The sequence below is a fragment of the Orcinus orca genome, chromosome 19, assembly GCF_937001465.1.
Source record: "Orcinus orca chromosome 19, mOrcOrc1.1, whole genome shotgun sequence".
NCBI classification, from domain to species: Eukaryota; Metazoa; Chordata; class Mammalia; order Artiodactyla; family Delphinidae; genus Orcinus; species Orcinus orca.
Window position 1 is genome coordinate 19,494,384 of NC_064577.1, and position 224,062 is coordinate 19,718,445.

Genomic DNA, 224,062 nt, shown 5'->3' on the forward strand with positions numbered 1-224,062 from the left:
CAAGTGCGGAGAAGTCCAGGGGCAACGGTGTGGTTGTGTGAGGGGAGTGAGGGGAGCAGCTGCAGGCAGGGTGCTGCCATGGTTGGGCAACAGAGCTCCCAACATGAGAGGGGACTTCCTGGCCCAAGTGACTGAGTGTCACGAGTGGTGTGACCAGGCTCTGCCCACCCCTCCAAGTGTCAGTGGTCACCAGGGTGACAACCTTCCTCATTCAGTCCAGGGTGGAAAGACGTTTCCACAACCAGGGATGACAGTCCTGAATTTTCCCTGTGTGCAGCTGTTTTCCCTTTGCCATGCGCTGCCCTCCCTCAGCGACCCAGTCATTCCCCACTGTTCTCTGCACGGCTCTGATTCCGAGTAGCTACACAGGTAAATACAGAAGCCAGTGTTCTTGCATTTTTGGTTGGTAACTCCTCTCCATTTTCTTATCTGAAAAAGACAACTACATCAAGCAATAGTTAGAAATCCATGAAGATGGGCACATAATGTATAAAGATGAACTTTTTGACAGTAGCAGCATGAAGGGGGGAGCGAATGCAGCTATTTAGGAGCAAAGTTTTAGTGAACCATCGAAATGAACATTAATCTTGAAAACATTATGTTAAGTGAAAGAAGGCAGGCATAAAAGGCAACATATTTTATGATTTTATTTATCTGAAATGTCCAGAATAGGCACATCCGTAGAGACAGAAAGTAGATTAGTGGCTGCCAGAGTCTGGGATTGTGGGGGTTGGGGGAGAGAGCAGTGGGAGTGACTAACTTCTCTTGGGAATGATGAAAACGCTCTGAAATTGGATTGTGGTGAGGGTTGCACAACCTTGTGAATATACTGAAACCCACTGCACTTTATACTTTAAATGAGTGAGTTTTACAGTATGCAGATTATTTCTCACTTAAAAAAAAACAACCAAAAACCAACCCTACCACCCTGTGTGTAGCAATAGGAATGTACTCAGGTGCAAGTAATGGACAAAAACAAACCCCCAGAGCAGCGGCACCCAGGTGTCTACTCCAAGTGCCGCTCCGAGTAGCAGCCAGGCGGCACGGAGCGTGGTGTGTAAACGGGACTGGAGGTCAGGCTGCGGTGCAGATTCAGATTCTCAGCGTATAGCCCAGAGAATCTGAATTTCTCACGCTCTCCCAGATGATGCTGGTGCCGCTGGTCTTAGGACCACACTTCCTGTAGCAAGGCAGTTCTGGTTATCTACTGCTGTGTAACAGTCCTTCACAAAACATAGAGGCATAAAACGATTGTTTACATGTCACGGTTCTGTGAATTGACTGGACTCGGGTGGCTCCCATGGGGTCTCTCATGCAGTTGTAGTCAGATGGTGGCTGGGGCTGGAATGCTCCGAAGGCTGCTCACCTGGGCTCACCTGTCTGGTACCTGGGCTGGGATGGCTACAACCACCAGGGGCTGGCCAGGCCTTGACCTCTCTCCATGCAGCCTTCTCACATGACGACCTTTCCACATTCCTTAGAGTAGTCTGCTCTGTGACACTGGCAGCTAGCTTTCCCCGGAATGAGTGTTCCAAGACAGGAAGGGGAAGCTGCAAGGTCTGCTGGCCTGAGCCTAGAAATTGGAACATTATCATCATTCTTTGGGGTTCTAATGGGCAAAGCAGTCACAGGGCCCGCTTGAATTCAAGGAAAGATCACATAAGCCCTCAGTGGGAGGGATTTTAAAGAGCTTCAGCGCCATTTTTAATCCTCCAAAAAGGTTCTGCTGGATTCCTCGGGAAGAGCGTGTAGGTGCACTGTTCCCTCCTGAGTTCTCGTACCTTCACGACAGTTTCATTGCCACCTGGTTTTGTTGTAGATCTAGTCTGTGAGACTGGGTGTGCTATCCTGGCTGAACTGTTTCTATGTAGGAACTTGTGGGTATTGAAGTACTATACCACCACTGACACCATCATCCAAGACTCTTCCCTCTGTGTTTCAGTTTGAACCTGTATATTTTTTTCATTCCTGATACAGGTCATCACCCAGTGTGGGAGCCACAGGGCTCATAGAACATGTAGGAATGTTCTGGCCAGTGAGCCCTCATCTGCCTTTGGCTGTGTGACCTCTAGAGACTTGAACTTTCTGAGTTTCTTCATTAGAAAATGAAAATACTTACTTTGAGGAGATGCATTAAGAGATGGCCGATTAAAAAAAGAGAGAGAAAGAGATAGCAGATAAAGGCACCTGGCACATGTTAGACAGTCAGTAAAGAGTAGATGTGAGAAAAATAAAAAATAAGACAGTTGCCAACAGATTGAAGAGAAAAACAAAGACAGATTGGAGGTGTGGGCGGGATGGTAAGTCAAGCCAGTCCTTCTAGAGCAATTGGTAATATTTTACAAGAGCTGGGCAGCTGTTCTTTCCTTTGGCCTGGAATTTCCCCATCTGGGAATAAATTCCAAGGAAATCATCCCCAAGGGGAAAATATGCAGTTTCTCTGCAGATGTTTTTAACGGCACTATTCACAATAGGAAGTAACTGGAAACAAAACAAATGACTCATTTAAAAAGTCTTGAAAAAGCAGAGGAAGAGAGCAAAACAGCAACAGAAAATAGAAGTATAGGGAGTTCAAGGGGTTAGTCCCTCCACTAAAGCAAGCATTAAGCAAAAACTGACAGAACTAACTTAGTTTGGAACTCTGGAATCCAACCAAGAGCTTACAGCAACCAGGGGAGTGTTTAATGAAGCAAAAAAAAAATGTTAAGTTTCAGTAAGAGGGGATTGTGGTGTCTTTTCCTTCCCACCCACCATCCCCCATTGCCCTGCACACAGGTGGCTGTGGAAATGGTAGCCCATGTTCCTGGTGTGACATGCTGAGCCAGGGGTCAATGTGGACTTTGTTTTCAAACACTGTGCTGGAAAGTTTCAACCAATTTGGCAGTTCCCTAAGGTACTGCTGCTGAGGTTTTGCTTGGTTTTGCGCCCCCTCAGGTTGAATCCACTTTCAGGAAGTGACTGTCAAAAGCATTCAAAGACATAGAATCCCCTTAGCCATCTGGGGCAAGGGTCAGTGGACAAGGATATCAGCAGATACTAAAAGGCCTGGGAAGAAGGAGGCTGAGGAGGAAGATACTGGGTGGAATAAGGGCTTTGAAGGACTGTAGCATATACCACGGTATTTGGACTACAGTGAACATGCCCAGGCCAGATGCATACACAGAAGGGATCTCATAGGATCCTAGGCCTACAAGTCTAGCTGACCTGTAGGCTCTGCATAAGCAGGAGATGAAGCAGAGTCCTAGGTGGCCTGGCCAAGCATTGTAGGAGCACCCCAGGTCAGATCCAATCTGCAAAGACTGGGAGAAGGGTTATTTCTTCTTCTTTTTGGCTCCGGGCTTTTATGAAAATTTCTGTCCACTGAGATAATAGAACAGAGAGTTCAGTGATGGCACATGGCAAGAAATACAGTTTTTACAAAATAGTTTTGAAAAGTCACCAAAAAACCCCACACAAAACAGAAAATGTCAGTTCTCCACAATCAATAACAACAAACTCTGGGGAGAGGGAAGAATCTGATTTTCAGAGTTATCATGTTATAATATTCAAAATATCCAGTTTTCAACAACAACAAAAAATGACGAGGAATGCAAAGAAAGAAAAGAGTATGTCCCATTCACAGGAGAAAAGAAATTACGAGAAATTGTCCCTGTGAAAGCTCAGATATTCAACTTACTAGACAAATACTTTAAATCAATTGTCTTAAATATGCTTCAAAAGCTAAAGAAGCCCAGGAGAATGATGTGTGAACAAATGGAGACTATTACTAAAAAGACATAAATTATGAAGAGGAACTGTACAGAAATACTGGAGATGAAGAGTACTGTAGTTGAAATAAAAAGTTCGCTGGGGTATCAGAACCAGATCTGAGCAGGCAGAGGAAAGAATCAGCAGACAAAGACAGAGCAAGTGAAACCATCCAGTCTGAGGAGCAGAGAGAAAAAATCATGAGGGAAAATGTTCAGAGCCTGAGGGATGCGTGGGCCATCACAAGATATACCAATATATGCATTATGAGAACCCCAGAAGAAAGAGAGAGAGAGAGACAGAGAGGAAGGGGCAAAAGAATATTTGAAGAAATTAAGGCCAAACACTTCTGAAATTTGGTGAAATCATAATCTGCATATTCAAAACCTCAATGAACTAAAAGTATGACAAACCCAAAAAGATCTACAAAAGACGTATTATATTCAAATTCTCAAAAGCCACATACAAGGAAAAGGATTTGGGAAAGTTAGAGGGGTAGCGAGCACCAGAAACTTGTCTCCCCACCTAGACAAAAATTGCCCAGGCAAAATCTGTCTCTTGGAAATATTTTGGAACTCTGGAGTCTATTGGAGGCTTGTAACTTCCAAGTAAAGGCTTGGACAGAAAAGGTGGTTAATCTCAGTCAATTTTAGCTCTTAGTAGCATATTAATTCCTCCTCCTACCTCTCAGTGCCATGGCAGGCAGCTGTTCACGTGTTCTTGGAGCACCTTGTACAAGGTTGGCAGAAGCCGGGCAGAGGGGAGGACCATGTACTTCAGATACTGCACATCTGCCCTCTAATCACCGATTGCTGCTTCTGATCACACAGGTGCAGACCCAGAGGCAGGGCTATTGTGGCTCCACCACCTAGTGTTGCAAGCCACACCCTCTCTGGCTGAAGTGACTTCCAGGGGATGTAAAGGACCAGGCCTTTTTTTCTTACTTTATTTTTCTCTTTTCCCCATTTTGGGAGCCAGACATTGAAAAATAAGACATTCAAAAGCACCTGCAATACAGAAGAAATTAGAAAATCATCGTGCATGACCAAGGGAAAATGCAGACTCAAAAAACAACAGACAAGGGATTTCCCTGGTGGTCCAGTGGTTAAGAACCCATCTTGCAATGAAGGGGACGCTGGTTCAATCCCTGGTCAGGGAACTAAGATCCCACATGCCACAGGGCAACTAAGCCTCAATGACAGAGCCTGCGCGCCACAACTAGAGAGATGCCCGTGCACTACAACGAAAGATCCTGGGTGCCGTAACTAAGACCCGACACAGCCAAAAAATAAATAAATACATAAAAACAGAAACAAAATAACAAAACAAAACAAACAAAGAAAACCACCAGGCAGGACTGTAAGTTTACACCTCAGGCTGATCCTCAGCAAAGAGACAGCTACAACAACTAAAAAATCAAAATCAAAACCAGCAAGTTCTGGGGAAGAGAGGGAATCAGATTTCCAGAAGTATCACATTATTAGGTTCAAATGTCCACTTTTCAACAAAAAATCACAAGGCATTAAAAAAAAAAAAGGACAGTATGGCCCATTCGACAAAATAAATAAACAGCCAGGAGAAATAGTTCCTGAAAAAGACCTGGTGGCAGATTTACCAGATAAAGACTTTAAAACAACTGTCATAAAGATGGTTGAAGAACTAAAGGAAGATGTGAAGAAAGTCAAGAAAACAATGTATGAACAAAATAGAAATATCAGGACTTCCCTGGTGGTGCAGTGGTTAAGAATCTGCCTGCCAATGCAGGAGACACAGGTTCAAGCCCTGGTCCAGGAAGATCCCACGTGCCGCGGATCAACTAAGCCCATGTGCCACAACTACTGAACCTGTGCTCTAGAGCCCATGAGCCACAACTACTGAGCCTGCATGCTGCAACTACTGAAGCCCGCATGCCTAGGGCCCGTGCTCCGCAACAAGGGAAGCCACCGCAATGAGAAGCCCGCGCACTGCAACAAAGAATAGCCCCCACTCGCCACAACTAGAGAAAGCCCGCATGTAGCAACGAAGACCCAATGCAGCCAAAAATGAATAAATAAATATTTAAGTAAATTTATTTATTAAAAAAAAATAAAGCTAATGGGGCAAAATATTAGCAATAGGAGAATGTGGGTAAAGGAAAGGGTACACAAGTATTCTCTGTATTCTGATTCTTGAAACATTTCTGTACATTTGAAGTTATTTACAAATGAAGTATTTTTAAGGTATCTGTGTACACTAATAAAGTTTTCGTCACTTACTCATCCCTTCACTCCTGCAGTGTGTACTGAGTTCCTTCCATGGGCCATGCGCTGTGTCAATGCTGGGGATACCCCTGAGCAGCCCCAGTTCCTGCCTTCGAGGCCTGTCCTGTCTCAGCAGACGTGTCAGCAACACATCACATAGCTGAATGGCTCCGTGCAGTTATGGTGTGTGTGTATATGGGTCCTAGCCAGGTTTTCTTCTCACTACATTTCTCTGACTCCAGCCTCTCCAAGGGAGAGGCTAGCCTTTTATCCTCATGCGTTTGGGGCTGCTTGGCCATTTTAGAAAAGGACCAGGGGAATGACCTTGGGCAAAACAGGCCCTGAAACTAAAGAACAAAGGCCCTGGGGGCCTGAGTCCCAGAGACAAAAGCCAGGCTCCCAAGAGTAAAAGATTAACTTTGTCTCTGTTACACTCACAAGTATACCTAGTTGCCACAAGACAAGAAGCTCAATTATGAATTTTAACCTTATCTGTTCCTGTGCTTTCTTGCAGAAAATTGTCATTCACTTCTTTCCCCTCACAAAAGCAGTCCCTATTCCCGATAGATAGCCACCATGGCTGCTGATCCAAGAATTCTGACGATTTCTGAAAATTACCAGTGATCATGAGACAAAACCTCCCTTTGGTTATGAAAGCAACTCACCCCTCTGCTCAGGGAGCTGGCACTCTTTTTTCCGCCGTCTTCCTTGTGCACAAGCTGTCTCCTTTAATAAAAAGCTTTGCTCAAGAGCCCTGTGGAAGCGATATTCTTGTCTAGGGTATTGCTGTCCAAGAATCTGGAAAGGGCCCAGTAACAAGGACACTTGAAATGAAAATCTTCCTGTCTCCATAGAAATTCTGATGTGAGGGAGGACGATGATGGTGAGAGTAAAGACAAGGACCACATCCAGACTGGAAAGTAAGAAGTGAAACAATTTCTCTTCCCGGATGGCATCCTCTTGAATTAGAAAACCCTAAGGTATCCACCCAAAATTATTACAACTAATAAGTCAGTCCAGGAAGATTGCCGGACACAAGATCAGTGTGCAGAAATCACTTATAATTCTACACACTTGCAACGAACAATCCGTAAGTAAAGTTAAGAAAACGACTCTATGGCATTAAACAAAAAAACAATAAAATGCTTAGGAATAAGTTTAACAGAACTACAAAACTTCCATTCTGAAAACTACAAAACATTGTTAAAAGCAATTAAATAAGATCTAAATAAGTGGAAACATGGTTTTATCAACCTCACTCAGCTGTTTCTGGAACTCTGTGAGTGCGTAGGGTAGTCATGCAAAACAAGGAGCAACTCGTGAACTGAGGTTTCAATAATTATCACAAGACCAAAAGAGAAAAAAATGACAAAAACCTGTGCTTTATTCTGGGAGTGATTTTGTAGGATTAATCCATGCTTTGCCCAACGAAGTCTGATGCCTGAACTTGTCACATGTGGATCTGTATGCACAGTGGTAGCCACACAGCAAGTGCTTTGCCAGATTGACATTGTGAAGATAGTTTTTTCCTTATTAGTTTCCTGTCAACATTCTCTTTTCCTCACTCTGGCTCCCTCTGCCTTCCTGCCCTGTGTGTGCAAACACAGGTTTACAAGGGAAGATGTAGGATCTCAAATGAATTGAAGGTGAAATGCAATCATGGTGCAGCATCTTTCCCCATTCTATTTTGTATTCTATTTTAAAATCATACATGTTAGAGATGGATGAGCTCGCATAGCCTCCAGCACGTGGTAGGACCTCAACCTCCATTTGTATGCAATTGAGTCAAAGACAGAATCACTGAAGACGTGGTCTCAGAGGATGGGGAAGATTTAGACAAGCATATTCCATGGAGGTGACCTCTGGGAATGTCTGCTTTTTCACAAAGATGTTAAGCCCACGGGAACCATACCATCTTTTCGACTTTTCACTAAAGTAATTGACTAAAACACCTGATTATCATGAGATTTGAACCATTTTAAGCCATTAAGTTGGTCGTGATGGTGTACAATTTGTACCCTTTAAATATGTACTGTTTGTTATAGATCAATTATACTCCAGTAAATGTTTTTAATGGCAAAAGATCTGAACAGACACTTCACCAAAAAAGAGACATAGGAGGTAAATGAGCAATGTCATGAGTCTGTAGAAAGATGCAAGTAAGAATCACAATAACATTCCTCTACCCTACTAGAAGGGCTTAAAAAACCAAACCAAAACAAAAAAAACGCTGACAAAACCAAATCCTGATGAGGAAATGCGACAGCTATAACTCTCAGACCTTGCTGATGGGGGTGCAAAACGATGCAGCCACTTTGGGAAACATGTTGGCAGTTTTCTATGAAGTTATACAAACACTTATCATAAGACCCAGCCATCCATTTCTGACATTTACCTAAGTGAGATGAAAACTTATGGTCACATGAAACCTGTACATGTGTGTTTATAGCAGCTTTATTCATAATAGTAAAAAACTTGGTGCTGAATTTGACCAATGCTTTTTCTGCATTTATTGTGAAGATCGCTTTTTTTCACCTTTATGCTATTAACATGGTAAATTGCGTTGATTGATTTTCAAATGTTGAATAAACCTTGTATTTCTGGGATAAACCCCACTTTGTCAAATGTATTTTCATTTTTATATATTGCTGGATTTGATTTGTTTTGTTTTTAAATTAAGTAATTAATTTATTTACTTTTGGCTGTGTTGGGTCTTCGTTGCTGTGTGAAGGCTTTCTCTAGCTGTGGCGAGCTGGGGCTACTCTTCGTTGTGGTGCACAGGTTTCTTATTGCAGTGGCTTCTCTTGTTCCAGAGCATAGGCTCTAGGCGCATGGGCTCAGTAGTTGTGGCACGCGGGCTCAGTAGTTGTGGCACATGGGCCCTAGAGTGTAGGCTCAGATGTTGTTGCACACGGACTTAGTTGCTCCGCAGCATGTGGGATCTTCCCAGACTAGGGCTCGAACCTGTGTCCCCTGCATCAGTAGGTGGATTCTTAACCACTGCACCACCAGGGAAGCCCCAGGATTTGATTGATTAATATTCTGCTAGCTATTTTTGTGTCTCTGTTCATGAGGGATATTGCTATGTAGTTTAATTTTCTTCTAATAATTTTTGTCTAGTTTGTATAATGAGTAATACTGGGATCATAAAATGTTTTGGAAGGTGTTTACTACTCTATTTTTCTGAGAGACTTTGTATAGTATTCTTTCTTTCTTAAATGTTTGGTAGATAGGAAAACTGTCTGGGCCTGGAGTTTTCTTTATGGGAACTTTATAAATTCAAGTTCTTTACTTGATATGAAACTCTTCATAATTTCTAGTTCCACTTAAGTCATTTTTGGTAATTTGTGTCTTTCAAGGAATTTGTCCATTTCATTTAAACTCCCTTATTATTATTTAACACTCGTATGATATATAGTGATGTCTCCTTTTGCCCTTCCTGATGTTGGTAATTTGTGTTTGCTGTCTTATTTTTCTTGAGTATTTGAGCTAGAGGTTATCAATTTTGTTGATTTCTCAAGACAGCTTTAGATTTCATTGATTTGTCTTCTCAGTATGCTCATGTATTCGTTTAAATGGTCGAGCGCAATTATAAAAGCTGTCTTAATGTCCTTGTCTGCTAGTTTCAACACCTCTGTCATTTCTGCATGTTTCTATTCATTGATGTTTTTTCCTAGTATAGGTCACATTTTTCTGCTTCTTGGCATGTCTCCTAATTTTTTATTGGACACATGACATCATGGACGTTATTTGTTGAGTATCTGGACTTTGTTGTCTTCCTTTGAAGGGTGTTGGACTTTGCTCTGGAAGGCAGGTAAGTTACTTGTTGATGTGTTCGATCTCTTTGAGACTTTTAAAATAGTTTATTTCAAAATAATTACAGATTCACAGGAAATTTCAAAGATAGTACAGAGAGGGCTCATGAATCCTTCACTGTTTTCCCCATGTCTACATCTTCCATAACTATTGTACAATATCAAACTCAGGAAATATATGTTGATAAAATATGTATGTATAATTCTGTGCCATTTTATCACATGTATAGATTCATGTACAGCCGCCCACCCTTACCATGGTTTTACTTTCCAGGGTTTCAGTTACCCATGGTCAACCTCAGTCCTAAACTACTGAATGGAAAGTTCCAGAAGTGAATAATTCATTAAGTTTTAAATCGCAGGCCTTCTGAGCAGCGTGATGAAATCTCCCACCGTCTCGCCCGGGATGTGAATCTTGCCTTTGTCCAGCTTAGTCCACCTGTTAGTTGCTTAGTAACCGTCTCAGCTGTCAGACCAGCTGCCTCAGCATCGCAGGACTTGTGTTCCAGTGACCATTATTTTACTTAATAGGTCCCCGAAGTGCAAGAGTAATGATGCTGGCAATTCGGATATGCCAAAGAGAAGCCCTACAGTGCTCCCTTTAAGTGAAAGGGTGAAAGTCCTCGACTTAATAAGGAAAGAAAAAAAATCATATGCTGAGGTTGCTAAGATCTACGGTAAGAATGACTTTTTTTTAAATTGAGGTAGTTAATGTACAATATTATAAGTTTCAGATGTACGGCATAGTGATTCACAATTTTTAAAGGTTATATTCCACTTAGTATAAAATATTGGGTATATTCCCTAGTTATTATAAAATATTGGGTATATTCCCTGTGCTCTACAATATATCCTTGTAGCTTATTTATTTTATACATAGTAGTAGTTTGTACCTCTTAATCCCCTACTCCTATCTTGCCCCTCCTCCCTCTTCCCTCAACTCACTGGTAACCACTAGTTTGTTCTCTATATCTGTGTATCAGTGAGTCTGTTTCTTTTCTTTCTTTCTTTTTTTTTTTTTTGGCCGCACCACACGGCACGTGGGATCTTATTTCCCTGACCAGGAATCAAACCCGTGCCCCCTGCAGTGGAAGAAAGGAGTCTTAACCACTGGACCACCAGGGAAGTCCCTCTGTTTCTTTTCTTTATCTTCACTAGTTTGTTTTATTTTTTTAGATTCCGCATATAAGTGATATCATACAGTATTTGTCTTTCTCTGTCTGACTTAATTCACTTAGCATGATACCCTCCAAGTCCATCCATGTTGCTGCAAATAGCAAAATTTCATTTGTTTTTATGGCTGAGTGATATTCCATTGTGTATGTGTACCACATCTTCTTTATCCATTCCTCTGTTGATGGGCATTTAGGTTGTTGGAGATTTTCGTATTATCTTCCTGTTATTGATTTCTATTTTGGTTCCATTGTGGTCAGAGAATACACTCTGTGATTTCAATTCTCTTAAATTTGTCACAGTTTGTTTTGCAGCCCAAGATGTGGTCCACCTTATTCGCAGTCACTCGAAAGCACGTGTACTCTGCTGTTCTGTTGTTGGGTGGAGTGTCTGAGAAGTGTGAATCGGGTGCAGTTGGTTGATGGTGGTGTTGGGTTCTTCAGTATCCTGGCTGGTTTCTGTCTGAGGCTTGTTTAAAGTTTTCCTAGAGGAAGGTAGGTTAGCTTCCACCCAGGGGTAGTTTGGACTTACTACGCAGACGTGGCGGCTCCGGGGTGTCTGCTGTGTTCCCCCGGTCAGCCCTGAGGAAGGTACTCTGGCTGCTCAGAGCTTGAACAGCTTTCCCTGTGAACTCTGGGATTTGTCAGCTCACAGTTCCCTGGTTGTACGTCTTTGTGCAGTTTTACTCTGTGCATGCAAGTCACGCACTGGGCAAAACTCCAAGGAATTCCACACACAAAGGAATGGCTCATTCTCCCCAGCCCTGATCTCCACCCTCTCCACCCACTGAGACCACCAGCCTCTGTGCCGTCCCCTCTCTGCACCCAGGACCGCCTCTGCTCACCCGACCAGGGCAGACCCAGGCTCCCCCTCCCCCTTTCTCATGAGTCCGAGCCCCTGACCCCTGGTTGTCCAGAGTTTGCAAAGAGCTCTTTGATAGGTTTTGCCCAGTTTCCTAGTTGTTTATCAAGGAGGGTTAAGTGCAGTCCTTTCTACCATATCATGCCTGGAAGAGGAAGTCTGTTTCATATTTTTAACATTCTGAGAATAATAATGTCACATGGCAACACGGGGAAGTGATGGCAGTGGAGTTTCAAGTTCTCCTTTTATTTTAAGTGTTGCTGAATAGGAAAAAAAGAAAAGACAGTTACAGAGGCAACCTGATGTCAGGGATGAAGCAGTGGATGGGACTCCAGCCGTCCTGCATGCTGCTGCGTCCTGTCCACCTCCCTTCCACCTCCTGTCGTCTGGAGTCACACCTGTGAGTCTGACGTGATCCTCACTCGGGGCGGGTTTCCTTGCCCCCCGCAGGCAGAGTTAGTGGGTCTCTTCTTTGCCACCCCCTCTGCTGCCTCACTCACTCGCTCCACCTTCACCCCAGTATTTGTCTCCTTCTCTTCCAACACCTGTGACACTTCACCCAGATGGTCACCTCAGCCCGGGTGTGGATGAGCTGGTCTGGGGAGAATGTATAGGAGAACAAAGACCATAGATGGTGTCTGGAGATCCCAACGCCTGGAGGAAAGCAGAGGAAGAGAGAGGAGCCCAAAGTGGACTTGGTAAAAGCTCAGAGAGGTCAATCGACGTACTCCAAGCCACACGCATTCACTTCGCATGCCTCTGTGTGCCGTTGTGGGAAGATCAAGGCTAACGATAGCCGGTTTGCACTGGTTTGGCCATCCTTGTTTCTAGCTGGCATCCACGCTCACCGACCTGTGTGGCCTCTCCTAATTGGTTAGATCCACTCTGCACGAGGCCTGCCCCCCTACCCCGCCCCTGGCCCCGGGCAGGTAATATTTTGATCTGCTTACGTAAGTGTATTCTCCTCACCCAATATTGGCTGCGACTCCAAATCCTCCTCCCACTATAGCCTCAGGAAGAGACAGCACAGCAGGAGGCAGAGAGAAGAAAGGCGTTAGTTCTTGATTTTCCAGTCATTTGGGAACTACCTCACAGAGGAAATGGTTTGAGAGAGAAGGGTTTGAGTGGCAGAGGGGAGGCCTTGGGCTTACAAACACCTTCTCTCTCTTGAGATTTAGAGCAAAGAGGACACCTGGTGAGTAAGACAATTTCCCATCCCACCCAAGCCTCTAAAATGAAAGGAGTTTCTCTGTGCTGGAGAAACAAGTGGTCTGGAGGGGAACAGCCAGGGGTGCAGGGAGCTCCTGCTCCGGCTGTGCTGTGCGGCTGGCTGCTGTGGACAGTGGGTAAATAAAACCCCCTGATGGCTTTGGATGGGCTGGGAGTGCAGAAAACTGTGCTCGGGGAAAGGCAGGACCTGGGGGTCTGAGTACAGTCTCTGGAGTAGAGACAGTCATGTGGGCTGACCCATAGCCCGTCAGGGCACTGAGGGGGTAGGCGCAGGATTCCCCAACACCGTGTGGGCACAGGGGAGATGGGGGCATTACAAAGCCAAAGAGGCTGGGTGGTGGTAGGTACACAGAGCGGACATGACTGAACACCTCAGGGACCAAGGCCACGAATGCACCAAGGATGCCAGTAATTTGCGTAGAAGTAGACGCTGCTGGCCTAGTCCATGCTGGGCACCACGTAACCCTTGAACTTCAATGCAGCAGCAGGAATAGTGGAAGAGACTGTTGCTGACTGAGCACCAGCTCCAAACATTCGGCAAGGTGAGACTTAAATGTAAGGCAGTATCGAAGAAGAACACAGCTGCGTTTCTTGTACATCCACATTTGTTGTTTGAGATCCGCACGCGCTGCACTCCAGTCTCAAACATTCAGATGTATTTCTTCTGCACCTACTACGTGTCACACCAGGCTCCAGGATGGCTGCAGCACTTGCCACACAGCACTGTGGACCCAGCCAAGCTCCAGAGACCGACCTCACTTTGCATCCCGTCTCTATCACACTAGCCATGTGATTGTGGGTTGTCTTACTCTCAATTTCCTCATCTCTAAGTGAAGCTAATGATATAACTTGGCAAAATAGAACTAAAACCAAAACCTTCCCCCAGCCCAGACATCTCCACAAAGGCACTAGAAAAAGAAAACTCTTTTACTATTGAATAGGCATTAAACTAGAACGTGATAAGCACCACAGACCACCTGTTAAGAGTTTGCAAAGACAGAAAGGAATCCACTCCTTACACAGCCAGGCGCACTCTCCATTGCACGTGTGTTCTTGAGCTAAACAATAACTAGCCCTCTAGTAAGAGGATTCAACTGTACCATCTATCACATATCATTCATCCTAATTTTACCTGGTAACTGGGAAGATTAACTGTGCCTCCACGTGAGGGTCTTTGGCAGGAAAGAATTCAAGGGTGAGCCATGGTAAAGTGAAAGAAGGTGAGAGCAGCCCCAGGGTATGGGGTTGTTAGTTTTATTTATTTAATTTTATTTTTGGCTGTGTTGGGTCTTTGTTGCTACGCATGGGCTTTCTCTAGTTGCAGCGAGAGGCAGCTACTCTTCGTTGCGGTACGTGGGCTTCTCATTGTCATGGCTTCTCTTGTTGTGGAGCATGGGCTCTAGGTGCACAGGCTTCAGTAGTTGTGGCCTGTCGGCTCAGTAGTTGTGGCTTGTGGGCTCTAGAGCGCAGGCTCAGTAGTTGTGGTGCATGGGCTTAGTTGCTTTGCGGCATGTGGGATCTTCCTAGACCAGGGCTCGAACCCATGTCCCCTGCATTGGCAGGTGAATTCTTAACCACTGTACCACCAGGGAAGTCCCAGGGTTGTTAGTTTTTATGGGCTGGGTAACTTCATAGGCTAACAAGTGGGAGGATTATTCCAACTATTTGGGGGAAGGGGCAGGAATTTCCAGGAGTTGGACCATCATTGCCCACTTTTGGGCCTTTTATGGTCAGCCTCGGAACTGTCATGGTGCCTGTATGTGTGTCATTTAGATGCTAATGCATTACAGTGAGCATATAATGGGGCTCAAAGTCTAGTGGAAGTTGAATCTTCCACCATCTTGGGCTTAATTGGTTCTAACCAGTTTTTGTTGTATCCTCAAAGGCTGTGTCATTCTTTTAATGGTTGCACCCTGCCCCCTTCCCTCCTGTCTCATTCCTCTCTCAGAGATATCACTCCCATATTCTTATCGGAAGAAGAGGGGTGACGGTCCGTCTTCTGTAGCTTGTTTCAGGGCTGAGTAGGGGTGTTGACCCTGCCTGTCAGGGAATAAATATCTCTGGATGCCTGATCCAGGGGTCCCAGGGGCAGGACAGCTCCTTGTTTTGAGTCAGAGGGCAGCAAGGGCTGGAATCCTGGCATAGTCATCATCTTGATGTGGAACTGTTGTAACTGCTCCATAGCCTTCCTACAAATCTTGATGAAGCACTTTTGCAACAGCATCAGAGTACAACAATAACTATCTATAGATGACAAAAGACTCAAAAAGCCACAGTTAAACACTTGATTACAAGGTAATAGACAAAGAAACTCGATTACTGCTATTACACACAACATTTTAAGGTAATAACCAGAGGGACTTCCCTGGTGGTCCAGTGGTAAAGAATCCACCCCAAGTTAGTTGAAGGTCAATGAACTTCAGTTAGAGTTTGATATTTGGGAAGTTTGTCAAAAATATCAAAAAGCTTTCAAAGCACTTTGTCAAATAGGATCACAGGTCACTGTGAAACAACACTTATTCACTTAACCAAAATGACAGAATGTTTCAAAAGCAAATACAGATCGTTAAATGCAAAGAACCTCATACAATCTGTCATCTAAAACAGGATTCCAAGAAAACTTTGTTCTCTTAACAGAGAGAGAACTAAGCTCCGGTCTTGTACTAGCCTACTCTTAATAACAAAATCCATTTACCTAATTAAATTTAATCCAATCTTAGCCAATCCTGACCATGTACAAAAGCTTTTCTCAGGGTTCCTTTTCCATGAGCCTTCTACAACTTTTTGTATCCATACTATTTTGTCCCGTATTTTCTTTTCCATTCAGAAACAACCAGCTCTAGGACAAAACTAACCTTTTTCTCTTTAACAAAATGCATTTCCTCACACCTTCTTTTACTGAAAGCACACATCTTACTTTCCTGGAATAATGAAATGTTTCCCTTCTTGTTATTTTTAAAAATATTTATTTATTTACTTGGCTGCATTGGGTCTTAGTTGCGGCACACGGGATCTTTGTTGCAGTCTGCGGGATCTTTTGTTGTGGCACACAGGCTTTTCACTGCGGCACATGTGGGCTTCTCTCTAGATGTGGCGCATGGGCTCTAGAGCACGTAGGCTTAGTTGTCCCGCAGCAAGTGGGATCCTAGTTCCCTGACTAGGGGTTGAACCCGCATCCCCTGCATTGGAAGGCAGATTCTTAACCACTGGACCACCAGGGAAGTCCCCCCTTATTATTTTAATAGCTTTCATTACATATATTATAATTTTAACCCTTAAAAAGCTTAATCTCCAGTGAAAATCAAGAAGCAAGTAATTGTGATCTGTTTCTCATACCAGCTTCTCCTGGTTGGGAAACTTATGCTTTAGTTTTCCTCTTCTAAGAAGGCAAGCATAGGTAGACTTAGACCTGCCCAGCAATTAATGTTCTAGTATTCTATCCTATTTGAAATGACCCAGATAGTCAGTGAGTTCTCTTCATTTAACTTGGTTTAGTTTCAAGTTACCAAAATCTGGAGAGACCATATTAGACATTCCCAAAACATAATTATTCCTATAGAGTTTACCTAAAAACTCTTATCTCATTTACATTTACTTTCCTTAAAAGTTTCTTGGGAGTTCCCTGGTGGTCCAGTGGTTAAGACTCCGGGATTCCGGGACTTCCCTGGTGGCACAGTGGTTAAGAATTCACCTGCTGGGCTTCCCTGGTGGCACAGTGGTTGAGAGTCCGCCTGCCGATGCAGGGGACACGGGTTCGTGCCCCGGTCTGGGAGGATCCCACATGCCGCGGAGCGGCTGGGCCCGTGAGCCATGGCTGTTGAGCCTGCACGTCCGGAGCCTGTGCTCCGCAACGGGAGAGGCCACAACAGTGAGAGGCCCGCGTACCGAAAAAAAAAAAAAAGAATTCACCTGCCAATGCAGGGGACATGGGTTCGATCCCTGGTCAGTGAAGATCCCACATGCCGCGGAGCAACTAAGCTCACGCGCCACAACTACTGAGCCCGCATGCCACACTACTGAAGTCCACGTGTGCTCTGCAACAAGAGAAGCCACTGCAATGAGAAGCCTGTGCACCACAACGAAGAGTAGCTCCTGCTCGCCACAACTAGAGAAAGCCTGTGTGCAACAATGAAGACCTAACGCAGCCAAAAATAAATAAATTAAATAAATAAATAAATAAATAAAGACTCCGGGCTTCCACTGCAGGGGGCATACGTTTGATCCCTGGTTGGGGAACTAGGATCCTGCATCCCATGCAGTGTGGCAAAAAAAAAAAAAAAAAAAAAAGCAAGTTCCTTAAAAGTTTCTTCACATTGAGTTACTTTCCTTGTTGGCAAATTTGCAACAGGCATAAGGTCTTATTTGACCTCTAGTAAGCCTAGGTACAGCAGAAATAGTATACTTCACATTGTAAAGACACATCTGTATTAATCAAACCAACAAGCTTAAGCAGCTTCAATACCAGATATAGATTCAGTATTGAGTATTTCCCAGTTTCATTCTGAAATTCATTCTGGCCAGTTTCTTTTATATTTCTGAGTATTTATATGAGCGCTTAATTTCCTTTAAGCCACTTTAAAAATATATTTATTTATTTATATTTTTTGGCTGCGTTGGGTCTTAGTTGCGGCGCGTGGAATCTTTCGTTGTGGTGCGCAGGCTCTTTGCCGCAGCGCCTGGGCACATTGCTAGTTGTGGCATGCAGGTTTTCTCTTCTCTACTTGTGGCATGTGGGCTCAGTAGTTGTGGCGCACAGGATTAGTTGCCCCGTGGCATGTGGGATCTTACTTCCCGGACCAGGGATCAGGGATCAAACCTTGTCCCCTGCATTGGAAGGCGGATTCTTTACCACTGGACCACCATGGAAGCCCCCTTAAAGCCATTTAAATAGAGCTCTTTTACAGATTAATTTTGGTAAGATGCATACAAACATGCAAACAGAGACCTCATAGTTGCCATTCCAAAGTTTTAGCCATGAATCAGGTACAAGGACGTAAAATCCATCAGTTGCAAAAGAGGTAGAATTCAAATCGGGTTTCTGGTAGATGGAACAAGTCAAGGTCACCTGTCTAGATGGATCCCTTTTAACTAATATTTATGAAAGGCACTTAGACTTCTATTTGTCCTTGACTGTCAAGCTCCAAATTACCTACCCCCTTTCCTGAAATTTGCATTTTAAAAAGGCAGAGATAAGGGTTCCTGGAGAAGATCAGGTAGAACATTTGCATCTCAGAGGCATGAAGAGAAAGGCATATTCCTCCTAGGATGATTTTGTTCCCTTAAGGCCAGAAAAAATTTTTTCCCTCAACACTTACAAGCCTCGTAAGATAAGTAGGGGAGGTTTGGGGAGTGGTAAAAGGACTTGTAGGTTTCGGATTATTTGGGGCCACACCTCTGGTCCTGTAAAGACTAGATGTGTAAATTAAGGACAGCTTTTTGTGTTTTCTCTCAAAGAATTTGGTGGCCACCTCAATGATACCAAAAGACTTGACACCTAGGTTGGAATGTTTCACTTTCCCTCATTTACCTTAGGGGAGAAGGCCCTCCCCCCCCAAATTCCTATCAGCTATGGTCAGTTTAGTCAGATCGGTGACCTCCCATTTTGTTAATCTATTTGCAAACACTTTTGAGCATCCACCCTGGGTTTAAGAAATTTTCTAATTATGGCCCTCTCTTGGCTTTTGATCTGAAGAGGCTGGCCTACGGCCTCACGTGGTCCCATTTCTGAAGGTAGCCTGACTATTTTTAGTCCATTCCACTTACCCCATGGTTACCCTCTACTCGAATGCTACAGAGTGGAGGCATTTGTGGCACTATGTGGCTGTCTGGATTTGTCCACTCAAAGGCAAAGAGGTATTGGGAGTGTGGGTGCAGGGGGATGCTAGAGAAAGCATCCTTTAGGTCTAGCACTGCGAACCAGTTTGCAGTCTCTGGGACTTGGGTCAATATGGTGTATGGATTAAGGACTATTGGGTGAGGGTGAACTGGAACCACTGCCTCATTAACTGCCCTCAGGGCTTGAACAAACCTGTATTCTCCACTCTGTTTCTGATGGGCAGAATGGGGGTATTACACAGAGATCAGCAGGGTCGTAACAGCCCATATTTTAAGAACTTGGTTATTAAAAGTTGGATACCTGTTGAGCCTTGGGCCTCAAGGGACCCTGTCTCTTCCACGGGTAATCAGCATTGGGTTTTAACGAGATATGAACTGGGGGCACATTAGTAGCTTTGCCAGGACCTCAGTGTCCCAGACAGTGAGGTTCACTTGAGATACAATATGGGGTGGAATGGAGACCTCCTCTGGCTTGAGACTGAGGCAGGTTCGCACGGCTGGGTGCCTTCTCTGTGAGGGTCTCCAAGTTTGGAGTACTGTCTGGAACTTAGTGAGCAAGTCCCTTCACAGCAGGGGATGGGGCACTCAGACATGAGCAGAAACGGATGTGCAAGGGTAAAATTTCCTAGCAAGCAGCTGGCGGGGGGCGGGGGGGCGCGTGTACTGAATCACTTGGTTTGGGCCATCCATCAACCACCGTTATCATACAGGATTGTACAAGGGTCCAGGGAAATCGGTCAGCACAGAGTGGGCAGCCCCCGTATCTAACAAGAAAATAACTCTCGTACTGGCCACGTCAAGGGCTGCCTGAAGCTCCTCTGGAGACGTGACCAGGAGTCCTTTGGGAGCCATGGAGGGTCCCAGGCCCCATCAGTCTTTGGTCCTGTCAGCCATCGTTGGTGTGGGAGCCCTGAGTCGCCTTTGGGACTGAGGACAGTCCCACTTCCAGTGGTCCTTGTGTTTACATTTTGGACAGGGTACTGCTGGCTGTCTTCCTCATGGGTGACATTCATCTTCCTGGCTGCACTTCAAACAGATCTCTTCTTGGCAGGGCCGTGGCTCTGATCCAGACTTCCTGGATCCTGTCCCTGCCATGGACTTTCTCAAGGGAGGGTAACCCTGAGGTGGTGCAGGGGCTAGGGCTGCAGCCAATAACTGTGCCTTTGTTGTTGTCCCTGATATCCCAAAATGTAAGAAGAGAGTGTGCTGCCAGAGACTCTAGTGGGTGGAGCTCCTCAAGGGAGTGTCACAGAGATAAATCCTGATGGCAGTGTAGGAGATAGTGTAATTGGCTTGAACCATGATGGTTCCCAACTCCAGGGTAGGGGATCACGGCAGAAGAGATGTTTAATTAAGCAGGGGAAACTGGGCTTGTGGCTGTCAGGCCATGAGAAAGGGTCTGTTTGGCAAAGACAACAGTGAGGTCCCTGTGGGCACCTGAAATCTTTCTGAGAAAGAAAAAGAAACAAATAGAGCTGAAGGGTAGGGCTGGAGCTGTAGTGATAACAGTACAAGGCAAAAGCTCCCCTCAGGATATGTCTTTGTGCTGTTGAGGAGGGGCACCTCTTCACAGAAGTAAAACAGAGGTAACACCCCATCTGCTGGCAGAGCTGGCAGGGAGGCTCCAGGACCTGTAGACAGTCTAAGAAATCAGGAGGGGATGAGAAAAGGAGGATATAAGAGAAATCTGGGACAGGAGGGAAGGTGTACAGCCAGGACACTTCCCAGGCCAGAGATTCGTAGGACCATTGAGAAAGGAGCTCCACCACTACCTCTGCTCAGGGGTTGATAAAGTCTGAGACCACCATGTGTGACCAGGGGTGCAGTGAGGCCGTGCGCCCTGAGCGGCACCCAGGGAGGGCCGAGCCACAATCTAGCTGGAGGCTCCTGTAGTGCCCCATTTGGGCCCCCTGATGCAGTTCTGGCATTCCAGAACCAGGCTGAGACTAAGACCGAGTAAGGGGGCGGAATCGGGCTTGAGGAGCCGCGGACGGGAAACTCACCCAGTCAAGTTGCCGATGGCTTGCCACGGTCTTAATTTGGAAGTCCGAGTGGTGGTCCCTGTGGATCATCTTGGGTCCAAAGAGACAGAGTGATAGGGAGAATGAGGGAGATTGAGGGGAGAAAAGCCCTGGGCCCGGCAGGCTCCTTCAGGGCCAGAGAGCTGGTCTCTGCCCAATCTCGCAGGCAGCGTCAGCCGCCACCTAAGGGCTACTTGAACTTTCAGGGCTCGGGACAAGTCCCGGCCACCCTCCGCAGAGGGGAGCCATAGCTCAGTAGGCGGATCAACACTATGCCCTTCGATGTCCCTTTCGTGGCCGCCACAAAAGGTGCTGCAGGAGAATGGGGGAGTGAGAGAATAGTCACGTCCCAGGTCTCGCGCGAGTTCCTGGGACGGGACAGACCCGCAAGTGAGGGTCCTTGGCTTCACACAGGAGAGAATTTAAGGGCGAGCCATAGTAAAGTAGAAGTGAGTTTGTTTAGAGAGATATGCACACATTCCTCAAGCAGAATGCCGTCCCTTTCAGAAGGTGAGAGCAGCGCAGGGGTGTGGAGTTTTAGTTTCTCTGGGCTGGGTAATTCCATAGGCTAACAAGTGCGAGGATTATCCCAATTATTTTGGATAAGGGGCAGGGATTTCCAGGAATTGGGCCACGGCCCACTTTTTGTTCTTTTATGGTCAGCCTTCGAACTGTCTTGGTGCTTGTGGTGTGTCATTTAGATGCTAATGCATTACAGTGAGCGTATAATGAAGCTCAAGGTCTACTGGAAGTTGAATCTTCTACTATCTTGGGCCTGATTGGTTCTAACCAGTTTTTATTGTATCCTCAAAGGCTGTCATTCTTTTGATGGTTTTGCTCTGTTCCTTCATTCCTGTTTCAGGAGGAACAACAAACTTCTATCTTTATGACAGGAGGTAGTTTTGCAACTTAGAAGGAGGCTCCTACCCACCCACAGTCACTTGGAAATAGCTGTGCTGGATCCTTCACATTTCCGTTTCAAAGAGATGGCTCCCAGGTTCTTGAGAACGACATTCCTGGGTCATAAATTTGACAAAAGACCTATCTAGTCTTCAAAAGAATTTATATACATTTCAAAGAGATGTTACCAAACTGAACTTGCATCTGCTCACCTGATGCACAGCAAAGCCAACCTACTGACACAGGTTTGTGGTGAAATAAAGTACAGCATTTACCGCAGGGCCAAGTAAAGAGAATGGCAGCTCATGCTCAAAAGACCCAAACTCCCCAATGGTTTTCAGGAGGGTTTTTAGAGACAATATTAGGGGTGAGGGTTCAAGGGTGTGTGATCAGCTCGTGACCATTCTTCTGATTGGTTGGTGGTGAGGTAACAGGGTAGTGTTTTGGGAATCTCAATTATCAATTTTTTGGCTTTCACCGGTCTGGGGTCTATGTGCTGGTGGGCAGCATGCAGCTAACTCCTTCCACCTGGTGGGGGTTTTAGTTTCTGCAAAACAGCTCAAGGATATGGCTCAGGATGTTATCTGTAGCCCTTGAGGAGGAACTAAAGGTTCTTAATTTGTTTATGGGTAAACTATTATTATTTTATCTTGCTTGACTGCTTTCCTTTGTTTCTGCATTTTCTCACTTCTCTGATTAAATTTGCTTTTTGGAACTTGGGAAAGCTTAGGAGGCTAAAGCCTTTCTACAAACAAGAAGCAGGGGACACGGGGGGGGGGGGGGGGCGGGGGGGTGTCTGTCCCCTGGAAGGTCCTGCAGGGTCCTGCTTTGTTTCAAAGAAGAGAAAGCACTTACAAGTTTTCTAAAGTAAATGCTCAAAGAAAATGGAGGGGAGGGAAATCTCTTATTTAAACTGAGGAAATTAAGCCTTTTATTTTAAATTTGTATTTATTTTTACAATCTACTTCCTGCTTGATGCTCTAAATTCCAAAAATCCATGGGGGAAGTGGGGGGGAGTGGAAGGCAGGGGAACTAGGGGAAGGAAGGGAGTCACTAGGCAAAGAAGCATTTGACAAAATCATTCTCACTACAGTTGATCCTCGAGGAGGATGAGTTTGAACTGTGCGGGTCGACTGGTATGAGAGTTTTTTTTTCTATATAAATACTAACTACAGCACTACACGATGCATCGTTGGTTGAATCCTTGGATGTGGAACCACGGACACAGAGGGCTGATCTTGAACTTGTAAGTGGATTTTTGACTTTGCAGGCATTGGGGCCCCCAATCCCCAAGTTGTTCAAGGATTAACTTTATATGCATTGCAGTGCATGACTCCTGGAAATAACAGTGCTTCCTCTCTGAATTGTTACGGATCCCTACTCTCTCATTGTCTTTCCCTGGACTTTTCCGAATCAGCTTTGAATCCATTCACTGTGACATCAGTGACATTTGTTGCAACATTTTGGAAATTGCTTGACATTGTAAGAGGTAAAGTGTTGTAGGTACGTTGAGAACTGAAAGATCAGGAGCTACTAAAGAAAAAAATATTCAATGACACAGTAAGGCAGATTTTATTCAAGGGGGCGGGGATATTTCAGTAGGTGTAGGGACCACTGCCACGGAATCTTGCAGTTGGGGATAGAGATTGGGCTCAACTCTGAACACAGCAGGAGCAGTGGAAATTTATAGCCAAGGAACATGGTGAGGTTGGTGGATGGAAAATTACTAAGAGGAAACATCGGGGGGGCGGGGGATCAGGGTTTCTGACATCACATCAAGTTTCTGATGTGATGTCAGAAACTTGATGTTTCTGGCTAAACCGACCAGGCCTGGGTGATCAGACATCACCGAGGATCGTAGAGGATGAGGATCCAATCAGATATGGAGAATGGGGTGGGTGGTGGGTGGGTGGGGAGTAGGGTTCTGTCTAAACTGACTTAGCAGGATTCTTGCTTAATTAAATCCGACAACACAGAGACAAACAGGAAAGTCCAAAAGTCAGGCTTCTGTCGGGGAGAGAACTTTTGTCAGCTCTTTCCCTATATCGTGCAGCCCCTCGGTTTTTTAATTCTTAACAATGGTTTATATTATTGAGCCCTTACTGTGTGTCAGGCACAATGTCAAGTGTTTTAGATATGTCTATGAGTCCTCCCAACAGCCCTGCCAGGCAGATATAATTATCTCCAATTCAAAGATGAGAAGTATGAAACTCAATAAGTGAAGTGACTGGTCTAGGATTCTGTATGTGCAGAATAATAGTGTCGGAGTTGGAACCCACGTTTGTCCTATTTAAATGACCACTGTGCTAACCTGTAAGTAGGACAATGCAAAAGTTAAGTATAGCAACAGAATCCACCTCTAATCCTCCGTCTTCTCGGAAATCCCCGGCCCCTGGCCCGCAGCCCGGGCGGATGACACCATGTCCCCTGGCCCAGGTGAGCAGCGGCACCTCGCCACCGTGCTGGGCGGGGCCCAGCCCGCTGCAGCCAATAGCGCGGGCGCCTCCGGGGGCGGGGCTCGCCCTGTTTCGCGCTCTGACTGGACGCCTCTGGGGCGGGGCTCGCCGGGATGCGCGCTCTGATTGGGCGCTCCTGGGGCGGGGCCGGGCCGGGGCGTTGCGCGCCAGGTTCTGGTGCCTGCCTAACGCGCGGATCACGTGGCGGGGGGCGCGGGATTGCGGATCCGGACTTCGGTGTAGCCGGCCGCACCGAGTGGCACGGTGTCCCAGGCTGCACTTAACCGTGGCTCCGAGAAGCGGGGTCGGGTGAGTGCGGAGCGCCTTGCTGGTGCCTGGGGTGAGGGACCCGGCGGCAGTGCGCGCGCGCGGCCCCGGGTCGAGACCCGTGCCGGGGGGTGGGGGGGAGCGGTGGCCTCGGCCGCAGCTGCGAAGGCTCGCTGCCCGTGCTGGCGGCCGCGTTGCTCGTGGAGCACTTTAGGTTTCAGTGCAGCGCGTCACCTCGCCACAGTATCCTCACGGCGGGGCTGCAGCAGAGTGCTGTTCTGTAGCCCATTTCGCAGGCAGGGAAGGGGAGGCTCGGAGAGGGCGGCGGGCCTGAGAGCCGCCCTGCAGCCTGAACAGTGGCGTAGCCCGCGCGGTGCCGCTGCACGTGCGGTCGCCCTGCAGGGCGGGCCTGCGCCTGTCTTCCCCATGCCTCATCCCGGCCTAGGAGACAAGCGCTGCCCTGTGGGGTTCTTGGCCCGGGGCCCTGCACGTCGAGGTCCAGGAAGTTAAGCGACCCTTGGTCAGCTTAGGCTGGCACAAACATGCGCTTCAGTCGGGCAGAGTTGGCGGACTGGAAACACCAGTTCAGGTTCTTATGGACTCATAATTTTTTTACTTGAAGGAACATGCAGTGGACGTGGGCGATTGTGCTTTTATTTAGTGCAGTGTCACGGAAGAGAGTTGATTCTGACTCTCACTATTATAAGCCACTTAGCTTCTGAGTCTGTTTCCTCCTTTATAAAGTAGGGAACACGGACAGATGGTAGTTCCCTCAGGAGACTCCTGGCTGGTACCACTTGTGTGACAAAGGCCCAGGGAAGATCTGGGGGCATGGAGAGGCTGGTAACCTTGGCAAGTAAATTCATGTACTTGGACTGTTTATCCCTGGGGTTGAGGTGAGGATCATGCCAGAGGTGAGTGACATTTCTCCAGTGGAAGCACCAACAGTGTAACATAGTAACCGCTGCAGTGAGATGTGTTTTCCTGGGGTGCTCAGCTGGGGTTACTGAGTGGTAGTAACATGGCTCTAAGATCCCCAGGTGTCTTTCATAACAATAGTAGCTGCTGATTTTTGAGTAGTTACTCTGCCTGGCCCTGTCTGAGTGCTCTGTGTCTGGTACCTCATTTAACTCCCAATTAACTCAGAACTGTCGTCCCTGAGTCATATATGAGGGGACCGACAAACAGGTGTCAGCACCTGGGGCTGCACATTAGGAAGTGGGGGCGGGGCTTGAACCCCACAGGCTGCCTCTGCAGTGAGTTCAGCACAGCTCCCCTGGGTGTGGGGTGTGGGGGTGTGGTCTTCACCGTTGGGAAGTGGAGAATGGGAGGGGTGCAGCCCGTGAGATGTCCACCTGCTCTTCCATAAGGAACCTGGATCTTCTCCAATTGGGTTTCTCTAGTTGTTAGTTTCAGACAGTTATTTCTCAAACAGGTGCACTGGGAAATAACTTGTCAGCTATGTACTGTCAAGGTGAGAATCTGTTCTCCCATCCCAGCTCTGGCCTTTGGGCCCTCAGATCTCATCTCCTGTGTCTCTGTTTTGGTCCTGATTTCTGCCCCTCAGCAAGTGAAACCTCTTCCCATTGTAGGGCCTTTGCTCTTGGTGATGGCTCTTCCCCCCATCTCATAAGCTTGGCTCCTTTCCGCCGTTCAGATCTTAGCTCAGGCACCTGCCACGGCCGGTCTGCAGAAGCCCGCCACCCGTTTATTGCCCTCATAACAGTCATCACCCCCTGAAGTTATCCCGCGTATTTCTTGTTTACTTTTTTAGAGCCTGCTTTTCATAAAAGCAGGGCCTCTGTCTTGCTGACCCTAGTATTCTTAGCGCCTAGCTCAGTGCCTGGGATATAGCAGTCACTCAATAAATATTTGTTGAAGGAATGAATGAATCCATTGTAGGCTAATAATAGTGAAGTAAAGCTCCTAAATACCAAAAGCTTATTTTGAATTAAACATAGAATTACTATATGATCCAGCAATTTCACTTCTGGGCCTATACCCAAAAGGATTGAAATCAGGGACTTGATATTTGTACACCTGTGTTCATAGCAGTGTTACTCACGATAGCCAAGAGGTGGGAGCAGCCCAGGTATCAGCAATGGATGGATGGATAAACAAAACATAGTCTATCCATACAATGGACTATTACCCAGCCTTTAAAAGGAAGGAAATTATGACACATGCTCCAACATGCGTGAACTTTGATGACATTATGCTATGTGAAATAAGGCAAACACAAAGGAGAAATATTCTGTGATTTCATTTACATGACATACCTGAAATAGTCAAATTCATAGAGATAGAAACTAGAATAGTTTTTTGTGTGTGGTTTTTTTTTTTTTTTTTGCGGTACGCGGGCCTCTCACCGTTGTGGCCTCTCCCGTTGCGGAGCACAGGCTCCGGACGCACAGGCTCAGCGGCCATGGCTCATTGGCCCAGCCGCTCCGCGGCACGTGGGATCTTCCTGGACCGGGGCACGAACCCATGTCCCCTGCATCGGCAGGCGGACTCTCAACCACTGCGCCGCCAGGGAAGCCCTAGAATAGTTTTTAACCCCAGGCTGGAGGAGAAGGGAACAGAGTATGTTTAATGGGGACAGAGTTTCTGTTTGGGAAGATGGAAGCGTCCTGGAGACGATGGTGGGGATGGCTGCACGACAGTGTGAGTGTATTTAATGCCACTGAACTGTGCACTTACATCACAGTTCAAAAAAGATGAGAGAAGTTCAAGGTGTACTGTTTTCCAGCCAACCTCCAGACTCGAAGAATAGATGGTAAGTATGTCTTCCCTAAATATAGTATCAGTTAAAAATGATCTTCCCTCTGATCTAAAAAAGCACAGTCTCAGGATCTTTGTCTCACTTGTTTGCCAGCTATCTGGGTGTCCCTCAGCCCTGACAGGCTGGCACATGAACTAACCGTCACATTCAGGATCTTTGCTTTTCTTACTGTAGTTTAGAATGCCCCAGGATATAATAGATTATATCTGTAATAGATATTATTGATTTAATTGAAACAAGTCAAAAAACCTTGAAGTTATTGTTTGAATAAAGAATTCAGGCTTCTTCGTGGTTTAAAAAAAAAAAGCTTAATTAGAACTCAAGTTGGGTGTGGACTGAGCACTCCATTTGGGGGATGACTTGACCTGAGTGGGAACAGGATACACGGTGGAAAACTCCCCCACGGGGTTTCAGTGAGAGCAGGGGGGCACTGCCCGCCTAGGAGGGGGCGCCGGCCACACAGAGAGCCCTCCCCAGGGTCGAGAAGGAACTGGGACTCCGAGTTTGCAACTTGGGTAAGAGAAGGGATTGCAGAGAGGGCAGAGGGCCACAGGTGGTGACACTGAGTGAGACGAGCGAGACCACAGCTGGAGAGCAGAGAGCAGTTTCTCCTGAGCAGAGCTGGTCTGAGTGCCTCTCAGGGACGGTTGTAGATCTGACTGTCCTGGGGGGAGGGCGGGGAGAGGGGGCTCCAAACGGACTTCAGTTACTTGGTGGTTGAGAAATACCTGCTCTGTGTTGCTTGCCACCTTTGAATCCTCTTTAACCTTGAGTAGTCGGTATTTACAAGAAGCTTTTCTCTGAGATTCTAGGACCAGAGGGCCTGTTTTGTCTCTTGTGCTTTTTCTGTGGGTTTGCCACCTGCTGAGGGCACGTGGGAATCCGGGCTTGAGTTAGGAGGAGCTGTGGGCAGGATGCCCAGAGCACCCACGTCTCTCCACTTCTGGCACAATGTGGATGAGGCCCTGGCACGGTGGCCTGTGCTGCCTCTGCTGCTGAAGCATTCGTGGCATTTAAGTCCCAGCACTCACTGTTGGGTTTGTGGGAGTGGCCGTATTTCTAATCACGCTGTGCTCGTGTTAAAATAACGGCTGCTTCAAAAGTCCCAGTTAGGGATTTCCTGGTTAAAGTTTACTGATGGTGTCTTTTCAGTAGCTCTCCCAGAGATGGAGGAGGACCCCTGTGACTGGGGAACTATTAGCCTATTTATTTACTGGGTATATTTGTCTAGCAAATTATACTGTCTGTACTTGTGTAGGAAACACTGTGCTCTTTCTGCTGTGTCTCCCCTTTACTCTCCCCACTACCAGTCACAGCACTTCTGACACCAGACAGTTCCTTACCCAGCACTCCTGCCACACCAGCTGGTGTCTTAAAATTGAACTCAGTTCTGACACTAACCAGAGTTAGCACAGACCACACAGGTCAAGTGTTCCATCCCAGCAGACAGCCTCCCCCGGCCCACTTCAGGTGCCGTTGCGAGTACTGGGTCCCCAGGTGACCCACAGCTTCTGTCGGGCTTGCCTACAAATCCGAGGCTCTCAGGACCCCCCTGGACTGGAGCATTTGCTAGAGCAGCTCACAGAACGGAGGGAGACACTTACGTTCGCCGGTTTATTAAAGGATGTGATAAAGGACACAGATGAGCAGCCAGATGGAGAGAGAGAGGCACGGGGCAGGGCTGGGGAGGGTCCCCGTGGAGTTGGGGTGCATCACCCACTCGGTGTGGAATGTTCACCCACCTGGTTCGCTCCCCGAACCCCGTGGTACTGGGATGTTATGGGGGCTTCTTCCTGGAGGCCTGATGGATCATTAACCCCATTTCCAGCCCCCTCCCCTCTGTGGAGGAGTTGGGGCTGGCTGTGCGGGTGCTGCGAATCTTCTCATCATGGCCTGGTCTTTCTGGTGGCCAGTGCCCATCCAGGAGCCCGCCTGGAGTCGCCTCATCAGGACAAAAGATACTCCCATCACCCAGGGAATCGCGGGGGTTTTAGGAGCAGAGACCTATATATATATTATATATATTATATATATTATGTATACACACCCAGTGCTCCGTCTGGTGTCCTTTCCTCCAACAGCCTCCAACAGTCCAGACTGAGCCCGCCCGCAGCTCTAGTCCTTGTGGCTCAGTTATCCACCTGCATTTAGTGCGCTTGCTCTGTTTCCTGCTCGCCTCCCCCGGTAAGCGCCACGAAGGTTCGGCCCGTTTGGTTCCCACTGCGTTCCCAATGCCAATGCCATGGCTGCTGCAGGCCTCCATCAAGTAATTGTTGAGGGAGAGAATTTGAAATGAAAACTTACCTAATTCATGGAGAGCACTGAAAAGCTGCCAGCTACTGATTAAAGGAGGTCAGTTCCTGTAAATATTTAAGCTCTCACTTGAGCAGAAATACCACTGAGCTCACATGCTCGTTCTTTGTGGGAACGTATGTTAAGACACACGCCTGTCCAGTTGGCTGTACTGCAGTGATGCCGAATCCAGGCGTGTGCCTCTGACCGTGGTCCTTACGGGAGGCCCGGGTTCCAGCCAGCGCGCGCTTTACCTGCAGCCCCGGCGGCGGGACTCTGGGTGTGTGGAGTGTGAGCTGGGGTTTGAGTCTGTCCTCCGTGGCCAGCGGGCTCTGCAGCCCTTGGCTAAGATACTTTCCTGAGTCTCATTTTCAGTACTTGAAAAATAGAAGGAATAATAAGCCAGCAATTCACTTGCTCACTTGGCAAATATTACTCCTGTATGGCTGTGCCTGGTACTGTGGGAGATTTTGTAAAAAGTAACCCTCAGTCCTTGCCTTCAAGGAAGCTGGCTTAGAGCTAAGCCACAACTAGGATAAGTTCAGCTGTGAAGAGGGGATGTCTGGCCTCGAGGCAAGGAGGGTGGGTCTCCTGATGAACCAGCAGGGAGCCCTCGTGGTGGTTCTGCAGCAGAGTCCTCGTGGTCTCCAGGTGTTTCTGCGGGCAAGGCTAACACGTGTGTCAGTACTTTGGCGACTCAGGAACTGACAGGTGGTACTGAGCTGTGACTGAGGGTTTTTTAATTATTTATTTTTGGCTGCATTGGGTCTTCGTTGCTGCGTACAAGCTTTCTCTAGTTGCGGCGAGCAGGGGCTACTCTTTGTTGCCGTGCACGGGCTTCTCATTGCAGTGGCTTCTCGTTGCGGAGCACGGGCTCTAGGCGCGCAGGCTTCAGTAGTTGTGGCGCGCGGGCTCAGTACTGGTGGTACACGGGCTTAGTTGCTCCGCGGCATGTGGGATCTTCCCGGACCAGGGCTCGAACCCGTGTTCCCTGCATTGGCAGGTGGATTCTTAACCACTGCGCCACCAGGGAAGCCCCAAGCTGTGACTGAGTTTAATGTTGGAAGTTTTCCCATTTTTAGGCGACTCTGAACCAGCGCGATGGCGACTCCCGTCAACGGAGCCCCCGTGGATGCCAACTTGTGGTCCTCGCATGAGAAGATGCTGGCGCAGCCCCTGAAAGATAGCGACGTGGAGGTGAGACTGCGGGTCCTATCGGGTGTTCTGGTGTTGGAGGCCCTTGTTCAGACCTCTAGTTCTCACTAGAAATAAACCGTGCTCGGGACAGCCTTGTGGTTCAGGTAAGAGGGCGGATTTATAGGCAGTGGCTGAAAAGTGGCTAAAAGTCCTTTGAGGGTAAATTTAGATATTTGAGTTTCTGCGAAGTGCAGAGCACTGTGCTGGCTGCTCCCGAGGAAAGGGGGACCGGTCGGTCATTGAGATTTGACCTTACGTTTTTCCTTACATTCAGAGGAGTATTTCTTATTTATTTATTTATTTATTTTTTGCGGTACGTGGGCCTCTCACTGCTGTGGCCTCTCCCGTGGCAGAGCACAGGGCTCCGGACGCGCAGGCTCAGCGGCCATGGCTCACGGGCCCAGCCGCTCCGCGGCATGTGGTATCCTCCCGGACCGGGGCATGAACCCGTGTCCCCTGCATCGGCAGGCGGACTCCCAACCACTGCGCCATCAGGGAAGCCCCAGAGGAGTATTTCTAGAAGCATCTTTTATTTATGTATTTTTACAACAGCTTTATGCGTGAGAGGAGTGAATGCACTTACCATACAAGTCACCCATTTAAAGTACACAATTCAGTGGTTTTTAGAGTACTCACGATCACTTTTAGAACATTTTAATCCCTCCAAAAAGAAACCTCAAACCCATTAGCAGTCACCCCATCCACCCCCCAAATTCCCAGCCCTAGGCAACCACTGGTCTATTTTCTGTCTCTGTGGATTTATCTAAACATCTTTTATTTTAAGGAAGGGGAGCAAGGTTCAGGAGGGAAAACTTGGTGAACTGTAGGGATGAAAAGAACAAGATGGTATAGAATTTAAAATTCTGGGGATATGTGTTTTAAGGATCATCTTCTCTTCCATCGTTTTGTTTTCCTTAATTCATTTTCTGTTAATTCCTTCCCAGGTGCTAAACGCTTTGAGGAAGATTTCCTCTGTTCCTTAGGTGCTGTGGGAATCACCTTAGTCCGGTTATGCTCAGCTTCTGAGGGCAAAGTATGAGCGTGTAATAGCGTCTCTTCTCTTTACTGGGTTATAGCTTTGATCAGAGCGAAACGTTCAACTGAAACGTCCCAGTGTTCAGCGCCTGTTTTCTTCTCGTCAGGTTTACAACATCATTAAGAAGGAGAGTAACCGGCAGAGGGTCGGCCTGGAGCTGATCGCCTCCGAGAACTTTGCCAGCCGGGCTGTTCTGGAGGCCCTGGGTTCTTGCCTAAACAACAAGTACTCCGAGGGGTACCCGGGCCAAAGGTACGTGAGTGTCATCCAGGCCTGCCTCCGAGGCAGTGAATCAGGATGGAGTCTAAAACTGGGGAAATTTCAGAAGACAGCCAGGTTCTCAACAGCAGGGCCTTCTGTTTCCTCTCTTACAATTCCCAGAGGGTGGCAGCACCAATGCTGTCAGGGCAGGATAGTCAGGGTCCATTGGACCGTCCCCCTGGGGCCTTTCTGGAATACCAGCCAGTCCCAAAGGAGCAGCTGCCGGCCATAGCTGAACCTCCCGAGGAATGTCAGTGCTTAGTGGAAGGTTGTGTGGGGAATCGCCTCCGTAGCAGGAAGGGGACCCCAAAGTGAAAATAACCTCTCATCCTAGAAAGCGTTTCAGCATTTTAAGTGCTGGGTTTACTTACCGAGTGATTTCCGTCAACTCCTTCACCCTGAGAACCACAAGAAGTCGTATTCATTTCTGGTTTTCATTACAGTCATGGTGAGGCAAAGATGGTGATTCCAGAATTAACACGAGGTTTTTGCAAATTTGTACACTTGTGTCCCAAAGGACACGGAAAAGGGAGGGTCACCTTCGAGTGGAGATGCCATGCTACACTGATTAGAGGGTCAGCACTTTTGGCCCCCGATGCCCAACCCCCTGGGAGGGGCAGGGTGGGGCAGCCAGAGGGCAGCGGTTGTGGGTCACACACCTCCCTTACCTTGTCCCACGCGTCTCCTTTATTAAGCTGTTCCCAAGGTGAGTCCTTCATGATAGACCAGTGATCATAAGTAAAGCACTTTCCTGAGTCCTGAGTTGTTCCAGTGAATTATTGAACCTGAGGGGGTTGTGAGCACCCCAGAATTTGTAGCCACCTTGGGCAGCAGTGCGGGTGGCCTGGTGACCGGGGACTTTCTCCTGACGTCTGAAGTTGGGGGTAGACTTGTGGGCCTGAGCCCTCAGCCCGTGGGTCCGTGCTGACTCTGGGTGGTCAGTGTCGGAACCGAGTGGAATCACTGGACACCTAGTTGGTGTCCGAGAATTGGCCGTTGATGTTGGAAAACCACACACACTCCAAACCCCAGGCTGCCCTGGGGGTTCTGGCATTTCCAGCTGACCTTGTAGAAAATGCTTCGGTGCCTCTGCAGAGAGGTGTGGTACAGAAGCCTTGCTGCTTCCTGCTGGGGCTGAGGGCGCCGTGGCCACAGCAGTACCCCCCACCCCAGCCCTGTTCCCATGGCAACATGAGTGAGGGGCATCCGCTCTCTGGAGGGTCAAGTCGACCATGGCTTGGATCCCAGGCCAAAACCGAATCCCTAGCCCAGAACAGAATGGGGTGTGCGGGCAGATGGGAGTGTGTGTGTGTGGGGGGGATGGAGGGGAAAGTGGGGGTGGGGCGGGACAGCAGCCGGGGCCGCGTTGCCGCTCCCTGAGCACTCGCTGACTTTCTTCACCCCCAAGCCTCATTTTCTCGCATTTTAGCAGCGCGAAGCATGGTCACACACCCTCATTTTTAGGTATCCACAGCCCGACCACAAAGTAAGCATGCTCACCCCTTTTCAGATAAGGAATTGGGGAATACGTGAAGGAGGCTGCTCCAGTCTGATGGGCCCTGTTGCCACGTGGCTCCTGCCACAGCTCCCAGCTGCCTCTGTGGGAGACTTGCAGTGACTCAGATCCCGTCCTGTCTTTGCTCCCCTGGAAAGTGGTGCAGCCTGACATCCTGCCCGTCCACAGCTCTGTCCCTGGCGTGGGCTGCTCTCCCGCAAGCTGTGGGAGACCAGGCCCTTTGGGTCACAGAGCAGGGAGTATGAGGCAGAAGGGACCCTCCAGATCAGTCCGGGAAGCCCCTTTTAGCTGTAAGACTAGTTCTGTGGTTTTCAGTTCCTTCCCTGAACCAAATAAGACTGTCGTTAAAAACTCAAATAGCTGTGTAGATAATTAACTCATTTATTCATGGTAAAATACTCTTTTAAGAGGTGATTATTAACCATTTTCATGTTTTGTTAGTAACGTCAGTTAACCTTTTGGAACATTATTAGTGTTCAGAGTTAATATTTGAAAACAATATTGATCTAGCATTAACGGCTGCCTGATACAAGTGGAAAAACAAAGTTCTGGTTTTTATTTTCTATCACAGTTTTATTGAGATGTAATATGCGTGCCGTTCAGTCCCCCCAGGTAAAGTGTTCAATTCTGTGGACCCCAAGAGTATGGTAGAAGGGTATCGGGGCTTTGTCCCATTCCTGACACAGCTCCCAAATCCCTTGAGCAGCTTTTGTTACTCACGATGAGCCCTTCCCACCGAACCTAGTGTGTGTTAAGGGGGTGACACTTGGTGGCCCCTCGAGCGCTTTGGGATGGGGGCTGGTGGCCTGACTGGAGAGCTGGAGACCCAGTCAGTCGTGGCAGCCGATCTCACCGGTCAGGCCTCATAGTAACCTGAGCAGCGAGGCTTGGGGACCGTCCTGCCTGGCGGACACATCAAGGTGCTGGGAGGGTGGCGCCTGGGGGGGAGCGTGGAAGCTCCAAGCCCCTTCCCCATACCCTGCCCATGCATCTCTTCATTTGTCCTGAGTTGCATCCTTTATTTTTAAAGTTTATTTTATTTATTTATTTTTGACTGCGTTGGGTCTTCGTTGCTGTGCGCGGGCTTTCTCTAGTTCCGGCTAGCGGGGGCTACTCTTTGCTGTGGTGCACGGGCTTCTCATTGTGGTGGCTTCTCTTGTTGAGGAGCACGGGTTCTAGGTGCACGGGCTTCAGTAGTTGTGGCTCACGGGCTCAGTAGTTGTGGCTCGTGGGCTCTAGAGCACAGGCTCAGTAGTTGTGGCGCACGGGCTTAGTTGCTCCGCGGCATGTGGGATCTTCCCGGACCAGGGCTTGAACCGGTGTCCCCTGCGTTGGCAGGTGGATTCTTAACCACTGTGCCACCAGGGAAGCCCAAGTTGTGTCCTTTATAATTAACTGGGAACAGTAAGTAAAGTGCCTCCCTGAGTTCTGTGAGTCCTTCTAGCAATTGCTGGACCTAAGGGGGTGTTACAGGAACCCCAGGCTCATCACACGGAATGGGGGGGCCCGAACCTTGCAGGTCCTGTAGGTCTGGCGCTAACTCGGGGCAGCTAGGTCAGAACTGAACTGTAGGGCAACAGGGTTGTCAGAGCTGGTCGGTGTGAGGAAAAAACCCACACGTTTGGTGTCTGAAGTGTTCTGAGTACAGACCTCACATTCCCCCTCTTTAGTGGGGTAAAATATACATACCGTAAAAGTTACCATTTTTAAGTGAAAACTTCAGTGACATTAAGTACACTCTTGATATGGTGACTATCTATCTCCAGAACTTTTTCATCTTGTGGAACAAAGCTCTGTACCCATGAAACAGTAACTCTGGCCAACAGGCACACGCCAAGACGTTCAGCATCACTAACCATCGGGGAAATGCCAATCAAAACCACAGTGAGATACCACCTCACACCCCCTAGGAGGGCTACTATCAAAAAAGTAAAATGACAGTTGTTGGCGAGGATGTGGAGAAACTGGAAGCCTTGTGCTCTGTTGGTGGGAATGTGAAACGGTGCCACCACTATGGAAAACAGTATGGAGGTTCCTAAAAAAAACTAAAAATAGAACTATCATATGATCCAGCAATCCCACTCCTGGGTGTTTAGCCAATAGGGTTGAAAGCAGGACTTCAAATAGATATTTGTACACCCATGTTCATTGCAGAATTATTCACAAGAACCGAAAGGTGGAAGCAACCCAAGTGTCCACTGTTGGATGAGTGGATACACAAACTGTGGTCCATCCATACACTGGAATGTCCTTCAGCCTCAAAAAAGAAGGAAATCCGGACACTTGTTCCAACATGGATAAACCTTGAGGACATTATGCTCAATGAAATAAACCAGTCACAAAAAGACAAATACTGTATGATTCCACGTAGATGAAGTTCCTGGAATTGTCAGAACAAAGTAGAACTGTGGTTTCCAGGGGTAGGAAGTGGGTGGGGAGCTGTTGTTCAGTGGATACAGAGTTTCAGTTTTGCAAGATGAAAATGTTCTGGAGATCTGTTACACAACAATGCGAACGTACTTATCAATGTAACACTACTGAACTGAATGCTTAAAAATGGTTAATAAGATGGCAAATTTTATGTTATGTGGTTTTCATTATACTCAAAAAACGTATATACATTTAGTTTAAAATTTTTAAAGCTGTTTGTGACCACAAGGCCTAAGTGTTAAAAATTTCTTCTGGATTGAGTTATTACAAGTATTAGTATACAAATAATAAAAAATACAAATGCATGATAAATTTTGATATGGAATTACTCAACCAAAAGTAAAATTTTATTAGAATGCAACCACTGTTCCCCACCCCGCCCCTGTGAATTGACTCCTGTGGGCACCTTACATAGGTGATCACACAGCCGTGACAGTGTCCCTAAGGTCTGTCCGCCCCTCCTCACAGATGGCCAGACACAGTCCCCTGGGCGCTGGTGGAAGCTGTCGCGTGGGTTCAGGGTGTGTGTTCTCACCCTTGCTCCTCCGTCCTCAGTGCAGAGGTGGGCTGCGTGGGCCCACGTCCCCTGCCTTCCCTGCAGGTACTACGGCGGGACGGAATTCATCGATGAGCTGGAGGTCCTCTGTCAGAAGCGAGCGCTGCAGGTCTATGGCCTGGACCCCCAGGGCTGGGGAGTCAATGTCCAACCCTACTCAGGTAATCACCACGTCCAGACAGGCCTGGGCAGACCCCTTCCTGCCAGCCTCCCGGGGATCCCGCTGGGCTTGGGGTCTTCCCCTGTCGCCCTCGGCTGCTAGCTACACGAGCGCCTCCCGGGCAGCCCCTGTCTTTGAATGTCCCCACCAGGGGCACCTGGGGCCAGAGGAGTGCATCGCGGCCAGGCCTGTTCTGGCCACCCTGGTCGACGGCCTTGTGGGCAGGAGTAATCGCGCCTCCCTGGTCTGCCCGCTCCAGGCTCCCCCGCAAACTTCGCGGTGTACACAGCCCTGGTGGAGCCCCACGGCCGCATCATGGGCCTGGACCTGCCCGACGGGGGCCACCTGACCCATGGGTTCATGACCAACAAGAAGAAGATCTCTGCTACGTCCATCTTTTTTGAATCTATGCCCTACAAGGTACAAGTGTGTCTCTCCGCAGCTCCACAGCCTGTTCTCAAAGCCTCCAGTCCTCCAGTGCTGGGCGCGCCCATGGGAATACAGAGCTTCATTCCCAGGCACCTCAGGGAGTACCCCTGTCACTGTCCTTTCCCTGCCCTGGGGACCCTCGGGCGCTCAGGGCTCGCAGGGGATGGAGCACTAGGGGCTGAGCTGAGGCGCGGGGAGACGGGCGGGGAGGCGACTGACCACGGCTTTCAGCCGCAGTCGGGGTGCTGGCTGGTCCAGAACCGGGGGGGCGGTGACAGCCAGACCCCCCAGGGTTGGCCCCAGCACACAGCCCTCCACGCCGGCCGAGTCCCTGCAGGTGGGGGGCTAGAGCCGGGGCTGTGCGGCCACCCATGCCTGGCATGGTGAGAGTAGCCTGTGTCTACACCCCCGCCCCTGCCGGACCTGACTTCAGCCAGCTGCACCCAGTACCCGCCTGTGCCCGGCATGGGACCAGCCCTCGTCATCATAAACAGTGTGGTCAAAACCCGCATGTAAGGTTGGTGGGCTCGCGGAGGCGTGGCGGCTTATGAACAGGGATGACCAGAGTGGGGTGGAAAGCAGGTAACCTGCATCGTGGCTTGTGGTGCACAGGGTGCTGCTTCCTTGTGTCTGGACCCGCCTCCGGTGTTTCTTGTCGAATGGCCATTCCTGGTCATTTCCACGTGCCCCGCCACCCACCGAGCCACGGCAGCCGCGCAGCATTACGCTCGCTGAGCTAACTTTGCTCTTTGAAAAATCCAGCCAGCGGGTTCCCTCCTCTGCCCGCCGGGCTGCCTCCCTGCCAGGCCCCTCCCCAGCCCCTGCCCTCTCTGCGGGACCGTCACCTCCCAGCAGTCGCCCCACACGGACAGACAGGAACCGCAGCAGGAATCTCTCCTCTCCACTTCCTGTTGCTGCCCTGTGACGAATGCCTGTGAATCCTTCCAGGAGCTGTTGTATTGTTGAATTTTCAAAATACAAAAAACCTTTTTAAAAAATCCCACAAATTTAAAAAGCAAAATGTGGAGGGAGAGAGTAGCAACAGATTGGGTTTTTTTTTGGTAATCAGTCTCTTTTAAAACTTTTTTAGAATTATGTCCAATTTTTTACTGTGGGTCAGCTGTTGATTTTTTATTAAGACAACAGTTTCTTCACCCAGTTCAGGTGACTGAGGAGGAACCGGTTCATGCCCTTGAAACAAAGCCCCAGACCAAGCCCCAGAGCATCCTTCCTCCGGTCCTAGCGACGTCTCACACAAGCTCTGTAACTGTGCTAAGCTGTAGGTGCCTTTTTCATTTGGAAAGGGCGCCCACCCAACCTGAATCCTCCCCCTGCGGGGGCAGGGGCTTCCAACCACCTCCTCCCCAGGGGCTCCCAGGCCCCTAAAGTCTCCCTACAGCGACCCCTCTGTGGTTATACCCACTCCCCAGCACAAGTGCTTTAGCACAACTTTAATAAACTGAAATTACTAAGAAATGAGTTCCCCCTGACCCCCCCAAAAAAAAGGTGTTGTGTTTTACATGCTGCACATGGATCCGTGGTCTGCTGGGAAGGGATTTCTGTGTATGGGGTGAGGTCGGCGCCCCGGTGACAGGTGGGCACCCACCTGGCCTAGTGCCGCGACCGGAAGGCCTCCTTCCTGCAGGGCCCCCCCGTCCTCACCATGCGGGTGGCCTTCCAGCACAAGGGATTCTGCTTCTGGGCTCAGTTCTGTCTGTCAGATCGTCCTGCAAGCACACGCTGCCTTAATTACTCTTTTTAGGTGTTTTTAAGTTTTTCTCAATAGTGCTTTGTGCAGAGGTCTTGTTCATCTTTTGTTAAATATTTTACAGTTTTTCAAAACTAATGTAATGATATTATTAAAATTTTGTTTTCTATTTTTTCCTGCATATATATATGTACACACACACACAAATATAATTGACCTTTGTTTTTCAGCCCTGTAACCGGGGGCCTTGCTGATCCGTTACTGGTTCTAAGGGGCTCACCTCTGGTGCCCAGGCCTTCGTGGTGCACAATCGAGGTGTCCGAGTAGCGTCGGCCTGGGTGGCCTTTGGGCCCCCGAGCCTTTCTCTCTTCTTTTCGCCTCATGTGTCTGGACTAGACGGACATGGGGTGAGGCGGCAGGGCCTTCGCACCTGCACACGTGCTGCATGTTTGTCCCTCTGGTTCCTTCTGCGGCGAGTCAGGAGCAGGGCTCGCTCTTCGCCCAGGACCCCCAGGGCATCCTGTCCAAGAGCCATGATGCCTGGTTGCCTAAGCACTTGTGCCCCGTCTCGCCCACAAGTCCTGGTTGGCAGCGAGGGCAGCAAAGAGCTCTGGGCAGGTGGAGGGAGTCCTCTTACCCTCGACAGCCAGGCAGGAAGAAGTGGCCCAAGCCCCCATCTCCGTGCTGTCCACAGGTGAACCCCGACACCGGCTACATCAACTACGACCAGCTGGAGGAGAATGCCCGCCTCTTCCACCCGAAGCTCATCATCGCAGGTGAGGAGCCCGGCGGGGCCCCAGCCTCTCACAAACAAGCTTGTGTGCTGTTCCCACCCTGTCCTCATTCCCTGCTGGTTTCTGCCGCGCAGCTGAGCTGCTTGGGTCTGTTTCCTTTTCTGTCAGGACCATTAGTCCTGCACTGTTCCCCAGAAGCATCTGGACATGTTGGCCCCTGCCTAGTTGGGCTGCTAATGCCAGGGGCCGCCCCAGCCACGCAACACGGGCAGAGAGCAGGGGGTCGCCTTTGGCACAGGCGGGATTTGCAGGCGTCCCTCGTTTCCATCCTCAGGCCTTAGAGGGGGCAAGGCCAGCTTTCAGACATCGTGCCCAACCGAGGCGGCTCTGCTCTCGAGCTGACTCAGTGTCACCCTTGCCGTCTCAGGGACCAGCTGCTACTCCCGGAACCTGGACTACGCCCGGCTGCGTGAGATCGCTGACGACAACGGGGCGTATCTCATGGCTGACATGGCACACATCAGTGGGCTGGTGGCGGCCGGCGTGGTGCCCTCCCCCTTCGAGCACTGCCACGTGGTGTCCACCACCACCCACAAGACCCTGCGGGGCTGCCGCGCCGGCATGATCTTCTACAGGAAGGGTGCGCTCCTGGCGGGGCCAGGGCTGCCTTTCTTCTTGGGGCCCACAGTCGGTTTAGGGAGCCGGGAAGACTGACCCAGATGCTGTAAGGAGCAGGAAGCCCTGAGCACAGCTGTCCAGGTCCGGGGGAAGGGGGAAGGGGAAGGGTGTCCTGGGGGCCAGCGTCCTGTGGCTCAACTTATCCTGTTGAGTGGAAGATGTTGGGGTGACAGGAGGGTGTGCGTGGCTGGCGGGGCTCTCAGAGACCTCGCGGTGCAGCGTTATTTTGGTGAACTTACTGTAGCATGTTTCTCCCAGAGAAAGACTCAATAATCAAACCATAAGACACTGATGTGTAAACCATGGTAGGAGTTTGTCGTTTGAGTGAGGAATTTTTCCTCCCCATGATGGAGCCTACGTGCATGTGTCCCCTTATTTGGGAGTCCCATTCCTGAGAAGCAGGATTAGGGTCTCATAGTCTCCAGTCCCGGTGCACTAACCTCACGTCAGCAGAGAGAACCCCCCTCTGGTGACCGCATCTCTTTTTACCCCCTGCGGGACCCCCTTGCCCAGCCGCTGGCCAGGACTGGATACACCATGTGCCCACTGGGCTTCTCAGGGCCCTGCTGCCTCTGTGCCCCTCAGAGGCCCCTCCTCAGTTGTGTTCAGGTTTCTGAGGCAGACGGCCTTTCCCACCTGCTGGGGAGACGTTTGTTTTCCCCACTGTATGTTGGTGATATTCGATTGACCCTCCAGGCGGAGCAAGTCCTGGCTCTGCCATGGATGTGCTGTGTGATCTTTGGCTAGTTGTGCAGCCTCTCTGTGCCTCAGTTCCTCACCTCCAGAGTAGGGATCATAATAATAGTACCTGTCCCTGGGGACTGCTGTTGTGAGGATCGAATGAATGAATTTAGGGAAACTGCTCAGAGCAGTTCCTGGCTCACAAGAAGCTCCATGGAGACACTGGCAGCTCTTATTACTGGTCCTTAACTTTTCTCAGAAAGGAAGCTTCTCCGTTTCTGGCCAAATGAGTCACGTCTCCCCTAAAGGAGTCATCTTGGAAGACTGCTCTCTTGGACAGTTCTTTGAGGAAATATGCCCGAGGTGTATTCTTTGTTACTATCTCAGTGGAGGGACATTTTCATCTTTCCTTTCACTTTTTTTTTTTTTGGCTGCATTGGGTCTTTGTTGCTGCATGCGGGTTTTCTCTAGTGACGGTGCACGGGCTTCTCATTGCTGCCAAGTACGGGCTCTAGGCACGTGGGCTCAGTAGTTGTGACTTGCAGGCTTTAGGGTGCAGGCTAAGTAGTTGTGGCACATGAGCTTAGTTGCTCCGTGGCATGTGGGATCTTCCCAGACCAGGGCTCGAACCCGTGTCCCCTGCACTGGCAGGCAGATTCTTAACCACTGCACCACCAGGGAAGCCCCTTCCTTTGACCTTTGAAGGGTCAAAGGAAGGGTGGTTCCCCCACCCAGCCCTCCTGGGAACAAGCACCCTCCCTGGCCTGCAGCATTGCCTCCAGGAGTGGGGCCGGGTCTGTGTCCAGGTGGGGAGAAAACAGGGGATCGCCTGTCCCATGTCCCGTGTTGTCTTTTGTCCAGGAGTGCGCAGCGTGGACCCGAAGACGGGCAGAGAGACTCGCTACAACCTGGAGTCACTCATCAACTCTGCTGTGTTCCCAGGCCTGCAGGGGGGCCCCCACAACCACGCCATTGCTGGTAATGCAGACCCACCTTGCCCAGGCCCCGTGGCCACACGCCTCGGGCGGCTCCCCCGTAGCCCGTCCCCCAGAGCGTGTGCACTAAGAGGTGCTGACGAGGCAGGGAAGGGGAGCAGTGCATAAGTCAGCAGGGACAGAGGCGACGGCCACTCCACTGAGTCGGGCAGGCCCCACCTGAGCCCCTGAGAAACCGCGGGGAGGGGACCTGACAACGGAAGCCTGCACAGCCGACGGAGCACGGAGCGGGCGGGCGGCCGTCCCCTGGCCTCCTGGCCTCCGGGGGGGGGACGGCGACACCCGTGTCGGACCCTCGGCCTTGACTTCGGGGCCACGCTGGCGCCTCCTAGGCCCTATTCCATGATGGCCCAGCAGCTGCCGTAGACTTACTCCTTCTCTGGTTGCACCCGAGCCTTAGAAAACCTGATGACCTCAGAGCTTTTACTCCGTCTTTGGAGCAGAGCAGTTGGTGGGGGAGCCAGGACAAAGGTGTCCTGTCCCCATTGGGAGACCGTCAGGAGAAGTACCGGTGTATACGAGAAGGGGTGTGGAGGGAGCAGTGAAGGGGGAGTTTTAGGCTCCAGAGTGGGCAGGGGCCGCTCCCCTTACACCCACCCGCTCAGCGCCCTCCAGTGGGGGGATGCCAGCCCTCCAGCCTCTCCAGGCCGTTCTCCACACACGGACTGGGGGCTCCTGTGCCAGGACGTGGGCACGTGGTTTGCATCCTCCTCCATCTCTGTGCCCCTTTAAGCAGCCCTGGGGATCGAACAAGGTCCCAGAGGAGTCTGGGTGTGCAGGTAGGTCAGGCCTGTACCTCTCATCTGGACTCTGCTCTGAAAGGTGCATAATTTAGCATCAAAGCATCAGCAGCCAAGTGATCCGTTTCCACACGTCGAGCTTAAAAAGGACATAAAATCCATCTTGCTGGGAACAGCTCTACCCCTGGTGATTTCCTTAGCCCGAGACTTCATGCTGGAGAGAGGCCACCTCAAAAGCACTTGCTCAGAGAGAGAGGTCTGAGGCTTAGCCGGGTAATTGCAGGGTTAAAAGGGATCATTTTGGGAGGAGATGTAACCTGCCGCCCTGGGTGACACTGAGAAGCTGGGAAGCCCAAGTGGAGACGGGTGTTTATTTGACTCATGGTCTGTCTTCATCTCCTGCCAGGGGTGGCGGTGGCTCTGAAGCAGGCCATGACTCCGGAGTTCAGACTCTACCAGCGCCAGGTGCTGGCCAACTGCAGGGCTCTGGCCGAGACCTTGATGGCGCTGGGCTACAAAGTGGTCACAGGTACGACAGGAACCGAGCCCGTCCCGGCCCTGTCAGGGTGTGGCTGTAGGGTCGTGGCCTGGGCACGGTGGCCACAGCCTTGGGGTGACTCGGGATCCCCGCAGCTCTGTATACACGACCTCGTTCAAACCTCGAGATAGCTTTGGGAATCGCTGGTCTTATTTTACAAATGGGCGTCTGAGGTTCCTAAAGCCACGTGGCAAGCAAGGGGGCTGTGGGTCCAGAGCCATGCATCCGCTTAGGCCACATGCGTCTTTGAAGCCGCGGTCATCGCCTAAGTCAGCGATGGGGGTCTAGTTAACCCAGGGATTAACTAGAGTTCAAAGTGAAGATCAGGTGCTTGGAAGATTCCTTGGGCCATTCCAGAAAGTTCTTCCATATCTCTTCTGCACCACTTTGAAAATACTATCATCCTCGCAGCATTGGGGTTAAAGCACACAATGGCTGGCAGTGTCTGCACCTGACGTGCCCGTCACCCTGTCACCTAGATCGCCCACTGCCCGCTCTCTGAGGCCCCCTCAGAGGGAGCCTTGCGGGTGGACTTAGAGAGAAGGGGCACATTCCCAGATGACGTCATCACCCCAACAGGCTTCGAGGTGCTGCCCTGGCACCTGACAGGTTGGGATGTGGCAGCGGGCTGCCTGGGCTGGTCGTTTGCCCTCAGCCCCCTCTGCATCCTCAGGTTCCCTTTTTAAACTACTCTGCTTCTTCTCAAACTCTGAGGCCCTGGGGTATATGGTCTTCAGCAGGTGATGACAGCCCCGCAGGACACGTGGTGGGGGTCACACACACCCGTTTCTTTGGAAGAGAAAGATCCCTTGGCTTGGCACGGGTTTGGCTTCCATGTGTCTAACCTGGTTTCCAGGTGGTTCTGACAACCACTTGATCCTCGTGGACCTCCGCTCCAAAGGCACAGACGGCGGCCGGGCTGAGAAGGTGCTGGAAGCCTGTTCCATCGCCTGCAACAAGAACACCTGCCCAGGTGAGCGTCCTCAGCCCTCTCCTGTCTGCACCTCTCAAGGCCGATGGTGACTTGGCTCTGGGGACAAGATGTGCGGCGTTGGATGGGGCCAGGCCGTGCTCTCCTGCCCGCCCCCTCTGACACGGCGCTGACGCCGCTGGGGACGGAGAGGGAGAGGGAGGCTGGGGCCTCTGGAAAACCAGCTGCATTTCTCAGCGGGTCGTGAATAAGATGTGGGCGGCGCCCCTGAAACCCAGACAGATGCTGCCCTGGTGTCAGGAGCAAGGACCACGTCGCAAAAGGCGGCTCTCCTGATATTTCAAGTAGCGCAGCCGAGGTGTGAGCCAGCGTCCGTGGGCCTATTCCTTTTGCCCACGAGCCCCTTCCCAGTGCCCGACGGTCAGTGGGGAGACGGGTGCAGCCCAGGGACAGAGCCTGTTTCTCTTGAAGGTGACAAAAGCGCCCTGCGGCCCAGCGGACTGCGCCTGGGGACCCCGGCGCTGACATCCCGAGGACTCTTGGAAGAAGATTTCCAAAAAGTTGCCCATTTTATTCACAGAGGTGAGGAGAGGCGTGGACACTGGCCGCGTGGGGCTGTGCGGTCGGGATGAAGGACGGCTCTGCGTCAAGGCTGGAGCAGGGCCGGGAGCCAGAGCATCGCCCAGCAGACCGCGTGGGCTGAGAGGGTGGTGGGCGCGTGGACGGCAGAGCAGTCGGGCCCGGCCGCCGGGGGCACGTGGGCAGTGGCGTCTCTCGCTGGTGCAGGGATAGAGCTGACCCTGCAGATCCAGGACACCGTGGGGGTGAAGGCTACCCTGAAGGAGTTCACGGAGAAGCTGGCAGGGGCCGAGGATCACCAGCGGGCTGTGGCGGCACTCAGGGCGGAGGTGGAGAGCTTCGCTGCCCTCTTCCCTCTGCCCGGCCTGCCCGACTTCTAGAGGAGTGCCCGCCCGCCCGCCCAGGGACCCAGCGCCCTGGAGGCCCCACACAGGCCCCATTTCGGACTTTGCTTTTTTTACCTTGTTCACAAACCAACATTTGTTTAAGTCTCAGTGTTAGTCATCCTGGGACAAGTTATTAAGGAGTTTAAATCTGAACCTCACTTTCTCACAGCTACATATAGTTGTTCTGGAAAAATGAAATACAATTTAGCCATTCAGCCTTAATTATCCAGACGGGTGGAGGGCAGGGTTACTGGGAAGACTCCACTCTTAAGAGTCCCTGGGCTTCCCTGACTTGCTGCGGCAGCCAGAAGCACCGAAGTTCGAGCTTGGAAGAGCTGCCCGTTGCTATCTGCTCCCCCGTGGGCACCAAAGGAGGACTCAGTTATAACCGTCGCAAACGAGGAGGGAGCGTCCTGGCCCTTCTGCTGTGCTTTCAATCAGAATCACGAGTTAGACGGGTCTATTCAGGTGCCACCCAGCTCCGTGGGAGGGCCGCTTACAGCACCTGGGCGGGAGGGGGATGTGATCCCCTTCCCCCAGCCCAGGGCAGGCAGGCCAGGAAACCTGGTCCCAAGCCGCTAAGCAGACAACCACCTCCCTCCCGTGATCAGGAAACCAGAGGTCACCTTCCCACAGAAACTTTATTTTTCACAAATCTCAAGTGCAAAACATAGATGACCATTTATAATAAGCACAAATTTTTAACCACAGAATGTCTACAAGAATTAGAGCTTTAAAAAATACAACCAATTTTTATATCTCAAAAATAACTCAAATAAATTAATTTCTTAAAAAGTACACCTCCTACTATTGGTTTGGCATGACTGGTTGAACGCTGGTGCAGCCACACCGGGAGCTGCAGGCACGCGTGTGGCGTGTGCAGTGTGCTCTCGCCCTGGCCGCAGTGACCACGGCTCACCCGGTGGGACTCACGCTCACACACGACGAGGAGCATGCAGTAATAATACAGCTTTTCAAAAAACGACAAATACGACGTCCTCACGCACTATGCTTCTCACCGTGGCCTTAACACAGCTGCAGTTGACGCCCTGGGGCTCCAGCGCAGCGGGCAGGGTGGCTGCCACCTCCGCAGCTGTGGAAACAGCCTTACACCCAGGAGCTTGACTCTTACCCCCCCCCCCCCCCGCAGGAGACAAAGGCCACCACACAAGCACTCCCGGGAGGCTAGGCCCCAGACCAGCACTTGATTCATGGCCAAGTGCTCCCTCCTCCCCGCAGCTGAAACCAAACCTCAAAGCAGGACGGGCTCAGAACAGCTGGGTGTGCTCCAGCCTTAGCTGAGGCTAGGCTGGTTTTCCTTCCAGCCAGTAGAGATTTGATACTTTTCCTTTTGCAATGTTAATACCATCTCTCTCTCAAAAATTCCAGTTGTATCAGTTTCTATCACAATATTGGGAAAAAGCCAGAAAGCTAGCTGGTTTGCTTCAAAGCACGAGCCAAGGCACTTTCTTGAGCCTCTAGGGAGATGGGAGGTAAGAGCTGATGCTGGCTTGGGGGGCTGGTGCCTCCGAAGGCTGTCCACGTGGACTGATGGACCGCACCAGCCCAGGAGGGCTCCTGCCTGTGCAAAGATGACGTGGGCCATGTGGAGAAGCTGACCGGCCAGGCGCCATCAGGCTGGGAAGGGGGGGGGGGGCCACGCGCCCAGCAGTGGTGGAGTGGGTGGCGAGCTGCGTGCGAGATCTTCCAGGCCGCTGGGCCTCCAGGGACGTGTCACGAGCTGCAGCAGCCCTGGCACTCTGGGGAGAATCTATCGGCCATCCTGGGATTTTGACATGGGATTTGTTACTTGTTTGGGGATGAAGTCTATGATACTTTGCACACAGTAACTGATCTGAAGCAAGAAGTTCAGAGCTAGATAGGAAATGGCAGCTGGGCTATCACAGCCCATTTCCAGATTCTACTAAAGGAGTAGGGTCCCCAGGGCCACAGGTGCTAGAAAAGGGTTCAGCTGATGTCTACCGTGGAGCTTCTGGAAATCACTACTGCATAAATGCCAGCCTGGGCAGGTTCTTCTTAACCTGGACTGCTTTAAAAAGGCAGGGTGGGGGCTTCTCTGGTGGCGCAGTGGTTGAGAGTCCGCCTGCCGATGCAGGGGACGCGGGTTCGTGCCCCGGTCCGGGAAGATCCCACGTGCCGTGGAGCGGCTGGGCCCGTGAGCCATGGCCGCTGAGCCTGCGCGTCCGGAGCCTGTGCTCCGCAACGGGAGACACCACAACAGTGAGAGGCCCGCGGACTGGGGAAAAAAAAAAAAAAAAGGCAGGGTTGGGGGGCAGGTAATGGACTGGAAGTGAAGTTGAAACAAACCTCAAGGTTTTGGTGCCTGGGCCTTCGAGGCAATACTTAGGATTGAAAAAGTACTAAGGGCGCTGACACCCTCTGATTTTTGAAGCGTGTCTCAGCATTTGGACGCTTGCTGACCTATTACCAGGGAAAACCTCTTAAGATTCCCAACGAGATGAGTTCGTTGCACAGGCCCCCACCACTCAGACTCAGGTGCGTCTGAGACTCCTGGCAGGTTCCAGTCCCCAGCGTGGTGGGGCCGGGAGGGCCTGGTTCCCCTTTGAGCTCCCTTTGAAGAGAAACATACTTGGCATCAAGCATTCTGTGAAACTGCCACACTGCAAAGTTGGATTTTAACCAAAATTTAAATGCTGGAGTTCAGCCACTAGTCAGCGAATACAGCTCTACTCCTCGATGAAGAAACAGCTCAGGAGAGGGGCTCCGGGTGCCCTCTCTGCGGCTGCCCTATGGCCAGGCCTTCTTGCACCGGCAGGGCTCGCCCGAGGCGGAGCTTCTGCACAAACACCCTCCAGAGTGGACTTTCGCTTCTAGGAGGCCAGTGTGACTGACCTGCTGCCCTTTCTGGCTTCCCAGGTGCGAGGTGTGAACCGCAGAGGCCATGTTGGTGGCCCGGGAACGAAACAGGGGTGGGCCCATGATCGCTTCCCATCTGGTCATTTGGGCCCCACGGACTGCTCTTCCCTCGGAGATAAGGTGTCACAAGCTCGTGTCCCAGGAGGCCCAAGTAGATGCAATTAGCCACCTACCTAGAAAACAAAGCAGCATCTGAACACAAGGGGGGCGGTGGTAACAGGAGGGCAGCCTTCCCACCAGCACCCACACTGCACGTTCGGAAGCTGCCATGTGGTCCCTGGAGACGCCCCTCTGGGGGACACAGGTGACAGCACAGGTGCAAGGACCCAAGGAGACGCGGTGGCAGCCCTGTCACAGTGGGCCTTGGTCACGGCCTCCGGAGCAGAATCACACTCTGGCAGGAATGGGGACCCTGACCAGAAGCCTGCGCAGGGAGGGCCACGGGAAAGAGATGATATGAAGCCTCCTTGGTCACCGGGGGTCCTGACCACTGGGGTGTGCTGCAAAGCTGGTGGCGGACCAGGTCTCAACAGCAGGACTCTGACGACATGGAACACGGCCCTGGCAGACACGCACGCATGCTCAGGAGCAACCACTATGGCTGGTTCAGGTGCGTTTTACCACAACTTGGGGAAAAAAATTAAAAAGCAGTAATACCAAGAGTTCTCCCTGCTTAGGGACAAACAGCTTAAAGAAGAAAATATGACATTTTCAAGGTTGCAAAAAACCATCCCCCTACACACACCAGTGGTAACTGTGTCAGGAGGGTCCTGGTGGGTAAACGGGAAGTGGGGCTGGGACTCAGCTGGGGCGGAACGAGCTGCTGTGAGTGCGTGTGCTCCAGGCCAGCACGGCCTTCCCGGAGGAGATCCCAGCCCGCTGGCTGCCCCGTGCCCGCGACACCCCGTGAGGTAGTGAAGTGGTAGCGACGGTCTGCGGTGACCTCTGCCGGGCGAGCGCCAGCCCACCTGCAGACCCTCCCCGAGAGGACAGTGTTGGCACCCCCAGGACAGCTGGTGGCTCCTCGCCCGCACAGCAGGAAGCCTGTGCCCAGGCCCCCACGACAGCAGTTCTGATGACCAGGGGCCAGTGACTGGTCACTCTGCTGAGCCTGGGAGCCCAGCGGCAGGCCCCTCCGTGCCTGGCGAGGACGTGAGGACAGGGCAGGGAGCATCCAGGGGCCTCCCCTGGGAGGGCGGCTCCACGAGGGCACGCGAAAGGCCCGGCTGGGGTCTGCACTAGGCAATGGACGTTCCATTGTCCTGCTTTCGACCAAATAATCCAGTTAACGGCTGCTACCCTTGATGTTGCTGCGCAAGAGGGCCGGCGTGGTCCTCCCTGCAGGCTCCGCCTCCCTGTCCCTCATCACAGTGCCGAAGCTTTCTTCTGCCCTGGCCCCCAGTCCCGACCCCAGGCCACTCTCCAAGGGGCCACGAGCTGTTACCGTCCTTCCAGATGCCACCAGGGGGCCAGTGCCCCCACCGTCCTTGCCCAGAGCCACCTGGGAACCACGGCTGCCACCTCGGTTTCCTTCCCGCCAACGACACCAGAAGTCTAAACAGCTCAGAAGACCCCCGGTCATGCCAACGCCCTCCCCGTACCGAGTCACAGGTCTTGGTCACAGTGGCCGGGCCTGACCTCAGATCTTGTATAGGAAACTGGGGACGTAGTCGAACCTGAGCACGGGTTGGCCGGCTGCGGAAGGCTCCCGCGTGTAGTGTAGCTTCAGCAGCTCTGCCAGGTACTGGACCACCTTGACGTCTTCGTTCACCAGCCCCAGGTTCAGCTGCAAGAAGCTGGCCTGGCGGCTGGCGGCCAACCCCTCAGCTTCCGTGCCGCGGGCAGGCAGGTGCAGGTGGCGGCAGAAGGCATAGAGGAAGGCCTTGGCGCAGAGCTGCGTGAGCACACTCTGCACGTGCAGGGAGTAGGTGCTGCCCCGCTTGATGTGTGTGCGGTGGTCCGCCAGCCGGGGCACCAGGGTGCCTCTGTAGAGGGGGCAGCGCAGGGTCTTCCGGTCCAGGTCCAGGATGCTCGTGTAGCGGCTGTAGCGGCTCAGGGCGTGGAGAGTGCCAGCACTGGCGGGGGACGCCACCCTGAAACACACAGGCCAAGGTCAGGAGGCAGAAGCCGGGGTGGGCCCCTGCCGTGAGGCCAGCCCCCACCCGGCCCCACTCGCCGGCATGCTCTGGAAGGCAGGTCTGGCCATCACGACCTTCAAGGCTCCTCACCACCTCACGACCAAGGTCAAGTGCCTAGTGTGGCCCATGAGGCCCTGACGACCGGCTTCCTGCTGCCCCTGACGCCCCAGCTGTCCCTCCCCAGGCTTTCCGTGGGACCCCTCCCGGACCTGTTCGCTCCTCTCGTTCTTGCTCTGTGACCCGGGGCGAGGTCCTTAACTTCCAAGCCTCGTCTGTGAGGCAAGGACGATGGTCCTGCCTCTGGCGTCACAGCGGAGGCACAGGCTGTGGCGCTCAGGACAGCGTCTGGCCCTCGCCACCGGCCTGGCACTGACCGGTGTGGCGCCAGGAGCTCCTGCAGACCCAGGACCGCACCCCATGCCGTGCCCGGCACATCAGAGACAGGCAGGCCGGGTTCACTCAGCGAGGGAAGGAGGCCAGAGTGTCGGCCTCAGTAAGCGGCCCGACCACCCCGTCTAGACCAGGTCTCCCAGAGGAGCTGGGATTACCCTGCAGAGTCCAGCAAACGGCTGGCTGACCAGCCGCTTCACACACTGACGCTCCTCTGGAAGCTGGGGCTTGTGAAGCAGTTGTAAAAGGACTGACGGTCTCTTGGGACTGAGGTCACCTCATCATACTTTCCCCTCATGGGTGTTCTCTTCTTGTAGAGTTGACAGTCGTTTATCGTGCGCCTAGCGTATTCCAGGCAGTGACCTGGGGCCTGGCCTGGCCGGGAAGAAAGGACACGCACACGAGCTGGCCCAGCGAGGGGAGGCATGGCCTCCGTGTCCACAGCAGCGGCCGCGGGCTGGGAAGGCACTGGAGGAGGGGCCTCGGAGTCCTAAGAGAGGTGGGCTCTGGGGACTGCAGAGCATGGCAGGCGCAGGGGCAAGCGGGGCCGGGCCCCCCACCACAGGCCACGAGGAGTCAGACTTGCCGGCAGCTCCCCGCCCGCTCCTGGGTGACCCTTACCTCCCCCCCAGGGGGCTGGGCCACGAGCTAAATGCCTCACCTCATCTTCCTGCCCTGCACTCGGCTGCCGCCCACCTCAGGCCAGCCTCTCCCCAGGCCCTGGCGCCCCAGCCTACTCCCGCCCACGGCAGCACCACCTCTTTTGCGCCTCCAAACTCTTCCTTCATTGGCTCCCCCCAAAGCTCCTCTGGAGGCCAGATGACACGGGAGGAGGTGCGGTCGGGCCTCTGTCCCTCGGGCAGCACCCCGCCCACCCCCGTCTTGAACTTCATTACGGCCCATCTGAAGCCGGGGTGGCGGGGGGACTCTGCATAGATGAGGACACTGGGCCCGCAGAGGGACTGTGGCTTGTCCTAGGTCACCCACGTAGAAGGCCTCTGACGCAACACCAGCACCTCCCCGCGCAGAACGGAGCTGTCTTCCAAACAGTCCAGGCCTTCTCACTGCTGCTTAGTAAGCAACCCGATTATCGCTGGTTTTGATTTATAATCGTGCGAAACCAACCTGATGGTTTACCCATCTCTTACACCCACAAATGTCTGATCTGACTGACAAGCATTTCCAGGCAGAGGACCTACTTCAGTGGAAAAAGAAAACTCCAGGGCCAATGCCACTGGTGGCTCTGGGGTAAGAGTCCTACCCACAGTCCACGTGCCGGGGGGGGCTGTCCTAGGCCACAGCTCTCGGATCCCAGACTGATCCAGCACCTGGAACCGAGCCCCGCAGACACACAAAGGCACCCCTCTGCTCGCACCCTTAAATGCTGACCCTCAGGTGGGCCTCCACCTGCCTCTCCGTCTCAGTGCTGGATCTGACTGCGGGGCCGTCTCACTAGCCACCTGCAGCTCTGGGCACCCCCGGGGCCAGGGCTCTGCGTGCATCCCGGGGGCAGCCCTTCCCTGCTCCGCGGGGTAGCGGCAGGAGCCTCCACGCCCGACAGCTGGGGCCACGGCTCGTCCCCTCATGGCGCCGCCCCACCGGGTCCGCTGCTCACCGCCCGGGACGCCTTCGGGTGAGTGGCAGCGAATCCAGTCCCCTCTCTCCTCCTGGCCCCTCGGCCGACCCTCCAGTGACACATGCCCTGGGGGGCAAGGCCCCTGACCCGTCGACCGTGGTGCCCGCCGGAGCAGGGCCCTCTGGGGGCAGATCTCCCGATTCCCAGCACCTGTGTGCGCTCAGGGGTGTGGGAGGGAGGGCTTCGTGGGACGAGTCACCAGACATTCCCTAGAAAGGTCTCAGCTGTCACTGCTGACGGGCCTCCCGCTTTCCTGGAGGGACCCTCCATGGCTCCAAGTCTGGAGGCGAGGGCCCGGCTCCACCCCGGCCACCTGGCCTGCCTTCCACGCGGCGATCGGCGCCCCCCTCCACTGCCCCCCAGGACGTCAGAGCAAGCGCCTGCACGGAGCAGGCGCAGGTCAGACACGATTGGTCCCCGACACTTGCCAGCACGAGGCAGGTCTTCCTTGTGCAAATGGAAACAGCCTGGGAGAGCGCCAGCCCACGGGGTGGTGACGCTGGGACGGGAGCGAGGGCAGCCCTGTCACGCGACGCCCCACTGCTGACGCACCTGTATCCTGGCTCCAGGCACAGCGGCTGGCCTGTAATGGCTCTCAGTAAGTATCTGGCAAATGACCACTATTTTCCCAGGAGGGAGGAAGGCGCTGCCCAGGTGCCCACTGCGGAGGAGCAGCTCACAGCCCCCTTCCAGGGACACTGCCACCTGCCGCTACCCCCGCCTGCATCCCAGAGACATCGTGACTGATCACAGCTGGCTCCCCAGTGCAGCCACGCCGGGCCGCAGAATCCTTCTCAACACAGCACTGCGGTTGGGTGCCCAGGAGAGTGGAACTGACGTGAAGGATGCACCTCATTTGCCTGCCACCGCGTTCTAAGGAAGGAAGCTCAGGGGAAGCCTCTGGAAAGGGCAAGGCCATCCCGAACCTGGTCCTGGATAAGCCAGGTGATGTCGATAAACTGACTTGTGTTTTAGATTCTCCACCTTTTGAGGCAAAAAAAATCAAAGGTCAGGGGTTGGGGTGAGAGGAAAGAGTTGGAGAAGTGAAGGTGTGTGTGTAAGGGCCGCCCGCCCGTCATCCCACCGAGAAGAGCAGCCAAACACAGTCCCTTAAAGGCCTCCCCCCACCCCGACCCCAGCTCAAACTTGGCGCCGGCAGGGGCGCGGGGGCCCGGGCACCCGCTGAGCCTCGGCCCTGTGTCCACACTCCCACGATGCCCACGGGCTGGGCTTGCCCCGGTTTGGCAGGCCCGTCCTCACTGTTCTCCCACTGCGACCCCAGCCTCCCTGCCACTCAAGCCAGAGACCCCAGACCTCCTCCGGGCACCCGTCCCACGCCTCCCATGTGAGGCGCCCCCGTCAGAGCTCTCGGCTCCCTGTGCCGCCGGACTCTGGCCTCCGGAGCACGAATTCTCCCAGAGCAGGGCCCCTCCAGCTCGTACCCCAGCCCCGCCAGCACGGCCCGAGAGTGAAGTGGACGTGGAAGCGCCCCGGGCTTGAATCCCACCACCGTGCCCCCGCGGGGCGGCCAGGAATCGAGCGAGTCAGGTGGCTGTGAGCGGGGCGAACACGAGGCGGCTTGGGACGGTGACCTCACGGACGCCAGGGACCCGCGTAAAGGCGCTGACTGCCACAGGGAGGAAAAGCCTCCTGCCCTCTCCGTAGTCCAGAGAGTAGACTCCTACCATCACCCAGCTCGAGGCGCATGAGTCTCAGGTGAGCAAAGGCAGGTGCAGGGAGAGAAGTGAGCCCAGTGCGCATGCCAGGGCAGAAGTCCCCCGAGCCAGACAAGCAGAATGTGGAAAAACCCAAAAGAACCTGCTACAGCACAAGCCGGTGACGTGGGGAAAAAGGAGAAAGCTTCCAGGGGGCGGGGGGAGGGGATGGGCTCCTGGAGCAGAGGGGACAGGGGAGGGAGAGCCGGGGCGGCTGCCTCTGCCAGCACCCCTGCCCTCCTCAGATGCAGACCCCGCCTCAGTCATTTACCCCATAGCGTGAGTTAGAGACTCAGCAGGGACCTGAGACCCAGCGGTCCAGTCGTTCCCAAACCTCGCTGCACACCGGGCGAACTCCACATCGTACCCCAGACCAACCCAAGCGCAACCCTGCGGCATTCTAGAAAATCCTCCCAAACCATTCTGACACAGCAGGGTGCAGACCAGGTTGGGAACCACTTAGGAACTGCAACCCCTCATGTGACAGACAAGGCAACAGGTCAGAAAAGGGAGAGGATTTGCCAAAAGCGACACAGCGAGTTGGTGCTGGGGCCAATCTGGAAGCCAGGCCTCCTGGTTCTGGGCCCACCACACCGACTCGTGAACCTCACCCAGAGGGACGGCCACCTGAAGCCTCATCTCTGACCAGCCAGGGCCCATCCCCACCACCTGTGACCAATTACCTCTGCAGACCAATAAGCTTCCACTTCTGAAAATCCGTGATGTGCAAAGGAGAGGACACCCAGTGCTTCACGGGCTTGGCGTGGAGGCTGTAGCTGGGGACAAAGATGGACAGCGCGGTCACAAGCTTCCTGACTGCGGCCTCCTCCTCCCCGAGGATCACGAGCGTCCTCCCGCTGAGCAGGGAGTAGATGGCTGGGTGGGCAAAGGGGTACTGGCGGATGAATCTTAAGGCGTTCTGGCCCGCCCTCTTCTTATGCCTCTCGGAAGAGGGGCCAGTGGGAGGAACAGAAGAGGGAGTCCTGTCGGAGCTGGAGGAGATGACGCTGCTCCCATAGCTGGTGGCGTCGGAGCGGTCATCCAGGCTGGTCTTACTGCCGTCCCGGCTGATCAGAAGGTGGCTCGGGTCCAGCTCATAAGCAGGGAAGCCTTCGGAACCGCTGTCTCGGGAAGAGGCGTTGGCGTTTTCCACCGAGAAGTCCATGTGGAACTCCTGGTCCTTCTGCCGGTAGCGCTGCGGGGGGACACTCACGACCCTGTCCTCGTCAGAGAGCGTGTGGCCCGGGGTGGAGAGCGGCACCCGCAGAGTGCCACCCTCCCTCCCAATGCAGCAGGAGTCTGTCTGTGACGGGGTGACCCCCGAGCCGCCCTCCTCGGCCTCCCCCAGCTCCGGCGGGCTGAGGCCTGCCTGGAAGTGGATGGCTCCCCCGCCGTCATCTGCGTAGGACTCTTCTTCATTAATGGCACTTGGGTAACTGGCCTTGAAGTCGTCGGGGATGAGGGCCTCAGAGGGGCAGGTGCTGAGAACTTCAATACTGTCCCCGCTGATCGTCCTGTGGCTGACAGCCTTGCTCCGGACCACCTGGGGGCTCAAGGGCACCGTGAGGCTGGCCTGGCTGTCAGACTTAGACAGCACAGAGGTGGACTTCTCCGTGCCAAGAACCTCAATGCTCTCTCCACTGCTGATGCTTCCTTTCATGTCCATATCCAGGTAGTCCAAGTTTTCCTGGGGGTCAAAACTGCTTGACTCTGTCACCTCCACTTCCCTGGACCCCTCCTCCCCAAGTGCCTGCTCCATCTTGATTAGCACGGACTCCACACTGGACTTGTAGGAGCCCACGCTAATTAACACTTGAGGAACTGGACATTCTTCTACAGACCTGGAAGGCGGCCTGTCGTGACTGGGCTTAGGGGGTGCACTCTCCTGTTTCTCTTCCCCCCTGTCATCGACCTCTACCAAGTCTTCAAAGAGGAAGTTTGTGATATGCTGTTGCTTCAGGAGTGCTCTGTCGATCTGGCTGGTCAGGAGGTAGCACAGGTCTCCTCTGAAAATGTGCTCAATGTGGCTGAGCTGGGCCAGGGTCTGGGTGAAGTACTCGGTGTCGCAGAGCTCTTCCAAGGTCTTCAGCTTCTTGTCAAAACACTTGGTGGACTTTGCTTTGATGAGTTTTGGGGTGTAGGTGGGTCTGCAGGTGTAATGGTCTGTGTCAGCAGACTCTTCGGGGTCAGAGGTAGTGGCTGCCTGGCTGGGCGGATCCTGGGTGTGCGCCATCTCCCCAGGACACAAATCGGACCCCCTCAACTTCCGATGAGGGTACGAGCGGATCTGCCTCAGCAGGTCTTGATGTTCAATGATGGACTTCTCCACACTGGCCAGCTCATTGGCCTTCTCGATGGCCTGAGATGAGTAAAAACCTTTGTCGTTGGCTTTCTTCTGGATCTCTGTCTCGGTGTGCAGCACTGTCCTGGTGTAATCCAGGTCTTTCAGTTTTTTTTCAAGTTCCCCAGCAAATGCCTTCCTGTTGCCTGTTTTCAAGCACTCTGAAGCTTTGGAAAATTCAGCTGAGAGCTCCTGGAACTGCTGCATGATTTTGTGCTGGTCTGCTGAGATATAAGCCATACAAAAGGGCCTCACGAAGCCACGGGCCTCCAGGTCGTACAGGGTGAGGTGGTGCACGTAGGCAAAGGCCCCCTCCTTGGAGTCTCCCAGCACGACCTTGGAATCCTCCACGAAGTTCAGCTTGGGGTAGGCAGAACCAGGGGGATGGCCCACGAAGGAGGCCTGGTAATCCACAGACATGATCCGCAAAGAGAAGTAATTGAGATCAAAAGTACCGAAAACTTTGGTGTCATTGGGGATGGTCAGTAAGGGCTGGGGTCCCACCTGCTCAGAGAACTCGGAAATAAGGATGAAGTCCCGAGAGAACTTGGCCCCGGACAGTTTGGACCATGGACTGGCTCCTTGGCTGGCGAAGGGGAAGAGCGGCACCGAGTACTCCTCGGGCAGGGCCGGCTCATTGTAAGGTTCCTCCTCGTATTCATCCTCTTTGGTGAAGGCCACCACGTCAGGGGCGCTGATCATATTTCCAGATATATGGTGAGTACATTGAGAGGAAGTGGGAAAGAATGCGGGGGTAGCCAAAGCGAGGGAGCCAGGCCTCTGGAGGAGGAAGCAAAGTTCTTACGGGCTTCTTTGCGCCCTCAGGGGTACGAGGCAGCCGATCACATACCCGCGGGCTCGAACTCCCGCAGCCCCTCAGAGCTGTGGATCCTCCAGAGCTCTCGGAGGCTTGAGGAACTCCGCGAGTCGGGAAGACCGGGAGGCCGGCTGCCCTTCTACTCTTCGGGCGACCACAGCCGGCGCAGGGCACCCGCAGAGAGGTCACCGGCACTCCCCAGAACCCACCGCCACGGCAACAGCCTCAGCCCTGAACAGGTGCCCAATGCGGGGGTACGGGCCGCCGCACGGACCATCCAGGCGTGGCAGCCCCCACGGCCCGAGGGCAGAAACCGTCGCGACTCCCCGGACGCCACAACCCAAAGACTGCTACCGCGGCGCCGCCATCTTGGTATCACATGACTCGAGACATCGTGCCGCGAGACCCGGAAGCGTTCGCGTCAACTTCCGATCCGGAGAGCGGCGTCTCCCGAGGGCTGAGCGGGAAGGGAGGGGAGTGAGGTGGCCGCGCCGTGCAGCGTGGGAGTTGTAGTTCGCGGGGCTGTGCCCCCTCACGCCGACGGAAGCGGCGGGAAGGCGGGCGGAAGCGGGCTGCGCAAGGGACTGCGGGTTAGCGGGAGGCTCCGGGTGCCTGGGGTGGCACCGCAGATTCGCGGGGCCTGGGAATGATCTTCCCTGTCGTCCGCCGCGCGCTCACCTGGCTGCCGCGGCCTGGGAGCCGGGCGCTGACCCTCGCCGACATGGAGGTGGCCCTGCGAGGCGTGCGGAAGATCCTCTGCGTGGCCGAGAAGAACGACGCGGCCAAGGGCATCGCGGACCTGTTGTCCGGCGGCCGCATGCGGCGGGTGAGGAGACCGCTGGGCGGGCGGAACGGGGACGAGCGGCCGCTGCTCCCACTGGGGGTCCTAGCCGTTGGGCCGGGGCCTCCGGGCGCCTCTTGCGACCGACGGGCGTTTAGAAACGGAGTTAACGTGTTTCTCGTTTGCTTGGAGACCTTGGGTCCGCCTTGCACGGCGGCGGATGCCAAGCGGGCCTGAGACTCGGAACCGCAGGCCACACTCCCCCGACTTGCTTTCGAGCCTGCGGGGTCACCCCCCTGCACGCCCGGCCCTACAGTCTAGGTGCATCCGACAGGGCGACCCGCCCGAGCCCCTGTTCCGTCGCTACTAACGAATTCCGAGAGTCAGGCGAGTTGGGGATCAGGTGTGTTCTGGACACGGAAGGCCCAAAGGAGAGGAACGGTGAGAAAGGGTCTGGGAAGGAGGTGACACGAGGCCTCAAGAGCTGTCAGGACACTCTCAATTACAAAAGTGGATCCTGAAACGGTTTTCTGGAGATTTCCTAGAGCATGGGTGGACGTTCCCTGCTCTTTTTTCTTTCACATCACAGGGTCCTCAGGTCTCTGCTTCCCGCGGTGGATGGTGGGAACAGGAGCCGAGGTTGTGCGGGTGCTAGCTGACAGCGTCACCTCTTTTCCGGAGCTGAGTGTCCTGGTGACCAGCCCCAGGCTGTGCCCATTTCTAGGGCTCCAGGCTGCTTGAGACGGGCCCGTCTACACAGAGCTAACTTGTGTATCCTTCGGGCTCTGTTTGAGTATCTCTTTTTCAGGGAAGCTTTTCCTCACATCCCTCTCCCCCAGCTGGGTCACGGTGCTGTGTGATAAGCTCACCCTGTCCTACTTGGAAGGCACCTCTCAGTTACAGTTCGATAATGTGCTGTTGATGCTGTATCCTTGGTACCTAACACGTGTCTGGAATACAGGAGGCCCTCAATCCATATTTGTTGGATGAACATTTGAGCTCAGTCTTGAAAGTTTTACCAGACACTGGAAACGCCATGTTCAAAGAACAACCCAGTGGCTTGAAACAGCTTGGCAAGTTCAAAAGCTGGGAGTTGGCATGGTAGGGGAAGGAGCCAGTGGGCACGGCAAGCATGGCAGTTGAAGGCACGCTGTGAGAGGAGTAGAGAGCCACGTGTTTTACATGTGAGTGTCAACTTTTTTTTTGAAGATGTTGGGGGTAGGAGTTTATTAATTTATTTTTGCTGTGTTGGGTCTTGGTTTCAGTGCGAGGGCTTTCTCTACTTGTGGCAAGCGGGGGCCGCTCACTATCGCGGCCTCTCTTGTTGCAGAGCACAGGCTCCAGACGTGCAGGCTCAGTAGTTGTGGCTCACGGGCCTAGTTGCTCCACGGCATGTGGGATCTTCCCGGACCAGGGCTCGAACCCGTGTCCCCTGCATTAGCAGGCAGATTCTCAACCACTGCGCCACCAGGGAAGCCCCTCAACTGTTTTGAAGTATACAGTTCGGCAGCGTTTAGTACTTTCCCAATGTTGTGCATCCGTCACCTCTGTTTAGTTCCAGTTTTTATCACACCAGGAGGAAACCCCGTAGCCATGAAGTAGTCACTCATTCCCCACTTCTCCAAGCCGCTGGCAGTCACTAAGCTGCTTTGTGTCCTCAAAGATTTGTGTCTGTTCTGGATATTTCACACAAAAAGATTAATACAATGCGTGGCCTTTTGTGTCAGGCTTCTTTCACTTAGCATTTTTGAGATCCGTTCATGTTGTAGTATGTTAGTACTACATTCCATTTTACGGCTGAATAATATCCTATCATATAGATAGATCACGTTTGGTTTCTCTTTTCTTCAGTTGGTGAGCATTTGGACTGGTTCCACCTTTTGGCTCGTGTGAATAGAGCTACTATAGACGTTCATGTACAAGTTTTTACTTGAATACCTGTTTTTAGTTCTTTGGTGTAAATGCCTAGGAGTGGAATTGCTGGGTCATAAGTTAACTCTATGTTTAACTTTTTGAGGAAATGCCAAACTGTTTTCCACAGTGGCTGAAACATTTTACATTCTTACCATCAGTGTTCCAGTTTCTCCACATTCTGTCAACACTTGTTCTTTTTCTTTTCTTTTTTTAATTATCACCGTCCTGGTGGGTGTGAAATATCTTGTGGTTTCAGTTTGCGTTTCCCAAATGACCGATGATGCTGAGCCTCTTTTCATGTGCTTGTTGGCCATTGTGTCTCCTTCTTTGGAGAAATGTCTATTCATGTCTTTTGCCCATTTTTGAATTGTCTTTTTGTAGTTGAGCTATGAGAGTTCTTTTTTTTTTTTTGTGGTACGCGGGCTCCTCACCCCTGCGGCCTTTCCCGTTGCGGAGCACAGGCTCTAGACGCGCAGGCCCAGCGGCCATGGCCCACGGGCGCAGCCACTTCACGGCATGTGGGATCCTCTGGGACCGGGGCACAAACCCGCGTCCCCTGCATCGGCAGGCGGACTCTCAACCACAGCGCCACCAGGGAAGCCCGAGAGTTCTTTATATATTCAGGATACTAGGTCCTTGTTAGATATATGATTTGCAGATGTTCTCATTCTGTGGATTGTCTTCTCACTTTATTGATAGTGTTCTCAGATGCACCTAAGTTTTTAATGTTAATGAAGTCCAGTTTATCTGTTTTTCCTTGTTTTGCTGATTATACTTTCACTGTCCTATCTAAGAAGCCATTGCCAAACTGAAGGTCATGAAGATTTGCCCCTGTGTTTTCTTCTAAGAGTTTAAACTGTTATATTAGGGTCATTGATCCATTTTGAGTTAATTTTTCTATGTGGTATAAAGTAAAAATCCAGCTTCATCCTTTTACATATGAATAGCCAGTTTTTCTCAGCACTGTTTGTTTCCCATAGAATGGCCTTGGCATCCTTGTCAAAAAACAGTTGACCATAGATATTTGGGTTTATTTCTGTACTGTCAGTTCTGTCCCATTCTTCTGTATGTCTTTGCTTATGCCAGTACTACACTGTTTAGATTTCCTGTAGCTTGGTAGTAAGTTGTGAAATTGAGCAGTGGCAGTCCTCCTACTTTGTTCTTCTCTTTCAAAATTTTTTGGCTACTTGGGGCCCCTTGCAATTCCATATGAATTTGCTGTCTTAATATTAAGTCTTCCAATCTATGAACACAGATTGTCTTTCCATTTATTTATGTCTTTAATTTTTCAATGTATTTTATTGAAGTATAGTTGATTTACAATGTGTGTTAATCTATATTGTACAGCAGAGTGACCCAGTTATAGATGTATGTACATTCTCTTTCATATTCTTTTCTGTTATGGTTTATCACAGGATGTTGACTGTAGTTCCCTGTGCTATACGGTAGGACCTTGTTGTTTATCCATCCTATATAAAATAGTTTGCTAATTCCAAACTCCCAGTCCATCCCTCCCCCACCGCCCTTCCTCTTGGCAACCACAAATCTGTTCTCTGTGTCTGTGAGTCTGTTTCTGTTTCATAGATAAGTTCATTTGTGTCATGTTTTGGGTTCCACATATAAATGACATCATATGGTATTTCTCTTTCTCTTTCTGACTTACTTCGCTTAGTATGATAACCTCTAGGTCCATCCGTGTAGCTACAGATGGCATGATTTCATTCTTTCTATGGCTGAGTATGTCTTCTTTAATTTCCTTCAACAGTGTGTTACAGTTTTCATTGTGCTCTTGGATGCTGTTATAAATGGAATTGTTTAATTTGCTGTTCAGGTTGTTCATTACTGTTGGGTTTTGTGTGTTGATCTTGGATCCTGCGACTTTGCTGACTTTGTTTATTAGCACTAATAGTTTCATTGTGGCTTCTTTAGGATTTTATCTATAAGATCATGTTGACTGTGAATAGACAGTTTTACTTCCTCCTTTCTGACTTGAATGTCTTTTCTTTCTTTTTCTTGCCCAATTGCTCTGGTTAAAACTTGTAGTAATCTTGGATAGCAATGGCGAAAATAGACATTCTGTTTTGTTCCTGATTTTAGTGGAAAAGCTTTCAGTCTTTCAGCATTGAGTGTGATGTTAGCTGTGGGTTTTTTGTAAATGCCACACTTCACTTTATGGTGAAGGCTGTTGAATTTTTTTTTTTTTTTTTTTTTTTTTTTTGCGGTAGGTGGGCCTCTCACTGTTGTGGCCTCTCCCATTCCGAAGCACAGGCTCCGGATGTGCAGGCTCAGCGGCCATGGCTCACGGGCCCAGCCACTCCATGGTATGTGCGATCTTCCCGGACCGGGGCACGAACCCATGTCCCCTGCATTGGCAGGCGGACTCTCAACAACTGCACCACCAGGGAAGCCCAAGGCTGTTGAATTTTTATCAAATGCTTTTTCTGCATCAGTTGAGATGAGCAGTGTAGGTTTTAAGTGGATCATACTTGTGTTTTATAAAGTCATTGTGGCCGCAGAGAACTTGAAGAAAGGAAGGCTAGAGTCTGGGAGGCAGCTGTTGGGGTTCTCCATGTGGGGCGCAAGAGGCCTGAACCCTAGGGACCCAGGAGCACTGGGTGGGAGCAGAGGGAACAGAGAGGAAGGGAATGATGAAAGCAGTCAGGATGTAAAAGGTAAAAGTTCACCGTGCTTTCGCACGTTTTGGTCCTTCTTCCTGAAATGACATTTTCCCTCTTTTCTCCTGATGAACTCTTCACCTTTTAAAATAAAAAATAAAGGACAACTTAAATGAACCTATTTTGTGAACTCTTTCCTCAGCGTCCTCGCCATCCATTTCCTTCTCTGTTTCCGGATGCGTTCGCATCACTCTTTTTTTTTTTTTTTGGCGGTACGCAGGCCTCTCACTGTTGTGGCCTCTCCCTTTGCGGAGCAGAGGCTCCGGACACGCAGGCTCAGCGGCCATGGCTCACGGGCCCAGCCGCTCCGCGGCATGTGGGATCTTCCCGGACCGGGGCACGAACCCGCGTCCCTTGCATCGGCAGGCAACCTCTCAACCACTGCGCCACCAGGGAAGCCCTTCTCATCACTCTTGATGCTGGCCATCATCATGGGTCGAGTTCTCTTGCTGCTCATCCCTCTCTCCCATGGCGTGTCGCTCCCTAAGACAGTGACGGGTCTGTTCATTTATTTATCCCTCACACAGGGCTTGCCTCGAATGAAGCAATCCCTGCCTTTAAGGGACTTAAATTCTGTGGAGGAGCTAAGACATCTGCACGCAGAGCTCAGAATCAGATGATAGTCGTTGCAGCTTTGTAATAGCAAAGAATGGAAGTAACGAGGACTGGTCATGGCAGCGGGTAGCAAAATAAATTGTACTTTCTTATGATAGATAGTTAGACACCTGTTATGGAAAAGACTTTCAAACATATACACAAATATGTATACATTTGAGAGAAATTCACCAAAATATTGACGCAAGATAGAATCTGTCTCTTTTTTCTTTAAAAGTAGTGCTCAAACGCTAGTAACTACTTCAGATAGTTGAGAGAATACAAATGTGTATCAAGTAAACCAGCCCCACCGTCCACAGTGACCACTGTTAGTAACTTATAGATCTTTGAGGGCTTTATATTCAGGAGGAGAAATCTTAAAAAAGAATCCAGTAGATTCAGTGGCAGCAATGTGATCAGTCCCTACAGAGCACTTAGAGAAGATGGGACTGCTCTGGGGTTTGGGGGAGTTTGGTTTTTTTTCTTTAGTTTTAATGGCATGGATGGCGCTGCAAAGAGATCACAGAAGCCACATTCTTGGTCTGTCTACTAGGTTTTCTTCTTTCGCTAGGCTCCAAAACTCTGCTGTAATTTGGGGGCAACCCATTCCCCTGAGCACCTCACCCAAGTGGTGGAATCATACGTAATTGAGTACTGTCCTCAGCTAGGAACTGCGGGGAGGCAAGTTGGAAATGCCAGGAAAAACATTTTACTTCCTCAGGACCATCCATTGGTGGAGGAGGCTGCCTGGGAGAGCCCTGGCCCCGGGTCGCACACATGCTGTTGGACAGGTCATCCACTAGGAGAGGATTAAAACAGTGGTTTCCAGACTGTTCCCGGGAGACCCAGGAGACCACGGACGTGCACCTCAGGAGCCACCTGGGGCCGGACTGGGGATAGGCTGTTAGCAGAGCTCAGCCTTGTTGCAGCCAGAATGCTTGGACCTTGTTACATATCAGGGTCCATGTAAGAGCTTGTCTGGGAAGCTTCAGTGCTTTCTTAAAAAGAGGTAGAAACCCCAGTGATGCAACGATTTCTTTTCTCTGGTACTAAAAGGGCTTAACTAGCAACTGGAGTTTGTAGAGGGGAGTTTCCTTTCTTGGCAACACTAGACGAGTGAACTCTTAAGATAAATTCCGTCTTTAAATTTGCCATTGTGCCTCGAAAAGAGCCTCATTCAGTGTTCGACACAGAAAAATTGTGTGAGGATGTTCTCGACACGATCCTTCTTGGCGCTTGGAGGTTCCCCCAGTCCCACTCTGCCTGTGTCTTGTCTTCTGTGCAGCGTTGGTGTGAAACGCACATGCATAGCTACTTTTAACACCTTTGTAGAAGGTGGGATCTTCTCTGAGAGGGTTTCGTTCACACATAAGTGCAGCTGAGGAGGAGCTGTGTGGGCTGGTTCCCAGGCCTGACTGCGGCTCATAGCGTTACTGGATTTCAGAGCCAGAGGGACCTCACAGGTAACTTTACTCAGAATAAATTGAGGTTCAGAAGGTGAAAACTTGCCTGTGGACACCCGTTTATTGGCGCAATTGTATGGCCAGGAAGTAGAGAGGTGTGTGTGGAGAACGGACAAAACCGTCAAGAGACACGTGTCCTAATCCTCTCTCTGGAGTAATAGTCATGTGATCCTGGACAAGTCCATTCTCAGCTCTAGAAAGATGTTACGTGGTGTTAGCTGATCTCAGGTCACCTTGCAGCATGAAAGCTCTGTGGACTTGAGCAAGTACATGCTTGTAACTGAGTTCAGAGGGGCCCCTTCACAAACGGTCTTAGTGATTTCACCTTGTTTTAATCTATAGGAGGTACTGTTGCATTTTTAATATTCCCACTTATCAGGGATTTGCTTGATCTTTATGTGAGGAATCATTTGTCTTTTTTGTAATTTATAGATTTTCTTTTTGTTTTGTAGAGAGAAGGACTTTCCAGATTCAACAAGATCTATGAATTTGATTATCGTCTGCGTGGCCAGGTAGGTGCTGTAATACTTCTATCCTGTGGTTGAAGGATGCTTTCAGATCCATGCGCCATTCTGGTGTACATTCTTTGGGTTTTTAGTTTTGGCTAAAAAGAGCAGCTGTTTACGACAAGCCCTCTCTGAACTGCTTGTATTGTAGAATTATTTAATCAAGGAGAATTAGCCTGGCCTTTGTAGAATATGTCACTCTTTTAAGAAAAACTATTGTTATGACCTAAAGATCACTGGTGACAGGTGATCGTTGGAAGCCTCTTTTTTATAAAATATGGTCCCAATCTTAACTCTTTATAACAAAAAAGAAGCTAATATACAATAGTTTAAATTTAAAAGGCATCACGGTACCAGAATTAGAATGATGATTGTATCGCTATAGTTTTGGCTTTGAAGAGGTATGTTTGTTTGTTTCTTCCCAGTCACCTGGTTTTGGGGTGTGTGTGTTTTAATAGACTTCTTTTTAGAGCAGTTGTAGCTTCACAGCAGAATTGAGAGGAAGGAAATACAGAGATTTCCCACATACTCCCTGCCCCGATGCATGCACAGCTGCACGTCATCATTAGCCCCCACCAGACGGCACAGTCATTACAACTGATGGACCTACATGACACCACTGTCACCCAGAGCCCACATTTGACATTGGGGTTCACTCCGATCGTGTGCATTCTGTGGGTTTGGATGACGTGTACCTATTATTATAATATCATACAGAGCATTTTCACTGCCCTAAAAATCCTCTGTGCTCTGCCTGTTCATCCTCCCTTCCCCCCACCCCCTGATGACTATTTTCTTTTCCCTTTGATAGAAGGTCCCCTCTTCTATTTGAATGATTTGGGAAAATCTAATTGCTAAAAGACTAACTTGAATTTTGTTATCATTCAGAACGTCACCATGATAATGACTTCAGTCTCGGGACACTTGCTGGCTCATGATTTCCAGATGCAGTTTCGCAAGTGGTCAGTACGATTCCGGGGGCGGGGGGGAGCGTTCTGATTATGACAGTAAGTTGTGAAATATCACAGGCAGTGTGAGGCATGTCGGTGTTACTTTGTTACTTACAGCAGTAAGATGACTGAATCCACTGGGCTGCTGTAACAAAATACACACACTGGGTGGCTTATGAAGGACAGAAACGTGTTTCTTCCAGTTGTGGAGGTAGGAGGTCGGAGTGCCTGCATGGTCCCTCGAGGGCCTTTTCCAGGCTGTGGCCTGCTGACCTCTCACTGTGTCCTCACATAGTGGAGGGTCTAGGGAGCCGGCCGGGGTCTCTTATAAGACCGCGAGTCCCCTTCATGAAGGCCCACACTCACGACCTGATGACCGGCCAAAGGCCCCACCTTCTGACACCGTCACATTGGTGTCGGGATTCCAGCATGTGAATTTGCAGGGAACACAAACCATAGATACCGTAGCAGTGACCTAGGATTAACTGGTTCGCTGTGACTTTTTACCATATGCTTAGAATAAACAGCCACTTTCAGGTGCGTTCCCCCAAAACACTCAGACCTTTTTTTTTTTTGGCCATGCTGCACGGCTTGGGGGGTCTTAGTTCCCTGACCAGCCAAGGATTGAATCCAGGCGCCGCAGTGGAAGCACCGAGTCCTAACCACAGGACCGCCAGGGAACTCCCTGCCCAGACCCTTTGCATGCAGGCATTGGATTGCAGTCACCCTATCGCAGATGCGTACGAAAGTTCCAGAATTTCTTCTTAGCTCCTGTTAATCGTCACGGGGAGTGCGTTGCCCAGAGGGTAACGCCTTGCCTGTAATCCTCTGGCGTTCCACAGGGGACTCTGTCTGGTGGGGATGCACCCATGAGGGCACTGGGGCAACCTTCTCCCATTGTGTGCTGAGCTAGGATTTCGTGTGTTTTCATTTCTTTTCCAGGCAGAGCTGCAATCCTCTTGTCCTCTTTGAAGCAGAAATTGAAAAGTACTGCCCAGAGAATTTTTTAGACATCAAGGTAGGATCTTTTGGAAGACATATTGAACAACCACCACCTAATGAAACCAAGTGGTTTCTGTATTTTGACTGCACTAAAATTGAAGGATAGGTTTTCCACTAAACTAAGTACCACGATTTAAAAAAATTATTCCCACCCGTTATATAAATGAGGCCACTTCAGCTAAGCGGCTGAGGGACTGAGTGAGCCTTTTCACGAAGAGCGGCTGCTTGACTAAACCCTGGGAGTGAGTGTGGTTGCGTCATCAGTGTCAGCTCCCCTCCCGCCCCCTGTCGGAGGGAAGAGACTGCGATCTGCAAGAGGCCATCTGGCGCTGAGCTGCGGTGTCTCGGGCAGTTAGGGCGCCTGTCCTTGGTTCACTGCTGACTAGGAGCGCTTTTTGGGATGAAGCTCGATTAGGGGGTGATTTTTTTTTTTTTTTTAATTGAGGACATGATCAGAACCCCTAGAGCTGTTGGTGTGTTAGAGCCGAGTTTCAGGGCTCGTCAAGATGGTGTCGTTGTAATAAACCCCTGTCTTCTAGAAGCTCATGGGTGGGTGGGTGGGTCTAAGGTGGGGGGCAGTACTAGTGGCCTTGCCAGCCTTACCACGCACGGCGGGGACAGTTTTCTCCGTGTCTCCTCACCAAGCTGGCGTTCTCCAAGAACCTCATTAATGCTGGGGCAGATCCAGTGCGGAGCTGTCATGCGATGCTCTGCAGATCACGCTCTCACCACTCTTTCCCCACTGGGCGCTTCAGAAAACTCTGGAGCGAGAGGCTCAGCAGTGCCAGGTGCTGGTGATCTGGACCGACTGCGACAGAGAAGGTGAAAACATCGGGTTTGAGATCATCCACGTGTGCAAGGCTGGTGAGTGTCTGCTCTGGAGCCGCGGCAGGGGTGGCACCCTGTCCTGAGTCCCTCTGCCCGGCTCACTGGCTGTAGTCCAGGGCTTGTTGTGTGTTTGGTTCCAGTTGATTGCCAGATCCTTGAGAGCAGGGACTTGATATTCTGCTTTTAAAAATTAAATATTCACGGGCTTCCCTGGTGGCACAGTAGTTAAGGATCCGCCTGCCAACGCAGGGGAGACAGGTTCGAGCCCTGGTCCTGGAAGATCCCACATGCCGCGGAGCAGGTAAGCCCGTGCACCACAACTACTGAGCCTGTGCTCTAGAGCCCGCGAGCCACAACTACTGAGCCCGTGTGCCACAACTACTGAAACCCACGTGCCCTAGAGCCCGTGCTCCACAACAAGAGAAGCCACCGTAACGAGAAGCTGCATCACAACGAGGAGTAGCGCCTGCTCGCCGAAACTAGAGAAAGCCCGTGCGCAGCAACGAAGACCCAACACGGCCAAAATTAATTAATTAATTAATTAAAAACTTAAATATTCACAAAGAATGTATACACTGTATGTAAAGTACAAAGAATAGTTCTAGAATGTTCTTTCTGGTTTTGTTTTTTAATTGTCTATATTCCTTGTACAATGCCTGAACATTAATAACTGTTGAAGTGAGCTTAATGATTTCAGGTAACTTAGAGGAAGTGACACGCAGGCCATTCTCGGGCTTCAGAGAGTGGGGGGCTGCTCTCCTCCCTAAATGCTCTTGTGTTTCAAACTATACCGACTTCTAGGATTAAACATATTCAGTATTCACTCTCAGGGACAGGGTGCATGTCCTGTGTTATATCCATAACAGGACATGAACTTCCCCCAGGACCTTTTAATTAACATCTCCCTTTTCCCTAAAGGCCCAGGAGAGCACGAAATTGACACCTAGAAAGGCTCACGGAGAGGGTTTAGCTAATGGCTGAGATGCACTCGCTCCTGTTTCTGACACCTCTCAGCCTGGTTACAGTGAGGCTTCCCTCTTAGACAGCATGTCTCTGATTTAACTGAACCAGTCAAACTGGCTGCCTCGCAGCTTCATGAACTGGTTTACCCTCCGTTCACGGGGGACCTGCCCCGGTGCCCTTGTCTGCTCCGCAGTGAAGCCCAGCCTGCAGGTGCTGCGAGCCCGTTTCTCCGAGATCACCGCCCGCGCTGTCCAGGCGGCCTGTGAAAACCTGATGGAGCCCGACCGCAGAGTGAGCGACGCCGTGGACGTGAGACAGGAGCTGGACCTGCGGATCGGTGAGGGGTGGGGTGGTGGGCAGGGGGCAGGGCTCGGGCTCAGACGGTGGCAGCTGGCTGTGACCTTGCAGTGCACGGCCTCTCCTTCCTTCCCTCCGTCCTCTCTCCTCAGGGGCTGCCTTCACCAGGTTCCAGACCCTGCGGCTGCAGAAGATCTTCCCTGAGGTGTTGGCGGAGCAGCTGATCAGTTATGGCAGCTGCCAGTTCCCCACCCTGGGGTTCGTGGTGGAGAGGTTCAAAGCCATTCAGGCATTTGTGCCAGAAACCTTCCACAGAATCAGAGGTGAGGCCGCTCGGGGTGCAGAAGCTGAGGGCACGTGGGGAGTCCTGGGTGCTAATTCAGGCTGTGGTTTGCATCTCGCTGCCCTTGACCCCCTCGGCACTGTGTTCAGGACCCACCTCAAGTGTCCGAGGTGGTCTCCTCTGTCTCATGGCTCTTGGCTTTCACCGTGATGGACCTTGTCCTCTCCGGGTCACGGCCTTCCTGTGTGCCCCCCACAGTGACTCACGACCACAGGGATGGCGCAGTGGAGTTCAGCTGGAAAAGGCATCGGCTTTTCAACCACACGGCTTGTCTCGTCCTCTATCAGCTGTGCATGGAGGTGAGAAGGGCTCTGAAGGTGATGATCTCGGAAAACCATCCTGTGATTTCCCAGGCCGCTCCCTCTCTGCCCCATTTCCCACCAGACTGTAGCTTTCAGTCTGCATCCAGGACATCACTTTCTGGGTGCTAGTAAGACTAGAACCCCATGAAAACAGCACTAGAAATGTGGAAGGAAAGACCTGTAGAACTTTTAGGTGAAACCAGAAATGCTAAGAAGCACATAGTTAAAATCCCTCGTGAAGCAGTACACTGACACCAGAGACTGATAAGGACCAGCTGGGCCAGTCCAAACCCGAATCCTAGAGCTGGGTGGAGCTAGATGGCGTCTGCCCAGCGCCTTCCACTGGTCAGATGATGAAATCCAGAGACGTGAAAGGCACAGATGAGTGAATGTCATACAGTGATAACGACAGGACAGGAAAGTAGGGTAAAGGAAAGGAGAAGGGCCAGGGGCGGGGAGGGACTGCTCTAGGGCTGGGACTCGAGAAAGGCATCCCATGGTGACCGCCGAGTGAAGGTGGGAGTGGTCAGCAGCGATGGCCGTGGGAGGATCGAGACCTGCTCAGGCCGCAGGCCAGTCAGCCTCTGGTCCACCCTCAGACGTCCGCTCTGTGGTGCTGCTTCCCGTCGCTCAGCACACGATGGCCTGTGTTAAGCCAGGGGCTGCACGCGGTGGTACCTGAATAAAACTCAGAGGCCTCTAGGTTTAGTGAGTCAGGGATGCCTCTTGGCTCTGGCCCCCGGCAGGTTTAGTACTGACTTGGTATCGGGGAGTAATAACTTGCGCACCTGCTACAGGCCAGACGCGCTGTATGTTATGTGTTATTTGTTCGGTCCTGGTGGTGCCTCTGGGGGTGGTAATGCCAACCCATGCCACAGGCGGGGAAGCTGGAGAAAGTTGAGTAACTGTGCAGACACACTCGAGCTAGTGGGGCCCAAGCTCGGATGGCTCCTGCAGACCACGCTGCCTCTCGGGTCGCCCCACCTGTCCACTGCTCTCCCCTTTGGCCCTCAAGTTTACACAGTCTGCACGTTTGTCTGTTGAATAAAAAGACTTGCCCGTTTTCTGCTTTACCAGGATGTGGTGCAGGGAAACATGGCAGGTGGGGTGCTTGGAGCTCCTTGTCCAAGAGCACCTGGTCCGCAGTCTATTTGCAGAGAGAAATTTGGGTTTTGATTTGTAAATATCCTCATGAACAAATCACTTAAGCTGAGTTCTTTATCCTTTTGCATTCCCTTAAAAATGTGAGGTTGGTCTTAAGATTAGAGTTCTCCAGTTTGTATTATGTAACTTCTCCTATTTCCAGCTCTGTATTGTCGTGAATTAAAAAAAAACCCAAAACAGTAGCACTGTGCATGCGTAGACAGGAAACTAAGGAGATGCCGAGGCTCTGGAGTGGACGCCTTGGGGCTTGTGAACTTGCCCCTCAGAGCCTTACTTTGATTGAGAAGCAGGCGCTGGTGTCCAGCACACTGTGGGCTGCAAGCTCACGTCTTGAGGTGGGGAGCAGGGCCGCTGTGGGCAGTGCCGGGGGCGGCCAAGGAAAGCTGGGAGCATGCTCCAGCAGGTTTAAGTGGCCTCTGCTTTTCCTGGCTTTCTAGGATCCCAGGGCGACCGTGGTGGAGGTCAGGTCCAAGGCAAAAAGCAAGTGGAGGCCTCAAGCTTTGGACACTGTGGTATGTTCTCGGGGTCTGTGCCAGCCCTGAGGAGCTCCGACTTCTGCAGCTGGGGTGGGGCTTCTGCTGCGGAGGGTGGGGCCCAGTGGCCGGAAGCACCTCTTCCCAGTGCCGCACAGGAACGCTCTTAGAAGTAGAAGCCCCAGAGCGCAGGCCTGCCTGACCTCTTACATCAGCTAATAAACGTGATATAACTGCTCTATGTGGGGTTTTGGAAACAAGGAATAGAAATCACCCATCACCTCTCCGTCTTTAGGTAATTGCTGATGTAATTTTGGTGTCTTCCTTTATTTTCAGTGTCCTTATTTTTTACAGCATTACTGGAATAGTAAGTGTTTTCCACCCAAGCATTTTCTTTAACGTTTTTGCATAATGTATGTAAACATCATTTTAAATATCTATTTTATTAGCCTACCCTAGAACAGGGCTTCTGAGATCTTTTAGATCCCAAGAAGAACCACCCAACGGGACACAAGTCTGAATAAACCACATTAGGGTGTCCCTTCCCAGTCACCACTCTGTAGGAAAGTTCAGGGTGTAATTACTGTCAGGGTTGCCTCTGAAGGTTGAACATGCAGAATGTGCAGGGACTTGTGGGCAGTGCACCCTTTATCGCGGGGTGGGCGTGTGTGTGTGTGTGTGCGCGCGCGCGCGTGCCTGTGCACGCGCGTGGTGAGGGACGATGGGAGGGGGTTACGGATTGATTGTGTACTGTAGGCATGAGTGTTTCATCCCTCACTGGTTAATACGCTTTCACGTGTAGCCAGCAGCATTGTTGGAGGGTTGCCAAGGGGAAGGGACATCTGGTGGTCCCCCACGAGGCTTGGAAGAATGGCGTTCATCACCCAGGGGATGTCCCCGGGGTTCAGATGGTGTCCCCAAAGTGCGGGTCTCAGACTGCTGGCATTAGAATCGATACTTTAGACGCTTGTTAAAAGCGCAGATTCCCAGCCTCTGTGCTGGCCCTCCTCTCTCAGAATCCCTAGTGCTCAGGCCCAGGAGCCTGCTCGCATCCCAGGTGGTTCTGGCTTCTGCACATTGGAGTCTGGGAACCCCTGGGCTGGGGCCTGGCTCTGCCCAGCAGTCCCGGAAACCTTTCCGCAGCACAGCCTTTCACGCAGACATGTGAGCGCAGCTGGAGGGACGCCAGGAAGTTCTGAAGAGGAGGCGTGTGGGCGTTTGGGGGCCTGTGACTCACGCACTGTGCCTGTCCACACATTTACAGGAGCTTGAGAAGCTGGCTTCTCGAAAGTTGAGGATAAATGCTAAAGAAACCATGAGGATTGCTGAAAAGCTCTACACTCAAGGGTAAATATTCGCCCACATCTGGGAAGAGAAGTTGATGCACCTTTATCAGGGTGAAGTAGTTTAGAAATAGAGCTTATGAGGAAACCAGACTGTCTAGATACCACCCGGCTCTCAAGTAGAGGAATTTTGACTTTGACTTCTCTTTTCTGATGGAAAAGGCATTTCAAAGTCACTCAAATCCTGAAATAACACTCCACAGAGTAAACTCAAATCCCACTCTCGACCTCTCAGCAGGCGGGGCACCGGGGCCCTGGCAGGGGCGGGTGGCACCTTTAGGACTCGTGTGCCTGCTATAAACCATCCTGCCTTGGGGGTCGTGAGCACCCAGTGCCATCCAGGGACAGTGTGGCCACACTGAGCCATGTGGCAGCCACTCGCCGTAAGTGGCTGTCGAGCACGTGAAATTTGGGTTGTCCAAACTGGGACGTGCTGAGAGTGTAAACATAATGCGTTTTGAAGGCTCGTGTGAGAAAAGGATGTAAATTGTCCCAGTAATGTTTAAGTGGCTAATGGAATGTTTAAAATTACACACAGGGTCCACCTTGTAGTTCAGGGTCAGCATCGTTCTTTCTCTTCTTTAAGACGATCCACGGAGCATGGGCCGCCCGGGTCAGGACCGCAGGGCTTGTCCTGGGGTCGTTCTGTCCACCCATGCTGGGGAGGTGGGGAAGCGCCCCAAGTGCCCCGGGGGCAGGAGGGCTGGGCTGGAGCAGGTGTGCCCTTGCATCTGTCCCCGACCTCCGGGAGTGACCCAGCAGGACGCCTGTTGCTCCTCACCCACTGCGGGGGTCACGTCTCAGGGCTTTCCCCAGCGTGGGTAACGTGGTTGCCTGGATCAGACGGGCTGTTGCAGGTGTCACCAGTGTTCTCAAGCTGATTTAGTCGTTTATAGACCAATTCAGCAATTTCTTGTTGTGTTTGTTTGGCTTTGTTTAGGTACATCAGCTATCCCCGAACTGAAACAAACATTTTCCCCAAAGACTTAGACCTGACCGCGCTGGTGGAGGAGCAGACCCACGATCCACGCTGGGGGCCCTTCGCCCAGAGCATTCTAGAGCGGGGCGGCCCCACTCCACGCAACGGGAACAAGTCTGACCAAGCTCACCCTCCGATCCACCCCACCAAGTACACGGACAGCCTGCAGGTTGGTTTCCCTGGCTGTGCTGCCGCAGAACCCGCAGGGAGGTCAGGGGTCAGGGCTGGGGTTTGAATCTACTCTGCAGGCTCTGTCTTCCGGAGCTAAGTGGGTTCGAAATTTCCATCTCAGAAAAGAGGTCGTGTCAACATCCTCCTCCCACAGTCTGCCTGGCTTCCCGAGAGACCCCCGTGGGGGCTCTGCTCCATCTAGCCCTCCCCTGCACTCCGTCCCCTCCCTCTGCTGCTGCCCTGACCCTCACCACAAACCAGGCGGCCCCTTCCCTGAGCCCGTGCTCGGCCCCCACCCTTCTCCTCCCAAGACCGGGCCGGTTTCCGTCACGTTCCCGAAACTTCACCGCCACCCTCCGGCCGCACTCCGGGCTGGGGGCTTTCTCACCCAGTGCCTGGAGCCTGTAACACGGGCCGGCCGTGCTCTCAGCCAGGCACACGCTCCAGGGGCCACGGCTGCTGAGGCCTGCTTGGCGGCTGCAGGCTTATTGTTTTGTTCTGCCTTTAATAACACACGTTCTTTCTGATTCTGAAAGCTGTACATGTTTATTTTAGAGAATTCACAAAATAAAAAAGATTATAAGGAAGTAAAAAATTACCTGTAATCTCACCATTTCCTGAGAACCACGTTTTTATCCTCTGTGTGTATATAATTCTTAAAATTAAAGTATAACCTTAAACAGCTTTGTAAACTAATGTTTTCTGTTTTATATCATGAGTATTTCCCCACAGGCTAAAATATTTTAACGTATGGTATATGATGATTGCATAGAGGTACTGTATTTTGCTACATCTGTTTTTAAAGGATGATCTACTGCAGTTAACATTTGCATAATAGATATTTAGGTGGATGTCACATTTCCTTTGAAGACATTCTTAGAAGGAGAACTTTTGGATGTCAGTATGATCGTCTTACAGGCTTCTGATAGAGGGGCTTCACCATGTCCTTGTTCCCGAAAGGGTGGAGGATGACCACGAGCCCTGTGACAGGCCTGAGGCTGCCGGTGCATCTTTAGTCTGTGTGTCCTACACACGCTGGGCCTCTTGGAAACTGGGTGCTTTCGCTTTGGTTTCTGCTCAGACTGGGTTTACATCAGAGGAGTTGCTTTCCAGTCTTGATGGCAAGGGGACTCCACTTGTGAAGTTTATTGGCCTAAACCCACAAGCAGCGAGGGATCTGCCTACACTGCACTTGGGCACAGGGCTGCAGGAGCTGCGCTCTGGTGTGTGTGGAGCTTTGGGCTGGAAGCTAGCACCAGCCAGACTGAACTGCCGGCAGCGTCTAGAGGGACTAGGGCTCCTCTTCTCCCCACAGGGGGACGAGCAGCGACTGTACGAGCTCATCGTCCGCCACTTCCTGGCCTGCTGCTCCCAGGATGCCCAGGGCCAGGAGACCACCGTGGAGATTGACATCGCACAGGAGCGCTTCGTGGCCCACGGCCTCGTAATCCTGGCCCGAAACTATCTGGACGTGTACCCCTACGATCGCTGGAGTGAAAAGGTGACACAGCGGGGAGGGGGGACCGTCGTGCTCCCGGCCCCCACACCACGTGACAGAACAGAGCGTGGTCTGTGCCTGGGCGCCGGGCAGGGGTCTGACCACCACATCTGCTGCCCTATGTAGACCCTCCCTGTCTACAGTCGAGGCTCCTGCTTTCAGCCCAGCACCGTGGAGATGGTGGACGGGGAGACCAGTCCACCCCAGCTGCTCACTGAGGCCGACCTTATTGCCCTCATGGAGAAGCACGGCATCGGTAAGTAGCTTGCTATCATGGTAACCAGCGGCTCTTGCCCTCTCATGGGTGTGGGGCCCAGTTCTCCTCTGATCTTCACGACAGGTCTAACGAGGGGGCTGTGTTCTCCTCCCCACTTTGTAGCTAAAGGGAAGCTTAAGAGCAGTTAAGAACTTGCCTCAGGTCACAAAGTGTGTGAGCTGTGAACACCTGGGTCCAGATAACTGCAGTCGGTGCCCTTAACCACTGCCCTGCACCACCCGCATAGGGACATAGTGTTTCCCATTACTCGGGAGTCTCACCTGGGACACACTGACTGGTATTTTTGGCCCACACAGGAATTTGTTGTTTTCGTTGTATTCTTAACAAGGTACTAACATTTAAACTGCCAGGATTCACGTAAACACTCTTTTGAAGCATCGGGAGGTCTGGCAGCCTTGAGTGGTGGCCGTTTTCTGTCGCTCACACTTGGCTTCGCTCACCTGCTTGGCACGTGCTGGGCCCTTCAGAGTCTGAGTCTGCCACCCGCCCTTTGCCATGGGTGGCCGTTTGCTTAGCTTCTGTTAAAGCATTTCCCATAATTGTTTAAGAATCAGAAGTTGGATTAAAAAAAAAAACTGGGCCAGAACTGTTTTTCCCAATAAGTCCCGTGGCCCAAGTTTTGCAGGTGGGTCCCTTGTGACTGATCTGCTTCCCCCCTCAGTTTTCACCACTGCTCTGCAATCTCAAGGACTACCTCTGGCAGCTGAGTCCAGAAGGGCCAGCACCACAGGGCAGGGGGCGCATGTGGAGGGGCGGCCCCCAGGCACAGCCGCCTCACTGCAGAGTGAGTTTTGTGCCCCTGCCTGGAGCCCACTGGCCATCACTGTGCTACCCAGAAAGCCTGTGGGTTTAGGTACAAGTAGAGGTAGTTCACCCACCATAATTTGTTTATAAAAACTTTGGTCCACAAGAGCTGACCTTGGTCTAGACCCTGGGGACACAGTAATGAGGCCTGGTCCTTCCCTTCAAGGGCTCATCCAGCAGGAGAAACAAACCCAACCAAAACATTAGATGCGTCGGGAGAGGTTCTGCAGGGACCTCAGAACCTCGTGGTGAGAACTCGCGCTGAATGAAGGCAGGGCCTGAGGAAGGACGCGGGGACCAGCAGGCACATGCTGTGGGGGGAGGTTCTGGAAGGCAAGGCCGGAAAGATGATTTGAGCCCGACTCTGCGGGGCCTGGACACCGGGCTCAGGGGTCGGATGTGCCCGAGGTCAGCAGAGAGCCGCCTGAGATTTCTAAGAAAAGAGCTCGCAGACCTACATTGAAACAGTGGTAACAGCTTTATTGAGACATAATTCACACACCATCCACTCTACTGAGCTCAGAGGTACAGTCCAGTGTTCAGTAGATTCATGGAATTGTGCAGCCATGGCCACAGTCCACTTCAGAGCATTTTCGTCACCTCAGAAGCCCCATGCCCGTTAGCTGTCCCCCTCCCCTGCAGCCCCCCAGCCCTCATCTTTCTGCCTCAGTGGATGTGCCTGTCCTAGACATTTCTGATCAATGAACGACATAGTGTGTGGCCTTCTGCACCTGGCGTCCCACGTTGCCTGCTCTGCGGGCTCGTCCAGGTAGCGTCTCAGTGCTTCACTCCTTTTCACCACCAAACCTCTTCCGTCGTGTGGATGGACCACATTTCGTTTGTCCGTTCATCAACTTGTGGACATTTGGGTTGTTTCTAGTTTTTTGTTACTGTGCATAGTGCTGCTGTGAATATTTGTGTAGAGGTTCTTGTGTGGACATGATTTCAGTTCTCTTGGGACATCCCTGTTGCAGAATTGAGGGGTCACATGGTGACTCTGTGTTTAACACTATGAGGAGCCTCCAGACTTTTCCACGGCGGCTGCACCATCTTACAATCCATGCAAGAGTCAGGGGTTTCACCAACATTTGCCGCTCTCTGTCTTTTGGGTTGTACCTGTCCCAGTGAGAGTGAAGTGGTATTTCTTTGTGGTTTTGATTTGCATTTCGTTGGTGGCAGAGCTACATTTCAGAAGATCCCCTTGGTTGTGGCATAAAGAGTGGGCTGGGTGAAGGAAGAGACCAGCAGCCAGGAGACCAGGGACGTTGTAATGATGTGGATGAGTGATGTGGGCCCTGACACGTGGCGGGGGGCAGGGGGGCTTACAGAAGGGATTTCCAAGCTGGGCTTGACAGCTGAAGTGTGTGGACGTGGGGGAGAGGAGGCTGCTGTTGTGGTTTCCACGTGGCCGGCTCTGAGTGGAGGTGTGTCACCTGCAACAGGAAGTCCAGGCAGAGGAGGGGGGCTGCGCGGGGTTGGGGCGTGGGTTAGTCTGAGTGACAAGGGTGGCCTGCAGGTACCGACGCGACGCACGCGGAGCACATCGAGACCATCAAGGCCCGAATGTACGTCGGGCTCACGCCAGACAAGCGCTTTCTCCCCGGGCACCTGGGCATGGGGCTTGTGGAAGGTGAGGAGCCGGGGACTCGAGCTTGGGCAGAGGGCGGGGTGTCACTGAAGCCCCGCGGGTGTGTCCGAGCCACACGATGCTGCCCTTGTTCACAGGCTATGACTCCATGGGCTACGAGATGTCCAAGCCTGACCTGCGGGCCGAGCTGGAGGCTGACCTGAAGCTCATCTGCGAGGGGAAGAAGGACAAGCTCGTGGTCCTGCAGCAGCAGGTGCAGAAGTACAAGCAGGTCTTCATCGAAGCCATGGCCAAAGCCCAGAGGTGAGTACGGGCCTGCTCTCCTGTGCAAGCCCGCTCAGCCCCGGTGACGGCGTGCCCCAGATGCCGCTGTTCCCGCCAGGCAGCTCACCCTCGCCGGTGGCCACGGCCCCTCCAGGCTTTCCTCCCGGGTTTGGCTGGTTCCTGCTGCAGAGCCTTGCCAGTCTGGAGACCGTAACCAGAAAGACCTGGTCCAGTTTCTCTGGGCTGTTGGCTTTGGAAACGCCCTTTCCATCCTGTCCTGAGTTAGCAGGCAGCACAGCCTCGTGGGTGGGTTCACCGGGTGCTGGTGTGCACCCCGCTGTTCTCTAGGGCACTGGGAGGTGGCTGTAATAAGTAGCATGCGTGTATTTTGTTAGAAGTAACACGTTTCCTAACCCCGTACCAATTTTGAAAAGAAATGCATGCGCTAGTTTAAACTTGATTCCAGACCCACACTCGGGTGTGTGAGCGGCCGGGCCGTCTTGTTTGCTTGCTGTGGGGCTAGTGGCGAGGCAGAAGCGCCTGCCTGCGGCTGGATCCCTCCTGGGAGCCGCGGGTTGGAGGAGCCGGCCGCTTGGCCAGCACGGCGCCCTGTTCCCAGTGCTCCACCTCAGGCCTCTGGCTGACTGGCCGGCTCACCGGGTCGTGCGTGCTCACGCGGTAAATGCTCTGCTGGTTCTTCAGGTTGGACGAGGCCTTGTCGCAGTACTTTGGGGCAGGGGTGGAGCTAGCCCAGCAAGAAGCCATCTTCCCAGCTGTGCCAGAGCCCGTCAGGAAGTGCCCACAGTGCGGCAAGGACATGGTCCTCAAGACCAGGAAAAGCGGCGGGTCAGTGCCCAGCTGTGCCTTCCCCGCCCCGCCCCCCGCCCCTGCAGCCCAGTACCGGAGGCTGTGCAGGGCCCATCCTTTTGTTCCCACGTTGCTATTTAGATGCAGGCCTGCTTCACCAGCCCCTGGACTGGGCGTTGGGGCTGGAATGGTGGCCCTGGGGGTGTGAGGCCCTGTGGGAATGGGCGGGTGGGGGGGCTGGTGAGGGCGGGGCTTATCCCCTGGGGATGGATGGCGCTCGCCCTGTGTGTGGACGGCGATGCAGACCCTACTGGTCGCTGACCCACTGAGCCCGTTTTCCTCCTCACAAAGCTGCAGGGAGGGGGAGGATCGGATTCTCTGCAGCACGTGCAGCCTGGGCAGGTGTCCAGGCTGCCGGAGGCCTAGGCGGGCTCAGGGAGCACCCAGGGGCCAGCGGGGCCCTGCCGTGGTCTGGGTGCTGGCAGCGGCTTGGTTGTTTTTAAGCAGGAAGAGGCGTCAGCAGTGTGACTGTGGGGATTTCAGGGACGTAAATGCAGGCTGGTTTTCCTGTCACTCAGTGTCAGTGACCACTGTGTCTTCCAGAATCATGAGTGTGCCATGTCATCAGCTGGAGCTGTCTCCGGCAGCTCTTGCATGACCCCGGCCCTCACTCCCCAGGTTCTACCTCAGCTGCACGGGGTTCCCGGAATGTCGCTCGGCCGTGTGGTTCCCGGACAGTGTGCTGGAGGCCAGCAGGGACGGGAGCGTGTGTCCAGTGTGTCAGCCACACCCCGTTTACAGGTGAGCTGGGGGCCGAGGCACCTGCAGGATGGGCACAGGGTGGCATCCCTGGGGGCCCTCATTCCTTGGCACCTCCTGGAGGAGCCCAACCTTTCCCCGCCTCTCCCACCGTGGGCTGACGCGGAGGCTGAGGAAGGTGGTCTCCTCCAGAAAGCCCCAGGCCCGCGCCTAGGGCTGGTCCCCAGACCTTTGGTCATGGGACCCCTTCACCTCTCAGAAATCACGGAGGAACCCAGAGAGCTTCCGTTGTGAGTTCATGTTTATAAAGATTCTGCCACGTTTTCAGCTGAAGTGGAGGCATCGTTTAAAATGTTTATTAACGTGTTTGTAACAAATGCATACTAACATAAGTGAACATGTTTTTAGGATAAAATGTACTTATTTTCAGAAAAAAAACGAGAGGAAGATTGCATTGTTTTCCATTTTTGCCAATTTAACGGTCTGGCTTAACAGGAAACGGTAGGATTCTCAGCTCTCCATCTGCAGTCAGTCTGCTGAGTTTACTGTGCGTTTCGGAGCTTCTGGAACACCCTAATGCATGCACACAGGAGAATGAGAGCAAAGCCCGCGTGCGTCCTAGTGCCGCTACCAAGTAGTGTGCCGTCACGTTGAGAGGCCCTGGACCACGCTGAACTGGGGCACAGGGAGGTGCACCTTCCAGAGGCTCCTGGGTTCTGGCGGGTGATGGGCCTTAGAGCTCATCTCCCTCCTGCTCTACGCTCCTGTGCGACCACAGGGGCCGGGCTGGCTGCGCCTTGCGTGGCTTTCCTAGGTGGGGTGGGCACAGCCCTGTGTGGACCAAGAAGACTCGCACCCGGTAGTTAACGTGTTTTCTCATCTTCTGGCCTCACTAGGTTGAAGTTCAAGTTTAAGCGAGGCAGCCTTCCCCCAACCATGCCACTGGAATTTGTCGGCTGCGTTGGTGGCTGTGACGAGACCCTGAGGGAGATCTTGGACCTCAGGTTTTCACGGGGGCCCGCCCGAGCTGGCCAGCCGGTCAGCCAGCCCTCCGGCCACCTGCAGGCCAGCCAGCCCCTGGACAGAATGGGCAGCAGCCAGCACGGCCACCCCCAGCCTCCTGCCATCACGCCCTCGAATGCTCTGGCCAGGACTGCGCCCCTGCCCGCCGCCGAGGGCGAAGGCAATTCGGTGACCTGCAACTGTGGCCGGGAGGCCCTGCTGCTCACCGTCCGGAAGGAGGGGCCCAACCAGGGCCGCCAGTTCTACAAGTGCAGCGGCGGCGGCTGTAGCTTCTTCCTCTGGGCCGACAGCGGCCACCCAGAAGCAGGGGGGCCTCCCTCCGAGGTGCCCAGACCCCCGGGCGGCTCACTGGGACGCCCGCCGGGCTCAGGGAAGCCCCTGGGCGGGCCCGGAAGCCCCGGCGATGGTGGCGGCGGCGCACGCTGCCTGTGCAGCCAGCCCGCTGTCACGCGCACTGTGCAGAAGGACGGGCCCAACAAGGGGCGCCAGTTCCACACGTGCGCCAAGCCCCGGGAGCAGCAGTGCGGCTTCTTCCAGTGGGTGGACGAGAACGTGGCCCCAGGTGAGGGGGCACACGGGGCCTGCCCGAGGAGGGCAGGGGTGGTGGGGTGGGGGCACGGGTTGCCTTGCTCCCCCTCCCCGCTCAGTCACGCCTCCTGCAAGGTCACGGGCAGCTTGCTGTGTGCCGGGCGCCACGCCGTTGTATCTGTGTGTCTTCTCTCACCTTTATCGGGTGGCGGTTGTGATTGCGACTCACAGGAGAGGAGGGCGAGGCCCAGACGGGTGGCAGGACCTGTCGGGGTCACACAGCGACACGGCCCAGGCCTGGCTCCTGGGTCCGCCTGCTCCCGTAGCCCTGCGCTCCTCCCGCCTTTGTAAACCTGGAGGGCTCTGTATCGGAGCCTCATCCTGTAAGACGGAGGCCCTGGCCCTGATACCTGGTTCCTGCCCTGGGTTACACAGCTTGGGTTGGCGCCCCACGGATGGGTGTGGGGAGGACCGCTGCCGGACGCTGGGTCAAGGTGAATGACGCACCTGAAGGCACCTGGCCCCTCCAGGACACGCGGAAGCCTGGTCACGCGTGAGGGAGCCCGGCGGGAGCTTTCTCTTGGGGCCCACCTGTGTGACCTTGAACCACTTGGTGCGGCTTCTCGGCCTGTTTCCTCTGTAAGATGGGCACCTGCCCACCCTTCTAGGGTCTGTTAGCCTGAAACTGACTCTAGCACACGTGCGGCAGGTCTGCACACACAGGGAGAACCCAGAGGCTTGGGGCAGGCGGAGGCTGGAGATGCTAGTGCCGTGCGGGAGGTCGTCCTTCGGCGCACACGGCAGACGCACAAGGGCTCCCGGTGGGCGGAGGTGGTGTCTGGTCTCTGGGCCGCCTGGTCATTTGTCCTGGGTGATGGGGCGGCCAGTACTGTGAGGCTCTTGGAGGACTGGAAGGGCCCAGAGCTCGGGCTTTGCACGCGCTCGGGGGGCTGCTTGCTTGGTCCCTGCTTCTGCGTGTAGGTGACACGGGCCCCCTACCAGGGCTGGGGCTCTGCCGTCCACACTCATTTCTCCCCTCGCTCTCCCCGCAGGGACCTTTGGAGGCCCCCCCTGGGCAGGAGCCAGAGGAGGAAGCCGGGAGCCGGAGGCCAGAAGCAAAAGGGCCCGGGCTGGTTCCTCGGACGCCGGGTCCGCGGCCAAGAAACCCCGGAAGTGCAGCCTTTGCCACCAGCCTGGACACACCCGTCCCTTCTGTCCTCAGAACAGATGAGGGCAGGGTAGGGCCAAGGGGGCCCCTGCCTCCACCTGCTGCTTTTGTCTCGGGAAACGAGCTGTTTCTCCAGGGCCAGGTGGCCCTGCGCTGCCAGGGCGGCTTTGAGGAAAGTGGCTGCTCTTGGAGTGTGACCTGTGTTCTAAGGAGTCCGGGTCCAGACCGCTCTCTCAAGAAGGCCACGCCTGGTGGACAGCGGCCCTGTGTCTGGGGCTCAGGAACGGCCATGGCCACAGCTGAGAAGCCATGGAGGCTGCCCCCTGCGATCCACAGGGGCCGTGCTGTCGGCGCCCTGGCGGGAATCAGCCCGGCCCTTGAGGGGCCTCCCTCCACAGACGTCCTGAGAACGGGTAGGACGGCAGGGATCCCCTGTTCAGAAGTTGTGTCTACAGAAGGGTTATCCCTCTTTATCTCAAAGCTGCTGTGGCCAGGACGCCCCACAGCTCATGTGCCTCAATAAAGGATTCTACCCCTTGACCCTGGCGGGTGATGGTGTAGCGTCTGGTGAGAGTTGGCAGGAGTGACGGGCACTTGCAGGACCCCGGGCAGTGCCTGGGTCCTCTTGCCATCCTCTGGCCCCAGTGGCCTCCCGCGGCCGCACCGCTGGCCTCTGGGGCAGAGAAGAGCCGCCGGTGCAAGATTCCGACGCTTCCCGTCTCCGCACCCTGCAGAGGTGTCTGCGCCTCGCCCGCCTCCCGAGAGCCTTGGGAGCCGAGCAGAAGCAGGTCGGCTTCGCTCCGTGGTTTAGACAGCGAGCTGGAGGACAGGCTGCCAGCGTCACCCTGCTAGTGGAGAAATGAACTGTCCTCAGGTCTTGGGACTCCCAGCCCCAAACCCTTCACTCAGACCAGTCCTTGTGCCCTGGCTGGGGGGCGGGATGCCCGCAGTCGCCCCTGGAGCATCCGGACGGTGGGTGTGGGTCGGCCCCGCAGCCCAGTCTACTTTGTGGTTTTACGTGTGCCGGACATTTCATATAGACGGAACCGTGCGGCACATGGGCTGTGTGTCTGCTTTTCTCTGAGTGGCGTGTCTTCCAGGGTCGCCCCTGTGGTTGCGTGTCGGTGTTCTGTGCCTTTTTACAGCTGAACTAGTCCGCTGTGTGCATGGGCCCCGTTGTGAGCAGTGTGGCTGTAAGCCTTCACGTACAAGTATTTGAACGCCTGTTCTATATTCTTTTCAGATCTACACCTAGGAGTGGAGTGCTGGGTCGTGAAATTCTATGTTTAATTTTTTGAAGAACCACAACAGCTGCACCATTTTACATTCTCACCAGCAACGTACGAGGGTTCCTATTTCTCCGCATCCTTGCTAGTACTTATTTCCCCCTTTTTATTTTTTTTTTTATATAAATTTGTTTATTTTGTTTTTGGCTGCGTTGGGTCTTTGTTGCTGTGCACGGGCTTTTTCTAGCTGTGGTGAGCGGGGGCTACTCTTTGTTGCGGTGCGCGGGCTTCTCTTCGTGGTGGCTTCTCTTGTTGCGGAGCACGGACTCTAGGTGTGCGGGTTCCAGTAGTTGTAACTCGCGGGCTCCAGAGCGCAGGCTCAGTAGTTGTGGCGCACGGGCTTAGTTGCTCCGCGGCATGTGGGATCTTCCCAGACCAGGGCTCGAACCTGTGTCCCCTGCATTAGCAGGCAGATTCTTAACCACTGTGCCACCAGGGAAGCCCCCCCCCTTTTTTTCTTTTAATTGTGGCCATCCTCGTGGGCCTGAGGTGGTGTCTCGTGGCTCTGACTTGCATCTTCCTAATGACCACTGAAGTCGAGCATCCTTTCAGTGCTCAGGTGGCCTTTCACGTATCTTTGCAGAAATGCCTTTTCAAGTCCTTTGCCCATTTTTCAGCGTTTGTGCTTTTGTTGTTGAGTCAAACGATGCTGAACGCATCTGTGGATTTTAGTCTTTCCGCAGGGTGCTCCTGTGCACACGAGGACCAGAGCTGCCGGGTGGGACTGGGGTCCTGCTGGCCACCTCTTGCTGTGCTCCTGGGCTGTGCCTTTGCCGAGCCTGGTGGCCTCTCTGGGGGTGAGGGTTGCCGTCGTCCTGGTTACAGTGACGGAAGCTGTGAGGGGGTTTTCCTCTCAGGACGCTGGGTGGAGGACCCACTGCCCCCGGGGTGGATCAGCCGCCTTTCCCTCCAGGACCGCAGATTTGGGGGTCCGATGCCGCGTCCGCGTTCAGCCTGCAGGCGGGAGGGGCCGGCTCCGCAGGGGGCAGGGGTGCACTGTCCCTGCTACACCAGCAGCGTTCACACTGGGCGGGGGTGCGGGGTCGGCCTGGAAAGTTTCGCTGTGAAGTCACACAGGCAAGTGAGCCTGAGGCCCCCGCGAGCTGAACTGCTGTCTCAGGAGACGGGCGGCAGTGCCAAGAGGACCCAGAGCAGCGTCCCGGGTGCCCCGTGCTGGCCTTGGGTGTTGTCCCCACAGCCTCAGCGTCTGTCCTCAGTAAACTAAGTGCAACCAAACTGTAACGTTACTGGGGCTTTTTACAAGATTATTTTTTCTGACTACAAAAGAAAAATGTACTTTAAAATGCAAACGCGGGGACTTCCGTGGTGGTGCAGTGGTTAAGACTCTGCTTCCAACACAGGGGGTGTGGGCTTCATCCCTGGTCCGGGAGCTGAGATCCCGCATGCTGCGCAGCGTGGTCAAAAACAAAAGAATGCAAATGCATCAGACACACGTGACTTAAACCAGGCTGAAGGCGGCTGTCTTGGAGGGGACGGGACAGAGGTGGGGCAGGGGCCCTGGATTAGGGCCGAGAGCTTCCCTCTCCCGTCCAGCTCCAGCCCCGCCCGTCAGGGCCCCCCGGGCCTTGGGGGTGGTTTTCTGGCTTGGCTTGCTGACTGCAACACCGCCAGGAGGTTTGGCGAGACCTCTGGGGACCTGAGCACGGTGCGCCCGCTTCGCCTGCAGTCCTCAGCGAGAATGTTCCTGTGCAGACTTTCGTCAGTGCTTTTTCTGCTTAGTAATAGCGCGGCCTGATACCACTGGCTGGGTCAGCTCTGGGGCACGAGTGGTGCCCAGTTGATGGACTGGCCGCAGTGGTCCCGAGGGGTCCTGCTCATTCCTGCTCACCCAGAAAGGGTGCGTCTCGTGCGCGGAATGACTCGTTGCTGAGCTGCCTTGTAACGGGTGTAGATGGTGAAGCTGTAGGTCAGTGTCTGTTTGCCCTTTTGCGCTACTCTTCCCACCTGCACCGGCCGTCTGTTCACTCTGGCAGGTGGAATCACCGCCGTGCTCCTGGCTTCGGGTCACTTGGTAAAGCCAGGGACGAGGACTGCCCAGTTCAGCCGAAGGGTCTGCAACTCCCAGGCCAGAACCGCCCTCATTAAAGGGGTGAGAGTGAAGCTGGGCAGCGGCCACCGTGGAGGCCCCAGCACGACCGCGTGCCAGATGCTAGCCTTGGAAAGGGGACGTCGCCCCGGGCACCTCGTTTCTCCTCTTTAGTTAATTCTGGGTTTTTCTTACTGAAATCATGGTATGAGGGGAAACGGAGACCTACCTGAAGCAGGAGGCCGCCAGAGGGCCCGCGAGTGGGGTCGGGTCGTCTGAGAGGGGCCTTGACCCCACTCGCGTCCCGACTGCTCCCAAGCCACGCCTGGCCAGCCCTTCACCCATCGGCGCCCAAGACCCCCAACCTTGGTTGGACACAGGCCTGCAGCGGAGTCCTGGCGCGCTCGGGCTCAGTGATGCTGGACCTTGTGTCCAGGACCTCTGGGTCGGGGGTGCCTCGCTTTGTGCTGGGTTAACGCTCCCGCTGCTGCCTGTGAAGCAGGTACTCTGGAACCCCTGTTTTATAGGGGAGGGGGCCAAGGCCGCCCCCGCCTCCAGCCTGCCCCCTTGCTGACCCTCCGCTGCCGTCACAGCTGCTCACCGCTGCGAGCACTCAGGCCAGGGAGCTCCTGAGTCAAGTGACCTAACGGCCCTCGGGCGAGCCAGTCTCCTGCCCTGTGACCCGCTGTGCTCGGAGACCGAGACTGTGTGAGCACCCACGAGGCCTGGCCCTGCACCCAGAGGTACACACTAGCACCTCCTCTGGCCCGTGCTGGCCCTCGACCAAGGGAGGCCTCCGAGCCTGTCCCCACTTCTTGTCCCTAATCCCAGTTGGAAGGGGGACACACACGGGATGGGAAGGAGAAGCAGCACAGGCCTGGCGCAGCTGCGGTGGCCTCACCACCAGCACACGTGGCCCCAAGCCCTCTCCGGCCTCGTCTGCCATGTGTGGTGACAGGAAGTTAGCCATGGCCATGGCTCCTATGGGGACACCGAGACGCGGGGTCCTGCCCTCCACTTCTGGGGCCACGTTTCTCTGCACACTGACAGTGCTGGCCGAAGGGCTGTGTGGCAGCCCCGCCCGTCCCGGAAAGCACAGTGGGCTCCAGGGGGCAGGCTTTGGAGAAGAGACAGAACCCTAGCCAGCTGGTTCCATTACTAAAGCAAGACATCGCTCTGGGGACCCTGTAACATCCTCCCCCCACGCAACCGACTTTTCTAATTCAATCCATCGCCTCCAGGCTGACCCCAAGCTCCTCTGGCCAACTCTACAGAACCTCAAGTGGCTGCACGTAAGAGCCCAACGTGAGTCCCGTGGACGTTTGAAGCTTTCCTTTTTATTCTAGTTCACAGTTCTTGAGGCATAGCTTTGCTTCAGCAGAAAGGATACCAGAGCGAGGAGAGACACCTGGGAGGGGAGGCAGACAACCTCCCCCCGACCCAGCCAGCTTCAGGGAGAGTGCAGTCAGCGAGTGCGGCTGGTGCCAACACCGCGGGGGCTGGGCCCAGCAGCAGCCAGGGGACACCCTCAGCTCCGGGCCAGGTGGGCAGCACACACACCCTCAGCTCCCCCAGCTGGAGAAGGGCCTTCCCCCAGGTGAGCCCCCGCTGGCCCACGTTAGAGAGCAAACCAGACACACAGCATGGAAAACGCCAGCCTGTCAGCCAGCCAAAAGCTGCATCCCGAGGGTTCCAGGCGACTCCGGCTCCTGGGGGACCACAGGCCGTGCCCACCGCCCAGCACCAGCAGCCTGGAGGAGCCTGCACCCGAGGGAAGCGTGACTCACCCTTGGGACAGAAAAACAGAGGCAACCTTACCCCTGCCCAGGACTCACTGTGGCTACCGCAGGCCGAGGGGTGAGTGCGAGTGCGGGCCGCCCAAGCTCGCGCTGACCCGTTCGGGGTAAAAGCAAGGGCAGGGTGCTCTCGACGCCCTGGAGGGAGGCGTCCGCCTGGGCCCGTGCCTCTAGAGCAGCCCTTCGGGGGCCTGCAGGCCCCAGTACAGCGCACAGCCCATGTCGTCGATGTCCTCTTCCCGCAGGCCGTCCAGGAGATTCACACCACGGCTGAAGTGGCAGGGCAGGCTGGCCCGCTCCAGGCTGCCGACGAGCAACTCCAGGGCCTGCAGGAAGTGCTCCGCCAGGGCCTCCTCAGCCCAGTCCGCTTCCTGCTCGCCCAGGTGCAGAACCACCTGGGTCAGGGGGCCGCGGCCCAGCCGCCCCAGCGCCGGGTGGCCACGACAGACGCCGCAGAGCAACAGCAGCAGCCGCCGGCGGGTCCCGGCGTCGCGCTCATCCAGGGCCCGCAGCTGGGCGGCCTCTGCCGGGTACCAGTCCTGCAGCCAGAGGTTGCTGGCCAGCCCCTCCAGGGGCCAGGCCAGCAGGAGGTCTCCGGCCTGGGCGCCGGCAGTGGACAGGAGCACAGCCACGGGGAGCTCCAGACACTCGTGCTGCACCTCGAGCAGCAGTTCCTCCGAGGCCACGCGCGGCCGGATCAGGCACCCGAGGAGGCTGCCGATGGCTGGCCAGTTGACGGAGGCGGTCAGGGCCTTGCGGAGCAGCTCCAGCAGGACCCGGGGGGAGAGGTAGCCGCCCACCAGGAAGCGGTCCCAGGGGCTGCTCCCGCGGGGGTGGAACTCTAGCTGAGTCCTGCGCACGGCCCAGCAGCGAGGGTCCTGGGCTACGGTGTCCACACCAGGCACCAGGCTCCACAGGCCAGGCTCCAGCACCAGGGGCACCAGGAGACGCACGGGGTCGGCGAGCCCCGCCTGCAGCCCGTCGTAGAGCGGCCCGCCAGGCACGAGTGCCCCGAAGGGCAGTTCTGGGAACTTGTTCCGCAGGTAGGCCTGCAGCTCCAGGGCAATGTCACCGGCCAGCTGCTTGGCCAGAGCCACGTGGGCCGCTGGCATGGTCACGTGGTCCCGTTCGAACGCCAGCAGCTTCTCCTGGAACGTCAGGCACACCGACGGCGCTGGGGAGCAGAGCTGAGGCGACGTCGGGGGATCTGCGTCTGCGGGCCCCTCTGCAGAGTGAATGGGCGGGAGATCGTGTCAGAGGCACTGTAACGTGACCACCTGAGAAAGCACCAAGCTCAGGTCCTCACGCACAGCGAGCGCTTGATGACGGGTTCTCATCGTCCTACGCCCTGAGGCCGAGACGGCTCCATGCAGGGTGGGAAACTGGCCCCCGCCTGAGGGCCCCGCCGTCCTAATGCTGCCACCTTGCTCCAGTGCCACCCCGCACGGTCCACGCGTTCTGGTGGCTGGCGCCTCGGCACCACCCAGGAGGGGAAGGACAGACAAATGCGTCATTGAACACTCAGGGAGCCCGTGGCCCTGGGGGAAGAGGGACCCAAATGGGTCACACGGTCAGTCAGGGGCAGGGCCTGGCTGCATCTCCTGAACCTGACCACCAAAAGGGGACCCACCCAGGTCAGACAGAAAGGGGTGCCACTCACCTGGGGCTGAGGGTGAGGGGGCCGGGGGTGGCACGGGCTGGCTGAGGGCTGCGGGCCGCGGCTGGGGCTGGAGGCGTGGTGTGGCCTTGAGCAGGCTCAGCTCCTGCCAGCTGTCCTCCAGGCACGTGGAGTCCCGCTTGGCGTCATCCTCATCCCGAGGGCTGGTGGCCCTGTCGATGAGCTGCAGGCAGAGTGACAGATGAGACAGCTGAAGCCCGGGCAGGAACGGCAGAGCCGAGGGCAAAGCCAGGCTGGTGGGGTAGAGGCAGGTGCGGCCTCGGGCAGTCCCACCATCGCCGCCCCGCTCTGGGAGCCCCGGGGTCACCGGGCCAGCCCAGCCTTACCCGCTTCACAGCCAGGGTGGCAATGCCCAGCACAGCAGCTCCGCCCACCCCCAGAACCAGGCGCGCGTTGGCCAGAAGGAAGTCCACAGCACCGCCCAGCACCTCGCTGTCACGCCGCTTGCCCCGATTCTGGGAGAACTCCGCCATGGTCAGCGTGCCTGTGAGGGAGCCAGGGTGCGGGGACTGCTCAGCGAGGGGGCCAGCCTGGCAGCAGGGCAGGTGCTCTGGCTGCCATCACGCTGGGATCACTGAGGCGAGCCCTCAAGGGGCCTTCCTGAGAATTTCTGAGGAGAAAGGGCCACTTGCAGAGTTTCTTGGGAGGAGATTGGCAGCTGCAAACAACCCCCCCCAGACAGAGGCTCAAGGCCCCAAGGCCCCAAGGCCCACGGCAGGTCAGAGGAGGGGGACGATCTCCCCCATCCCACCCTCCAGGCCCCCCGACGTCGCAAAAGACCATGAGGTGGATCTTATCGACACCACCCCCGTTCTACAAGGAAATGGGCTGCTGGCCCACACAGCGAGTGCTGGGGACTCAGACCCACAAAACCTCTGGACTCTTACCCACCCCTACGGCCAGGTCCTAGAAGCGGCCTCATCTTGGTTCCTAACCAGGGCTGGCACTGCAGGAAACCAAGGCCCAGAGAAGACCACGGCTTGGGGTCCCAGGCAGCCTGCCCCGGACAGCCACTCAGGCCTTTGGGGGGACCTCAGTGAAGCTCAGGGGGCCAGTTGCCCCCCAAATCTCAGCAAGGCAGCCCCCAGAGACAATGCTACCAGGTCAGAGAGCAGGACAAGTGAGATGGCCCAGGCTGCCCTGGGGGCAGGAGCTTCCTGTCAACAGGTATTGCCAGACAGTGTTGAAGGCCCCGCTGCAGCAGGGTAACTCAAGACCACAAACAGGGCTCGCCCAGTGCCCTGGACAGGGGCCTCTTGCCTCCCGTACTTGGGACAATGGTGGGTGGGAAGCCGACCTCGGCTGCTGGGAGCCCAGGCAACAAGGTAAGCTGAGGGCCGGAATGCCCCAGATGAGGTTCGCTCATCTGTAAGATGGAGCAGGTGGGGTGAGGAAAGGTCCAACGTGAGGAGCCCCAGTGTGGGGCTGGGAAGGCAGGTACCTCTGCCAGGCCAGTGCGCTAAGCCCCAGCTTCAGATTCTTACAGGGGACCTGCCCTCAGGTCCCAAGCACTGAGGAGGTGTGACCAGGGGACAAGCCCAGGGGACCAATCAGATGGCCAAAAAGGACTGTCTCGCTGAGGACGCCCGAACAGATGACCCTGAGCTCAGAACCAACTCAACCCCAAGGACTTCTGTCGCCCTGCTCGCGGCGGGTGCCCGGGCTCGGTTGCCAGGTGGGGCCGGCAGCCCCGCACCCCGCCCCACCCCGCTCCCAAGCTAAAAATAGGCAAGAAGGCCGGGGGGGTGACCCAGCGTGGCCCCGCGGCGGCTTCCTCGTCGGGGATCAGTACTGCCACCCGCCTCCAAGCTGTAAAGCGCTCAAAGACCCTGCCTGCCTGAGCTGGGTCGCGCAGACCCCAACCAGGAAGGGGAGAGGGCGAGGCCGGGCCTCCCCTCCTCCAAGCCCCGGCCGCGAGGGTCACCGCGGCCCTGGGAACGCCGGGACGGACCCAGGACGCGACTCGACCTCTGCCCGGACCCGGCTCTTCCCCGGTGCCCCCTTTCCTGGCAGGGACCGCGCGGCTGGCGGAGGCCACGCCCCGTGCCCCGGCCGTACCTGCGTCGCTGCTTCGGCGCCCCGGCCGGGGTACGCAGGGGGCCGCTTGGGCCGCGCCACGGGCCCGCCTAGGAATGGAACGTGGAGGACCTGGGAGCCGAACGCCGAGGCCGGGTTCGGCCGAGAGCCCGGCGCTCGCAGACGGGCAGGCCTCGGCTCCAATCGGAGCGCTCGAGGTCCGCGCCCACGTGCCACCCTGAGGCCGCTTCGGCCAATGGCGGCCGCGCGCTCCTCGGGGCGGAGCTCCCCGGCGCGCTCCGTCTTAAAGAAGCAAGGCAGCGATCCCGGCCGCGGCTAGGAGAGACGCGAGCCTTTTCCGCGCCAGGCACGCACCCAGCGGAGCCCTTGGTCACTGTGGTCTGCAGCCGCCTCTCCCGTGAAGGGAACACTAGCCCTGTCACCTACTGGGGCCGCCATGTGCCGGCCCGGGGACGCCTCCCTCGGGGGGCGAGCGGGCACGTAACCGCGCACCCGGGGGTCGCCTCCGAGCGGGGACGCCGAGGAGCGCGGGCGCTGCCCCCAAGCGAGCGTCTCCCGGAAGGAGGCCCGAGGCTCGGAACGAGGACCCGGGCGTCCTGTTGCTGCTTCCCCCGCGCGCCCGAGGCTGGGCCCGAACCACCGGGGTCCTGGGCGCCGGCCAGCTAAGAGGACAGAGCCGCGGGCCGAGAAGGCCCTGCGGGGCACAGGCGCGCCGTACTCTTCGAGTCCCCGCGCCCCAAGGGCTGGCCCCGGGCGCGTCCGGAACTTAGGGCTGGGCAGCGGCGGACTGAGAGGTGGGGCTAGCGCGCTCCCCGCCCCGCCGGCTCCGCGCTCCCCGCCCCGTGCGCCCCGCCCCGCCGGCATCCCGCTCCCCGCTCCCAGCAGCCGAGCGCCGCCATGGAGGCTACCGGGGTGTTGCCGTTCGTGCGCGGCGTAGATCTCAGCGGCAACGACTTCAAGGTGAGCCTCGGGACGGCGAACGGGCCCCGCAACCCGCCCATCCGCTTTCTACGCGCCCGGGACCGCGGACGGGCTCGCCCGGGCCCCGCCCCGAACCGACACCCCTAGGTCTCTGTCTGGCGCCCGCGAAGGAGACCCAGGGCGGGCCGGGCGGGCGCACGCGGGGTCTCGGAGCCGCTTCGGGGTGCGTGGGGAACCCCCACCGGGCCCCTGCCTGGCGCCTGGCCCCGCCCGGCCAGCTGGTGGCCTGGGTCGGAGCTCTTGCTCCCGCCTCCCCAATCCTCCCTCCCCTCCCCTGTGACGTCACACGCCCAAGCCGGGCCCTGACTCACGGCCGCGCCGCCGGCTCTGCCCTGCCCCCGCCTGCCACCCCCATCTTGTGTGGCCTTGGGCAAGTCACTTCCCCTCCTCGAGCCTCGCTTTCTCGTCCGGTGAAGGGGCTTAAAACTAGTCCTCTGGAGGCAGGGGTTAGTTGCTGCGGAGAGGTTGGTGTCGAGCAGCTGGGCGAGGGCTTGGGTAGCAGTTGTCTGAGCAGCTGCTGGACTGATTGACCCGGGCCACCAGGAACCCGAGCCCAGCCCTCCAGCCAGTGGGGGGACTGGGGGGGCACAGTGGTTCTGGAGGCCCGAAAATGAGACTGGCAGGGTTAGGGCTGGTGACCAGAGACGAGGCCCCGAGAGTTGGCCTGGCTCCTGGAGGATGGTCCAGGCTGCAGGGTGGGGTGTGGGCAGGCTCAGGCTGGGGGCAGTGTAGCGGGAGCCTGGGTCGGCAGCGTCCCGCGGCCCCAGCTGTAGCTGGGGTCGGGGGTTGGGCCAGGGCCGAGGAGACAGGCCGCCTTCCTGCGTTTAACCCACGTGTGCGCACTTGACCCCAGGCACAGGTGGCCACTTCTCTCTGCCCCCATCCCCACCATGCTCATCTGGAGTCCCCGTGTGTCCTCTCCAGACTGGGAGAGTCTGAGTCACCTGCTGGGAATGTGCCCGGAGGGGGAAGGGGACGCCAGCCAGGGGCGCTGAAGGCCCTTGCTGCCCAGGCTCCCGGCCACAAGGGCGGGGGCTCCCGAGGTGGGCGTTTGAATATGGGGAACAAAGGGCTGAATGAACTAACGAATAAGGCTGTGCCTGTGCAGGGTGGGGCGCTGGGGCCTTACAAGGGGAGTCGACCTTGCTACTAGTGGCCGTATGCTGATGGCAGGGCGGGAGCACAGGCAGGGCCTGGATGCCAGGCAGAGGCATTTGGCTGATGTAACCACACAGCTAGGTGTGCGGGTGGCACCTGGAATAAGGTTTTTTGGGGCCGAGAACACAGCAAGAGAGACAGATTCTAGATCAGCAGCTGTCCTGACCATTAGTCGTTCCTTACGACGCTTTTGTCATCGGGGGTTTTATTAGTGCTATTCTGTGGGCGAGGAAATTGAGGCATAGAGTGGCAGAGTGACTTGTCTAAGGTCACACAGCTAGTGAGAGGTGACTGTTGCTCTCAAAGGCTTCCATGGGCAGTGGGGGCCACTGGGCGGTAGAACAAGGGTACCCTGTCCCAGACCAGCCTTACCACGACATACTCCTCAGGGTGGCTACTTCCCTGAGAATGTCAAGGCCATGACTAGTCTGCGATGGCTGAAGCTAAACCGCACCGGCCTCTGCTACCTGCCGGAGGAGTTGGCCGCCCTGCAGAAGCTGGTAAGAGGCTCTGGGCAGGCAGGGAGGGTCGCTGTGGATGGGGCTGGCCAGGTGGGGAGAAACGGCACAGAACACAGACATCACAGAGGAGGATGTTGACCACAGCAAAACTGGTGGAGAGGGAGTGAGCACCCCATCCCGGGAGGTGTGCAAGAAGAGTCTGGGTCTGTGAGGGAGGGAAGTTGCAGAAATGGACTGGGCCTCTGTAGCTGAGGGCCCCCTGGATGGGGCAGCGTTGTGGTGGCAGATGGGGGCTCCGTGGATGCCCCACCGCCCTGCTGAGCCCCTCTCCCCGTCCCTGCCCAGGAGCACCTGTCGGTGAGTCACAACAACCTGACCACGCTCCACGGGGAGCTGTCCAGCCTGCCGTCGCTGCGGGTGAGTGCCGCCCCAGGCCGCAGACCTCGGGCCGGGGCCTGAGGGTCGGGCCAGCAGCTCTCTGCACCCGCACTCTGGGGGGAGAGCATGCAGTAATGCCGTGTTGAGTGACCGTGGGGGAAGCGCTGAAAAACCCCAAATGCCGCCCAGTTTGAGTAACAAGTATCATAGCAGTTGTGAGCAGCTGAGCGCTGTTCCAGCTGATTCACGAGAGCTTCTTATGTGAGCTTCACCTCCTCCAAGTTCACAGATGAGGACACTTGGCCACGGAGGCAGGTCGTACAGCTGCAGTGGTAGAGCCGGGGTAGGGCGGGGCTTGTCCAGGAGGGCAGGTGGGCGGGGCAGTTCACTTGGGCCTCTGCTCTCCTTGGAGCCCCCATCCCAGACCCTCAGGTCTCGTCGAGGGTTATTCCCATCCAAGGTCGGAGCCCTGAGATGTTGAGGGCGCAGTGTCTAGACTCGAGTTTAAATCTGAGCTCTGCCACTTCCCGGCCGCATGACCTTGGATGAGTTCTTCCACTTCCCGAGATGTCCAGCAGTGACCGCCGTGAAGCAACACGGTGGCGCCACACAGACGCTGGGGCTGAGGGAGCAGCAGCGGTGGCTCTTGTTAGCGTTTTTGTCACTTGCAGTCATGCTGCCATCACCTGGCCTGTCCCCTCCCCACCAGCCATCCTGCACTAACTTCCTGCACTTTGGAAGCGTGAGCAAGTTTCAGCCCTAAGCGGAGAGAAAACGGACTTGCTTTGAGTCTGCGCTCTGACTTTTTTTTTTTTTGCGGTACGTGGGCCTCTCACTGCTGTGGCCTCTCCCGTTGCGGAGCACAGGCTCCGGACGCGCAGGCCCAGCGGCCGTGGCTCACGGGCCCAGCCGCTCCGCGGCACGTGGGATCTTCCCAGACCGGGGGGCACAAACCCGTGTCCCCTGCATCGGCAGGTGGACTCTCAACCACTGCGCCACCAGGGAAGCCCTGACCTGTCTTTGGTTCAACCTTCTTCTGTACTAGAAGCTCTGACTCAGAGCTCTATCCCTGTCTTGCCCTTTGGGGTTGGGAGAAAGAGGGATTATTCCATCAGGAAAGGTTTCCTGAGATTCCGTGTGCTCGGCTCTGGGGCACATTTGAGTTGGGTTTTGAGGTATAAATAGGAGCTCATTGGTAGTCTAGAAAAGGCTTGCCAAGTAGATTATGAGCAAAAGCCAGAGTGGGAGAGCACTCAGACCTGGCCTTGGTGGACTTCTGGAGGTGGTGTCTCCCCCGATCCCTGTTTCTCCTTGGGGGTGGAAGCTAGGAGTCACAGATTCTCATGGTGTATCCCCAGGCCATCGTGGCTCGAGCCAACAGCCTGAAGAATTCCGGAGTCCCCGATGATATCTTCAAGCTGGATGATCTCTCGGTTCTGGTCAGTGGTTATCTGCCACCTGGCCCTTGTGCCAGCCCCACCATTCAGTGCCCACCCACTACGCTGGACCCTGAGGCCGTGGTGATCCTGTTCTACAGACACAGACACCTGAGATTTATAGGGGGCGGTGCCTTGCCCAAGGTCGCTTATGGAGTCAGATCCCTAACCTAGGCCTCCTTCCGCCCGGAGTCACACTGTCTCTCTCTGCCCTGAAGCCCCCTCCTCTGCTCCCCTCTCAGTGCCTGTCCTGACCCTCGAGCCCGGCGGAGGCCTGGCAGGGTGGGACCAGCCCTGACGCCCCTGACCCGGCCTCGCCCCTCCGCCCAGGACTTGAGCCACAACCAGCTGACGGAGTGCCCTCGCGAGCTGGAGAACGCCAAGAACATGCTGGTGCTGAACCTCAGCCACAACAGGTGCGCAGAGGGCGGGCTGGGCGGTCCGGGGCCGGTCCTGGAGGTGGGAGTGCGGCCCTGACCCGGCAGCCCTCCGCCCGCAGCATCGACGCCGTCCCCAGCCAGCTCTTCATCAGCCTCACCGACCTGCTGTTCCTGGACCTCAGCGAGAACCGCCTGGAGAGCCTGCCCCCCCAGATGCGCCGCCTCGTGCACCTGCAGACGCTCGTGCTCAACGGGAACCCGCTGCTGCACGCCCAGCTCCGGTGGGCGCCCACCTGGCCCTCCCGACCAGGGCCCCGGCCTTGCTGGGGGTCGCGTCCCGGCCACCGTCGGCCTCGTGCTGCGGGCCCGCTCGGCCCCGGGCCCCAGCCCCCGGCCTGAATGCCGCGTCTCCCCACAGGCAGCTCCCGGCCATGACGGCCCTGCAGACCTTGCACCTGAGGAACACACAGCGCACCCAGGGCAACCTGCCCACCAGCCTGGAGGGCCTGAGCCACCTCGCAGGTTGGCAGTCCCTGGGGACCCCTCAGCCCCTCACTTCGTCACAGAGGAGGGGATGGTACCCTGCTTCAGTGAGCATCTCTAGGGGGAAGGGGGTGCGGTTCTGTCACATCTCCTCCCGTTGTCACCGTGATGACTGGGAGTAACACCAAGTTACGCGTAGGCTTTGTGCGTAGACCCCCTTCTCCGAGAAACCAGGAGGTGAGGCCTTGTACCTGAGGCCACAGAGCCAGGAGGGGGAGCCAGGGTTCACACAGGCCTGCCGCCCCTGGAGCCCACCGCAGGGGCCCCGACTGACGCGCCCACCCCACGCCCAGATGTGGACCTGTCCTGCAACGACCTGACGCGGGTGCCCGAATGCCTGTACACCCTCCCCAGCCTGCGGCGCCTGAACCTCAGCAGCAACCAGATCACGGAGTTGTCCCTCTGCATCGACCAGTGGGTGCACGTGGAGACCTTGAACCTGTCCCGCAACCAGCTGACCTCACTGCCCGTGCGTTGGGGCCCAGGGAGGGCGGGAGGCTGCCGGCCGCCCCGCGCCCGGCCCTGACCCGCCCCTGCCCATGCCGCCTCTAGTCGGCCATCTGCAAGCTGGCCAAGCTGAAGAGGCTGTACCTGAACTCCAACAAGCTAGACTTCGACGGGCTGCCCTCGGGCATTGGCAAGCTGTCCAGCCTGGAAGAGTTCGCGGCTGCTGACAACATCCTGGAGCTGATCCCCGAGAGCCTCTGCAGGTGCCGGGCGGGGCTGGGCGGGGCACGCGGCCCCCCCACCTGCCCCCGTGGGCTTCGGGCAGCGTGGGAGACGGGAGGGCTTGCGTTGGCTTGGCGGGTGCAGCCCCCAGAGCAGCCTCTCGGGGGATGCGATAGGGATGAGGCCAGAAGGGCTCCACCGCCACCTGCATTTGGGACACAGTGCTGCTTCCGTCCCCTCCAAGAGGCCATAGCGCCCACCAGCATTGTCCCCGGCACTGAGGACGGGGGACCTTCGGCAGCTTCTGGGTTAATTTGAGGGCAGAATGTGTTGTTCTTTTTTCTTTGTTTTGCGGTACGCGGGCCTCTCACTGCTGTGGCCTCTCCCGTTGCGGAGCACAGGCTCCGGACGCGCAGGCTCAGCGGCCATGGCTCACGGGCCCAGCCGCTCTGTGGCATGTGGGATCTTCTTGGACTGGGGCACGAACCCGTGTCCCCTGCATCGGCAGGCGGACTCTCAACCACTGCGCCACCAGGGAAGCCCCAGAACGTGTTTTTTGATGCCCTCTTGTTCACACCCAGGGGTCTTTAGTTCTCGGAAGGCCCCTTTGGAAGGTGCTGCCCTGTAGAAGCTGCAGAAAGACCCTCCTGGTCACTTAGCCATGAGGAGACCCCGGCCCCTCCCGTGTTTGCGGCACCTTCAAGTTGGCTGGTTTCCTAACTAGCTGGCCTGCTTAGTCTCTCTGGCCCTATTGCCTCCCCAACCCAGGATTGGAAGGCCCCCGGCTCCCCGTCTGTCACCCCCCTGAGGCCCAGCTATGTCGTCACAGGTGCACGAAGCTGAGGAAGCTGGTCCTGAACAAGAATCGCCTGGTGACCCTCCCGGAGGCCATCCACTTCCTGACAGAGATCGAGGTTGGGCAGGCAGCTGGTACTGGGGGGAGGGAGGAACGGGAGAGACCCCCAGAGAAGACTGAGCAAAGGGCTCCTGGAGGGGTGGCTGGTGCCAGGGTGAGGAGGGGGTGACCCACGTCCTGTGTCCACATCACGCTCGACAGCATCACTTAAGCCTCATAACCAGCCAGTCTGCGAGGTCACACTTCACAGACGGGAAAGCCCAAGCCCGTGAGGGTGGCTGCAGGATGAGAACCTGAGCCCTTTGGCCCCGGGGGTTGCAAAGAGCAGGGCTTTGGGGTGGCCGTGAGGTAGAACTCGGGCTCAGCGCCGGCTCCGCTCACCCCACGAGGCAGGTCCTGGACGTGCGGGAGAACCCCAGCCTGGTCATGCCCCCCAAGCCCGCTGACCGCACCGCCGAGTGGTACAACATTGACTTCTCGCTGCAGAACCAGCTGCGGCTGGCGGGAGCCTCCCCTGCCACGGTGGCCGCGGCGGCGGCTGGTGAGCAGGGGAAGGTCTGGCCTGGCAGTGGGGGCTCCTCCCTGGGCCTCAGCTCACCCATCTGTAAATTGGGTGGGACACGCTTTCTGGATGCGGGGTGTGGGGTTGGCCCCTGGTTGGCTGGACGCCCCAGGCGGGGTAGGGGGCAGCCAGGTCAGCTGTGTACCCCTCCCCTCAGCAGGGAGTGGGCCCAAGGACCCCCTGGCTCGCAAGATGCGGCTGCGGAGGCGCAAGGACTCGGCCCAGGATGACCAGGCCAAGCAGGTGCTGAAGGGCATGTCGGACGTGGCCCAGGAGAAGAACAAGAAGCAGGAGGTAAGCCGGGCCGGGGCTCAGGCTCTGCTCAGCAGTGCAGCCCGGGCCTAGCGGGAGAGGGGGCCCTGAGCTGGGTCGCAGGCGGGCCAGCGCGAGCGGCTGCGCAGTCAAGCCAGCGTCGTGCCTGTGATCCCAGGAGAGCATGGACTCTGGAGCACCTGGGGGCAAGGTGCGGCGCTGGGACCAGGGCCTGGAGAAGCCGCGCCTCGACTACTCCGAGTTCTTCACGGAGGACGTGGGCCAGCTGCCTGGCCTGACCATCTGGCAGATGGAGAACTTCGTGCCCGTGCTGGTGGGGGAAGCCCTCCACGGCAGGTTCTACGAGGCCGACTGCTACATTGTGCTCAAGGTGCGGGGCAGGGGGCTGCGAGGCCCGACCTGGACGGCTCAGAACCGCCCGCTCCCAGCCGTGTTCCGGGGGAGGGTGGGTGGCGAGGTCTCTGCCCGGGAGGCTGCCCAGCAGAAGCCTGGCGGGGGCTGACCCAGCCACTGCCCTGGCCTTCAGACCTTTCTGGATGACAGCGGGTCTCTGAACTGGGAGATCTACTACTGGATCGGCGGGGAGGCCACACTTGACAAGAAAGCATGCTCTGCCATCCACGCCGTCAACCTGCGCAACTACCTGGGCGCCGAGTGCCGCACCGTGCGCGAGGAGATGGGCGAGGAGAGCGACGAGTTCCTGCAGGTGTGGAGGGGCAGGGGCGGGGCCGGAGCCGAGGGCCGGTGGGCGGGGCTGACTGAACCGTATCAGGTGCTGAGCCCCGCGATGGCAGACGGCGGGGACGGATGGACTGAGGTCAGGGAAGTGAGGTGAGGCCACCAGTTGGGAGCCTGGGTCAGTGGAGGCAAGTCCTGGCTCAGGTGAGGGTAAGGAGACCAGGCTAGTTTGGGAGCTGGAAACTGGGTTGGTGGCGGTGCAGGAGACCAGGAGGGATGAGGAGCTGGGACTACAAGCTGCCAGAGGGTGGCCCACCGGCCCGGCCATGAAGGAGGCGGGGCCTGGGGCAGGGCCAGAGTCCAGGGAGCTGGGTTAGTGACAGGCGCCGGCCTACCCGCCAGCTGGTTACATGTAGGTACCTACACGAGATGAGACGAGATTTTGGGTACTTCCACCTGAGTTTGCCTTCTTCCATAAACTCGCCCGGTCCTGTCTCCTGATACGCGCGTATGTAAGCATGCTGTGTCCGGACACGAGCAGACGCGTTCACGGTTATGTACGTAGTACCACCCCGTGTGCGTTTACGTCTGTAGACACAGATCTTGTATTTTTAACATCGTCGTGGATTCACAGCATCTGACTCGGCTACACGCAAGTCCGCCCCTCCTGACAGGTGGTGTTGGGTGGGGGTCGGGGGGCCAGCTCAGTGAAAGTCCACATGTCCCAAACGCAGGTATTTGACAACGACATTTCCTACATCGAGGGTGGAACAGCCAGTGGCTTCTACACTGTGGAGGACACGCACTACGTAACCAGGTGAGGGGCGTGTGGGCGGCAGTGACCTGGACTCAGCTGGGCAGGATGGGGGGAGGGTATTGGGGTAGATCTGCCCCTTGGTGCCCCCGCCAAGCCACTCTTGCTCTGGCCCCCAGGATGTACCGTGTGTATGGGAAAAAGAACCTCAAGTTGGAGCCCGTGCCTCTTAAGGGGGCCTCCCTGGACCCAAGGTGAGCCCCATGACGTGAGGTGGGGTGCTTCACCCCGAACCTTCTCCCCATCGGTGGGGGGCAGGGCTTGGCTCTAGACAGAGAGGCCTTCCAGCCCGTGTCCTGCAGAGCTTGGCAGGAGGTCCTGCAAGGAGGGATTTGGGGCGGGGTCAGAGGCATGGGGGCGGTCGTTGCCGTGGCCAGTGGCAGCCCCTCCCACTCCTCCTGTCCAGGTTTGTTTTCCTGCTGGACCAAGGGCTGGACATCTACGTGTGGCGGGGGGCCCAGGCCACGCTGAGCGGCACCACCAAGGCCAGGTAAGAGGACTGTGACCTGCCCAGATGTGCTGGGGTGTACCGTGCAGAGGAAAACTGCCACCCAGGGAGGAGGCGTGGGCTTCATCACTAAGGCTTCGCACCCGCCCTCAGGCTCTTTGCAGAGAAAATTAACAAGAACGAACGCAAAGGGAAGGCGGAGATCTCGCTGCTGGTACAAGGCCAGGAGCCCCCGGAGTTCTGGGAGGCGCTGGGCGGGGAGCCCTCCGAGATCAAGCAGCACGTGCCCGACGACTTCTGGCCGCCCCAGCCCAAGCTGTATAAGGTGAACCGGGGGCGCGGGGCTTGCCTGACTGCACTGGCCTCCTTCGGGACCTTGGCGGGGAGAGGGTGCCACCTTCTGGGCAAGGAGTAGCTCAGCACGGGTCTGAGGCAGGCTCTGAGTGGGGCCGGGGGGCACTGGTGTTGGGCTCTGTGCTTCCGGGAAGGCGAGGCTGGAGAGGGAGGCCAAGAAGCACATGGGTGCCAGGCCTGGGGACCTGGCCTTCGTGCTGTAGGTGTTGTGGGCGGAAAGAGGACAGGTTAGAGAAACTCGTAAGGACCTGGAGAGGGCGGGTAGGGAAGGCACCGTCTACTAGTCGTTCTTCCACTGATAGGGTTTTCTAGAAAGCATCTTGGGGTGGAGGGAGGAAGCCAGCCCGGAGAGGAGCAGGCTGTGGACCTGAGCGCAGGGGCCAGCCTGAAGCAGGGGCTGTTGTGGCCGAGGCTTGTGTTCCCCAGACCCAGCCTGGTTAAGCCCACCTCTTGCTCCTGCCAGGTGGGCCTGGGGCTGGGCTACCTGGAGCTGCCGCAGATCAACTACAAGCTCTCTGTGGAACATAAGATACGGCCCAGGGTGGAACTGATGCCTGGGATGCGGCTGGTGAGACGCACGGGGAGGAGGGCGTGGGGGCTGGATCCCTTCTTGCTGGTGGCCCTGGTCTTGACCTCCAGCCTCCGGGGCCCCGCAGCTGCAGAGCCTGCTGGACACGCGCTGCGTGTACATCCTGGACTGTTGGTCTGACGTGTTCATCTGGCTCGGCCGCAAGTCCCCGCGCCTGGTGCGCGCTGCCGCCCTCAAGCTGGGCCAGGAGCTGTGCGGGATGCTGCACCGGCCGCGCCATGCCGCCGTCAGCCGCAGCCTGGAGGGCACCGAGGCGCAGGTGTGCGATGCGGTGCCCCCGGAGGCCGCCTCCCCGAGATCCCGCGGGCGCGTTCTTGCCCTGACCCTCTGTGGACCGGTTGGTTACCCAGCTCCACAGCTTCCCGGGCCCCGCCCATGCCCCGCCCCCGCCCCCACTCCTAGTCCCCCTAGGTTGCTAGGCCACACCTCTCCCAATTCCTAGGCCCCACCCTGCTTCCCCAGGCCCCGCCTCCTCTGTCTCCCACTCCAGCTGTGCCTTCTCAGGTGTTCAAGGCCAAGTTCAAGAACTGGGACGATGTGTTGACTGTGGACTACACGCGCAATGCAGAGGCTGTGCTGCAGGGCCCGGGGCTCGCGGGGAAGGTGAAGCGTGACGCCGAGAAGAAAGATCAGATGAAGGCCGACCTCACCTCGCTTTTCCTGCCGCGGCAGCCGCGCATGCCTCTGGCGGAGGTGGGCACGGGGCTGGGGCGCAGGGCGGGCTGGCTGGGCTGGGCTGTCCCACCATGACGGGTGGGGTCGCACGCAGGCAGAGCAGCTGATGGAGGAGTGGAACGAGGACCTGGACGGCATGGAGGGCTTCGTGCTCGAGGGGAAGAAGTTCGCACGGCTGCCCGAGGAGGAGTTTGGCCACTTCTACACGCAGGACTGCTACGTCTTCCTCTGCAGGTGCCTCCCCCGCGTGCCCCTCACGCCCCCCCCCCGCCGGTGCTGGGGGCTCAGCCCTGACCACTGCCCTCTGGCCCCACAGGTACTGGGTCCCCGTGGAGTATGAGGAAGAGGAGGAGAAGAAGGCGGGGGCTGAGGACGAGGGAGAGAAGGTGGCGGCCGAGGCGGAGGAGAAGCAGCCCGAGGAGGACTTCCAGTGCATAGTGTACTTCTGGCAGGGCCGGGAGGCTTCCAACATGGGCTGGCTGACGTTCACCTTCAGCCTGCAGAAGAAGTTTGAGAGCCTCTTCCCCGGCAAACTGGAGGTGTGCCGGCCGCACCCCCAGAACACGGGGAGGGGGTGTCCCTGGGACTCACCCAGGGGAGCCTTGCCCCCCCAGGGAGCTGCCCCTGATGGCTTCTGTGCCCCCAGGTGGTGCGCATGACACAGCAGCAGGAGAACCCCAAGTTTCTGTCCCATTTCAAGAGAAAGTTTATCATCCACCGGGGCAAGAGGAAGGCGGCCCAGGGAGCTCTGCAGCCAAGCCTGTACCAGATCCGCACCAACGGCAGCGCCCTCTGCACCCGGTGCCTGGCCGCGGGGAGCGGGCGCGGGCGGCCGGCGGGCCGTGTCCCGCCCGGGCTCCTTGCTGACCCCTGCCCTCCCCCAGGTGCATCCAGATCAGCACCGACTCTGGCCTCCTCAACTCCGAGTTCTGCTTCATCCTCAAGGTGGGGCCTGGCGCGGCGGGGGGCGGGGCTGCGGGCGGGGCGGGGCTGCGGGCGGGGCGTGACCTGGGCCCAGCACACCCAGGTTCCCTTCGAGAGCGAGGACAACCAGGGCATCGTGTACGCGTGGGTGGGCCGGGCGTCGGACCCCGACGAGGCCAAGCTGGCGGAGGACATCCTGAATAGCATGTTTGAGGCCTCCTACAGCAAGCAGGTGAGCGGGGTGGTGGCGCACACTGGGTGGCTGGGGGTGGGCTGCCGGGCCTGCGCTGACCGACCTTTCCCCCAGGTCATCAATGAGGGCGGGGAGCCTGAGAACTTCTTCTGGGTGGGCATCGGGGCACAGAAGCCCTACGACGACGACGCCGAGTACATGAAGCACACGCGGCTCTTCCGGTGAGGACAGCCCCGCCCCAGCCCCCAGTGTCCCCCTCAGTCCCGGCCCCGCTGCCGTGACCCTCGGCCTCTCCGTGACCCTTGACCCCAGGTGCTCCAACGAGAAGGGCTACTTCGCGGTGACCGAGAAGTGCTCTGACTTCTGCCAGGACGACTTAGCAGATGATGACATCATGCTCCTGGACAACGGCCAAGAGGTGAGAGCCCCTCGGCCCTGCCCCGGGGAGCCCTGCCGTCCCCGATGGGAATTCTGAGGCCGGGTGGCCACCTCCCCCGCTGTCCCCACAGGTCTACATGTGGGTGGGGACGCAGACAAGCCAGGTGGAGATCAAGCTGAGCCTGAAGGCCTGCCAGGTGAGTGGGGGAGGGGCCGCGGCTGGGCCTGGGGGGAGGGGCTGAGGCTGCAGGTGCGGTGCGCACTCACCCGTCCCGCCCGCCAGGTGTACATCCAGCACCTGCGCTCCAAGGAGCACGAGCGTCCCCGCCGCCTGCGCCTGGTGCGCAAGGGCAACGAGCAGCACGCCTTCACCCGCTGCTTCCACGCCTGGAGCACCTTCCGCCCGGCCCTGGCCTAGGGCCGCTGCCTGCCTGCCCTGTTGGCCACCACAGGCTCTGCGGAGGGAGAGAAAGGGCCTGTCTGTCCTCCACCTGACCCCAGTGCCACAGTCCCCAGCAGCAGCAACGAGAGTAACCCTGACCAGTGCCCCCAGGGGCCTGGGCAAGTGGATCTCCACCGTGAGCTCACGTGTGATGCCCCTTCTTCTGCCAGGGATAAAAGCAGGTGTGGTTGCCCTTTAAGAGATATTAAATGCTTTTATTTTCAATATTAAAAATCAGTATTTTTAATATTAAAATTGTTAATTTTAACAAAATGACAGAAAAAAAAACCCAGGGTACAATCTACAAGGAAACCCATCCTGACCCCCGCTACACACACACACACACACACACACACTCCTGGTGGAGCTCACACACACACACACACACATACCACACACACACTCCTGGTGGAGCTCTCAGTCAGAAACACACACACACTCTCGTGCACAGCCTGCGGGGGGGGGGGGGGCTTGGGGGTGCTGGCCCGGGAGCACGTACCAAAATAGTTTTAGAAATGACTGTGGTGCCTGGCACAGGCGTTAGAAAAATATTCTTTGCAAAAGGAGAGGGAAAGGACGGTGTTGTCGCCCGGGAGGTGACGGGGCTGTGAGCCCCAGCTGCCCTCCCCTGTGGCACCTGACCTCCCGGGTGGCCTCCGGGGCCAGGCTGGGCAGGTCCCGCTGGAGCCTGAGATTAGCAGGTGCAGGTCTACATGAAGGGCCGGGGTCCTGGGTCCCAGCTCCGAACAGGGCAGGCCTGGCAGTTCTGGCTTTCCTGGTGGATGAAGGAAAAAGGGATCGGCAAAAGGCCAGGGAGGTCCAAGGGGGCAGGCGGCCCGGCCACACGTGTGCCACCGCTCAGTCTCCTGTCCAGGACGAGGGCAAGGGCCCTGTAGTGATGGCCTTAGCCCTGACCACATCTGGGCCCCTGAGACCAAAGCGTGGCCCTGGAGGGGGCAGTGGTGACCCCAGCAACAGAGAGAGCCACAGCGTCCGTGCAGGGAGAGGCGGGGGGCGGGGCAGACCTACGGCCTCAGATTCGGGCCTGGGCCGGTCAGCCTCGGGCAGCGCCCGATCTCGCACACCTGGGTGATCTCACCTGCGAAACAGGCTGACCAAACCCATCTGAGCCCCAAGCTGCCGTTCCCCTAGGTGGTTTGGCCTGGTCTCGTTCCAGACACCAGCCGTGTTATCTGGGGGCTGATGGGCCGGCCCTGCTGGGGAAACACCTCCCCGGGCCTGCCAGGGTTTCGGGTGCAAGACCCGGGGGGTGGGGGTGGGGGGCTGAGGCCGCGCCGAGGGGACCAGGGCCCCGCACCTGAGTGCCTCATCCAATCAGGATGGGGCAGGCTCGGGCCTCGTCCTCTGACAGGTTCCGCAGGTTCTTCTCAGATTCCTCCGAAGAGCTGTGGGGAGGGGCAGCGGTCAGCGGGTCTGGGGTCAGGCCCTCCGCGGCCTTCTGTGCCCAGCTGGGATATGAGGCTGGCTGAAGGGTGCGGGGTGGGAGGCTGGGAGCCAACCAACCCCCTCCTGTGGAGCCAGCCACCTCCTCACCCCAGGAAGTCCTTCACGTCCTCCACCGTCACGTCCCCTGTCGTGTCCAGCGTCGTGTCGGCACTGGTGGCTGAGTCAACGGACGTGGGTGAGAGCGTGGCCTCAGGCAGCTCCGGGGTGTCTGCAGAGAGGAAGTGATCAGGCCCTTCTCAGGGCCCCGGGGCAGCCTCCACACCTGGGGCCCTGGTCCTGAGTCCAGCGCACAGTGGACCACGGCACCAGCACACGGACCCCCACCCTCTCGTGCCCAGCATGCCCTTTCCCCAGCCCCCTCAGGGGCCGCATCCCGCAGAGGCCCTCCCTCCTCACCAGTTCCCTCGCTGCGGGTGGGATCGGGGCTTCCGCTGCGGCTCTGTGGACCCAGGACGACGCCAGGGGTCCCGTTAGCCTGGCTCAGCTTGGGCGACTCTTGGGGCCTGTAGCTGCAGAGATGGGTCTGTGCTGGGGACCAGGGGCAGGTGCCTCATGGCTCGAGGGCCAGGCCCCCACCCTCCCACTCCTGAGCCCTGGGACCAGAGAGGGGTGACACCGGGGATGGCAACCCTGCTCCTTGCTCCAGGCCCCACCCCCTCCACGCACCTGGCACGCATGGCATCACGGGGCCAACTGATGTCCAGAGAGCAGAGCGGCTCCGTGATGTTCCGGGCGCTCAGGGAAAAGCGCTCGAACTCCGACGGGGAAATCAGGTAGAACCCTAGGGGTGGGTGGGTGGGAGGGGAGCAGAGAGCGTAGTGAAGGGCCTGCCCCCTCTTCCGGAAGCCCTGTGAGCGGCCCCTCCCCTGCCGTCCGGGGCCCTCACCCTGGCCGTGTCGTGTGAAGACGCAGGAAGCGATGCCACTGATGTCCTCCTTGCGGATGCAGGCATAGTGAACCTGGGGCCGCAGGCCGGGCACCGAGAACACGTGCACGTCGCCCAGGTTGGTGAGGCAGGCCAGGCAGGTCTCGGCGTAGTCCTCGCAGGCCACGCTGGCAAAGGTGGCCAGGGCCACCTTGCGCACGCGGCAGCCCTCGTGGGCCGTCAGCTTGAACTTGGTCTTGGCGCTCACTTTGGGCAGCGTGAACACCTGGAGGCGGGCAGGGGATGGCCACTGAGCAGAGCCTGGCCCGTCCTCGCCCCCATGCCGCCACCCAGCCCGGCTCTCCAGCCCCACCCGCTTCTCTGCCCGGAAACCTGCCAGGCCCCTCCCGCTGTGGTGGAGCCAGTCCCGCCGGTTGGAAGGGCAGGGGGCCAGGACCCCCCACACCTGGAGCTCTGGGGGGGCGGTCGAGGTCCTGGGGGCCCCCGGGGTTCCCGGGGCGTCGCTGCCGGCTGGGGGCTCTCGGGAGGTCTCAGCAAGTGGGCGTAGGCGGGCAAGCGTCGTCAAGGGTCTGGCGGTGTCCAGGAGACGGAAGCCCCAGGGGTCTCTGTGTCAGCTCACCTTGAACTGCTCCTCAGATGCGATAAGCACAGCGTGGCCGCCCTGCATGTCAGGCGCCTGTGCCAGGTCCCTTGAGGCCTCGTAGGGCTCCGGCAGCGGGCGGCCGCGTCCATCCAGCACGGCCACGGCCACCACGGGTGCGCGGTGCATCAGCTGTACCTCCTTGCCCAGCACGGCCTCCACTGCCCGCTCGGGCCGCCTGTCACTGTTCGCCGCTGCCGCGGGCACCTCCAGCGCATAGGCAAACACGGAGCCCGAGTTGGTGCCCGCCCACATGGTGGGGCCGTGGTGGGCCGCTGGGGGACGATGGGCTGGTGAGGCAGGCACGTGCCTCCCCTCCCCGCCCCTCCCGATGCCCTGGGACCCGAACTGGTTCTCTCCAGCCCACACCTCCCTGGTGACCTCGGCCAGTCCTCCTGCAGGCGCAGGAGTGACCTCTAGGGCACTTCCGCGGGGATGTCAAACTGGACCCTGACCTCTCAGACCCGCCCCCCCCAGCATCCCGGGGATGCGGCCCCATCGCGGAGCCACGACTCCCCTACGTCCATCACTGGTCCTGCCGCAGACACCGAGCCTGCCATCCCGTGCAAGCTGACCCCCCCTCAGGAAGAAGTGGAAAATCGGCTAAAAACGCACAGGCGTGGATGGACCAGGCAGTCACCACTGTGCACCTTTGATGAACTGGTGACCTCAGCAGCAACCACGGTGGGGGGCGGAACCGGAGCAAAAAATTAGTGAGCAATCAAAGCCATGCTTGCCAAAGCCCAGCTGGCTTCTCGGGGACACTGGAAGCAGGCCAACCAAAACCCCGGGGCTGCCGCATCCAGACAGTGGGAGGATCCACCGGACAGAGGGACGCTCCACAAACACCACCAGGAGTGGGGGCTCCCCTCCCAGACGGAGACGGAAAGACGCATCAATGACAGCGCCACGTGCAGACTAGCTGGACACTGACCCAACCCCAAAAAGGCGTTTCTGAGATGAACAGAGCCGCCTGTGGGCCGAGTGTGACAGGAAAACTCTAGCTTCAGCGTCAATGCTACGGCGTGCGACTCGGGCACCCTGGCTGTAGGTTATGTCCACCAGACGCACACTGAGCTGCTCACACAGGGGCTTTCACTTAAAATCCCCGAGACACGACAGATGTGCCCCATCATCAAGTTAAACCAATCAGCAACTCCGTCCATAAACCCGACCGCATCACTGCCCTCTGCAGGACCCTCAGGGGCTCCAACCGCTCGGGGTCAAAGCCAGCTCCTCGGGCTTCCCTGGTAGTGCAGTGGTTAAGAATCCACCTGCCAATGCAGGGGACACGGGTTCGAGCCCTGGTCCGGGAAGATCCCACATGCCGCGGAGCAACCAAGCCCGTGCGCCACAACTACTGAGCCTGTGCTCTAGAGCCCGCGCGCCACAACTACTGAAGCCCGTGCGCCTAGAGCCCGTGCTCCGCAACAAGAGAAGCCACCACAATAAGAAGCCCACGCACTGCAACGAAGAGTAGCCCCCGCTCGCCGCAACTAGAGAAAACCCGCACGCAGCAACAAAGACCCAACGCAACCAAAAATAAATAAATAAATAAATTTATATTTTAAAAAAAAAACCTTACTATATATAAAGCCAGCTCCTTGGCTAGGCAGCCGGAACCCACACCTCCCGGGCCCGTCCTCTGCTCCAGCCACGCTGCCCGGGGTCTCCTGACACACGCCCACCTCAGCCTCGGCGCTGCGGCCCACACGCCCCCCCAGGACCCGGGCTCCCGTCTCCGCTCGGGTCTCCGTTCACCAACCCCACCGTCGGGCTGTCCCGGGGGCAGCTGTGGGCCGGGGCACCCTGTTGCCAGCGCAGCCCAGCACTCAGCAGGCAACACTTTCCAACCTTCCGGGAGGCGCCACTCCACGCCCGTTTCCCAGGCAGCTGACCGGAACCCGGGCCACACCACCCAGGGCCACCTCCCCAGCACACCCCTCCCGGCCTCACCGTCGCGAAGGAAGGTGTCGGCGAAGTAGAGGCAGCGCACAACGCCCGAGAGGGAGTCATCGGCCGAGCGGGGCTCAATGCGGCGCTGCACGGGCGTCACCTCCACGTCGTGGGGGCCGGCCTGCTCCGCCAGCTGCGCGTTGGCCTCCTGCAACTTGAGGGGCACGAGGCTCGGGAGCCCGGTCTTCCCGCCCCTGTCGCCCCACCCGGCCGCCCAGCCGCCTGGCCCACCTTGCTGCTGGCGGCAGTCAAGCGCTTCTTGCCCGAGACGCGGCTTTTGCGGATGCGCCGGAAGGACTGGCGCAGTGACTTCTTGAGCGACTTCACGCGGGACAGCGGCCCCTCCATGGCCAGGGAGTCGTTGGGGTGCAGGGTGCACCTGGGGGCGCAAGTGCCGGGCATCAGGGAAGCCCGAGCCCCAAGCCCGCCCTCGAGCCCAGCCACCAGGGGGCCTAACTTCCACCAGCAGTGCTTCCTGTGAGGCTCGAAAGCACCCCCCACCTGCGCCCCAGCAAACCTCGGGAGGGGCCCGCACGCACCTGGCCAGCACGGGGCTCCTGCGCAGGTAGTCGAAGAGGCCGAAGCCGTGGCTGGTGCCAAAGGCCACAAGGCCCCACTCAGCGTGGAGCGTGACGGCAGTGACAGCAGCCGGCGGCAGGCACTGGACCAGTGCGCGGGGCTGGAAGCCGGCTGGCCAGGGCAGCGGCCCTGTGCGTGGGCTCAGCCGCTCGTGGCCCTTCCACGTGAAGCCCTCACGGTCCTGGAGGAGGTCCACGCTGGCCACGCCCACCGCCTGATCCGACGGCTCATCACTTAACTCCAGCACCAGCACCTGAGGGGCGGGGGGGGGGCATGGGGCGGTCGGCACAAAGAGGGGGCCACCCGCGCCCCACCCGAGCCTCCGATGCCTCTGCCAGGGTGGTCCCAGGATTGTCTCCAGTGCATCCTCTGAATAAACACTTACTGGACGCCCACGGTATACCAGGGCCCTCACTGAGCAACACGGTGGCGACCAGGACCTGCCAGCCCTGCCCTCCCGGGGCTCATCTAACACCTGTGCTCCCACCCCAGCCCCAAGCCTCTGTGGGTCCCCACAGCCCTGGCTGGTCCCACCTGGAGCCCCGTTCCCACCTCTGGGTTTTTGCTGCTCCGGTCCCTCTACCACCCCACCAGACCCTCCAGAAAGCCCCCCAAGACCCGCAGCCCTGGGGGCGCCTTGGCCCTACCTGGCCCGCGGTGCCGGCCACCACCATCTGGGCGGTGTACTTGCAGAGCGCCACCTTCTGCACGCCAAGACGTGGATCGTCGCTGTAGGGGTCGAAGCAGCCCACCTGCAGGGTGGAAGGACTGGTGACACAGGGCGGAGCCCGGACCAGGCTCCCCGGAGCCAGGGGAGGGGCCCACCTTGCGGAAGGGTGGCCAGTCGTCCTCGGCGGCCTGGGCCAGGCTGTCGGCGTGCTCGCAGTCTGTCTGAAAGAGGCCGGCGGTGCTCAGCTTGTAGAGCGGCCGCAGGGCCACGCCGGAGGCGTCCCAGAACCGCACAGTGCCATCCTCGTGCCTGCAGGGAAGGTGAGGTCAGGTCCCAGGTCCTCCAGCCCCCCGCCCCCTCCAGTCATCCAGCGACCACGCACTGGGCACTAAGTGCCTAAGCCAGACACTGACTAGACTCCCACTGCACACAGCAAACAGGAAGTACCAACCGTACAGGACACATACTGAGCGCCTACTGTATGCCAGGCCACATACAGCAGGTGCTGGGCCCTTCCCTGCAAAGAGGGTGAGAAGGTGCGGAAATAATCACCAGAAATGATGAGCAGGAGGTGAGGGGCGGGTGACACAGGGAACAGAGGACTACGGAGGCTCTGCCCCCAGGGGAGCCTCCAGAAAAGGTGACCAGAGAGGCAGTCACAGAGCGGAGGGATCGGCTGGGGCAGGGGCAGCAGCAGGAAGCCTGGGGAGGCCGGGAGGAAGCAGAGAGGGAAAGGGGGGAGGAGCAGACCAAACTGGGGTGCAGCCTCAGGACACAGCTGCACAGTCCAGGTCACCGGCGCCTGGGTGGTGGGGGGAGCCCAGAGCCAGGGCATGAGGTGAGTGAGGCCGTGGGACCGGGTGGGACGGCTCCGGAGGTCCTGAAAGCCACGGTGAGGAGTTCTCACTGGAGAGGGGCCGCTGGAGTCAGAGGCCCGAGGGTCCCAGCACAGGCGGATGGCAGGGGCTGGGCAGGAAGTCAGGGCCCGAGTCACCGGGCACGTCAGCGCCCGCCAGGCCCAGGCTGGGCTCTCGGGCACCTGCCCTGTGCAGCTCGGCATGGGCCAGCCCAGATTTTCCAGTCCCGGGGCAGGCTGAGTGGGTGGAGCCCAGTTTCGAGCTAAAAGGAGGGCTGAGCCTTAAACCAGAGTCTAGAGAGGCTTCACCCCAGTGCACCCTGCGGGAATGGGGATGACCTGGTCCCACCAGGGGCCGGGCCTGAGTCAGCGAGCAGGTCAGCTCCCACCAGGCCCAGGATGGGCCCTCCCGCACCCGCACGGGCTGCGCCAGGCCCTGCTCGCCCACACACACACACTCACACCACGCGTCACAACTGGGCTGAGCCGGGGACACGTGTTCGCCTACCCGGTCAGCAGCAGCCCTCGCTGGGTCGGCTCCTGAGCCAGGTTCCGGCCCCCGGTGATAGGCCAGCTCTGAGAGACGGAGACAGAGACGGAAGCAGAAGGTCAGGACAAGCATCTTCCTCCTCTCACCCCAGGAGTGGCATCCAGGGCACAAAGTCCCTCTGAGCTCCCCACATACACCTGCCACACCCCCATCTCAGGCGCGTGCCCAGGCAGCACCCTTCCTCCGGGCACACACCGAGGCACCGGAGGCCGGCTGGGGGTTCTGCTGCTCGCCAGCGCTCACGATGCGGGCCCACAGCTTGGCGGGGACGTTGGCGACGTGGGCCGAGCAGGTGATGGCGGACGAGTGCAGCGGGGCCAGGTATGGGGCGGGCACGGCCGGCCAGCCGGGCGTCTGCAGGTCCAGCACCACGAGCTCCTCTTCGAGCAGCACGGCCAGGGCCTGGGGCTCGTCGAACTCTGTGGGACGGGGTGGGTGAGTGCAGCCGCAGACACACGGGCACGGGGTGGGAGGGCAGGTACGCACCGTCCTCGGGCCGCGTGCTGTGCACCGTGAAGAAGTCGATGACGCGGGAGGTGAAGTCCAGCGTCACCAGGGTCTCGGCCTGGAGCACACTCACGCAGTGGCGGTCGCCATAGCTGGCGCGGGGCATGCCACCGCTGAAGACGATGAAGTGCTCGCTGCTCGGGGCGGAGGAGCCACGTGAGCCACCGGAGGGGCCCCGTGGGGACCAGGAGAGCCTCCCCCAGCCCCGCCCTGCGCTCCCGCAGCCGGGTGTGGCCCCGGCACACCACCTACCCCGACGCACAGTTTCGCCACAGGATCTTGCTGATGGCTTTGCAGGGGAAGGGGCCTGGGGGGTAGGACAGCATCAGGCTCACCGAGCCCCGGCCGCTTCTCCGTTCTCCTCCTGCCTCCAACGCTCCCACCTCCCGAGGGAAGGCACGCTGCCCGACAGCCCCGGGGGGGGTCTCATCTTTGCGGCTGGGCTCAGCCCCGCCACCTTCTACAAGTCCTCCCAAAGCCCCCCACCAAGGCCAGTCTGAGCTCAGGGTCACTGCCGACCTCGCACAGGCCTCCCCGGCACTCACCGTAGGGCGTGGTGGCCACGGTGGGCTGTGTCGTCGGGGAGTCGCCGGTGTCCGTGGCCCAGACGGCGTAGCTGCCGTCGCTGTGCGAGCTGACCAGCGTGCGGCCGCTGCGCTCCCAGCACACACTCTCCAGCTGCTGCGGGGCGGGGTGGACGGGCGTGAGCTCAGCAGCTGTGAGCTGAGGCCCCGGCACAGCCGCCGGCCTCCCCCCTCCGCCACACACCTGGTTCCCTAGGAAGATGCGGTCAGCACACCGCGCGGCCCGGTTCCAGATGACCAGCAGGCCTCGGCTGTAGCCGATAAGGATCTTGGTGGGGTCCCGCAGGTGTCCCTGGAGAGACTCCACGGGGCCCAGGGCCTTCCCGCACCGGTAGTCGTCAGGCACGCTGCGGGGGCAGAGGGGAGGGGGGCGTGGGGGGTGAGCCGGTGGCAGCGCGCCCGGTGGACGGGGTGCAGGGAAGCCGGGTGGCCTCTCACCTTCGCAGAACCTCGTCCGGGCCAAGGGTCTGCCCCTCGAGCAGCGTCAGGGTGGGAACATCCAGGAAGAAGACGCTTCCGCCCTCAGTGCCCAGGGCTGCCAGGTCACCGGCAGCCACCAGCAGGACCACAGTGATGCGGGCGAGGCTGGGCAGGCCACTGTGGGGGCCGAGGGGAGGGGGGTGAGGGCGGGAGCCCATCCGCCGGCTGAGGAGGGCGTGGAGGGGGCTGAGCCGCTACCATCAGCTCACCAAAGCCCCTCTGCACTCGCCACAGCCCCAGAAAGGGCACGGTGGTGGCTGCGGACGTCGTAATTAGCTCGCTCGGTTATTCATCAGGACATCAGCAGGGACAGGGATAAAAATAGGTCCCCAGGTCTTGGAGAAGGGCCCCTGAGCTCCTCCCACCCACCAAGAGGGGAAGGCAGGAACCAAGCCCCACCTGGGCCAGGACCAGAACCTTCAGGACGCACGGCCCCCTGAGCCCCACTCAGGAAGCCCCGCCCCCAGCCCATGGATGTCTCCCTGACTTGCAGGAGGGCCCTGGATCGCTCCCCGGGAATCCATCCTGGGTTAGGGTTGGACACGGGGGCGGGGGGGAGGCAGGGGTCATCTAGCCCCAGTCCAAGCCCAAGCAGGACAAGCCTCCCGCGGAGCTGCACAGGCACCTTGCAACCTGAAGGACTCACCCGCGCTGGCCATTTCAACAAGGGCTGCCGGGCCAGGAACCAAGGGGCCCCGTACTCTCTCCCCAGGGGTCCAAGCCCATGCTGTCACCCCCCTGGGGCACCTGCCAGCACCTCACAGCCCAGCGGGACCCTCCTTTCCCCGACCCGCCCTTTCACCCAGGCACACTGTGGCCCATCGCCCCGCACCAGTTGAGGGCCCAGGAGACCTGTGCTGATGTCAGTTCCTGCCCCAAATGCCCCTCACCGGGCTCTGGACACACTCTCCCGTCCCGTGTCTCCTGGGGCCCCAGTGGTCCTGGAGCACAGACTGTCCCTGCTCACCTCAGACTCTACCAGGATGCCCACCTGACGCCTGCCAGGCCATCAGACGTGCCCCCTGAACCCCAGCCCCGGGGCGGCTTCCTGTCCCCCTGCCCCTCCACAGGCTCGCCCCACATCCAGCAGCCATCCCTGGCCGAGTCCCCCAGTACCTGGCACCATCAAAGCCCGGGCGACTGGGTGGCTGGTGGTGGAGGGCTTCCTCCAGGTGGGCGCAGCCGTTGTGGTGGACGACCTCCCAAAGATGGAGGCTGCTGTCGTCCAGCAGGGTCAGGAGGCGGCCCTGGCAGGTGAGTGAGACCAAGACTGAGCCGGTCTGGGGCAGGGGGCGGGGCGGAAATGGGGTTCACGGGAGCCAGTGGCAGGGCCGAGGCTCACCTGGCCGGGCAGGAAGTGCATCTGGGTGACGGTGGCCGCGTCTCGATGCAGGCCCGTGAACTCCACGCCGGGGGCACCGTAGCTGAGGGTGACGGGTCAAGGGCGGAAAGCAGGCACAGGCTGGGAAACCACGCCTCCTCCTCCCAGGACCACTCTGAGGGCCCTATCCAATGGGCCTGCCTATCCAGGGGCCTCCCTAGTCCACGGTGCTCCTCGCCGCAAGGAGCACCGTCTTGCACCGCCACTCGACACGCAGGCTCGCTCGGTCCTGCAAGTCGGTGCTGCTGCACGACCTTCACCTCCTCATCTGTAAAAGGGGCTGGCGACTTGCACTCCCACCTCGCGGGGCTGACGCAGGGCACGTGAGGGTAAAAGCGCCCCCCGCACACACGGCCCGGGCCCGGCTCACGGCTCTGCGTCAGCCTCTCCGGGCTGTGTGCACAGGAGCCGGCCCCGCACACCGCATCACACAGGCGGATATGCCAAGCCAGGCACAGGAAGCTCGGCCACAGGCCGATGCCAGCTGCAGGCCAGGAACCCCACCTCCTTCTGGGGCAGGCAGCCCCCACTGCAAGGGGAGAGGCCACGGAGGCTTGGAGAGCTTAGGTGACCTGCTTCCAGCGCCCAGTGTGAGCGCCAGAGTCCCAGCAACCCCAGGCTTCACAGTGGACGGGCAGGCCGAGGGGCCCCAGGAGGGAGGACTGGGCAGGGGTCAGGGACGTTGCCTGGAGACAAGGCAGGAGCCGTTGCCTGGAGCTGGAGTTGGGATTCCCTGCAGGAGCCGGGAGGACACAGACAAGGGGACAAAAAACAGGGCAGGAGCACTGGGAGGGAACCAGGGTCGCCAAGGAGACGGGGCCAGACCCGGGGGTGGGGGGTGGGGGGTGGGCCGCGGCCCCTGTGGCCAGCCTCAGTTTCCCAGCCCAGGACTCAGGCCGGAATGGTCTGGGAGGGGTGGGGGGCCTCGTCCCCCTCTGAGGCTGTCTGCCTGCCTGTCCTTTGTGAGCACGAGAAAGGCCGTGCCACCAGCAGAGACTCCGCCGGGACACAGAGGAAGGGGCTCCGGGCCCACAGCACACACGGGGCAGGACAGCGCCGTAAGACGCAGAAGCAGCGGGCCAGGAAGTGGGACCCCTCGGCAGGCGGCCGGGGCACCGGCCCCTGCGTGCCCACTGATGCCTCAGGGGCCCACGGGAGGTGGGGGCACCCAGGTCCAGCCGCTCTCCCTGGAGTCGACAAACTCACAACTTCCTGGCCAGTGCCCCCAGCCCCTGGGTGGGGAGACCCCGTGCCACCATGCAGTGGCTGGCCAGACCCTGCCCCTGGGGCCCCACCTGAGGGGCTCCCCCCGTGCAGCGGGGCTGGGATCCCCCACGGCAGGAGGGAGGCGTCCAGCTGCCCGCCTCCCCCCACACCCGCCCTGCGCTCGCCGGAAAATGCCCCTTTGTGCGGCTCACAGGCCCATTGTGTGGCGCGAGCGTCCAGGTGCGGGCCGCGCGGCGCCCACCATGCCGAGCCTGGTACTGCCGCAGCGCCTCGGCTGGACACACGTGTCTTCACACTGGCACACGTGTGTGTGCCCGGGCACCAGGGCAAGGCCCGCCGTGACCCTGGCCCACCCACCACCCTTGCTGGGGACCGTGTGCAACCAGCCCCAGCCCACCTCCCCAGTCACAGCTGCTGGGATGGTAACTGCCAGGTAACTGGCTGGCTGAAAGGCAGCGCGGCGCAGCCGGGGCCACCGCGAGCTGAGCCCCATCGTCTCTGTGAGGAGGCGTCTCAGGGCAGCAACTGCACCAGCCTCCACCAGGGTCCGGGCAGCTCCCGTGGCCTCCCAGCCGCGGCCCTGCCCCAGGGGCCCGGCACACGGGGAGCTGCAACCAGGACATTCTGACGGGCCCCGAAGGCCGCGGCCCACAAAGGATACATCTTGACAGCCCCAGACCGGGTGCCGATGGCCATGATGCGAAGCTCAGGGTCAAAGGCCAGGGCGCTGGGCTGGTTGGGGAAGCCATGCTCCACGGTCTGCAAGGAGACGAGGGCATTGGCACAGGCACGGCCCACCCACCCCAAGGCAGCGTCCAGGCTCTGCCACTGCTTCGCACCCATGCTCCGGGCCTCAGTGCCCTCAGCTGCGAAACGGGTAATCACAGCTCCGGTGAGGAAGGGCCTGAAACCCTGGCCCCGCCACAGAGGCCCCCCGCCCCCCGGTCGAGGCCCCGTCCCTCTCTACACTCGGGTCCACCCCACCATGCACAGGGTTCTGAAAACAAACAGAACGGGGCTCGAGAGGAGGCGCAGGCACAGAAGTGAACCCCGCGGCCCCACAGAGCAGGGCTCCGCACCCCACTCCTCCTGGCAGACTGAAGTGGGGTGTGGTCCCAGGCAACCCCCAACACAGGCTCTGACGGGTGGTCAGAGGCCAGCAGCCAAGGCCAGCTAGGCAGAGGCTCTCGAGCGCCACCCCGACCCGGGGCTGCTCCCCAGCCCCAGAGACAGGGAGACTGGAGCCCAGAGAGAAGGAGCTTCCTGCCCAGGCCCCGAAGGTGTCACGCACCTGCCAGACTTGGGTTCCCACCTGGAAACTGGGAGACGTGACTCCCTTCCCATCCCTGGTTGGGATGGTGGGCAGGGGGCTTGTGCACTGGGGGTGTCAATGCAACGGCTCCCACCAGGTCCCCAGCTCCCGGCAGGGCCAGTCCCAGTGCAGACCAGCCCTGGCTCGCCGCCCCCCCCCACCTACCCAAGGAGCCCCTAGTCAACCCCGAGGCCTGGCTGGGGGCCCTCCCTGGGAAGCCTGCACCCTTGGGCCCCCAGCCCCCTGCCCTCAACACCAACGTGGGACACCCCATGTGGGTGCTGGTACCCCCTGACCACTGCATCAGCAAGACACAAGTTTTATAAGGAACCCTGGTCCCCAGGCCTGTGGCCCCAGCCTGCCTCCAGCCTCACCCCATCCGGGCAGGGACTGAGCCCTCTGAGCACCTGGCTTGGCCTTGGGTGAGTCACAGCACTGACCAAGCCTCGGCTTCCCATATGGGCACTGGTGAGCCCACTTGACTGGGGTGGGCTGGGGAGCACCGGCACCGCCATGCCCACACTGGACCTGACCGAGTCTGGCGGCCCACTCCTCTGCTCAGGACCTCCGGGGCTCCCAGCTCACTCCGAGTCAAGGCCAAGTCCCCTCCACCTGGCTCCTCCCACCGGCCCCCAGCTCACTCGATGGCCTTCCGCCCTCCTCCAATCTACTAGGACCTCTGCATCTACGGTCCGTCTACCTGGAACGTGCTTCACCCGGCACTCTCCACGGTGGGCTCCTTCCCACGGCTCAGAAGACAACTGCTCAGAGGCCCCCTGCGCTGGCCCAGCAGCCATCGCTCCACACCCTCACCTGCCTGATTTCACCCACGGCACTGACCACCAACCAAACCACTGGACGCCGCACACTTGCCTCTCTTCTTTCGGCTTCTCACTATCTCCCCAACTAGTACATCAGCCCCACCCCGATGCGGTATTCGTTAAACTGATATAGAGTGGACATGCCACAGGCAACTTGTGGGCAGGGCTGGGATTTGGACCCAAGACTGAGTCCAAAGTCCAGGTTCACCCTGGACCACCACCCCCTGCCCATGCCCCACCACTCGGGAATCTGGGCCTATTTTCTAGTGATCACCTACCAGCCCCTCCTCTCTAGTGACCCTCTGCCCAAGACCACCCCCTCCCACCACTGCTGCCCACTCAGAACAGGGCCTCACCCTCCTTGGCAGGGAGACCAGCTTCTGCCACCAGGCGCCAGCCAGGGGGAGCAAGCCTCCCTTCCACCTGTCTCAGGTCCCCACTTCACACCCCGACTCCCTGGCTGAGGAAGTGATACCTGAGCACTACGCCTGCCCCACCATCACTGTCCTGTCATCTCGAGGGGGCTCATCCTCGGTCACTCAGCACAGGAAGGGGGACACCTCAGAGCCCCTGGGCACCAGCCTCCTCTCTGGGCCCCTTGGCCACCAAGTCTGAGGGTGCTGGCAGCCCCTAGGCCACCTGGAAAACCCCGCCTACCCTGAGAGGTGACCCAGCCTCGGTCACTGCGGGACCGGTCGCCCCAGAGCTTCCTCCTGGACCAGAGTCTCCTGGCAGCCAGGTGGGGACCACAGCACCCCTCCTGAAGCCCCTGGCCCTCAAGGCTAAAGTCAGATCCCACTGACAAGGGGACCCAAAGACCAAGTGCCCCAGCTCACTCTGACTTTGGGCACGTGGTCAGCCCTAAACCTCAATTTTCTCACCGGTGTGTGAGCATAATGACTCTAGGCCCCAAGAGCAGCAAGGGGCCCTGTGATCAAAGGGCTTGGCTGAGGCCAGAAGTGACACCCCTGGGGAGAGTTAGCAAGGGGCAGGCTGGGGCCTCTCTCAACCACACACCAGCGCAGGGGAGGCGGGGCTGAAGGCAGCCCCTTTCCCGTGGCCCCTCTGGCCCTACCCAGGAAAGAAAGGAAGGAGCAGCCCTCCGCCCCCACCTCCGCCTTGGCTCCAGGAGAGGCGGTGGGTCGGCTGCCCCTGTGACAGAGCCCACAGCAAGGAGGACAGTGGCCCTATTCCATAGCAAGGGAAACTGAGGCCCCGCGATTCGAACTGCAGTTGAGTAAACGGCCAGGCATCCCCCGCTGGAGCCCCCGGCGATGCCGGGCAGAGCGCAAGCCGGAGCCCCGGGCGGTGGGGGAAGGGAGGAGAGGAACCGGGAAGGGATTTCCCAGCCCCACCCCCCAACATCTGCCTCCACTCCGCACCCCTCCCCACCGGCCTGGGTGCGAAAGCAAAACAAACCGGGCCCAAGGGCTGAGCAGGGGCGCCGAGGGGTCCCCGAGAAAGAGATAAAGAGACAAGAGAGTGGGAGCCGGAGCGAGAGTTGAGAGCCGCCCGGAGACACACGGAGGCGGAGAGGCCCGCAGGGAGAGGCCGGCGGAGTCCAAGGCGCGGAGACAGAAGCAGGGGAGCGGAGAGCAGAGACGGAGCGAGGCTGGCGCGCGGCTCGGGCAGAGCAGAGCGGGGCGGCCGGGCCCAGCGTGCGACCCCTCCCCCGGCCCGACGTGGCTCCGGCCCGGTCCCCGCCCCCGGCCAGCCGCCCCCGGCCCGCCGCCGCACCTTGTGGAAGGCGAAGAGCTCCTGCTTGAGCTTCTCGCGCTGCGGGTCGGCGCCCTGTCTGCGGAACCGAAACTTCATCATCTTGCGCCCGGCCGCCCGCCGCCGCCGCCGCCGCCCGCAGGATGCGCCGCGCGGCCCCGCAGGTCCTGAGGCGCGGGCGCCAGGCGCGGGCGCGGTGGGGCGGGTCCTGCAAGGGGCGGGCCCGCCCAACGGACGTGCCTCCTGGCCAATGGGCGGCCCGCGCGCCGCCCGCCCCGCCCCTGCCGCCTCTCGGTGGGCGCCCGCGAGCACGCCCGCTGCGCGTGCGCTGCGCCGCGGGGCCTCCCGGGACTTGTAGTCCACGAGCAGAGCTCTGGCGTGGGCTACTGGGAACGAGTTTTTGAGGCGAGGCGCGCGTTCCCCCATTTGGAGGAGGCTTTTCCCTTCTTGCAATGAGCGAGCGACGCGCACACTCAGGTAATGAGGCAGCCCCGTCCCGAAAGCCAGGAGAATTCTGACAGGGGCGACTCCCTGGTCCCCGGCCTCAGTTTCCCCATCTGCGCCATTGGCCCGGTGATTGACGAGTTGTATTATGTTTGACCAGTTTCACGGGACACCACTTGGACCATCCTCCAGCGCGCCAGAGCACCGCCCACGCCATGCTCCTGGTCCCGCTGGGTGGTCAGTCAGGATTGCCCTCCTCCGCCCACAGCCCCCTGGGGAACAACTATATACATCCTTCAGGATCCGACATAAAAAGCTCTGGTGGCAGCACGGGAGATTCTTAGGAGCGCCATCAGCTAAAGGGAGGGACAGAGACCCAGTGGGGAGAAGAGGCCGTTCCTGGGGAGCTGGCATTTGGTCCCGAGATTGGATCCGGGCTTCTCCGACATGGGGGGAGGGCATCCCTACGCAGGGAATGGTGTATAAGCAAAGCTGCACCGCCTCCACGCTGAGGGACGATGGCCTGTCCCCACCCACATCCCAGGCCTCCTTTTCTCATCTGGACAGTGGCCTGGAGGCTGAACCTTTCCTTCCGAGACCGAGAATAGGCTGCCCTGGGCTCAGGGTCCCAGAAGCTTAGGTGGGGCAGGTAGGCCTGGCCAGACCCCACCAGCTGTGTCAAGGGAGGCACCTGACTTGTGACCCCAGGCAGTTGCCAAGCCACAGGCCTGACCACCCCCCCACCCCCAGTCAGCCCGGCTCAGCCCTTACCTGGGGTTGGGGCTGGATCTAGAAGAGGCCCAAGCAGAGGGGCAGGGAGGTGAGACGAAGGAAGATAAGAACAAGGCTTATGAGTGTCTACAGGTGTGGCAGGCACCAATCACATCCCTTTCCTGGTTTCAGCTGATTAAGTGCTCTCAACAGTTCTGTGAGGGAGGAAGCCCCCGAGGTTCTAGATGAGGAAGCTAAGACAGGTGGGCGCAGGCAAGGGGCCTGAGCTGACTGCACTGAGAAGGGTCAGGCACCTCCGGCCTCTGCCCATGCCATGCCCAGCACAGGCAGCTCAAGCAGGTCTGAAGCCTGGGTTCTGGTCCGTGCCCTGCCACCCATGGCTGACTTTCACAGCCTGAGCCCCAGTGGCCTCTTCTGCAGAACAAAGGCCTTCCTAACGGGGAAACGTTAGGAAGGTGTTAATTCACATCCCTAGTCCGTCCGTTGCCTTTAGAAGTTGTGCGGCCTGGAGCAAGATGCTTAAGCTCTGTCTCGGTTTCCTCACCTGTAAAAACGTGGGTAGGGGGGCTTCCCTGGTGGCGCAGTGGTTGGGAGTCCGCCTGCCGATGCAGGGGACGCAGGTTCATGCCCCGGTCCGGGAAGATCCCACATGCCGCGTAGCGGCTGGGCCCGTGAGCCATGGCCGCTGAGCCTGCGCGTCCGGAGCCTGTGCTCTGCGACCGGAGAGGCCACGACAGTGAGAGGCCCGTGTACTGCAAATAAATAAATAAATAAATAAAGTTTAAAAAAAAAAAAAAAAAAACGTGGGTAATCCTAGTACCTGCCTCAGAGAGTCGTTTCGAAGATGAGATGAATTAGCACTTGTAAAGCCCTTAGACCAGACCGCAGCCAGGCAGACAGGAAGTGCCGTGTGGGACTCAGCTGTCGTTAGTGTTCTTGCTAATTGCTGTTTGAGCTCTGCCTCTCTGTCACCCTGGGCAAGTCCCTGCCCTTCCTCAGTCTCCACTTCTGTCTTTGAAAGGGGACCGAGTCAGCAGGCAGTAAGCAGCCATGCCTGCCCCACCGCACACCCACAGCTCACAGTCTAGGGGAGCACAGAGCCGAGTGGAGACCACAGCCACCCGGAGTTCGCTGTGCTGTGATGGGGACACCCGGAGGCGGTGGGAGCCCAGAAGAGGCATCTGACGCAGGGTAGGTGCCCCTGGAGGGAGGGGGGCAGTTCAAGCTGGGCTGTAATGGGTGAGCAGTTCAACGGTAGAGCGGGCAAGGGGTGGAGAGGGGGGGCCCAGGCAAGCAGGGGTTCTCAGAGTGTCAGAACTCCCCCCCACACCTGTACGAATGCCTATGGAGTAGGGCCCCAGAGCCTGGATTTTAAACCAGTCCTTTCCCAGGTGACTCTAAGGCCCCAGCTTGGCCCCATCTGATCAGGTTCAAGGGGTTAAATGGGTAAACTGAGACGTGAGCAGATAGGCCCAGCCCATCCACACGTGGGGCAGGGTTAGGAATGGCACGGGGTGAGTGTGGGACACCAAGGACGGACTGCTTGTGCTTCCCCTCCCCCGTGAGCCCAGGCCCAGGTATATGATTACCATGGTCACAGGGCAACAGGGCCACGCCTGCTCATTGCTCAAAGCAGGAAACAGGCTCTGGGGAGCCCAGGCAAGGGCATGGACACAAGGTCTTCAGTGACCTCAGGCGGCCCCGCACCTGTCCTGGATGTTGGGGGGATGATGGGGGCAGGAGGGCGCCTGAGTCAGCAGCACTCAAAGGGAAAGCCGGTCCCTCTTGCAGCCTCCCAGCCTCAGGTCAGCCTCAGGCCAGGGATGGGCTGCTACCTCCTCGGCATTTCCGGGGTGGGGTGGCCTCTCCCTACACCCTCCTCCTCCTCCTTCTCCTTGGCCACCCCAGGGCCCTCGCCCAGCTCTAAGGTGGGACCCAGGTCTGGCTTCAAATCCCAAGACATCCCCTTGCTAGCTGGGTGACCTCAGGTAAGCCACTTGTCCACCTTGGGCCTCAGTTTCCCCATCTGTAAAATGCAGTAAGGACTAAATGAGATGATTCCAAACAGGCGTAGGGCCCAGGGCCTGGCAGGCTGTGTACCTAGTGAGCCAGCCATTCCTAGACTCTGGCTCATAACCAGCTGCCTCACCATTCTTCAAACCTACCAGACAGGCTCTGCCTTGGGACCCCTGCACTGGCTATTTCCTTAGCTGGGACGCTTTGCCCCCAGGTTTTCACTTAACCAAATCCCTCCCCTCCTTTTGGTCTTGACCTCATGACACTTGCTCAAGTAAGCCCCCCCGCCGGCCTCTCGATTCCTGATGCCTCCCTTGCCTGTTCCTCTCTGCCTGCCTCTTCTCACCCACCGTGCATCTGACTTCTGTGTACATTACTTGTCTTCCAGCTTGAGAATGTGCTCCCCGAGGGCTCAGTTTTTAATGCTGCTGTTCACTGCTGTGTCCCCAGTGCCTAGAACAGTGCCTGGCACACGGTAGGCACTCAACACATTTCAAAAATAATGTACAGATGAATAAAAAAAGGTCAGAAGCAAATGCGACAAACTGTTAACACGTGTGGGTGGTAGCGTGGCTTCCCAAGTATTTTTCAGTGTGTTTGAAATACTGCATTAAAAATACAAAACGCAAATAACAACAGTCCACATTGTTTGGGAGTCAGAGGTCATAGGAAATGGTGGTTGAAGCTTGTGGCGAGGCAGGTGCAGAGTAGGGGTGTCCCCGAGCCAGGCTGGCATCCTCAGAGGCAGGCGCCCCACAGATGCTGTATCTGTGCTTTATCGGCCTGGACCTTGCTGTGACACTTGGAGGTAGGTACAAGGACAGCCCACTTCACAGACAGGAAACGGAAGCTAAGGCCCAAGGCCACCTGTGGAGAGGAGGGAAGAAGGGCGAAAGCCCCACAGGGAGGCCGAGTAGGGGCAGCCAGGGAGTGGGAGGGAAGGCGGGACAGCCTGGGCCAGGGAGACGGCCCCGCCTTCCAGGAGCTGGCCCAGATCCTGGCTGAGGCCACGACCCTCCTCTGCTGCCCAAACCACACAAGCAGCTTCTTCCTGGCGGCTCGGCTCCGGGGGGCCTGGCAGGCCCCGCGATTCCTGGAGTGGAATCTGGGCTGGGGGCAGGGCGGGCAGGGCCTGGGTGGGAGGAGATGAGGGGTCCAGCAGGGTGGGGGCTGCCTGGGAGAGCACCGGAGCCCTCATCCTGCATGGTGGCTTTGAGGGCCCATATAGGGGAGGGGCAGGGGCAGGGGCAGGGGCTCTGGGGCCCACAGAGGGTGAGCAGTGTGTTGGGCCTCAGGGAAGGGGCCAGGCAGCGGGAGGCTGGGGCAGACCCAGCCTGTCCTCGTTTTACAAGGGAGGAACCTGAGGCTCAGAGAGAAGTGACCTGCCCAGGGTCACGTGGGGGACCACACAGGGGTCTTTGGACCTCTAGCCCAGAGCTCCCTCTCCAGATACAGGGCTGCCAGGCCTGACACTTGCCCTGAGCCTGGGTCTGAACTGTGCTTTTCTCGGCTCACACTGGGTCACAGGACCTGGGGATTTGGATGCACCAGCCCCCTGCAGGGGTGTCAGGTTTGAGGATCCAGGAGATTCTCAGAGGCCTACTGGAAGGTGGGGTTCTGTGCTTCATTCGTCTCTGTGGCTGCAAGTTCTAATCCTGCTCTGCCATTTCATCTTTCTGGGCCTCAGTTTACTCATCTGCAAGATGGGGGTGAATAGTAATTGCTACCATTTATTAACACTGAGCAGTTGATCTGTACCAGGCACCAGTCATTCCTTTCATTCTACGCCTATCTTACAGAGGAAGAAACCAAGATCAGAGAGATTTAAGTAACCTGCCCAGAGTCACACAGCTAGTACATGCCAGAGTCAGGATTTGAGCCCGGGCCCCAAGGGAGGTATTAGAGATTGTGGTGAGAATTAAATGAGACAGATCGTAAAGGGCCTCACTCACGATGAGTCCAGAGAGGGTGGGAGTTAGGGAGTCAGGTCCTGGTCTCCCAGCCTGCAGTGGCAGCACTGGGCCACACAGAACTCCCTGGGCTGTGCTGAGGGAAGCCTGCGGTCCACGGAGCCCAGGGCAGCCCTGTCCCACAAGGTGGCTTCCAGCAGGAGCCGCCTAAGGCAGAGGGCACTGGCAGCACAAAGGCTCGGGGGACTATGCCCGGCGAGTTGGGTGGCCCTGCACAGCCGCTCACCCGGGGGCCCTGGCTGAGCAGGGTGGCAGCAGTGGGGAACCCAAGTTCTTGCCCCGGGGCCTCAGCTCCCCATCTAAACCAAGGGAGGGCTGTGCCCCGCCCACTCCGAGTGAGTGGGGACTCTCCGCTGGGACTCTGCTGCCGCACTGTGGGCACCGGAGGGAGTGCGCCAGGGAACGCCCCGACACCCAGCTGGAGGACCCCAGGCCCTCCGTTTGGAGCCCCTTAATCTCTACAGGTGCCGTGCCTGCCACGCTCCTTCTCTGCTCTCACCCTAACTAAGTCTGACCACATCCTCCTCTCCGCAAAGCCCTGCAACGCCAGTTGTCAGGATTTAAGAATCTTTGTGAGCCGGCTGTTAAACACAGCCATTGTTTAAAAACTAACTTACACTGAAAACAGAGGTAAAGTTCAGAACTAAGCACTTCCGGGTTTACTTTGTTTCCCTCCTGTCTGTTCTTCTGCATTACACTGGCTGCATCTGTGTGGTGGAGACACTGTGATAACGGCGCTCGCGGCTGTGCTTGGAACCAGCCAGAAGGGAATGTTTCCACGGCCACAAATCAGGCTGGGTTTACCACTCATGTTCTAGACCAGTGCCTCCAACAGAGACACAGTGCAAGCCACACATGTAATTTCAAACTCCCTAGTAGCCAGACTTAAACAGTAACAGCAAACAGGTAAAATTAAATAGCATACTTTATTTAACCCAGGTATGTCCAAAATATTATCATTTCCATGTAATCAATATAAAGTAACTAATGATATTTTTTACACTCTTTTTTTGTACTAACTCTTCAAATTCTGGTGTGTTATTTTACGCTTAAAGCACAACTCAATTCAAACCAGCCACGTTTCTTCAGGTGCTCAACAGCCGAGCTTCCAGTGGCTAATGTACTGGACAGCACAGGTCTAGACTTAAGAAATGGGTGGAGAAAATATTAACGATGCAGATTAAATTTAAAACTAATACTGAGGCTGAAACATTTCAATCCCACTAACAATCTGTTCATCAGTGAGTAATCAGTAGGTCATGTCTCAAATTTAAGGACAAACTTATTGGGAAGAGAGCAGGGTAGTAGTAGGCTGAACAGTGGCCCCCAAAGGTATCAGGTCTCAATCCCTGGAATGTAAAATTTTTTTAACGTTTTTTAACTTTGCCAGTGTGATTAAAGATCTTTACATGGGGAGATTATTTTTGGTTATCAAGGGAGGCTGTAATGAGGGAGAGGCAGAGGAGATCTGGGACACAGAAGAGGAGGCCGTGTGGCCACAGAGGCAGAGACGAGAGTTATGTGGCCACAAGTCAAGGAATGTCAACAGCCGCCGGGAGCTGTCAGACGCGAGCGTGGGCCTGCCACACTGATTCCAGCCCAGTGGTGGTGATTTGGGATTTCTGACCTCCAAACTGTGAGAAAATAAACGTCTGTTGTTTTAAGCCCCCGGACGTGTTGTGATCTGTTTCAGCAGCCACAGGAAACTAATACAGGTAGATGGGATGCAGCTCCGTTTACCATATTGTGGCTGAATTACCACCACAGGTGAGCTACAAATACAAGAACTCAACAACAACTAAAATCAGTAAGAGCATTCTGTGAGAAACAGCGGGCTAGACAGAACTTAAAGAGTGCTACGCTTTATTACTGGTAACTTATGTGCTACACATCTATCAGTACGCTCTACAATAACCTTACGTGTGTGTGTGTGTGTGTGTGTGTGTGTGTGTGTATGTGACACACACCAGGTTGTTCTGTACCCTCACCAGAGCTCAGCACAGTCGGACACTCGTATTTTTTGAATGAATGAATGTGACTTTGGGCCTCAGTTTCCCCCACCACACAACAGGATTATAGGAATGGGATGGGTTCCCCAGCTGGGAAGGGCTGGAGCCTGACGTTGTTAGAGCACCTCTGTATACAAGCCTGGGCTGGGAGCAGAGATGGGACTCAGCACGTGGCCCAAACAGCTAGCTAGTGCCCCAGCAGAGGGCTGGGAACAGTCAGATTCAGGGACTCAGATACGGCCCCCCCATCTGCCTGGGAACTACTCAGAGGATTCTCACAGTCCCAGAGACGGGGTGCCATGGAACCGCTGTACAGGGACAGAAACCAGCGCCAGAGACACAGCAGGACCTCTGAGGGCTGGACCCCGTTCCTCTGGCCTCATCCCTCAGTCCTCAAGGCAAAGGGCCTCCTTCACTCACTAGGAAGAACCCAGGTCTGGCTTTATCACAGCTGCAGTGGAGAATCCCTCGCAGCTCCCCAGCCCTCCGCATGAGCCCCCATCCCGTGACCCAAGTCAGGGGCCCAGGCACGGTGTGGGTGACCTTTCCCTCAGCTCCAATGTCTCCTCTCCAGGGCATCCAGGGCCCTATCCGCCCAGCCCCGTGGCTACCCCTGCAGGCCCAACTGGCCACAGACCCCAAGGAGGCTCTGCCCACCCCACCCCCACTTCACATCCTGTCACTGATTTGCAGGCCTGAGCCCTGGCCACTCACTTGCTCCCTCTGGACTCTCCCCTCCCTGTTAAATGGGGAGTTAAGTGGCTTGCCAGGTTTTCACAGCAAGAATTTGGCCAAGCAGACTGGCTCTGGGCACTGGAAATGAATGAGGGAGACTCTAGACCAAAGCCCCTGACCAGAACCTGGGAGCCAGGTCCAGGATCTGGAGGGACTAAACCCCCTGGACCCCACCCCTACTCTACCCAAACCCCTCTGCCTCAAGCCTGGATCTGCATCCACCGCTCTACCGTACTCATCTTGAGAGCAGGGGCTGGAAGGGTTTTGCTCACTATGGGGCCACAGTAAGGGCTTGGCCAGCATATAGCAGGAACTCCAGAATTTGTTTAATGAGCAAAACCACCTACGTATTGTCTACAGAGGCCAGGCCCTCTCCTGCCTTTGCTCGTGCTGTTCCTCCTCCACTGGCCCGCAGCCTCTCTGATCACCCCAAGGAAGACGGGCTTCCAGAACTCAGCACAGTAGGATCCTGGCTCCTGTGGGCCCACGGTGCCCTGGGCACCTGGACATACGGCTTACGAAGTCCATCCTCCTTGCAGTTGGAGAAAAGACAGTGGGCGAGCCCGTCCTCAGCCCTGCGTCAGCAATTGCTCCTCTCCTCTGCAGCCTCGGTGGGCAATGAACTCTGCCCCCCCACCCCCTTCAGAGTTTCAGGGCAAAACAAAGGGATTAAGGAAGAACCAAAGGCAAGTCCTCTCTTACGACAGCATCAGACAACTGTTTCAAAATATATTAGATTTGGTTTTTATTGTAGAGCACACATATCAGGGCAAAGTGCTGCACACACAACTACAAATCATTTTTGGGAAAAAAGCTGTAAAAAAAAACAAAAAAAAACTGCAACTGCTTTAGTTATGCAGCCCCGACTCGAGGAATCCACACTGGCAAAGGAGCTCTGGCCCCTGAGAGAGGCTTCTTGATGGGGGCTGCCCCCCAGCTTTCTGCAGCCTCTTCTGTAAGACTAGCCCCCTGGGATGGCAGCAGCCTGGGGACTGGGAGGGCCTCTGCTCTCAGCAGGCCTGGGTCTTGGCCCTGGCTGGCAAGAAGACATTCCTAATGAACCCAGATCAGCAAAACCTTGCAGCCTTCAAGGATCTGAGCAGGAGGAAACTGCCGAAGACTTCACTTATTTTTTCCCTTTCATTATTATCTTTTAAAGGACCCTTCCTTCCCCAGCTCTCATGCCCCTGAGGCGGAGGAGGCACCAACCCAGTCTGCAGGCCTGAGCTCTGGCCTTGGATGCATCCTGCAGGCGGACAGAGGGGGCGGGCAGCTTCCTATGGGGACTGACATAGGGAGAAGGCCCAAGGAGGGCCGATGGAGAAGAAAGGAAAGGGAAAGGAAAAAGCCAGGAGACCAAAGGAAAAAATGAAAACTCAGAACAAAAGAAAACAAAAACCCTACCACACACCACAACAATTTTCCATAGCCCAAACGCTAGACTCAGAAGGACACCAGTCCCTCCAGCTAGAAACAATTCCTAAAACTGCCCCAATACGGCAAGTCTAACTGTTCCACACAATCACACGTGTATGCTTAAAAGGAGCAACCCAGCAAAGAGGCAGGCTCCTGGCAAGAGGTCAGGACCACTGCAGCCGGCCCCTGGGCAGCCCAGGGACCCGTGGGCAGAGCAGGCCAGAGGGCATGCAGGAAGCCCGGGGTCTCAGCCAACTGAACAGCTCTGGGGCAACAGGGGCTGGCAGTACCTAGGCCTCTGCCCGGTCATCCCTAACAATTGCTGCAGGAGGAGCGGGTATCTGCGGGAGCTGCTGGGGCCTGGAGAGCAAGTGAGGGGTGGGAGGGCAGCAGGCCCCCTGCAGAGTCGGCAAGACCTCAACCCATGGCAGACAGTGGGGGGAGGGGGAGGAGATTGAACTTCATTTACAACACTAAGAAGATTTACATTTAAAGCAAAACAAGAATTTTTCTAAACCAAAACATTTTGTTGCTTTTAAATAAACCCAGCCAGACACAGCCCCACGTGAGGACAGCTGCCCCCCACGCCTCCACTGGCCACTCCAGCGTGAGCTTCTGTGCCTACAGATGCCAACAGCCTTTCCATCCAGGAGGAAAACCAAGAACACGAGAACCAGGTCCTGGCCAATTCTGTTCTTCAGCCTTAACAGGCAACAAACCAAGGAAAAAAATATAAGAATCAAAAAAAGAAAAGGAAAGGAAAAAACCCCCTCAAAACGCAACAAAAGGAGGGGCAGCTAGTGAGGATCAAGCCGAGTCCCGGAGGCTCAGGCCTCAGTGCCGCCGCATCTTCACCTTGCGGGCGGGGCTGCCCGCCGCCTCCGAGCAGTCCTCCCCGGGCTCGTAGGACTTGCGCCAGTAGTTCTCCGAGCTGAGGCTGCCCCTCCGCCGGTGTGTGGGCAGCAGCACCGAGCGCCGGTTCTCCTCCTTGTCCATCTCCAGGATCCGAGGCCTGTGAGGGAAGGGGTGGGGGAGGCGTTACCCAGAGACTGGCCCAGGGCCACCCCAGCTCACCAGGTCTCCATGGAGGGGGGTGTGTGGCAGTGGCAGAAGCACTGGCACCGTGTCTTTCTTTGCCCAGCAGGTGCCAACGGTCACCCCTCGTCTTTGAGACATTCCCCGGTTACCCTGTGGGGTCTGCTGGGCTCTGAGCCTGGTGCCCCAGGACACCACCAAGGCTGCCGGGCAGAAGGCGGCTTTCCTATCACAGCCTCAAGCCCCTGCCTGGTTCTGGCATCCCCCTCGGCTTCTCAGTCCTCCCCCGACTCCCAGTCTCCCTCTCTGCTCACCAACCCCACCAGCCCTGAAACTACCAAGCTCTTACTGTCCCCGGCTCTCAGCCCATACGGCACCCCTGGCCCACACTGCCCCTCCCATACATCCTCCCCATCCTTCCAGCCTCAGCTTCAGCAGCTTCCTCAGAAACCCTTCTGAAACGGGCCCCTGCTCTGCGACCTTCCGAGGCCTGCACTTCCCTGCTAAAGTCCCATGTAACCCACTGGAGCGTGTGTCAGGGAGCAGGACCAGGGAAGGCGTGGGAAGGCACACAGCGTTCCCACAGGCGGATGGCCAGGGCTTAGTCGAGAATGCCACCAACCCCAGGGAACCAGAGAGAAGGCATTGGAAAGGTGGACAATGCCTGGCTCCCAACCACCTACCCCAGGCTTCCCACCTATCTTGCCCTGCAGCCAGGCCGTGGCGCCTGCGTTGAGGGACCGCAGCTGAGTACCTGTGGGCAGCATCAGGGTCTGCCTTGCGGTGGGACCGCTTGGGTTTCAGAGCGGGGTCCCTGTTGTTTCCGGACAGACGATCTGAGGCATAGCTGGGTGGTAACACGGAGCTACTCAGGGACTTTGTTTCCAACCGGGGTGCATCTAATCTTGTCCTGCAAAGGAAATGCACGTGGGGTCACCAGCAGGCCTCTGGGGAGGGTGTGGCCCCATTAGACCAATTCTTTCTCTGGCCGGGCTAGGTGGAGGCCAGCAGTCTCTGCTCTGAGGTTCAGTCTCCTCATGGTTCAACTAGGAATTGGTCCAGCTGACTTGCAAAGACCGCCCTTCCCAAGTTCAGGCTTAGGAGTCGGGAACGGGAACACTTCTGTTTGGAGACTTCCAGTGACCTGCTGCCCCAGGGGAAGGATCCCAGGGCTCTCTCAGCTGGATGAGACAGCCCCATCTCACCCTCCTCCGGCCCAGAGATTCTCAAGGGACAGCTACTGCACCTGCCAGAAGACTGAGGGCCCCACTGGTGGGCACCAACACACTCCAACAGACACATCCACCCCTGCCTGAAAAACCAGACAGGAAGGTTCCCCTGGTCCAGGCCTGTGGAAGGACTGGAAGGGAACAGAGTAAGAGCTTCCCTACCCTTACACGGGGACACCAAGGCTGTGGTAGAGCCAGGAGGAGGGCCCAGACCCAATCCCACATTCACGCTCGGCTCTGGTCCCAACACAGACACCTGGCAGCTTCTGCTGGTTCCGGGACACTGACCAAGCCAAGGCCAGAGGGCTTCTGAAGGCAAAGCCCCCACCTGGCACTTGGAACACACCAGTCAGTCGAGGAAAAGCGTTCAAGTATGGTGGGGGAAGAAGGGATGGAGAAACTGGGTAGGGGTAGCCCAGGGCAGCGATCCGAGTCCTTTAAGAAGTCAGGCCAGGAGGAAGCTGGCCTGGGAAGCCTCAAAGAAGCCCCAAGGCCTCTTGTGGGATACAGAAGCCAGCAAGTCAGGCTGCTGGCAGCAAGGGGCAAGAGAGAGGCCTGGGGCGGGGAGTGATGGGGGCGCAGCTGGCAGAAGGCCCTGGAGGCATCTTTCCCATGGGCTGCTGGCCACAAAGGAACAACTGGGTTCTGAGGAAGAAGGTGCTATGGTACCTCAAAGGACATCCTCACAAGAACGCTGGGGGAAGAGAGCAGAAGGGGAACCCAAGAGCTGCCTTGGCTTCTTGGGAATGACTGCGCCCGGTCCTCATAACAGAAGGGAAGACTAGGTCAGTCAGGAGGGAAGGCACGTGTGCCAGGAAGTCCTGGGAGAAAAGTCTAGTCCAGGTGAGCCTCCAGGCCTCTTAGACAGGGAAGCCAGAAGGGCCCAGCTGCACTTACTGGCCCACCAGCCTCGGCTTCCACTCTGGGGACCCCAGGCTACAGGAGACAGGACCTAGGAGCAACAGGAAGATCCAGCCCTGAGGCTGCCACTCAGAGTATGGGCTAGTCACCATCCCTTTCAGGGCCTGTCTCCCCATCTGAGCAAAGGCCTCTTTCAGTTCTGAGGGTCTAAGTCGCCCCCTTCAAGGCTAGGCTCCTTTCGAGGGGCGCTGGGAAGAGGTGGTGCTGGGCACACCCAGACCTGAGGGTGGGAACCAGAATCACCGAAGCCCTGAGACCTCTCGTTGACCAGGCCAGGCCTCAGATCCCTGCGCTGAGAGCTCACACCAAATGTGACATGAGCCAAAAAGCTCGACTCAGAGGACTCCAGAGTCTGAAGCCTCAGGAAGGAAAGCGCCCCTCCAGCACTGCCGAGCCGAGCTGACCCGAAGACCCCGCGGGTGCCGGGAGCACACGCCCAGGGCAGAAAAGCCCGTGTGGGCAGGACCCGCAGCCCAAGACCGTGAAGTGGTTTCCTCGGGTGAGTGCGGAAGGCCAGAGAAGAGCAGCGCCACCAAGAGGAGAGCCTGGCCCACACACCTCCGGGGCTGGAAGGCACATCCTGCCACGCAGGCATGGCTGGCACACACTGAGCCCTGGTGGGGCCCGCCCTTCCTGAGCTGCTTGCGACTAGGGCGGCCGGCCCGGGCAGCCAGGGGCAGTGGTGGGGGCCCCTTGCTGTGGGTCCAGGACTGCTGCGGAGGCTGGGGAGACAGGTGGGACCAGCTGAGAGTGGACAGAAGCCAGGCACACAGACAGGCTCTGTGTCCCTCCAGCTGCCTGAGAGAAGAAGAGACGGAAGGCGCAGCTCCCCCCACAACAGCTCTGCTACTGTCAGGGCCAGCCCTCAGGGAAGGGGTGATCAGAAGCAGCCCCACCAGAAACTCAGCCTCCCGCACCCACTTTGGGGGCAGTAGGAGCTCTGGGGCCCGACACATTCCCTGGGGCTGTTACAAGTACATCTCAGAACATTGGAGGAGCTCTACTTTTGAAAAGCCACCAAGCTGCAAGAAGCCGGGCTAGAGCCAGATGCGCAGCCCAGAGCCCACCAGCAGTGTGCCTTCAGAGCACACCCCCCTCCCCTCTTAAAGGGCAGCCAACTCCCAGGGAGCAGGCCAGGGTTCAGCAGACAGAGCCACAGGTTTGGAGGCAGGAAGCCCAGTTCTAGCAGTAAGGTCTGGGCCTGCGCCTCCTCGGGTGGTTAACAGGAACCAAGACCTTCCTTACAGATCTGAGCCAACATCCAGGGGTCATGGCAAGGCACCCCAGGTATGTCGGGACAGCCCCCAGGACAAAGCATGGACTGGTCCTAGGTACCGGGAAGCCGGAACCAAGGGAGGATGGCCAAGCATTAAGGTAACATTACCATGTGACCAGAGAGGAAGGGAGGAGACTGACTGTCTAGGTGCTGCCTTCTTGTTCCTTTATCAATCATGACTCCCGCGGAGAAGCTGCTGGGGCGGGGCGGGGCGGGGCGGGGTGGGGGAGGGGGAGAGTGCGAAATCAGAGACCCAGTCACTGGCCTCAGCCACACAGCTGCTACCCCAGGATGCCCCTGAAGCCCAGGCAGGCTCTCTTCACCGTGGCAGAGCAGAGAGCTGTCCTGGCAGAGGCAGGCCACCGTTTCTGGGAGACGGGGAACCAGTCTGCACTTCAGGCCCCGCTGCTAACCACCCACAACTGCTGGTTCCGCCCTCCCCAAGCACCCTTGTACTACAAAGCCTGGCTTTCCCAATGGAGCGAGCAGGCAGGGCACAGTGAGGCAGACCTGTCAGAGTACACTCCTCGCCTACGAGTGCCCTGGGCCCCAAGGTCTATGCTCCTGCCCCTCTAAGTATCAGACTCCCCCACAGCCGAGACCCACACCCATCCCTCCTGCAATAGTACCGCCTCCCAGCTCCCACCAACACCACACGCTTCTCTCCAACTCCTGCCCTGCTCTCCCCGCATGGCAGTGCTGACACGGGTGCAGCAGCCTGCTACGGTCAGAGGAGCCTGAAGGACACCTGAGTGTATCACCCAAAGAAAGGGCACCCCAAGCACGTACATGGTCCTGGGCTCCCAGCAGACCTCCCCCGACCCAGGCCAACAAAACACCCAGTCCCCAAGGGGAGCCTCTCCAAATCACCCAGCCTGGTTACCACCACGCCATCCATGCCACATGCGTGTAACCCAGGGCCCCCACAGACGCCAGCCAGACCACAGGATCAGGGTGCTCAGGGATCCCCCAGTTCAGGCCCTGGTAAGGGCTCACTGTCCTCCAGGACACCAGGAGACCTGACACTGAGGCTGCTTTCCCGCACCGGGGCTGCTGACCACCATGGCTCTGGGCTCCCCTTTCCTCACGCTGTACCTGACCGAGCACAGCCGTCCTTATCCCTACCCCTGCCCCATCGAGATCAGAGGGGGCAACGGTGAGGAAGGGCCGAGAAGCACACACAGCAGTCTCGAGTTTAATCATCTCCAGCATCCCAACGGCCCCAATTTTCAGGTAAGAACACAGGGCTCAGGTAACCAACTTGTATTCAGTAAAAAAGGGACAGAGCCAGGCCAGGAGCCCAAGCCAGTCACATCCCTGGCGGCCTCACCGCCTCCTTATTCCTTAGGCAGGTTGTGGATACACCCAATCTCCGGACTCCCCGGGAACAAAGGTGCGTAGTCCTTGGTACCGGGACAAAAACCATGGAGACACAAGCAGTGGCAGGCAGGTGTCCCGGTGGGGGCCATATCTCAGGCCTGGCCGGGATCAGGGAAACGAAGAGCTGAGGGACAAAGCCCAGCGCACACCCTCTGCTCATCCACACACACAGCCTTGCATTCGGCTGCTCTGCTTTCTGGGAGGGCCTCCCTCTGACCCCAGGGACCCCCGGACCGAATGACCCAGTAGGCCGTTTAGCTCAGCCTCCCACAGGCAGTCTCTCCTAAACAAGCCCCCACCTGCTGCTCCCAGGCCTCGGTCCTCCCCAGGGCCCTCCAGACCTCCCGCACAGCAGCGAGCACTCTGACGAGCTCCGACTGGGTCCCGCCCCATCCGTCTCCACTGTGTTCCCCACTCGGGGCCTCTATTAGGAACAGCACCTCCGCCTGACCTGTCCTTGCCCCTGAGCCTGTTCGAAGCCTGCCTGAGGCCCACACACCACCCCTGACTGCCTTCAGGCGGCACCTCTCTCGATAGCATTCCCTGACCAGCCTCCGGTGAGGCGCTAAACCTTTACCTTCCCCCAAAGGTAAAGTGAATGAGAAGAGACCACACTCACCACTTTCCCAGCACCAGCACAGAGCCCAGCACACACCAGCTTTGGTTAACATTTGGCAAGTGACTCTCCAGCTGCTTTTCCAAACTTCAGCCCACTGTGAGCCAAGCTCCACTTGACCAGCGGCAAAGAAACAGGCTATTTACACCGCCTTGAGCCGTTTCCTCTGGTTAATCATGCAGGAACACAAGTCTCATAGGCCAACCCGATGCAGGCCTGGGGGCCTCCTGAACACCAAGAGATTGGGTGCCCTGGCCACCAACCAGAAGGCCCTGAGGGCCACAAGCCATCGTCTGATGCTGAAGTTTGGATCCAGTGCCTCCTTCCCCTCACTGCCCCTCCATTCCAGAGGCCCTCTATACTTCCCGCCTTCAAGCTCACCAATTCTGCCTGGCCAGCAGTTTCCAGCTCAGGAGCCAGAGCTACCAAGCGTGTCTCAACAAGCTCCCGAAGCTGCAGGTCGTCTTTTTGTTTGTGTTTGCTGGGCCCCAGTGGACACGCTCTGTGCTCCTAGGACAATGCTCACTCTGCTTGTGCTGTCTGAGCGTGCGAAGTGCCCACCTACCACAGACCCGGCCCCAAGGGAGCGCTAAGTCTCCTACATGCCCACCTCGGGTGCCTTGTGCACACGAGATGCTTCACGTTCCCAAGTCAGGAATCCCTGCTCAGAGATCACTCCAAACTGGCTAGAGAAGCCGAGGCAGTGAGCTGCCTGCTTGAACCCCTGTCCAAACAGAGTTCATACCCTCCACTCTCAGGGTTAATGTGTGGGAAGCACTCTACCCGGCGCCCAGCCCCTAGTAGCCGGGTGCTTGGCAGAGGGCAGCACACAAGGCCCTTAGAAGGCCGCACGTCAGGGAACTGTGGGAAAAACCAAATACTCCCCTACCCCAATGACTGCCACACCTCAGAAGTTGGCCAGCCTCCTGGTTCTCTAACCAGTCATTTAAAACTTAAACCACACTTCCAAAAAAGTAGGTCCAGCTTCCCTGCCAGGGGAACCAATGATTGACAAAGATGCATGCTGGGCAGCTTGTTCTGGGTGGGCTGGGAAACAGCGACATTCCAGGAAGTTGGGCGTATTCAAGAGCTGACCAACCTGCAGCCGCAGCCTCACCCCACACCCTGGAGGGTAGCCCCCTACCGCTTAAAATACTCTCAGCCCCCAGCTCTCTACTGGCACAGCAGAGGCAAGAAAGCCCTTCTGTATGTAAGGCTCTGGGTTCTTCAACTCACAGCATCCGCCCTGGGGCAGGGCTCGGGGTGTTCCACTGTGCAAACCACCAAGGGCCACAAGACCCAACACCAGGAGACCCAGGTTCAAGGCTGCACTCAGCCATTTAGTGGTTGTGACCCCAAACAGATGACACTACGCTGCAGCCTAGGGACTGCACCCCCGGGGAGGCTCTCCGAAGGTCACTCCCAGCGAGAAACTATGGCACCTCCTATGAAGACTCAGCATCATCCCCGTGCAAAGGAGCCGTGTTCTGCTGAGCCAGGCAGCACTTGACCGCCGCCCACCCGTTTCCCCCCATGAGGCCCTTAGAAAGACTACCGCAGTGCTGACCAGCCTGAAGTGGTGACAGAGGCCCCAGGCCCTCCCTCTGCAGCCTGTGCATCTATATCCAAACCTAAGAGAAGGCAGAGCTGGCTCCACCCTACCTGCCTACGAGGAGCAGGACCGGGCTCAGTGCCCAGGTCCCACCTGTCAGGATGTGGCCTCACCGAAGGACACAGAGTCAGCCAGGCACCCACCAAGGCCACATCCTTGACCCCTGGGCAGCGCCTGAGCCAGGATGCAACCCTTTTCATCAGGTCACCAGCTTGTCCTTTTGTACCTGGTGCTGTTCATCGACCGGAGCTGTCCTCCTCTGGACCGGCCTCAGTGCTGGGACTCAGATGAACACGGCTCTCCCTGCCCCCCACAGAACACAGCTTTGGAACTCACAATGGCAAGTGTACAGGCTGTGACAGCAGGGGGTAGGGGGTGGGCTGAGAGAGCTACATGTATATGATGCTTCCTGCGTGTCAAGATGGTTGACCCTCGAGCCTTGAAGGACGGCTAGGTTAACCAACTTTCAGCGCGTATAATGTGGGTCATCTGGGGGGTGGGTGTGGGTCAGAAGGGAAAGCATTCCCAACAGAGGCCACACTGCTGCAAGAGTCTGGGACATCAGTGCGTGGGCCACACTAGGAGCCGCAGGTAATTTAACGTTAAGTGGGAAGGAGACAACAGGGAGAACATTGAGGGAGGAGGCTGGATGGACAGGCAAAGTCCAACAGAGACCTTGGATTTTACTCTGCAGGCAAGAGAGCTGCCCTTGCCTCTGCTCTGGTCCCCTGGGTGGGCTGCCTACAGCTAGGCACTTCACCAGCTTAGCAGCCTAGGGAAGCTGCGGAGGTGGGGGCACCCATCCACTCCTTTCCAGCCCAGTCCCCGGCTGGCTCCTGGATCCACTCAGGGCAGAAGGTCAAAGAGCCCAGTCACCCACAACAGCCATTCTCCTCGGTCAGAACGCTACAGGGGCTCAGCTGGCCAAAGAGCTTCCGGGGTGAGCTGGTTAACAGTGTGCAGAGTCCTGGGGACTTCCCTGGTAGTGCAGTGGTTAAGAATCCGCCTGCCAGTGCAGGGGACACGGGTTTGAGCCCTAGTCCGGGAAGATCCCACATGCCGCGGAGCAGCTAAGCCAGCATGCTGCAACAAATAGTAGCCTCCGCTCGCTGCAACTAGAGAAAGCCCACACGCAGCAACAACAAAGACCCAACGCAGCCATAAACAAATAAATAAACAAACAAACAAAAAAACAACAACAGTGCAGAGTCCTAGCTCCATCAAGGAGCATCCGGCTCGGGCAGACAGGTACGGGAGCCACCGCTCGAGGAAGGAAACAGCCAGAAGAACGACCCAACACTCCAGCTCTGGCCACTTCCTCCTGCACCTCCAGTGAAGCTTTCCCTGGGATGAGCTATTATGAGGAGCTGGGAAGGAACACCTAGAAGGTGCTGCTCTGGTTCTACTCCCCCCCCACCCTCATTCCTGCCCCGGGTGGGCCACCTGGTCTCTGGCTGCCGCTGGAGGTACCAGGCACACCTGACAAGAAATGACTGGGAAGGAAAGGCCAGAAGGGAGCAACACATTGGGCTGCCTCACTTCTGGGTCCTGGGTTTTGGACTGTGCTGGGAACCACAGGAAAAGCAAGCGGAAAAGCAGATAAAAACCCTTCTTCTGATGGATTCTGGGAATATTCTTAGGCTAGAGGAGAAACGCTGCCAGGCTGACCACTGACTGGAGTTCCCCTAGGTGCCCAGCGCCCTGCCTGTACCGCAGGACTGTCCCACAGGTCTGGGTCATCTCCATTCTACAGATGATAAAACAGACTCAATGTTCTGACTTGGCAAAGCGGCAGGGCCGTGCCAAAGAGACATCACCACCACAATGTACTGGAGCTCCGGACCCAAAGGGCCAAGATGCAGAAGTGATAAATTGCAGTTAAAAAGATGACCAAAAAAAAAAAAAGATGATAAGCCAGGGTTTCCCTGGTGGTGCAGTGGTTGAGAGTCCGCCTGCCGATGCAGGGGACACGGGTTCGTGCCCCGGTCCGGGAAGATCCCACATGCCGCGGAGCGGCTGAGCCCGTGAGCCATGGCCGCTGAGCCTGCGCGTCCGGAGCCTGTGCTCCGCAACGGGAGAGGCCACAACGGTAAGAGGCCCGCGTACCGCAAAAAAAAAAAAAAAAAAAAGATGACAAGCCAGAGAGTAAGGATGTACTTAAAAAAAGAAAGAGCTCCCAATGGCCAAAGCTGGGACAAGCTGAGCACAGAACAGACACCACAACTCCACACTGATGTCAGGAATGAGTGAACGAAGAAATAAACAAGTGGGGGACAAGACACAAAATCTCCTGTACAGAAGGATTCCAGGCAATCTCTGTGGCGACTCCGCCTCAAAGAGGTGGCACTCCGCCCTCAAAGAGGTGGCGCTCACCCCCCACTCCTTACACGTGTGCCGCTCACAGCGACGTCCCTCCTGGGAGGACAGTGTGGACAGGGGGCAACAGTGACGAACGCAGCCTCAGCCGGGCGCTCAGGGTCAGCGTTGACAGTGGAAGGTCCTGCGTCCTGGACGTGACGTGAGGAGAACTGCGCTGCCCCTCTGCGGTCTCCTCCCCAGACCCACAACCCCGGTGTAACCATGAGGCAACACCCCAACTGAGGGACCTTCCACCACACACCTGGCGGTCGGTGTTACCACGAATAAGGCAAGTCTGAGAAAGTGTTACAGCGGAGAGGAGCTAAGGTGACACGACAACTGCACATCCTGTGGGGTCTGGGACAGAAAAGGACGTGAGGAGAAACTAGGGAACTGTGAGTAAAGGATGGACTCCAGTTAACCGTCCCGGATCAGTATTGGTTCCGTGACTGTGATGAACATACCACACTGATGTGAGACATTACCAGGAAGGGGAACGGAGAGCTCTCTGCTATCTTCACAACTTTCTGTAAACCTAAACCTGTTCTAAAAAATAAAGTTTACTTAAATTAAAAAAAAAACAAGGCAAGCTATAGGACATCCTGCTCCAGCCTGGGTCTAGGCACTGTCCTGCTCACTGACAACTACACGAGCCTGGGCAATCAGCCAGCCTTCTCAGGACCCCTGCCTCAAGGCAGGATTGTCTTGACCCAGCGTCCACGTGGTCAGTCCATTCACCTCGTGAGCAGGAAAAAAAGAAGTGCTGGAGATGCCAGGATTGGCAATGTTGGTCAGTGCGTCCCTGACCCCCTGGCCAAAGAAGAGGGACAGCCACAAGCCATGCGCCTGCTCAACACGCGGCCAGCCACCCACCTACATCCCCTGTCCTCACCCCCTGCTCCTCTCAGAAGTGAAAACCCAGGCATTTTTAAAGCAAGCTGCTGAGGCACAATCTAAAAATACTCAGTGAGAAGCACACGTGACAAATCAGAACCAAGGAGGAAGGAAAAGGAAGAGGTGGGGGGAGGCAGGGCCTGGAAGAATGTCCCCCAAATCCTGTCTCAAGACCCAGCCCACAAACACTGGGAGCGTGTGCTTTTGCTCAGCCCTCGTGCTGAGGGCTATTGACAGAGGAACCCAGACCTCCACCTGCAGTCAGGTCTGCAGGAGCCAGACACCAGGACACTTACTTCCTGAGGATGATGACTGCTCTGCGCTCCTTGATGTCCTGAGGCCGGATGCAGTGAGTGATTTCATCAGCAGCATATCCACTGAAAAGAAACACAGAGCACGTGAGCATGGAGAGTAGATGGACAACCAAAGATCCCCAGGGTTACGGAGACAGAAATAGGGTCCCAGTCTTAACGGCCACCCTCCACCCCATTACGTGACACGTTCAAGGATCTACGTGGGAGGAAATAACGTGTTAAGTTCCAGGATGCTTTTGCCCAGAAACCACTGAAGAGAAAACCTGGAATGAGGTAAAAGCAGGTCTTAAAGCAGAAGCAGAAGCAGGAATCTCCTTGCACAGGCCAGGAGCCCTTCTTTCAAAGGGTCCCCAAGAGGGCACACCTTTAGTGGCTTTGGAGGCCGATGGAGTGACTCAGGCCAGACCCTGGGGAGAAGATAAGAACTGCATCTCCCCCTCCCCCACCCTTGGGCTGGCAGAGGAGGCCAAGGCAGACACTGACAGCACTGAGTCACCAGAGAGAACTAAGGCTGCAAGGTTCAAAAAGAGAATTTGTCTACGTGGAAAAAATGCTTTCAAACACCTTCATTTTGGGGGATCCAAAATCTTGAAGACAACTGTGTTTGGAATATTTTAAAAATTCCCATCACACTCAAGTATCTATTTATTTTCTTCATCAAGTTACATGATTTTGAAAACTGCTCAAACCAATGAATGTGGGTAGACGGCTGTCCTCTTCACAGCTAATGTCTCTCCGATTTGAAACTCTGGAAGCAAACTCAGCTCCCTGAGTACAGGCCCTCACTGGGAGCCTGGCAGCCATGAGGCACTCCCACCCCCCACTAAGCCCTCTACTGAGCCAAGGCAGCTCCGCAGCCACAGGCCTCCTCCCCCTGCTCAGGTTCCCTGGCTGCCACCGGGGACCACCAATCTTCTCTATTCAGCTGCTAATCAGCTTCTTCTCAAGGGCAGCTGTGAAGACGTGGATGGAGCAATGGTCAGAAACACCACAGGCCTGGGAAGGACTCCTCAAAATGGCCAGGCTGCCCCCACGTGGGCAAGAACTAGATGCAAGAGCGGATAAACAGTCCTAGAGAGAAGTACCTCTGATTCAGAAATCTGATTTGGGGCCATGTGGAGGGCAGAGAAAAGAGCTCTTATTTTAGGGATTTTCCCCTTTGAGCTGCTCCTCGACCACAGGTTTTCAATTTTCTCTGTAAATAACAGTCCTGTGAGATAACTACGGACAAATGTCCACAGTCAAATCAATCTGGAAATATTGATGAGTTTAAGAAAGCACTGGTATGTTAAAGGACCTGAGAATTACTACAGCTGACTTTAACTGAGCACTGACCAAGGAACCTTCTCTCAAACAACACCTATTAACATCTGCAGGCGGGAGTTCCCTGGTTGTCTAATGGTTAGGATTCAGCGCTTTCACTACAGAAGCCTGGGTTCGATCGCTGGTCGGGGAACAATCCCACATGCCGCGTGGCATGGCCAAAATACAAAAAAAAAAATTTAGGGACTTCCCTGGTGGCCCAGTGGTTAAGACTTCGCCTTCCAATGCAGGGGGTGTGGATTCGATCCCTGGTCAGGGAGCTAAGACCCCACATGCCTCATGGCCAAAAAACCAAAACATAAAACAGAAGCAATATTGTAACAAATTCAATAAAGACTTTAAAAAATGGTCCACATTAAAAAAAAAAATCTTTAAGAAAATATCTGGAGGCCCAGTGAGAAATGCCATACAGCGATCGAGGAGTTGAAGAGACCTGGGTTACAACCTGAGCTCTGTCACCTTAGCTGAGTCACATGCTGGGCCAACTGCAGGGACAGCAGTAGATTCTCGGGTGTTCATGTGGTGCTGCTCTGTGCTCTGTCACTTACGACATTCCTTTGTGGTGACTAATGATGAGACTGTTAAAAGGGTCAGTGCTCCTGCTCCTCTCTTCTAGGCAGAACTACAGTTATATGTCTTCCTGGTTAGCACCCCTGGAGAAGAGCAGCGGGAGGCCCACCTGCAGGGCTACCATGAGAATTCAGTGAGATAATGCAGGGTGCCTGGCACCCCCATTTACTGAGCACGTGACACAAGCCAGGCGTCCTGGACAACCTTCATCCAGGCTCCCCCTGCAGCAGAGGCCTCCTGGGCCCCCTCCCAGGGCTAGGAGCTCTAAAGCTTATCCTATGCTCTCTCTTGTCACTCCACATTAGGGGAGTGCAGATCTGGGCTCCAAGACAGTCCCATACTAACACGGGACTTTGCCAAAGAGTGAAGTCCAGTTCCCCAAAGGCAATCCAAGGCATATTTCTAAGGCCTAGACCTGCAGTACCGGTTGCAGGCAACCTTCCTTACTGTTAACGAGTGTTACTAATCTGTTTGACTTGGCTATAGGACCTGCCAAGGGCCCTGACTTCCCATCTTCAGCAAGGAACTGCATCCTGTAACACAGAAGCAGCAGATCCAGACGCTGGTCAAATTTTAAGTGCCCCCCACCTCCCAACGTGCTCCAGAACAAAGAGCAAGTCATGCCAGGTTCCTGTCCCCCAGCCCAGGCCTCAGAAGAACTAGTGCAGAAGCAAGACCACACGGGCCCACAGAAATGACCATGGCGCTCACTGACCCCCACCTGAAGAACTCACTGGCACTGGTCTTCTAGAACTTCCTGGCAGCTACGACACAGCCTACTGACCCCGTCCTCAGTATCAAGCTCTGCTGCGAGTAGGAGGCTCCAAGTCCTATCAGAGGAAGCTCTTCTGTCCAAACTTCAGCAGAAAGTGTCCAACAGAGACCACAGAGGATTATTTACTGCTAAGGAACTTACTTGCTACAAGACAAACTGTTTGAAAGTGCCAGTCTGCCAGCTTGAAACTTAATATACCCTGGGTCCAGGCCTAACCTTGGCATGAAGAAAAGTTCCAGTGCCTCCTCCTCTTTTGTTCTCACAGGGAAGGGAGAGGGGAAATACCTGAGGCTGGTACTGCCCTGCACTGAGCCCAAGCACCCCCCCCCCCAATGCAGCAGTGACTAGTGTGCCGCAACCACCCAGAGCAAGAGCCTGGCTGTCACCCACCACACTATGCCTTAGAGTGACTCTTGAAAAGTCTCCCCTCTCTTGGGAAGCTCTGCTCAACTCCCCAGGCTGGGTTCCGCCACACCACCCACCCAACCCTCTCTGCTACTGCAGTTCGGCCTTGTGGCAACTGTCTTCCCCACAAGACAGAGCTCTGCAAAGGCCTTACTCATCTCTGCATACAGCAGACGCTAGATGACGTGTGTGTGTCGAGGTCAACGTTCCTACTGCTGTGAAGACTCAGTTTCTGCATCTGCAAAACACAGACTGCAGCAAGTCCTTCCTCAGAGGATCAGGTGCAGGTCAAATGAGGAGTCTGGAAGACTCTTTATAAGGGGCTGTGCAGGACTACACACCTCTCCTCTAGGGGACAGCCTTGGAGACGGAATTATTAAGGCACAGTTCCAAGGTGGCCGCCATTCCCCATCTACTCTGTGCCCTGCCCAGGGCAGACAGAGCCAGAGATGGAGGGCCTGGCCGAGATCACCAGGACTGCCTGGCGACACCTCCCTCCAGCGGGGGCACCTGCTCTGGCAGCCCCCATGAGCCTGCCTCACCCCTGAGAGGCCTACAGGACCTCACTTAGGATTTGGGGGGCAGCAGGCCAGCCACCTGGGCACAGGGGCAGAACTGTGACCTCAGACTCAAGTTATAATCACACCTGAACCTCCTAGAAGACACATGGCCTAACACGATGAAGCAGTCCTGGGGCTTTCTGAACCCAGAAGGAAGAAGGCCAACCTGCTCCAAGTCCCAATTCTGTACACATCGAAGTATAAACAGAAAGCAGCTGAGCACAGAGGCAGCTTGTTTCCAGACACTTCACCAAAACCTCAAGCCTTCGGTCACGTGAAAGACAATCAATCTTTGCTAACAACTCTAGGACTTCAACAGCCCCATTTTGCAGAGGCAAACTAAGGCCCAGAGAGGTTAAATAACTTGCCCAAAGTCAAACAGCTAAAGTGGTGGCAATGGAACTCTAATCAAACTCTCGGTTTTAGTGTCTATGCTACACTGGTTTTTGTTTTTTGATGGGAGTGGCGGTGGGGAGAGGTAGGTAACGAGGAGTAGGAAGAAAAGCCCATCTGTGTTTCCCAGTGACAAGGTCCAATCTGTCGTGGGGGCCTCACCGACCTCAGCAAAGGATACAGGTATTCCAACCACCTCCAGGGAAAAAGTCCGCAAAGATGAGCCCATGCCTCCAGCGAGTTAGCATCATATCCCAGTAACAGCAGCACACCAACGGCCCAGCCAAGAATGGCCAGCCAGCCCTGAAACTTTTATGGCCTATTTATTTTCTGCTTTCTCTGACCTTCATGACTAAGACCGTCACTAGCCTGCTAGCTTCCTTTCCTTTGCTGCCCTCTGCCTTCTTCTCACGCCTGGCAGAACCAAGGCCAGCCAACACCCCGTAGCCCAGCTCCTCCTGAGAATAAACAGCCCTGACTTCATCCTCAAGTTCCTCCCCCTCTCACGGAATCAGAAGATTCCACACAAGAGATGTGGCCCAGACCTATCTGCCCTACATTCCTAACTATTTTAAGCCAGAAAGCTAAATTTTGCTTTCAACCAGCTGAACATGATCAGTCCTTTGCCCAGAACTGAAGGGGTGCCCGCTCCACCCAGTATCAACTGCTATCTGGAAGTCACAGGCTGCGCTCACCACTGCGTGGTCTCATGGCTGGGCAATACAGTAATTTGCAGACAGGTGGCTAAGGCCTGGCTCTTTGGGCATGTGGCCACCGCAACCACAGACCACTCAGCAGTGATTAAAAATAGCAGCAAGTATGCAATTAGCCTTGAGGTAATTATTCCAATTAATCCATCTGAAATCTGTTTTAATCTGCCACTTACCATACAGGGAACAGGAAAAGGAATACAAGATGAACTGATGTAAGAAGAGATAAAAAAGATTTATTTCTCTAGAGAACAGCATTAAGACAGGACCCACTCAGACCCAGCGTGGAAAGGTTACAGGAAGACAACTCCCAGCTGGCTTGGAAAGAAGTCTGAAGCACTTCCAGAAGGGTCTGCTCCGGAGTTGCTCTAAATGCCCACGTCTGGACACTGCTGAGTCAATGTTTGCCACACACTGGAATCCACGCTGACAACTATTAAATATAAAACTGTATTCCTGCCATATTGCCTTGGACGGGTACAGACACCACTGCCATCAACAACACAAGTCTGAGTCAGATGAGAACTACTAGAACCCCTGCCCACCTGTAGAGAACCACTGTGTTCATCAGCCCCTTCCATCGGCAGCCTTACAGCTCATCACCTCTGCGCTGGGATACTTACCAGGAAGTGAAAGCAAGCATCCCCTCTTACCAGCTCAGGGAAGAGCCCGAGCAGGACTTGCACAGAGGCAGCACTAACATGCAGGTGTTCACACACCTGCATAGCAAGTAAGCTCAGAGAGCTAAGTGAACAGGTGCTGGAGAACTTAAATTAGCGGGGGTGTCCGGAACCTGAGAGCAGTAGCTCTCCCCTGGGGGACGTTTCACCCCTGGGAGACACGTGGCAGTGTCTAGAGACATTTCTGGTCGTCACGGAAGGTGCTTCTGGCATAGCGGACGGAAGCCAGGGATCCAGCTAAACGTTCCAAGAGGCACAGGACAGCCCCCACAAGGACTGCCCACACGTCAACAGGACTGCGGCGGAGGAGCTCTGCTCTAGAGCTTCACCGAGGCACGCCACACCAGAACGTCTACCTCAGGTCCAGGCTGGCCCTGAGGACTAGTAAGGAGCTCCAGCTGCCTCTAGTCGGCACCTACCCCTCACCTAGCCCTCATGCGCTCCCCTCCGCCCGCACCTCTGCTCGGCGGCTCACTCCCAGTCACCTCCCAGCCCCCTTCAAGTTCCTGAAAACCTCCAAACTCCACAGTGGAGTAAGACGTCCCCCCCAGTGTACTCCTGCGGTTACCTTCCTGGGCTGTAACTAACTGACTGTGGCCTCCCCCGGGCCGTGAACTCTGTGAAGGGAAGAGCCATGTTTAAGGCTCCCCCAAATCCCTAGCCCCTTCCCCGACAAGAGAGCAGGGGAGCACGAAGTGGCTGTGTATGGTCGACCCTGTGCCAGGCCCTCTGCTAGACTCCGAATCACCACCTTTAGCTCTAACAGGCTGTGCAAGTTGCCATCACCCTATTTACAGATGGAAAAGCCAGCTCAGAGAATGCCCACAAGGTCCCAAAGCAAACGAGAGGAGAGCTGGGTTCAAAGCCAGGGGCAGCACTTTTCAGGACGTGGCCGAGCCTCCCACAATGACCCCTCAGCCAAGTCAGAATCCAGGAGGAAGGGACTGGGAAAGCCTCGGGACTTCACCACTCTAAGGCAAAGATGAAGAGCGTTTTCCTGGTGATGCAATCCCGCTGCTGATCGCTAACAGACCTGCGCTTTAGGAACCTGAAACCTCTCCTCAATACAGGGTGTGCGTGTGTGGGAGGGAGGGGGCTCTGCAAGTCACAGACTGCCTCTTGTGGCCCCCCCTTTACACACCGGGCCACTGCCAGACCTCCTGCTGACAGCCCTGAGGACCTGTGATGATGTGGGAAACCAGTAGCCCCTTAGGAGAGCAAATGGCCCTCGTGCGAGAGACCCCTTTAAGCACGGAGAGCCCTTCGATGAAGTCAGACACCTAACTGCCTTACACAGCAGGCCACTTGGGAGAGTGTGCCCTGGAAATCCCATCTTAAAGGGCTCTGCCAAGACATCCATCTGGAGCACCACGTAGATCCGAGGAGAAGCCGGGAGCCCATATGACAAGGGAGTACCTGAGAGGTAGATGGCCTCTAGATTTCGACGCATAAGGAAGCCGAAGTACTGCTCCTGCTGCCACTGACTTCGCTAACTGCCCCCTCAGGAGACATGGTGGGCACCACACGGCTCTGCTGCCATTCCCAGATACGGAGGCAGCCTCAGCTGTTCCCCTCAAATGAGACAGAACACTTGCCTCAGGGCACTGAGAGGGCTCCCGGGACCCTGCTTCTCCCCGTGACCGTGGCCTACGGCACTGACCGAAATTCAGAGGTTAAGCTGCTCACAACAGAAGTGCAGTGCCTGCCGATCCTGTACTAGAATTTGGTGGTCAACCAAGCTGCTCGGAACAGCTGCAGTCTAGATCTCCTAAGAGGTTTTGGGGATTACTGAAGTACATCGTTCGATTTACTTGCTTCAGGGCTGGAAGCAGGGAGCTTCCAAGTAAATTTTCTGCTTCATATAAACAGCAAAGGTGTTGCAGCAGGCAATCTTCTCTGAGGGCCAGGGCACTGAGCTAACTCTCAGCAGGTTCTGGGGCTGAAAATAGGCCAAGAGCCTAAGATCTGCTGAACAGCTACAAAGCCTGATACCAGGAAAAGAGACAAGCTTTATTTTGTTTCATATGGTCCTGATTACAGGTAATGCATCTTACAAAGGACCAATGGGCTCTTCTGCAGCCAAGAGGGACTGAATTTTAAGTTTGCTGCACTCTATTCCTGGTCCAACCCCTGATCTGTTCAACTCCAGGGAAGCCACTCCCCCTCCTGGGAATGAAGAACTTGTATCAATTAAATACGCTCAAGGGCTTTCCTCTGTGAGGATCTCCTCTCTTAAAGGAATCCACGAACATGTTCTCTGTTAAAAAGACCAAGAATGGCAAGTTGGAAAGACTTTTAGACGGTAATGCCAGCTAATTTTTTTAAAAACACAGAGTTGGAAATGGAGGCCCAAAATGGAAGTGACTTGCTCAAATCACGAAGATAAAGGAGACTCCGAAAACCACCCTTCCAGAAAGATGCCTTTAGATTAGTTCTGGGTCAAGTCTGCGATCTCGTCAAGTCTGCCCACGGGATAGAAAATTCTAGCTCAGCTCCCTGTTTTCTTACTGCCCGTGTTTTAAACGCAGACCCCTTTCCCCGCCCCCCACCCCCGCCCCGCAAACAGAAGCCTGGGTCAGAAGCGGAAAGCGCGGGCTCCTGGGGGCCGCTCCCTCCTCCTAGGCGGTTACCTGAGCACAGTCACGCTCCCCCTGCGCACCGGCAGGGAAAGCACGGGCTCCGACACCCGGATAGGCTTGAACTGGAACTTGCAGCCGAAGCACAGCGCGGAGTCGCTGAAGAAGGACACGGACACGATGGGGCGCTCGAAGATGTGGATGGGGTCCACGTGAGACACGATGCAGCCGCCGGGCTGGTAGTCGTTGATGACGGCGCTGTTGACGAAGCCCTCGGGGATGACGCGGTGCTCCACCAGCTTCTGGATCACCAGCTGGTGCACCCACTCGGGGATCTCGTCCACGTCGCCCGGCGGGTAGAGGCGCTCCTGGCCGGGTCCGCGCTTCTGCAGCTGGGCGCCGTACGTGTAGCCCTCGCCGAAGAAGTACTTGTTGCGCAGCGGGGCCCGGTCCACCGTGTGCTCGTTGTACAGGCCCTTCTCGGCGCGGGACACCACCTCGTCGATGCGGGCCTCGATCTTGGCGCACTCGTCCTGGCTGAACAGGCGCATCTGGCGGATACCGCTCTTCACCTTGCGCGCTTCCTCCTCCTTCTGCAGCTGCTGCTCCTCGAAGTCGCTGCGCTCGGGGTCCGAGTCCTCTGGGTACTTGCGCTTGGCCCCGGGCGCCGCGTAGGGCTCGGCCGCGGCGGCGGCGGCAGCGGCGGCGGCCACTGCGGCGGCGGCAGCGGCCGCGGCCTCCCGACTGCCCGCCTTGTAGTTGTCCCGGGACGTCATGGACTTGAGCTTCTCCCGCAGGTCCGTGTAGCCGCTGGCGGCCGCCATGGTCCACGCCGCTGCTCTAGGGCCCTCCGCGGCGGGCGGGGCGGCCGGGCATGGCTCTGGGGGACGCGCCCGGGCCCCGGGCCGCAGAGGCCCTCAGCGCCAGGCCCGCGAGCGAGGCCGCGCCGCCCAGCAGGGGCGTCGAGGGGCGGCGGGTCGGCCTCAGGGACGGCGAGTCATGCGGCGACGGCGACGGGGCTCCCTCCTCCTCCGCCTTCTCCGCGTCCCGGGGGGCAGGGGCGCCGGCAGGGCCTCATGCCGCGCAGGGCGGCCGCGGAGGCTCGGCCCGACTCCTGGCCGGACCCTCGGACGCCCGGCTCGGCCCGCACTTTAAAGCGCTCCTCACGACGTCACGGCCGCCCGCCCGACGTCCGCCAGCGCCTCTCCTCAGCGGGCGGCTCCGCGCGCAGCCGCAGTACGACCGGCCACGGCGGCTCCGCGTGCAGCGAGCATGCGCGCGCCTGCGGCCGGGTCAGCAGAGGGGCCGGCGCACGCGCAGACGGGGGCCGTCCACCGCCCCTCCCCCACCCACTGAAGGGCTCCGCGAACGCCCCAAACAGCAGCCTGCCTCCTGTCCGCGCCTCCCCCGCGGCCGTAGGGCTCCCTCCACGGGGGTGCGCTCACGCCGTCAACGCTGTCGCCACGCTACGTCACGGCATCGTCCGAACGCCCGAAATCGCTTCAGCCCCCAGCGCGCAATCACCGGGGAACCGACACAACCCAGCCTGCCCGGTCACCGCCCCCTTGGCGCTTCCACTTTTGTCACTGGGCCACCGGCCACGCGCCGGGCAGGCCCAGACGGCAGCTTCCGGAAGCCGGTTGGCGCGCATGCCTGTCAATCCGGCGGTCGCCTTGGCTACTGCGTCCGTCCCCTAATTAGCGGCGGGCGGGCCGCGAGGACCCCTGAAGGGGGACCGGGTGGCTAAGGGAGTGCCTGAGTGGAGACCAGACCGCAGCGAAGCGCTCAGGGCGCAAGGATACGCTCAGATTGCGGCGCCGAGAGCCCCGGCCCAGCCCCCGGCCCGACGGCTGCTGCCACAGACACCGCCCCCTCGCCGCCGCCCGGCGTGTACGTTGTCCTAGTCACGTCCCGGCGGCGGCGCGTGCGCGGCCCTCCTGGGCCGGGCGCTCCCGGGACGGCGGGGTGCTGGGGACGGCAGCGCGGGCTGCGGTCCTCGGAGTCACTGCCCTCCCGGGCGCCCAGGCCTTTGTTCAGACCCTCCCGGCCCCTGACGGCGGGGCCTGCACGCGTGGTCACGCTCCTTGGTCCCTGTCCCTCCCACCCGTTCCTTAACTGTGGTTTTTGGAGACTCGGCTCACCCCTCTAGCAGCCTCCCCAGATTCTCACTGGGATGAAATGCATCTTGGGTTTCGTGGCCTCGCCACCCTGGCCGTTATGCCCCCAGCCCCTGCGCCCTCTCCACCCACCGCCCCCGGCTGGTCGGAGCTTGAGCTCCAGACCCTGCTACCCAACAGACGTGGGTTTGGACCTTGACCTCCTGACGGGCTGTACGACCCCAGACAAGCTCTGTAAAACGGGAATGAAATCCGTTCCCATGTGCGGTGGGTGTGAAGATGAGATGAAGTCCTGCATCCTGTACGTTAAGCAGAGAGGACCACTGGCCTCTAGTGTGGGCCTGTTTCCACGTCCTAAATTACGGGACTACCGGTCCCTGGTGGGAAGTGGGGTCTGTCATGGGGCCACAGAAAGTCCAGGCCAGCAGGGCCTGTGGTATGGGGAAGCCCATAATACATAACATACATAATACATAACATAATTTCAAACTTACAGAGGTCGCAAAAGCAGAACAAAAAATTCCTACACACCTTTACCCAAATTGGCTACTTATTAACATTTTGCCCCCTTTGCTTCATTACCAATGTAATTTTATAAACACGATAATGCAGAATAAAATGATTTCATAGCAATTATAATTAATCAGTATTTTTTGAACCTCCTGGCTCCTCCCTCAGACTCATTTTCCAGTCACTCAACAACCACATGGAGAACAGGCTGCCAGGCGTACCTTTTATTTGCACAGAAATGACCAAGAGTCAGGAACCCAAGCTCAGCAGCAGTGCAGGGGCACCTGACGGGGGGACATGTGAGGGGCCGGGGCAGGGACATGGGGCAGATTTGAACATCAGACCCCAAGGAAAGCAAACGCAGGTTCAGTTGGTCTAGGCTACTGGTGTGGGGCTTCCCTGCCGCAGGGGGAGTCGGGGCAGGGCCACAGTGGTAGGTGGCAGGAGGCCCCACTAGTCAGTCTTTGGAAGTCCCTCCTGCCATCTGACCCAAGTTTGCACACTGCAACTCCATCCCAACTCTGGATCAGTCTTCTCAGGTTCCTGGGGGCTTGCGCCATGCCACCTACTGCCTCTTGGTCTCCCCTAAGGTTCTGGCCCAGTAACTCCCCTGGGACCACACAGCAAGCCTCCTGGCACAGGGCAGCTGGGGGCTGGGGGCTGGGTCAGAGCAGTGTGATCTCGCTGGGGGGCAGCGTGAGCCGCTTCTCACGGGCACTGAGCAGGTTCTCCACGTGCACGGCCACCACGCGACACAGCTCCAGGCCCTGCAGGAGAGACGGTGAGAGGCCCAACACTTCCCAGCTCTCACCTGGGGTGAGATGTGGCCGGGAGAGGGGAGAGAGATGGAGGCCAGCCTCCGGCGGGACTAGTGGGCCCCATCCTCATCCCCACCCCCCCAGGGCCCTGGGTGGCCCGCGAGCAGCTAGGGGGAGGAATGCCAGGCTGCAGGTGGGAAGGGGTGAGCCGGGAGGAGAGCAGTGCACCTGCCAGCTCTGCTGCATGTGGCCTGTGTGACCTGAAACCAGTTACTGCACCTCTCTGAGCCTCAGTGGTCTCACCCCTGGGGGCTCGGTTTACCAGGGCCTGGCTCTCGGAGCCATGGGGAGGATGCTATGAGATTTTACTACACGTGAATCCTCTAGACTTGAAACCTATTAGCCCCATCAATAAATGGTTTCTAACCACGTGCTGCTGCCGTGGTTACCACCTGGCGCCCACAGCCTAGAATGAGCTGTGACCCAGCCTCAGGGCTCCCACCTGCTGGGGGCGGGGCAGGCAGCGGGGACTGTGGAAAATTGGTCTCTCAGACCACCGCCAGTGCCGGAATCTCCCCAGGCGCTTCCTGGGGGCTGGGAAGCTGCCCAGAGGGAGGGTAAAAATAAGGAGGACAGCACTTACTGGGTGGCAACTGAGGACCAGGCACTGTCCCAAGAGCCCCCCATGTCCCACCCCTCCCAGTCCCTGCAGTGTCCCTATGAGTCAGACATTCTTAGAGCCCATTCCACAGGTGAGGAAACTGAGGCCAGAGCCCTGAAGCCAGTTGCCCCAGACCTCACAGCTGGGGATGGTGGGACTTGAACCCAAGGCCACACCCTGGGGGCCACCTCGGCTAATGAGATCAGAGTGGGCTCCTCTCCACCTGCCATCCTCCCACCCACATGCTGCAGCACTCCAGGCCTCACTGGGAATGCTGCCCCACTTGGCAGGTGTGGAAACTGGGGCTCAATAAGAAGCTGGGCTGCTTCCAGATGCCCTCACACAGCCTGTCAGAGGTAGGCGGGATCACTGCTGCACTCAGACATCACCTGCTCCTGGAAGCTGATTACCTCCTGGATAGCACGGGTACACCCTCCCCGCACTGATCACGGTTTATTAGAGAGGCTTTGATATCTGTCACACCCCTGAGACCTGGGGCTCTGTGGGGGCCAGGGCTGGAGGGTCTGCTCAGTATCTCTGCAGCTAAGTGCAGAACCTGCTGCGTAGAGATGCTCACTGGTTATACATTGAAAGAATGAATGATTAATTAATAAATGTGTCCTCTACACATGCATGACAGAGGCAGAGCAGAGGTGGCAACGCAAAGAGGTCGCGGGTGGGGAGGGTACCGGGAGCAAGCGGAGAAGCCGGAGAGGCCTCCTCCTCCACCCACTCACTTCCTGAGCACCCACTGCAGCCGGGCTGTGCTAGGGACACCGTGGGGACAAGCTGGACACAGCCCTGCCCTGCCCCGCCCTCTCGGGGCTGACATTCTAGTGGGGAGACAGACAATCTGGGAACAAATAACTAAGGGATTCCCAAGCCATATGAGGGCTGCTGAGGCGGAGAGAGTGAACTATCGGGGAGGAGGGTCAGGGTAGGCTTCTAGAAGGAGGTGATGTTTGTGCTGAAACCCGAACAAAGGGAGGGAGGGAGCCCCGTGATGCAGGCAAGCGTGTCCCAGGTAGAGGGGACAGTGAGTGCAGTGGGTCTGGGGTGGGGAGGGGGGCAGGTAAGCAGAGGGGAGGGATGAGAGCGGAGGCCACGGAGGTAATCAGAGGAGGGGGCAGGGATGGGAAGGGCTGCTGGGTTGGGGGCCCAAGGGCCTGCAAGGGTGAGAGGTGAGGGCAGAGGCCTGTTGGTCTCCAAGGGCAATGTTGACGGGGTCAGGGCAGGAGAGAGAAATAAGGGGCTGTCTCAGCAGAGCTGGCTTTGGACGCCTCATGGTCAGAGGGGTGCCGGGGTTGGGGAGGGGGGACCGGACTCAGCACCAGTTAGAAGTCGTCCAGGGGAGGGCTCTCCAGAAAAGGGGCCCAAGGGGCAACGGACGGGCAGGCCCGAGGAGGTGGGTTTGCTGTGGTGGGAGCTCAGACTGGGGGTTCTGGGAAGCAGGCTGAGCCACAGATAAGGCCAGGGTGGGGGTGACCTCAGCAGGAGCAGGACTGGGGAGCAGTGGGAAGCACACTGATCCCGGGGCGGGGGGCTCCTCCTTTAGAGGCAGGGCTGGGGCAGTGGGAGCCCCTGTCTCGTGCCCTGGGATAGCAGCCCCACCAAGGCAGGCCGTGCCGTGAGAAGTGGTCCTGGGCCCACATCTTGAGTGGGTGCGGTGGGCCCAGACATGTGGGCCCAGCCCCGATTCTACCCCTGCTCTGGACCTCAGTCCCCTCTCTCCAGTGGGCTGAGAACTCTGGTCCTGCCCCATCCCCGGGCACTGCGAGACTTGGACTTGACTGACCTAGAGGTCAGCCACAGCTTTTAATGAGCCGCCACAGTTGCTGCAAACAGGAGAAAGGTCCAGGGCAGCTGGGCCTTGGCCTCCCTGTCACATGGGAACCCCACTCTCCACCCCTCAACCTCAACAGTCCATCCTCCGAGCCTCAGCCCAAGTGAACGTCCTCCAACTGCCTGGGTCCTGCCCTCCCACCAACCTTCTATGGCTCCCGAGTGCCCTCAGGAGGAAGCCCCAGATTCTTAGCTTTATATTCAAGGACCCTTAAGACCTGCCTTCCCTGGCTGTGTCTCCCCAATTCCCCATCAAACTCCTCACTATTCTAAAAACAACCTGGGCCCATCCTTTCCCATGATCCCACCATCAAGATGCTTCTCTGGTAGACCGCCCTCATGACCCACAGTTCTGTGAGGTGTTGGGTTAGCTCTGTCCCCTGCACTGGGCTGGATGTTCCCTGGGACACGGCTAGGACCTGACCCATCTCGGAGCCAGACCCAGAGAAAAGCCTGGCGAGCGGAATGAGGGAGTGGGGGTCCGGGGTACAAGCTGGGCTGCCAGGCGGGGCCCACCTGCTCCAGCTGCAGCTGCATGGTGCGCTGGGTCGCCACATCCCCCAGTGCGATCTCCACGTACGGGTAGCTGGAGCTGGCCGTGGGCCGCTGGGTCCTCGTCGACTGGATCTCCTTCAGGGAAAACTTCACCATCAGCTCCTGGGGGAAATGGGGGCAGACAGGTTTGGGGGTGCGACAGTCTCACCCAGCCTTACCCCACCGCTGGAGGTCAGATCCGTAGGTGGCGTGACAGCTCAGCTCGGTTCGAGTACTAGTTCCCCAGTGACTTGCTGTGTGACCCGGAGCAAGCTACTTTACCTCTCTGGACCTCAGTTTCTCACCTGTGAAATTATTTCAACAAATACTGCTGCACGCATGTGCGGCGTGCCAGGCACTGCTCTAAATGCTTGCGATCTAGGGATGCAGGAAATGCCTTCACATCGAGGCTGCTTCTTCACACCCGCCGCTCTTGGTCTGGAGCTTTCTTTCCGGCCCCAGGAGCAAAAGCTTCCCACACAGGGACAGCCAGAGTGATGGGAGTCAGCACCCCATCACGAACAACAGGCCACAGCAGACAGACAACCCAGCTCCCCGACCCGCACGATGGGGGGCATCCTCTGAGGGCCGTGCTCCCCGCTGGACCGAGCACCAGTCCCCATAGCAGGAACCTGCTTGCTAACACGCTCCTCCCCAGGTGCATCCCCCAGGGTACGACCCTCCTCCCGGTCTCACTTCCTCGCTCCAGTGTTTCCACGTAAGCTACGTGCCCTGGAGCCCTCATCTCAGGGCCCACTCCCGGGGGAAGAACTAAGAATAGGGGTAGCAGATCCTTTTTGTCCTGGACTGAATTGTGTCCCTCAAATCCATATGCTGAAGCCCTGACCCAGCACCTCAGAATCTGGAGACAGACCTTTGAAGAGAGAAGGTTAGGGTGGGCTCCCATCCCACGGGACCACTGTCCTTATGAGAAGAGGAAATTGGGACACACAGACCCCAGGGATGTGCACAGAGAAAGGGCCATGTGAGGAAACGGGCAGACGGCCATCTACAAGCAAGGAGAGAGGCCTCAGAGGAAACCAACCCTGCGGGCACCTTGATCTTAGATGTCCACCGTCCAGAACCACCAGGAAAACAATTTCCGTTGCTGAAGCCCCGCCAGCCCCGCCCCGTCAGCCCCAGCGGACCAACACAGGCTTTGAGCGTTGGCCTGTGTTTCACCTCCTTTCACCTTGACAACAGCCCTGCATCCCAGGTGAGGCAGTGAGGCTCGGACAGGCAAGGAGCCTCGCCCAAGGTCACGCAGGTGTAAGCAGCAGAGCTGGACTTCCCATCCCCTGGGGGAGGGGCGGGGCGGGGCTGAGGCCACTCACGTGGGTCTCGGTGCTGAGGAAGTTAAGGCCATTCTGGTTGACCGCAAGGATGCAGGGGGCGGGCACCGCGCCGTTGCTGCAGCTCTGGACGAAGAAGAAGGAGGAGCCGAACATGGGCGAGGCGCTGAGGAGGCCTGGGGCGGGGGAGGGGCGGGCAGGTGACGCAGGCGCCTCAGTGCCGCCCCCCACCTGCTCGGGCGGCCCCTCCCGCAGGTCCAGCTGCCGGCCTCAGGCCCCCCTCCTTCCCTGCCGGGGCCCCCAGCCTAGGTGGGGCCCCGGCGAGGACTTCCGAAAGCTGGCACCAAAAATGCCTCTGTACAGAGGCAAAGGTGCCCCCACCCCGCCCTCCTCAACCAGTCCCCACGGTTCCCTCCCCAGCCCGGACTCCTTCTCACCCAGAAACTGGGCGCGAGCCTGGTGGGGGCTGAGCGCCTGCATCTGCTGCCGGTGCTGGCCGAGCAGGCTGGGCCACGCCGAGGCGGCCACAGTGCGGTAGAGCTGGGCCGGGATGTACTCCTGGGCCTCGCGCCTGGCGTGCAGGGAAAGGCCGCTCTGAGTGCCGCCAGGCTTTACGCTAAACCTCCTGGACCCCCACTCACTGCGGAGTGAGGCTGACTCAGTGCCTGGGCACACAGCAGGTGCTCAATAACCGCTGGCCAGTACCACTAGGCTCCCCGTTTGCAGAGGAGGGAACAGAGACTCTGAGAACTTTACCAGCCAGTCCAAGGTCACACAGTGACCGGTCCGGGCCGAGGCTTGAACCCAAGGTGCGTTCGTCCTTTGTAGCCCCCGCCCCAGGGAGAAGCCCAGGCCAAAGGGGTGAGAAGCACACGCTGAGGGAAGTATCAGGGCAGCAGAGCAACCACCAGTGGCTGGTCAGAGACGGAGGGCACAGAGCACTGGGCCCACCAGGCCAGGCCTCCCCCTGACACATGCTGGATCCCCTGGGGCAGCCCTGTGTCTCAGGACATCTGAAAAATACCAACAAATACCGGTCCCGGCTGCCATGGGCTGCACACTGGGGAAGGGGGAACGTCAGGGGAACCCCTCAAAAGACCCTCCAGGCAATATCTTTCCTCTCTGCTCTGCTGGGTAAGAGCCTGGCATCTGACCCAGTCTCCCCAGGTCTGGATCCTGGTCCTACCACCTATTAGCTGGGGAAGCCATATCCCCTCTCTGGGCCTCGGTTTCCTCATCTGTAAAAGGGGTAAAGAAAGTGTGGTTGGGGACTTCCCTGGTGGCGCAGTGGTTAAGACTACGCCTGCCAATGCAAGGGACACGGGTTCGAGCCCTGCTCCAGGAAGATCCCATGTGCCGCGGAGCAACTAAGCCCGTGCACCACAACTACTGAGCCTGCGTGCTACAACTACTGAAGCCCGTGTGCCTAGAGCCCGTGCTCCGCAACAAGAGAAGCCACCGCAATGAGAAGCCCGCGCACCGCAACGAAGAGCAGCCCCCGCTCGCCGCAACCGGAGAAAGCCCACGCGCAGCAACAAAGACCCAACGCAGCCAAAAATGAAATAAATAAATAAATAAATAAATTTATTTAAAAAATTAAAAAGTGCGGTTGGGGAGATTAGCTGAGACAATGTGTGCAGAGTGCCTTGCAAAGAGTAGGAAGGCCACAACTGTATTTCTCCAGCGCTGGGATGATAACTTTCTGTGCTTCCTGCACTTTCCCCTTAAAATGACAGCACAGAAAGAGAGTTGGGTGCTGAGCCCTTACAGTGTGCTGGGCACCGGGACATCCTCTGTCCACACTCCACTGCCTTCCCTACGCTGGTTCACACCAGGGGCTCTCATAGTGTGGCCGAGGGTCTGGGAGGGCAACGCGACTCCCTTAAGAACCTGAGCGGTCATCTGCTCTCCCCTCTCGTTCCCTCACAAGTGCACGGTGGAGTCCGCCAGAGGCTATGTGACACGTGAGATCACAACAGACTGACAAAGAAGCAGAGACAGGCATCCAGCTGCCGTCTGTCACGCCAAATGGTACAGAGATTTGCAGAATGTCAAACAGTGCCGCTCTTCTCACTGGAGTTTTTGGGAAAACACACTTGTGTTTTCATAACTTATTTATATTAATGTGTAATGTTACCTTCCACTATTTGTATTATAATTATCAGATATACGCCTTTATATTAACACGGGGTGTCCTTATTTTTAATTACTTACTAAGTCAATATTTTAAATCGTTTCTCAGTTTTAATTTTGAATAGTGTAAATATATGAATAGATACAACGCACAGAAACGAAAGCCCTTTGGGGTCTTATTTTTAAGAGAGTAGGGGACTTCCCTGGTGGTGCAGTGGTTAAGAATCCACCTGCCAATGCAGGGGACACGGGTTCAAGCCCTGGTCCAGGAAGATCCTACAGGCCACAGAGCAACTAAGCCCGTGTGCCACAACTACTGAGCTTGTGCGCCTAGAGCCCACGCTCTGCAATAAGAGAAGCCACCGCAATAAGAAGCCCAGGCACCGCAACGAAGAGTAGCCCCTGCTCGCCGCAACTAGAGAAAGCCCGTGCGCAGCAACAAAAGACCCAATAGGGCTTCCCTGGTGGCGCAGTGGTTGAGAATCTGCCTGCTAATGCAACGGACACGGGTTCGAGCCCTGGTCTGGGATGATTCCATGTGCCGCGGAGCAACTAGGCCCATGAGCCACAACTACTGAGCCTGTGCGTCTGGAGCCTGTGCTCCGCAACGAGAGGCCACGATAGTTAGAGACCTGTGCACTGTGATGAAGAGTGGCCCCCGCTTCCCACAACTAGAGAAAGCCCTCACGCAGAAACTAAGACCCAACACAGACAAAAATAAATAAATAAATAAAATTAATTAAGGAGCCAGATTTAAAAAAAAAACCCAATGCGGCCATAAATTAATTAATTAATTATTTTGTTAAAAAAAAAAAAAAAAGAGTAAAAAGGCCCGAAGATGGAGAGCCTGGGATGACTGATGTCTCGCCTCTTCGAAAACATCAGTTTAAAGGCTGCCTGATGCCCCACAATTTGTTTTTTAATATTTATTTATTATTTAGGCTGCAGTGGGTCTTAGTTGTGCCACGCGGGATCTTTTATTTTTTTTAATTTTATTTTTTTAATTAATTAATTTATTTTTGGCTGTGTTGGGTCTTCGTTGCTGTGCACGGGCTTTCTCTAGTTGCAGCGAGCGGAGGCTACTCTTGGTTGCGGTGCGCGGGCTTCTCATTGCGGTGGCTTCTCTTGTTGCGGAGCAGGGCCTCTAGGCGCGTGGGCTTCAGTAGTTGTGGCACACGGGCTCAGTAGTTGTGGCTCGCGGGCTCTGGAGTGCAGGCTCAGCAGTTGTGACGCACAGGCTTAGTTGCTCCGCGGCATGTGGGATCTTCCCGGACCAGGGCTTGAACCCGTGACCCCTGCAGTGGCAGGCGGATTCTTAACCACTGCACCACCAGGGAAATCCCTCCACAAGTTTTTTAAGGAATTCCCTGTCGTCAGAGATTGTAGGTGACACCACGGTGAACGTTTCCATGGCCAGCTCTTTCTGCGGGGCCATGTGTATTTCCTGGACCACAGGGTGTGTGTCCCGAAAGCTTTTTGTCACTCCGTTTGCGCTGAGCTATTACTACCAGCTGGAAGTGACCTGTCATACCCGGAGGTGGGGGCCCAGCTGGACGGGCTGGGCTGGGTGGGTGCTCACGTGCTGGGCAGGTAGAAGTGGTCCCTGGCTCGGTGCTGCAGTGCGGCCAGCTTGGACACCTGCTGCAGCTGCTGCTCGCCGGGCTGGCCGGCCGGTATGCTGCTGAACAGGCCCTTCAGGTAGTCGGGCAGCACCTGCGGGGGACGGGGTGAGGCAGGTGAGGGTCCGCGGGCGGCCAGGCACTGGGCAGGCAACTGGGGAGGCGCAGACACAGACACTGAGTGGTTCCAGCCCCACTCACTTCCGGGGGAGGGTGGCCTGTCACTTCCCCGGGCTTCTGGGAGGAGTGACACATGACGGTGAGCTGGGAGGGCTGTGGCTGGGAAGCCACAGGACCCCGGGAAGCACTGGCACCTGCCTGCAGCATGCAGAACCTGGGGTCCCATTTCCACAAGTCCTCCGGCTGCCGCTGGCTGACCCTCAGGCACAAGAGCCCAGTGGCCGGATTTGGACTCGGAACGGTCGCAGCTGCGGCACCAGCTCCAGAGAAGCACGCGCTCTCTGTCCAAGCACATCCGCAAGTGTCGGCACAAGAGGAAGAACCAGGCTTTGTTAACCCCACGACCCTGACTTAGACGACCAAGTCTCAAAGGGGAGGGGCAGCACCACGAAAATGACAAGGCCAGGCAAAGCCTTTCAGTGAGGGACAGGCCAAGTGCACAGCGCGGGAGGAGAGCCAGAGGAAGGAGGACGGAGAGGCCTCCTGAAGCAGTGCCATTGGGGCGGCCTCGCCGGAGACTCAGAAAAGCAGAGCCCGCAGGGAGCAGACGCCTCGGGGCCCGAATCATGAAGGCCTCAAACACCAAGGCCCGGGGGAGCCCGGAAAGTTCCAGAGCCTCAGAGCGGCCCGCGCTGACCTGGTTGTAGTGCATGGTCACGTAGAGCTCATTCTCGAACTTGAGCGGCTGATCCCAGAGCACGCGCCGGAACCACAGCGTGTAGCCACCATCCACCTGCTCCATCTCTGAGGCAACGTCCAGGATGTAGGCGCGGCGGCTGAGCGGGCACACGTGCTGGCCTGTGGGGAGCCGGGGGCAGCTGGCTGGGGTACGAGTGGCAAGCCCCCTCCCCGCTCTGGGACACAGCATCCTCAGTAAAGGAGAGCACGTTTATGGGACAGGGTGCCTGTGTTTGTGCAAGTTGTAACCGCAAGCTACAGCCCGCCTAGGTCTAGGGAAGTGTCCTGCGTGGTGCTCCGAGAAAGCCTAGCCCCTTTCCAGAGGAGGGCTGGGGACAAGGAGGGGCACACGAGGCCTCAGGTCAGGAGGGCCAGTGGATGCCTTTCTGCGGAGCTCCTTCAGGGGAGAACCCCCTGCCGGTCTCCTGGGGTGGGTGGGGAGGACGGTGGGGTCTGGCACTGAGCGGGTATCAGCCTGTACGAGAGGCTTAAGTTTTCATTTCCTGAACTGACATTTCTGTTTCCATCCCACACCTTCGGTAAAATTTTACCAAAGGGGGGGCGGGGTGGCACGATGATAAAGTCCAGACTCTCGAGGCCAGACAGTCTGGGTTCAAATCTCAACTGTGTGACCTTGGATAAGTCCTTTAATCTCTGCAGCAGGCTGAATAACAGCCTGACCCCAAAGATGTCCCCGTTCTATTCCCCGCCACCTGTGCATATGTACCTTCATGGCAAAGGGGACTTTGAAATGTGATTAAGGATCTTGAGATGGGGAGATTATCGTGGGTACCCAAGTGGACCCAGTGTAGTCTCAAGGGTTCTTAAAGAAGGAGAGATTGGAAGATGCTACGCTGCTGGCTTTGAAGATGAAGGAAGGGGCCGTGAGGCAAGGAATGTGGGCGCCTCTAGAAGCAGAAAAGGCAGGGAAAGAGACTCTTTCCCAGAGTCTCCAGAAGGAGTTAGCCCTGAGGACACTCTGGTTTCAGGACTTCTGATCTTCAAACCATATGATAATACACCTGTGTTGTTTTAACCCAATGAGTATGTGCTGATTTGTTATGGCGGCAACAGGAGACTAATACAGTCTCCCTGGGCCTCAGTTTTCCCATCTGTAAATGGGAACAATAACCGTCTCATTTCATATGGTTGTGGTGGGGATTAGAGCAGTTTATAGGATGACATGCTCTCAGCAGTGCCTGGGACATAGCCTCTGCTCCATAAATTCAGTTTTGGGGATCATTTTGTTACTGCCTTCCCCTCCCCCTGTGTCTTGGCTGGACTCCGGGCAAGCAGGGCTGAGGATACATGGTTCGGAGCCGAGGCAGCAGCGGGAGAGCTGGTTGGAGGTGGAGGGAACTGACAGGCTGGTGGCAGGAAGCAAGGCCACAGCCTACAGCAGGTGGGCTGCAGGGGGAAGGGGTTCGGCTGAACTGAGAAGGGCCAGGTGAGACCAAGGGTGGGGGCCCTTACGGCCACTATTAAGGCGTTAAGAGACAGGTGAAAGTACTTGCACTTGTGGGTCCAGGAGTCGCATCCTATCAAGTCTCATCCTCCTTGAGGGCAGGGCCCACTGAGTGGCCCAAGGGGCAGAGGGAGGCATCAGGGGAGCCCTGTCTTCCAGGAACTCGCGATCTGACGGGCCAGGCAAGGTCACACAGGACGGAGCAGAGAGGGGCAGACGTGGGGCTGCGGGGGCTCGGGGCAGAGAGGTCCCTCTACCTGGGCCTAGGGGCTTCCTGGAGGAAGTGGCATCTGACCTGGGCCTTACAGTGGGGGTGGTGGGCGTGGGCCCAGCATGCCGCACCCTCTGGCCTCTGGCCACTCACCTCGGTTGGTGACAACGAAGATGACGTACTCATCAAAGGCCTCGGGGCGGGTCAGAGCCATCTCAGCACAGATCTCCTCCACCACGTCCAGGGCCACCTGCGGCGAGGGAAGCGTGAGACTGCACTGGCCTGGCGACCTCTGCCCCCAAGGCCACCCAGACCCCCTGCGCAGAGGCGAGGATCCCCGAGGTCCCTGGGAGCCGGCCGCATGCAGGAAAGGGCACAGCTTTCGGAGTCTGAGAGACTCGGGTTCCGAGTTGGCCTGTCTCTTATTTGCAGTTTGAGTCTGAGCTGGAGGTCCCACCTCCCCCAGGCTCAGGCTGCTCCTCTGAGAGATAAATCCTGCCTAGTGGGGGAGGCTGGGGGGCTCAGCACCCTTGGGGGCCCACCCTGGAGGCGGGGGTCCCTGCCCGACGGAGACGTCCCGTCACTTACGGTGCACGTTTTGATCTTCAGATGGCGCTCGAGGCCTCCGGGGAGAAGAAAGAGCTGCCTCTTGGAACTGCGGCCGGCCTGGGGCGAGGAGATGGGGGAGTGGGAAAGGCCGGGCCAGGGCTCTGGGCCAGCTGCTGTCCCCTCCGTGGGGTCCCCAACAGGGACCGGGCAAGGCCGGCGAGTGCGCGTGACAGGGTCTCTGGGCCGGGCCATCTCACTCACCCCAACGCCCCAGTGCTCACCAACATGGCCCGAAGCTCCATGCTGCTGGGGAGCTCCAGACGGCCACCGAAGCGCAGCGTTCTCTGCAGGTTCTGCTCACAGGCCTTGGCGATCCCTGCAAAAACGGGAGTCAGGGCCTGGCCCAGGGTGGGCAGGGGAGAAAAGGGCTCCTCTGGCCCCAGCCCTGAGTCCAAGGGGGGGGGCGGGTAGAAGGGTGGGGCCGTGTGTCTGCTCTCCCTTCAGCGGCTGAGGAGACAGTTGAGAGGGCAGTGATTTACCCAAGGTCAAGAGCCAGAGTGTAAGAGCTGGATCTGAACCCCATCCCACGCAGCGGAGGCCCGCACGCCTTGCTTATCCATGAGCCCCGCAGACAGCTGGTGGCTCGGGGCTTGTCCCCCGCAGGCCGTGTGTGGCTAAGATGACGCAGCTGTGTGCAGCATCCCGGTGCAGGAGCCCCCACCATCTGTTTCCCCATCTCTCTGGGCTAAGCAGTGCCCTCGCCCTGCTCTGGGGAGGGGTCAGGAGGGCTGGGCACACTCTGCCACCTTCCCTGGAGCTGAGTCTCTTCACCTCTGAGTCCAGGGAAGTCTGCTGCCTGAGTCAAAGAGGAGTCTTCAGAAACAAAGAGAGTGAGGTCCCCGTCTCCTTCACGGCCGCCGTGGTAACCACAGGGGCCCCGGACCCTCTCTTAGGGGGACCCAGGGGTTGCTCTGGAAGCTAGGCTGGGGCTGAGGCTGAGGAGTGGCCCCTTTCCTCCAAAATCCAAGGGGAAAAGGCCAAGACCCTGCCACCAGCCTTGGCGCCCCTGCCTGAACCCTCTCAAGACCCCTGTTGATTCCCAAAGACCAGAGAAACAGGGCCCTGCCGCCTCCTCCGCCTCCACTCCCACATGCCACACATCCTCCTCTCCGGGCCTTCACCCCTGCTACTCAGCCTACCTAGAAATCCCTCCCATGTGCTCACGACCCAGAGCAACACTTCCTCTGGGAAGCCTTCCCTGATACGCCATCCTCCCCCCCCCCCCCCCCCGTTAGATCAGACAACCCATCGCATCTGCCCCTGCGGGACCTCCACAAACGTCTGGGGATGGACTGATGTTAGTAAACATTGCCCGGGCACCTGTGAAGGGCCAGGCCCTTCGGCCAGCTGCCCGGCCGGGCCTCACGCAGACAAGCCCTTGGCCCTGACGCCCCGCCCGCTGGCCCCTCACCCTGGAAGGGCAGGCCTGGGGTCCGGCCCACGTCTTGGAGGAAGCGAACGAGGTGTGGCTGGAGGACTTCGGAGCAGCTGCGGTAGGCAGCCACGATGTACAGCAGCCTCCAGCCTCGCTGGCAGCTGTCCCTGCAAGGACACACATGGGGCTACGTTGCAGGCGGCCGCTGCACTACGGTGCCACGCCAGGAGTCTCTCCCACTCTCAGGCGGCTCATCTTCTGAGGAGGCTCCTCCTCCCTGCCCAGTGAGAGCAGGGCCGGCGGGCCCAGAGCCGTGCAGAAGCTGTGTTCTATTGAGAACCCAGGTGGGAGGTAGGGAAGGTAGAGGACGAGCCCCCCCGCCGACCCCCGGCCAAAAGACAAGCCTTCCCCGGGGGCATCTCTCTGGGTGACGGGAGGGCCGGGGGACCCTGTGCAGAGCTGGTGGCAGGAAAGGCTGGGAGGGAGGGGCAGGAGGACGTGCTGAGTGGCTCTGAAATTCCTGGGGGATGCGAGCAAGTGGACGGGAGGGTGGCACACGCTTTGGGTCCCCACTGTGTGCTGGTCGTGTGCGGGACACGGAAGCATACCTTTGTGCTGCCCTGGTGTGAGGGTTTCATTGTGGGGACCTCCGGCGTCTAGGGACAGCACTTGGGCTTCCTTTGGGAAACCACCCACCCCTCCCCGGTCCCTGTGGTTTGGAGATGGGTATCAGAGCCAGGACTGGCCAACTAGAACACCGCAGCCCCCGCCCCCCGCCACAGCGACTGGTTTAGGGATGGGTGTGGGAGCCAGGTCTGGCCAGTTAGAGTTCAGCCTCCCTCTGGCTATGGTGATTGGTTTGGGGACAGGCACATGACCCAGGTCTAGCCAATCAGAGCTCTGTATCGTCCAGCCGTTGTGGTTGGCTCAGGGATGGGCATGGGACCAATAAGACTGCATTTGGGAATTTTTGCTGCAAATATTGGGTCAGTCTCGCTTTCCCTGGGATTGCTGAGCTGGGAAATGTTTCTGTCCAATCTATGGGATATGTTGCTCGGGAATGATATCAACACAGAGGGAAGCAGGGCCAAGCTACAGAGAAGGACTGCTTCCTGATGACACTTGGGTCCAGCTGTGCCTGAGGTCCTACGTCAGACTTTTCAGTTACCTGAACCCTCTTTTGCTTAAACTAGATTTAATTGGGTTTCTGTCACTTGCAACCAAAAACCTGGACTCACACATTATCACCACATTTTCCAGATAAGGAAACTGAAGCTCAGAGACAAGAAAGGGCTTGTCCCAGACCAAGCACGCTCTGTCTATGAAGTGAGGGAGAGACGGGGGAGAGACTCCGGAGGCTGACCTGGCCCCTCCTGGAGCATGGATGCGCTGGGGGAGGGGAAGACACTCACTGCTTGGTGCTGGTGTTGTCTGTGATCTGCTTCACAACTTGGCAGTAACACTCGTCCCGCAAGACCTCATGGTCCCTGCACAGCTGTAGGAGGGCGGGCCAGGTCACAGGTCACACGCCCAGCACACAGGAACAGGGTGGGCACTTGGAGATGGGCCTGGTGCCCCTTCCCCAGGCCCCTCCCCACCAGTGGGATGCATTCCTCTTTGGGCCACATGAGAGCTTCCCTCCCCAAAGTCCTGCTACTCTGTTGATAAATGGGGAAACTGAGCCACGGGGCAGGCAAGGGAGCACCAGCAGTCAGCGGGACTGACCTTCAGGAGGGTGCAAAGCACGTCCAGTTCACTCTGACCCTTCAGCGAGGCGTCCCCCATGAACCGCATCACAGCTGGAGGAAACACCTGTCCCACTCGGGCCACCAGACCCCCAGCTGCCTGCCCCCCTTGGGGACCCTGGGGTTGGACGCCTCCCCGGGAGGCTGTGGCCAGAGGAGGAGGGGGAGGCTCCTCCTCTCTGCAGGGGCCCCACATCTGAGTTGAGGGAAGGGGTGGTGGTGAGCAGGGGTCACAGTGCGGGGTCCCACCTGGCCCAGAGCCCTGGCCGCAGTCCCACCCCCACACCTAGAAACATGTCTGTGGCCATCTTGTTGAGGCTGCTGTCGCTGAGCTCAATGAGGGAGTCCTGGAGCGGGGTCTGTGGGGAGAGGGGCTGGGTCACCAGGAGGCAGGGTCTTGGTGGGAGGGGCTGAGTCATGGGGGCGGGGTCTGTGATGGGAGGGGCTGAATCAGGAGCGGGCGGGGTCTGTGGGGAGAGGGGCTGGGTGACCAGGGGCCAGGGTCTTGATGGGAGGGGCTGGGTCGGGAGGGGGCGGGGTCTTGATGGGAAGGGCTGTCATGGGGGCGGGGTCTGTGATGGGAGGACTGGGTCAGGAGGGGGAGGGGGGAGGGCCACGTGGTGCCTCCTCTTACAACAGGAGGGTCCACACCACCAAAAGGCAGCCGGGACGCCACTAGGGAAGACACTGCCCCTGGGAGAAACGCGGGCCCTCGGGGTGCTGAGTGCTTGGGTCCCATTGGGGACAAGGCTGTTTGGCCCACGGGCCTGGGAGGGGGCCTGGGGCTAGACACCTTGGTGAAGCAAAGCATGTCCTCCAAGGTTCTGGATTCCCGACCCTCCTTGGATTTCGGCCTGAGGCCGTCCCTGCAACAGGAAGCGGACACTACTGACCAGTCTTGTCTCCAAGCTTTGGCTACACCCCCTTCCCACCTGGAGTGTGCTTGACTCAGTGTCAGCCCACCGGGCAGCAAGGCTCCCGAAGTGGAGGCTGCAGGCGGGCCTCACACCTCAGGGTTTCTCATCCCCCCCAGAACTGGGGCCTCCCGCTTGGGCGGCTGCAAGAAGCCCCAGAGAGACCCTCCCCGGGGTGGGGATGCGGCGTGGGGCCACCACTCACTGGGGTCTCCTCTGAGGGTCTCGGAAATACTTCTGGGCAAACTCGAGCATCGTGTACGGTGGGAGAGCCAGGCCGTCCTCCCCGCGGTCCGCAGAGCCAGCCCTGACTGGGGGACCCTGCAAGAGGGCCAGCCGCCGCACCCCGCCCAGTCAGAGCGGGCCCAATGCCACCCCCGGCTGACTGTGCCCAGACCCTCTCATGTGGGCCCACTGCCTCCCCAGTGGCCTGGTCCGGCTGACCCTTACCCCTCATTGCTTTCTCTCTCCACCCTGGCAAGCTCTGTGCCACAGGACTGGACCTGCCCCCCTCACCTGGCCCCGCCCCGGCGCAGGTGGACTTCGCCTGCTGGCCGGCCCAGGCTGGTCCTGCCCCATTGGCCTGGTCACAACCCTTCCGCTGACCCCCGCCCACCCGACCCCACTGGCCACGCCTCCAGCCATCTCTGGTCACGTCCCAACAGGCCACACGTCTGGCTGGCTCACTGCTGGCTCAAGCAGGCTGCCGGGCCCCAGGGTGGCCTGCTCTTGGCTGAGCCCCTCCCCTCCCCCTCCACAGTCAGGCGGACCCCCTTGCTGTGTCCGCCCTTCGGCCCAGCCCCGGGCAGCTCTCACCTCCCTCCTGCGGCCCACCTCCCGGGCCGCGGCAGTGGAGGCCACGGCAGCGGCCACGGCGGCAGCGCGGCCCCGGCCCGGCTCTGCAGGCAGCTGCAGAAAGTCGGGGGCAGCTGCAGGCTGCACCAGCTCGGAAGGGAAGCGGCCCACACGCCCATGGATGGTCCCAAATCGCCAACCTAGGGGGCGGGAAGGGCTCTGAGCAGCGGGAGGGTGTCATCTGGGGAGCAGGGGGGCCCAGGGATACAGAGCTTGTGCGGGAGGTGTGTCACGGGGCCATTCACAGAGGAGGACACAGCTCTGGGAAGGGAAGGCATTCCCTCAGCGGGAGCTGCAGAGAGCACAACACAGCGCTTGTGGACCCTCGGGCCACACACATAGAAACGCTAATGTCCACGGAGACCTGTTAGCCAGATATGTGGGCAGAGGCCTGGGCTGCATGGCCGCCTTAGGAGCTGCAGCCAGGCCAGACCCTTTGGGACCCCGGAACCCAGAATCGTGCCTCCGCTGTTTGGGGTGTCTAGGTCTGGCAGCTGTGGCAGCTGAACGGGGGTCCCGGGGTACCTACCGAAGTCAGGACCTCGACGCCGCAGCTCCTCCAGGTACACGACCTTCTTGCCGACCACACAGCCAGCACTGTAGCCTGAGGGCCGGACCTGTGTCAGCACCCGCTGGGAAGCGCCCTCCCGCCCCCGCCTCCCCCGCCGTGCCCACCCCTCCCCGTGGCGCTGACCCATCCGAGGTGGCTCCAGGGGCTGCAGGTGGATGATGTCACCCTTGTGGAAGGCCAGCAGCGCTGGGTCCTCAGGCAGGAAGTTCCTCACAGCGACCACGTAGTCCGAGTCCTGGGTCAGCCAGGGGCTGGGTGAGGGCTGCAGTCCCATCCCCCTTCTCCCGGAGGCCAGGGGCCACTCCCCTGCCCCTCACACAGGACGTCAGAGCACTGGCCCAGGCCTCACCCCCTCCACCCCTCCCGAAGCCTCCCCACTGAGGCCAGGTGCCGGGCCTGGGGGCTGCCTGGCCTGGAGGGAGCATGGGGGCGGATGCTCCCGCCGCAGTGGGCAGCGGCGAGCAATGCAGTCCTGGCTGCCTGGTCTGGAGGGAGCATGGGGGCGGATGCTCCCGCCGCAGTGGGCAGCGGCGAGCAATGCAGTCCTGGCTGCCTGGTCTGGAGGGAGCATGGGGGCGGATGCTCCCGCCGCAGTGGGCAGCGGCGAGCAATGCAGTCCTTGCAGGAGGATGAGCACTGCAGCTGCCATGGAGCCCAGAGGCGTTAGTAAAGGACTTTGAAGGAGCGGGCAGAGGGGAACGGCCATCCCGGCTGGAAGGCACAGCCCGTGCAAGAGCCTATGGACACAGTTGCTGCCGCACACACGCATCCATGCTTCCCAGGCATGAGCCCCGCTCTGGGCCCTCAGCCCTGCTGGGGGCATCTGTAGGAGGGCCCTGACCTTCTTCAGCTCCAGGATGAAGTCGTCCACCAGGGTCTTGACCTGGTGAGCTCGGGCTGAGAAGAGAATGACCTTCTCGCTGGCCAAGTTGAACTCCAGCATGTTCTGGGAGGGGATGGTCACAAACAGGATATCTGCAAAGCTGGAGGATGGGAAGGTGGCATGAGGGCAGGACCCCGCAGCTAGAGGGGTGCCCTCCACCCACCGTCCTGCTCCTTCTGCGCCTGCCGGCCTCCCCTCCCCTCCTGTCCGCAGCTCTATTGTGTTGCCCACACCCTGTGAACCCACAAACTTCCAGCCCTCCCCAAGTTGTGCCTTTTATTTTTTTGCCTCGTGATCCAACCTCCCAGATTTTGCCCACACAAATCTCTCTCTTTCAGTCCTTGAGCAAACTCTCCAGCTCCTGAAGCAAGGAGCCTGCACCTAACCGGTGAGTGAGCCCCCCCCCCCATGCTCTGGTATAAAGGACAAGTGGGCTGCTAGGAGGGAGGAGTCCGAGGACTCAGGAAGGTCTCACACCGCCGAAGCCCCCTTTCCCTTCCGAGCTGCGTCTGCAGCTGGCTGTTCACACGGTCGCCCCCGCTGCACGGCGAGCTCTGTGAGGGCCAGGCTGCAGCGTGGCCGGAGATGGGGATGGGGTCGTGGCTCCCAGCTCCCCACTCCTTGGCTGTGGGACCCGAGACAAGCAACACCTCTCTATGAGCCTGTTTCCCTGACTGAAGGGCTTTGGCACAGAGCCGTGCATATCGTAGGTACAGTCGCCCCTCGGTATCCGAGGGGGACTGGGTCCAGGGCCCTTCGAGGGCACCGAAGCCCACGGATGCTCAAGTCCCTCCTATAAAATGGCCTGATGCTTGCATATAACCTATGCACATCCCGTATACTTTAAACCACCTCCAGGTTATTCTTTTTCTTTTCAGATTACTCCTAACACCTAATTCAATGTAAATGCTGTGTAGATAGTCACAAAAGCAATGTAGACGTTATGTGAATAGCTGCTGGTGAGTGGCAAATTCAAGCTTTGCTTTTTTGGAACTTTCTGAAATTTTTTTCTGAATATTTTCCATCCGCGGTTGGTCGGATCTGTGGATGTGGAGCCTGCGGATATGGAGGGTCAACTGCACTCAGTCAACGGCCGTGAAGCCAGCCGGTGAGGAAGCGCTGGTGCCGGCCCACGTCCAGCGCCCGGCCAGCCCCATTCCCGCCCATCCGCCAGTCACCTGTACGTGCGCAGGACCCGAAGCGGCCCACCGGCCTCGTGGCTGCCCTTGACCATGCGCAGGAGTTTGATGCCCGTGTGGGACACAGCTAGGATCTGCACGCCGGTGCCCACGCTGCCCTGGGGTGGGGACGAGTGGCACGTGAGGCTCTTCCGGCCTCATCCCTGGAGCCCCTGGGCGGGCAGGGGGCAGGCAGGGGGCTCGCACCGTGGCAGGGAAGAGGCGGGAGAAATAGACCTCCCAGCTGTCGCGTGCAATGCTGACCACGGCCCGCTTCACACTCTCCGTCACCAAGGGCCTTTGCGTGTCCAGCTGGTTCTGGGCTAAGGGACACAGGTCGGGTCGGGACTGACCCACGTGGCATGGGGGGAGGCTGACCCTCAGCAAGGAGGTGTCAGTCTGTTGTGTTCCCAGTGTCCATACTGGGAAACTGATGTCCACAGACAGACAGGGACAGCCAAGGCCACAGCCGGTCAGGCAGAGCCCAACCCAGACCTGCGGCCGGGCCGTGGGAGAGGCCAAGAGCAGAGCGGGGAGGGTTGGCGGGGGTGGGGTGTCTAGCTGGCTGCCCCGTCGACCTCCTTCCCTCCCCCTGGCCCCCACGGTACCAAACAGGGCTTTCATCTGGAGCCTCTCCTCCGCAGAGATGCGCAGGCAGGCCTCGGAGAACGTGTCGTGCAGGATCTGTGGGATGAGTGTGACACCGGCGGCCCGTGGGACTCCCCCACCCGGGAGCCCACGCTGGACCGTTTTAGGACGACTGGGAATGTGGCAGGGGTGCCTTTACGCAACAGTGGGGTCATCTGTGTAAATCAGATCCCACTCCCGAGGATGCTCTCCCTTCTCCTCACCTCCACCCTCCCCAAGCCCTAGTTTCCTCATCTGTATGGTGGGGCTTGGGTTGGACCCCAGGCCCCGTGCAGCTCAGACCTGCTGTGAGTCTGGTTAGGTGGGACTGTGGGCTCTTCGACCCTGTCTACAGTGGGGGCCTCGGCAGAACAGCTTCCCCTCCTCACTGTAGTCGAGGACCCCAAATCCAAGGAGGAGGATTTGCAGACGGCTAGGCTATGCACCCCCTGCCCTGCTGAGTACACGGGGCATTTAGGGAGGAGAGGCCCTCACCTGGCGGAACAGCAGGTCCAGCTGCACAGGGTGGCTGTAGCTGTCCTTGGGGTAGAACACCTGTGGGAGCAGCGTTTCCGTGAGGACCTTCTGGAGGCCCCTCCCCCGCTGCAGCCCCACTCGCTCTGCACCAGCCATGCTCTGACCCTGACCCTGGCTCAGCTCCGCCCTGACCCGGTCTCCCGCCCGCCTCGGGCCCCTCTGCCCCCATCCAGCCCCAGCCGGGCTCCAACACCTCTTTGCGCAGGAAGATCTTCCAGGGGGCATGTTGGTAGCCGTAGAAATCGGGGCTGAGGAGGCGGTGCAACCGCGTCTGCACGGGGTCCTCGGCCGGCTCCAGGGACCGTGAGGCCAGCACTGCAGGGGCGGAAGCGGGCTGGGGCAGAGAGGCCTCCTGGCCCGTGGCGTACACACACCTGATCACGCGGGCACACGTGCACACTCACACAGCCCAGCCCTCCTCCCCGCACATGGAGACCCGGCGCCCGCAGGCCCAGCCAGGGGCCGGGGGCCTGGGAGCAGGAGAGACAGGCCGCTGCCTGGAGGCCAGGCCCCGGCAGGTGTGGGCGGAACAGACAGTTCAGAAGGACAGAGCTCTCAGTGCCGGGAGCTGGGGTGGAAATAACACCAGTGACTTAGGAAAGTCTGGGGGCTGGTCTGTGAGGGGCGTTCGGTCTGGGTGGTCGGGCAGACCTCTCTGAGGAGGTGACACTTGAGACCTGAATGTGGAGGAGGTGCTGAGCACGCAAAGATCTTCCTGGAAGAGCATTCTAGGCGGAGGGAACAGCAAGGACAAAGGCCCTGAGGCAGGAGTGAGCTCAGTGTGTGCCAGAAACAGTGAGCAACAGAGTGTCTGAGGGGGGAGCGGGAGGAGATGGGATTGGGAAGGTGGGCAGGTCATGCTGCGTCACGTGGGCCACAGTGAGGAGTCTGGAGTTTATCCCAGGAGCCACTGGAGCGCTGTTGACAGGCGTGACGTGAACCGACTGATCTCTGTTAAGAGGGCTGTGGCTGCCGTGAGGCAGGAGATGCAGAGGTTAGGGCTCCAGCCGGGAGGCCTGGGTTTCTATCCCTGATCTGATACTGTTGAGCTGTGTGATCGTGGGCAAGTCACTTAACCTCTCTGGGCCTGTCTCCCCACCTGTAACATCTAGAGGCACAAATGGTACTGTGTTGAAGGGTCTTAGTGAGGATTTAGTGAAGCCAGAGTGGGCTGGGACTGAAATCAGTGTTAACTGTTGATGCAATTACACAAACGTCCACACTGTGGGTCCACACGGGCCCAGGGACACGGACACACGTGCCACCGTCACGCAGACCAAGTCTCACCTGTGTTCACACTTGGACACCTGCCCTCGGGCCCCTCCCTCCCTCCCTCCTGGCCCTCACCTGGAGTGGGCCCCACGGATGGCCTTGGTGTGCTGGTCACTGGCTTCACCAGGGCTACGGCCTCTCTGGGGACCTGTCCCTGCCCCAAAGACAGTGCTCAGGGGGGAGCAGCAAGGCCACAGCTTATAGGGGCCAGCTGGTTTCTGAGGCTCCCCCAGAGGCCCCACTTTGTCCTTTGCTCCACCTGGGCCCAGCCAGACCCTGCCCCTCACCTGGGTGCCAGGGGCTGCCGCTGCATGGCTCATCTGCGCCCTCAGGATCATCAGGGCCTCCTCGTGGGGGTCCGGCCGCTTCACGAACACCCTCCCGCCGTCCTTCCTGGTGGGTGGGACACTGAGTCTCCTCTTCCCAGCCACATAACTCTACAATAGGGAACTTTTTCCTCCACCCCCATCACTATAAATGAGAACCCAGAGAGGACCAGAGACGGGTGTGGGGACACACAGCACACCCTAGAGAGCGGTCCTGGCCTCCCTCTGCCCGGGTGGCTCATCTGGACCACCTGTGTGAACACACTCACTCCCTAAAAGTTGCTGGGCGGGGGGGCTGCGAACCCAGCAGATGGGCACATGGGTGGTGGCTGAGCAGGCCCGTGGGGAGGCCGCCGTCCGGATGGCTGGAGGGCTGGGGAGGCCAGGCTGACCTGAAGGCTTCGGGCCGGCCTCCCCGGGGCGGCTGCTGGTGTTGCCTGACGATGTCCTTGATCTGCTGCGTGGGCTGCGGGAAGTGCTCCGAGTTGAGGGTCGAGGACCGGACCAGCTCTAGGCTGGGCGAAGCTGCGGCAGGGGCACGGGAGCACAGGTGAGAGTGCCCTCCCAGCCCCGCCCTGGGAAGTGGGAGGCCCCCCGCCCGGGAGAGCACACTCACTGGATTCTGGAGGCGCCCGGTCCTGAGCTAGAATGGGGACGGCCACGGGCTTGGTGGGGGGCCTCGGGGCCTTGACCAGAGGAGCGGGAGCCACAGGCTTTGGAGCGCAGCGCAAGAGCACGGGCTTGGCCGGGAGTCCGGTGCCTACGAACTTCGGCCGGGCCTCTGGCGCTATGGGTTTCTGTGGAGAGCAGGGTGTGGGGTGGACTTCCCGGGACACATCAGTCTGCTCTCAGGGACCCCACATCTGCCCAAGAGGGGTTGAGGGGGCTCCTGGCTCAGAGAGGTGCAGCGATGCCCCAGGGCACCACAGCACTCACCTGGGGAACCAGACTCACCTCTGGGGGCGATGGCCTTGGGCTGGGACTCAGGGGCTGCTGCTGGAGCGCCATGGCCTGCAGGGTCATCTCCCGGGCCTGGGGAGAGTAGCGGTGGTGAGCGGGCAGGCCCAGGCTCCGCCCCCCGCAGCCCCCAAGCCCGGCACTCACCAGCAGCACAGCCTGCTTGCGGATGAAGGCCTGCTGCAGGGCCAACGTGGAGGCGTCCAGGCCTGGAACTGCAGGGGGGCCGTGTCAGGGGACGTGGATCCAGAGGCTTGGGAGATGGGGGGGATTCCCTACTGTGCCTGCCCCTCCTCCGCCGGCTCAACCTCTCCCCACGGCCGAGGCTGCCTCTGGTCTAGGGCCAGAGCAGCCCTGAGAACCGAGGGGCTCCACCCTGCCCGACCCTGGAACCGACCGGGGGCAGCCACTGACTTAGCTTTGGCCTTGGCTCTGGAGGTCTCCGGGGGCCGCCTTTGCTGCCGCTACCGCCATCTCCACCAGTCTGGCCTCCCCCTTTCATGCGGTAGGCAATGGCTGTTGGCTTCTCCAGGTCCTGGGAGAGGGGGCAGGTGGCTCAAGTGACTGCCCCAGTGCCGTACTCCCCAGCTTCCAAGGCAACAGGCACCTGACACCGCCACCGCCTGTGTCCTGGGGGCCTCCCACCGGCCAGCATCTGCTGTGTGCCCGCCCTCTGCCCACACGGCACCCCGGTCAGGCCTCCGGCAACCTTGCGAGCCCCAACCCACCCCTTTCACAGGGGAGCAAACTGAGGCTCAAAGGGGCTGCGCCCTGTTCAGGGCTTCACGTTATGCCTTGGAGGGGCTCCTGGGAGTTCCCAGAGTGAGCAAGGGTGCCCGGGGGCCCGCTCCCAGTGTGTCCCGGACCCCCAGCTGTGGGTCCTTCCGAGCACCTCTAGCTGTAAGGACACCCTCATCCTTTGCTTGACCCCCAGCAGAGCTCCAGAGAGGACACGCCACCCCAGACCCTGGCTGAGAGAGCCTCCTGTGTGCACACGCCGTGCTGGGGTCTGCAAACGCCCTGCTGCGTCCCTACCGCATCCCCGTAGGACAGCACGGGGTCGAAGAGGCTATCCAGGTAGCAGTCCAGTCCTTTGTGGGCCACAGCGGGCTCCCCAAGGCTGTCCGAGTCTGGCGGGGTTGGGGGACACAAAAGTCAAGTCCTTTTCTCCTGCTGATGACCACGCCCGGCTCCCAGGCTCCCCCCCCACCACCAGAGACAGCAGCCACTGCTGGTCGACCTTGGTGGGTCGCTGTCCCTCTCTGGGCCTCAGTCTCCCCATTTGTACCGTCCTCATTGTGGCTGCAGTACCCATCGGAGTTGGCCACGACGGGCACGTGCCCCAGGGGCTGGGGCCTAGCGGGCGCGTCCTCGTCCGAGTCCCAGCTGTTTCCAAACACCCTGTGGGGATGGAGAACACACAGCAGCTGACCCCCCAGAGACCCAGAGCCCTCCCAGAACCCCCGTTCTCTCCTGTGCCCCGGAACTGGCTGACTCTCTCCCTTTAAAGGCAGGGCCCTTTGGCGAGCCTCGAAGCTTAAGTTCAGAACGCAGTCCCCCACCGCCAGCATCCAGGAGGGGGAGCCTTGTGCTAGGAGAGGCCATCTCTACCTGGGACCTCCCCTGCCAGCCGTGGGCCCCTCTGCACCCACGATGAAGTAGGCTTTCTGTCGCGGGAACTCCCTGAGTAGCTCGAGGTCCGACACCAGGTCCAACACGTAGTCGTGGCCGGCCAGCTCTGCCCACTGGACCCCCTTCTTCCTAGCCACCGTCCAGCCCCGCCAGCCGTCGGTCAGCCCCCTGGAGACAGCACGCGAAGGGCTGGGAGTAAGGGACAGAGCCGAGAGGTACCACCGGGGGAGACCCTGGGATGGGAGCCAGACACCACTCATGGCCGGAGTGGACCCTCCGGGGCTGGGGGCCTGGCCTCTCGTCCCTCCCTTCCTCCTTCCGAGGTGCACAGGGGTGCACTGGGTGGGGCATTCCAGGAGCCCACCTGTGCCTCAGAATGTCTCCAGCCACCTCTTCCCCCGTACTCCAGGAGTGCACCGGGCAGGAGAACTGGTCACCTGGGCGGCAGCGGGTGCAGGGCTCAGCCCGGAGCGTCTGCGGGCCAGTCCTGCGGCTCCCGTGCTCTCGTCCTGGACCCTGAATTTGCATCTCACGGCCCTGGCTCCCCTCCCCGCTTCCAGGTCCAGCCGCCATGTGCCCACACACACTGACCTCTCTCCAGGGCTACATCCCGCAGGCCCCTCCCCAGCGCCTCCTAAGCCCAGGCTACTGGCGCCTGCTGACTCCGGCTGCCCCTCCGTGGGGCAGGGAGAGGGCAGCTCACCGTTGAAGCAGCCCACGTCCAGCGCCATTCCGGCCTTCTCCTGGGTTGCTTTCCACTCGAGCTGGGTCAGAGGGAAGGTGCGGGCAGCGCCAGAGCCCTGCTGTTGAGCCTGGCCCATGGCCTGCATGAGGCGATGTTGACACACAGCCTGGAAGCCATTCCGCCCATAGTCAGACACAAACCTGATGGGTAGGAGTTGGCGCGAGGTGAGGAGGGACCTGAGGCTGGCCGGCAGTGGGGGAAGGCCCCGAGCCTAGTCAGGGGGCCCAGGCCGGCCCAGAGCTCTGAGAGTGGTCTACAAATGATCTCGGGCAGCCCGGAGTTCCTGGGCTAAGCGGAAAGCGTCCAGGCCAGAGGTCCAAGGACGGCCAAAGTGGTTCCAGGTTGGCCCACCTAAGCTCGTTGGAGCAAAATGTCACTGCCAGGGTCGGGGCTGCAGGGGGTGTGGGCAAAGACCTGGCCTCTGGGCACTCCCTCTGTTCCCTCACCAGGCCACCCCGGGCGGTCATCGGCCCTCTCTGAGCCTGCTTCCAAGTTCAGAGACGGCCGTGAGGGTTCAACCTGACCCAGGACCAACCAGCCTGATCCCTGGCAGTGGCGGGCACTCCTTGTGCCGGGCTCCCTGCCCCCTCCCCACCGCTGGCAGCCTGGCCAAGAGCACCAGAGGAGCAGGCAGACAGCGGCTGCCAGAGGGAAGCTAGAGCCGTGCCCACGGGAAGCCCAGAAGGCAGGTAGTGGCCCTGCCCCCGGCACAGATTCCCAGGGCCGGCCAAAGGAGCTGCCCCTACTGCACACGGCTCTGGGGAGCTCTGCACGCTCTGTAGTTCACAGTTACCCTGTGAGGTGGGTCCTGTTACCATCCCCAATTTCCAGATAAGGAAAGAGGCTCAGAGACGGGCAGTGACTTGGCCCTGGTCACACAGCAACTAAGTGTCAGAACTACGATGCTGCCCAGGGCCTGCTTGAGCTCCTTCCCTTGCAAATCATTCATATCACCCAGCACAGTGACAGCAACATCACCATCAGCTCATCAAGACCAGGATGCTGACAACGGCTACACGCACACAGCAGGCTACACTTACCGTGGGCCTGGGTCTGTTCTAAGCACTTCACACGTGTTTGCACATTTAATCCTCACACAGCCTACTACGTAGGTACTCTTATCAGCCCCGTTTTATAGGAGAGGAAACAGGCTCAGAGAGATTAAGTAACTTGCCCAAGGTCACACAGGTCATACGCGGCTGAGCTGGGATTTGAACACAGACTGTCGGAGTCTATACTCCTAACCATACCGCTACACCCCGCCCCCCAAGATGTGAGAGGTCAGCGCCTCTCTTCCAAATTCCCCGCACCCTGGGCTGGCTACCTCCAAGTTCCAGAAGCCCTGTATCCCGCCTCACCCAACTTCCGCCCTCTGCAGTGAAGCCCCGGGCCAGCCCCCAAGCCTGAGCTTCCAAGGACTGAGCCTCCCTCCTGGCCCAGCCTGACCCGGCGTCCGCCCCGGGCCCCCCAGCTCCACTCACTTGAGCAGGTACTTGTCGAGGCGCGGGGAAGGCGCGAAGCCGCTGAGGCAGGCGGCCAGCAGGAGCCAGCCCCGCTCAGCGTTGTGGGCACTGGGGTTCCGCCACACCTGGTTGGCCAGCTGCGCCAGGATCTCATCCCGCAGCTCGGGCACCGCCAGCCCTTTCTGCATGATGTAGTTCCCGAAGACGTGGTCCTGGGCTCCGTGCAGCTGGGGGTCGCCCATGAAACGCAGGATCTGGCCACAAACAGACTCTCCTGGGCTTCTTGGAGGGCTGTTCCCGCCAGGTCCCCACCCCCACCCCACATCCCTCTCGTGTCATTCCCATGTCCCCCTGCCCATATGAAAGTCCCCCATGGTACAGTGTACTAGCCATACCCGGGCCAGGTGACCCAGCCTTTGGGAGAAATCAAGATTCTCCTGCTCTCGAACCTTCTATAGCCCCAGCCCCTCCCCGCACCCCCGGCCTCCAGGAGGCCCCTCACCTCCTGCACGTTCCACGCCCCAGAAGGTACTTTCTAACATGCATATCCGACCACATCCCTCCCAGGCTCATGGCTTGGGCTAGTAGAGGGTCCAGGAGGGCAGGGCGAGGGGCCTCGCCGTCTGGCCTCGGGGACAGCGGCTATGAATTCGAAGGTGGTCTAGGCAGACCCGTACCAGCTTGAAGATGCCCACAGCCTCTGCATGATGCTCCGCCGGCAGCCGTGTGAGGGGCGTCCGCAGGGGCGCTGCCAGCATCCCGAAGGCAGGTTCCTGGGGGCACAGGGCAGGCACGTGGGCACAGAGCTGGGACAGACGGACGCGTCTGGGGCACACCAGCCTGGGAAACGCAGGTCCCCAGTGTGCAGACGGGTAACCGGCTTGCAGAGGGGCAGACACCAGCATCTCGGTGACAGAGCCCCCACGAGGCCCCCTCGGGGCAGGAAATGAGGAGCAGGGACGACGCACTATGGATCCACCGCTCGCTACATTTCTGAAATGTTTCCAAACAGCCACCTCCCGAGCCCCCGAGGGCCCTCCACCGCTCTCCAGCGCCCCTGGAGACCCCGGCCTCCTCATGACACAGACCCAGCCACTGAAAGGCTCATACCTGATCCCACCGCGGGTGGCCAGGAGCCAGCCCCAGGCTGAGGACAGTGCCAGTTCTAACTGGGCCCCTGCCAGCCCTTACCTTGAAGTGGCACCGGACAAACTTGGCCATGGGGTAGTTGTTGATATCCAGGGGCAGCGTGACCCGGGGCTCAGCCTGAAGCCGGGGAGTCCGCACGGGGGCCACCCGGGGCATCTGGCCCGGCCTGAGGCCTGTGGACAGAGGAGGCCATGAGCGGCCTGGTCCCCTCGCGCACCCGCTCCCACCACACCGCCTGGCGCCGATGTACCTGCCACTGCTCGCAAGAGCCCAGCCAGCTCCCCCGGGACCTCCAGGTGCCCCACAGCCACCACCTGTCGCTTGCTCAGCTCCTGGGGGGACGGCACAGGGTGAGGAAACAGGCCTGCTGCTCCCCCACCTGCCGGCCTCCCTTCCTGTCCCCTGCGGCCACCCGGACCCCGCACCCACCTCCTGCCCCCGTAGCCGCACCTCCGCCACCCAGAGCCTCCACTCCGCCCTCGGCTGCAGGAGAGCAGATGGTCAGGGTGGGCAGCGGCGGGCAGAGGCGATGGCCCCAGGCCCACCTCACAGACGGGGGGCAGAGGCGCGGCCAGAGAAACGGGGTGTGGGAAAAGACAGCGAGAGAGACACAGGCAGAAGGCACAGAGTGACACTTTGGGAAGGAGAGATGCACAGGATTTCTGGGAAGTACCGGAGAGACGTGTGACAGGGCCCCTCCCCGGCGCCCACAGAACCTCCAGTAAAGGCGCAGCTCCTCGGGGCTTTGGGGTTATGTCTGTCTGTCTGGCAGTGGGTTATACAATGATAAGCCGGGACGGCACGAAGGCGAGAGCACCACCAGAGCCAGTGCTGTTCAGGTCGCCAGATTCTAATCAGGCCCGGTCACTGGGGCCCCTGCTGTGAGCCCCGCACTAGCCACACCCTTCCCATGCAGCCTCTCATTCAACTCCCTGCACATCCCCAAGGGGTGGGTGGGGAGATCGCGGCTACAGAGGGCCCAGCGGGGATTCGAACCCAAGCCCGCCCCGGCCAAGTCTCCGCCTGGGGGCCAAGTGCTTCCTCCCTGTTCCTGCTGCCCCACCCCCACCCCTGGAGCCCGACGGGGCAGGCCCAGCTCCTGGGAGGAGGGCGAGGGGCAGGCCTGCAGCACCTTGAGGTGACGCTGGTGGCTTGTACACGTGTGCACCAGGGCCCGGAACTTCACCAGACGCCTCCTCATCTGCTGATACCGCTGCCTGGGGGTGCGGAGGAAAGAAGGGTCTGGGTAGGGGGGTTTCGGGCCAGGGGTCATGAGTGACCAAGGGGCAGAGATGCCCACACCCGCCTTGCTTGGGTATCAGTGCCCACACTTCACTCCGGGGCCCTCTGCACAAAGGGAAACAATCTCGGAGAGGGGCAGTGACCTGGCCAAGGTCACACGACAACCTGAGTGGCAGGACCTGGATTAAACCGTCTGGACCATGTACCTCCAATCAGGTTGTAGTCCCAGGATATGGGACATGCCGGGGAGGGGGGGGCCCTCTTGGCTGGAGGGATTCCCACCCACCAGTCACAAGGACCAGGGGGTGGGAGGGAAGGACATCCAAAAGCAGAGACACAGAGAGTCTGATCACCCTTCCTGCAGAGGCCCTACTCTCAGCTTGCATGCCTCCAGGAACAGGGAGCTCACTACCCAAGTTCAGGCTCGGCCTTCCCAGAGCCTGGCCGTTGGACTCCAGGGAGTCCTGCCCTCTCTGGGCCACACCTGGCCAGGTAGCCACGGGCCCGGCTCTGCAGCAAGATGATCTTGCGGCGCAGGGAGCGGAAACGCCGCTGAATGAAGAAGCCGCGGAGGCAGCGCTGCAGCGTGAGGGCTGCCCGGTTCAGGACGTGCTCCCGCATGCCCTCCAGCAGCTGGTGCAGGTGCTCCTTCAGGAACAGCTGAGGGCAGGAGGCAAGGACTGAGGCAGGGGAAGGCCATGTGACTGCCTGGAGGCCCCTCCCTCTCCAGAAGCCCATGGAGGCAGACAGACAAGGCAGCCCTGGAGTAGGCTGGAGGATGTGCTGGGTCTGGAGAGGCGGGGGAAGGCGGGCTGGTGAATTAGGCAGTGGGGACGGCCGGGAAAAGTCCGGAGGTAGGATTAGCATCCATTTACCAGCTCGACTGCATGGCCTCTGGGACAGTAGCCTGCAGCCTGAGTGTTTCTGAGCCCACAGGCTCCAGCCGTGGGGCACCCAGGGGCTGAGTGCCGGTAGGACTCACCTTGCTGACGCCGACGCGGTACATGTTTGGCGTGACCGTGCACAGGCGGCTCAGCATGGACACACACATGTCCCCACTGGCTGGCAGGTTGCGCTGGAGGGACACTAGACAGCGGTACCTGCAGGGCCCAAACCCAGCGTGGGTCTATGGGACCCACCCGGTCAGCCCCCGTCTCCCGGAAGCCCGAGTCCCAGCAGTGCCTCTACTCATTGTGTCTTCTAACCAGAAAAAGGCTTTCTGTCCTCAAGACTCTGCTGAGGTGGCGCAGTGGTTAAGAATCCACCCGCCAATACAGGGGACATGGGTTCGATCCCTGGTCCGGGAAGATCCCACGTGCCGCGGAGCAACTAAGTCCATGCGCCACAACTACTGAAGCCCGCGCACCTAAAGCCCGTGCTCCGCACCACAATGAGAAGTCCGTGCTCTGCAACGAAGGGTAGCCCCGCTCGCCGTAACTAGAGAAAGCCCACGCGCAGCAATGAAGACCCAACACAGCCAAAGATAAATAAATAAATAAATAAAATTAAATAGAATAAAAGAGGCCTTAAAAGTAAGCTCAGGGCTTCCCTGGTGGTGCAGTGGTTGAGAGTCTGCCTGTCGATGCAGGGGACACGGGTTCGTGCCCTGGTCCGGGAAGATCCCACATGCCACAGAGCGAGTGGGCCCATGAACCATGGCCGCTGAGCCTGCGCGTCCGGAGCCTGTGCTCCGCAGCGGGAAAGGCCACAACAGTGAGAGGCCCGCGTACGGCAAAAAAAAAAAAAAAAAAAAAGGAAACTCAAAAATTATGAAAATTAAAAAACAAAATACTGAGCAACCCTAAAACTGTAATAAATTGTTTCAGTAGAATAAGGTGATTTACCGCCATCTGCTGGAAACTTGTCAAAATAACTATTAAAATTACTACTCTAGAATCCACACACACAGAATAAAGCTATGAAAACATACAAAACAGTAAATACATGTTCCATATAACAGGTGGCACGTGCTGATCTCGTGTACTGCATAATCTGAGCAACACTGCGTGGCAAGCCCTATTCATCCTGGGTTGCGTAATCCTAGGGCCACGGTGGGCTGGGAAGGGGTCTCTGGAGCTCAGAACCACCCTGACCGAGGTACCTGTCGATGAACGCCTGGAAGGGCAGCCGCACCGGAAAGCCCTCCTTGCGGATCCGCACAGTCTCCAGTACCCCCGAATAGCGTAGCTGGGCCATCACCACATCTGGCTCAAAGAGGCCTGGCTCCTGGGGGAAGGCTCAGATAGGGAGCCTGCACATCGGCCCAACAGATGGAGGGCCAGAGAGGCAAAGCCACTCACCCAAGGTCACACAGCATGGGGAGAGGACTTGGCTCCCCCAGGGACCTCAACCATCACATACCTTCTTGTGGTTGGGCTTCAGGCACCTGACGAACAAGGGGTTACACCTGGGCAGGGGCGGGAGGAGGGCAGTGTGAGGCCCCAGAGAAGGAGGGTGCTTACCCCTGAGGGTCACAGGGTGGGTCAGAGGTGAGGCTGGGTGCCGCGCCCCTGCCACGCCCACCTCTCCATCTTTTCCACCAGATCCAGGAGCGACTGCTGGAACTTAGCGGCCACCGTGTGCGCCTTGTAGAGCCGGGTGACGGAGCTGCTCTTGCCCAGGCGCTGAGGGGCAGCCTGCGGGGCATGGCTGGAGAAGAGGTGTGCCACCACCTGGGCCAGTCAGCAGTTAAGGCGCGGGAGACGGGAGACAGGGATGGGGAGAGACCCAGAGGCAGAAGCGAGAGAGAGAGAGAGAGAGAGAGAGAGAGAGAGAGAGAGAGAGAGAGAGAGAGAGCGCGCGAGAGAGAGCGAGAGAGAGAGACAGGGAAAGAACAAAAGGCATCAGTCTCTGCGCCAGAGGGGTCAGAAAAGTGACCCGCTGGCCCCCTGTCCTCTCTGTGAGGCCATGTCCTCCCAGCTGGCATACCTCTCAAGCGAGGGTGCTCAGCGCCTTCCAAGGGGCCCGCCCGTGGCTGGGGAACACACGGGCACTGACTCCGTGCCTGGCGCCGAGGTGGCCTGTTACAGACCTGGCCGTGAACTCTGGCAATGTCCTCAGGGGGAGGGTGCCCGTTCGACAGAGGGGGAAGTGGAGGCCGAGAAGGTGTGGGGATGGAAGAACCGCTCAGGGAGGGACGGGGTGGGGTGAGCCAGAGGCAGGACCGGGCTGGGAGAGGGGCCTAACGGTGGGCTGCGTGCTCTGGCTGCGGGGGGCTGGGGTGGTGAGGTGAGGCCCGCTCACCCGTGTCCGGCTCCGCACAAACAGGTCCAGCACATCCTGGCGCACCTGGTCGTGGTTCTTGTCCAGGAACTTGTGCACCTGGAAAGGGGGAGGGGCGGGGCAGCTCGGGCTGGACCCCACTCCCACCCCACGCAGCCCCGGGGTGTGTCAGCCTGCCTTCTCCCCTCCTCCCCCCTCCTCCTGACGGTGGGTCAGGGGCTCACAGCCCCGGGTGACCCTGGCCCTGCCCCTCCAGGCCTCGGCCTCCCTGTCTATCCTAGGAGGGACGGGTCCCTCCCCCTGCTCTGGTCCCCTCCCCTCCTGCCCCACTAGCCTCTCCACCCCCAGGGCACGGGCAATAGCCACAGCTTCACGTGACCAGTCCACGTCTTGGCCCCATCCTCAGTGAGGACACTGCCCTGTGCCCATTCTACGGATGAGGAAAACGAGGCCCAGCGGGGACAGAGGCTCAAAATCCTGGCCTGAGACGGCTCCAGGGCAGGAATGAGCAGAGGTGACAGTGGTGACAGTGACCGTTGCTGGGGGCTCCTTCTCATCACACCCACCCTGGCCCTGGACTTCTCTCACTTGCCCCGTGAGACGGGCACTATTATCATCCCCACTTTCCAGAGAAGAAAGCTGAGGCTCAGAGAGGTAAAGTGACTTGGCCAAGGTCACACAGCTGAGGATCAGCAGGGCCGAAACGGGAACAGGTGCCAGTGTCTCCAGCGGCGGGGAAGGGCGCTGGAGGCCACGGGTCTGGGTCTCACCTGGTAGGTGACTCTGCCCGCGTAGTGCTTGATGGTGAACTCGGGCAGCGGCATCTTGGGTCTGGAGTAGAGCGGGTTGGCGCCGTGGTGGTAGTGGCACTTCTGCAGAAACGTGTGGTCTGTGGCCTGGGGGCAGGCGGCGGTCAGCGGGTGGACAGGCGCCTGGCATCCCATTCCTCACCTAGTGGCAAATTCTCCAGCCCCGACTGATCCCCAGTGAGCACCGGGGAGGGGGAACAAGTCCCCTCTGCCCCCGGCTGCCCACTGCTCGGGCTAGGGCAGCCTAAGTGGACCCTGAAGACGGGTGTGCTCCCAGCTGCCCCCCATCCAGCTCAGCTGTCTCTGCACGCTCTAGTCCCACTGCCCAGAGCACCCATCCCACCCTTGTGTTTTCCAATTGGAATCTGAGGCCCAAGCACAAGGTCACCTCCTCCAGGAAGCCTTCTATGACTTCCCAGGCTGGTGCAGCCCCTCGTCCCGAGCCCCCATCCAGCCTCAGTCACCCCAGGTTTGAATGGCAGGTTGGGAGTCCTGAGCTTCCGACCCCACGCCAGAGCAGAGAGGAATGCAGGACACGAGGCTCAGAGACGTCCAGCGTCCTGAGCAAGCTCACCTGGGGGAAGCAGCACTGGTCGTCGAGGATGCGCAGGATGCCATAGGGCTTCAGCGAGATGAGGCTGATGCAGGGCTGATTGTCGGCGAAGGTGATCTCCTGCCAGTCCATCTGCTCGCGGATGTACTCCTCCTGCAGGCGGCGGGCCTCTGCCTCCGAGCCCCGGGCCCCTCCCAGCCCGTCCCCCAGGCGGACGCCATCCGGGGGCCTGGCCAGGGCACCTCTGCGTGCACGCCTCCCAGCCCAGGGAGCTCACTCCCCAGCGGGGCCACACGAACCACCTCCTCCGGGCCCTGCTCCTCCCCCGGCCTGGAACAGCCCTGCCAAGGGTGAGGAGGACCCCCAAGGGGCTCTTCTCTGCGCTCAGCACCCCCGCACCTGCCCCTCCATAACACAGGCTTTCGCGTGTGCTGGTTCCCAGCACAACACATCTGCCTCCGAGGAAGCCCAGCGGCCAGCGGGACGGGACAGAGCGTGACGGAGGACTCTCACCTGCTCCTCCTGGAAGACGATCTTGTTGAAGAGGTACTGGAGGCTCTCGTTTGCATAGTTGATGCACAGCTGCTCGAAGCTGTTGAAGCTCAGGTCCTGCCGGGCGTGCGGTGAGGCTGGGCCCGGCCCCTCCGTGGCCAGCAGCCCGTCCGTCCCGCCCAGGGCCTGCCCACCCCCCACCCCCGCCCCTGTGCAGACTCATCCCTGCCTTCCGCAGTTTCAGCAAACTGGAGCCCCGCCCACGGACCCCTGCCCAGAACCCTCGGTGGCTCCGACGGCGCACAGGTGAGAACCTGACGGTCCCATGCAAGGTGGCACATGCAGTGTCTGAAGCCCCAGGCTCTGGAACCTTCTGCCTACGTTCCAATCCTGGCTCTGCCCCTTTCTAAGCCCCCCATGCCTGAGTTTCCCCACCTGTAAAATGGGGATAACGACAGTGCCCACCTCACAGGGTGGTTGTAAGGATTAAGTGAACTGATACGCCAAGCGCTTAGAACGTCAGCTGGCACACAACAGGGGCCACGGGAGCCGCAGCTGCCACTTCTGTTATTCTAATTTTGCCTGTCTCTCTCCATGCCCCCCACCCTAACCGCCCAGATGACTTCCACCTCCCCAGACACCACGGCCCACACCTCTGAGCCTCCGCATAGGCTGTTCCCTCCACCTCAAATGCCTCGGCTGGTTTGTAAGGAATGAGCTCAGGACGTCTCCTCCGCCTCCAGGAAACCTTACCTGATGCCTGCCCAGCTAGGGTTCTGCTCCAGGCTCCCCCAGCGCCAGGCTGCCTCTGTTACAGCTCTGACCACATGTGTTCGTCAGTGTTCGTCCTCATCCCACCCAGTCCCTCCTAGAAGCGCCCCGAGGTCGGGGCCCAGGTCTGGTTCTTTCTGGGGTCCCTGGTGCTGCCCACAGGGCCTGGCGCCCGGAGGCCCCACGGAGTGCTTGTGGGCGAGCGGAGGGAGATAATCATAGGAGAGGGCCCTGAACAGATGATGGTGCAAGAGCGCCCCCCGGGGTCCCACCTCGAAGCCATAGATGTCCAGGATGGCGATGGACAGCGCGTCCTGCTGCGGGGATACCAGCGCGTTGACCCTGGCGATGAGCCAGCTAAAAAGCAGCGCGTACAGGACCTTGGCGATGGCATCCCTGGAGCAGAGATGGTGTTTGGGGGGAGGCGGCAGGCACAGTGAGGGGGCGGGGCACCTGGGGCTCAGGCGGGAGGTGTGGCCTCACCTGGCATCCACGGCACTCTCCACGGTCAGGGGGGTGAAGATCTTCTCTCGCATTGTCTCCTGCGGGGGATGCAGCCCCTGAGTGACAGCGGGTTGGCCACCACCTCCGGAAAGCCCCCAGAGGACTGGGGGTGGGGGGCGTGGGGAGGGGAGCCGGGGAGATGGTGTCTCAGGCACGAAGTCAGCCAGGGGCAGGACAGACACCCTCGTCCCCCCTTCTGCCTGGCTTGCTGGTGGGACGAGGGCTGCCGGTCTGAGGGGCAGACAGAGGCAGAAGCAGACACAATGGTGACATCAGCCTGGGGAGGGGGGAGGGCAGGGGTGTGGGAGATACTGGCCCAGCCGGGGGTCAGGGACGGCTCCCTGGAGCAGAGGGTACCTGTGTTGGGCTTGAGGACCAGTAGGCGTGAAAAAGGGCACAGCACTCCAGGCAGAGGCCCGGAGACTGGTACCAAATGCCTTTGGGGTCTGAGGTTACCCACCTCTGGGCCAGACCCAGAAGATGGACAGGCTGGGGAGGTGGGGGAGAGGGGCAGGGGGCCCACACAGGACGGGGCACAGAGCAGCTCCGTCCAGGGCTGGCAGGAGGCTTCGATAGCATACCCCGCACCCAGGGACTCACGGTCACTTTGAAGGTGATGGCCTTCTGCAGGCCCTCGGGGGAGACCTGCAGCAGCTCGGCCACGGCCTGGATCTCCCGGGCGCTCACCACCGAGGCAACCTCCTGCGCGTCTGTCTGCAAAACACCCACAGGAGTGCCTTCTGAGCTAAATAAGCTTTTTATATGAGTTCCTATAAAAAACAGAAACAAACGAGAACAGCCAGGAAAATTCTAAAACAGGAGTACACGGGTCTCTGGAGATGATAAAACATAAAGTTAGAATAATTAAAACACTGTGGGGACAGACACACAGTTCGTAAACAGGTCAACGAAGCACAGTAAAAGAGTCAGGAGTTAGACACAAACGTACGCGGGAATTCTCAGTACGGGATAAACACGTATTTCTCAAGTTGGGAGACTGAGTCACCATCTAAACAAAAAAGCAAGATCCCTACCTTGTACCTTACTAGAATAAATTCCTGATGAACCGGAGATTTAAATGTTAAAAAAGTAATCACAGAAACCATAAAAGGTCTTCAAACAATGGTAGGCATGGGTTTTTATAATTTCAGAGAGACAGAGCTCTAAAATCATAAAAAGTCTGAAATTTCTATAAGACTTGATAAATGAAATACCTGAAAATAATTTTTTTAATGTGCATAGCAAAAAACCCCACCCAAAACCGAAACAGCAAAAAACCTGTAAATAATGAAAATATAAATGATAAACCAGAAAATATATTTGCAATTCACCCTAGAGACAAAGGGCTGATTCCCTTAACATATACAAAGAGCTCTCATACGTCAATTAGAAAAAGACGAACAACCCCCAAAGCGGAGAAGGAGACCAAACGATCTGTGCTTCTGGCTGTGAGCGGCGGTATTTCAGCCAGTTCTTCAGCCTCCAGAGGACGCCCATGTCCCAAGGGAGCGGGCCGTGCGGCCGTGGTGTCCCCTCACCTCATACTTCTCAAAGTAGACGTTGCCCAGGTGCAGGATGGAGGCCAGGATGCGGAAGATGCTGTCCTGGTCCTCGGCGCTGAAGCCCAGCACCTCCATGGCGGCCAGCAGCCGGCGGAAGTCGTCCGCGTCGCTCTTCCCTGAGATCTCACAGTTCCCACCCTGGGCGAGGGCAGGGCAGGGGTCGGGGACCCTGGGTGGGGGCCAGGAGCCCTCAAGGTCCCTGCTCTGCCCCGGCCTGCAGTGTGGCCGGATATCCCAGTTCTCTGTCTACTCCCGAGGGCCGGAGGCTCCGCGCGGGCACCGCACACCAGGCCCTGTGCTGAGGGCTTCGTGTCCATTTCCCTCTTCTAATCCTCACACACCCCTGCAAAGCGGGACTGTGCTGTCCCCATTTTACAGACGACGAAAGTGAGGCTCTGGAAGGAAGTGTAGTCGCTCCAGGCCACTTAGTTCTATTCTAGGCTCCAGAAAAACAAAGAATCAGGTCGGCCTCCCCTACCCTGGCCTCGGACCCCAAAGACACCTGTCCCCCTTGCCACGATGAGACATCGCCAAGTCCAAACTCACCCTCCCAAACCTCCATCACCTTCGCTGGCCATCAGGACGCCACGACTTGGCTCTCTCGGCCCACGCGGAGTGATGGTGGGAGGGGACCGGGCCAAGGGCCCTCAGATGCCTGCTGGCTCTCACCTGGTTCAGGTAGTAGTAGGTCTCGGCCTCCTGCAGGCTGAAGGCCTGCCGGAGCTGGGCGGGCAGCCCAGCCAGCAGCTCATAGAAGATGTGGTAGTTCCTCTCGTTTTTGGCCTGTGGAGTGGGTTGGAGGCTGCAGAGAGGGGAGCCGCCGACCTAGGTGACCCCCGGACACACGTACAAGCCCAGCTATGCCCACAGATACAAGTACACACACGGGCCTCAGGTGAGACTGGTGCCCCTGTGACGAGTGAGCCCCAGCCTGGCACTGGCGGGGGGTTGGGGGGACCCTGGTGTGGTGGTGGGGCGGGGCTTTGGGCAGGATTTAACTCTGCTTGGAGAAATGAAAGAAAGGTGGCCCTTTTCACATGTGTACCAGCTACACAAGCCTCTGCACACGTGTGTCCACAGACCAGACGTGTACTCGCAGGGCCAGCCAGGGTGGTGGACACAGACTGTGGCCAGGCCTCAAGCCAGGCCCTTGGGACACAAAGGGGAACACGGCAGACAGAAGCCCCTGGCTTCGTGGGAGCCCACCTGCCGGCCAGGGGAGACAGACCCTCAGCAGAGCACCGTGAGTGGCAAGAAGCGCTCTGCAGAGAAACAATGCAGCCAAGGGGGTGGGCGGTGGTGGGGGGCGGGGGGGTGCTGCATTTCTTCACCGGGCCGCCTCCCTGGGGCGTGACCTTCAGCGAAGACTTGGAGGAGGTGAGGGGTTCGACCACGCAGCTGTCTGCGGGAAGAGTGCTCCGGGTAGAAGGAACAGGCGCTGCGAAGGCCTTGTGGCGGGATGGGGCCAGGTGTGCCTCAGGGCCAAGGACGGGGGCGCGGGGGAGGGGAGGAGACGCGGCCACAGGCTCACACACAAACACACACACACACACACACACACACACACACACAACACACACACAGCCGAGCCTCGTGCATCAGCTCAGCCAGGTGCCAGGCTCAGAGGGTCTGCACGCCCCACACCCGACCCCATCCTGACACACCTGAAACACGATCCTGGATTTCTCGAGCAGGTACTGCGAGGTTATGGCACCAGAAATCACGCTCCTGGAGAGGGAGCAGAGTCAGCTACGCTGGGCACCGTGCACGCAAGGCCCCGGGGCGGCTCCACCGCGGCCCACTCACCCTTCCAGAAAGATCTCCACAAACTTCCCAAAGCGGCTGGAGTTGTCATTCCTGACAGTTTTGGCGTTACCGAAGGACTCCAGGAGGGGTGTGGCCTCCAGGATCTGGGCGCCAGAGGAAGACTCGGGCATTGCGGGGAGCCCGCGGGGGCCTCCCGAGGTCTCCCACCGCCCACCCCATGCCGCCCGCCCCGCACCGCACAAGCGTGCGCACACGCACCCCCAATACCTTTATCTTCAGGAGCCGCCAGCACAGAGGAGGAGGGCGGGACAAGAACAGAAGCAGGTCACCCGCAGGACCCACCGGCTCCCCCCAGGACGCCGGGGGCCTCCGACCGCGGAGGTAGTGGCCGAGCCCTCCCGGCCCGCAGGCAGGAGAGCCGCCAGCTGAGAGCAAACCCCAGAGCCTCAGAGCCCCAGGTGTCTTGGCTCGGGGACCGTGGCATGGCCCGAGGTCGGGGGTCTGCTGGGCCTTCCTGCCAAAGGGCTCTGGGGGTGTTCTCGCCCCCCTCCCCAGCCACCACCGGCCGTGAACCACCCAGTCTCCTGGAAAGGCCTCCTACCTGCCCCGCCTGGCTCCCTCCAGGGGTCCTCCGCAACCCTCGGGAGGTCCCATCCCCCACCCCCGGCTCCCACCCTTCGGGCTCCAGGCCCTGCACGGCCCAGCCCCATCTCCTGTCCCCTCCCCACTCTGCCCAGCACTGCAGTCCCCTGACTGTGCCTGCGCCAGCCTCTGGGCACTGGCGCTCTGCCCCCCTGCAGCCCTCAGCCCTTCGTACGTCCATGTCTCTCGCTAGAGCGTCAGCCCAACAGGCAGGACGCTGTGCGCACATGCCTGGTGGTCAGCACCCACACAGGACCTGGCAGTAGGAGGCTCTCAACAAACACCTGCTGCGGGGGCGGGAACCTCCCTGGTGGGCCAGTGGTTAGGACTCCGCGCTTCCACTGCAGGGGGTGTGGGTTCCATCCCTGGCTGGGGAACTAAGATCCCCACGTGCCGCACTATGCGGCCAAAACATACAAAAAAAAAAAATCTGCTAAATGGATGAAATGGGGGATAGCATTTTATGAGAGCAGAGCCGCCAGGGTGTTGTAGCTAATCACAGCACCCACTTATTAAGCACCTACTGCATGCCAGACCTCTTGCCCCAATTAACAGCATCGTTAACAAGCCTACGAGGTAGGTGCTAATATCGCCCTTGCTTACAGATCAGGAAACTGAGGCTGGGAGAGGTGAGGCAGCGTGCTCGGGACTCCAGGGTTGGAAGGAGCGAGGGCCCAAAGCACCACAGCCCATGTCAGCGATGTAAGCAGTGCTCTCTCTGGCTGCATCATTTCCTCAGGATAAACTCTTAGCGGAGAAGTAGGGGGCCCGGTGTGCACAGAAATGATACACTTCACCTTGGGGACGGTGCCAGTTCCCTCCACCTGCTCACCCACAGTGTCGCTCAGTCCCAGAAATACTGTGCCCACCGTACAGAGTAGTGGACTAAAGCCCGGAGGGGCACAGGGGCCGTCCTGGGGGTGCTTAGGGAGTCAGGGTCCGCCTGGGCTTTGGCTTGTACTGTCCCTTAGCCTGGGTGCCCCTTGTGGGCACCTGGGGGTGGGTTCTCTCCTCTAGTGCCCAGCACAGGGCAGGGCACACGGCCAGGGGTGGGAATATCTGGCCCCATGGGGCCGTCCAGCCCAACCCGCGGGTGCACCGGTGCCTGTGCCCCGGGCTGAGCAGCATTCAGCCACTCCGAGACCCTACCCCAGGGAACCCTTGTCTCGTTCCCAGCCCAGAGGTGGCGCCTGTGGCCCAGACCTCGGCTGATCAAGGCACGCGTGGGTCCAGTGAGGACGCGTGGCCAAAACCAGTCCAACAGGAGGGAGCCCTGAGACCTCCTGGCCCGGTGGGCAGTGTGGGCCGTGGCGCTGCGGCATCATTGTGCTGACCACGGGAGACAGATGAGGACGATGTCCAAACGTGCGGGAGGGTGGGGCCGAGACAGGGGACGTTGTCTAAGACCCTGGACCCAGCCTTGCCTGAAACTGACCCTAGACCCAGACCGTCCGACTGCAGGAGCGGCTCAATGGCGGCCAGGAGGTGAGTCCACGGTCACCCCAGCCAGCAGGCGCATCTTCACAGCTCCTCTCTGCCCGGCCCGACCCCTCAGACCCAGCCACGTCCCGCGCCTCCGCCATCCTCCCCGACCCCTGCTGAGACAGCCCCCCCGCCACGAACCTCAGACCCCCAGCCCCTCCACCCCGTCACTCTGGGACACTGGGCAAGTCACTACCCTCCCAGGCCTCAGTTTTCCAGCTCCCAGGGCTGCCGCAAGGCTCTGGTGCTGACAGAGCGGAAGGTTCCCCGCACACAGGGGGTGCCTGACGCACACGGCTGCCTGCCTACGCAGCCAGTCCTCCCAGGAGTCCACTCTTAGAGGCTTGACCCCCGGCCAGGAGCAAAGGGATGATGTGGTTGGCCTCCAGGAGACCCAGGCTGGGATGGGAGGGGCTGGCAGGCCAAGGTCGGTATCAGAAGCGGCCTGCCAGGAAGTGACCTCTCCTGACCACAAAGCCCGGGCTGGCCCCCTCCTCACCGAGGGTCCAGCAGCCCCTGCCCAGTGCCTCCAGATCACCTGCAGAGGTCGCCACCCGCTGGGACACTGTGGCCACTGCAAACCTCTGGAGGGGTGGGCCAGAGCCTGAGCTTCACGTTCTGGAGTCTGAGCTGGCGGGCCTCAGCCTCTGCCCCACCTCCCCTGAGCTCCAGGCTCCTGGCACATCTACCGTCTCCCACCACCTGCGCGTGGATGCCCCACAGACCCTCAAGGGCACCTGCGTCCTCTCTCCATATTCTGCCCCTCAGCTGCTGGCTGCTCCTGTGACTCAGGCCGAATGCCTGGGGCCAGCTTGGGCGTCCCCTCTTACAGCCCCGTCTGGTCCCTCACCAAGTCCTGGAACCGCACCCAGGCCAGCTGTGCTCACCAACACCACTGTCACCTCTCTGGTTTGAGCCACCATCCTCCCTCGCCTGGACCACATGCTGCCCCTCTCCCGACCCAGCACACCACACCTGCTGGACCCCAGGGCCTTTGCACCTGCTCTTCCCCAGATGTCTGCAGGCCCCACTGCCTTGCCTTCTCAGCAGGACCTGCCCTGACCCCCACGCCTGAAATCGCAATCCCCAACATGCCCCATCCTCCCCCCATGCTTCCCTACAACTTACCCAGAATTTACCTGCCTATTTTCCTTTCTGTTTCCTACACTAGAACAAAATTCCCACAAGATGGGAACGTTTATCAGGCTGTGTTGCTGCTGCCTGCTCCCCAGAGCCCAGCCTGGGCCTGGCATACAGCAGGTCCTCGGGAAACCGTTACGGAGGTTCTGACGTTCTTGGGTTCAGAGAACTCAGCTCTCTAGGCAAACCTCCAATGCTGCAGGCCCCAGCCAGGCCTTCTCAGTGCCTTCTCAGTGCCCCAGCCTCTCCTGACCCTACACTGGCCATCACACACATTCGGGCCTGTCCTGCCTCTTTCACGACCATGAATGTGAGGCCAGGCGGGAGGAGTGGACGACGCCCCCTGCCCATGTGGCCTCTGCTGGGGCCGCCCCAGGGGGCTGGAACGCAGAGCTGCAGGGGAAGGCAAGCAGGAGAGAACTCCCGGGAGGGGAGGCAGCAAGGGCCCCAAGTCCTACGAGGCCTCTCTGTGCAGCCCTGGGCTCGGCCGCCCATCCTCCAAGTGGGGCCACAGAGTCTTGCCTCTCAAGGAGCACGAGGGGCGCTGGGCTGAGGGCCCTGGGGGGACAGACGCACCTGCCGTGCGACGCCCCGTTTCTGGTTCATGGCCGCCAGGTAGCGCAGGATCAGCTTCGTGGCCTCAGTTTTTCCAGAGCCGCTCTCTCCGCTGACCGGCCAGAGGGGCAGAGTGAGCTCCAGCCTGTTCACGGCCTCTTCTGGGCGCTCCCCTGACCCCACCGTGACACAGGAAGACACGGGCAGGCCGGCCGGCCCCCAGCCCCTCCGCTGCTCACCTGATGATTATGCACTGGTTCTGTTTGGCATCGAGCATTTTGGCGAAGGCGAGATTTGCAATTGCAAAGAGGTGCCTGGAGAGACAGGCCACACACGTTCCTGGGCCAGGCCCTGCTGGGGCTCCCAAACCTCCCAGGGGATGGGCAGGGGACATCTCTGCCTAGCCGCGCAGCCAATCCTGCCATACCCCACCCTCGGGGAATGCTCCCCGCAAGGCTCCCCACCCAGGTCTGAGCCACAGTGGCCTCCAGTCCACGGGGCTGTGGCCAGGCTCAGGGAGAGGCTGCCGGGCTCCCCACCGCAACCCACCACCCACGGCTGAGGGGCAACCAGGGACTTGCCAAGCTCAGACAGGAACCCAGGAGACCCCGGGGAGGCCCCTCCCCCAGCCCTGGAGACACTCACGGGGAATTCTCGGCCAGGGCCCGCCCTCTGTACTGCTGCACCTGCTCCAGCCCGTAGATCCCAAACATCCGGTACGGGTTCACCGACACCAGGATGCTGCCGATGTACGTCTGCCGGGCAGACGGTGGCCTCAGGGCCCGTCTGTGTCCCTCCCTCCCCACTCTTGGGAGCCGGGATCCCTGTCTCACGGGCACAGACGTCTGGCTGCCTGGCCCTGGCGTCTGCACCCTGGGCCCCCAGACAGCTTGCTGGGTCGTGCGCTCTGGCTGTGGAGCGTCAGGCACTGAACCAGGCTGAGGCTGGGAGGAGGGTGGCGCACGCAAAGCCCCACAGCCACGACCCCACAAGGGTGCCCGCTTCCTTCATTCCTAGTTGGGGCCTGCCCCCTGACCGTCCCCCCGCCGGGCCCCAGGTGTATAGCTCCCAGGACTCTGGAAGCGTTACCCATCGGGCCCCTGGTGGGGGCCACACACTTCTGGGTTCCCTGTCTCCAGGCCTCTAAGCCTCTGTGTTTTAGGACTTTGGATTATAGCGCTCCCAGCTCTTGAATGCTGTGCGCAAATAGTAGAAACTCCAGGGTTCAAACCAGATGCCACAAGTCTGGGGCGAGCAGGAGAAATCCACGCTTCCCACTGCAGCCCCAGGAGGCAGGGAGGCAGCTGCCCTCAGACCCAAGCCCAGGGGGGTCAGCCCCAGGCCTTACGTAGATGAGGTTCCGTTCAAATCTGGTCTTGAGGTTGGCCAGCACAGTGGTCTCCTGGAGGTCTCTGCGAGGAGATGGAGAGAGGCAGTCAGGGCCCACCTTCCCCTCAGGGTAGGGCCTTGGTCAGAAAAGCCTGCGTTCAAGTCCCGTCTCTGACACCAACCAACTGTGAGGCCTTGAGCAAGTTACTTAACCTCTCTGTGCCTCAGTTTTTCTATCCATCCAATGGGTATGATAATCACTGTTCCCACCTCGCTGGGGTGGGGGATGCTCTCAGGTAGCAAACGTGAAGGCTGTCACTGTGATTGGATAATGACATTGACCAGCACGACCCTCACGTCTGAGGCACCTCCAATGTGCCAGCACCCTCACACCAACAGCCGCCCCACAGCATCCTGTGGGCGACACACTGAGGCAGAGAGGCTGAGTGTCTGCCCAGGTCCCAGCTAATAAGCGCCCATCTGAATTACTGGGCCTTTGTGACACTGCCTGAGCCTCGCCTAACAGGGGAGGAAGCAGGCTCTGAAAATGTTCCAGGAGGTGAGGGGCACCCCGGTGGGAGGCGGTGACCACTCACCGACCCGCCACCCCCACTCACTCCAGCTGCGTCATGTCCTCCACGCCGTCCTCCCGGCGCTGCTCGCGGAGCCGTGTGGATGGCAGGTTGCGGATGGAGTGCATCTGGGGAAGACAACCTGTGGTCAGCCAGCCAGAGGGTGCCTGCGCGTGGCCCCCCGGCTTGGACATGGCCAGGACCCACTGCCATGTGGAGGAGGGACCCCTGAGGCCAGGCCGGCCGGGTCCTGTGGGCTGTCTGCCTCGGAACACAATGCTTAATTCCCAGGGACACGGCCGGCCTCAGCGCTGCCCGTCTTCCCGAGGGTCCTGCCAGGGGCTGAGCACACGCACAGGGGCACTGCTCCCTCTGCCTGGCCAGAAGGCCTCCCACCTCACGTTCTCCCAGGCTGAACCCCAGGTCTGCCTATGTGACAACTAGGAGAACATCCGCATCTGGTGCCCAGGGCCTCCAGAAGGACCAGGACTTTCGCGTTTGGTGCCGCACCCCGTGCAGGGCAAACGCAGACCCACACGCACAGACCCACAGGCAACGGCGCCTGCAGCCCAGGTGCTCCCACGCCCACCCGTGGTCTCGCACGGGGCTTGTGGACGTGCACACTGGCCTGCGGTGCCTGGCTGGAGGCACACACAAGTGCGGGCACGTGCTCTCAACGTCCCTTGGACAGGTTCTCATGTGACAGGTGTCCCCACACCTGGTGGTCTCGAGACGAAAGTCCCGATGCCCCCTGTGGGCTGCAGGCCCACTACTGCGCCCTGGTAGTGTGTACACTTGACCCCGCAGATACCACGTCTGCCCGGGCCGTGGCGCACGCACTCACATGCTCTCCTCGTTGAGCTGTGGAGCGCCCGAGCACACGTCCCAGGCCCGCACGTGACCCATGTGACTGCGAGCACACTTGTGAGCCCGCCTGCCCTGCCTCTCGGGTCCAGCCTACACCCCTCCCTGAGCGGAGAGGAAAGGGGACACCGGGAGGCAGCCCGCCTGCTAAGTAGGGCACAGCGGGTATCACCCCAGAGGCCCTGGCCTCCCGCCCACCCGCCTGCCCATGTGCGCCAGTGGCCGCAAACCCTGAATAATTCAGCCACTCACGTATTCCAGGGTGAGGAGGGCCCATGCATCCTTGCCCCTCACCCCCGGGCGCTTGGCGCCCCGCTCCTGCAGCGCTGCGGCCCACACAGCCCGGGGCACCCGCCGTTGGGGCCAGGGCCCCCCCAGCAGCCAGGGCGCCCCGGTCGCCATTGATGGGCCCGTTGGCTGCCTGCTCCACGGGGCACCGTCTGCAGAGGCTGAGAAACGCCCGCCACCCCTGCGTGCCCCGCCCACCCCAGGCGTCCCGGGGGAGGCTCCGGTGACCACCCCCCTCCGCTGAGGGCCACCCGGCACCGGGCTCGTGTTCCGCCGTGAGCGTGGCAGCCAGGCACGGGCTTGGCACCCCTCAGAAGGGCTGCCTGCCCCACACCCTGCGGGGGCCCAGACAGGCTCCCGGCTCAGCCGTGATCCGCTGTGTGACCTTCTGGGTCTTGGCTTCCCCACTGTGCAGTAAAGAAGCTGGAAGGTTGGTTCCTGAGCCCTCACCTTTGGACAGTCCAGAACCCTGCAGCCCGGAGGACTGCCCTTAGGCAGGAGCCCCAAAGAGACAGAAGACCCAGTTTGGACCCAGGGAGGGTCAGCAGCAGGCAGAAGGAACGGCATGAACGTGAATGCGGGGGTGGGACAGGGTGGGTAGGCAGGGTCTGCAGTTTCGTACTGAGCCAAGATCCCTGCGGGGGGCTCTGAGTGGACGTCCCATCCAGATCGGACGAGGACAGGACTGCTTGGAGCCCAGACTGGGACAAGATCCCTTTCTCCAAGTGCCTGGGGGCAGTTTCTGGCATCTCTGTCCTCTGCCTGCCTGTGCCGGGCATCCCCTTGTTCAATCCCCCAGAAGCTCTGGGAGGCTGTTCTCCCCAAGCTACAGATGGGAAGACTGAGGCCCAAGCAGGCAGCAGTTCGCCAAGGTCCCGAGACTGTCTCCTGCCCCGTTTCCCAGGATGGAACCATAAGCCCTCCCTCTAACCTGTGCCCCCATACCTTGTTCCACCAGTCTTTGGGGCCGACCTTTTCCCCGGGGCCCCCATTGGGCAGGCAGGCAGCTCCAGGGCCCAGGCGGCAGGACGGGGGGCGAGCGTGTACTCGTGTGCAGGGTTGATGGGCCTCCGCCGGCAGGCACAGGCGGGACCAGAGCAGACTCCAGGTTCTCAGCCTGGGCCGGGGCTCTGGCTCCTGGATGGGAGGCTGCAGGGTAGCAGGACAAGCTCGCTGGAAAGAGCTCAGCTTCTGCACACGAGGCATGACCACAGCAAAACGCCCAGGGCTTGCCTGGAGCCATTCACCCGCCTTGGGCAGGGGTCCTGGGGCCCCAGAGGGCGCCAAGGGGGCTGGAGCCCTGGGCAGTGTCCCCCAGCGGCGCCATGGTGGCCATGTGGCCCTCATCTGGTCAGAGGCGGCCAGCGGGTAGGAGAAGCTGGGCCTCAGTGCTTTCCGCTCTGAGGGGGAATCCTTGGGGGGTGTCAGGGTCGGGGGTTCAGGCTCTGCTGGTGGCTGGGGGTCCGCCGGACAGGCCTCTTCTTCAGGCTTCTGGAGGCTCGGGCTGGCCGATTTGGTCAGCTGTCCAGGCCCTGGGTCGTGATGTGTACCCAGGAGGATACCGGTTGAGTCAGAGGCTGAATCTTCAGGCTGGGCAGCAGGGGATAGCCCTGGGCCCACGTGCTGGAGGAAGGGGTTTGGGGGTACAGCGGCTTGCCTGGAGAAGCCACGGAGGCTGCCTGGGCCTCCCGGCCAGGGCGAGGGTGGCCGCTGGGTGTCAGGCATGTCCACGTCCCAGCTGGGGGCCAGCGGGGGCACTGTCCAGAGCGTCTCCGACTCCTCGGGCTCGCGCTGGCTCTCGCGGTGCTCAGGGGCAGGGGCAGCGGCAGCGGCAGCGGCAGCCGCCCGCCAAGACCGAAGGCCGGGCGGCAGGCGGTAGGACTGGCGCGGCCGGGGCTTCACGGCCCTGATGGGAGGTTCGCTGAGGCTGCGCCACGTGCGCGGGAGGCGCGAGGGCAGGTTGAGCGAGCGGTTCCGTGGGCTGGGGCCCAGCAGAGGGGGCGGCGAGGGCGGCCGCGGGGAGCCCAGCACCGGCGACCGGGGTGCGCGCGGGCGCCCCGAGGCTCGGCGCGGAGACAGGGGCTCCCGCAGCGAGCGGGGACGGCGGGGCGGCGGCGAGAAGGGCGGCCGGAAGGGGCCGCGGCGGACGGAGGGCTGGGGGGACAAGGGCCCCAGGGGCGAGCGGGGCCCCAGGGGTGAGCGGTACCCCAGGCGGGGCGGGATCCTCAGCGAGGGCCGGGGCGAGGGCCCGGGGAAGCCGAAGGCCGCGTCCCGCCGGCGGGAGCCCCTGAAGGAGAGCCGGGGTCCGGGGAAGGCCAGAGGGTCAGGGGGCCCCTCGGGGCTCACGGGCGGGGGCTCGGCCAAGGCCCACCAGCTGGCCTGGGATGCGAGGGGCAAGTGAGCCGGGGCGGCCCAGGGCGGCGGGTGCCGGCGGAGCGAGCCGTAGGGCGAAGCCGGCGGGGGAAGGCCCGGGGGCAGGCCGGCGGGGGCGAGGGCCGGGGCGGGCGGCAGGCTGGGGGCGGGGCTGGGGGCGCGCGGCGGGGACGGCGGACGGTGGGAGTTGTTGTTGTTGCGTGCGCGCGCCTGCGCCCTCCGCAGCACGATGGGCGTGTTGGGCCGCTCGGGGTCCATGCCGGCCAGCTTGTAGCCGAAGCGCTTGTAGGCCGCCTCCCTGACCGCCGGGCCTCGCGCCCGGGCCTTCTGGCTGCTCTTCAGCCGCGGGATGGGCTCCTTTTCCGACAAGGTCTTTTTGAGGAACCGCGCCAGCGAGGTGGCCGGGCGCGGCGCTGGGCGTCTGAAGTCAGAGCTGAAGCCCAGGCCCCGGGGGGCGCCGAAGGCCGAGAGGGCGCGCTGGATGCGGCGCTGCCGCGGCGTGAGGAAGCCCCAGAAGGGGTGGCCGTAGGGCACCGGGGGCAGCGGCGGCATCTCATCCTCTTCTTCGTCTTCGTCCGCGTCTCCCAAGGGCAGAGGGATGTCCAGGGAGGGCGGCAGGGGCACGTCCAACTTCTCCTTCCCAAACAGCTTCACTTGGGGCCGCGGGAAGAGGCGGAACCGGCGGATGAGGGACAACTTGGACCTGGCGGGCTTGTCCATGCCCTGCTGCTCGAAGAAGGCGGAGCTGGGCAGGCGGAAGGACGTGCCCTGCTGCTCGCTGCCCGCCTCCTCGGGCTCCTCCAGCTCCGCGATGTCATCCATGGGGTGGGCATACGGGTTGTGAGGTGACAGGATGGGCGGCGGCACCCACGGGTACGCGAAGGCCGACTGCTCCGGCGGAAGATAGGGCCCCTCGGGCGGGTAGATGGCCTGGTCCCCGCCACCATAGATGCCTTCGGCGTAGGGGACTCCATGGGAGGCACCGTAGGGGACGCTGTAGGGCGGCGCGTAGGGATCCAGGTAGGGTGGCATGTAGGCTTCCAGGTAGGGCGGCGCGTAGGCGCCCAGGTAAGGCGGCGCGTAGGCGGCCAGGTAGGGCGCCCCGTAGGCATCCGGGTAGGGAGCCCCGTAGGTATCTGGGTAGGGCCCGGCATACGGGAGGTCGTAGGCGAGGTCGTAGGGCGGGTAGGGCGGGTAAAGCGCGTCGGAAGGGGCGTAGGGGTCCTGGTAGTAGCCGTGCAGTTGCGCCTCGCCCGCGTATGCGTCGTAGTAGCCATAGGGAGACGCGAACCCCGACGGGGCCGCGTAGGGGGGCTCGTAGTCGTCGTAGCCATAGCGGTAGCCGTAGTTGGAGTAGAAGGAGCCCCCGTAGTAGTCTGGGCCGTAGTAGTCGTAGAGGTCCTCGGGCGGGTACCCGTGCGGGTTGTCATAGGGCGGCCAGGCTGGGCCGTGGAGGCTGTAGGCGCCCCGGTAGGGCTCCTCCTCATACTGGTACAGCGACTGCCGGTCGTAGTAGTCATCACCCTCGCGGTAGTAGTCATAGTACTCGCCCAGGTCCTGGAAGCCCTCCAGCCCGTACAGCGACCTGCGGGAGCCTGAGTGCCGGAACGGGGCCTCGTCCTCGAAGGGCAGGAAGCCCACGGGCTCACCCGACTCGTAGATGCTGTGGGCGCGCGGGAACCTGCGCAGGCGACCCCCGGGCTGCAGGATCTCGGCGCCCGACGGGAAGGGCAGCTTGCGCGAGCCCACGCGGGAGCCGGAGCGGTCCATCCAGGCGTCCAGTGTGGCCTGCGCACTGCCCGACTCCTCGGCCTTCTTGATGAGGAATTTCTTGGTGAGCCAGTTGATGGCCGTGGACGCCTTGCTGAGCGATTGGGCACGCGGGCGCAGGCGGCCGTAGCCGCGCCGGCCAGGGAAGCGGATCACCATGAAGGACGGCTTCTTGCCCTTCATGGCGCGCTTCTTCTTGCCCACGCGCATCTGCGTCATGAGCTTCGACGTGGACTTGAGCACCGTGCGCGCCTTCTTCTTGCGTTTGGTCTTCTGGGGTCCGGTGTGGAGGCCCCAGAAGAATGCCGACGCGCTCCGGAACTGCCCCTTCTTGGAGATCTTGGGCGTGCGGTCTCGGAAGCCCATGAACAGCCGCGAAGTCCCCTTCAGGCTCCGCTTGGGCTTTTCCGGCTCCGGTGCCTTCTTCCCCTTCTTCCCTTTCTTGGCTTTCTTCTCATCCTCTTCTTCCTTCGCCATGGTGGCCACCTGCTCCCTGCCAGGCCGGCCGGTGTCACAAGCTCAGGGCCTTGGGGACACAGGGACCTGCTGAGTCTCCTGCCTGCGGCTGGACACGCAGCCTCCTCAGGCTCAGAGCAGCTGGGACTGGCCCGGTGGCCGGGGGAGGGACAGCCAAGCTCCTTCTGGCTGGGACCAGGCTTTCAGGAGGGCAGATCCATAATTCATCTCCTCAGGCCCCGCCTAGAATTTCACCCTTGAGCCTGTTGGAAAGCACCTGGGTGTCGTTTATGGGAAGCAGGGGAGGCCTGGCAGGCCCATGCTGGGAAGACTGCGTTGGCCTTAGAACCTCCGTGAGGACAGCCGTGTCTCAACCCCAGTCAAGCCCTCCCTGAGCCTCTGCCGGCTCCCCCACCGAGTGAGTGCTTGGGTCCCTGGGCCCCAGAGAGGGGCAGCCACCTGCCCTAAACCACCAGCACATCTGTTCCGGGCCACAAGCGGCACTGCATCTCCTGAGCCAGGGTGGGACGTTCAGAGACCACCAAGTCACCTTGGACGGGGGGGAACCTGGGCCCCTCCAGGTCCTGGGCAAGGGAGGAGGGGTGGTGGGCATGGCAGGTGCCCAGGGCTGCGGTCAGTGTAACCAGAGCTGGCCGGCCCTTGGGAGCGTGAATAATTTATCGGGGAGAACCAGGCTGCTGGCTGAGAAGGCAGGGCAAGAAGGGGGCTTCTCGGTTCCAGCAGGGCCTGGTAAGGCCGACAGTCAGGCAGCTTCTGGGGGTGGGGACACGTGGGACCTGGGCCCCCGCAGGATGGGGTCTCGAGGGAGCATCCACTCCCCCATCACCCCCTCTGATGCTGCCTGCTCTCCTGCCTTGTTCTGGGCTGTGGGGCAGGGGGTTCACGCTTTCTGAGCCCAGAAATGCCGACACCGCGCCCCCCACTGCTCCTCCTGGAGCTGGTTTCCAAATTGAGGCCTGGCCACTGTTATCTCAAGAGAGTCTCACGATGGGCTGTGGGGTGGGAACTGTCATCTCCATTCTCCAGATGAGGAAACAGCCTTGGAGAGGAGAAGTGACTTGTTCAAGGTCAACCAGCTTGGGACCCTGGAACCAGGCTCCAACCCAGGCCTGCGTGGTCCGGAGCCACATTTCTTGCTAGTGCTAGGCCTTCCTCGCCTCTGGGCTCCTGGGCATTGGGCCATCGTGTGGGAGGGGAACAGCTCTGGACACTGGCCAGAGGCAGGGGCTTAGCCGGGCTGACCCCAGAGTCTGGGCCTTCCAGGAGTTCTGGGGCAGAGGGCCCTACTTGAGCCACTGAGCAAGCCAGAGGCCCTGATGTGCTGGTGGAGGTCGCCCAGGCCGTGTCCCTGCTTGGGCCCCACCTGGACTCTTGGTCAGCCTGGCCCCTGTCCCTCAGGACAGCATGCACTGACTTGTCCGTTCATTTGTTCAGAAGCATCTGCTGGAAGCCTGCCATGAACCAGGCGCTGTCTAAGCACTGGGGACACAGCTAAGGAAACAGAAACCTGCCCTCGTGGCGCTGACATTCTGGGGGGCGGGGACTGGCAACAAACAAGGAGAGTGAGTGAAAGATACAACCGGTGGGATGGCGTGAGTGCTGGCATTGGAATAGCGCAGGGACGCGGCATCGAGACTCGGGTATACAGCACCGAACAGGGCCTGGGTGAGGTGCCCTGGAAGTGACACGAGGGCCAAGAGTTGCAGGAGGGGAGGGAGGGAGGCCTGGGGGAGGCACAGCGGTCCGGACGTGATGGAGGAACAGCAAGGCCAGGGTGACCGAGTGCAGTGAGGGGCGAAGACGGGGGGTGGGGCAGAGGTCGGGGTGAGGACTTGGCCACGGCTGTGGCAGAGAAGGGATGGAATTGGACCTCCTTGGTCTTCACAGGATCCCTCTCGCTGCCACAGGAAGGACGGATGGCAGGGGCTGAGGGCACAAGCGGTGGCTGTTGTGGGAGCTACCGTGGCGGTCCGGGCGAGCGACGCTGGGGCCTGGGCCGGGCTGGGGCAGTGCGGTGGACAGAGTGCTGGGATGCCGGTATGTTTTGCAGGTGGAGCCTGCAGGCAGCTCACGAGCACCTGCACGGTTTCCTTACTGAAGCAGGCGGGAGAGTGGAGGCGGCCAGTGGAGGGGAGGGAGGCCGTGGGTGGAGCTCTGCACATGGTGATCTCGGACGTCCGCCGTCCAGGGAGTTGGCGGGACTCGCACGGCTGTCAGGGAGTCAGCGGCGTCTGGGTGGTGCTGGGGCCACAGCTCGGCAGGATGGCACCGGGGGTGGGTGCACGTGGAGGACGGGCCCTAGGAGTGAGCCTGGGGCTGCACTGTTTGGGGCCAAGGCGGCCCCAGAGACCAGAAGGGTGGTGTGGGCAGGCCCTGCTGCCGGCTGTCACCCAGGCCACCTCCCCAGAGCAGAGAGGAGCCGCGGCCTGGAATAACGGTGTCGGTAATGACAATGATAAGAGCAGCTTGTTCTCCGCAGGCCCTGTGCCTGGCTGTTTATCTCATGAAGGCGCCCGTTGGCCCCAGGAGTGGAGGGTGCCCTAGTGCCCACACGTACAGCTGAGGAGCCCAGGGCAGAGGCTGCATCCAGGACAGGGATGGGACCGACCCAGAGTTCCGAGCCGCCCCTCACAGCCCCTAGGCTCCTTCTCCGAGCGACGTGGGCACTCCTATGGCTGGGCTGGCCGCTCTGGACTTCCGTCTCTTCATCCGGACAGTGGGCTTCGCAGCCCAAAGACGCCTGCCTGAGGTTCGCTGCAGCCCGGTGAGTCGCTGGCCAGCGTCCAGTGCTGGGCTCCCAGCTGTTCTCCTGGGCAAACCACGGGCCACCGAGGACCCCCAGTGTGGGCAGGCAGAGGTGTGCCTCCGGGCGGTGTCCCTGGGCCCCCCTCCCGTCCTCACTTTCCTCAAATGTCACGTGGAGCCGGGGGGTGGGGTTGCACCCTGCAGTCTCTAAGGGGAGCCCCCTTCTCTGGCTGGTTCAGGGTCCCGCCTCCCTCTTGGGGTCCCTGGCCTCTGCTGCAGGCACAGAGCAGGTGTCAGGGAACAAGTATCTCACTCATTCATGTGTCACCTGCCACATGCCAGGCACCGTGCTGGGCTCCAGGGGGCCACAGAGTCGAGCAGAACCAGGCATGGCTTCCGCCCCCACTCAGCTCCCAGTGTCAGGGGGACATGGATGTTAAGTGAAAAGCCACACCAACAAGGGGGGAGCTACAGCCGTGGGAAGAGCCGTGAAGGCCAGGCCACGACGCAGGTGGGCGGACGCTGCATGGGGAGGCCAGGGGGTTCCCTGAGTTTCTGACCCTGAGCCAAGATCTGAGGGATGAGGGAGCTAATCAGATGGAAGAGGGAACAATGTTGGGGCAGAGGGAAGAGTATGTGCAAAGGCCAGGTGGTGAGAGAGGTGGAGTGACGTGGGGCATGTGGAGTGGCAAGTGGCCAGAATGGGAGCTGGGGTGGGACTGTGGTCTCCATCCCTATGGCAGCAGCGAACATGGCAGGGCTTTGAGCTGTCAGGGATGCTGCGAGCAGGTCTGGAAATAAAAGTAACCAGCACCGCCAAGCTTTCCGACGAGCCGGGCTCAGGGCCAAATGCTCTCCCCCAGGATCTCACTAGATCCTCACAGTGTGTAGGGTGGAAGCTGCCGTTCCTGCTGTGTAGATGAAGGGTCTATAAAACAGGTCTCAGGGAGGTTAGGTCGCTGAGCGAAGGGCCCACAGCGAGGACCCGACCGCCTGCTCCAGAGCGTCCTGCGCTCACCTGCGGCCTCACGCTGCTCCTTGCGTGGCCGTCCTGGACCAAAGCTTTTGGGCCACTGTGTGGAGGATGGGGCGCGGGGGACAGTGGCTGTGCCGGGGCCAGCTGTGGTGGGGGACACGCTCAAGTCAAGCGGGCAGCCCCAGAGAGTGTTGTGTGGGGCCTTCGGGGCTGGCCCGGTGCCTGAGGCCAGGTGGGAGGTGTGGGAAGATGACAAGTTTGGTCTGAGACGCAGAGGGTTTTGGGGTGACCGTGGGCCGTCCAGGTGGAGAGTTGGGGAGGCAGTTTAGCCCTGCAGGTCGGGGGTGACAGGGTCAAGGCTGTCTAGGAGAGGGACAGAGCGAGAAGGGGGGACCCCAACTCTGGCCTTAAGGACTGTGTGCCAAGGAGGCGGGGAAGGGCTGCCGAGGAGGGGCCCAGGGGAACGAGGTTAGAAACCTCGCAGCTCCGCAGCGGGTGGCATGTGGCCCCGGCAGGAGCTGTTCTGGCAGCACGCTGGGGAAGCTGAGGGCAGAGGGTGGACATGGGGAAGCCAGGCCGTGACTGGTCGGGGAGAGGGGGTGGCCACAGGGAATGATGCATCCGGGAGGAGTGAGTTTTCAGTGGGGAAGGCCCAGCAAGAAGGCAGCCGTCTGCACACCAAGGAGTGAGGCCTCGGGGCACCTCGATCTCTGACTTCCAGCCTTCAGAACTGTGAGAACATCTTGTCCATTGTTTAAGCCACCAGCCTGCGTACTTTGTTATGGTGGCCCCGGCTAGGCCCAGGAGGATGAGTCACACAGACCCACTGGCAAATCCTCAGGACCGACCCAGGAGAGAGCATGCGAGAGGAGTGAAGGCCCTGAGGTGGCCTCTCCATTGTGGAGGGAGGGGTGGCTGCAGATGAGTGCGGGGCGTTGGGAGTTTTCCAGCCGGGGTTCGAGGGGGCAGGGCCGTTTCAGAGGCTGTCAGTGGCACAGGGAGACGCCCACCCTGGGTGGTGTAAGCATCCCCCCGGGGCCAGGCCACATGGGATCTTGAGGAGGACAGATGAGCTTAGGGATTTTTGCCAAAGAAGGTTTCTGAAATGAGGAAGCGGGGAGTCTAAGCTGGAGAGGAAGGGACACAGGGACGAACACGGGGACGTGGATGGACATCCGTGTCCTGAGCCCTTTGGCACCCGAGTCTCGTAAAGCTGCAGGCCAGGCCCCCTGGGAGCGCAGCCCTGCAGCCAGGGCAGAGGGACGTGTGGGTACTGCTGACCTTCATAAAGACAGGCCGTTTGAGCAGAAGGGACCTGGGGTCACCCTGGCCAGAGCCTCCCTGCACAGAAGGCCCAGGCGGATGAGTGATGGCAATAGGGGGCGCCTGGGACAGGGGCTGACCCTTGGGGTGCACCTTGGTGGTGTGGGGCAGGGACTTTTGGGAGGTGTTGGGGGGCTGCACCAGCCCGAGGGATGCCTTCCCCAGCACGAGGCGCTGCGAGAGACCAGTTCATGCCGACCTACCGTCGCGCAGGCTGGACAGCCTAACCATGCTGACCACAGATCCAAGAGGCCAAGGACCCATCACAGACGCACAGACTGCCCTGGAAACGAGCCCACCCACGGGAGAGACGTGGGGGCCCAGTGACCGGAGCCTCAGACCCTGCCCCGCCAAGCCCGCACCGGCCAAGGAGGCCCAGACCTCTAGCCTCATCTCCATCCTTTCCCAGCCTGCTTGGGGGACACAACAGGCCTGGATCTGACGCCCTGTGAACCTGAGGCAGGAAGCGGCAATGACCATCGCCCAGGCAGAAACCCTCCCTTGGGACCTTGTGGCTAGGCCTTGTGGCAGGAGGTGGGGCCAAGGTAAGCAGCCCACCGTCGCCGAGAGGAGGACGGCGCTGGGCATCGATCGTGTCATTTTACAGATGAAGAAGCCGAGGCTGAGACAGACCTCACGGTGAGGGAGCAAGGCCACAGGTCAGCCACCCCCCCTCCCCCTTCCCCCTTCCACCTGGGGGTGCTAGTCGGAGACCCCAGGGGTCCAGGGCCGGGTCACCTTACCTGGGTCCAGTGGCCTGCTCCCTGCCCGCATGCCGCCCGACGGGGGTCCTTCGGCCGGGCCCCAGGAGTGCGGCTGCCAGTGGAGAAGCTGCGTCTGTATCATGGGCGGCAAGCCCAGCCCCCCACGCTGCCCGCCTGGGGCCCCCATGCATATTTAATAACGTCTATTATTCCTGTTTTGTCACCGGAAAGGAGCCTGAGCCGCTGACAGAGAAGCCAAGAACAGCCGGGAGAGCTGGGCAGTGGGCCTGCTCCACAGCCCAGTCCCCGGGGCTCTGCCCCACCTGCTGGCCCAGTGCCTCCGAAAACCTGTTGCCACCTGCCCCAAAGGCTGCAGGGCCGGGAGGAAGTCTTCTCATTGGCTCAGCAGCCTCAGCTGGGGCTCCAATCCCAGCTCTGCGCTCACAAGCCGTGTAGCCGAGGGCAAGTCGCTGCCCCTGGGGCCCAGGCTGCTCGCAGGCCCGCACGGCGCCTCGCATCACTCCTCACAGAGGCCCCCCTGAACCCCAGGCTTGGGCCTGCTTCCCCGAGGCCCAGGATCCGCACACTCACTGCTGCCCCGACCCAACCTGGCAACCGAGTTCAGCAAACTCACAAAACTGTCCTTAGTGAACAGGCATTGTTTCCACTTTTTATTTCAGGAAGGAGAGCCGAGAGATTTGGGGGTGCAGGGTGGGGTGGTATTTAGAGAAAACGCAGAGCCCAGACTCCAAATCCGCCACCCCAGGTATCTGCACCGGGCTGGGTCCTGGGCTCTGTGCTGGGCAGGGGGTGCCCTGGGAGGGGGTGGCCCTTCTGGACTGGTCAGGCTGTGGAGGGCGTGAGCTGGGCCTTTAAAGCCCCAGATCTCTGGTTTCCATCACGGGGCAGCCCTGGGGTGGGGGGTGGATAGGGGGTTTTATCCTGGGCAGCCCCCTCCCTGAGAACCAGAAAAACCGGCAGGAGCTGAGGGGCCGCCAGGGACCCAAGTAGGCCCACGGCGTCAAGCCAGCCATCTGCACTAGGCCCTAGCTGGGGACAGGTGGGCCGCTTGCTCATTCTGCACTGGAAGGGGCAGGGAGTGGGGGGAGAAGGCGCAGGCCCAGGGACCCAAATAGGACCCCTTCCAGAGTCCAGTCTCATGGGAAACACCGCCAGCCCAGCCCAGCCCCAACCTCGTCCTAAGGCCCCAGCATGCTGTCCACCATCTGCCCATTGAAGAAATTTCTGCAAGCAGCAGAGACATGAGAGACCCCTTCCTGGGGTGCATTTGTATTTCCCCACTTTAGGCTCTGGTGAGTCCCACTGGGGGCGGGGGCGGGGGCGGGGGCAGGGCCACTACTTCTTCACGATCTGGATGACGTCCTCGTGCTCCATGGTGTGGGTCAGGCCCACCCGCTGCGGGCTGTACTTGGTGCTGGTGCCCTGAGTGGGGAGCGGGACGGGGGACCACATCAGCCTCTGTACCCACCCGGCCGAAGCTGACAGTGTCGCTGGAAGGGGGTGGAGGTGCAGATGGGGGGTCTAGAGTGGGGGTCCCAGCGCCAGCAGACCCCGCAGCCTCTGACAGCAGGACTCCCAGCGGTCCACCCGGCCCGGATCCCGAAGCGGGAGGGCCGTGTCTGGTCTGGGTCAGCATGCAAGCCACACACCCCGCAGAGCAGGACTGACGGACACCCCAGTCCCCATGCGGAAGGACGGAGCTCCTGCCTGACCCTGAGGCTGCCCCGGGCGACCCTGCCCGCCTCCCGCCCAAGACTCACCCACACCAGCGCGTACTTGAACTGGCTGGCGAGTGACCGGTGGATGCGGTGGCACTGGGGGACGGGAGAGGGACGGATGGTGAGCCCGGGCTGCGCCCAGAAGCAGCTGGGCCCAGGGCAGGTGCTCTGGCGGTCCCCACGCAGCCTTGTGCTCACAGCTGCTCTGGCGCTCCCGCTTCCTGCCTCTATGGGGCCGCGGCCACTGAAGGACCTGGGCCCGCCCACCCACCCTGCTGGAAAGGCAGCCCTGACAGGTGCTCTGGCAGGTGGATGAGGGCTGTCAGGGTCCCCACCGGGCCTGCCTCTCTCACCTCCTGCCGCCCTGACCCGGAACCTCCCATATAACACGTCACCCCCAGCCCAGGATGGCCCACGTCCTGTAGCACTCCCGAGTAGGGACAAAGGTCACAGGAACCCAGCGCTGTTAGGAGGCCCGAAGGGAAGAACTTGGAGGGCAGCCAGCTCTTCCGCCCAAGAATGTGGCCCCCTGGCTGCATGGGCTGGGCGCGGTGGAGGCGGCCGGGGTGAGGATAGTGCGACGTCGCCTGTCCTCCACGTGCCCACAGCCTCACAGGCCCTGGGCAGAGACCAAATGCCTGAGCCCAGACATCAGGCCTACAGGACCGTTTCTGGGGGGCCATCCTGATCTGGGCCTCCTCTGGGTGACCAAGGATGCGTGGCCACAGCTGAGGACACTGCCAGCAGGGAGAGCACAGACACACAGACACCCGTCCCGACACTCGCTGTTTTCTAGACCAAAAGACGAAATCTGACGGTCCAGGTCAGCTCTGCCTGCAAATGCGCTTGCCCCCGAACGACAGAACTAGACCTGCCTGACAAGCTCAGGGTCACACGGTTGCAGAGTCGTCCCGGGACCCTGGGAGCCCTCGAGGCAGATGGGGAGGATGCCCTCCAGTTTGCTGCAGGTCCCATCGTGCCCTGGCATTCCTGACACCAAAGTCAGTAGGCACTGTTTCCCACTGAGCCTGCTCCACGGCTCTCCCTGGAGACAAGTGTTCCTATGCACTTGTGTCTCTAGCAATGAGGGAGGATGGAAGGCCGCCCAAGGTCACCTTTTTTCTTTTTTAAATTTTTCAGCTGCACCACACAGCATGTGGGATTCAGTCCCCCGACCAGGGATTGAACCTGCGTCCCCCCTGCAGTGTAAGCGCAGAGTCTTAACCACTGGACCACCAGGGAAGTCCCCTAAGGTCATCCTTTTTAATACTGTTTGTGGATGGGAGACCCTTGAAGCCCACAGTGCCTCTCGCCCTTGCCGGCCCTGCCAGGTCCTTTCTGCCCCTGGGGCTTATGGCCCGTGATCCTGTGCAGGCAAGGCTCTTGTCAGCTCCACTAGGTGGACTGCAAAGGCCCCGGGGGCTCCGTTACCGCCAGATGAGGTTACCCCTCAACGTTAGTATGTGGGCGCCAGGGTGCAACCCCATGTCTGACTGGCTTCTCTACTTTGGGTCTGTGGTCAGCACCCAGGCAGGCCTGTGTGCACAGCATGGCACCTGTGATAGGTGAGTATCCAGGAGGGGCTGAGGTCCTGCAAGGCAGGCCTCGCTGGGACAAGATCCAGGCTCTGGAACCAAGGCCCCCGCAGGCCCCTCCCCACCTTCTAGCACCTGCTGCCTTCGACCCTGCGACCCTCCGTGCCAGCTGGCAGCCAACGGCCCACAGTCCATGTTCACTCCTGCCTCGGGCCTTTGCACCTGCCGCCCCACTGCCTGGAAGAGCCTTTTGCTCCTGGCCTCTCCAGCTTTCCTGCCAGGTGTGGCGGAAGTCCCACATCCTGAGAGGGCCTGAGAGGGCCAGGGCATGTGCCAACGTGCCGCCGCCACCCCCCACTGCACTCCCCTCGGTGTGGGACTGTTTAGCTGCAGGATTGGGTGGCTGGCATCTGTTGACCCCAAAGGACCCCAGTTCCAGCAGGAACCGGGGCTACTCGGCTGGGCACTGACGCTCACTAGCGTGTTGGGTGCACTGAGCCCCCGGGGGCGGAGCCGATGGGGCGCGTGGAGGGGCGGGCTGCGCGGGGGGCTGAGTGGAGGCAAGCATGGGGAGACACGACTGGGAACGCACAACCCAGAATCGTCCTGGGCGGCAGCTCTACTGACCAAACGCCTGAATGGCCCCGAGGACCCCGCAGCCCTGGTGGGACAGGATGGTGACGATCGCTTCCCAGGCGTCTTCCCTGCACCGGGCAGCAAGCCAAGTGCCTTACCCGCTGGGCCCCATTCCACACCGCCCCCTAACTGCAGCTGGGTGGCAGGACACGCGCCCAAGCACCGGATTGCAACACGGCGGCTGAGGGCCGGGAAGACGTCAGGCAGGGCCCCGGGCGATGGGCAGAGCTCCCCCCACCCCGGCCTGGACAGGTCTCCTCAACTCACCACGTGCTCCACAGAGGCCCCTTTCCGGAGGATGATGGCGTCCGCGAAGTCCGGCCTCTCTGCACAGACAGGCGGGGCGGGAAGTCAGAGTCAGGGCCCACTGCCACGCAGCCCCCCTCCGCAGGAAACGGAGGCCCTTCCAGTCTCCGGCTCTGGCCTGCACTTCCCCCACTCCCGGGCACACCCTCGCTAAGAGCCCCGAACAGACTTCTACAACCTTGACTCAACACAGAAAATCAAACTACACCCCAGTCCAGGGAGCAACCTCCTGCAAACCCACCAGCCACAAGAGCCGGCCGAGGGGACCCGCAGGAGAACCCGCGCTGGACCAGCTCCGGCCGGCAGCCTCACCTCCCTCTGCAGACACGGCCAAGGTCGACGCAAACTGCCCAAGCTCGGCCGCTAGGCCGTGGGATGTGAGGCGTGTGCACAGGGGCTGGGACGTCGGGGAGGCCCCCGTGTGCCCAGTGCCCTAAAGCCTTGACGTAGCGTCTGTCACCGCTTGGGGAGCCACTGCTGGCGGTGTCTATCCCATCCCCACATCCCCCTCAAGGCCAGCAGCCCCAGAACTCGGCATTCTTTGCCACAAGGGCTCAGGCCGAGGCCTCTGACAGGCTGCGGTAGAGGGTGGTGCCGGCTCTGAGATGGGAGAAAGCTGTCGTGTAGAGACTGGCTGGGCCGGGGCTCTGGGCGCCGCGTGCAGACCGGGCGGCCCGGGGGAGGGGGAGGCCCGGCCGCTTCTCGGGCCGTGCGGCCCTGACTCACGGCCTCTCTTCTTGGTGTAGATGCAGGTCAGGGCCAGGTACTCCCAGAGCATCTCCAGCAGATAGTCCAGGTTCAGCTTCATGCCGCAGCTGCCGGGAGGAAGGGGCCGGTCAGAGCATCCAGGGCTCCCGGCACCCAGGCCACTGCGGCCCAGCTGGCGCCCATGGGGCAGCACAACGGCAGGCCTGACGGCGCTTCAGCTGCCAACACCTCTTGTCACTGTCACGTTCACGCCCAGCACAGCCTGCCGTCTCTCCGGGGCCCTGTGGAGGGCACAGGGCACCTGTGGCAGCTGGGGTGGCCAGAGGCAGAGGATGACAATGCAGAGCCCACCCCCCGAGTGGCCCAGGGCTGCCCGGCAGGGGTTTCAGCAATGCGGTGACCCCTGGCTTGGTCTTTTGCCGCTGTACTGCCCTGAGTGGGGACCCGCCCTCCCCTGCGATGCACGTGAGCAGGTACAGGGGTGGCCTGCAGGGCCCTGAGGACGGGGCCCGGACGCAGCAGCAGGAGGGGAGCCGAGCTGTCCTGTGGGAAGGACACCCGCTCTCTGCTGCTCTTCGTGGCCGCTAGGGACGCCCGGGAAGCAGTCCTCGCGTGGGCCCAGGAGCCCCCTCCTCAGTCCCCAAGGTCCCGCTCCCCAAAAGCCAAGCGCCACCGTGACGCTGCAGAGCACCTGGGTGGAGCTGGGGAGCCAGCAGGGTGGGCACAAAGCCAGGCTGCCCCGACAGAGGGCCCACAGCCATGGCGAGCCTGAGTGCAGGCGGCTCCCAGGACCCGGCCCTCAGAGAAGCCCCCACCTGAGGACTTCAGTCCCTTCTCCCCACCCCACCAGCGGAGGGGACAGAAGCCACATCTTCCAGGGCCTCAGGAGCAGCGGGCTACAGCCTGGCTCTCTGGGGGTCTGCAGTTAACTGCTAAGCCACGAAGCCGCTAACCACTCTCACTCCCAGACCTTGGTGGATGAAGTCCTTCTGTTTTCATAACCAGAGCTTACCCCGTCACCCACCTGGCCCAGACAGGTTAGGGGGGACTCGGCCACGGTCACCAGCAGCTACCCCGGGGCGCACAGAGGCCTGACAGATGGACCCCCACTCAGAGAGGGCGGCCGCGAACCTCACCTAATGACCACGCTGTCAGGTTTCCGGGCCAGGCGGTCCACTTCCTCCATTGAGATCTGGTCGATTTTGTTATAAACCTGGGGTTGGAAAGCGGGAGGGGGTGTTGGGGAATGAGAGGAAGACAGCAGGGTGGCAACAGGGCTCCACCCGCTGACTCAAGGATGGGGAGAGGCTGAAGGGGCCTGGGGGAGAGGCTGCGCTGGCACTCTGGGGCAAGCCCGAGGCGCCTGCGGGACGGAAGCAGCCCCTGGGATGAGGGCCCCCCTCCCACGTGGCTGCCCCGGGGGCTGGTACCACTTACATACAAGCAGGGCATGTACACGCGGTTGCCCATGATCACGTCTATGAACTCGTCCGGGGAGCAGTCTTCTCGGAACAGCACCTCCGCGTTGAAGATCTCTGAGGGGCCAGGGTTAAGGGCAACCTGTGCGCCAGCAGCGCCCCCCCCAACCCCCGCTGCCAGCAGGGCCTGAAACAGCCGATCGCGAGAGACGCTGCCAAGAGGGACTGTAAGGTTACCTGCTTCCACGGTTTTGCAGGATTTTAACGTTTGGGGAGCTCCCTCACTTTTCTCAGGGAAGCACGTGTAAGGGGTTCAATATTTTGAATCTTTGCTGTTACAACAGAAGAAACGACACCCTTGCCAGGATCGCCAAGGGAGCCAGTTCCAGAGCCTGGAGCACTGGTCCCGCTCCCACTACGACGCGAGTTGCCCCCTGCGGCCGCCCTGCCTCCGCTCCAACCACCGCCCCCAGCCTGGCCCCCTCCTGCCCCCTGGGGTTGCCCCGAGGTCTCCGCAGCCCAGGAGGCCCTGTCCCTCGCCATCTCGTCTTCCTTCCACACGTGACCGGCCTTGTACCCTGCAAGGAGCCAGGGGTGCACGGCTACGGCCCGGCCAGCCTGAAGCCTGGGGAGCGTGAAGCAAAGGGGACAGAAGTGCCTCATGTGAGCTGGCCGCAGCTTTCCTGCGGCTTGGACGGAGCTGGGTGATGTGGGCAGTCTGCGTCACCCGGGCCTCCGCTGCCCGAGGACCACGGCCCCCCTCTCACACCTTCGGGAAGGATGCTGTACTCGTGCAGGATCAGCTGCACCAGCTTCTCTGAGCACTGGGTCAGCGTGACCGTCGAGTTGAAGGAGATGCCGCCTCCTTTCTTGGGCTGGAGGAGACAGGGAGGGGTGATGCTGACAGAGCGGCAGCCGCAGCCCGCACGGCTCACCCTGCGGCCGCGGCCGGTCCCACCCCCTTGCCGAGGCCTCACCTTGAAGTAGATGTTGGGCTTGTGCTTGTTGAGGCGGATGCCGACCGACCCCAGCTCCTTCTCCAGCAGGGACCTGGTGGAGCCCCCGTGGCCTTCACAGGTGCCCGGGGCAGGCCGTGTGGCCTCCACCCTCCACGGCTGGCCCCCCCGCACCCGCCACCAGCCGCCGAATGTCCCCTCCCAGCAACCAAAGGCGCTGAGGACGAGCCCCAGACCCTCGGGTCAGTCCGAGGGGAGATCGCCTGCTGTGCCCTCAGCCGCAGGCCAGGGCGTGAGCAAGGCTCTGCTGTTTGCGGCCGGGCTCCTGGCAGACGCTGGGCAGCAATGGGGCACCCAGGCCCCCGCAGACAGGAGCCAGAGCCAGGGTGGCACGGCACAGCCCCAACCTCCAGACGCAAGCCTCTTGGGGAGGCTGCCCCAGGCTGCCTGCACTGGGTGTAGCCGTGGACAGTCCTGCCACTGCTCCCACATGGCAGAGCGCCAAGCACCCCTGGAACCACCCACCACGAGCTCAGGGACACACGGGCGGTAGCCGCAGTGTCCTGTTCCCCCCGCAGGGCCTTCCCAGGCGTGTCAGCCTGCCCCATCCCAACTGCGGACCTCTGCACCTCTCCCTTGGTGGCGTCCAGCATCATGATGACGACGTCGGCTGTGCGTGCCACGGCGATCACCTGCCGGCCACGGCCCTTCCCTGGTCGGGAGGGAGGAACGTGGTTACACAGTGACATGGGCAGGACTGCGGGACGCCCGCAGCCCATGGCGCAGGCTCCTGCCCCTACAGGCCTGCGCGGTCTGCCGTGCGCCGCCCCCAGGCAGGTACTTCTCCTGAGCCCTGTCTCACTCGTGGAAATGTGTTCTAGGAGCAACCCCGACACCAGCGCCTGGGGAGCAGAGGCGCCCCCCGCTGCCCCCTACCCCCACCCCGCTCCGCGGGCCGGGCTGGGTGATCCTCCACCAGCTGCTCACTCAGCCTGCAGAGCCACACTGGGCAGTCGCTGTTATCTACCTGGCCCAGACACGAGAAAACCGAGGCCTGGCTTAGAAACACTCAACCACTTGCCCAAGACCTCAAAGCTACGTGGTTCCAGGATGTGACGAGTCTGCCCCTCCCAGAACGAGGGTTACGGAGAGGAAGCAGCAGAAGGCACAGGGAGGGGCTGTGGAGCCGTCACCAAGGTCAGACCCTGCCATCGGACAGCCAGAGAAGGCAGGCACCAGGCCAAGGTCACACAGCCACTTGGGGACTGGGGTCACAGCCGGGGACCCGGTGGTCTCCAGGGGCCTCCTGACTACCGCGGGTGAGCCTCCCCCGTGGGGGCCAGGCCTCCTCCTGCTGGCTGGGATGGCAGGTTCCCGGGGGACCACCATCGCTCCCCACGCCAATCCAAGTAGGCAGGACCTCGCCCTGATGAGGGCGGTGGGCACGGGACCCCCAGGAGGAGGCTCCAACTCCAGTCCCGCACTGCACAGGTGCACGGTCGTTTAGGGCAGACGCTCAGCCGTCCGTCCCCACGCTCCTCCCGGCCGTGAGAAGGAAATGACGACACTCGCTCAGTCACAGGGGTGTCAGAGGATTAAGCGAGACAACGGTCCGCACGGAGCTGGCACCTGGCAAGGGAGGGACGACCCCAGCGGGCAGCCACCTGCCACCAAAGCCGAGGGCGTGTCCCATCTCAGAGGACAGGGCTCCGGGGCTAGGGCTCCACTGCCGTGCGCCCGTCCCTGGCGGGGTCCACCTCACACTGGACGTGGGAACCAAAGCTGCCTGGTGAGCCGTGCGACCCTGGGCAAGCCACCCACCTCCTGGGCCTCAGTCCCCTCATCTCTGAGGCCAGAGTCCCTCGGGAACAGAGCACTGGGCCCCGGGAGGGGCTGTGAGCCCAACCCTCCCGTGAACCGTCCACAGGCGCCCACAGGGGGGCCTGGGCTCCACCCCGCCCCCACCACCTGCTCCCCCTCCCACCTTGTGCTGCGCCTTCGATGATCCCAGGAAGGTCCAGGAGCTGGATGTTGGCGCCTTTGTACTAGGATGCAGGAAAGGAGGTAAGGCGGGGCCGGCGGGCTGTGAAGGGGCCTCCCGGGCCAAGTGTGAGCCGCGGCCCCACCCCAGCCAGCCTGGGCGGACCATGTCCCGCGAGCCGAGGAGCCGCCTGGAGGGCGGGAGTCTCTATAAGCCCCCGGCAGCCACTGCTGATGGTAACAGCTCTTCACAAGGAAACCACCTCACGGTGGGAGGCCCAAGGCCACAGAACCCCCGTTGCCCAAGGCTCCAAAGCTTCTCAGGGAACAGGAGCCAGCCAGCCACGGGTGACCCGAGCCGGGGCGGCGCAGGGCAGCGGGTCACAGAGGGGCACGGGGAGAGCTGTGCATGATGGCAGACTCGCGGAACCAGCCAGGATTGCAGGACGGGCCAGGCGTCTCTGGGGTCCCGGCAGCCCCAGCCCCCAGCGGTGTCCGTGCTTGAGGGCAGAGCAGCTCAGCCCAGAGCCTCCCCCGGCACATGAGACACACACACACACACACACACACACACACACACTCACGCGCGCGCGCGCGCGCGCGCTCACCCTCCCTCCTGGGATCCGGCAAGCCCTGACTTACTTCAATGACCCCAGGGATGCAGGTCAGGGTTGTGAATTCATAGGACGCAGCCTCGCTGGCCGTGGAGGTGATCAGGCTGAGGAAGGTGGACTGGGAGAAAGCAGCTCGTTGCAGCGGGGGTCCTGCCCCGCCTCCAGAAGCCCAGGTGCGACGCGGGGAGACCCCCATCCCCCCGGCTGGGCTGTGATGACAACAGCTGGAAAAGTCACCTCTGGCCCTGCCTGGGGGGTTCAACACCACAGGGCCACCCTGTGCCTGAGGCCTCAGGCCTGCCTCGGGTGGACACAGGGACCTGGTTCCTAAGGGGGTTCCCCCGCTACATTGGGGCCCATCCCCAGCTCCACGGAACCTCCAGACCCTCCTGGGCCCAGAAAACTTGGAGTAGGTGTCGGTCCCACAGCACACAGCTGCTGCCCCCAGGAGGGCAAGGAGGCAGGGACCCTCCCGCCTGAGAGCGCCGGCAGTGGCGCAGGGCTGCAAGGGAGGGAGGTAGGGGAGTGGGGAAGGATCCGGATGGGACCTCGCGGCCGGCCCACGGCGGGAGTGGGGCCACACCCGGCCGGGACTGAGAGACCCTGCCTTCGGTCCTGCTTCTGCTGGGGACCCGGGACCTCGATCCGGTCCCGACCTTGTGAAGGAGGTGACAAGGCAGGGGGAGCGCAGCGACCACAGTGATGGACGCTGTGGCCCAGAGGCCAGCACAGCCGCGGGCAGTGCCACGAGGCCAGCCCGGCCCGGCCCGGCGCCCCCACCCTAGTCAGCAGGGAGCTGGGGCGCAGCTCGCTCACACGCCCTCAGGCCCTGGAACCCAAACAGGGCTCGTGAGAGATCACAGGCCTCAGGTCACAAAGTCTCTGCCCAGGGGGCCTCTTGGAAACTTGAGGAAACGTAAAAACCTGGTGGGGTAGACAGGTGTGGCCAGCCGGGCGGCCCTGAGAGCCGTGGTTGACAGAGGCCAACCTGGGGGACACCCCCGAACCTGTCTGGCCCCTGCAGGAGGGCGGCCCGCGCCCTCCTGTGCTCAGAGAGCCCAGATTCCCAACAGGGCCCAGACCCCAAGGGCACAGCTCTCGGTCACTGGAGTGGCTCCTCCCAGCCTGGGCTTCTCACCCGGGAGAGAAGGCCTTGCAGGCTGGAAAGTAAGGTCGAAAGGAAAGGCTAAAACGAGCGAATCCACGGCAACACCCTAGGAGTCAAAGCCTGGCCGTGCTCGCCGGCCGCCCAGGGGTCACAACCGGTCAGTTCAAGGCGCCCCGCCACCCTCGCTCCCCGACGGCCTCCGCCTCAAGGTCCCCTCCTCGGGGCTCTGCTCACACACCTGCTCACAGGGCAGCCGCCCCGCTCCACGTGCCTGCCCTTCCCCTCTCCTCCGCAAGCTCGGGGCTGAGTGGGCAGGGGCAGAACATGCCTGGCACGAGGTGCACACTCGGTGAACATCTGTGCTTGGGGACAAGGCAGAGGCCAGCGGGGCCACTCCTGCTGGAGTCCCCACCGGGCGCGGGGAGGCTGGGTCTCCTGCGCCCTGGAGCCGGTTCAGAGAGGAGGGAGGGGGCGCGGCCGCGGCAGAGCGGAGACCAGCCACCTTCCTCCCCGAGGCCTGCGGTGCCCATCACTGACCTTACCCACAGAGGGGAAGCCGATCAGCGCCACGCGGGCGTCGCCCGACTTCATGACATCGAAGCCCTCGCCTTTGGATGAGGACGATTTGGAGGGTTCCAGGAGCTGGGCCCGATACTTGGCGAGTTTTGCTTTCAGCAGGCCCAGGTGATACTCGGTGGCTAAGAGAGAACACAAGATGGAAGGTGAGCGTCCCGGGTGGGTTGGGAGGGTCCCATATGCAACCAAATACACGCAACTGAATGCTGGCCGGGACCCTCAGAGCCAGACAGCAACCGACAGACAGACACGACCCAAAGTCAGTGGTTCTCAGCCAGGGCGGCACCACTCCCGGGGGCATCCTGGAGGGCGTTTTCAGGTGTCGCTGCGATGATGAAGTGATGGTGAAGTCTTCACCGGCACTTATCAGGCAGGAGCTGGGGAAGCCCGCAGCTCTATAAGGAAGTCAGACCAGCAGAGCCAAGAACTGTCCTGTGTCGCAGGGCCACAGAGGGAGCCTGGATCAGGATCTCCAGGGCCCAGAGCCTCACAGGGCGTTTTTACAGCGTTGACAGACACTGACATTCCCAGAAGTGGAACTACTGTGTATGCTGAGGGAAGAGTATGGCATGTTTCGTTTGAAACTTTACCCAGACAGGCTTGCCTGCTTGGGACCCCAGGCTGCCAACAGGGAGGCCTCGTGGAGGGGACGTGAGTCACCCACACGACACACCTGCATCATCTGCACTGTGGCTACCACGTGTCCAGCGCTGCAAACGCCTCACCGCCTCCTTGTAACTCCACTGTATCTTGGCTGTGCCCCTACATTCACTTATGGAAATAAACCTTATTTTAATTATAAATTACTTTCCTTTTTCTCCTCCTTGATATCAATTTTTTCCAAATTCTCATGTACGTAAGTTACACTACTGATGGGGAGCTGCACTGCAGGGCGGCAGAGGGGGGGTACAGGACCTCAGCTACGTGTCATGTTGCTGTGGTCAGGTGACCGGCCTGGCCACGTCCCGTCTCCACCACTGTCCCTCTCGTTGGCACAGTCCAGCCGCCCATTCTCGCCTCAGGACCTTTGCACTTGCTACCCCATTTCAACCTCATCTTCCCAAGGCCGGCTCCTTCTCAGCTCCATGTCACCTCTTCAAAGAGGCCTCCCCTGCCCAGTCATGCAGAGGCAATGTCACGCGGAGCTTAAGGGCCTGTGTTGGAATTCCATCCTGAAATTACGGGCCATTTTACTTTGGAAAAGTTCCTTAACCTCCTCGTGCATCGGTTTCTTAATCTGCAAAATAGGGATGTTAGCAGCGATAACGACTTCTGCAGATTTCTGTAATTAAAGAAAGCTCTGCGAACGATGACCAGCACATGGTAAGCTCTCAATACAAGTCAGTTATTATTACTGTCTGCAGTAACCCCCACCCCTGCCAGGCCCCTCGCTGGTCCCATTTGTCTTCATGGCTTCTCAGCACCGTTTGAAACTAGAGCCGACCCCGGAATAACACGGGTTTCAACTGCACGGGTCCACTTATACGGGAATTTTTTTCAGTGATGTCACAGTGCTACATGGTCTGCGGCGGACGGAATCTGTGGATGCGGAACCGTGGACATGGAGGGCTGGCTATCGGATGCGGCATTCTAAGATCGTGGGGTCTGCGGTGGGTCCCGGAACCAATGCCCCCCTCCCCCATACCGAGGGACGACTGAATCTTGTTTCTTTGCTTCCCTCCCTCCAGAAGGGCAGGATCCCCAGTTTCCGGTGTGGTGCTCAGGAAGTGTTTTGGCAACTGAATGAGTGAATCGAGGGCAGTGAGAAGTGGTCAAGGACAGGCTCAGCAAGTCGGGTTCACGTGGTCCTTTCTGTCACCCCGGCGCAGGAGACCCTGAGCATCTCTGAAGGGAAGGACTAGGTCTTGATCCCTTCATCACCTTTGCGTCCCCTCCTGGACCACTGCCCAAGCGGCAGCATCTCAAGTCTCCCTGCTACTTTCCTTGAGCCCCATGGATGATACTCTGCAGGGCAGCCAGGGGGAGCTTTTAAAACAGAAGTCTCTGCTGCTTAACACCCTCCACTAGCTTCCACTGCCCTTGGAACACAACCTGGACTCTTTCGCATGACCTACAAGGCCTACACGACTGGCCCACTCCTTTCCCATCCTGCACTCCAGCCCCAGGCCTTCAGCTCCTTCAACAAGCCAAGTTCATTCCTGCCTCAGGTCCTCTGCACCAGCTGTTTCATCTGCCAGGAACAGTCTCCCCCCAGGTCTTTGCATGGCTGGTTCCTTCTTCTCATTCTGGTCTCGGCTCAAACGTCCCCACCTCACGGTGGCGTTCTCTGATCATCCCACCTTAGTAGCCCCAGCCCTTACCCCGACACGCTTGTGACATCACCCTAGTTTGTCTCCACAGCGTTTATTATTGGCTGAAATTATCTTGTGTATTCAGCTACCAGTTTACAGATGGTCCACTGGAAGGTCAGCTCCATGCGGGCAAGGACGTGCCAGCCGTTCACTGCTTTAACCACAGTGCCTGGCACCTAGTAAGGGTTCCGCGAGTATTTACAGAATGAGAGTGAAGGCAGCCCCCCAACTTCACAGCCAAGGGACGACAGACACTGAGACCAACCACAGGCTTGCTTCCTGCTCCTGCAATCCCACAGCAGGGCTGGTCAGGCACTGGGCCTCGCCCACCACAGCCAACCACATCTCCCACTACTCCAGACCCTCCTTCTCATCTAGACTCTCCTCCTCCCTCTCCCATGAACACGCCGTGCTCACCTCAGCTCCCGTGTCTTTGCCTCAGCAGTGCCCCTCTCCTGGAATCGCCCCCCGAACCAGCTCAAGTCCCGCCTCCTCCTGGAAGCCTCTTTGGGTGTCACCGGTCTCCTCTCCTCACTGCTCCTCCCCACTGAGCTCCCGCAGCCCTTACAGTCTGCGCCCAGATCTGATGCGTCAAGCGCTACCTATGCTGCGGGATCCACTTTAATACCGGGTGCTCACACGCGTCCAGTGCTTTGCAAACAGAATCCAGTTTAACTTAGCTGTGAGCTAAGAGGGCGCACGGGGTTATTACCCTCATTTGCAGAGGGGGACACAGGTTCCCAGAGGTGAGGTGACTTCCCGAGCTTTCACAGCAGGTACGAGGTGGAGCCGGGGTCCAAACCCAGGTCCGCCAGACTCAAGTCCTGACTGCCTCCACCCCACCGAAGGGCTCCGGGCAGCTGGCGAGGCTGTACCTGTGTGTGTGTGGGGGGGTCTCCTCCTGGACTTCCGCCCACAAAGGAGCAGAGCGCCAATCCACCAGGCCCGACCGCCAGGAGACCCGGCTTCGAACCCCGACCCCGCCTCTCCGGGTCGGATGGTTGCTCCGTATGCTGGGGTTCTCTACTCGGCCCCCTGGTCGGGCCCTGATCCGCACCCTTGGGATCCCGCCCGGCTCCTCCGGCTCCGGCAGCCCCCCCCGCCCGTCGCAGACGCCCCGCCGGGCCGGCCCTCACCCTTGTTCTTCTGCGTGCGGGCGATCTCCTTCTCGATCTCGGAGATCTTCTCCAGGATCCCCATGGCGGCGGCTGAACCAGGCGCACAGGCGAGACAGACTGCAGCGGCTCCGCGAACTCCGGCCCGTCGGCGGCTGCAGATCAGCGTGCGCCGGAAGCCTACCGAGAACGGCGTCCGCGTGCGGCCGGAGCACCTGGATGCAGACTCCGGGCGGGCGACGTCGAGCGCAGTGCCAGATGCTATTGGTTCCGCCCGCTAGGCCGGCGGGGCTGGAGAGGGGTGGGGGATGGGCCGGGCCGGGGCGTGGCCAGGCCGGCGGGGGCGAGGCCAGGCGAAGATGTGCAGGAGCGGGGCGTGGGAGACCCAAAGGGACCGTCCCGCGGTGGACTCCGCACTGCGGGTCCCAGCGCAGCCGACTTCGCTGGTGTGAAGAAAAGGCGCTGAGCTGAAAGTCTGGTGGCTTATTTTGTATGGAGGTTAAATATGGGTCCCCAACCTAGCCTTACTACCCTGCCAACAGATGCCTCCTGATAGGACGCAGTATAGACAGCATCTGTTATGCGGAATTCTTGCCAAAATATACTGTCTGAATTTACACCCGAGGAAACATCAGACAAATCTAGGAAGTGGTACATTTTACGGGACAAGTGGCCTGTTTTCAAAATTGTCAATGATGTAGGTGGAGGGGCTGGCGGTGGGGAAAGGGTTGTTCTAGATTAAGAGATGTTAAATATAATGTGTGGACCTTGCCTGGATTCCGGTTGAATTTTTTTTAATATATTTATTTTTGGCTGTGTTGGGTCTTCGTTGCTGCGCGCGGGCTCTCTCTAGTTGTGGCGCGCGGGCT

The 224,062-nt window shown here is 58.7% G+C and overlaps 9 protein-coding genes across 25 annotated transcripts; 3 read left to right on the top strand and 6 right to left on the bottom strand.

The window, feature by feature from the left end:
* Nucleotides 1-9,677: 9,677 nt before the first annotated feature.
* Nucleotides 9,678-45,972, top strand: SHMT1 (serine hydroxymethyltransferase 1). 7 transcript variants are annotated; one of them, XM_033422723.2, is made up of 13 exons: nt 9,678-9,801; nt 10,334-10,479; nt 30,702-30,816; nt 31,959-32,104; nt 36,661-36,776; nt 37,035-37,195; nt 39,607-39,688; nt 40,074-40,286; nt 41,867-41,983; nt 43,147-43,269; nt 44,135-44,251; nt 44,681-44,791; nt 44,996-45,972. In XM_033422723.2, the coding sequence occupies exons 3-13, from the start codon at nt 30,721-30,723 to the stop codon at nt 45,166-45,168; spliced, it is 1,455 nt and encodes a 484-aa protein (XP_033278614.1). In that variant the 5' UTR covers nt 9,678-9,801; nt 10,334-10,479; nt 30,702-30,720; the 3' UTR covers nt 45,169-45,972. The 7 variants fall into 7 exon arrangements, with proteins under 7 accessions (XP_033278614.1, XP_033278615.1, XP_033278610.1 ...); XM_033422724.2 differs by lacking the exons at nt 9,678-9,801; nt 10,334-10,479 and adding an exon at nt 12,213-12,236; XM_033422719.2 differs by lacking the exons at nt 9,678-9,801; nt 10,334-10,479 and adding an exon at nt 24,428-24,587.
* SMCR8 (SMCR8-C9orf72 complex subunit) lies at nt 45,797-57,503 on the bottom strand. 2 transcript variants are annotated; one of them, XR_007473490.1, is made up of 3 exons: nt 54,635-57,503; nt 48,246-50,165; nt 45,797-47,431 (listed from the first exon to the last, which is right to left on the bottom strand). XR_007473490.1 is itself a non-coding variant. In XM_004266786.4 (2 exons), the coding sequence occupies exons 1-2, from the start codon at nt 56,992-56,994 to the stop codon at nt 49,712-49,714; spliced, it is 2,814 nt and encodes a 937-aa protein (XP_004266834.1). In that variant the 5' UTR covers nt 56,995-57,503; the 3' UTR covers nt 45,797-49,711. The 2 variants fall into 2 exon arrangements, 1 of the variants encoding a protein (XP_004266834.1); XM_004266786.4 differs by having other exon boundaries at nt 45,797-50,165.
* Nucleotides 57,504-57,641: 138 nt separating this feature from the next.
* TOP3A (DNA topoisomerase III alpha) lies at nt 57,642-83,113 on the top strand. Of its 2 annotated transcripts, none has more exons than XM_004266785.4 (19): nt 57,642-57,935; nt 64,989-65,048; nt 65,931-66,004; nt 66,935-67,010; nt 67,750-67,858; nt 68,979-69,122; nt 69,235-69,405; nt 69,624-69,724; nt 71,329-71,403; nt 72,629-72,711; nt 73,648-73,855; nt 75,173-75,358; nt 75,482-75,611; nt 77,953-78,066; nt 78,162-78,327; nt 78,991-79,134; nt 79,774-79,896; nt 80,751-81,439; nt 82,458-83,113. In XM_004266785.4, the coding sequence occupies exons 1-19, from the start codon at nt 57,756-57,758 to the stop codon at nt 82,634-82,636; spliced, it is 3,012 nt and encodes a 1,003-aa protein (XP_004266833.1). In that variant the 5' UTR covers nt 57,642-57,755; the 3' UTR covers nt 82,637-83,113. The 2 variants fall into 2 exon arrangements, with proteins under 2 accessions (XP_004266833.1, XP_033278608.1); XM_033422717.2 differs by lacking the exon at nt 57,642-57,935 and adding an exon at nt 62,721-62,977.
* A 4,110-nt stretch (nt 83,114-87,223) lies between these two features.
* MIEF2 (mitochondrial elongation factor 2) lies at nt 87,224-92,465 on the bottom strand. Of its 3 annotated transcripts, none has more exons than XM_033422716.2 (4): nt 92,326-92,465; nt 89,707-89,864; nt 89,363-89,543; nt 87,224-88,927 (listed from the first exon to the last, which is right to left on the bottom strand). In XM_033422716.2, exons 2-4 carry the CDS (start codon nt 89,851-89,853, stop codon nt 87,873-87,875), a joined length of 1,383 nt encoding a protein of 460 aa, XP_033278607.2. In that variant the 5' UTR covers nt 89,854-89,864; nt 92,326-92,465; the 3' UTR covers nt 87,224-87,872. The 3 variants fall into 3 exon arrangements, with proteins under 3 accessions (XP_033278607.2, XP_004266832.2, XP_033278606.2); XM_004266784.4 differs by lacking the exon at nt 92,326-92,465 and adding an exon at nt 91,439-91,572; XM_033422715.2 differs by lacking the exon at nt 92,326-92,465 and adding an exon at nt 90,272-90,400.
* FLII (FLII actin remodeling protein) lies at nt 92,161-104,834 on the top strand. 2 transcript variants are annotated; one of them, XM_004266782.4, is made up of 30 exons: nt 92,161-92,377; nt 93,946-94,056; nt 94,363-94,434; nt 95,754-95,834; nt 96,162-96,247; nt 96,331-96,492; nt 96,630-96,733; nt 97,048-97,223; nt 97,307-97,464; nt 98,253-98,337; nt 98,673-98,820; nt 98,999-99,135; nt 99,272-99,484; nt 99,641-99,820; nt 100,527-100,609; nt 100,726-100,800; nt 101,013-101,096; nt 101,208-101,379; nt 101,872-101,976; nt 102,065-102,256; nt 102,502-102,690; nt 102,767-102,906; nt 102,989-103,211; nt 103,319-103,473; nt 103,557-103,617; nt 103,700-103,828; nt 103,904-104,010; nt 104,102-104,207; nt 104,299-104,364; nt 104,451-104,834. In XM_004266782.4, the coding sequence occupies exons 1-30, from the start codon at nt 92,315-92,317 to the stop codon at nt 104,583-104,585; spliced, it is 3,798 nt and encodes a 1,265-aa protein (XP_004266830.1). In that variant the 5' UTR covers nt 92,161-92,314; the 3' UTR covers nt 104,586-104,834. The 2 variants fall into 2 exon arrangements, with proteins under 2 accessions (XP_004266830.1, XP_033278601.1); XM_033422710.2 differs by having other exon boundaries at nt 99,002-99,135.
* On the bottom strand, nt 104,804-120,443 carry LLGL1 (LLGL scribble cell polarity complex component 1). 5 transcript variants are annotated; one of them, XM_004266781.4, is made up of 23 exons: nt 120,263-120,443; nt 117,054-117,151; nt 115,127-115,208; nt 114,901-115,031; nt 113,743-113,901; nt 113,489-113,651; nt 113,266-113,401; nt 112,973-113,027; nt 112,700-112,854; nt 112,409-112,632; nt 112,172-112,239; nt 110,963-111,116; nt 110,785-110,889; nt 110,098-110,390; nt 109,790-109,937; nt 109,559-109,712; nt 107,582-107,877; nt 106,963-107,227; nt 106,743-106,857; nt 106,473-106,579; nt 106,164-106,284; nt 105,928-106,015; nt 104,804-105,384 (listed from the first exon to the last, which is right to left on the bottom strand). In XM_004266781.4, exons 1-22 carry the CDS (start codon nt 120,341-120,343, stop codon nt 105,937-105,939), a joined length of 3,189 nt encoding a protein of 1,062 aa, XP_004266829.2. In that variant the 5' UTR covers nt 120,344-120,443; the 3' UTR covers nt 104,804-105,384; nt 105,928-105,936. The 5 variants fall into 5 exon arrangements, with proteins under 5 accessions (XP_004266829.2, XP_033278603.1, XP_033278604.1 ...); XM_033422712.2 differs by having other exon boundaries at nt 106,473-106,585; nt 113,266-113,398; nt 120,263-120,442; XM_033422713.2 differs by having other exon boundaries at nt 106,473-106,585; nt 109,559-109,706; nt 120,263-120,442.
* An 8,424-nt stretch (nt 120,444-128,867) lies between these two features.
* On the bottom strand, nt 128,868-150,721 carry ALKBH5 (alkB homolog 5, RNA demethylase). Its single transcript, XM_004266780.3, has 4 exons — nt 149,245-150,721; nt 141,181-141,261; nt 131,353-131,508; nt 128,868-130,575 (listed from the first exon to the last, which is right to left on the bottom strand). The coding sequence occupies exons 1-4, from the start codon at nt 150,012-150,014 to the stop codon at nt 130,398-130,400; spliced, it is 1,185 nt and encodes a 394-aa protein (XP_004266828.1). The 5' UTR covers nt 150,015-150,721; the 3' UTR covers nt 128,868-130,397.
* A 1,060-nt stretch (nt 150,722-151,781) lies between these two features.
* On the bottom strand, nt 151,782-204,792 carry MYO15A (myosin XVA). The gene is made up of 65 exons (XM_033422709.2): nt 198,768-204,792; nt 196,716-196,798; nt 196,118-196,181; nt 195,415-195,524; nt 195,009-195,083; nt 194,791-194,881; nt 191,218-191,223; nt 190,990-191,093; nt 190,848-190,911; nt 189,853-189,966; nt 189,160-189,321; nt 188,222-188,335; nt 187,601-187,659; nt 187,390-187,513; nt 186,368-186,463; nt 185,876-186,007; nt 185,263-185,388; nt 184,514-184,591; nt 183,794-183,942; nt 183,632-183,677; nt 183,372-183,496; nt 182,253-182,370; nt 181,755-181,930; nt 181,161-181,245; nt 180,479-180,511; nt 180,279-180,360; nt 180,071-180,201; nt 179,557-179,652; nt 178,898-179,133; nt 177,375-177,556; nt 177,036-177,108; nt 176,651-176,839; nt 176,328-176,440; nt 176,075-176,169; nt 175,454-175,574; nt 175,187-175,254; nt 175,037-175,114; nt 174,699-174,879; nt 174,475-174,607; nt 174,044-174,149; nt 173,832-173,904; nt 172,678-172,799; nt 172,443-172,502; nt 171,929-172,004; nt 171,528-171,643; nt 171,321-171,439; nt 170,101-170,242; nt 169,383-169,494; nt 169,218-169,292; nt 168,650-168,828; nt 168,039-168,154; nt 167,713-167,785; nt 167,206-167,278; nt 166,900-166,973; nt 166,587-166,669; nt 165,211-165,341; nt 164,021-164,115; nt 163,779-163,856; nt 163,344-163,440; nt 161,474-161,634; nt 160,617-160,750; nt 157,342-157,475; nt 156,947-157,080; nt 155,595-155,735; nt 151,782-152,584 (listed from the first exon to the last, which is right to left on the bottom strand). The coding sequence occupies exons 1-65, from the start codon at nt 202,440-202,442 to the stop codon at nt 152,483-152,485; spliced, it is 10,593 nt and encodes a 3,530-aa protein (XP_033278600.2). The 5' UTR covers nt 202,443-204,792; the 3' UTR covers nt 151,782-152,482.
* A 200-nt stretch (nt 204,793-204,992) lies between these two features.
* DRG2 (developmentally regulated GTP binding protein 2) lies at nt 204,993-223,464 on the bottom strand. 2 transcript variants are annotated; one of them, XM_033422706.2, is made up of 13 exons: nt 223,215-223,464; nt 219,728-219,888; nt 218,111-218,200; nt 217,473-217,533; nt 216,110-216,200; nt 215,510-215,582; nt 215,317-215,407; nt 214,552-214,649; nt 214,251-214,327; nt 213,133-213,221; nt 212,368-212,426; nt 208,230-208,302; nt 204,993-205,251 (listed from the first exon to the last, which is right to left on the bottom strand). In XM_033422706.2, exons 1-13 carry the CDS (start codon nt 223,276-223,278, stop codon nt 205,148-205,150), a joined length of 1,131 nt encoding a protein of 376 aa, XP_033278597.1. In that variant the 5' UTR covers nt 223,279-223,464; the 3' UTR covers nt 204,993-205,147. The 2 variants fall into 2 exon arrangements, with proteins under 2 accessions (XP_033278597.1, XP_004266827.1); XM_004266779.4 differs by lacking the exons at nt 204,993-205,251; nt 208,230-208,302 and adding exons at nt 208,835-209,633; nt 209,972-210,025 and having other exon boundaries at nt 223,215-223,452.
* Nucleotides 223,465-224,062: the final 598 nt, after the last annotated feature.

Bases quoted from the DNA above. Each gene is read 5' to 3' on its own strand.
- SHMT1 (XM_033422723.2), top strand. From the start codon at position 30,721: ATGGCGACTCCCGTCAACGGAGCCCCCGTGGATGCCAACTTGTGGTCC. The intron at 40,287-41,866 runs GTGCGCTCCTGG...TCTTTTGTCCAG, and splicing joins CATGATCTTCTACAGGAAGG to GAGTGCGCAGCGTGGACCCG. The intron at 41,984-43,146 runs GTAATGCAGACC...ATCTCCTGCCAG, and splicing joins CCACAACCACGCCATTGCTG to GGGTGGCGGTGGCTCTGAAG.
- SMCR8 (XM_004266786.4), bottom strand. From the start codon at position 56,994: ATGATCAGCGCCCCTGACGTGGTGGCCTTCACCAAAGAGGATGAATAC. The intron at 50,166-54,634 runs GTAATTGGTCAC...TGTGTGTTTCAG, and splicing joins AAGCTTATTGGTCTGCAGAG to GGTGGCGTCCCCCGCCAGTG.
- TOP3A (XM_004266785.4), top strand. From the start codon at position 57,756: ATGATCTTCCCTGTCGTCCGCCGCGCGCTCACCTGGCTGCCGCGGCCT. The intron at 78,328-78,990 runs GTGAGTACGGGC...CTGGTTCTTCAG, and splicing joins GCCATGGCCAAAGCCCAGAG to GTTGGACGAGGCCTTGTCGC. The intron at 79,897-80,750 runs GTGAGCTGGGGG...TGGCCTCACTAG, and splicing joins CAGCCACACCCCGTTTACAG to GTTGAAGTTCAAGTTTAAGC.
- MIEF2 (XM_033422715.2), bottom strand. From the start codon at position 90,302: ATGAGGCCGCTTCTAGGACCTGGCCGTAGGG. The intron at 89,865-90,271 runs GTGGGTAAGAGT...GCTCCCTCACAG, and splicing joins TCTAGGACCTGGCCGTAGGG to GCACGCTGACCATGGCGGAG. The intron at 88,928-89,362 runs GTGAGTGGCACC...TTCACTCTGCAG, and splicing joins CCCCTCACCCTCAGCCCCAG to AGGGGCCCGCAGACGCAGAT.
- FLII (XM_004266782.4), top strand. From the start codon at position 92,315: ATGGAGGCTACCGGGGTGTTGCCGTTCGTGCGCGGCGTAGATCTCAGC. The intron at 96,493-96,629 runs GTGGGCGCCCAC...GTCTCCCCACAG, and splicing joins CTGCTGCACGCCCAGCTCCG to GCAGCTCCCGGCCATGACGG. The intron at 101,097-101,207 runs GTAAGAGGACTG...ACCCGCCCTCAG, and splicing joins AGCGGCACCACCAAGGCCAG to GCTCTTTGCAGAGAAAATTA.
- LLGL1 (XM_012531999.3), bottom strand. From the start codon at position 120,343: ATGATGAAGTTTCGGTTCCGCAGACAGGGCGCCGACCCGCAGCGCGAG. The intron at 117,152-120,262 runs GTGCGGCGGCGG...GTCTCCTTGCAG, and splicing joins AGCTCTTCGCCTTCCACAAG to ACCGTGGAGCATGGCTTCCC. The intron at 111,117-112,171 runs GTAGGCGAACAC...CCTTCCCTGCAG, and splicing joins CGAGGGCTGCTGCTGACCGG to GCACGAGGATGGCACTGTGC.
- ALKBH5 (XM_004266780.3), bottom strand. From the start codon at position 150,014: ATGGCGGCCGCCAGCGGCTACACGGACCTGCGGGAGAAGCTCAAGTCC. The intron at 141,262-149,244 runs GTAACCGCCTAG...GTTTCTTTTCAG, and splicing joins GGGAGCGTGACTGTGCTCAG to TGGATATGCTGCTGATGAAA. The intron at 131,509-141,180 runs GTAAGTGTCCTG...TTTCCTTTGCAG, and splicing joins GCAGTCATCATCCTCAGGAA to GACAAGATTAGATGCACCCC.
- MYO15A (XM_033422709.2), bottom strand. From the start codon at position 202,442: ATGGCGAAGGAAGAAGAGGATGAGAAGAAAGCCAAGAAAGGGAAGAAG. The intron at 185,389-185,875 runs GTGAGCTTGCTC...GCCTGCCCCCAG, and splicing joins ACCAGTGCTGCTTCCCCCAG to GCCACAGACCACACGTTTCT. The intron at 183,943-184,513 runs GTGAGCGGGCCT...TGACTGGCCCAG, and splicing joins TTGTGCGGAGCCGGACACGG to GTGGTGGCACACCTCTTCTC.
- DRG2 (XM_033422706.2), bottom strand. From the start codon at position 223,278: ATGGGGATCCTGGAGAAGATCTCCGAGATCGAGAAGGAGATCGCCCGC. The intron at 219,889-223,214 runs GTGAGGGCCGGC...GTTCTCTCTTAG, and splicing joins CCGCACGCAGAAGAACAAGG to CCACCGAGTATCACCTGGGC. The intron at 208,303-212,367 runs GTGAGTTGAGGA...CTCCACTGGCAG, and splicing joins GGGCCTCTGTGGAGCACGTG to CCGCACTCCTGGGGCCCGGC.